Source organism: Euprymna scolopes, chromosome 5 (assembly GCF_053919585.1).
Source record: "Euprymna scolopes isolate OS-2025 chromosome 5, ASM5391958v1, whole genome shotgun sequence".
Taxonomy (NCBI): domain Eukaryota; kingdom Metazoa; phylum Mollusca; class Cephalopoda; order Sepiida; family Sepiolidae; genus Euprymna; species Euprymna scolopes.
The window spans coordinates 179,139,084-179,392,990 of record NC_136486.1 but is presented as its reverse complement, the minus strand read 5'-3'; the positions used below and the strand labels follow the sequence as shown (position 1 = coordinate 179,392,990).

Genomic DNA, 253,907 nt, shown 5'->3' with positions numbered 1-253,907 from the left:
TAAAAATGAAATGTAATAAGTCCCCAGACGTACCCCTCCACCATAATATGTATACCGATACTCCATGGCTGACTGGGATAATTTCCGTACATTCATATCTGAACTTCATGTTTAAAAGGATGTGTCTTCTATAGTATCAGACCTGACGGAATGGTTACTTGAAGGCATAGACCAATTCATATCATCTAAAAAATTCCAACAAAAACCCAACAGCCAGCCATGGTTCTCCCCAGAATGTGCTGCTGCAATTGCACGCAGAAATCACTTTTCCCATAGCTACCAACGTAATAGATGCACTCAGATTAAAACTGCTTTCAAGAACGCCAGCAACCCACTGCAAAAGAGTAATAAAAAATGCAAGAGAGCTATATGCTCAATCCGTTAAATCCAAAGTAGCTGATCAGCGGCTTGGTTCCCACCAGTTTTGGCAAATAACAAATACAATCCTGAACAGAAGTGTGCGTTCTATCCCAACCATTATCAATGGACGTCAGGTCATCTCGTCAGCATCAGACAAGGGCAAACTATTTGCCAAGAACTTTGCAGCTAATTCTACCCTACGCGATGAAGTCCATCAACTCCCCATATTTCCTCCAAGGACACAGAACACGCTAGGTAACATACAAATACCTGTGCATGAGGTCACCAAGCTAATCAAGAACCTTGATTCCAGTAAAGCAACTGGCCCTGACAGCATCCCAATTATAGTGTTAAAAAAGCTTCAACCTGAACTTGCTCCCATACTTAGGAAACTGTTTAAGCATTGCCTTAAGGAGAAGTGCTTTCCAATACCCTAGAAAATCTCATCAGTATGCCCTGTATTTAAGAATTCAGGTGATAAGTCATCTCCCTCTCAGTACAGACCAATAAGTCTCCTGTGTGTCATGAGGAAGTTGCTGGAATCCATATTAAATAGAGAAATAGTCAACCACCTCAGCAAAAATAACCTTCTTACTGACATGCATAATGGTTTCCGTTCTGCTAGATCTACAGCAGATGTGCTAACGATTATATCTCATAGGATTAGTGAATCTCTTGACAAAGGCTTCCTTTCTAGGGCAATTGCTCTCGACATATCAAAAGCCTTCGACAAGGTATGGCATAAAGGCCTACTCCACAAGATTTCCAGCTACGGTATAACTGGAAATGTATTCTCAATCATTAAATCATTTCTCTCTGATAGTCTCATAAGAGTAGTGGTCGATCGACAAAAATCAGAAGCCTGCAGTATTAATGCTGGAGTCCCTCAAGGGTCCATCCTGGGCCCAACTCTCTTCCTGATCTTCATCAATGATCTCCCTAAACACATACTTAAATCATTCGTTGACATCTATGCTGATGACACGACCATCTATGGCAACACATCAAAGGCTGTAAATGACAAAGTTCTCTCTGATTCTCTCTCCTCTGATCTCGAGTGTGTGGTTCAGTGGGGGAAGAGATGGTTGGTTACGTTTAATGCATCTAAAACCAAGCTCCTATCTTTACATCATCAACGCTCTGATCCCCATCTGGCATCAATTGGGATGGATGGCTCTCGCCTAGGAGAAGCCCCAGGTTTTGACAAGCATCTGGGTTTGACCTTTACTCCTGATCTGAAATGGAACGCGTACATCAAGTCTGTTGCCAAGGTCGCTGGAAAGATGGTGGGATCCGTCTACCGCTCCAGAAGATACCTCACTATTGATGCAATTCTCTATCTATATAGAAGCCAAGTATGCCCAAGGATGGAATACTGCTGCCATATCTGGGAAGGAGCTGCTAAAAACAGCCTATCCTGCCTTGACAGAGTACAAAATAGACTTCGTGGCTTAGTGGGGAATGCCCTTTTCTCTTCCCTGCAACCTTTCTCCCAAAGAAGAGACGTTGCATGCATGTCTTTGTTTTATCGTTATTTCCATGGCAGGTGCTCGTCTGAGCTCCAATCACTAGTCCACCCTCGCCAATCTTTTACGAAAAACACCCGTCTAGCTGAAACCACTGTCCAAAATTTTCCCCACTCTTTATCTGTGCCCAAATCAAAACGTAGATTCCATGAACAAAGCTTCTTTCTTAGAACTGCATGGCTGTGGAACTGTTCCGTCTTCCTGCTTCCCACCTGACTACAACCTGGATGTCTTCAAGTCCAACGTAAACAAATTCCTGATTAACCGCCCCCTTAAGTAGACATTTTTATTAAATCCCCACACTAACGTACTGTACATGAAATAACCTTTATCCCTGAGTGGCTTCCGGGCCTTGATAAGTGGTGATCAACTTGTAAGAAAAAAATAAATAAAAATAAAAAAATAATGATGCAATGAAATCGACAATTGTTTAAAACTTGTGTAACATTAAAAATCAAACACAACAAAAACATCCACAGATTGGGTTGTAAAGATCTTTAATATTTTAAATGGGTTTTTTGGTTTTCTGTTAATTAAATTTGAAAATATTTTTCCCAGCCAATTTACACAATATGCCAGCAGCATTGTTAGGTTTTCATTTATCTGTAATTTTTTTTGTTTTAAATTTTAGATTTGCCGTATTTTTAATGAATTGAAGAGGACGCAACTATCTTGAAAAAAAAGACTCGATTTCTAAAACGTATGAAAATAAGATTAAAAAACTTAACAATAGCGGCTGCTGTGGGTAATAAACTGCAGGAGTGATTCTCGATATATAGTTGCTAACGAGATGCTTTATGATTGGATGAAAAACAGTTAATCACATTTTACCTTTTTAGAATTTTCACTAAACCCCACGTGAGCGATTTTTCAGTTTCGTCCTCCTTTGCCTGCGGTGATTCTCAGAGAAAGCAAGTTCACCTTCTGCTCTTGCTGTCATCTAGACAGCGGGACACATGAGGATTAAAGCAGAAGCTGTAGCACTGAAGTTCTCCAAGTTTGTTTGCAAGACATTTTCTTTTCTCTCTTCTGCTTCTTCAAGATACAAGTTTTTTGTTTGTTTTGTTTTTTTATAACATTTTTGTGTTTTCTTTCTTGTTGCCGGCATCACAATATCATTGTTTCCACATATAATTAGGAAAATCTTCTCAATAGTTCCCCTGTATCATCGTAAGTTTTTTTGTTGTTTTTTTTAAGGGGGGAGGGTATAAGTATCTTTTTAATATTTATCTTTTTGTTTTTCTTTTACAAAGAGGTTACTACATATCAAAGTCCAGAGGCCACTCAAGGATAAGGGTTAATGTGCGTATTGTAGTCATTGGATGGTAGTGTAGTAATCTTTACGAGGACGGTTCACTAAGAACTTGTTTACATTAGACTTTAAGACAATCACATTGCAGCCAGCTGGAAAGCAGGCCAGTGGAACCGTTCCACGGGCGACCAGTTCTAGGAAAGAATCTTTGTTCATGGAATCCACGTTTAGGTTTAAGCACCGATAGAGAGAGGAGGAAATTGTTGATAGTTTTTATAGCTAAACGAGTGTTTTTTTTTTTGTGAAAGATTGGTGGGGAGCATAGTTTGGAGCTCAGTCGAACACTTGCCATGAAAAGAACAATACAGTGGAGACAGGCTGGCGACATCTCTTACCTTGCTACACGTCATATTGTCGTCAGCCAAACACTTAGTCATCACTTTACGTTAGATAAAAAAATAATTACAGCAGTCCCCTCGCCATTACCTCGATGGTGCCTCAGATGTAAGGCAATTACTTGAATACCACAGATTTAGGATGGAACCTTGTAAAGATAACTCGTTTTTATGTGTGTATGTAAGAATGTAGTTACTGAGAAAAGGTAGCTTTTACAAATAACCCAAGTTTTATTAGGCCATAAATATACAATATTTCTCAACGGTTTCTGAAAAGAAGCAATATTTTCAGCAAAAATCTCTTAAATAGCAAAAGTCATTAAAAAGATATTCTTTCTGTACAGAAGAAAATGTTTTCTACGATAACGAAAAAAACGCTTATAAAAATTTGTAGATGTGTGTACGCGTGTTTCTAAAAAGCAATTTTAGGTGGCATTTATAAGTTTGTTGATGTAGTAGATGAGAAGCTGATATTATCATCGAAATAGAAAAACTTGGCTTGAACTCGTATTATCGGAATTAGAATTTTTATATAGTCATTACTGAAGCAACGTGAATTGGGAGAAATAAGTGCTGTATTTTCATTGGTTTCATTTTGCGTCATCAAAAAGCTGCATTGAAGCACCCTTCCCCCTGCATAGGACCACAGTTTTTTAAGTGCATTGTTTATTTAGTATCAGTACAAACTTACCTATCCTCTTTTGTGTATGATAGGTACTGCCTTTTGAGGAAGCGAAAGTTAGATCGCCTGGAACTAGGTCTTTTTTGCTAAATATGCATACACCCAAACGATATTCATGTGTATTATTTACATGCTATGGTTATAAGATATAATGAAATTGCGTTTATTAGAGTAAATTAAACCTCCAATTTACATAACGATTTTTAAGATGGGTTTAATAAAGTGTAGAAGATATTTATTTCTAATTGAACTATTATTAATCTAATAATGAAATAAATAAATGTAATGTGACTTATTTCACTAATATTTATTATTAATATATTGTTAAATTATTATTAATATATTGTTAAATTATTATTAATATAATATTTGAAGGAAATGTTATTCATTATCATTTTTATTTTATTTTTTTTTTAAGAAAAATTATTGAACTTTCTCTCCACTTTCTGTTGCAACGTTTCTCAAGAAAAAATGACACTGGAGATGTAGCATAAATTGGCAATCGCTTGCTTATTGACGCAGCTGTTCTAATCAACTGCATCCATTTAAATAATATTAATAGATTAATATATTCAGCTCAAGTGTGCTACGCCTCTCGATGGGTTAGGCTATTTTTATTTAATGGCATATCAACCTTTGTGCATTATTTAATCCTTTGATCTGCTTATTTGCTTTGAGAATATATATATTGGCAATTTCTGTCTTTTTTTTTTTTTCTTCCAAATATGTTCCCAATCTTGATGCAAGTTGGCATGTGGTACCTATTGGTTAACTAAATATGAATCCATGAGATATGTGTACCCTGTGCATAGTATATAGTTGAGGTATTTTCACTTTATTTTTTTGTTGTGGTGTGTCCACCCTACGGATAATAATGAACTCTTCCATGTACTGGATGAATATGTCTCGGCATTAGCATATGGTTATGAGAAGTCTTACACCATAACAGACTGACGTATACCGACACTCTTCATTTATTGCATTCACTTTTCTCTTCAATATATTTTGTTTCCACTAATTACTGAGTTGTCTTCCTTCCAGATCCTTACAGACTCTTTCCCATTCTCTCTCCATAATTTTGTCTTTCTTGAACTAATTAACATGAAATATACTGAAATATATGATGAATTTTAGTTTAAAAATCTGAGATTCACAGAGTACTCTGCATAATAATTCCTGATAAAACTAAGAAAAATCCTTAAAAAATAACATCGTAATAAATGTGAACCTTTGTTACGATTTATCATTTAGCCCAGACAACATGAGATGCGATTAAAACAAACCAATCAATTAAATTTATTCTTCCAAAATTGATTTTGTGAAGTTTCTTTATTTGCATAATTGTTCCAGTGCTTTACAATCTTTACACCAGGCACCTGCATGAAAGGAAACAACAAATGTGATAGATTGTCAAAAAGAGAATTTAAATGTTAGATGTTTGAAAGGTTATTTTCAGAGAAAGGTATATGCAGGTGTAATCAAGTCGAACCAAAGTCGGATCAATTCAGTGAAACAACCGTCACCAAATAAAGCGTTTGGGATTTTCATAAATGATTATACAACAACTAAAAAGGATTTCGTTGTTGGTTGATGATTTGGGTTGGAGAAAAATCAACTTGTCAATTTTCCATGCATGCTTCTCTCCCCTAAAAACCAACCATCCATAGCTGTCACCAACAATAAAGATATCAGATACTTTCCTTGCCCTCAAATCCTCGAAGGAAAAAAAAACAAAAAAACGCCATCTGATCCCAGAAGTAGTATGTGCAGGAATTGAAGAAACAAGATACTGCAAGATACTGGGACTGGGTTCACAGGGAGCATATACAAAATGGGAGTCGAATGATAAAAGATCAGTTGGTCAGATTTTGATGAAATAAGTTTCCTGATAAAATCAGTATAAGATGTGTTACCTAGCCCATCCAATTTATACTTATGGGGGGGGGGAGGAAACCATAAACTGCTAACTATGCAGGAAATGTGCTTTGTTGCAACATATACTCAGTAGCTGCTCTAAAGCCTTGAGTGACGGTAGGTACCGTAGGTACGACAACCAAGTCCTGAAGGTTATAGGGTATGAAGTCAGTGAAGCAGTGAGTACTTCTAAATACCGGCCAAAAAAGTTCACGTTGTTCCCTTTTGTTAAGGAGGGAACAAAGAAGTATAATATTCCCGAAACCAACATGTTATTGGCTTCAGTTGACTGGCTTGTGGTAACAAACTTGAAGATACAAATGAAGTTTCCCAGACATATAGTGGAAACTTTACTCCAACCAGACTTGGTTATCTTCTCTAATTCCACCAAACACTGCTTGATTTGGGAACTCGCGGTCCTCTAAGAACACCTGGAATTGTAAACGAAAGAAAATTAGTAAAATATCAAGAACTTATTGAAAAATGCCAGCTTAATTCCTGGAGGGTCGTATATGACTTTGTGGAGGTAGGATGTCGGGGTTTTGCTGACCTATCATTATGCAGAACTTTTAGTAAAATAGGGATTGTGGGATCAGCGAAGGCGAAAGTCGTTAAAAAAAAAAATCAAATGAAGCGCTGAAAGCCTCAAAATGGATATGGCTAAAGCAATCTGAACACTGGAGGAATAATCAAGAGAAAACAATCCCTAGAAAACCAAATAAAATAAAAACTTTCCCAACAGTACTGAAAAATTGTTTTCTTTTTGTTTGTTTTTTTGTAATCTTATATGTGTGTGTGTGTGTGTGCGTGTTGTATTGCTGTTTTACAAATGATTTCTTATTTAACAGGAATTTACAATAACCTTGGATATTATTGATGATATTTATTATATTTTAATTACCATAAATAAAATCCATTCTCATCATTCGATATTTTTTATATATTAATACTGATAATGAATTAAAGCCTATCTTTTATGCAATAATATTATGTATTTTAACTTTAGTAATTTAAAACTCCAACACTTATGATAGTGTTGTTATAGTTTAATTTTAAGTTAAAATCCATCAGTAGTCCAATACGATAGTTTTAATATTTTAAATAAATTTCATCCTTTCCATACGTATACGTCATATATTTTAAAGTACTTTCATCAAAAATTCTCCAGTTGTTGGACGAGATTAAAGTTTTAACTAGTAATTCGATCCTTTCACACAAACCATTTGAGCGAAACTAGTTATGATTAGTAACCCAATTAGTCAAGGATAGACTAGAAGAGCTGCGCTTGTCATTTATTTGTTTAAGAAAAAACAAATACATGACAAGAGCAGGTGTTTTTATTTTTTCTTTAAATTAATTTGGTTAGATTAAACGACTCAATAAATGAATCTATGGCAGTTACCATAATTTAATTCTTGTTGGGTAGGTCACCATTTCGGCGGGTCCCCCTTTTGAGGAGACGTCGAAATTAATAAGACGGGAGTGTTGGAACGGTCTAGAACCAACCTGGGAATAATAATCACGAAACAAAGGCATTTCAAAACGAAACAGTTTTTATATACATTTCAGTGTACAAGTGGTATCGGGTCATAGAAAGTTTGGGATTTTCATTTGTCCCCTGACGCTGGAACAACTCTTTTGAGTTGGTGCTTTGATTAGACGGGTTCTTTCATAAAACAAGGACACGTTCGAAATGAATGTTTGTTTAAAGCACTATTGAACCATGATACTTGACTTTTGCATTTTAAACTTTAATTTAAGCCATTATAGTAAATAATAGGCAATCAACAATTTCCCCATTAACCAACAATCTTGAAGTTTTTTTGCACGGCAACCGAGAAGGCTAACCTGCTTGCCCGTGAATTTGCCTCCAACTCTACTTTGGACCCAGCAAACCATTCACCCACCCCAGATTTTCCTTTGTGAACAGAAATCACCCTTTCTCAAGTACATTTTTAATTTCTTCATCAGGTTGGAATATTTGTTCCCTAATTTTTATCATATATAACAGTAATCTTTTCATCATATATAACAGCACTACCTCTCGTCAGCATAGCTTGACTGTATCTAGGATTCGAACCTCAGACCATATGTATTATATTCGAGTGCATCAACCGTTTGGCCACAAAGATGACTTTATGTGTTATTTTTTATCGCTTCTAAACTTATGTCGATATTTTTGTTGATTGTTTTTTAAACGATAATACAGTTAACAGCATTTTCAACTTTGAAGATCATGGAAAATGTTTTTACTAAGAAAAAAAATATATATATATATTAGTCTTCACAGATTTTTTTTTGCTTTATCACATCTCTTTAGTAGAGCTAGACTAACACCCATACCAAGCCAGGAATCGAAGCTACAGCCATTTAGTTGATAGTCGCCAGTTCTACTCACGGAGCTATGGAATCTGCACTTGTAAATGATATCTACAATTTTTTTATATAAACATTGACTGCCAATTTTATTTATTTGCAAAGAATTTTTGTATTATGCTAAGTAAGATGCAGGCGATAGCATTTAACAACAGTGTTTTATCTAAGAAAGAGGGGCTTTTATGGTGATTCATATATATATATATATATATATACCCTACTTCGGGGTAATTGTGCCAACTAGCTAAAAGTGCTCTTTTGGCTACCATGCATATAAAGATCATTCTTTTTTAGTTTGCGCAATTACTCCAGAGTATAGTATGTTAGGTATGTGTATATGTTTGTATGTACAGAATTCATTCCTAAACTAATTAACTGATCATTATGATGTGACATGTTATTTTATCGCTTTTAAACTTATGTCGATTGTTTTTTTTTTGTTTTTTTGATTGATATTTTTAAAGGATAATATGGTTAAGTCTCCAGCCTTGGAGATCATGGAAAATTTGTCCTTAGAAAATCGCCCATATTTTTTTGGACATAAATAATAAATAAACGAATATTATCTATTTAGTTATTATTTTACTTATAAAACAGTAACCTACGAACACTTATTTTGAGGTACTACCTCTCGTCAGCATAGCTTGACTGTTTATAGGATTCAAACCTCAGACCATATGTATTATGGTCGAGTACGTTATCCATATATAGTAATATAAAAATATACTTATAGCATGTAAGCTACACAGAATGGTTTATATTTCTTTGCCATCGGAATTCATCAGAATAATTTCCAAAGAAAAAGTAAAGCCTTTACATTTTATTTTATAAAAACTTCTTACTCATCGCCATTACCTCGATGGTGTGAATAATAGGTATGTTTTCGACGACAGACAATTAATTTAGAGTGACGCCTTCTTGAAATAAATCCTCTTTTATGTTACAGACTTCTTCTCCCTTACAAAAGGCAGGTATTATGAATAACACAAGTTTTATTCGGTTGTAAATATACAACATTTCTAGAAGGTTTCTGCAAAGAAGATAAGCCATATTTTGGGATTGAAGTCTCTTAAACAGCAAAAGTCATTAAAAAGATATTCTTTCAATGGAGAGGATATATACGTGTTTTCTATGATAACAGAAAACACACGGACCCTGTATGTATGTGCATATACGCATGCGTGTTTCTAGCGAAAAGGAAACCAACATAAGGTGGCGTTTATAAGTTTGTTGACGTGGCAAACGCTGAGGTTGGGTTGATAAGAGATGAAAAAATTGCTTGCATCTTTCAAAATGATCTGTTAGAAGTATTAAAACCTAAATGGATGGAATGAGGGGATTCATATTTTTTTTCTTTTTTATTATCTACTATCATATACTTTGTGTGCATGAGTTCCTTCCTCATATGTTCCGAAACGGTTGATCCTATCTTTTGCAAATTTCACACAAAAGTAATTTATGTGTCTGACAATGTTCTTAGATATGTTTCGTACAGAAATTCATCCGATAAGTATCGAAAATCGAAAAGATTCGATCTTAACAATAATCTTTCTTTTTCATAGATAAAAAAAGAATTTTACAGGGGAATATTTTACGTTACACTGGCAAAGGAGATAAAATCTTAAATTATTTCTTCTTAAAAAAAAAAAAAAAAAGAAAATAATTATTGACATCTGGAAATATAGCTCCCCAGTGGTAGATCGTTAGACTTCAGATCAAATGATCCCCTGTTCAAGTCCGGGTTCACCTCACCATTTTATTATAATTTTTTCTTATTAATGAATTCAATTTACGATAAAAAAAAGAGGGACTATTTAAAATCGCTACAAATCATTTCTTCATTTGCATATTTACAAAACATTAACCAATAGTGACTTTTCCAGGGCATTCATCATCAAGCCCAAATATCAGTTGGCATGATATTGTAAAGAAACACAGCGGAATTTGATGAACATTATCATTATTATTTTTTTTATTTTTTTTGTTTTTTGCGAATTAGTCCACCAGGCAAATTATTCCTGGTAATACATAATAATCAATAGAGGGTGTATTCTATAATAATACATACGCAATCTGCATTAATTAAAATATATTAAAACATACTATATGACTGGGCAAAGCCGGGTTTTCGAGCTAGTTGTCAATATATTTGATAGATTCAACCAGCAGTTCCTGGCTGTTAGTCCTGGTAGCCCTGCTAGTTATCTAAACTAGCAGGGCTACCCTTTGTTTCTCAGATATATGGATAAAAAAAAATGTGTGTAATATCTATCGGTTATGATAAAACATTAATTCAAGGAGAAAAAAAATGAAAGACCAAAAAATTGTTCGAAATTAATTTGATAATTGAATTTTTAAAAATGATATTCTTTTATTTCAAAACCATTTGAAATATTTAATAGTCTTAACGTGCAATGGATACTTGATTCGGTGTACTATTGCTTGGTTTGCGAGTTGAAGACCATGGATGACTGAAAAGCACTGGAGTTTTGGAAGAGAGTGACCAGCATCAAGATGATTTGTAACAGATTTTAAAATTCATAAATCTTAGCTTTTAGCTAAGGCTGTTTGATGTGAGCTAGAGAATCGCAATGGAGATGTGAAAGCAGTAGCTAGCAGGAAGGATTATAGCAAATATTCTAAGTGTCCACATAATGAAATTTAATAATTCACACGGAGTACTGTGTGTCCTAAGGGAAGCTTAAGGTCAACTTTCTACTCCCTTTGTTAAAATCTCATTAAAATTAGTTTAAATATTTTTGAGTGATGTGTCATTTGGTTGACCTTTATTTTACATGCTTGCATGCATTGGATGAATTTAAAAAACTGACAAACTTAACTATCTCTGCCAAAATCTTTATTTATCCTGTTTCTTTCAAATTTATCCTTATCATCCCATGTTTTCCTTGGCCTTCACCCGCCAACTGGCTGTGCTACCTAAACTCTTGTACACATACTAATTTCAACACTCTCATCCATTCTTTCAATCTGACCAAACCAGCAAAGTCTCCTGTTCTACACATATCTCTCTATCCTTTCCAGATTCAATCTTCCTTTTAAGTGATTAAATCTAAGTTTTTGAAACTCACATTACACATACATTGCATCATTCTCGTATCATTTCTTTCTGTGACTTCTATACACTATAAAGAGTCACAAAAAAAACAATTACTCATTGCCAAGGCCTAAGAGGCCTTATGAAAGCCAAGAAACTCCTTAACCAGGCCAAAGACTCAGTCGAGTCCAGGATACTATGGTTCTTCTGCATATCGTGAAGACTGAGTTGCTACATCTTTCAAAAGGGACTCAAACTATTGCGTTGCTGTCCACTATGTTCAGGCATTGATTAGAGAAGGAGATTAGGTACCAGGGCTCAGCTCCATGTCACATCTCTAGAAAAATCCAGAAGTGGATGTCTGCAAACTTCTATGATTTCAACGATCTCAAAATTTATCCTCCAACCAGCCTGCTTGCAACCCCATGAATTGTGTGGAGCATAGTTAAGTCAGACACCAATTGTACTTCCTGTAATACAAAGGATGAGCTGATTCCCAGGATTAAATTGGTGTTCAGGCATCTTTTTAAGACACTTAAAGCTGTGTATTCCAGGGAGGTCATTGTGGAGGCTCAGGTTAACTTCTTTGTGTGACGAGCTGTATTTGGCAAAGGATCTTAAAGTGATGAATTTGAATTTTCAGAATGCATCAATTATTACCCAGAATGTTAAATTTGTCTTTCGAACACCCTGTATTGAATTGCAATATTGCAAATAATAACTAAACTGTTTTGTCAGTCAAAACAGAAAAAGGTTATAGCTCATTGACTTAGAATGAATGCATTATGCCAAATTAATGGCTGAATATGACGAAATTTGTGCTAATTTTTTTGCATGAAATACTAATAAACCTGTTAATTCCTAACGAATGGATAACATAATACTTAGTTAGCTGCACCTTATCATAACAAAGGTCCATACAAAATTTCAACCAAATCAGTCCAGTAGTAGAGAATGGACAGACAGATTAAGAGAAATATAATATAGATAGTCTGATCTCGTTTTCATTTGCAGCCTCATTATATTTTCTACACATCTCTGATTTTGAAAAGAAATTAACGTCTAATTCATTGTTATGCTTAAATATTAGGTTGGTGCAAAAATAATGGGTCTTTTTTGATGTTCAACTTCATGTCAAAAAATGACATTTTTGCACCAACCTAATACAGCTGTCATATTAATTTTTGAACACACTTTGTTTAAAAAAATAAAAAATAAAAATAAAATAAAAAAGCAGTTATTCCATTTGTCCTTGTTGTTAATCTCCCACGGACATGTTTCTTCTTCAGTTGGCAGAGCCATGTCTGACCTTCATTTTTACAGGAAATGCTAAGTAAAGAAAAGGCGAAAATGCTAAATTAAATTTAATGAGGAAACCATTAAAACATCAACTTTAAACGCATCCCTTTCATTTTTTACAAAATAGAATTTGGGTGCCTTCACTTGCAATAACTGTTCAGTGTTTTGTGGTCAGTGACATTTTTATTGATTAGAAACAAAAAACAATTATTTTCTAAAATTTTATATTTTTATCCAAAAATGTACAGATTCTTCTTCATAGGGATCTTCATCGATAAACACAGGAAGAATCAAGAAGAGCAATATACCAAAGCAAGAGGGAGATTAAACAAGCCTAATTTCCAGATATGACCAAAAGAATGAATTATTTTGGATTAAAAGATGACAAATATGGATATTGTTGGAGTGAAATGCATTCGAAATGACAATGAAGTGTTGACAACAAATAAACAGGATAAGAGCAATGTTTGGAAATGCTACTATGGAAAATTATTAAATATTGAGTTTTCATGGAACTGATGAAATTGTAAAATTTGCATAAGATGTCTTTGGTTTTGTTATAAGAATTGCAAAAGAAATCATACAGAACCTATAAAATGCCAACAAAGGTAAGGTTGGTTGTTTTTGTTTTACGGCATATCAACCCTTTTCAGGTTATTTAATGCCGACAAAGGTAAGGATGGAGGCCTTTCAGGTGTTGTAGAAATATGGAAGGCTGCAGGTAAAACAGGCATTGAGATGATCAAACTTGACAGATGAGAACATAAAAGAAGAGGTTGTCTTAAAAGAATGGGAATTAAGTAAAATTGTGAATTTTCATAAAGAAAAAGGAAGAATCAGATAAACGTGATTACAGATCAGGTTCTGAAAGTGATTGATAATAATTGAGCTGCAAATAAGAAGTCGGATAAAGATGAAATGCAATTTGTTTTTATGCTTCGTTAAACTGTCACTGCTGCTATATTTACCCGGAAACAAATACAAGAGAAGTACCCTGATCAAAAGAAGAACCAATATTTTGCTTTTCTGGATATGGAGAAAGTCTTTTATTGTGCCAAGAGCAATTGTCTGATGGCGTTTGTATAAACGAAGTGATTGTTCAAGCAATTTACAGAAATTATCAAAGTCGTGGTAGAATTATGATGCTGCTTTTTGGGGGGAAGCTGGGAGTCTTTTCTAAGCCCTTACTCAAATTATCATAACATTTTCTATTGGATTCAGGTTGGGGCTCTAGGCTAGCGATTTCATGGGGGCGATTCTTTCTTCAAATAAAGCTATAACCTTCTGATGCCTGTTTCCTGCATGGAAATAGGAGATTCATAAAGATTACGATGTAATCTTGATACCACATGATGCTGAAGAAGCTTTTTGAAAATCTCACCATTGATATGTATGCAGATAAGGCCAACTCCTGCAGATAAAATCATTCCAACACCATCACACGATCATTAGTAAACTTAACGGTTTTCTTGACAAATTGAGAAGACCGTCTTCACCTGTTCTACAGAGTTTGTAAGTTTTGCCATCAGACCCAAATATATTCAACTTGGACAAATCACCAAAATAAATTATGCACCAGTTCAAACATGTTCTCTCGCATACTCCAGGTGTTCCCTTTGGTTTCGATTTGAAATGAGCAGTTTCAAAGGTGGAATACGAAAATGCAATTCTGCGTTGTTTAATCTGTGAGTAACTGTTTTCTATGAGATCTTATCTGTCTCTTCGTTAAATTTACGGGTGATTCATGTCGCAGTTTCAAAACGTTTTTTTTTGTTTGCTTTTTTATTGTAGAAATTCTAACAATTCTTTAATCTTCTCGTTGAAGGTTTTCTTGTTTAATGTGTTATTGATTTTATACCTGCTAATCACACGATGAACGACCCTTTAAGACCTATGAACAATATTAGCATTTTTTTTTCTTCATATTTAGCAATAGTTTCTTTTTCTTCAAAACAGTGTTCTGCATGTAGAATTTGCCATATTGCTTTAAAATGATAAACTTTATCGTTGATTATCGGAGGTGGCCAGCCTTAATGGGTCGTAAAATACGTTTAAATATATTTTAATTCATGTAGATTTTGTATTATTATAGAGCCAATTCTCTATTGATTATTATATTGTATCGAATATATAGTAATGATTTCAAGTTTTAAAAAAAATGACTTCAGTGTCATCAGCTACAATCGAAACCAAAACATTTGGCATTCTAGCCATGTCTCCTACTGATGTAGCTATCGAGAGATAGGTAAGAAAGGTTTAATATGAAACAACTAAGAAATGAATTGACTGTAAGCATGTGCAGAAAGAAGTAAAATATATCGGCAAGTTGAAATGAACATTTTGTATTTCAACTTACCAACTGTATGCATTATATATCCATCCAACCAAATCTTTAATTCCTTATAAACCATCCTTGGTGTATGATTACTATTTTCTGTTAATTTCAGTGTTATGTGACTGGTATTTTAAGAGTTTATTGGTTAAATATTTACACACAGACACATCTACTGCTTTATTTATATAGAAAAGTTCCATCGTTTTTTTAATCTTTCAAATTAAAGGCTTTTTTCAAATTATTAACATCATTCTTAAACTTTTGTCCCGAAGTTTATTTTTTGTACCAATTTAATGTTTATTCTTAAGAAAACTAATGTGTAAGCTCTGGTAACTTTATATAATATTTTTGCATTACACATTAATCTTTATTTGGTAAAAAAATTCATTGCTAATCATGCATTACTTTTTAAGTAATAAACACACACACACACACACTTTTTTATATATATATATATATATATATATATAAACTACTTAATTTACTCACATAAAATTAATATACGAAAGTATAGATTTATGCGTAAACTTTAAGTATTTACTTCAAAAGTGCTCAATACGTAAGTAGAGCTAGTTAGTAATTTATAAAATATATATGGCGATTAAGCTACACTGAATATTCGGCGTTTCATCCACTCTAGGACTCCTCAGGCTATATATAAAATAGGAGAGGAGCATATAAAAACGATAAACAACTACAGAATTCGCGCATAAGCCTGAGGAGTCCTAGAGTGGATGAAACGCCGAATATTCAGTGTAGCTTAATCGCCATATATATTTTATATATTACTATATATATATATATATATATATATATAAAAAGTGAGAATGTGTGTGGGCGAGGACACTTCTCAAACTAAATAATCAACAAATTTTTTATCTGCAAACTTGAAATTTGGTATATAGGGTATTCAGACATGTAGAAAACTTTTAATCAGTTTTCATCGGAGGAAAAAGGACTGCTAAGGGGCCAAAATTGAAAAATTGGTACGTGGGGGTCATCAGATTTTTATCTGCTTGTCAACTGTTTCATGAGGTTTGAAAACACTTTTTAAAAATCGTGGCAAGTTAATCTAATATTATCGTACTTGACTCACTGTTTTTTGGTTTCGATCTTAGCTCGAGTTTTTTTTTGTTTTTTTTACCTACAAGAAGTGGACTGTTTAGAAAAACAATACTTGTACACATATGTCTCAGTTTATATCCATTTTTTTACTTAATGTTTTTTTCTTTTTAAGGAATTTAACTTTATATTTAATACTAGGCAATGACGGGTATATCTTCTAGTGTGTGTGTGTATGTATATATATATATATATATATATATATATAAAAGTGACATTGTCTGTCTGAGGAACGGTCTCTACCAAACTCCTGCCAATTTTTGGTCTACAGACTTGAGACTTCATATATATAAGGGATTTGGACATGCGGAACAAATTTGATTTAGTCTTTAACATATAAAAATAGCTGCTTTAGTGTCAAAATTGAAAAAAAATTGGCACTCGGCAGGCGTAAGTCAACTTCTGGCACGCATATGCAAATATACATTTATATACATGAAAAATGGTTTAATTTTAACATTTTATCATTTGACAATAGCTCAAATGGAAACGACAAATGGTTTTGATTCTAGCTAATGGCACTCAGGTCATTTTTCTTTTGAAAACACTATATATTGGGTACAACATAATAATCAATAGAGAATTCACTATAATAATAAATATGAAATTTTCATGAATTAAAATATAATATTTAAACATGTTACTATATATATATATATATATATATATATATAGTCTTGGAGGTTTTTTAACCTTTTAAAACTATGAAAAAAAAAAAAAAATTATCATTCGTTAGAAAACCACTTAATCAGTAAGTCATTCAATCACCTGCAATCACTGCATAAACTTGCTCTCTCGAATTCACTATAGTACCAATAATAATTTATTTTTTAAGGGATCATCAGTTGTTTACCATGAAACACTGTTTCACAATAATGTAATGCAATAGATCTACTGGTATGGAAATCCAGTGATTATCGATCTTACTGTTATATATTTATTGTTATTATTGTTCTTGTTTGTTGTTAGGACTTCTTATTAAAGTGAGTCTTATTAGTAGTGAGAGTCTTATTACAAGTGATGTTGTGTCTTAGAGAGAGATGTTGTAAGAGAGATGTTCGTGTTATGACGAGATTCATATATATAAAATGTTCATACTTAGAAGTGTAATAGAAGCTCTTAGAGTGAGGAGACAGTGTTGAAACAGGCTCCATTTCACACCTGACTCGGTTCAAACACCTGTAAAACAGAAACCACAATTAGTTCAGAGCTGTAATTTGCCACATAAACCGTAGAGATATAAATCATTGCACATGCTAGATCAGACAACTGGAAGTGGGTCAGGGGCATTACTTATTGCACTGCCCTCGTAACCTGAAAATAAAGAAAAGAAACTAAATAAAATGGTAGTATGAGATTCAAGATTTTGAAGTTAAAGGCATAGGTGTCCTCGTTCAAACCTCGATTTTCCTGCTAGTTTTAAAATTCGAGTGTAAAAATTTCATAAACTTAAAAGTGGTTTTCATTTCCTCAAAATGTTATTTGCTATGGACGATGTACATTGCTTTCTTTTCTAACAAAAAAAGAGGAAAAAATAACTGGTTCAAACAAATCTAATAAATAAGTTTTATTGAAAAATTTCATATTTGATAAACACACTAAAAGAAGTTAATTTCATTTAAAATTTTGAATGAAATATTTTCTTCCTTCATTGACGATGGATTTATCAATCCCACGGTGAGAAGATGTGACACAAGGATCGGAAAGTGGGATTAAAGAGCCATCACTCCCAAAGAGGAGTGTTCTGGCCTGTAAAAATACCTGGTCAGCCCCATTGACATTCCCCAGTAAGGTCGCCTCAGGCGATTAGCAATAAACTAACCCATTCTCAAAGAGAGAAGGCAAAGTATGGGAAGATGGAGCTCCTAGAACTGCATCACACCAACTCAAAACCACAATCAACATTGAAAATACTATTTCAGAAATGAGACTTGATATCGGTGCCGAAAGTACAACCTTTATTGAAGAGTTCAATAATTTTTGAAGTTGGGTTTAATTCAGGATCTGTGTAAACCAGGAATCAGTATTTTCTTAGAAAATTTCAAGCCAAAAAAACAGTTCTAAAAATTGACAAGTATTTACTTGGATGCTTCCTGCAGTCGTTTATCTGATCAAGTCTTCTGACCATACATCAATATCAAGAAAAGTCAGTAAACCAACCATCACAAAACAAGTATAGTGAACTGTTACAATGCACTCAATACATTTTGTGTATAGATCAGACACACAGACACAAAGCAAGCTGTGCGCAGTAGCACACATGCGTGCGGCACCATGGCATGACTAATTGATACGCATACATTTCCTGTGAGCTCTGACCTAGCCTTCTGTTTTCCTTCTCTTCTCACCTTACCTGGCATCAAGCGGTCCACACGTATAATTTGCATGCTCCATAAACATGCACTCCGAGAGCAGCAAACAGACTTATGAGGAAAGGCGATCTGATCCTTCATAAACTTTAATACCAACCAAAAACAATTATTCCTAAAATTCAACAATCTTACTGAATTTTTATGAACATCCCGTACACACATTCTTATACAATTAAACTTGCAGTTTATCTTCGCCTGTTCGTGTACACCAAATGTTTTCATGTTATTTTACTTTGTATGAATAAATGTTTCTTGTAACTCGGTATTTGGTTATAATTAAAATCGGAGTTATTGAACATGTTCTTATTTCTTTATAAATAGGTATACACCGATCCCAACATCTGTAAAATGTTTGTCCAGCTAAAATTTATTATTTGATGGCCATTTATATCTTTTATGTTGTCAAAATGTACACACATTTTTTAATGTTATCATCATGTGGTCCGTTTTCCAGCCATTAACTAAAGGGAAGTAACTGATTTTTTTTTACAGAGTTATTTCTCTTATATCAATTTGAGTTATATGTATGTGTATGTCCAGAGAGAGGAATGGGTTAAGAGGGATAGATATTGGAAATTATCAATGATACTGGATTTTTAAGTATTGAAGAGTTATCCCTCCTTATTTATCAGTGATATAAGCAGCTTACAGTTGTCTCCTTTTATCTGTTAAATGGATTTTAAGTAAAGCACCGAGTTACCTCCCTTTGATTTTTATATATAAAGGACATGTCTATGTGTCCTTTCTTTCTCTTTGGTGTATAGCTCTTTTCGTGTAATGTAAAAAAATAAATAGACACGTCTGTGTGTGTGTGTTGAAGAAAATGTTAAGTGTTAATTCATTTTTGTCCTCATCAATACCTTTCATGATATGAAGTTATTTAAGGAACAAAGGTACATTTTTCTTTATTTACTTTGTAATTAATTTAACTAATGTTATTAATTAACCTAACAAAGGTTATTAATTAAACCAACAATGGGGAGAGGGATAGAAGTTATGTTACATTTTTGTTTCAGGCAATGCTGTGTAGTCTTGCTAGTTTTCTTTTTTTTTTTTTTAAAGAAACATCGAACAAGCATAAAAAAAAAAAAAAAAAAAAAAAAAAAAAAAAAGCTGACAGAAGTAAACCAAAACCTTTCACAGTAGAAAACAGGAAGAAGGGGTCAACCAACAAGAACATGCTAAATATTTTCAGAAAGAATTATTCCAAGAATAGATAAGGAAGGTTCTGAAGGGAATCACTTTATTATGATTAGGAGAGAATAATAATGGCTGCTCAAGATCAAAGTTTGATGAGCAAAATATAAATAATAAAATGCTTTTAAGAAGATTGGTCTCAACATTGTCTGAAAACAGTCTCTACCAAACTCCTGTCAATTTTTGGTCTTGAAATTTGATATGTAGGGGATTTGGACATGCGGAATGAATTCGATTTAGTCTTTAACGAGTAAAAATAACTGCTATGAGCTCAAGTGCAGTTTCTACCATACACACAAGTCACTTGACCTTCAGTTGTAAGGTTTTGCTGGTGGATGACTACTACATAGTGCAACCCAAAGTGTGTAATTATCTTCCTTGGGCTATCTGCAAAAAAAGTAACATTCAGTGTAGCAGCAAGTTCTAGGAAGGATGGGGGTTAATAAATATCCAAGTTTCAATGTTTTTCTATAAATCAAGATTATGCTCATCAAAGACTTTCATCAGAAATAAGGTAAAACCTGTTGTTGAACACTGTTTTCTTGTTTCATATTTGAATTTTTCCATCTACTGTAATCATACTGAGTGTTATTTTCCGTTTTGGTCGATGTAACCTCCAACAAGTTTATCTTGTTGAAGTCTGGATTGTGGTAGAGTAGATAAAGTACTTTGTAAAATTCAGTTGTAATGTTACACTCTGATGGAGGTCAACACTCAAAATACAATTGCAAATTACTTAGAACTTCTATCCAGTCATAACTGATGGAATGAGAGCATACTACCCCTGTGGATTAAATAAAGGGTTCCGTTCAGATTCAGAGTTTTACAGAAAGATTCCAACCGAAATGTTGTGAAAATAACACTAAAGATAAAAAGCATTAGTCCAAATAATTCTCATCTCAAAAATTCAGAAATGTAATGTTTTTGGTTTGTTATGTCTGATAAATGTTAAAAATACCTAAAAGTTTTTTTGTTTTTTAAAGATGGATCTTCAGTTTCTGAAATACTTTGTAATGACATTTTCAATGACAAATGTGCCTTAAGAATAAGCACCAATTAATACCAGCTTAAAATAATATACTTGCATATACAGAGTGTCTCAAAAATGTACTCACACTTTCACTTTTATCAGCAATATCTGGACAATCATGCTCATTAATTTGAACATTTGCAAACACTATTCTTCAGTTACATTCATCTTCTGTATTTAAAGCTATTCCATTTCACTTACTTCATAAATAAAGGTTTTATCCATCATTCGAAGTGTGAGTAAATTTGAGACACTTTATGTTGGTTATGCATGCAATGATATATTTTTGTTTAGTTCCTCAAAACTGTTTTAATCCCATTAACTTCTGTATTTCTCAAAATACCTTGCATATACGTCAGGATACAGTTGCAAAATTTATTAAAAAAAAAAAAAAAAAAAAAAAAAAAAAAAAAAGGGGGGGTGTATTTTTCTTATGGATATAAAGTTATTTTGCCATTGTTGGAATGGAATGGGGATAATTATTCACACGAGATAAAAAAAGAAAATCCTGATTTTATTTTTTTTTAGAAATTAGCTTTATTGAATAAAATTTTGTAGTAGTACAGGAAAATATAAATAGAAATTAATTTTTGCAAGACAAAAAAAAAAAGGGGGAACTGAAATGAAGAAAAATAATTAAAAACCTTGTTTTTCTTTTTTGTTTATTAGGAGTTGGGGCATACGTGTTAGGATGGGGAGACATTTTATTAGCTGAGCAACAAAAAGACTTTTGCACAATCACGCTACTCAGATGATAATCAGGACTTTTTGTTTTTTATACAACAATATTTCTCAAACTCTGATATTCTTGAATTCCCAACAAACAAGCCAAACTGAGAATTCATAAGGGAAGTAAAGAGAAATAAGGAAAAGTTTCATTAAAAAAAATCTACAAAGATTGGGTAGGGGGCAATGAAAAAAAAATGCGAAGATAAAATAAATTTTTTGACAATGATGCAGAGGTGGTACCCCCACCCCCGACCGTATTTGACATGGAAATTTTAAGGAAAGCGTAATTTAATAATTAAGTTAAAAAAAAAAAAAAAAATGCAATAAAATTGCAAGACAGAGAAAAGCCAAGAACGTTCTCCTTCACATTCAAACACTTGTCAGAAATTCACGGATAAACATTTAAAAACATTTTTTTAATGAAAATGATCAAAACCAAATATTTTGGAATGAGAAGAAAAAAAGAATTTGACTTGTCTTTCATCTTCTTAGGTCCTGCAACGATACTCTCTGCCCCAGCATTAGGGTTATTTATATACCTTTCTGTTATACTTTTTAAAATGTTAAGCAAAAAATAAACTTTTACAAAAATGAAGTCTTACTTATTGGAAAGTAATTTCAGTGAAAACCAATATTTTTTTTTTTTTTTTTTTTGTTTTCGAAAAAGAATCAAAACATTGACTGGCAAACAACTTGCTGTCAAGCAAGACTTCACTTGAATGGCTTTAAGAATAAATATTCTTTGCAATTATTTAGCAAATTTCATTTCATTAAAATTAATATATATGTATGTATATATTGATTTTAATAATTATGTGGATACATATAAATAAATAAACATTTTAAGATTACGATAACACTGTGTATAACCATGGTGTTACAGTAATTTTAAAATAGGGCTCAATATACAGAGGTACAGAGCGAGATATTTTCATTTTATATCAGTTTTGGTTCTTATTAAGAATTCAACCCAATTAAAAAAAAATAAAACAGAAAAATCTTTCTGATCTACGTAACTACCACAGAAAGGAAATGTAACATTCCAAAAATTAACTAAATTGATAAAGTAATTTACGTTTATAAAAGAAAAGAATATCAAATGATTTAAAGCAATTTATGTGAAATCAGTACCATTACAAGACTATTCTCGCAAGTTTGAATTATTGTAGACTTATCTGCCTATTTTTTTTTTTTTTTTTAATCAAGATGGTGATGCAAAGCAGCTTTTTTTTATTTTTGCTTATTCATAAAATTTCATTTTTTTTAAAATAAAACTATTTGGTCAGTTCATGTGATTTTTGGAATATGATGTTCCATGATGGGTATGTATATCAAAGATTTTTCTGTATTTGTTTTTTTAATTAGGTTGAATTCTAAATAACACATTCTTTTAACCAATAAACTAACTAAAAATTATTTTATTCAAATTTATAATTCAGAAAGGAAGAGGTGGGAGAATGAAAAGCAAGAACGAAAAAGGAAATGATTTTTAATTTATTTTATTCTTTAAGCGTTTATTCTGATGACGAAAAGCAAAAATGCAATTTTTATTTCTGTAAATGCAGTACCGTCCTCTCCTATCGAAAGAGTGGAAAGAGGAAGAAAAAAATGTTTTTACAAAATACAAAAAAAATTAAATCAAATTCAATTTCAATACTTAGTTTTAGAAAATAATTTTAAAATTATTCCCAGCTAAAAGATATAAAAAAAAACTGCGATGAAGTTTGGACTTGATCAGCGTTTCTTTATGCGTGTGTGGAAATAAGTATAATAAAATAAAATAAAACTCATTTCTCTTTATGGAAGTGTGGAGGGGAGGAGGAGGAATCTGTAATTATTTACAAAAGTGGGGAAGAGACTTTGTATACTTGTGTTGGATTAAGGGTTGAAAATAAACGAAGAGATAAACATTTTTTCTTCCATAACTGGCAGTCCACAAAATCAAAGTTTTTTTTTTTTTTTATAAGCAAGTCTTTCCTTTATTTCATGTTTTTTTTTTTTGTTTTGTTTTTTAAATTTTCTTGTGTGCGAGCTTTTATACACAGCAAATGACTAGGTTGAACAAATAGCAATTTTGTAAAGAAAGTGAAGAGGAGAAATCAAAATTGATGAACAGTTTTAAGAGGAAGAGGAGAAATCAAAATTGATGAACAGTTTTAAGAGGAAGAGGGGAGATTTGGGGAGAAAAATGATGCAAGTAGGGCCAAGAGAGCATATTAAAAGCAAAAACATTAAAATTTGTCCATGGTCGAAGATTGTGGGAAGGGAGGGAGTCGGAAGTGATAACGTCAAGAATGTTTGTGTGAATGAAGAAAAGATTGTAGCAAGAGAAGGGGCTACAAGGACAGTTGCATCTTTAACTGGAAACAGAGGTAAATGATAGCAGGATGGTGGCAATAGGCAGGTTTTTTCTCTGTCTGGCTTGGACAATGAAAGTGGAGTTTTCATTATCTGAATGGTCAATATTGTGGGCCGCAGGATATTACTTGTGGTCAACAGTTGAGGTTTAGTTTCCTTCCCACCGTTCATACCTGAAACAGGAGAAATAACAAAATTATAATTAGGATACAATATTTGCAAATTAAATAGCACAAGATTTCAGCATGAATTATATAATACATGATGACTATTATATATATATATATATACATTGTTATTAATATAAGCAAATTTACATGATCACGACACTGGACATACAAATGTTTCGGACAAATGGTTGGTTACAACCAAAAGTCATCAAATAACTTCATAAATGATTGCTTTCCACAGAAGAAACTAGTCAAAAAAAAAAAATTTTTTCTGTGAAAAGCAACCATTTATTAAGTTACCTGACTAGGACTTCTGGTTTTAGTCGACCATTTGTCTGAAACATTAGCATGTCTATTGTCACGATCATGTAAATTTGTTTATATTAAACATATATCTTGTACCCCTTCGAGGTAAATACCCCTAACAAACCTGACGAGCAACAAAATCCCAGCCCTGCACAGTAGAGATCCCTAGATGTAAGAAAGCCTTCTACTCCCAATAGTTTCTTCCCCAGAACTGCTAGATTTTGGAACTTCTTTCCGGATTCCTGCTTTCCCAACTGTACTGACATGCAGAAGTTCAAGTGTAATGTGAACAGACATCCCTGCAACTTATGTCCCCGATAATAGGCCCCTACTTTAAAGTGGCAATGTGTCTTATTTGGGGTGAAAATTGAATAATAAAAAAAAAAATATTTAACTGTATTTTAGGACCCCCGCCCCACTAATATATGATATATATAAAAAAAAAAAAAAAAAGAAATATACACAAATCCCATATTGCATTGTATATCATTGGATATTTTGAAATTGCAAATACAAACTTTTAAAACAAGCCGCAGTCTTTGAGGTTATTCTTGATGATGACATCTGTGACGACATCGAACACAAATTGGACATTGTTGGTGTCTGTAGCACAAGTGAAATGCGTGTAAATCTCCTTAGAGTCTTTCCGTTTGTTCAGATTCTCAAATTGAACTTGAATATATGCAGCTGCCTCTTCGTACGTATTAGCACCTGTAATGGAGAAATATGTATACCAACAAAGCTGTATATACAATAACGATGCATTATGCGAGACAGAGCTAATGAACATTTATTAATACACTTTTTATGCTGTTTGGCAATAAAACAAATCGCACAATTCTATTTCAATAAAAAGTTCAATCATTTTAATTTTGTGCATTTCGACTTTTCCATTCCTTAATACATTGGTATAATTCAACATTTAATTATCTCATCTGAAAGTCCCTAATAGTGTTTATGAAATCCAATTTTTACATCCTAAAAGAAAAAAAAGAAAATAAAAAGAAAAAAAAGAAAAAATCAGTCAATATTTTCAACCATATTTGCACTAATTACATTTGTAAGACTGCCTGAAAACTTGTTTCAGTACTTAGTTATCTTTTACAGAGAAGATAATTATGTTTATTAATGTGAGCAATCAAGTTACTTGTTTTACTAGAAATATAAATGTACTAATTGTCTCTAACTAATTTTTGGTTGGGTAAAACATTTGTATCAATGTATTATTTTAAAACATATCACTTTTTTTTTTTTTTTTTTTAAATTTATTTTTTATTGAGATAAGCAGATTTTTATATGGTATAAACTAATTCTTTTTTTAAATTATTGTATATACATAATCAAGGTTTGGAAGTATAAGATCTGAAAAAAAAAAAAAAATGAATGCTAAAACCTACAATTGAAACCAAGCCTTTAGATCAAACTGACACCACTATATGAGTTATTTAACTACTAATTATTTAATTCTAAGCAGTATTTGCTGTGACTGCTATTTCAGTTATTGAAAAATGACTCCATTTTAACATCTACTTAGCCAGTTTAATTTCTTCAAAGAACCCAAACTGAAATAATAGAATTTCTTGTTAAGATTGGCAAAGACAAAAAATTAGCTTGTTAGACTAAATGATTTATTGAAGATTAACAAAATAAAATAACAGTGCAAGCATTTCTGGAAACAGACATTTTTTTAGTTAAACTAGCAGTTCAGCCCAGCTTTGCCCGGGCCCTATGTACTGTTCATAACTTTATGCATATATATATTAAAAAGTTTGACCCATGTCTAGGTAACCTACATCTAAAATTTCAAGTGTTTAGACCCAAAATTGGCAAAGGAGTTTGGTAGTTTGCAAAGGTCAACTCTTTCAACTTTGACTTCTTGGCAGACAAATTTTTACTCAAAAACTGATTTAGAAGCTTGCTGCATGTTTAAGTATCCTTTATGTAAAATTTCAAATGTTTAGACCCAAAATTTGCTGAATAGTTAGCTAGAGACCGCAAAAGTCAAATCTTTTGAACTTTGACCCCTTGGCAGCCAAATTTTGACCAAAAACAGATTAAAAAGCTTGCCCTACGTCTGAATACACTTTATGTAAAATTTCAAATGTTTAGATCAAAAATTGACTGAGAGGTCAATTTTTTTAAACTTTGACCCCAATTTTGACCCTATAACATTTGTTTTGGGGTCAAATCAAGTTAAAAAGTTTGATCCATGTCCAAGGAACCTACATCTAAAATTTCAAGTGTTTAGACCCAAAATTAACGGAGAAGTTTGGTAGAGTTTTCAAAGGTCAAATCATTGAACTTTGACTCCTAAACTCCCAAATTTCTGTCCAAAAACCGATTAAGAAGATTTTCCCAAATCTCAATACCCCTTATGTCAAATCTTGAGTCTGTAGACTGAAAATTGACAGAGTTATTTGGTAAGGAAATGTATATAGACACACAGACATTTTCACTTTTATAGATATATAGATAAAATCTTAATAAATTATCAGTTTATAGAGTTTTTTTCCAAACTCTCATTGGTACTCAAATAAAAGTCTTTTTTTTTCACCTTTTATTCATCCTAAACCAATCACAGTGCTACTGAAATGTAAGGGACTTATGAATTAGGGGCCCATACCTACAGTAGGGAATTATTACATTTCAACATCTTAGCAAAGTAAAGGAAAGAGAACAGGGAGGAAATTCCAAAAGCTAGTAGTTTGAGGAAAGAAGCTATTAGATTGAAGGGATAAGGTTTTTCTGATTGTCTGAGCAGTCAAGGATATTTACATTGAGGGGACACCAGTGCAGCAAGTTTGTTGGAACACATTTTAATCTATTTATAAAACAAGCACAAGGATACAACATTGTAGCGATGAGACAGGGGTTGGAGCTTGGTAGATAGTATGGGACATCAGATTAGAGACTTTTTTTGGGGGATCATGTTTAAGAGAGAGAGGCTAGTGATTGGTGCACTAGCTAATTTTCATGAGAAGATCTTCCTAGGATATATCAAGTACTACTACCCTAACTCCAATAGAATTGAACAGTGTATGGTATATGCATTCACAAATGACCATCAGAATATCTGCAGTAGAACAGGCTTGACTGGTTTTACTATTTAACATCTACGAATGTCTTCTTATTTAAACTTAGTTTTAGTCTACACCCATACCCACATTATTATCATTGGGTTAGTATTATTAGACAGGGTTAACGTTTAGGAGAGATGGAGGAAAAGTAAATGATATTTTAGGTCATTTATAATAATAAATGTTAATTTTCAAATACGTTTAACCATAATTCTTTTTTAAAAGAAAAGTGTCCAAAACTTACCTTCATACTCTGAGAAGCAAGTTGTGAGTGGTGATTTTTTAATTTTTTCTTCAAATAAATCCTTTTTGTTGAGGAAGAGGATGATAGAAGTATCAGAAAACCATTTATTGTTGCAGATGGAGTCAAACAATTTCATACTTTCCATCATTCGGTTCTGAAACAAAAACGATAGGAACATTTGTTTCAAACACTTTAAAAATATATAGGAGACAACTCATGACATGTTTGGTCAGAGTCACATTTTGTTTCACTCATTCCATTTAAAAATTAATAAACTGTGACTTATCTAGAAACAGATAATGAAAGTAATATTTATATTTAAAATAAAACAAAGTGATCAAAAACTTTTTCTGAAAAAAGGCAACTAGTATTTAAAGTTCTCAAAACATTTAATTTTTTTATGTATTCATTTAATTCACACTTTCAAGATGTTGTCTCACTGTAAAGCCGGTTACTTAGTTTTGACTGTGCTATAATGAAATGTATATATAAATATACACAATTTACGTGAATTTCAAAAACACAACAATCTATACCTTTTTAAATAAAGTACTTTACATTAACATTTATTCCTGAAAAAACTATTTCACACAAAAAAATCTGCACCAGTTTTTGGTTGATTGCATATAATTTGCCTTTTAAAAAAAAAAGTTTCTTTTCACAATAGAGTTAGTGTTTAGCTTTAATAAGTTGACTAATTGTAATCAACAGAAATGTAGTCCCTCTTGATTTTGTTTCCTCTCATCTTCAGGACTCATCAATTTTGAAAAGTTACAAAAGTACCCCCCCCCACTCTCTATTGACTAAACTAAGTGTATATATAAAAAAAAAAAACTATCTTCCTTATAATTCTGTCATCAATACATGTAACCAAAGAATGGAATCAGCAAATCCATCTTTGTCACATATTTTGGTTTATCTAACATAACATTCCTGTTTGTTCTAACATTCCAACGTTAACACTCCTGATACATTTCTAATATAAATATTTTATTTTTAAAATACCTTTTTCATGTTGATACATATTTTCAAACGTTACATTTTACAAACATTCATAATAGTCATTCACTCTTTCTTGGATTACCACGTTGTTGCGGTGAAGGAGCTAGAGCTCCTTAATGATCCCTAGAGCTATGTTGGCGGGAGCGAAAGCTCCTGGCAGAGCCACCCTTGCCAGAAAGATTGGTGAATAGAAACCAGAGAAAGAGTGATCCTTTGTCCTCCAGGTTGCGGGTTGAGCATAGGGCTAACAACCCTTTCTTGTAAAACAAGTATGTTACGAAAACAGCGACAAAGAGAACCCCTACTTCAGTATGTGGGAGGCCTTCCGAGTCAAGTGAAACTCGTATGACTGCTGGTGGCCAAAGGGAGAGGAAAACTATGCAGCATTCTTGAGGTTCACTGGTTCAGGATATGCAGAGGTGGAGGGGATTTGTTGCTGCTTAACAAACCATTGGGTGTAATGGTTGATGATGATAATCATTCAGGTTAGCATTTTACCAGAACCAACAATCACATGCATCTATAAAAAAAAAAAGAAAAGCAACTTACCATTTCTTGGTCTTCAGCTAACATTAAATCATATTCACTCATGGCCACAATGAAAATAATAGCAGTAACACCTTCGAAACAGTGGATCCATTTTTTTCTTTCTGATCGCTGACCACCAACATCAAACATTCTAAAAAATGGAATCAAAGTTTAGTAAAAATTTGTCAATATTAAAAAAATAAACAGAATCAGTTTTCCAAACATGTTTTAAAAATTGTCAGAGAAAAACTTAGAGAATTAGACATTCTTTTTATTTGAATGCCATGTTAGAGTTCCATGTACGTGTATAAAACATACCATTAACTTGCATGTATTAGCATTATTTTCTGCACTAAGTTACGACTGCACAATTTATTCAATGTTTTGTTAAGCCTAATGTATTATTCAATCTTAGAATTTGTCATAAGTGAAATTTCATGCATTTACAATTTTATATGAACCAGGTCAAATGTGTTAAACACTTCTATCTGTTTTTTGTAAAGGATTTGTTGGTCCTTAACACCCATTATATATGTGTATGTAGAGAGATGAAAAAAAATTAACACCCATTATATATGTGTATGTGGAGAGATGAAAAAAAAATTAACACCCGTTATATATGTGTATGTAGAGAGATGAAAAAAAAATTAACACCCGTTATATATGTGTATGTAGAGAGATGAAAAAAAATTAACACCCGTTATATATGTGTATGTAGAGAGATGAAAAAAAAATTAACACCCATTATATATGTGTATGTGGAGAGATGAAAAAAAAATTAACACCCATTATATATGTGTATGTGGAGAGATAACAAAAAGAAACTAAAATTATGTTCATCAATATTTTGTCTTTATTTCAAAGCTTCTTCGGGATGATCCATTTCAAAAAATAACTTATCAGTACAATATTTGAAAAAATATTTGTTGTATAGAAATATGATACTAGTATTTTATTTCTTGAAAACAATCATTCCGAAGAAATCATGATATAAATACGAAACGTTGATGAACATAATTTTAGTTTGTCCTTTTTCATCTTTTAATCACGCTGTAATATCATTTCCATAATTTTTGTCATATATATATATATATCATATTAAAAATATCCAAAACTATATATATATAAAAAAAAAAAAAAAAAATCATTGAATTTCAACATTGTTTTTATTCATAATGGTAATTTTGTGTACCTTAATTGTGCATATATATATATATATATATATATACACACACAAGATGCATCTGTGACCCATTGCATCACAACTACCACTATTCATTCTTTTATTTCATTTTTTTTTCTGCCAACACTAAGCTCGTTTCCTTCAATAATTAAAGAAACCTTCTCACCCACCAATAGCTATGACTAAAGATACATTACTTGAAAGTACTTCTTTAAAACTCTTCAGCCTAACGTTCAGAGGGAACACGAGTTGGAACAATTACATTGAGAGCATTGCCAAGGCTCCTGCAAAGAAGGTGGGCTCTCTACTATGCTAGAAAGCTACTTATGCCTGAAAGTATCCTGTATCTCTACAAGGCCACCATTCGCCCATGTATGGAGTATTGTTGTCACATCTGGGCTGGTGCATCTCCTACTTGTCTCTCACTCCTGGACACGGTTCAAAAGAGAGTTGCCAACCTGATAGGTCCTGAACTGTCATCTAAGCTTCAGCCTCTGTCCCATCAATGAAATGTTGCATCCCTCTGCCTGTTCTACAAGTATTTTAATGGTGAATGCTCAGACGAACTACAAGCACTTGTACTTCTTTGACGTAAATACCCCCCCCCCGGCAAACTCGACAAGCAACAAAATCCCACCCCTACATAGTAGAGATTCCTAGATGTAAGAAAGCCTTCTACTTCAATAGTTTCTTCCCTAGAACTGCTAGACATTGGAACTCCCTTCCGGGTTCCTGCTATCCCAACTGTACTGACATGCAGAAGTTCAAATGTAATGTGGACAGACATATTGCTGCTCAACTCCCTACATAGTATCCCTGCAACTTATGTCCCCGATAGTAGTCCTTTGCATCAAAGTGGCACTGTGCCTTGTTTGGGGTGAAAATGGAATAAAAAAAAATTATATATATAAAATTTTCGTCCATTGAAAATCAATCAACAAATTTTAAAAAGGATGGATAAGTTTTCATTAAATCATTTTAATTACTGTTAATACCGACAAGATTATTGAATGTACAAGGGAAAACAGAACAATAAAATTACAAATAAATATGAAATATCAATATATTATAAACTGCTTAAAAATAGTTACGCAAATTAGGCATACAAATAATAGGCGAGTTAGGATTTTTGCTCTTTTGATAAACAATTTAATTAGTATCAGTTTTATAGATATCAGTGCAAAAATCTTTGCTACAATCCTGTTGAAATGGTTTCAAAAACAGACACATGGACAACGCCAAATCCTGTTGATTTCACTCAAGCCGAGAATGTATTGACTAGATTTTCACTCTCCGAAGAAGTTAGTATAATTTCTTTTAGAACAAAGGTTAAGAGCTAGTGAACGTCAGCATAAGATGTTGAGATAATATAGAGAAACTTACTTGAAATGCAAATCTTTAAATGTGAAATGAGTTTCAACAATTCCTGTGGTCTTCACTCGAGTCCGCAACACGTCTTGTTCTGATGGGATGTAGTTTGGCATTGATATTCTATCCAAAGAATTCAGGTAGCTAAAATAAGAGTTATGGCGAAAATAAGTTTTTTGTAATAATGTAGAAAACAAACATCTTATCATTCAGTTTAACCATAACTTATCAGTATATCAAGCCAATGGAGGTTATTAATTACCAAAAAACACATGATTCATATGATTCATTGAATAAAAGTTAGTATTTTGTAGAGAGCTGAAAAGAAATCACAAATCCGTAGCTTAGTATTGAATTACCACAATTAGATCTGATAGGATTTGAATTCAGTCATCCTCTTTTATTTTCTTTTTTCTTTTTTTTTTTTTTTAAAAAAAGGTAGGTTTTTCTTATGAAATTTTATAAATGATTTTATAAAATCTCATAAGAAAAACCTCCCACATTATGTTCCCAATGAGTTATCACAACAAAGTAGTTGAATAAAAATATATAAAATGTATATGAACTTAATAGATTGAACCCAGTTATTTTAACAATCACAATGGAAATTCATATTTTCGTGATTTCTGAACAATTAAATCATTGGCAACATTTCCCCTCATCAAGCAATATGGTTACTTTTCCAGTAGGCTGAAATGAACATCACTCCTCCCTCCAACTATCATGACCAGTGTTATTTCAAAATTTTTCCTTCTCAACTAGTTGCCTTACTAAGCTTCAAAGTTTGGTCTATCCTACTCTTTAAACCACAGTTGGAAGGATTTATATTTTCTGTGAGGTTTTCAATGAAAATCATGCAATGGCCCTGGCAAAACTCAGTGCACTTAAATAAAATAATTTGATTTCATATACTTCTACTTGGGAGTTAAAAAAACTTAGTTGTAATCCAAAGAATCAAGCTTAAACTAGTGAATTTATTCCTATTATCAAAACTCGATTATGAAGGATTTACAATACTTACTATTGAGCTGAATCATTGAGTTGATATTCTCTCGACCTTGCAACACATGAAACGACACCCGAATCCGCCCAAAGTCTCTTGTAGAGGGCAGCCATATCTGGGGTCATGTCACTTTCATCTGTATTCATGGAAATGTCAAACAAAGTCTTTGCATCATTCTAAAATGAAGAAAAAATATTTAATTAAAAAAATATTTTAAAATAAATACCATTTTTAAATATGAAATAAATCCAGGTTTCAAAATTCTTATGTTAACATTTTGAAAATGTAATAAAATAAAATTACAAAATGATATATCCAACTAAAAGTAGAAGAAAAAAAACATTAAAAGTTTTAGAATCCAGAGAACCAACCTTTCCACAAGCAAAACCCAAAACCAACAATCCATTTCATCTAATGTAGAAAAAATGATTTCAAAGGCTCAGAGAAAGTGGCATTTGATTTCTTAATTTATGATAACTAAGTACTTAGATGAGAAACTGTTGGAAAGATATATATGCTTGCATGTGCACACAAAATTTTCCAAAGGAGTGGCTGGTTACTTTTAATGCATCTAAAACCAAGCTTCTCTCTTTACATCATCAACATTCTAATCCACATTTGGCATCAATTGAAATGAATGGCTTTCGTCTTCAGGAGGCCTCAAGTTTTGACAAGCTTCTGGGCTTGACCATTACTCCTGATCTTAAATGGAACACGTACATCAAATCTGTTGCCAAGGCCGCTGGAAAAATGGTGGGATCTTTCTATCGATCCGGTAAATATCTCACTGCTGATGCTATTCTCTATACAAGAGCCAGGTACGTCCAAGGATGGAATACTGTTGCCACATCTGGGCAGGAGCTGCTAGAAAGGACTTGTCCTGCCTTGATAGAGTTCAAAATAGACTTCGTAGCCTCGTAGGAGATGTCCTTTTCTCCTCCTTGCAACCTCTAACTCACAGAAGAGATGTTGCGAGTTTGTCTCTGATGTATCGTTATTTTCATGGAAAGTGTTCGACTGAGCTTCAATCTATGGTCCCCCCCTCGCCAAACTTTCACATGAAACACTCATCTAGCTGTAAACACTATCAATAATTCCCCCCACTCTTTACCAGACGCACAGACAGAAAATTTGACTTTATATAATAGATTACCAATTCATGTTTATATTTACACAATCAAATAATAGATTGTGTATGCGCGCACACACATGCATATATGTTTCAGTGTTTACTTCAGAAAAAGGGAGAAGAGAGAAAAATAGATGGAGAAAGAAATATTTTATTGCAAAAGGATGAGGTGAGAAGAGAGAAAAAAAAAAAAGATATTGCTTGTTGTCTGAAGGAAACATGGCTTTAATATGAACTGAATTGCTTTCTGCTTGTATCTCACCTCCCACAGCACATACCCACTCTCTGAATGAATAATCCCCAAATCCTAATATGATCAGACATCCAGACTGGAATCATGAGCAAGAGATGGACAGATTATATAGAATTCCAATAATCCTATTGAGTAGGAAATAAAGAATGCAGAAAAAGGGTGTGTAGAGATGGTGGTGGTGGTGAGGGGGGGGACATACAATTCCACTGACTTTAAAGGAACCCCCATCTACATTTATTGCCACAGAAGATTGCCTAACTTGGCAGCTCCTGATTAACCAGAGTTTTCCTTCTTCTAGATGAGTTGCCTTACCAAGCCTAGGAGTCTAGTTTACTTACTATTTAACATGTCGTGATGGAGAATGTATGGAGTCATCTTACCCAAAGGGTATCAGAAGAAATGATTATATATATATATATATATATATATATATATATATATATATATACACACACACACACACACACACACAGTAGAATCCTGGGATAGGATGGCCTTAGGATACGTTTTTTTTTTTTTTTTTTTCCAGGTTACGATGTAGAATACAATATTTTTCTGGCCCCTGGTTACAGTATTTGCCCCACCTTATGGTATTGTTTATAATGTTATGTGTATTATATACTGGACTGTATTTTGTTACTAATTTTTAATGCCGTATTCCAGGGTTCTACTGTATATATACACACCAAGTTATAGGTATTAAAGAGTGATAACTAATGAATTTAGCGAAGGTTATTAAGAGTGCTCAATAAAAGAAGAGCAAACTATACTTTTATTAATATAAACAAATTTACATGGTTGTGACACTGGACATGCTAATGTTTTGGACAAATGGTTGGTTAAAACCACAAGTCCTCGTCAGGCGACTTAAAAAAAAAGTTTGTCTTCTGTGGAAGGCAATTTTTTTTCTTAGTCGTCTGATGGGGACTTGGTTTTAACCAACCATTTGTCCAAAACATTAGCATATCCAGTGTCACGACCATGTAAATTTGTTTATATTAATAAAAGCATATATATATATATTATATATATATATATGAGAGAAAGAGACATGGAGGTATATAGAGAAGTACAAATGAAGACATTCTCTAACGCATCTTTCCATTCCCTGCAGTGATTAACTGATTAATACATGTTTTCTCTCATTGGATAAGAAGGTATGACTTTGTATTGAAAATATTCAATGAATAATAGAGAATCCTTGCATTAACAGTGAAAAAATGCATTTACTGGTCAAGGAGCTGGAGAAGGGACATGTTCAAAGAAAAAAGAAAACAGAGAGAGAATGACAGAACAAATTCTATGCTTGTTATGATCAACAGTGAGTATGCTTTCACATAACCATGCAGGCAGACTTGACTGACAACCTGATGAGTCAAGTCACCAGGGGAAGGGCGCATTGTCAATTCCTACTGCACAAAGCATTTCAATAGTTGTTTGTTCTAGATTTTCAATGAAAAATAATATCAAACCAAACCTGTTATTTATCTAATGAGTAACAAGATTGGGTTCACGATGAAGGGGAGGATTTATTTATATGAAGAAATACATAAAGAATATGTGTTAGAAAATACAATTATTTGAATAATTGAACATAGGATCATTTATTTTATCTATTCAATTGGAAGAGTTTGAAGCTTTGAACACTTAGAAGTAATAATGTACATTTTCATACTCAAAACATGTATATTTAGTATGACACTTTATACAAACATTTTTAGCTACAAATTTGCAAGCATGTTGAAGTTTTATCTGAGAGCCAGTCACATTTCTGTAGACCAAGTTATTGGTACAAAGACAAATGAAAAAAAACAAAAAAACATTTGTTTTCATGATGTTATAAACAGCAAACATCACATATTTTAAAATAAATTTTTAAAATACAACTATTAACGATACTTTCATTTTTGAATTTAATTTTATTCTCCATTTTTGTATAATATACTAAATGCCATCCTCCCATATTTTCTTTGGCCTTTCCCATGAATGTGTGACATCGGTTGTTCTGCACACATCTGCATATACTGTCCAAATTTAATTTTCCTCCAATGTGATCTAAGTGTCTTTAAGACTTTGAAACCTCACGCGACTAGCTTAACCACTATATATGATTCCCCCCCCCCGTCTCTAACTGTGCCTAAATCTAAATGCAAATTCCATGAAGAAAGCTTCTTTCCCAGAATTGCCCACCTGTGGAACCCTGTTCTACTAGCCTGCTTCTCGGTTGAATCCAATGTACACAAGTTCTTGTTGAGCCGTCCCCATAAATAATCAAATTCTACCCAATTTATACCATTAACGATTACTACACTACCACCCTACATTCATTAACCTTTTGCCATCGAGTGGCTTTCGAGCTTTGATAAGTGGTGACACGCAAGTAGGAAAAAAAAAAAAAAAAAATGGCTTATATTAAACATCCATTGTTATCATTCTATCATTTATTCAGAGAAATAGGCTACTCCAAGTTGGCAGCAAACAGTTTCAGATAAAAAAAAAAAAAAAAGTTGCATATACTTATTTTTTGCAAAAAATAAACATGTTACCGTTTCATCGTTTTGAAATTGTTTTTAGTATTATAAAAAAATATACTCCTTCATGAAATATTTACGTTTCTTTGTATAGTTTTTTTTAAATAAAATAATTTTTTTATCTGCCACTGAGTCACCTATTCTTCTGCATCTCCCATTTACCGCCATGTAACAGATACTCAACCCTTGTTGGCCAGCTTTCACTTCCATACATCATCAAACTTTGTACATGCCACTAATAGACTCTCCCTTGGTTGAAAACGATAACGCTCTGCTGGTGTATAATGGCAGAAGAACCTGCTGCTCCAATGGTTTCACCAAGCTAACGAAACTTCTGAACAACCTCAATAGATTTGTCATCCAAATATACTTCCGCTCCACATCAAAGTTCTTATCAGTTTTCATTGTCTTATAAACAGATTGAATGCAAGAAGTGTATTATCTATAAACACATTAGCAATTCCACTATAATTCTTGTGTACCCAGTGCTTAGAAGTATGCTGCACTGCCTCCAACAAATGAAATAGGGAACTTTCTTCTTTCTGGGTCTTTCTAATACTAGAAATACATTAATGCCTGATAGACTGTTGCTTTGCGCGACAGTAGTACTTCTCTGTTGATTAGTAGTGATACAAGTTCTTACTCCATCCATTCCTAGTTCTTGCAATCACATTAGCACCTTCTCCATCCTGTGCTCCACTGATCATCAGCTTAGTAACGTTCACTCTCAAACCTTTACTTCTCATAGCATTCCTTCTAACTTAAAAATTTTTGTAAATGAGAAACGTGTATATGTTCATTCTAATATATGTTGTTCATGGTTAGAGCATTCACCTTGGGTCGGTTGGGCCGGGTATTTCCAACAAGTTCACCAAGTCTCAAACACTGGCTGACCAGTCACTGCGATTTTAGGCTGCTTTTATAATAGGTAAAAGCCATTCATGGTTCCAGCAACTGAGTCTTAAAAGGTGAGGGCCCAGAATCAGTTCAGAATCCTTTTTCACTGTCCTGAGCCAGGTTTTGAGTTGGCCACCGCAACGTTTCTTCCAGCCCTGGTCAATGCATGGATATATCTTGCATAGACTATCAACAAATAAATGTTCTTTAAACTATTTACCTTTACAATCGAAGTATGAAATGAATAAAATGTTCCAACGTTGATATATTCAGCTAGGTTTTTAGTAACATCGAAAATCAGTAAAAAGCAATAAGATTTGAATATTCTTGTTAAATGCAAACAGATAATGTTCAGTCAATTCAATTAACCTTGCCTTTAACTTAAAAAAGGTAGTAAATTGCTTCTTTGTTTAAGTTATGAACAAGTATGAGTGACTTAAGGTAAAGCTTTGTCATTTTTATTTGGAAGTGGAAATTTGGGTTCAGAAGTTACTTTTAACAATTTTTTTTTTTTTTTTTTTTGGTTAATAAATTAGGCCAAACAGATACTAACAACAAAATAATCGGGGGGGGGGGGGGTAACATTTCAACCGAGATTTTGTCTCTTATTTTCACGCTTTGGTCAACTACACAAAAACAGTAGAAATCATGGCTTCTTAGGTTGACTGCATACAACAATCTGATAATAATAGAGTTCTTATAAAACTTGTTCTCGTTCAACTTTTAAGAGTTGTAATGAAAAGTAAATATAAACATAGCTGTGCCATTTAGAGAGAAAAAATGGTAGAACAGTGTGCGTGCGTGCGTGTTTTAGGTAGCTAACAAGATTGCAATAATTGCCTGTTTCTCAAGTACCAACATTTAAATAATGTTCCCTTTGTCTCTCCAACAAAAAAATGTCTCATAGTAATAAAAACTAAGTAGGTATAAATATTTGCCATAGTTTTGAAGATATCCTTAAAATAAAGTACAATTTCTTCAGATTTTAAAAAATGACAACAAATAGTTTTAAGGAGATAATTTACATTTTTGCTTACAAAACACAAAATTATTCAATTTACTGACAGATTTAGAACTATTAGAAACCAGAAAATAAAATTTATGTGTTTATATGAAATATCAACTAGCAGGTTTATCTAGGGTTGCATGAAAAAATGTAACAGGTTTCTTTAGCCACACCTCAGCCATGTTATTTTTAAACATCTCTTCTTCCAAATGCTACTCTTTCAATTTCATTTTTTGCAAACTTCTGCAACAGCAAAAATATAATGGAAATAAAGAGAATCCGCAGCAGATTGACTTTTATGGATTCGTTTATCAATAAAAACGAGTCATTTTTTTTCTGCCCCATTTGCCCCCCTCCACCTTGCAAGCAAATGGATATAGTATTTTTGCCATAACCAGCTCAAGAATCAAACGAAAAAAATGTAAAACATTTTCCATTACAATATTAAGCAGATTGTACAGTAAATGACATTAAAAAAAAATAAAAACTTTTAAATTGGTAAATCCAGAGCAGGATTCAAATCCACAACTGCCGCATTCCTCAGGTGTTTGTAAGCATGGTACACTAACTGATAGAGTTACCAAGACAAATATGAAATGGCGATTATTAAAACAACATAAACCAGAACTGATGTTCATCATCATATTTGGCACCACGTCTATTTTACATGCGCCATGCATTGGATGGCTTTAAAAAATTAACTTCCAAACTTATGCATCTCTGCTGAAATTTTTATTCCTCAAGTCGATTTTATTGCATCGTTTCTTCCTATAGTTTCATGTGAACTGAACCTAATGAATTTACTAATCCAAGAATTCTGATCCATTCTTTCAACATGGCCATACCATCAAAGTCTCCTATTCTGCACACATCCCTCTATACTGTCCAGTCATCAGAACTAAGCTAGTTTCACATTACACATCATAATGCCTGACAGACTCTTGCCTTGGATGACAGTAGTAATTCTCTGCCGATTAGTAATGGTACAAATTCCTTGAAATTACTCTATACACTCCTATTTCTTGCAATCACACTAGCACCTACTCCATCCTGTGCTCCAATAGTATCACCAAGGTAACAAAACTTCTTGACAATCTTAATAGCTTCACCATCCAGATATATAAACTTCTCATCCATCTCATAGAATTAAACTTCTTGCATATAAACTGGGGGGAACTTTCCAACACTACAACCCCTGATCATCATTTTGATTTTGGTAACATTCACTCTCAGACCTTTACTTTTCATAGCATTTTTCCAAATTCTTCACTGAAGTAGGTCTTCCATTGTTTCACAGGGAAGTACCAAGTGAATTAACATTATCTGTACAAAATTCCTTGAGCAATGTTTCCAAGATGCAAATGAAAAGCAACAAATATTAACGCTGTCAATAAATGTGCTGTTAATTCTTAAATGATTTTGAGCATTGCTGAACATGCAACTAACATATTTTTTATCCAATGTTTAAGATTTTAGATAGGGGATCAAGTTCTTTTATAAGATTAACATAAAATGATCACATTTATTGGCCATCACCAATCAGCAGTAACTTAATGTAGAAAAACATATTTGCAAATCTTTACAATCTAACACAGGCATTTCTAGTATTTTGTTTCTTCAAACATTTGTTAGAAATGATTGAGGTCACAAATTTATGCATGTACCTTGTATTAAAATGGCTATTAAAATCTAAGATACGGTGAAGATCTGGCTGTACTTTATATATATATATTATATATTAGTATTGCCTAGTCATAAAAAAAAAAAAAAAAATACTGATAACTGGGGTGGTGTTGACCAGTTATTAAAAAAACTGGATTTTAGTGGCATTAGCCAGCCAGAAGTGAAACCGAAAGCATAATTTTGTAAGCAAACAAACAAAAACTGACGTGCTGGGCGCGAACACACATAACTCAGGTTAGTAAGCAAACACTTTCAGGAGGACGCAGATGTTATAATGTTGCAAATTTATCTTTTTAAAACAGAAGAACATTATGATGATTAGTGCATGCACAGTTTGCAAACCACGTTGGAAGCCAGGATTTATTTGATCCCCACTTCAAACAAAATTATATTTCTACACAAAACAATTTTTTTTCCCCCAATTCTTCAATAATTTTTGTCCAAAAGATTGTTCTTTCTAACAACGTCTGTATGATGTGGATGAGAAAAGTTATTAGTGTAATACAAACACACAATGTTTGAGATTTATTTAATAGATGTTTTTTAGTTTGTCTTCAACTTCTGATGGACTCTTGAATCAAGTCAGTGATTTTGAAAACATTTAATTTGGTCAAGTGGAAAAACTTGGAAAGGCTAAGTGAGTAAATAGATGAACAGCTGTTACAGAAATGACAAGAATTATTTTTTATAACCAGCAAAAAGAGCATTTTAAATACATGATAATGTTATCGATTTGGGCACCTTTATTATAGGATTACAATAGGACAAAACAAATGGTCACTACTTTGATGTACGTGTGCTTCAGCAGCAAGAAATGATTGTTGGTTACTATAGTTTAAAATCCAAAAGAATTTCTAAATAAAACCATTTTTCAAGGCGAGGCAAATTTTTTTAGAAAAAGATGAATTGTAGTATCTTGCAAATCAGGACAAGTATGAAACTGGAATCAAGTTACAGAAAAGGAATGGTTAAGAAATTTGAAGGAATGGCAGAGCAAAGACGGATTTTAAAATTAGATGGGGTGGAAAATCGAATGTTAGAAATTATTAAAAGAATTTATAAATAAACCAGTTTTTCCTTTTCTTTTACAAATAAAACTATTCATGGTCAAAACGGATGTTTATCTCCTAACAACAGGCAGAGAGAGAATTCAGTGGAGATTATTAAAGACTAATTTTTTGCAGTTTCGTAGAAGGGAAACAGGATATAAAAATATATATTACAATGAACTATTCACTGTATGCATCTTTAAAGATTATTAGAAAAAATTTTAAAAATTTATTACAGAAAACTGCAGCTGTCTTTTTTAATTACATGTTAGAAATATGATTAAAGATATTTTTTGTTGTTTTTGTTTAATGGTTATTTGGGAGGCAGAATTCTCAGAAGAATTTTCTCCTTTTATCAATCTGCTGACATAAAAATATACAGTGGACACTTCATTATAAAAAGTGTCATCATGAACTTTACATATGCAGGCAAAAACACCCACAAGTTGAAATGTATATTTTTAGACGAATGCAATCTTTAATTTATGTATATTAAAGCAAATCACACAATTTACATGAACTGAAGAAATCTCAAATCAAAAGAAAAATAAGTAAAGAACGTTCTTTACTTATTTCCATATTCCTGTATAAACGTAAAATGTGACTGTTCATAAAATATCACAAAAGGGTCCTCCTTCTGCTTCCCAGTTTGATGAATAATATATTTTAATGGTGTCATCCATTCTGCATTGTTTTCCCCACCAAAACAATGTCATATGGTGTGCACAGAAACAAACAAGCAACATCTAAAGTTTTAGTCACATAAGATTCACATTTTTCTTGGCTATTGACAAATTTCTTCACATTTGGGAAATAAAAAAATGCTTTTTAGAAAACAAAAATGTAAATTAAAAGTGTTAGTACGTGAAAGGGATTGAATTTATCTTTTTCCTACAAAACCTTATATAGCAAAAACATCTGAAAGCTATAATAGAGATAGAAAAAAAGATCCATATTCAACAAATTGACACTAGACCGCTGAAAATTAGCTTGCAGAGTTGAAAAATGAATAAGAAAATACAAAAAAAAAAAAAAAAAAAAAAAAATGGCAGTCTTTTATCAAACTAGTATTGATACGATTTTATGCCTGTGTGTGTGTGTGAATAATTTATTGAAATATAGCAAAGTTGTAACTGTGATACAGATTAGCTGTTACAACCGATTGTAATTATGTATTACTGATAGTATGACAAATGTAGATTTGGGCCATCCAAAAGGCAGTTTGCGAATATTGCTATTTATTGTAGTACATTTGTTTTATTTCAGTTTAAGTTTAAAAAAAATTTTTTCTTTTACTTATATATATATATATATTTTTTCAAACTCATGAGTCAGCGTCTCCCTCTTGAAGAAATTCTTTACAGGAAGCTAAGCATTAATATTTTCTGCAAAACCCTAGAGGACATTAAATGTAAGAAATAAAAACGAAATCCATTTGTCAAGATGTCATATCAGATGTACTTCCCAGTAGCATTCTTGAACTTTCTCCCCGACTGAGACGAGAGGAGAGGTCAGGACTGAAGATTAAGACTTAAGAGATGTAATTAAATTTGGAAATGTAGGTCATTGCAAAAGAAAAACTTATTAACCTTAAATGGAAAATCACATTTTGTAAGTAGAAATGGAAAAAACAGAAACGCTATTATTTAACTGTCTAGTTACAAAACTATCGCAATAACTTTAAATGCAACTATAGTTCACCAAATGAGAGGAGGACGAGGAGGAGGCAAAGTGAGACATATGATAGTGATAGTTGTTGTCATATCAACTTTTTTGCAGATTATTTAATGCCGAATCTAGTCATTTTGGTAAAATGAAGGTTTCAAATACTCACTTATGATGTAAATCTATATGACAGACAGTAGGAATGAAGTTTTACCTAGGACAGATTCTATTTTATGGTGAAAAAAAAAATTGTACACAGGAAGAAAAAGAATTAAATGAGATTAACTGGTTTCATTTGGATCAACACACGTATTTAGAAAAAAAAGACTTCTGAAGATTTTTATTCATCCAAAATGACTATTCCGGAATGGGTAAAATGAATTCTCCAAGCTCTACTTCAATGTCCCTTTATGGATATAAACTCAAGATACAATACTAAACCTTATGTCTAGAATCCTTATTCCAATTTTTATCAAAATATATCACACCATTTTGATTATAGAAGATCTCTTAAACTTTAGGCTTAAACTATAGCAGTCTTCAGAAGAAATTGAAATTCATGCATTCGTGCTTAATTAGTGTCTTACGACTATGGATAAAATTCAATGCCAATCTGATGTATTTTAATTTTCAAATGAGAGGTTGTATCCATATTACACCACCTAAATCTTTTCCAAATACTCTAAAGAAACTGAATATTAGGGAATATTTATTAATAATTGACATCTAATACCTATTGTTAAAATTTTACAAAACCTTTATCTAAATATTTTTCATAAAATGCTTCCACCTTAACCTTTCAACCACTTTGCATAAAACAAAATGAAACTAAATATAGTCTACATTATAACCCTGTATGCCAAACTTGTGTTTCAAAAATATTTATGATCAGGTAATTTAGGAATGAATACTATGTATAAAAATATATAAACATATACACAAGCCTAACTTGATACAAATAGATGTTTGGTTTACATATGCTACAACTTTTTATCTTAAATGCTATACAATTATGCACAATGTAGAAAATATGCATAAATAGAATTGAGCATAAAAGTTAAATGAATCTAATCATCCAATAAAGAACCATGAAAAATGAATGAAATTTGGTTTTCAATGGAATATGCAAATTAGTCAACCTTTATAAAATCTCTCGCATATCTGTGATCAAGTATATTAAGTTTGTTTTAATTAGTTATAAATAAAAAAAACAACTTAATATCAATGTAAGTGCGACAAAAAACTCAATATACACACACACACACATACATATATATCTATCTATAAATATAAAAGCGAAAATGTATGTATGTATGTATGTGTGTTCGCTTTTTCTGCGTGTCTACAAAAGGCTTTTTTCAGAGAAGCGGTCGCTCGCTTCACAACTTTTTAAAACTTTTTATATCACATATAAATCGTAATATCTCAGTTAACAACGAAGCTCGCCTATCTATTTAATTTGCTTGATTTTGGGAAGATAAATATTCAATATTTGTCGCTCGCCGCATGTGGGTTAGTCTTTTTCCAATAACATCTTGGGGGAAAAAAAAGCGTTCAGTAGCAAATGAAATCCCGCAGTCAAACTTGACCTCATTAACTCATTAAAACGGGCACCTGCTAAATCCAAGTAATTAAATAAATTCAAACGTGTTTCCATTAACATGTCGTGGTGGGGCAATGGTTAACGTCGCACTTTTTTTTTCACACTTTAATTTACAACTTTGCCTCAACGGTTCGGGTTCGATCCTCATACTTACTTTTTTTTTTTTAACCCCCCCCACCCCTGGAGTTTCCACACACACCTCCAAACACCCGGGCAACGCCAGGTAGCCCTCGCTAGTATATATATATAAAAGGCAAAATGTGTGTGATCATTTTATGTATTTTTCAAAGACTTTTTTCGCCACCATTCTCGAGGGGCTTACTATGTCTTAAAACTTTTTATATATCGTCTAAATCATAATATCGAGGATTTGCGAACGCACGTCACGTCTAGATTTATTTACATCAACTTTTACAAAAACCGCGCTATTTCGCTGTGTTGCCTGTTTGTTCGACTTTTAAGCATAAATAAAGTGAAACTAATTGAAACGTTGCCTGTTCTCGGCTTTCACGTCGGAACGTCCAAAAGCAATCAGCTTTTGATCAATGTGGAGTTTCTCCTTATATCAGACAATTGCTATTCAATTTGGACAATCCCCTTTAAATGGGGAGCTGGTTTCCCCCCACCATCATCATCTTGGGGAAGCGAAAACTGCCCCGCATTGAAACAAAGTAAACAAACCCCAAAAAGCTGTCCCGCATTAAATAAAATGCTGCCATGTCATCGTAACGCTCCTGCGATGACCTCATTAAGCGGCTACCTGTTAATCGAACCTATTTGACTCACTTTATAACCCTTAACTTAACACACTAACTAATTTCTCTCACTCGTGGCCGAGATGGTTAAGTGGTTGGTTTTTGTTTCCACCTCCGCGTCAAGGCTTCGGGGTTCAATCCTATTATAACTTTTTTTTTAACACACACACCTCCAAACACCCGAGCATTGCTGGGTACCCCCTGCTAGTATATATATATATATATATATATATATATAAAAGAGCAAATAGTTAATAAAACTTGTTACAAAACACTTTGAAAAAAAGTTAAAAACATATTTAATCTGAAAAGGAAACACTTAAGTAGATAGTTCTTAATCCGCAGTTTTGAAGCATATATATATATATATATATATATATATATATATATATATATATTTATACACACACATACACACACAAAAAGAAAATGGGTAATATATCTGTAATGGAACAATTCAGATATTTTTTCCAATTCCAATACACTTCTGTTCTAAATTACTGATTCTTAAATATAGTTTCTTTTTAGGAAAAAGCGAGGTCAATTCACAAAAAAACAATCTAATATGATTATATATTTTCACAAACATAAAAATACACTTGTGGAAGTAACTTATTGATTGTAATTTTGCTGGTAGTTTAAAATCAATAAATATTTATCTCATTAATTATACAAGCCATGAAAAATTAAGTTCTAAATAAAAACAACTAATGGACATAAATTTTTCCAATAACTCAAAAAAATTAAAAAATTTTTTATTCTCGATTAATCATTCTATCATCTGAAATTCTCTAATTTAATCAGCACAAATTCATTGGAAACTGGCCTGAGTAGCAAACGTGCCATGTATTTCGACTGCAACCTTTTTTTTTTATATGTATCGTATATAAACTATTTCATTATTTCTCATAGTCATCGCCGTTTCTCGATCAAAAGCGTTTTTATATGGCAATTTATTTGAAAGCTTCGTAACATGAAAATTTTAAATTTAAAATAAACAAAACTAAAAAAAGCATATGCACTGAGCAAAGTTTATAGAAAAGCTGCAGTTTTGCAAGGCAGGCTGACCCACAATCAAAACCTTACCCCCCTCCCCCTGCAAGCCCCTACACACCATCTGCCATGGACATCATTTCTTACTACTCCTTTACCCCTCTCTGTGCATAGTAACAAAAGAAGCTGACCTTTTCGAAGCCTTTCAACCTCATTATACAATGTGGTCCCTCCCCCATCAGTGTCTCCCCAAATTGGATAGACTGAAGCCCCCCTCCCTGCTTCCTCTTCACAACCGAAAGTAGAATCATCATCATTAGCAAGTGACAGATGCTACTGCTGCTGCTACTTTGACAGAGAATCTAATTATTAATCACCATGACAACATGCACAACCAAACTCATGAGGTGTACAGATGATGAAGGGGAGGAAACATTACATTAGATTTGATTTCTTGATGAAGCAATCTCACTCTTACAAAGATTTCAGTTTTTATATATTTAATAAATAAAAATTAGTGAATTAAAAAAAAAAAAATCTGGATAATATTTATTCGATTTAATTTCAATGGAAAAATAAAAGACAGTTTAAAAAATTTTTTTTTATTATTAAAGAATGGGTTTTTTTTTTTTTTTTTTTTTTTTACAAAGGCATCACCACATTATCAAGGCCCAGAGGCCACTCAAGGATAAGGGTTAAAGAGTGTACAGTAGAAGTTGGTCAATATAGTAATCATTAGTAATGAAAATTTGGTAAATTTAATAACTTATATGGAACGGCTCATCAAGAACTTATTTACCTTAGACTTGAACACAACCATATTGTAGTCAGCCGGAAAGCAGGAAAACGGAAGACAATTCCACAGGCGTGCAGTTCTAATAAAAAAGCTTTGTTCATGGAATCTATGTTTAGGTTTAGGCACAGATAAAGAGTGGGGGAAATTATTGATAGTGTTTACAGCTAGACGAGTGTTTCTTGTGAAAGTTTGGCGAGGGGGGACCATAGATTGAAGCTCAGTTGAACACTTTCCATGAAAATAACGATACATCAGAGACAAACTCGCAACATCTCTTCTGTAAGATAGAGGTTGTAAGGAGGAGAAAAGGACATCTCCTACGAGGCTACGAAGTCTATTTTGAACTCTATCAAGGCAGGACAAGTCCTTTCTAGCAGCTCCTGCCCAGATGTGGCAACAGTATTCCATCCTTGGACGTACCTGGCTCTTATATAGATAGAGAATAGCATCAGCAGTGAGATATCTACTGGATCGATAGAAAGATCCCACCATTTTTCCAGCGGCCTTGGCAACAGATTTGATATACGTGTTCCATTTAAGATCAGGAGTAATGGTCAAGCCCAGAAGCTTGTCAAAACTTGAGGCCTCCTGAAGACGAGAGCCATTCATTTCAATTGATGACAAATGTGGATTAAAATGTTGATGATGTAAAGAGAGAAGCTTGGTTTTAGATGCATTAAAAGTAACCAGCCACTCCTTTCCCCATTGTACTACATGCTCAAGATCAGAGGAGAGAGAATTGGAGAGTACTTGCTCGTTTACTGTCTTAGATGTGGTACCATAAATGGTAGTGTCGTCAGCATAAATGTCTACAAATGATGTAAGGATATGATTTGGAAGATCATTAATGTAGATCAGGAAAAGAGTTGGGCCCAGGATGGATCCCTGAGGGACACCGGCATTAATACTGTGAGCTTCTGATTTTTGCCCCTCAACTACTACTCTTATGAACCTATCAGAAAGAAATGATTTAATAATTGAGAAGACTTTTCCAGCTATACCATAGCTAGCGATCTTATGAAGTAAACCTTTATGCCATACCCTATCAAAGGCTTTAGATATGTCAAGAGCAATTGCCCTAGAAAGATTGCCACCGTCGAGAGATTTGCTAATCCTATGCGATATAACTGTAAGGACATCTGCTGTAGATCTAGCAGAACGGAAACCATATTGAGTGTCACTAAGAAGGTTATTTTTGTTGAGATGGTTGATTACTTCTGTATTTAACACAGATTCTAGCAACTTACTCATGACGCACAGGAGACTTATTGGCCTGTACTGAGAGGGGGATGAGCGATCACCTGAATTCTTAAATACAGGGCATACTGATGAGATTTTCCAGGGAGATGGGAAACTATTCTCCTTAAGACAACGTTTAAACAGTTTTGTAAGTATGGGCGCTAGTTCAGGTTGAAGTTTTTTGAGTACTATAATTGGAATACCATCAGGGCCAGTTGCTTTACTGGAATCAAGGTTTTTGATTAGCTTGGCAACATCACGTACAGATATACGTATATCACATAGCGTGTTTCCTGATACAGGAGGAAATATTGGGGGTTGGCGGTCTTGGTCGCAAAGGGTAGAATTAGCTGCAAAGTTCTTGACAAAGAGTTTGGCTTTGTCTGATGCTGACGAGATTACCTCAGGTCCATTGATAATAGTTGGGATGGAGCACACGCTTCTGTTCAGGATTCTGTTTGCTATTTGCCAAAACTGGTGGGAACCAAGCCGCTGCTCAGCTACTTTGGACTTAACAGATTGAGCATACAACTCTCTTGCGTTCCTTATTACTTTCTTACAATGGTTGCTGGCAGTCCTGAAAACGGCTTTAGTTTCCATACATCTATTACGTTTGAAGCAGTGGAAAAAGTGATTTCTGTGCGCAATGGCAGCAGCACATTCTGGAGAGAACCATGGCTGGCTGTTAGGTTTTTGCTGAAACTTTTTAGAGGGTATGAAATGGTCAATACCTACAATTAACCATTCAGTTAGGTCTAATACTATAGAGGACACATCCTTTTTAAACATGGAATGCAGAGGTAGATCAGATATAAATGTACGGAAGCTATCCCAGTCAGCCTTAGTGTATCGATATACTGTACGATGAAGTGGTACGTCTGGGGACTTATTACATTTCATTTTTACCTTAATTGATACAACAGAGTGGTCGGAAGATCCAAGAGGCGACAGAACAGAAACTGAACATAGTTCAGGGCAAGTTGTGAGAAAAAGGTCTAGTAGGCTCGCATACTGGCCGTCATTATCGGGCACACGGGTAGGTTCCTGAACAATCTGAGTGAGGTCATAGGCAATAGAGAAATCATGACAGAACCTCCCCTCATCATCGGTCTTGTTTGAGTGGGTCAACCATTCGACGTTGTGAACATTGAAGTCTCCACATACGTGAATGTTAGCTGAAGGATAAGTAGAAAGGACTTGGTCAATTTTCTCAGATATGCTTTGAAAGATAGTAACTCCGCTGTTGTGGGGGCGATAGAGAGTAAATATAAATGCAGTAGTGTGAGCTAAAGCAACCCGGAAGCACATATAGGGTAAGTTAGGATCTTCCCTGGAGATGTCCCTCCCACATGGAAAGCTATCTTTAATATAGGCACATATTCCATGCCCATGGCGATCTTGGGGGTCAGATTTAGAAGTTAAGTTAGAGTATCCTGTAATTGCAAACTCATCTAGGGAAATAGCCTGTCCAATGCCAGTTTCACTTAAAAATAAAAGGTCTGGTTTAGTCTCCTGTAATTGGGTTTCAACCTCTGGAAGGTTAGAACGTAGACCCCTGATGTTGGAGAAGGAGACATGGTAGTAGGGGTCTACGTTGGAAGTTGGAGAACCGGGTTTAATCGTGTATTTTTTCTTGAAACTTGTCATGATGAAATTTTGGAATTTGTGGACTAGGTCGACAGATTTACTTAGAGCAGGACAGAGAGGGGAAACTAAGAGAGAAAAAGAAACGAAGAATTTTTTTTTTTTTTTGTACCACATAAGGTAAAGCCGTAACAATTACCCACTAGTATGGCATCGAGAGGCCCCACCAGAAGCTACTGCATGGTCCAGATTCCATTCACCAAATGGCAATACAGCAGCCCCAGTACTTTGCACCTGCTGATAGGACAGCCTCCTTAGTGGTTAATCCAAGGTTCGGGTCCCTGACTATCAGGCGGATAACGTCAGCCCAGACAAAACGTTTACCTCCAGCACCCTTACTAGTGACATGGCTACAAGGATAGACATAGAAACAGAAAATTTCCACCAACTCTGCCAACTGTTCGCGCAAAAATACTGCCAACCTAGAAAACAGCTTTTTCTTCTCCCTTTGTCAGAAAAATCACTCATTTAAAAAATGAGGACTGAGGGACAAATAAGAAGAAGCGAGAGTAACAGGAGCTGCCGATAACGCATCCACAATGCGTTTTCTACTCTCCATTAAAAAAAAAAAAATAAAAAAAAAAAATAAATAAATAAATAAATAAATAAACAAAAAATAACTATTAAGTATTGTACTTAATAAAAGTCCAACGGACCTGTTTAAGGGAAAGTATGGTGATAGATTCCCCTCCCACGAACTAAAAATGAGTACAATTTGGTAATCTATTTTTGCAATCAACTCGGTAGATAAATAAACATTTATGGACGAGAGAAAAAAAAAAAAAAAAAAAAAGAAGCTAGCATTTAATACAACAGAAATACATAAATTAAATACTGAAATAAAATGTAGTTATTAATATTTGAATCTTAAAATAAAAAGTGCGAATTAGTAGAGAAAAAAATCACTTATCACAACAACGCATTCCGTCTCCAAACTAGTGAAGAATTTAACTTTTAATAGCGTTCAGAAGATTTTTTTTTTTTTTTTTTAAATTAACCGTTAAGAGAAAGCGTGATTTTATTCTGAACTTTAACTAATCACGTTTTAAGCAACTTATGATATAAAACAAAATCGGATGGGGGTTGGATACTGAACAAGAAAAAAACTTGAAAAGCAGCAAATGGTTTGAAACTAAAGTTGCCAATATAAAAATTACAATATTCTACTGAACATTCCAATCCCTAATTCATTTCTTGGAGAAGGGCTGATAGGGTTAGAGTGGAAATGTTAGTCTTTGATAAGACGTTGGATCTTAATTTTTACTAATGATGCCAATATTGACACATCTAACATAACTAGATTTTGTTGCTGTTATCAAAATTAGTTAACCCGAAAATGCTATCGCACTATATTAAAAATAACTTGTCATAATCATGAGTGTGGTTCAGTAATTCTATAGAATAGAAAACAATTTTTTCTTTTATTAAAAACTAGCACAGGTGGGCAGCATTGCACAGTCATAAAATACAGTTTAAAAAAAAAAAGGGGGGGGGCTTAGGTTAAAAGAAGAAAAAAAGATATTGCATGGTGGATGTGTGTGAGAAAGTTTTTTCAGATGGTACAAGTTTCAGCCCGGTCAGATGCAGATTACAAAAATTTTCAGCGGGCATACAAACACACACACACAGATGGCTGAGATTTATATTATAGAAGGTTGATTGTTAATAATGAAATCTTTATGTTCCATTAGTCGTTATAAAAAGAAAGACTGAAAGCACAAAAAAATCTGAGCCTAAAATCAAGTTTAAAAAAAAAAATCTTGTGGTTTTAAAAAAACAATTTGGACCAACTTCGAACATTGGTTACAATTGCTGATTTAGATTTCTATCTTTGACTAAAAGCTGACAATATTTAGTTTTAATCCTATGACATTTGTCAAAAGAGATAATGCGCAAAGTAAAAATTGAAATGGAGAAAATGCATAAGCACATACACCCATACATATCTTCATTTTCAAGCTTCATGAGAAAAAAAGGTTAATTTTTGAAGATTTACAATAAAAAAATAGTCATGACTATTAAAAGGAATAGAGAGGGATAAGATTTCATTTTAATCAGTTTTTTTTTAATCTTTTCAGTTAATGAATTCAGTTGTACCTTTTCCATTTCACTCAAACTGTTTATTTTCTTTGTAAATTTATCAAATTGGGTCAAACATCTCACAATCTAACATTAGTTAGAAGGGGTGGGGTCAAAAGAATGCCTGGATTCTTTTAATTTTCTTCCTTCGTTGGTTAAATTAATTTTACTAGCAATAATATATTAAAATTAAAGAGGACAGCAGACTAATGAACTTGTAATAATTTCAACATTGTTTTTATACTTAACCTTGCAAAAAAAAATTAAATAAATCAACTAATAACATGATACCTAATGGTTTAGTTAGTATTCTACTTATTTTTGACCCAAACGAGCTGCATTGAGAATTGTATAGCTCTGGTAATAAAGAGTTTTTTTTTTTTTTTTTTTTTTTTTTGTTAGTGAAACTTTTGCATTGAAACTAACAAAAATGTGATTCAAAATGAACCATTTTCCCAAGAAATAATTCCTTTTGGAGGAAGTTAATTATAATATTAAAATATGGGGTTAAAGAGAATGACTACGTGCATATCTGTAGTTTTTTAAATAAACAAAAATTTATTTAAAGTTTCAAATTTTCGGCTTATAAAGACTTCATCAGGAATTTTCTTTTTAAACAATACAATATATTTTTTTCTTTGTTTTTTTTCTTACATGCCATGGTGTCGTTTGGCAGAGTTTGTTGGTCGAAGGTAGATATTGTGTATTGTCAGTCCAGTGGAAATCGTTGTCCATGCGCAAATGGGTAGTTTAGTAGTAATCCACTTTATAGAAGCACGGAGTAAACGGAATTCAAAATATGAGGTTAGAAAGAACGACCACGTGCGTATCTGTAGTTTTTTAAATAAATATCTATGTAAGAAAAAAAAAAAAAAGAAAAGAAAAAATATATTGTTTAAAAAGAAAATTCCTGATGAAGTCTTTATAAGCCAAAAATTTTAAACTTTAAATAAATTTTTGTTTATTTAAAAAACTACAGATACGCACGTGGTCGTTCTTTCTAACCTCATATTTTGAATTCCGTTTACTCCGTGCTTCTAAAAAGTGGATGACTACTAAATTATAATATTGTAACTATCAAACTGGCATTACCAGGATCCAGTGACATTAATTTATTCTTTAATTTTTATTTGAATATTTTTAAAAATTTAAAATGTAAATTATATGGTAAACAACTATTATATTCTTCCATTAGAAAAATATGAGTCCCCCTTCCCCTTCCTGATTTTTAATTTAAATGATCATTTAGAATTATATTTTGTATTAGTTGTCTGAACTGGACTAATTTTTGAAAGAAATTGTAGTGAAGTATGTTATATTGCCAATAACATGATAGAACATTGATAAATGAAAATTGGTGAGTCGGAAGCAAAGTTTGTTTTGTTAGCTTAAATGCTATTTAAGTTTGACTTAAAAAACCGGGAAGGTTAACTTTGTTTGAAAAAAACAAAAAAAAAACAACATTTTACTTACTTCACTTTCTGGACATCCAAATGTAATTTTAAGTTGTCCCATCGCTCTGATAATTGCAATCATTGATTGCATTATGTTGCTGTAAACAACCGGTCTGTACTGTAAACATTCTTCTTGTGAGTAGCCCTTTTCATGAATAATTCTGAATGAAAAAAAATGGTGAGTTATGGATTGTTTGCTTTTCAGGTTTTAAAACATGTTAGGTTGCATCAAAATGCTTCTTATTAGCATTAGATTAGAAGTTATTGGGAAGGATCTGATCTTCTAAATTGAAGCCCTTCTTCTAAGTGACAGGTCAACATTAATGAAACCCTAACTTATATTCCAAGTGGGAAAATGCAACAATTTTAATTCATGTAAATTGATTAAGTTTTTTTTTTTTTTTTTTAGAGAGAAAATAGATTTTACGCGATTAATGTGCAATCATTAGCAATTACAAAACTGATGTTGCAAGTTTAAATTATTCTGGAGTTATCTACCCTTGTTTTTTTCAAAATGGTGATGCAAAATGGTCCCTTATTGCTTACTCATAAACTTTGGTTCTAGTTACAAATAAAACTACTTGATGAATTTGTGATTTTTGGAATATGACATCTCCAATCCATGACATATGTATATTTTCTATTCCTACATGTCATTTATTTTTTTGAAAAACTAATTGTGGTGCGTTTTAGTTACTATTTTCAAAATACTTTTTCGCTAAGTATTTTTGTATTTCCCACTTACCAGTAAAAATCAGGTAAAGGATACAGGTGGTAAAAAAAAGGACCCCAAAGCTTAAAATATTGGTTCTAGATATATAATATGGCAATTCTTTTTGTAAGATACAATGCAAATTTTCCCACATTATGGATGTACTAAAATATCCATATCCTGTTTTTAACTTGTCGACACGAATAAAGGGAGACTAACCGAAATAAAAGAGTTATCGTTTGAAATTTAATTGCTGACATTTCCTTATGCTTATGCATATCCTTATTTTAATGTGAGAGAAAACAACCAACTGACAGTACGACTTTGAAGTACTTGAGATTACACAAAAACTCCATTTTTCGGGTGTGGGTATCAAATAACATTTTGTAGAGTTAAATAATTACAAAGCTTAGAAACAGATTCTGAACACTGAATAATAATAACTAGTGGGACCTGTGGAAATTCCACAGCGGACTCTTTCATATGTAATATATTTATGTTGGCATTCTGTGGATGTTCAGTGTAAATGGAAAAATTTTATTATTGTAGCTCTTTTGTTAAAACTGAAAAAGTATTTAAGCTAGCAGGGATTCCCAACGTAGCCCAGTCGTATAGCACGCTTCAATATATTTTAATTCTTCCAGATTTTGTATATATTATTATAGAGTTGATGTTCTATCGATTTTTGTACATTATAAATTTGCAATTTCAAAAATAAAAAAGTATATTCATATGACTTGAGTGCATCAGCTTGAACCAAAACCAAAACTTGTGAAAAAAAATTATATATATATATATATATATATATATATACATATATATATATATATATATATATATATATATATATAACTTGAGTTCCTTCAGCTATAACTGAAACCGAAATTAAAACTTATGAAGAATTCTTGTTAAAATTATTTATTACAAGAAATGGAAGCCCATAACAATTAACGACAATCACTCGGATGTAAGCGCGACACACAAAATAAATAACACGCACGCTATCCTATTAATATATAGATGAACATTGAATAATAAAAAAATATATATATGATGTAAAATGACTAAAACAAAAATAATCATCAAAGTTATCATTGTGTCATGATATCCACTACTTAAAAACACAAAGATATTCATATTTTTTGTTTAAAACATTTTTCTTGAAATATAACTTACAAATTTAAATTTAATTCTTTAAATTTTATTTATAAAATCAAAATAAAATTCAGAATATTGAAAAAAAAAAACAACAAAAAAAACAAACTTTGGAGCCGACATCGCTTTATCTATTTAAGTTAAGGTGATAGAATATCTTTAAAAGAAAAAAAGAAAAAAAAGGTAACTAAATAAATTTAAAAAAATAAATGCTAAATAAAATTAATTCTGGCTAATACTTGGTTTAGTAAATCCATGAAAAAATGTAATTTTTTGCAATTATTTTTTTTTTTATCATATTTATATCTGTCAATCATTAAGGTTGAAATAGTGCTGAAGCTGAAGACGGGACAGACATCTGAAATGGTGGATGCGCCAGTTTTGGCTGATAAATGATTTTACTATGGAAAGCAAGTTCTGAAACATTTCTGGGGGCACAACACAATTCTACAAGATAAACTGTCTTCTCAGTGTCTTCCTTTAATAGTTTCTTTCCTCAGACTGCTAGACTTTGGAATTCCTTCCCTATTTCTTTCTTCCCTGACTTTACTAACCGACAAGTTTTAAATGCAATGTGAACAGATATCTCGCTGCTCAACTCCCCACAATACTCTGTTAGATATGATCCTAAAAGTTTCAAGTGGTAATATGCCTTGATTGAACTGGAAAAGAAAGAACTAAGAAAAAGAAAAGATCATTTTTTTTTTTAGAAAGTTCAGTGAGTTTTGATTGGAGACACCAAAATCACCATTGTAATGAAATATGATGAGGTTAACTGGTTCTCCCAAAATTGTCATTATTTAGCAATCTTAAGATAAACGATAAACGTTGTCTTCATATATTCCATACTATCCAGGTTTTCTTTATTGAATGCACACTAAAAAGTATACATTCGGGTTTTATTGGTAGACAACAATCATCATCTTCTATATATTTTAAACATTGACTTTCGAATGAAGAAAATTTTCTTCTAAACTTTTGAAGCAAATAACGAAGTGTGAAAACTTTATAAAAAACAAAAAACAAAGTAAAAGCAGGCAAATCATTTGGAAGAATAAATCTGATGAGAGAAGACGACGCATAAGTGTTTGTTGAATGTCAAGGTCAAGGTGGCATCCAGTGTCAGGAGACAGGGTCTTTTCTATGACATTTAACTGACTACAAAGAAGTTTCGAAGGTAAGAGGTCAAATTTATCTATGCATTAAGGTCAAGTGAATGAAAGAGTTTGCCATTGGCCTAATGTGTGAATCTCAAGACAGGAAGTTGAAATAGGGGCGGTGGAAGGGGTTGTTAGTTTTAGGGTTTTGTTTCATCGCAAAGATTTAGTCATTGTAATAGTTTCTTACTAATCAACAATGACAGTAGGGTCCCTTGTTTGCCAGAAAGCAAACTCCTATATTTGGAATGTGTGCTCACATGAGTGGAAAACTAATTAAAGTTAATTCTTACATAATACCTCTCCTTCCAAACTTAGTCTTAGTATTCTGTTATATAAAGGGCAGTTGTCTGTGCATTTGTATGTTTGTATATAAATTTAAAACCTTAAAATACACAATAAACCCCTACAAAGTTGGTACTTTTTTTGAATCAGTGTAATCCTGGAAAAATAACTAAAATTTAGAAATTTTTTTTTAGGAAAATTGAATGTTATTGTGTATTAATACACGATTTTTAATGTTATTGTATTTTAATACAGCTAAGGAAATGAGTCATCTTTTTTACTTGAAAGATGCTAACTCTGAATTTAATTTATCATTTAACTATTTTATTTGCTTTTCTCTACAAAAAGGTGCAAGAAGCTTAGTTTTAATCGTACTCAGGAAGCATTCTTAATTTTCTTTTGCGCTTTTTAGTAACGCCATGAAAGCCTCAAAATTGTTTTATTTTTTTCACTTCTCACATAAAAAAAGAATTTCACTTTTAGAGGTGTCTGGGGTAAGAAACTTAACACTAGTTATCTTCTATTTAGAGTTTTATGGCCCCAGCAATGCTGAGTAACTCTGCTAGTTTAAAATAAAGATTAAAGAACAACAAAAGAACAAACAGATTCTTACGGTGTGGCCTTTCAATCTATGCAGTTAGCAATAAAAAAAAATTTCAAACTTAAATGCGAGAATAAAAAATTCTACAAGAATAAAAAATAACTGTTTCCAACTTAAACGTGACAGACCAATAAACATGCTATTTTAAACATAAGCTTGACAAAGCCCCGTGCACAGCCTGTCAGAGATGATTAACCGAATCTAAAATAGTTCAATCTGAAGCATGACATATCGATTTATCAACTGACAAATCCTCTCAGAATCGCAAGAATATATCTAAAAGCATTTAGACTTATGTCAAATCGTAAAATGGTTGTACATGTGCACAGAAATGAACACGAGAACGATTATACTAGAAATTAGGATAGTATGCAGAAGTGTAACCACTTCCACTCACAGACAAGAATAACAGATTAAATAAAGTCATAATAAATCCCAAAAGCGTTTTTACTTCTGCTAACAACTGGTAATGTTGCTGCTTAATTTCAAAGTAAATCTTAAAATAGTAAATATTTTTTCAGAGAAATAATATTAAATTAGGGGAAAAAAGTCCTTTGTGAATTCTTTTTTTCTGTTGACCACTTGTGAAGGATTTTTAATCTGCCGAATTTGAAAATTATCTGTAGAAAGATAAGTGTGTTTCAAGCATATAAATCTGTAAATTCTTGAACAGATTTTCTCTTTCAGAAATATTTTCGGTTTCATTTAGTTGCATTGTCATATCTGTAAGGTTTTGCCCATTAACTGGTTGTGTTGCCCACAAGTTTGAAACAACATTTTTTGTTGTTGCACTAAAATTTGAAAACATTTCCATTGCAAAACATGCACATCAAATGGATCTTAAGACTGGATCTGTTTGTAATTCTTCCCGTTCTCATCACCAATATTGACAAAGATGCAAACAGATTCTTTTTTGTTTTTACTCTAAACAACTTACTTACAATAACTTACTAGATAGAGACAAAAACAGAAGTGAAAAAAGAAAAGTTAGAATTTACAGACATCTAACAATTCTACTTAAAGGTAAAATATGAAGGAAAGCCGGGAACTCCAATTTTTTTTTATTATAAAGACAGATATTATACATTTAGTAAAGTATTGTAATGACAGAATTGTCACGTAGAGAAAAACGTTTTATTATTTAGAAAGATTTAATACACTTCTGACTTGACTTTGCCATAAGGCGACATTCACTCAGTATGGGTTCAGCTGTCATCTCCCATAGAACACACAGCGTCACAGATGAATGCAGACCATACACAATGATCTGCAGTGGCTAAGAGAGTTATGGATAGAATGCCGGAACCAGCGGGGAACACTGTAGACCTGTGGACGTGAGGCATATTTGATGTCAGCTTTGATGGCCTCCAGAGCATCTTTGCCAACCTTAGAGTGGTTCTGAACCTATTGAACAAACTCTTGGATACAACATGGCCAAACCAATGAAATCTACTCTTTAAGAGCTTGGTTAAGGAGGATGATTCTACATTGCGTACCGATTTGGGCAATATAGACAAAATAGTGCTAATGGACCGGCAGAATTTGGTGGATGCAGTATAGGTCAAACATTTTTACATATATTTAAGGATATTATCCACACAGCATTGCGTCTGTGTATATTTGTGTACAAACATGTGCAAGAATGTATAAGAATAAATGTATGACATATGGACTCTACCATCAAAGTACTAACATTTCATACTTTCTGGCAATTGTGTGAGAATGGATAACCTGTTTAAACGACTTTTTAAATAATCTAGTATAACAAATTAAGTTGTGTGTTCAGGATTACAAGTCAAATTACACAAGATACACTTACAAACTTTACATTGTCAACCAGAGTTTGTAATAAGAAAATAAATATATAAGAAGTTAATATAGTTTCCTTGAAGCATTGTCTAGTGTGTATAGAAAGGAAATTTAAATGTTTAGAACGCAATACAATGAAAAGGTGTAACATTTAAATGTGTTCTTACTTGCGCCAGCATGATCAGACTGAGGATCCATATTATAACATTTTGTGAAATATTCCATATATATATATATATATATATATATATATATATATATATATACTTACTAGCAGGCCGTCAGGCATTGTCTGATCGTAAAATACGCATAAATCTATTTTAATTCATGTGGATTTTATATTTAGTATAAAGCTATTCTCTATTTGTTATTTTTATTTTTTTTTTTTACATGGGGGTCACCACTTATCAAGGCCCGAAGGCCACTCAAGGATAAGGGTTATTGCATGTACAGTAATCAATGAGATAGTATTGTAGTAATCATTAGTATTGGAGGTTTGATAGAGTGTCTTACTTAAGGGGGCGGTTTGTCAGGAGTTTGTTTATGTTGGACTTGAAGACATCCAAGTTGTAGTCAGGTGAGAAACAGGCAAGCGGCAGAGAGTTCCACTGGCGTGCAGTTCTAAGAAAGAAGCTTTGCTCATGGAATCTAAGTTTGGATTTAGGCACAGATAAAGAGTGGGGAAAGTTATTGACAGTAGTTTCAGCCAGACGTGTGTTTCTCGTGAAAGATTGGCGAGGAGGGACGAGAGATTGGAGCTCAGATGAGCACTTGCTATGGAAGTAACGATAAAACAAGGACAGGCTCGCAACGTCTCTTCTGTGGGAGCAAGGTTGCAGGGAAGAGAAAAGGGCATCCCCCACTAAACCACAAAGTCTATTTTGTACTCTATCAAGGCAGGATAGGCTGTTTTTAGCAGCTCCTGTCCAGATGTGGCAGCAGTACACTATCCTTGGACGTACTTGGCTTTTTAGAGAATTGCATCAGTAGTGAGATATCTTCTGGAGTGGTAGAAGGATCCCACCATTTTCCCAGGTTCCTTGGCAACAGACCTGATGTACGCGTTCCATTTCAGATCAGGAGTAAAGGTCAAACCCAGAAGCTTATCAAAACATGGAGCCTCCCCAAGACGAGAGCCATTCATTTCAATTGATGCCAGATGGGAATCAGAGCGTTGATGATGTAAAGATAGAAGCTTGGTTTTGGATGCATTAAAAGTGACCAGCCACCTCTTCCCCTACTGTACCATGCGATCAAGATCAGAGAAGAGAGAATTAGAGAACTTTCTCATTTACGGCCTTTGATGTGTTGCCATAGATGGTCGTGTCATCAGCATAGATGTCAACGAATGATTTAAGTATGTGTTTTGGGAGATCATTGATGTAGATCAAGTTGGGCCCAGGATGGACCCCGGAGGGACTCCAGCATTAATACTGTGGGCTTCTGATTTCTGCCCATCAACCACTACTCTTATGAACCTATCAGAGAGAAATGATTTAATGATTGAGAAAACATTTCCAGTTATACCGTAGCTGGAAATTTTGTGAAGTAGGCCCTTATGCCATACCTTATCGAAGGCCTTTGATATGTCACTATAATTGGAATACCGTCAGGGCCAGTTGCTTTACTGGAATCAAGGTTCTTGATTAGCTTGGCGACCTCACGCACAGATATTTGTATGTTGCATAGTGTGTTGTCTGTTATTATCTAATATATAGTAATGATTTCAAAATTTATAAAAAATAATGACTTTGGTACCATTTGCTGGAATCAGAACCAGATCGTTTAGCACTCCAACCTTAGTTGTTATTTATCTCTCCAGCATTTTTACTGTCTGAGCCACCAACAGATGGATATGAAAGGTTAAAATTAAGCAACTTTGAGCTATGAATGTTTAATTTTGCGCATATGCAAAAGTAACAGCAGGAGTAAAGATTTATTCAATTTTTTCGAGTCTGTAAAGTAAAAATTAACAGAGTTATTGCATAGGATAATGTACACACACACACACACTTTCACACATATATATATATATATATATATATATATATATATACACACACACACACACTAAGATTTGGCAAGAGAAAATGTTTCTATTAAGAATAAGTATTTAAGAAATAGACCCAAAAAATCATCTGAAAGACAACTTTTTGTGAAAAAAAAAAAAATCAAACTATGCTCTTTATGAAAAATTAAGCCCTGTAAACCCCGCCTGTTAACCATTAGTAAGTAAACTATCAGTACTCACCTTAGGCGGGTTTAACTGTCTCAAGGGAATATCACATTCAGTCACTAGTTGCATGTACATTCTCATCACAGGAGATGATGACCTGCAGTTTTTGCAAGAACTTCTCCACATGCCTGGTCAGTACCAAATGGTCATCCATCTGATATTGACCAGACTCAACGTTTCTTAACTTTGGTGATCTAACGTGAACCAGTGTGTCAATATAGCCATTACATATCATTTTACAGCCAATCATAATAAAGGCCCTTTTCTAAGCCTAAAAACTCCAGGCTGGATGCCTGATCCTAGCACTAAGCAAAACACGTGTTGCCAGGTTATATTCCTAATACGGCTAATACCCATTTCTACATCTGAGTGAAGTGTTTGCTTACAACATGAGTATTCCCAAATTATCACTCACCTAACTACTAAACAGACTCAACGTTGCTTAACTTTGGTAACTCAACGAGAACTGGTGTGTCAAAGTCATATTTGTAAAAACTCAAGCATAAATAATCATACAATTCAAACATCGTATCATTTTTTTTTTTAGCATTGACAGTAATTAAATATCTATTGTAATCATTTTTTGCCATGTCAAAAAAGATCCGTTTTATGAGGATGATTTAATTCCTAGAACTTTACAGAAAGCAAATCATGACAGTTACAAAATTTCCACCATTTTTTTTTTTTTGTGTGCGCGCGCTTTTCTTTCTGGATTCTTTTTCATTAACACACAATTATCAGCAATTTGATGAAGAGAATAACAAATTAGCAAAACAAGCGAATCGAGTAGTCAAGCTCTGAAAATGGCACAAGTGACATTTAAATGGAAATAAAACTAGAAAAGAAGGAACAACCTCTACCCTACTACTAATTGTTCTTTCTCTCTCTCTCTCTCACACACACACACACACACACACACACACACACACACACACACACACAAAAAGACATCCAAACAAAAGAATACTTTACAATAGAAATGGTGAATAGCCCTGTGCTACTGAGACTCTGACACATAAGGGAAGTGTACAAGATGAGACCAGAAGCTCAAATTGTACAGCAGAGAGGGTAGTGGGTGACAAGGAACAGAAAACAGATGGGTGGAGTCATTTATAGAAGAAAAAAATGGGAAAAGGACTGAGCAGAAGGTTTCTTATCTCATGATGCGTGTCTGCAACTTCTATAAGGCGGTTGTTGTTGTTGTTGTTGTTAGAGCAATTATGCAGACACTTCATAGCATAATACAAAAAATAGGTGGGAATGGGAAGGACAAAACTGATCTAAGCTTTGTTAATATTTTTAAAATTCAAAAAGTTTTGGATTAGGAAGAAAATAGTTTGGAAATGTATTGAAGTGAGTTTGTCCTCAAATGATCACGAACCTTTAAAAAGAAATCTCCACAATTTTATAAAATAGTTGTTAAAATCCATACCAAATTTAAAAAGCGTAATTTTCATAGTGGTCTGTACGTACATGGAAGTATACCCCTCTCCCTGATCGATTGTAATTGAATGACGTAAATTTGAAATTTGGCCTGCCTTTTGTTTGAAGAGTTTAGATGCATTTGAAAATTGAAAGGAATCAAAAATGATTCATTTCAGAAAAATGAAAAGATCTGATGAAATGTTTGAAAGTTTTAATTTCTACATTAATATACATTGTGCTTTTTTGTTTGTTTGTTTGTTTGTTTTTTGTGTGCAAATCCAGAATTCAACCTAATGAAAATTAAAAGAAATATACAAAAATGCAGAAAAATCTTTATGGTGTATGTAGCCGTCACTGAACAAAATGTCATATTCCAAAATCATGTAAATTGATCAAGTAGTTTATATTTATATATATATATATATATATATATATATATAATTTTTTATGATAGCGATTAATAGTACATTGTAGCAATTAGAAGACTGTAAAATCTCGGCAGTTCGAATCGAGTTGTCTCCCTTTATTAAATATGGTGGGTCAAAATATGTCATGCTTCATCATAAAATTTGATTTTCTTAGCTTAAAAAAAAAAAAAAAAAAAAAAGTAATCAATTTATTTAATTTTTGCATGACATTTTCATTCCATATTGGGTATGTATATCAAAGTTTTTCTCCTTTGTTTTTTTTGTTTTTTTTAAAAATTAAGTTGAATTCTATGTAAAAACCGTTTCTTTTAAAGTTTATACAATATTATTGATTAAAAAAAAGCTGAAAAAGCCTCAGAAAGAAACTATACTTTCAATTTTTTTCAACAAATATTCCCTCTCTTTCACTATAATTCAAGAGATTTTTCCATGTACCTGCCCCTAACTAGTTTCGCTTTATGTAAATTGGTTAGTTTTATGACTTATCAACCATTTTCAGGCTATTTTATACCATATCCAATAATTTTGGTAAAGAGTTCTTTATATTTATGGCATATAATTTTATACATTTTTTAATTTATATATTGTGAAAATATCTTTTTCCCTACAAGTCCATTTAAGTTTGAAATAGTTATTTTATATTATGATGAAAAAAAAAAAAAATCCTATGTCTGGACTAGATGAATTAGTGAGACCATATTTTACAATGCATACGGTTTGTGGTCACTGGTAAATTTAAAAGAGAACTCTTGCAACACTTGGGAAAAGGAGGACATCAGAAATGATCAAAAAGCCTATCTATGCAACAGATACTCTTAGAGATTAGAGATACTTTGAAAGATGCTACCAAAACTCTCAATGGCGTTAAGTCAGACATTGATGATGATGACGGCTTTTGAAATTGATGCTCATCAAATTGTAGAAAAAATAAAAACTATAGTTTTTCAAGAGTATAAATACTTTCTGATAATACGCCTAAAGTTATGACATGTAATTTATACATTCAACACAAGAGAGAAGTCAAGATTATATTACAAAATAAAATATTGCATTCATGTTGCAGTTTAATATCCTATTTTTATTGCGTGTTGAATTAAATTATTGTCCTTGTCAATTTATTAAAAATGATGGACTGACTTTTCATTTGCAAGTTAAAATTTCAAAAATCTTCAATAAAAAAAGAATTACATTTCTGAATTTTTAAGATGAGAATTGACTTCATATTATTTTTGTAATATTTTACTATTATTCTTATTTTTGTAATATTTTACTATTATTCTTATTTTTGTAATATTTTACTATTATTCTTATTTTTGTAATATTTTACTATTATTCTTATTTTTGTAATATTTTACTATTATTCTTATTTTTGTAATATTTTACTATTATTCTTATTATTTTTGTAATATTTTACTATTATTCTTATTATTTTTGTAATATTTTACTATTATTCTTATTATTTTTGTAATATTTTACTATTATTCTTATTATTTTTGTAATATTTTACTATTATTCTTATTATTTTTGTAATATTTTACTATTATTCTTATTATTTTTGTAATATTTTACTATTATTCTTATTATTTTTGTAATATTTTACTATTATTCTTATTATTTTTGTAATATGTTACTATTATTCTTATTATTTTTTTGTAATATTTTACTATTATTCTTATTTTTGTAATATTTTACTATTATTCTTATTTTTGTAATATTTTACTATTATTCTTATTATTTTTGTAATATTTTACTATTATTCTTATTATTTTTGTAATATTTTACTATTATTCTTATTATTTTTGTAATATTTTACTATTATTCTTATTATTTTTGTAATATTTTACTATTATTCTTATTATTTTTGTAATATGTTACTATTATTCTTATTATTTTTTTGTAATATTTTACTATTATTCTTATTTTTGTAATATTTTACTATTATTCTTATTTTTGTAATATTTTACTATTATTCTTATTATTTTTGTAATATTTTACTATTATTCTTATTATTTTTGTAATATTTTACTATTATTCTTATTATTTTTGTAATATTTTACTATTATTCTTATTATTTTTGTAATATTTTACTATTATTCTTATTATTTTTGTAATATGTTACTATTATTCTTATTATTTTTGTAATATTTTACTATTATTCTTATTATTTTTGTAATATGTTACTATTATTCTTATTATTTTTGTAATATTTTACTATTATTCTTATTATTTTTGTAATATTTTACTATTATTCTTATTATTTTTGTAATATTTTACTATTATTCTTATTATTTTTGTAATATGTTACTATTATTCTTATTATTTTTGTAATATTTTACTATTATTCTTATTATTTTTGTAATATTTTACTATTATTCTTATTATTTTTGTAATATTTTACTATTATTCTTATTTTTGTAATATTTTACTATTATTCTTATTTTTGTAATATTTTACTATTATTCTTATTTTTGTAATATTTTACTATTATTCTTATTTTTGTAATATTTTACTATTATTCTTATTATTTTTGTAATATTTTACTATTATTCTTATTTTTGTAATATTTTACTATTATTCTTATTTTTGTAATATTTTACTATTATTCTTATTTTTGTAATATTTTACTATTATTCTTATTATTTTTGTAATATTTTACTATTATTCTTATTATTTTTGTAATATTTTACTATTATTCTTATTTTTGTAATATTTTACTATTATTCTTATTACTTTTGTAATATTTTACTATTATTTTTGTAATATTTTACTATTATTCTTATTATTTTTGTAATATGTTACTATTATTCTTATTATTTTTGTAATATTTTACTATTATTCTTATTATTTTTGTAATATTTTACTATTATTCTTATTATTTTTGTAATATTTTACTATTATTCTTATTTTTGTAATATTTTACTATTATTCTTATTTTTGTAATATTTTACTATTATTCTTATTTTTGTAATATTTTACTATTATTCTTATTTTTGTAATATTTTACTATTATTCTTATTTTTGTAATATTTTACTATTATTCTTATTTTTGTAATATTTTACTATTATTCTTATTATTTTTGTAATATTTTACTATTATTCTTATTATTTTTGTAATATTTTACTATTATTCTTATTTTTGTAATATTTTACTATTATTCTTATTTTTGTAATATTTTACTATTATTCTTATTTTTGTAATATTTTACTATTATTCTTATTATTTTTGTAATATTTTACTATTATTCTTATTTTTGTAATATTTTACTATTATTCTTATTTTTGTAATATTTTACTATTATTCTTATTTTTGTAATATTTTACTATTATTCTTATTTTTGTAATATTTTACTATTATTCTTATTTTTGTAATATTTTACTATTATTCTTATTTTTGTAATATTTTACTATTATTCTTATTTTTGTAATATTTTACTATTATTCTTATTATTTTTGTAATATTTTACTATTATTCTTATTATTTTTGTAATATTTTACTATTATTCTTATTTTTGTAATATTTTACTATTATTCTTATTACTTTTGTAATATTTTACTATTATTTTTGTAATATTTTACTATTATTTTTGTAATATTTTACTATTATTTTTGTAATATTTTACTATTATTTTTGTAATATTTTACTATTATTTTTGTAATATTTTACTATTATTTTTGTAATATTTTACTATTATTTTTGTAATATTTTACTATTATTTTTGTAATATTTTACTATTATTTTTGTAATATTTTACTATTATTTTTGTAATATTTTACTATTATTTTTGTAATATTTTACTATTATTCTTATTATTTTTGTAATATTTTACTATTATTTTTGTAATATTTTACTATTATTCTTATTTTTGTAATATTTTACTATTATTCTTATTATTTTTCTAATATTTTACTATTATTCTTATTATTTTTCTAATATTTTACTATTATTCTTATTATTTTTGTAATATTTTGGTTGATGTAATCTTCAATCTTCTTCAGGTGTACTTCGTCAAACTCTGAAATCTTTCCATCAAACTCTGGAATCTGCAGTTGTAAAGTTACATTTCTGGAGGTTGACATTCAAAATCCACTTGTAAATTACTTAGAACTTCTATCCAGTCATGGCTGACAATAAAAGCAAGCTACCCCATGGATTAAATAAAAGGTTTTGTTTGAAATTCAGTGCAGATACCAGAGTTCAATAGATGAAAACAGTTGTCCAAAAAATCCAAAAAGAATACTTTTTTTTTTCAAAATGAAAACTTTTGTCTGACTCATAAAATTAGAATTGGATTTGCCTTAGTTATTTAGAATTTTGCCACACAATCTTTTTCTTTTTTTTTTTTTGCCTCCTCTTTTCCTGGCTAGATTTTAACTAGTTTTCTCATCTTATTTGTTATCAAAACATTTCACCTTTTGGTCGGCTGTTTTCAGGTAAATTGTATCAATCTCAGAAACTTTGAAGCTAACCCTTTATCACACCATGTAGATTCTAAAGCACTTATGACATTCTTTTAGCTAACTTGTTCAATTGTCTTACTGCCTCTGTTCAGGATTGAACTCAGAATCTCAAATTGTAGAGATAGCCAACATCTTTTACTTGTTCATAAATTTGGAAGCAGTGTGTGGATAATTGGTGGTTAGATGAATTGACACATTTTTATAGGTGTTTGAATCATCGCTTCTTCAATTACAATATCCGAGTATTGTATATTTTTGTAAAACTAAAATTTGCACATGTTTGGAAGATTGTTGCCACCTCTGGGTTGATGTATCTCCCACTAATCTCTTACTTATAGACAGGGTCCCAAAAGTCTCAAATCTAATAAGTTCTGCACTGTCGACCAAGCTCCAGCTTCTGTCCCATCTCCACAATGTCGCATCCCTGTGCCTGTTTTACAAGTACTTTAATGGAATGTGCTCTAATGAACTTATAACACTTGTGCCCCCTTTACATACATACTCCCGACTAACCCAACAAACAACAAAATTCCACCCCTTTAATGTTGAGGTATCAAGATGCCAGAAAGCCTTCTACTCTAGTTTCTTCCTTTGGAATTCCTCCCATGACTGTACTAACCTTCAGAAGTTTAAATGTAATGTGATCAGACATCTTGCTGCTCAACTCCTCAGTCACCTGTTAGACATGATCTCAAATGGTAGCCTCTTAAGTTCCAAGTGACAATATGCCTTGTTTGGGGTTAAAAAGTGTAAAAAATATAAATAAAAATGACAACGGTTAGATAATATACACATTTAAACTAATGTCTTATCTCGGTCATAGGCTCCAGACACACATGAATATATTAGCCATTCAAGAAAGTATCTCGGAAACATTTCACCCATGAGAAAGAGGATATCAAAAGGCCTGAAAGAAATTGTATAACCAAATTCATAACCATAGAAAATCAATATCTTTATTGACTACAATAATACATGATTATCCATTCTGAAAAAGGAAACACAGAATTCTAACCAAACAAATTGTGAACAAATGCCAATCCTTGAGGACAAAAGGAAACCACAGAAATATTGATGCCAGTTGATCCGACCACAAATTATACTACACGTCCAAATTTAGTCTTAAAAAGATGTTGGATACCATACAATTTTACATTTATTCATACAAAAAAAAGAAAGCAATTATTTTGTAAGCAAGTGCCTCAATTACGATTCAACAATTTGTCCTAACAACATAGTTGGCAAATAGTCATATGCTCTACCATGAAATACCATGTTGCAGTTTTTTTAACATGAAAACCCACAATATTTTCCTTCCAAAAAACTATATTGTGACTGCCTGGAGACCAGATTAACTATATTTGACTTTGTATATCTTGCCAAACTTTTTCTAGCAATAGATCTCTTGATTCTGAAATACTTTTAAGGATCAAAAAGGTGAGGAACGTATGTGATCAGAGAGAGCTGTTACCATAAAGACAAAGTTTAGTGAATCAAAATCATATACTCTTGCATTCTTAGATGTGGACCACATACCACTGACAAGGCTCTGAAACAGTTTCATCAAATATACCCCAAGAGGGTTAAAATTATTAACTGGCAATCAATCACATGAGACAGCATTGTTCTACAGCAATAATCTACACACCATAAACTCAAAAACTGATGGATAGATTTCAGTCACACTTTTCATGCAGATAGCTTACGATATAGGGAATATCATAAGCTATGTAAATTTGGCCTAGATCATGAAAAACAACACTTGGTTAAAGGAACCAGGTTTCATGGAAGTAAGCCACCTATCAAATGGAAAATGAGATGGGATGGAAATTTAGGATTACAATTAAACTTTTTTTTTTACAATAACTGAACTGAAAACTACAAGGAGCCGTAGCATAGTGGATAAAGTACTTGGTCTTTTGGGAGTTGAAAATTCAATCCTCAGTGTGGACAACATTCAAAATAATACGACTGAATTACTTAAGACTTCTACTCAGTCATGGCTGACGGAATATTACCCCCATGGATTAAATAAAGTGTTATGTTTGAAATTCCGTGAAGATTCCCAGTGTTCGACAAGCTATGCCTTAAGAAGGCTGGAGGTTATATTAACCGAAAGGTGAAGATAACAATCAAAATAAGAACAATAGTCTGAAGTATCCAAATAATATGAAATTTAATAGTTATGTATTTATGGGTCTTAAAAATTATACAAGACAAATGCATTTTTGTTGGCAAAATCACATAAAACTCTATAAATTTTTCATCTGAGAAATCATTTCCTGATTCTTCTTTTAAATCCTCAAGATGATGCTAGGAACTTTTTACTTTTAAGTTTTATTATCAAAGTAGAAAGTTATAAACCTTGCTAGACAGTCACCTCACTTCTGCCTTCCAGATATATTTTTAGGAAACATTCTCCTGAACATTTTATAATCAGCAGAAAAACATGAACGAGGAACTTTATAATACTTATCGAAAATGAGGCTAGCTTGCTAATTGTATGCCGCTCCCCAACCTCGAAAGGTTATGTTGCACCTAGTAAAATTGATTTCAGTTTTAAATAGAAATTTCTAATGCAATGGGAAAAAAAAAAAAAAAAAAAAAAAAAAAAAGGATATAATTAAGAAATTTTCAACTAATGCAAATTTATTTAAATTATTAAAAACATTTTAATTAATGTGATTTTTTTTTTTTTTTTTTTTACTTGTCTTCACCTCTAACAAAGCATATTGCCATTTGGACATAAGGGGTGTCTATTTGGGACCAATCATAGGAAAGATTAACTAGATGTTGGTTTACATTACATTTAAACTTCTGTATATCAGTGCAAGCAAGGAAGCAGGTAGCAAGAAGGGAATTATAAAATTTAGCTTTTTTGAGGGAAGAAACTATTAGAGTAGAAAGCTTTCTGGCATTTAGAAACCTCAACAGTGAAGGGGTGTGATTTTGTTATTAAACAAATTTTATTGGGCATATATACGTTGAGGGGAGCACAAGTGCAACGAGTTCATCAGGACACATTCCATTAAAATACTTGTAAAACAGGCACAGATATGCAACATTGCGGTGATAGGGCAGGGGTTGAAGCTTAGTTGACAAAGTGGGACCTATCAGATTGAGAATATTTTTGGACCCTATCCAAGAGGGAGAAACTAGTGGTAGATGTACTAGTGATTTAGGTGTTTTTGTTTTGCATTCACGTTACATAAGTAGGATCATATATATAGAAGTTTCTGATCTTATAATTAATTTGATTTATTCATTAATTCATTTCATTTACCTCCCATTTAATCTAATATGTGTATAGGATTAGATAAAATGTACATTTTTTAAAACAAGTGATTATATTTATGTTATATGAATGCAAACAAAATACACCTATTTTGCAATCAAATTATGCAAGATGATAATGCAGTTGAGATCAATGTTTCAAATAATTAGAAAAAAAAAAACTAGTTCAAAGTGCCTTTCTACATGTCAAAATATATTGAAAGGGTTAAAAATTGATCCACAAAGAGTCATGAGAAATAAAATATTAATATACATGTACCTGTAATATGTACCATGTAATAACACTAATAATGCAAGTAATTATTTGTATAATTGTATCAGAATCCATAATAAAATTCATAATTAAATCATTTTTTTTTTAAGTTTCTTTTAATACAATTTATATTTTTCAATGGGAAACATTGAACAAACCAAAATTCGTAAATTAAACTGGAATATAGATTATTCCACTGTCTTTTTGTAGCTCAAAATAATGTGTTGATTTAAATACCAAATGAAGACACAGACGATAATTTATAAGAATGTATGTATATCACACTTGACATTTAAAAGTCAAAGGTGGGAATGAAAAAGATTGAGGGATAGGCCACTAAAAAAAAAAAAAAAAAAAAAAAAAAAAAAAAAACCTTGTTAAATTATGGGGAAGAGGGTTAAATTCTATTAATTAAACAAAATATTTTTTTCAAAACAGGTATTAAATTTATAAAATAAAGAGTGGTTGCTAGAATATTCATGTGAAAAATGGGATTGTAAATGTAATGTGTGTGTGTGTGTGTGTGGAGGGGAGCAGAATGAGTAAACAGTTACAGAATTAATGGTGACATACTAAATGAGGTTAATCTAAATTTTTTAGCAAGGAATTCTATGATGAAGTGTTGCTGCTTCTGTTTGCTGGCATTAAAACCATAAGATCCCCCCCTCACGTTTTTGCCACCAACATTCCCTTCCCTATTATCATACCAACTGGCACCCTCATGTGCAGAATTATAATACTTTCTCTCCCTCACATGCCTTACGGGTACATGTTTTTATAATATACAAACCTACAATATGAGTGTGTTTTAGTTTTACAAAACAGAATGTTAACATTTACAAGGTGCACTAACTTTCCAGACTTTTTTTGTACACACCTTTAAAACTGTCATGGAATCTTGAAAATTCAGTATATTATTGCTACACATCTTATGAGATAACTGACCAATGTTTATGATTTCAGGTTTCAATGAACAGTTACAACAGGAATTGGAATACACCCTACTAAAGCCTGATTGTCACAGCCGGTGAATTTAAAAAATATAATCCAAATGTGGGAATACTTAAGAACAATATGCAATAAAATTGTTTTAAACTTGGAAAAAAATGCCACAGAAACGTGTAGAATGCTTCAGATTGCTTTTTGACCATCTTGCATGAATCCAGCATCAGGTTTTGAGTGGCATAAGAGATTCAAGGAAGACAGGGAATCTGTGAGAGATAAAAGATGTGGGAGGAGTAAGGAAGTCAGAACACTAGAATTGATTAGCCAAATAAAGAATTTCATGGATAAGGACCATCGTGTGTCTTTAGAGACAATGAGTGCACAGTTTGATGTCAGTGTGGGAACTGTACACACAATTATTCACGAGGAAATGAAGATGCAAAAGATTTGTGCAAAGTTTGTTCCAAAGGTACTCAGAGAAGATCAGAAAGAAAGACAGGCTATTTGACCAAGATGGGCATGAAGACAGTTCCTCACCCTTCGTATAGTCCAGACCTTACTCCCTGTGACTTTTGGTTATTCCCCAAGCTCAAATAAAACCTTAGAGGCTGTCGTTATGAGACAATTGAGGAGATGAAAGAGGTTGTGACAGGGGTCATTGACATGCTCACACAAGAGTACTTCCATGGAATGGTACGTGCATTGCAGTTGGCGGAGACTACTTCAAAGGGGATTAAAGTTTCATGAGTGTACTATCAATAAAAGTGCCTGTATGAAAAAGTCTGGAAACTTATTGAAAACACCTTGTATTATTAATAGCTAGAATTTCTGGAAGGGTTAAGGGTTCATAACCTTGAGACAGGCAACGGATCATTTCAAAAAGGTTATTAAAAATATTGATACATTGATATTATCGAACACATCTGAGAAAACTGATTTTTTATTTTTTAATATATTTGTAAAAAATGTTTATTTCCATTTTTTTGTTTGCATTTGTGTCATGTGGTTACCTACTCAGCCTTTTGTTCCTCGCCCCCTCTCTATATAATGAAATATGACAATATTGAAAGAACTATTGGATCAATTCATCTGATAATATCAAGCTCTCTGATAGAAAGTAATGGTTTGTAAAGCATGTAACCGAGTTCTCTAGGTAACCAGTAGCATGAATATAAACAAAAAGACATAAGCAGTATAACCTCCTTTACTTTGGAGTTAAGTTTGGTAGTGTGGAGCTAAGTGGTACATACTCCCTTAAAATACATACCTCCGACTAACCCAGTCGGACAAAATCCCACTCTTTAACAGTTGAGGCCCCAGGACGCTGAAAAGCCTTCTATTCTATTTCCCTCAGACTGCTAGATATTGGAATTTCCGGTTTCCCTTACTGTACTAAGTTTAAATGTAATATGAACACGCATCTCACTATTTAACTGTACACAATCCCCTGTTAGACACAATCCCAAGTAGTAGCTGTTACATCCAAGCGGCAATATGCCTTGTTTGAGGTGAAAAAAATAAAATAAAAAATAATTAAAATAAAGATTACCGACTACCAATCAGAGTTGTAAATGATCTGATGATTCAATTTCAAATCTCAGTATGAAAGCACTAGTCATGTCTAGCCACACTAAAAAAAAAAACTGTAATATGGTGAAACAGACGTTTTTGGATAAGAAACACACATTGTGCGTGTGATTTCCTTTTGGTTCTCAACCTGATAACCTTTTTGTAAGGCCAGTAGTGCATTAAAGTTGACAATTGAATATTTCAGATTGCATGTGGACACAGCTGTTGGCAATGAAGAAGACCCCCACTTATCCACTGGTATTCACCAATAAAATAACCAGTTCACTTTCTCTCTATTATATATATATATAAAAACAACTATTTAAATGCCAATATGTGTAAATGTGTGTGCATGCACACTTGTTGAAATATTAAGTGATTCAAGTTTTTTTTTTTGTAGTAATTCAAGTATGTATGTGCAGGTTTCTGTACATGAATTCACAAAACTGATTCTTAACAATGGTTTCTCAGTAACAAGAATGAGCGCACGCACGCACACTGGTTTTCCTCATTACACTCCCACTACCGGTTATCCCCTGCTTTCACACAGAAACATTGCAAAACTCAACACTACACACAATACTCACACCAGCACAAAACCAACCATACACACTGTTTAGTTAAAATGAATTTAACAAGTGCTCATTATTTTCGACACTCTTGAAACTCTTGCGTCCCTTATTTTGACCTTTAGTCCTCACATTCCACAAGCAATGTTTCTGACAGAGAAAGAATTGCTGTTTTTTGGGGTTGGAATCTATCCACCTAACATATTGTTAACTGTTTTTACCTTAAAGTAGTATTTTTTGTTTCTTTAAGTAACATCAAATGGCTTCATGCCTTGTCTGAAGCAATTTCCTTAAAAAAAAAAAAAAAAAAAAAAAAAAAACTCGGTGAAACAATGCAGCACAATATTTTATTTTTACCAAATTTTCATAAATTATAATGTAGCTTCAGTTTTTAAATTTCAGTTTCTATTTTGCTACAAATAAATTAATGCTTGTCAAAATATATAAATTGTCCAGAAAATAATGATCACTTTTTTCCCCAATTTCAGTTGATTTAGGTTGTTGTTTTTGCATTGTTGTTTATGAATTGTTTAATACAAAATTTTACATATTGATACTCTTTGACTTCAATAATTTCTCCTAGAATACAGTTTTGCAGAACTAAGATTAAAATAGAAAGGCGTATAGTTTAGAACTGTTAATAACAGAATAAGGGGTGAAAAAAGTCGGAACCTCTCTACATGTGACAGCTGTACTCCATCTTTATGTAGAGAAATACATCAAGACTCGAGAACTTTCTGGAGCAGAAGAATGATCCAAACATTTTTCCAGTAGCTTAGCAACAGATTGAATGTAGGTCTTTTTCAATCCAGAGTGAAAGTTACTTCAAGGAACTTATAAAAGCAAAGTAATTCTTCAAGGAGAGAGAAAGCCATTCATTTTGATTAGGGTAAAACAAGGATCTAAGCATTGGTGATAGAAGTACCAATATTTTTTTTTTTTTTTTTTACATGGGAGTCACCACTTATCAAGGCCCAGGAGCCACTCTGGGATAAGGGTTATTGTGTGTACAGTAATCAATGGGATAGTATTATAGTAATAGTTAGTATTGGGGATTTGATAGAGTGTCATTACTTAAGGGGGCCGGTTCATCAGGAATTTGTGTTGGACTTGAAGACATCCAAGTTGAATTCGGGGGGGGGGGTAACAGGTAAGCGGCAGAGTTCCACAGCCGTGCAGTTCTAAGAAAGAAGCTTTGTTCATGGAATCTACGTTTTGATTTAGGCACGGATAAAGAGTGGGGAAAGTTATTGACAGTGGTTTCAACTAGTCGGGTGTTTTTCGTGAAAAATTAGCAAGGGGGACCAGAGAATGGAGCTCAGATGAGCACTTGCCATGGAAATAACGATAAAACAGAGACAGGCTCACAACGTCTCTTCTGTGGGAAAGAGGTTGCAGGGTAGAGAAAAGGGCATCCCCCACTAAGCCACAAAGTCTATTTTGTACTCTGTCAAGGCAGGATAGGCTGTTTTTAGCAGCTCCTGCCCAGATGTTGCAGCAGTACTCAATCCTTGGATGTACTTGGCTTTTATATAGATAGAGAATTGCATCAGTAGTGAGATATCTTCTGGAGTGGTAGAAGGATCCCACCATTTTCCCAGCGACCTTGGCCACAGACTTGATGTATATGTTCCATTTCAGATCAGGAGTAAAGGTCAAACCCAGAAGCTTATCAAAACATGGGGCCTCCACTAGACGAGAGCCATTCATTTCAATCGATGCCAAATGAGGATCAGAGTGTTTATGATGTAATGATAAGAGCTTGGTCTTAGACGCATTAAAAGGTAATCAGCCACCTCTTCCCCCATTGAACCACGCGCTCAAGATCTGAGGAGAGAGAATCAGAGAGAACATTGTCATTTACGGCCTTTGATGTGTTGCCATAGATAGTTGTGTCATCAGCATAGATGTCAAATGGTTTTAGTATGTGTTTAGGGAGATCATTGATGTAGATCAAGAAGAGAGTTGGGCCCAGGATGGACCCCTGAGGGACTCCAGCATTAATACTGTGGGCCTCTGATTTCTGCCCATCAACCACTACTCTTATGAGCCTATCAGAGAGAAATTATTTAATGATAGAGAAAACATTTTCAGTTATACCATAGCTGGAAATCTTGTGAAGTAGGCCTTTATGCCATACCTTATCGAAGGCTTTTGATATATCAAGAGCAATTGCCCTAGAAATTAAGCCTTTGTCGAGAGATTCGCTAATTCTATGTGATATAACTGTTAGAATGTCTGCTGTAGATCTAGCAGAACGGAAACCACATTGAGTGCCACTAAGGTTATTCCTGCTGAGATGGTTGACTACTTCTCTATTTAATATGGATTCCAGCAACTTACTCATGACACCCAGGAGACTTATTGGTCTGTATTGAGAGGGAGATGACTTATCACCTGAATTCTTAAATACAGGGCATACTGATGAGGTTTTCCAGGGTGTTGGAAAGCACTTCTCCTTAAGGCAACGCTTAAACAGTTTCCCAAGTATGGGGTCAAGTTCTGGTTGTAGCTTTTTTAACACTATAATTGGAATACCGTCAGGGCCAGTTTGCTTTACTGGAATCAAGGTTCTTGATTAGGTTGGCGACCTTATGCACAGATATTTGTATGTTATCTAGCGTGTTGTAGGAGGAAATACCGGGAGTTGATGGCCTTCATCGCATAGGGTAGAATTAGCTGCAAAGTTCTTGGCAAATAGTTTGGCCATGTCTGATGCTGACGAGATGACCTCTGGACCATTGATAATGGTTGGGATAGAATGCACGCTTCTGTTCAGGATCCTATTTGCTATTTGCCAGAACTGGTGGGAACCAAGATGCTGCTCAGGTACTTTCGATTTAACGCATTGAGCATATAGCTCTCTTGCATTTTTTATTATTCTTTTACAGTGGTTGCTGGCGGTCCTGAAAGTAGCTTTAGTCTCAATGCATCTATTACGTTGGTAGCTATCTAGTTTTACAAAAAAGCCCCCAGAACCTCTGTATCAAACTTCAGATTAGAAGATCCAGTTCTCAAGGTGCTGCCATGAATAGTTGTGTCATCTGTGCGTCAACAAATGACCTCAATGTGATTTCGAAGATTAATGAAAATCAGCAAGTGTTGGACTCAGGATAAGTTCTTGAGACACACTATGTCATGATTCTTCAGACTTCAACTTATCAAAGACCGAGAGAAATATAGCTCTAGAAACACAAAGTATCCATCAAGAGATTTGCTGATCTCATGCAATATTACGCTTAATACATCACTAGTTGACATTTTAAGTTGAAATTCAGATTGCTTGTAACTAAGTAGATTGTTTTCGCTGATGTGAGTGACAATTTATTGTCCAAATTATTTGGAGAGAATAAGTGAAAAGAATCTAAGAATTCTCCACCCAATCAATTGATGCACTTTTGTAATTTACCAAATTGTTAATAAATGGTATATTTTTAACAATTTATTTGAAAGTTTCATGATTAAACTTTAACCCAAGTCATGAAATATTAATATGCAAATATATTAACCACTACTTGTAAATTGCCCAAATTTCAAACACCGAAAATAGCAGATATTTAAAGACAATAAATGAAAATTGAAATTATATGGATTGTTTATACTGTTGCTTTTTACGAAAAGGATTTCTTGTAAATGGCTGGTCCAACAACAATGGATATTTGTGCATCTATGTTACGGCAGAAATAAAATTATTTAGAAAGCTATTCTTAACATGGGGAGAGCATTTTGTAACATTTCTGTACTTTCACCTAACAATTTAATAACCAAAAATTTCATAAAAATTGAAGTTAACTTGAAAATACTATTTAAAAAACGGGTTTCTGAGCATTTCTGACGGTGCTCAACATATTCCGGCGACGACATAAGGTGCCGGTTGAGCCAGAGTGAACATTTACAGGAAATCTGGTTCATAATATGCACAATTACTGACTTCCGGTTGCACAATGTACAATAGTATTAAAAGATTGTTTATTTAACAGTATATCTCACGGAAACATTTTGTAATTTCATTGAAAGTATTTTTCTTTTTATTCATCATATTGAAGAGTCTAGTGTATAAAAACAAAAGATATCTTTTGTAATATTAATTCTAGATTCCTTAAAATTTACCATAACCAAATATCAAACCTACCTGCTTCTCTATCATGAAAATAATTCTATTAGATGTTTTCAATAATAATAATACAACCCACCTCATAAAATACAAATACGAAACTTGTGCTTATATGCAATATCATTTTCTTTAAATTTGAAACAAATATTTTTATTCATTGCTTTTAATGTTATTCTAAAATATACTGTACCAAATTTTTCACAATGGAAACTCATAATAATTACTAGCAGGGAAGTCAGACGTTCCCTGGGATTGAACGAGGATCATTGAATTTTTCACCCTCCCATATATTATTGTCATTGAAATTGGTGAAATGCCCATTTTTTCAATCAAATCGATTGTCTGCTCTAGTTGGGGACCCACCATGGTGCACTGGGAGGAAGCTTCACATGCCTCGCTTCTCAGTGACATGGTTCACAAGACATAGTAGTTTACATTGTACTGTAGAGAACTTACTGTTGATTTTATTAAATTATTTTTATATAATGGCTTGAATTAAAGTTTTAAAAATGCAAAAGTCAAGTATTATAGTTCAATTGTGCTCTAAACAGAACTTGTCATATCAAAGAACTTACTATTAATTTTATATGCCAAACCTTTCTGCTTGTGTGGCAATAAAACTTCTCAAATGCACTTGTGGTGTTAGGCTGTATACAGCGTTAACTTTAGTAAAAATTGCCTATTCCTCCTTTCATCAGATTTTTTTGATAATCAATACTTAGATAAGTTTTGTATCGGAATGTCTTCACTAAGTAAGACCACTGCCAGGCACATAAAGTACATTTGTCTGAAATTAAAATTTCAGAAAATAAAACCGACAATGCTTAATGTAGTATTGGCCCTGAGGGAGTGACGCTGGTTTCCTCCAAATGAGAAAATTTACAGAAAATATGAAATTCAAAAGCAATCTCTAACTGCATGTATAACAGTCATCAGATGATGACATACAGTACTTAACATTCTCAGATGCTTACCCATCTGGTACTGGCCAGGCTTAACTTTGCTTAACTTCAGTGATCAAACAAGAACTGGTGTTTCAATGCGATTATGCCATACTTATTATTTAAGTGTTAATTAAAAAAAATGTATCCAATCTAACTTTTTTTTTTTAATTACATTTTCACCCCAAACAAGACACATTACCACTTTGTTGTAGTGCGCTACTATCAGAGACATAAGCATCAGGGGTACTGTGTAGGGAGTTGGGCAACAAGATGTCGGTTCACGTTACACTTGAATTTCTGCATGTCAGTAAAGTTGGGGAAGCAGAGACCCGGAAGGGAATTCCAAAGTCTAGCTGTTCTGGGGAAGAAACTACTGGAGTAGAAGGCTCTCTTACATCTAGGGATCTCTACCATGAAGGGGTGGGATTTAGCTGCTTTTCGGCTTTGTCGAGGGTATTTACGTCGAGGGGTCACAAGTGCTTGTAGTTCGTCAGAGCATTCAGCGTTACTTGTAGAACAGGCTGAGGGATGCAACGTTTCGTCGATGAGACAGAGGTTGAAGTTTAGATGACAGTTCAGGACCTATCAGATTGGCGACTCTTTTGAACCTTGTCTAGGAGTGAGAGACTAGTAGCAGATGCACCAGCCCAAATATGACAACAATACTCCATACATGGGCGAATGGTGGCCTTATAGAGATATAGGATACTTTCGGGCGTTAGTAGCTTTCTAGTACGGTAGAGAGAACCCACCTTCTTCGCCGCGGTCCTGGCAATACTCTCAATGTAATTGTTCCAATTCATGTTTCCTGAGAGCGTTAGGCCAAGAAGTTTAAAAGATGTACTTTCAGATAAAGAGTCATTGGCCATTGGTGGTAGGAAAGGTTTTTTGTAATTATTGAAGGAAACAAGTTTAGTCTTGGCAGTATTGAATGTGTCCATCCATTTTGTCCCTATTCCACTACAGATTGGAGGTAATCCTCTAGTGTTTCTGCCATTTCTTTAGTTATGTGTTCATTTGTTTTCCTTTCATGTCTGTTATAGAGTGTGGTGTCGTCAGCATATATACCCATCTCACAGACAATTTTGTCAGGGAGGTAATTTATGAATATTAGGAATAATAGAGGTCCAAGGATAGACCTCTGAGGCACTCCTGCATTTATATCATATTGTTTAGATGTATGACCATCAAGGATTTATGTTATGTATTCTTCCAGTGATACCGTATGACCTGATTTTCTTAAGACCCTCATGCCATACCCTGTAAAAAGCCTTAGATATATCTAGAGCTACTGCTCTACCCTCCCCTGCTTTGTCCAGTGAATGGTATATATGTTCTGAGATTACAGTTAGGATATCTGCTGTGAAACGGGCTTGCCTAAATCCATATTGTTGGTCAGTCAGAAGTTTAGCACCTGTAAGGTGATGGACTAGAGCTTAGTTTATTATGGTCTGAAATATTTTGGCGAAAAGTGGGAGGATGCTAATGGGGGGATAATTTACTGGGTCAGTTCTTTCGCCAGAATTCTTGAAAACTGGTACTACAGACAGTTTTCCAGCAGGCAGGAAAACAACTTCTTGTATTGTTTCTTATAAGTTCCTGACTTTAATATTATGTACAAAAAATAAAATATGTCAGTATTCACCAACTTGTCACATAAGTTATAAGGATAAAAAATATGCACGAAATGTGAAAAAAATAATCTTTATTATTGAGATTTGTTTTTTGAATGATACAAGAAATCGGCTAGTACAAATCTGATAATTGGTAATGCCATGAAACTAGAGTAAAATGTTAAACTACATATAAATTATCATTATACACATACACAGAAGATCACAGAACTCAACAATAAAAATTGTTTGAGATATCACCGGTTCAATAATTTGATTGATAAAACAAGGACAACTTATTTCAAATACAGTTTGAAAGAGGATAAAATTTGAAAGCAAAACCAATATTTAAATTTTATCAAAATTATTTCATTCAATTCTGGACTTCAAGTTGAATTTTTTATTTTAAGAATGACAGTGAGAACTTTTTACAAATGTACTTTTAATTTGGGAAACATTAAAAAAACAGTCTTGAATTAATTCAATAAAATATTTTTTATAAAACAAATTAATTTCCCCATTTTTAAAAGATTGCATTAAGTAAAAGATATGCAACACAAAATGGTATCTATTTTTTTTTTATTTTCAATTTTTCAGTTTAACAGAAAAAAAGATAAAATATCACATAGAAGCTGACTCGGCAAGAAATAGAACATATTTGCCGTCATGCCTTTTATGGGAAAGGCACTTCTTTAAATTGACTTAATTTGACTTAAAATTCAAAGAATGCAAATTTGATGTGGCCTAAAAATCTGGAAATAATTAACACTTCCTCTAATATCAGCATTTCAGAACAAATGGCATCTTAATTAAAAAAAACAATTTGTACTTTTAGAACCTGACGGAAATGTAACAAAAAATTATTTGTTCACATTCCTCCTGGGATATTTTGATAATGAGAAAACAATTCTTACAATAAAATATTTTGGTTTTAAATTTTATTTATTGTTGAATTTATAATACTATTGATGCCTCCCACCCCTGTGTAAGAAAGAAAAAAAAAAGAAAATCATAACAAAAAGAGGGAATAAGTTGATCAGCAAAACAAACGTTATTGAAAGCTAGCTTGGGAGAAAGGCAATAGAGAGGAAGTTGTTCATCAAGGCACACAAAGGAAAGCTGAAATAAGATTTCAAATCAAGGTGTGACAGCGGTTGGAACAAAGGATTGGACAATAGAGGTCAATATATTTAGAGTTGGTTTACGGATCGTTTTAAGAATGGCAATGAGTTTTGTGAGAGTTTACGGACAATTTTTTGTTTGCGACAAATGAGGGTTCTGTATTTTCTTTTGGAATTGTTTATTTTTATACTTGTAACCTCAGGTTTGCCTCCAATGTGAGAGATGATGAAAGAGAAGGCTATGGAAACAGTGTTGGAGTCAGCGATTTTTGTAGAGCGTGGAAGCGCATGATTGCACAAATTAAGTCAGTCTAAATTATTGTAAAAGAATCACAAGATACAAAATGTCTGGATGATTCTGGTTCAATTCATTTTTCCTTTTTTTTTTATTTGGGGAAATTTTCCCACCAAACAGGGCATGGTGCCACTTTGATGAAGGGCGCTACTATTTGGGACATAATTGCAGGGATACTATGTAGGGAGTTCAGCAGAAAAATGTCTTTACATTACAACTTCTGCATGTCAATACAATCAGTGAACATTAAAACAACTGAAATGTTTTTCTCCATAAACGATAAAATTTACGTTTGTTTTTTTTATAGAGCAGCCTTATATAATTTGTAAATGTGTAAAAAAAAAAAATAAAAATAAAAAATAATAAGGGATTTATTCAAGCCAATTAACTCAATAGTAACTTTGTTGCTGTTGGGCTTTGGTATGGTCCAGTTCAGTAATAGCTTGCCTGTTTCCCATCTAACTTCAACTTGGATGTCTTCAAGTCCAACATAAACAAATTCCTGATGAAAGCCCCCTTAAGTAACAACACTTTATCAAATCTCCAATACTAACGAATACTGCAACACTATCTCATTGACTGCTGTACACGCAATAACCCTTATCCCCGAGTGAGTTCTGGGCCTTCATAAGTGGTGACCTCCATGTTAAAAAAAAAAAAAAAAAAAAAAAAAGGATGATCACCCTCCTAGGCTTTACCCTATCTTAAAGAAGAGATTAGTTTATCATTAATTGTTCGAAGTGTCCATCCTAGGGAATGTTGAAAGGGCTGTTAAGAAATTTTTTGTAGACAAGTGCACTGATCATAGTACACTTAACATCTGTGAGGTAAATAAAATAAAGGATTATGCATTCTTAATTTCAAAACACATTTTTTAAATAAACTTTGCAATTTGTAGAGGTCAGTCAGTGTTATTCAAAATTGTAGAACTAATGTAAATGTTTTAGAGTTCGTTTCGGATAGAAAAAGAAATAAAAATATACTTACTTCATCTGTTTTACAATTGTGCTTTTCCCCGACTCTCCAGCTCCTGTAAAATAAAATAAGAGTATGGATAAAAGTACACATTTTAAGGTTTAGTTGTGATTAGCTATGCACACTTATTTGACCGCCATGAAGCCAAGATAAAAAGCCAAAAAGCGAATCTGTTCATGCTATAGAACCATATGATACAAAGATGACAAATAGCCTTACCTTTATTGGTAAGTTGTGATTAAATCTAACTTTTCTCGTTTGGTGCATGAAAGTGTTGCCATCTTAAAGGGAATTGGGGGAATCACCTACAGTTTTTGCCATACAATACACATGACCCCCAACAACTTTTCTGATTTGGAGCATGTAGTATAAATGGGTGGGAAAAGTGGATTGTTATTTTTGATGCCTATGAAACCAAGTTTTTCTTTTCATTAGTAATGTTCAGATCCTTATTCACCCCCCCCCCCCATCAAAGTGAAGCCTAGATAAGCTCCTACGACTAACTGATCCCAGATCTGAAATGGAAGTCTTATGTCAAATCTGTTGCTAAGATCTTTAGAAAAATGGTTGGATTATTCTTTTAATCTAGTATCTCACACCTAATGCAATCCTCCATGAGTATAAGAGCCAGATCCGTCCTAAAATGGGGCACTACCATCATATATGGACAAGTTCTGCTTGGTTCACTTTTCTTACGTGACACGGTACAAAACAAACTTTACAATCTAGTGGGGGTGATCTATTTTTCTGGAGCTCTTTTTGCACAGGAGAGATGTTGCTAGTCACTACTGCATCAATATGCTTATGGTAGGTGCTAAACTAAGCTCCAATCCATTGTCCCCCCCCCCCCAGTAAAACAGTCACAGAAAAAACTTGTCAAGCTACAGATAGAGCCCACCTTCTTCGCAGCAGCTTTAACAATGCTCTCGATGTATCTGTTCCAACTCGTGTGAACTTTAAGCCGAGGAGTTTGAACGAAGTACTTTCAGGTAATGTATCTTTAGCCATAGCTATTGGTGGTTGAGAAGGTTTCTCGTAATTATCAAAGGAAACGAGCTTAGTATTGGCAGCATTAAACGTTACCATATATTTTTAATTCCAGTCCATTAAAAACTGGAGGTTTTCCTCTAGGGTTTCCGCTATTGCCTTGAATATGTGTTCATTCGTTTTCCTCTCGTGCCTGTTATAGAGCGTGGTGTCATCAGCAAATATACCCATCTCAGAATGTATCTCATCAGGGAGCTCATTTATGAATATCAGGAATAATAAAGGTCCAAGGATCGACCCCTGAGGTACACCCGCATTTATATCATTGTTTAGATGTACAACCATCGAGGACAACCTGGACTCTTCATATTTAAGAAGGATTTAATTATGTTAAACTTTGGAAAAGATGAATTTATATTCTTTTTGTAAAGAGATTTCTAAAAACCCAGATAAAAAAAATTAAATAGTTTGGAATTAATTATGGTAATTACAATACTTAATCCAAATCAAATATTTTTCAACCAATAAAAACAAAACGTCAAGGCATTTTAGATGCTAATTAATTTTCTATTAAAAAGTTCCCCCCCCCCCATCACAAAACTAAAGCAAAAATAATCCAAATGTTATAAGTATTTACTCGCTCTTTGATACAACATGAAGGTGTGGGAAAAAAGAATGTTTTCGTTAAAACGCACAAATAAATAATACTTGATTTTGTCTTTAAACTTTAATTAAAGTTAGAAATTACTTTCTAATCTAAAGTTAAGTTTTCAAAATTATTTTAAAAATTGTTGGTTTACAATCAAAATCTCAAATCTATTTAAAAAATTAAATTGGTTGACATTTTCCCAACAATCATGAACTTTTTGGAAAAAAAAAAAAAAGGTCTGCTTTTAAGAGCAATAATCCTGTTTAAATTTTACTTGCACTGCTTCTCAGATGAGGTTTAAAGCTCCCACAATTCACTTAACATAAAATTGAATACGAGAACTAATTATAAATGGAAACTACATTTAAAGGCTATTTTATTTTAAAAAATAAGGGAGGGGGGCTTTTGCTTGATAATAAAAAGCAAAATAAATTGATTATCAAAATATGAATGCAGTTTCGTTTGGTTATTTTACGGCATATCAACCCTTTTCAGGCTATTTAATGTTGAATCCAATAATTTTGCAAAAGGTTTTCATGCTTCAAATTCTTTATATCTTGAAATATTTATTCATAGTATTTAGTTTGCTTTTTTTGTATGAGAAAATGGTTTTGCTTTTCATTCCTAGAACATGATTGAGTTTTGCAGAAAAAATACAAAAAAACAACATTAATGTTTGTTGCATTTTAGGGCAACAAGCCAGTATCTTGAGCACCAGGTAATGCAGTCTGTGGTTCTTTTATAAAATAGCCTTTTTACAAAGTTTTTTTTTTTAAGATTTAGGACCATAACAAAATCAGAGTTTTATTACACTTTGGTATTAATTTAAAAATTATTGACTAAAGTATACAATATTTGATAAATTAAAAAATAAAATAAAAAGTTAAAATGCAGAACAATTCTTTAACAAAACTATCGGATAATGACAGGCTGCTACAAGATGTAAAGTTAAAGAGAAATCATCAAAAAGATGTATACATACCTTTATAAGATTTTAATTTATTTTTACAAAAGTAACATTTTATTTATTTTTACTTGTTTTAAAACATGGCACACATGATCAAAATATCTTACACAATAAAAAAAAAAGTTTACTTCAAGGAAAATAGGAAATGACATTGTATGTTTCTATTTACAATTATCATTTTCTATTTTCCTTTTATGTATTTGATTTTTAATTTTGCAATATTTTCTGCTAAAAATGTAGACAATCAAAATGAAGGCCAATCCTCAAAATATATAAACAATTTGACCCCTCCCTCTACTTTAAAATTCACTAAAACTCAGGAAATACATCAATTTTAAATGGAATTTTCAGTATTTATTAATTAATGATCACAGAATATAATGTAACTTATTTTAAGATTAGTGAAAATATTATTTTGTCTAAACAAAAAAAAACTTTGCTAAAATTATATTTTCAAGTACTAAAAAATAAAAAAATAACGTACAAATTTATTTTTGTATAAAAATAAAGCATCACAGACATTTAACAATTAAATTTAGGAACATTATGAAAAAAGCTTCAAAAGCCAGTGTTAATAGAATCAATATAACTAAGAAAAATTAATTCCTCAAACTAACTATATATTATCTGAACTAAACATTGTTTATTCAATATTTTCAACAAAAATCTAATTGCAAAAAGCAGATTGTTATTAAGAGCTTCCATACTTTTGGAAATTTGGTCATGTTCATTCAGACACAAACGCAGAAATTTTTTGGTACCACTTTTGGGATAATTATGCAATTTAAAAAAATTTTTTTTTTTATTCAAAACAAAGCATATCGCCACTTGGATGTAAGGGACTACTATTTGGGGTTATGTCTAGGAAAGATTAACAAGATATTTGTTTATGTTACATTTAAACTTTTGCATATCAGTACAGTCAGGGAAGCAGGCAGCAGGAAGGGAATTCCAAAGTCTAGCAGTTCGAGGGAGGAAACTATTAGAATAGAAAGCTTTCTGGCATTTAGGGACAACAACAGTGAAGGGGTGAGATCTTATTGCTAAACGGGTTTGTCAGGGATATGTACGTCGAGGGGGTACAAGTGAAACGAATTCATCAGAACACATTCCATTAAAATATTTGTAAAACAGGCACAGTGATGCAACATTGCGGCGATGGGACAGGAGCTGGAGCTTAGTTGATAAAGTGGGACCGATTAGATTGACAACTCTTTTTTGGACTTTATTTAATAAGAGGGAGAGACTAGTGGTAGATGCACCAGTCACAATGTGGTAACAATACTCCATGCATGGGCGAATGGTGGCCTTGTAAAGGTACAAAATACTCTCAGGTGTGAGTAGTCTTTTTTTTATTTTTTTATTTATTTATTTTTTTTATTACATTTTCACCCCAAACAAGGCACATTGCCACTTTGGTGTAGGGGGCTACTATCAGGGTCAGCAACTACTGGGGTACTGTGTAGGGATTTGGGCAGCAAGATGTCAATTCACGTTGCTCTTGAACTTCTGCATGTCAGTACAGTTAGGGAAGCAGGATCCTGGAATGGAATTCCAGAGTCTAGCGGTTCTGGGGAAGAAACTACTGGAGTAGAAAGATCTTTTACATCTAGGGATCTCTACTGTGTGGGGGTGGGATTTAGCTGCCTGTCGAGTTTGTCGAGGGTGTCTGCGTCGTGGGGGCACAAGTGTCTGTAGTTCGTCAGAGCATTCACCATTAAAATACTTGTAGAACAAGCAGAGGGATGCAACGTTTCGTCGATGGGACAGAGGCTGAAGCTTAGATGCCAGTTCAGGACCTATCAGACTGGCGACTCTTTTTTTAACCTTGTCTAGAAGTGAGAGACTAGTAGTAGACGCACCAGCCCAGATGTGACAACAATACTCCATACATGGGCGAATGGTGGCCTTATAGAGATACAGGATACTTTCAGGTGTCAGTAGTTTTCTAGCACAGTAGAGAGAGCCTACCTTTTTTTGCAGCGGCACTGGCAATGTTTTCAATATAATTGTTCCAACTCATGTTTCCTGTGAACGTTAGGCCAAGCAGTTTGAAAGATGTACTCTCAGACAGGGAGTCACTGGCCATTGCTATTGGTGGCAGAGAAGGTTTCTTGTAGTTATTGAAGGAAACAAGTTTAGTCTTGGCAGCATGTAATGTGACCATCCATTTATGTCCCCATTCCACTACAGATTGGAGGTCATCCTCTAGTGTTTTTGCCATTTCTTTAGATATGTGTTCATTTGTTTTCCTGTCATGCCTGTTATAGAGTGTAGTGTCATCAGCATATATACCCATCTCAGAGGCAGTTTTGTCGGGGAGGTCATTAATAAATATCAGGAACAATAGAGGTCCAAGAATAGACCCCTGAGGCACTCCCGCATTTATATCACACTGTTTAGATGTTCGACCGTCGAGGACAACCTGGATTTTTCTCTTATCTAAGAAGGATTTAATTACGCTAAGTATTCTACCAGTGATACCGTATGATCTAATTTTCTCGAGGAGACCCTTGTGCCATATCCTGTGAAAAGCCTTAGATATATCTAGAGCTACCGCTCTGCCCTCCTCCACTTTGTCTTCTAGCACAATAGAGGGAACCCACCTTCTTTGCAATGTCCTCTATGTATTTGTTCCAGTTCATATTGCCTGCAAATGTTAGAATGTTACCATCCATTTGCGGCCCCATTCCACTATAGTCTGGAGGTCATTTTCTAACAATTCTGCCATTGTCTTAGATTTATGTACATCTGTTCTTCCCTCATGCATATTATAAAGCGTTGTATCATCAGCAAATATACCCATCTGACACAATATTATCATGGACGTCGTTTATGATTATCAGGAATAATAATGGTTCAAGGATCGACCCCTGAGGAACTTCTGCATTAATGTTATGCTGCTTGGATGTACGTCCGTCAATGACAACCTTTATGCTTCTATTGTCTAAGAAGGAGGTAATTATATTCAATATACGCCCAGTTATATCGTACAATTTAATTTTCATTAGCAGCCATTTATGCCAGACTTTGTCAAAGTCCTTGGATATATCAAGGGCTACAACCCTAGTTTCGCCCGCCTTATCCAGTACATGGTAAATGCGTTCACAGATGACTGTTACAATATCTGTAGTAGAACGATATTGCCTGAATCCATACTGTTTGTCAGAGAGAAGATTTGCTTTTGTGAGGTGGTGAACTAGTGCTTGATTAATTAAGGTCTCAAAGATTTTAGCGAAGAGTGGGAAGAGACTAATGGGGCGATAATTGAGAGTAATAGTAAAAAGGCCATTTATTTTATTAATTTACTATTTTAAAACTTTAAAATAATATTTTTCTTTGAAATAGTTCCAGAAAACTGATATTTATCTTTCTAAAAAATTTAAACACGATTCTTTCATATGACAATTTTTACTTAATTTTGGTGTTTTCTTAAACGTCGTGATAACATTTACCCTTCTAAATGTTATTTTACTTTTTCCTCTTAAAAAGCAACTAGGCTTTTTATTTTTCAAACAAATTTTAAACGGAAACTAATAGATGAATTAAAAGGTAAGCCATTTTAATAACCATTCTTCACATAAAATCTTAATACGTTTTAATGTATCAACTAGTAGCATAAATATATTTCAGAGATTTATTGTTTTCTATTATATATATATATATAAAAAGGTATCAAAATTTTGTATCTTTCATCTACAACTGTTGAGGATATTTAATTCTGTTAAAATCCAGATTACTTTTTCATATATTTCCATGGACATGACTTCGGGGGGGGGGGGGATTTTAGTACAGTTCCAACATACAAGTGAAACACGGAAAATTGTGGCTGTCTAAAAGGAATGCAGAGAGAGAGAGAGAGAGAGAGAGAGAGAGAGAGAGAGAGAGAGAGAGAGAAATAGGGAAAGAAAAGAAAGAGGGGGGACAGCAAGCAGAAAAGGACTGATTTGGGATTTTGTGCCTTTATTTAATTTAACTGGCTTCACTTCTTCATTCAAACAATCTAGCCAAGCTCAATGAGTGACCCAAAGAGTTAAGTGTTTCTAACACACACACACACACACACACACACACACACACACACACACACACACACACATGGAATCCAGAGAATTTAATTTTTTTTTTTTTTTCTAGTAATAACAATTCATTTTGTGAAAGTAGGCCAGCCAGTCATTTTCTCAGGCTGAGATGAAAACCAAGCATAAAACACCACTCCCTCCTGGTGTTGTGGTTGTTGTTAGCACTTGCTTCCATTATGTCCTGTCATCTACTAGGAAGAACAGACCAAGGACACAAAGGATGTCCCCCCACCACCACCTCCTCGGCTACCCCTTTCTGACATTTCCTACTCTTTTACCAGTCAACCAGGGTTAAATGTTCCCCTCCTTTTTCTCCACCAGAAATGGTACTGACCTTCTCAGTCATTTCCATTCCATTGGAGTTAAAACAGGAAGATTTGGCAAAGAATCCCCAATAAAAGAGGATGGTCACAAAATGGAGAGAAATGAAGAAAAGCATGGAGGAAAATGTGATGAATTAGTCTGAAGAATATTTGAAATTGCAGAATTCAGAATCAAGTATTGAAGATAGCAACTCCAGTCCTATTATTTTCTTTTTTAAAATGAAAAAATATTTAGATTTTGTTTATTTATATGCAAAAAATGTGAATTGGCAGAATCTTTGAAAACAAGGCAGTACATATTAATTATTACTTGTTGAAGAAAATTTTCTTTGTGCAGAGTCAAACCTTTTCTAAATTTTAATCATGAGTTTGAGCTGATGCTGCAGACACAGCCAAGCAATAAAACTGATCAAGTGTTTTTGCCATTGGAGAAGCCACTCCAATTGGTCCCACTTAAAAAAACATGTCCATATGTTATTGATTGCAAAGCAGAAAATGTTTTCTTTTGATTTTGCATTATTCATAGACAAAACATCCACTTGCTTTCAAAACTGCACTTTACAAAAGTAGATTTTCCACGAAACACAAAAACACATTGATTTATTTTTTTTTCAAAACTGTTCATTTCTCATGGTTTGACAAAAAGCCATTCAAAGGGGGTCATCACAGCATTCATTGATGATCAAAGGTAAATGACTTAAGGCCAAGGTTGAGTATAAGTGCAAGTATAACTGGAAATGTTTTCTCAATCATTAAATCATTTCTCTCAGATAGGCTTAGAAGAGTAGTGGTCGATGGACAAAAATCAGAGGCCTGCAGTATTAATGCTGGAGTCCCCCAAGGGTCAATCCTGGGCTCAACTCTCTTCCTGATCTACATCAATGATCTCCCTAAACACATACTTAAATCATTCGTTGATATCTATGCTGATGACACGACCATCTACGGCAACACATCAAAAGCTGTAAATGACAAAGTTCTCTCTGATTCTCTCCTCTGATCTCGAGTGTGTGTTTCAGTGGGGGAGGACGTGGCTGGTTACCTTTAATGTATCTAAAACCAAACTCCTATCTTTACATCATCAACGCTCTGATCCCCATCTGGCATCAATTGAAATGGATGGCTCTCATCTAGGAGAAGCCCCGTGTTTTGACAAGCTTCTGGGTTTGACCTTTACTCCTGATCTGAAATGGAACACGTACATCAAGTCTGTTGCCAAGGTCGCTGGAAAGATGGTGGGATCCTTCTACCGCTCCAGAAGATATCTCACTACTGATGCAATTCTCTATCTATATAAAAGCCAAGTACGTCCAAGGATGGAATACTGCTGCCATATCTGGGCAGGAGCTGCTAAAAACAGCCTATCCTGCCTTGACAAAGTACAAAATAGACTTCGTGGCTTAGTGGGGGATGCCCTTTTCTCTTCCCTGCAACCTCTCTCTCTCACAGAAGAGACATTGCAAGCCTATCCTTGTTTTATCGTTATTTCCATGGCAGGTGCTCGTCTGAACTCCAATCTCTGGTCCCTCCTCACAAATCTTTCACGAAAAACACACCTCTAGCTGAATCCGCTGTCAAAAATTTTCCACACTCTATATCTGTGCCTAAATCAAAACGTAGATTCCATGAACAAAGCTTCTGTCTTAGAACTGCACGCCTGTGGAACTCTGTTCCGTCTGCCTGCTTCCCACCTGACTACAACCTGGATGTGTTCAAGTCCAACGTAAACAAATTCCTAATGAACCGCCACCTCAAGTAAACACTTCAATAAATCTCCACACTAACGTACTGTACTTGCAATAACCCTTATCCCTGAGTGGCTTCTGGGCCTTGATAAGTGGTGACCACCGTGTAAAAAAAAAAAAAGTAGGAGAATTAGATAAATTGGTAAACGGAAATTATTCTTAACAACTCATTTAAATATTTTTATGTATTATTAAATACATTTTTGCAATACGGATTGAAAAAGATAAAATGACATTTTCCAGCACAGAGCTGAGTGTAGTATATGTTGTCGAATGCAGATTCTCCCTTCCCGAGCCATCTAACACCTTTCAACCCCTTATTTAGGTTAAGTGTTTTTGTTTCAATATAAACTTGGATACATAAATTATGCTCTTTCTGAACTGAGCAACGTTTTAGCCTTAGAGAATCAACTATCTACACCTTTTAAGCCTAGGATCAAAATGGGTGCATGTGTAGATTAATGTTTTAAATCAACACGTTTCAGGCGAAAACATTACATACATACGTGTTACTGTTGACATTAGTATAAATTCCAAAAATGTATAAAATTGATCCAGTAAAGATATGCTAGATGTATTTTTACCAAAAAAGTCATTCACAATTATGTTCTGATATTGTGTTTAAATAAGGTCTGTCCCTCATTTGAATCAAGGGAGATAAGCCATTTTACAATACAGAATTGGTGGCACATCTTTTGCATTTCAACATATAAAACTTGATAATTTTATTTTTACTTGCAATTATTTTTCTACAGAATTCTACATTCCTTGTAAATTTAGGAATTTATACAAAATTTATAATTCGACATGACACGTAAGTACCGAATGTTTTAACCTGAAATGCGTTGGTTTAAAACATTACTAATCTGCACAAGCTCCTAAAAATGTCTGTCCGCACCACCACTTTTTTCAAACTCTGTTTAAAATGCAGTTTTTATATTTTCCAAGGATAGAATTGGTGTCATCCATCTTACATGATATACTGAGAGTCATAGTTAAGAAATTTTTCTTTTTTAAATTCCTGCCAAAGTCAGATTATTTTTTCAGGCAACTCTATCTTTGATATGAGGGAGGGGGAAATCACTGCCAGCTGGAGGGGTGATGGTATATGCAATCTGTGAATCAGAATAGATGACTTAAGTCTGTAAAAAATAGCAACAGATAAAACATGTGCATTATATTGCAATTATATTTTGCATAAAATAAAACATTGTTTCAGTTTTGTATCATAAAAAAATACTTCATGAAATATTTAAAAAAAAAAATTTTTTTTACAGACAAATAAAATAATTCATCTGACACCATTTGCCGCAGACTTAGAGCCGCCTGTTCTTCTGATTCATCATGCAATGTTTTTGCAGGATTTGCATTTTTCTGTTTTTTCTTTTTAAAACAGACTCCAGAATTGGCACTAACTGCTTTTACACAGTGGACATCTCCCATCTTCTATCCTAGGATGACTTTTTTTTTTTGACACACAAGTGTTCTGATGGATGTTCAGGATAGAATTGTTTACCCCTAGTTCTCACTTTACCTTCTACTACAGAGCCCTACTTGGAATTAATAGGTTAAAATTTGTCAACTAGGTTCAAATCCCTGTCCCATCACCACAATGTTGAATCCCTGTGCTGGTTTTACAAGTATTTTAACTAAATGTCCTCTGATGAACTCATTGCACTTGTGCCCCCTCGACGTACAAATCCCTGACAAACACACTTAGCGACAAAATCACTGTTGATATTTCTAAATACCAGAAAACTTTCTACTCTTTCCTCGAACAGCGAGACTTTGGAATTCCCTTCCTGCTACCTGCTTCCCTGACTGTACTGATATGCAGAAGTTTAAACGTAACATAAACCAACATCTTGTTAATCTTCCTTAGGCATGGTCCCAATTAGTAGCCCCTTACATTCAAGTGGCGATATGTCTTGTTTGGAGTGAAGGCGAGTTATAAAAAAAAAAAAAAAAAAAAAAAATGAAACAGCCTTCCATTAGAACCAAATAATTGATCTCCCCCTTCTTTCCAACCTCATAAATACTGAAAGGCCAGTATAAGTCTTTCCTAGTTTTAATTTGCTTTTCAAGTAGCATAATGATTTTCTTTTTTTTTTAATTGTCGAATTCCTGAGACTGTTGATGATGCAATATATAATGTTGAAGTACTTCAGCACATTTGGAAGGTCAGAAAGGATAAGAGTTCAAAATCTTACAAGATTTAGTTTGATTTGTCAAAGAATAAAATGTTACATACACAGCTTTCCATACTTTTTGTTTTCAAAAATGACACTTCTGTACACAAATAGTTTCTTTCTTTGTGGAAAATCTCAAGTGACTAAAGTTTATGTTTACTAATTTGAGTAGAGCCGGAAATATTAACAGCGAAAGACACACAGACAATACAAAGGAAAAGGAAACAGTTTTTCTTTTAACTGAAATGACAACAACCAAAAATAGACATAGAAATCTGTCTTATGAGACCCTTAAAATTTGAAAACGAAAAAAAATGTCCTTCTGATTGGCTGGTTTTTACGTTACACTTCAGACATGTTAATTATTTCTTAAATAGGTTTATGTCTGCCAGCATGTTTTTTCAATTTTTCTGAACAGCAGAATCGAGTCAATCAATGTCATACTGTTTTCTTTCAATGGAGATAGTAGTGCCATAAAATAAAAATAGATTCAAAATCCAAGATTTCTCACCATTACTCGTACCTAAATGTTGTAAAGTTTTTCCCCCAAAGTTGTTAGACTTTGGAATTCCCTTCCTGTTTTCTGACTGTAATAAACTGGAAAAGTTTAAATATAATGTAAACATATTTTGCTGCTCAACTCCCCAGTCCTGTTAGGCATGATCACAAATAGCCTTTTCAGTTTAGGCGGTAGCATACTACCACCTAAACTGAAAAGGGCTATTTGCGATCCTGTCTAACGGGACTGGGGAGTTGAGCAGCAAACTTTGAAACTAATCTATCTCTGGTCAGATCTTTATCCCTCTTTCTCTAAAGCCCCTTCCTCATCACTTCCATGTTTTCTGTGGTCTTCCCTATGAAGTGAACCTGCTATCTCAACTGTTCTACATCTGCTAAGCCAAGATATGACCATTAAAGCTTCCTGTTCTACACACATCTTTTTATACTGTTCAGATTTAATCTTCCTCTAAGGTCACCAGATCTAAGCCTCTCTCTAGCATTCACATTACACATCCATTGTATCATTCTCTCCATGCAATACATGTCTTCAATCCTTACTGACCAGATTTCACAACCATACATCACAATGTGTACACATGTCTAAGAGTCTTTCCTGTCATGACACTCTGCTGCTTAGTAATGGTAAAAGTTCCCAGAACTTACTCCAGCCATTCCTAACCCTTGCAATAACACTAGCACCTGCTCCTCTCTACTCGAATGATGTCACAAAAGTAAAAGATATGAACAACTTTGATAAATTTGCCATCTAAATATATTTTCCCCACATCAGAGCTCTCATCCATCTCTATTGTCTTAAACTTCTTGCAAACAAACTCTTTATTTATAAAATTACCAGTAATTGCACTGCACTTCTTGTATGACCAATGCTTCCAGATACCAAAAAAATTTCACGAAACTTCCTTTTCACAAACTGAGCAGGGAAACATTCTTTTATGGAAGCTTTCCATTTATTTTTATTTACAAAAAACTAACATTACAAACCGTTTATTTTTTCTATTATTTCGCATGACCAATTCAAATTGCTTTAGCAAAATATTTTCCTATAAAACATTAAGTATATTAGTTTTATCCAACATTTTTTTTTCAAAATTGTGTGATTGACATCTTTTAAGATTCCCATGAAGTTAATATTAACCATTTTTAGTTAAAGATCTTTTGATATTGTCCTTTGAGAGTCTGATAACTCCACAATCTGTGGCAGCGAATAAGAAAACACAGTTGTCACGTTAGAGTAAAATGACACATGTTAGTAGACAAGATAGAGGTCCTCAAAGCAGTCTTATTTATATTGTATGAGACTTTACAACCAAAGAAATGATACAAGGTGTCTATGTCACCTGGTGCAGTGGAAACAGTGGTGCTTTAATACTATAGACGTTATCTCCTAATACAGGGTAACCCCCCCCTCAAAAAAAAAACAAAAAAACAAAAAACAAAAGCTAAATGGAGGCAATCTAGAACATATGCTGTAGAACGGAGAAAAAAAGGCCAAAGACCCTAGTGTTTTGATATAATAAACTAGTTATGACCAAAGTTTCATTTCATTCGGACAAAACACTAAGAAACGGGGCCTAATTAGAGTTGGGGTCCGTTTTTTTTTTTTGGTCACCCTGTAATTACTAACTTGGCCATCTGGTTGATGCAAATCTGGTCAAGTCAGGCCAGAACAAAAAGAGTTGACAAACAAGATTGCAACAAACTTATTGAAGCATTTCTGTTAATGTAGTTCCATCACTGCACATCAATTATGATTGGGTGACAACCAAGCACTACTATTCCTATGCAATTGCAAATTAGTGCCTAAATAGAGATGAACAATTAGTTAACAGTGCCACCCATGGTGACAAACCATTTTCTGCAAAGCAGGACTGAAATTTGTAGCTAAAAATTCTGAGTATTTTTTTTTTATGACTTTTTTTTCATCAGTTACCATCAGAATTTTCACAGACTAGCTTTTAAAGAAATGAATTTGCTCTGATCTCGATTTTTAAAGCCAAACTCAAAACTATCAAATCAATAGAAGATAATTCCAATAAGATCAAAAAAAGTTTTGCTTGATGAGCTCAGGAGTTATCAAAAACAAATTCATTGAACATCAGTTGGGCGAAGTTCATTCTCTCCTACAAAATCTAAAATTAGAAAACTGATCTTGTAAATTTAACCTAAAGATAAATATACAAAATTTAACTATTACTGGTGTCCGTTTCATGACAAATTAACCATTTTAATATCAAATACTTTGATGCATTAGAAAATCTTTTGAATATTGCATCACTTTTACTAATATCGTTCTCCTTCCTTTTCCAGGGCATTAAATACCAAGCTAAACTAGACTCAAATCTTTTTTTAACACTATCATCACCAATTTAATCATCTGGCTGTCCCAATTAAAGTTCTAATTGACATAATCCAATTTTCCTTTGTTTCTGTATAGAGAACGAGTTATTTCCCTTAAAAGAGACTAGCCTGGGTGCCCGGTGTTGCCCGGGTGTTTGGAGGTGGGTGTTAAGCAAAAAAAAAAAAAAAAAAAAGTGGTAGTAGGCAGGCAGGCTCGAACCTGTGACACGAAGGTGGAAAAAAAAGTGAAAGAAAATCTGACGTCTTACTGCTACTCCAGGACGCATTCAGAACGTAAAAATTAGGCAAACTCAATCCAACTGATTTGCTGACTTGCAAAAAATCGACCCCTCCTCGTAGAAAACTGCTCAGTTGAGAGTGAAGGTATTAATGTTTTTGGCCAATTTTTCGTTATTTGTCTTCTGAGATGACAAATTTCAAAATGATACTGATCTCGTGAAAATCCATTGCTTCTATTGAAAGTTTTAGGCAGACATACATACACACATATATTTCAACAGACAGGTGAGATTTATATAATAGACTAGCGGGGGTGCCCGACGTTGCCCAGGTGTTTGTAGATTAAAAAAAAAAAAATTTTGGTAGGGAGGTAGGCTCGAACCCGAAGCCTAGAGGCTAAGACAGAAAAAAAAAAAAAAAAAAAAAAGTGTGACACATTACCGAGATGCTAAGCGAGCAGAGAAGTGAAAATGGGTGAAATTAAACATTTAAAAAAGCAGGTGGTTAAACAAATGTCAACGTCTGGTTTCTAGGTCAAACATCACGCCATAGAGAAGTGAAATCACAGCGCAAATATTTTTGTAACATAAAAGTCGCTCAAATAAAAGATATAGACGACCTCGTTTCGTAAATCGGAGATATTATAATCTAGAAAGTATATAAAAAATTGTAAGAATTAGTGATCCCCACCTCCAGAAATTTTATATTATAGATAATATAAGTTTTTTTTTTTTTTTTTTTTTTTTCTTGTAGATTCTTTCATGGATAAACAGCCCCCCCCCCCATCTTCCAACCTCTCACTTCTCTATCTACCAATTTTTTCTTCCCTATAAACCATAGTGTCCTCTGTTAAATAAAAACTACTTACATCGATTGATGTCAGTTCTGTTTATTTTTATGGCCTTATTTCCCAGCACATTTCTTTCAGAAAAATTCCTTTGTTCATTGTTTCGATCTATTGACGTCATGGAATGTGTTCTCTTTTCCTTTATTCTTAAATTTTCATTTTAAACTTAATTATTTTTTTTTCATACACAACTTTAAGTTGAGATATCTTTCTTCAAATTTTAAATATGTCGCCACATCTCATTAATTACATTGGTAAATCAACTAGTCTAGAAGAAAAGCTAAAAGCGTAGGAGTTTTTGGATGCATTCTATTTCAGCCTCTAAGAAAAGCAACATTCTTGCCTGGAGAGACGGTTGTCAACTTAATTGTGAAAAGTTGACTAAAATAAAACTATTTTATCCATGGTTGAGAGGAAATTAGAGGTTCATGCTTTTCGCTAATATATACAAGCAGATATGAATCTAACTGAATTTGAACTTCATTTGGCAAATCAATTTAATCTTTACATGTGTGTGCAGTAGTAACTTATTTGACAGTATAATTTGATAACATAATATTGCATTAAGTCAATTGTCTATCTCGATTATTTTAAACTTTTGTGCTGTCCTGTTTATTACTTTAAAAGACCCCCTCCCCGAGTTCATTTTTTCACGAATGTCCCACCGATTATAAACCATCATCTTATTGGAAGTTTTCCAAGTAGCTCCTTTTCTTGTTTTATAATAAATACAATTAAAAAAATATCTAAAACCTGAGTAGATCTTGGCATGATTAAGAGAAAGCCTTGACGAGTCAAGAGTTTTATTACAATAAATCATTACTTTCATGTGGTGATCGCAAGAAATAAAGTTCAACCTTGTTATATGCAGGGGGGGGGGAGTAGGAGGGCAGAAATTAAGATGAAAGCTGGTGTAAACAAACATGTTTGTACAAGATATAAAATGGGTTGGATTTTAGTGTAAATTAATCATTCCAAACGCGCTCCACAGACAAAAAAAATATAACATAACATAAAATACAATTTTTTTTTATCACTCCTATATTAAAATCCAGATGGCTGTTATCTAAATCGATAATACAACAAAGCTTTTAAATACACTATATAATAGAGATGAATGATAGTCATTAGAATACCTAATTTGCATGTTTATTTTTAAACAGAATTTGATATTATTTATTTCTGATTTTATTGTCCAGTTTATGTGTAATAGTTTTGTCATTATTCACAATAAAATGATTCCATAATAAAAAGACCAAACAAAAATGGATAACTTAAGAAAAAGTATTCTTAACATTGCCACAAGAATTTTTATTGGCCGGCATAAATGAGAAAGAAAAGAGGAAAATGGTGACTGGCTAGCAACCTAACTACTGTTTATCTCTCTCTGACTATCTATATGTTCCTGCCTCTCTCTAGTACTCTTCCTTGGACTTTTGGCTAAGATCAGTGTTCTTAATTCATTATTGCATTATCTTTTAATGAGGACGAGTAGTGTAGTATCAGTTCTGTTGTCATAAGACCGTCTTCCAGGGTACTATTTTCCTATTAAAAAAAAAATTTAAAAAATTTGAGTGGGGGAGATAGTGTAGTATCTTTTCTAAGTTTTCTTTTTTTATGGGGGAAGATCCCTTTGGGTTCTACCTCTATTTTGAAGGAGGTTTTGTAGTATATGTTCTATTGAAATAATGCCATCCTGCAAGGCATTACCTCCTCCTTTGAGAGTCTGTATGTAGTTCATTAATTATGGCATTCTCCAAGCCTAGCAAAAATATGCGACTAGAGGGAACATGCACTCTCTCACACACACGTGTGTGTGTGTGTGTGTGTGTGCATTCTAGCTTGAGGAATCCTAAGAGGAAAAAATACAAAAGATTCTGTGTAACAATTTTATTTTCAGATTTTCTGTCACTTTATTATGTATTGTCCTATAAACAGGCCTGTTCCGGAAATCATAAGATAAATCGTGATCTAGTTGGAATTATAGCAGGGCCCTGTAGAATTTCTTAGAGCTCCATTAAAATAAAATCCATGTGTCCTGTAACTCACAAAAGCTATCAGTACCACAGGCTAATATATTATCCACACACACACACACACACACACATACACACAGTATTTCTGATTTACTAAATTGTATTAGACCTAAACTGCTTCACATATGCCAACAAACTTCCGGTTGTGTCTATTTCCTGTTTCCTGAACTCTCTGCTGTAATCAATAATGCTTTTTAAAATGGGGTTCTTTAGTGAAATGAAACGGTTGCTCTCATGTAAGCTGAGGGAATGACACATCTCACTATCACCCCCACATCAAAGTCAAACACAATTAAACCACAAATTCTTCTGCTACCATAACTTCAGATTGGCCCAAATATTACACAAAAAAAACAAAATGCATAAACGCAATCTAGTCAATATAAACGCAATCTAGTCAATATAAACGCAATCTAGTCAATATAAACGCAATCTAGTCAATATAAAAAGGCAGGGTTGATTTTAGAGAGTAGGACAGCTGGAAAATTTAAGCACTCCACCATTTAGATGGTGTTAGAAGAGGCAATAAAAATCAGTTTCTATCACTCATATATATACATAATAAAAATATATGTCAAAGTTTAGCTGTTAGAAAGTCAATGTTATCAGAAAATTCAAATTATTTTCAATACGGTTTTCTTTTATTTTTTCACCCCCAAACAAGGCATATTGCCACTTAGAACATAAGAGGCTACTATTTGGGATCATATCTAACTGCGGACTGTGGAGAGTTGAGCAGCAAGATGTCTGTTCACATTACATTCAAATTTTTGCAAGTTAGTATAGTTAGGAAAGAAGGAAACAGGAAAAAAATTCTAATGTCTAGCATCCAAAGTATAGAATAGAAGGCTTTCTGACATCTAAAGACCTAATTAGTGAGGGTGGAATTTTGCTGCTTGTTGGGTTAGCCGGGAGTATGTACACAAGTGCTACGAGCTCATCAGAGCACATTGCATTAAAGTAATTATAAAACAGGCACAGGAATACAACATTGCAGTGATGAGACAGAGGTTGGAGCTTAGCTGACAATGCTAATAAGAGCTATAAATATTTGTGAGATAGTATTTGTCAAGAAATTTCATGATGCACACAACTTTATTAATTTCATCTGCAGGGGAGAGGCAAGTAAAAACTTTACTCATTAACATTACAAACAATACTAAGCTGCTGGGGCTCGATTTCATATTACTACATACTGAATGGATTACCTCCCTTTTATTTCAATGGAATAGCCATTTATATAAAAACAAACATTATTCGTAATCATTTTGATCATGTATAATCTCCAGAGGCAACTTGATGCAAGGAGCTAAACAACAAAAACATACTTCTTAAAGTCAAAAACTATCTAATAATAAGTGTCAGACAGATTCCAAGTCTGAAAACAGAAAGTTTTCCCCTTTTGTCAGAAATATCGTTTATGGAATATGAGGACTAAAGGACAAAGGAAAATGAGAGTTACAAGGCTGCTGAAAGTAAACTCAATTTTTTTTTTTATTTTAATAAAAAGAAAATGGTTGACAGAAACCATTTCCAATAATTTCACACCAAACACTTATAAATTAGATTACAAAATAAGTCTCTTCATATCTATATAATAATGAAGTAAAGAGACTTATTTTGGCTTAATTAATGATAGTCTCACTTAGACATGATCAACTGTTTTGATGTATCACAGCTTTTTAGAGTAGTTAGATATGATGAGCGTTTCAAATGGAAATTCAAAACAATTGTTTGGTGTTAGCTGTTTGGAATGTTACCTTTATGTTTATTATGAAATGACAGAATTCATTGCTATTGTTTATATTTGCATGCCTTCTGTCTAGAGATTAGTTTGAGGCCAATTAATCAGAATCTGAACTTTTTGGGTATCAGAAAAATTTGTTCCTTTTTTCCGACGTAAAAAAAAAAGATACTTTTAATTTTTTTCTTTACTAATACTAAAATTAGTAATGTTTATTGATTTTAAACTAACAGTAAAACTTAAATTTATTGGTACCCCACAAGTGTGTTTTTGCATTTGTGGAAATATACGCATATATTACACAAGTCTTTAAAGCTAATCCAAAAAAAAAAAAACCCAACTCTATAGAGATTTTAAAAGCATGATATTTTTTATTAAATATTTTTCATTTAGCTGAGAAATAAAATTTTTTCTAATATTTTTTAAAATAAAAAATTTCTGTCTGTCCTCAAGCTTCGTCTGTGTTAAAAAATAAAGAAAATCCATTAAAAATAGAATTTAAGGAACAGATGTGGATATTTGATATGGTGCTTTTGGACTATATATGAAATACATATTTTCAACATGAGGACCCCCTCCCTCATAGTATTTTTTAACATAAAATTTTTAAAAAGGGAGGAGGGTGTTTCTACCAGCTATTTTGTGGGTGTGGGTAACTTTCTCAAAGCAACATAGCAACTGTGATGCTTTGGAAAGCAAGATGCTAGAAACATACAGACTGACTGACTAATCTTGGCACGGCACTGGTTTCAGAAATTGCTAATCAATAAAAAAAGAATTGGTCCTGCCTAAACACAAGTCAATGGTTGGCTTCTCAGTCGGAGAAGCCAAAATAATTATGATAATAAATAATCATGCTGTGATGTCATGCTAATTAAAAGACTGAATCACAAAAAAAACATTTGAAATTATACTGAAAATAATCTTATTATAAATACAAGAAATAAAAAAGCGTAATGATTAACAATCATTTCATTGTGTGCCTGTTTGAAAAACCAAAACTGTTTCCTCTAACATTGAAAATATCCCATTATGACATTAAAATAATAAAAAGACCTTTTTTTATAGTTGCAGGAAAATACGAGAAAAAAAAAAGTAAATTTTTCTTCTTAATTTAAATTTAAAAATTTTTTTTTTATTTTTAATCTGTTTGGAAATTGATTTTAAGCTAACTACAATTTACTTTGTGATATATCTTACTTTATTTGGAGAAGTTTTTTTTTGATTTCAAGAAAAAATATTAATATAATCTATTATATAAATCTCACCTGTCTGTTTAAAATTTTTGTATGTAAGTTTATATATCTTGCAAAAACTTTCAACAGAGGCGACGCATCCCGACAAGATCGGTATCAGTTTTGTTCAAGGAGAGGTCGATTTTTTGCGAGCCATTTTTGCAAGTTATCGTATCATTTGGATTGACTTTGCCTAATTTTAAAGTTCTGAACTTCTGGGCACGGAGCATTGGTAAGACATCAAATTTTCTTTCACTTTCTTTTCTATCTTCGCACCATGGGTCCAAGCCTGCCTGCCACACTTTTAAAGAAAAACATTTTTTTTTTTAAAACACCTCTCTCCAGATGCCAACTGTTGTTTTGATTCTCTGCCACATGGGGTTCCTTACTACACCATCTACACACACCCAGGCAATGCCGAGTATCCCCCCCTCTCCACCTGGTCTGCCTACTGTTGTTTCCCCCCCCCCTACTACCATGTTTTTTTTTAACACCTCTCTCCATCCGGACTTCCTACTGTTATTTTACCATCTACATCTTTCCACACCAAGGCAACGCTGGGTACCCCCACTAGTAAAATTAAGAGATAGGTTGTCTTAGAAATATATAGATACAGCAGTTAATGTTTTGCTTTTATACAAAACATATGCTAATTGCATTAAATTTATAATTTATTTAAATATTAAAATTTAGTTCTTGTCTAGAATCTCCAAATATTAAAAAAACAAAAGTAAAAATGTGTGATGTATGTACCTGTGATGAAAACATTCCGAAAATCACGTAAATTGATCAAGTAGTCTAATTTTTATAAAGAGAATCATAAGCAACTTGTCTGACGTTGCTTGGGTGTTTGGAGGTGTGTGTTGAGAGAAAAAAAAAAAAAAAGTGGTAGTAGGCAGGCAGGCTCGAACCCGTGACACAAAGGTGGAAAAGAAAGTGGAGTTGTGCGTAAGGGTGTTGGTTAAGCAAAAAATAAAAAAGTAGTAGGCAGACTCGAACACGTACCGCAAAGGAGGAATAAAAAGTAAAAAAGTGACGTGTTAGCTATTGCACCCATCGCCAAATCATAAGTAACATAGATTTAAATTAAGGCTAGAAAATCAAAAAGAGGCGTCACTTTTGAAAATATTGGCAAAAAAAAAAGCCATCCTTCACTGTAAGAAAAGTGTCCAGTTTAGGGTGAAGAAAATGTTTTTGGCCAATTTTTTGATATTTGTCATCTGAAGGGTCGTACTTCAAAACGGTACAGATCTCGTAAAAATCCGTCGCCTTTGTCGAAAGTTTTTGCGAAACATACATTTAAACAGACAGGTGAAATTTATATTATATAGCTGTACTCTGTAATTACATAGAACTTCATAAATTAAAGGATTTGTATGAATAAAAGGTGAAATATAATTGGGGGAAACAAAGCACTAAAAGCATTCACTAGAGCAAATGTTGGTCTCTTGAAAGGATTCGAACTATCCAGAAAAGGGTTGTTCTATTAGTCAAAACAGTTTTTAAACTGTCTTAGCTACAAAAGATTATTTAACAGGTTGATACTTGAAGATTCCATTCTGATAAAAGATGAAATAAGTATTCATAATTTATTACGTCTATATTTCACATATGAAAATTGTAAGATCAGTTGGAGACAGTGTTTATTTCCTTAGTCGTTAACTGAGCTTTGCTCCACCACTCTTGCAGCTCACAAGGTTTAAGAGCATGTTTTACTTATATTAGTAGAACAATATCTTTGTGGCTGTGGATTGGAATCCTGTCTGCAGACATTTTCGGTTAAATTATCAATGATTTATGGCTAAAAGTAGAGAAAAAAAAAAAAAACATAGGTCACTCTACTCAGAGGATTGTTGATAAAAAACTATTAAGATTGACATGGTATATCATTGTGGTATTGATAATTTTTTTTTTTAAATAAAAATACTGGATCCTTACTTTCAGACAAATCTAAGGATAATGATACAAGTTTCCTTTAAACTATACACAAGAAATAATTTTTTTAATTTAATAAATATTTGATTTTTCATGAACTCAGTGAAGTTAATGAAGGGTTCAATTTGATTGTGAAAATGTATAAATTAAAAAATAATACACACCACATTTGTTTCTAATGCACAAGTAATTTTATTTTAGGGAGTTTCAAAATCTAATTAATTGAATTAGGTTGAAAATTTGAGAAACTCAGTGTAGATGGCCCTTTCAAATAAAATACGACTTGTGTATATGTAAACCTGTAACTTTCTCAAATGAGCAACCACAGAGTTGATATTTGGTTACAAGTAGATCTTGATAAGATGCACGAAGTGATGTAGATAAGGACGCTGGTAATTCTAACGAAATCACTACCCAACTCTGGGGAATTCAAACTTCATACACCAAGTGAAGTGTCAATTGATCAGGATTTGTGACAAACTTAGTTTTGCCTGAATTTTGCAAACGTTCTTGGAAGAAGTTTCACTTCTGATAAGATAAACTTCTCACAAAATTTTGATTGATAACAGCTGCTTTATGTTAGTGGTAAAAGCGACTACCAACTTTTAAATCCATCCATATCCAAGTTTTAAAGAGATTAAAAATAAACTCTAAGCAATTACTGTGTTGGATTAATATATTTACTTAATGTTATAACATTATTCTAAAATCTAGAAATTAGGAGATATGGCACCATGTCTAGTAACATGGTTTTTCTTAATCTTTTTGTGAAATAATATCAGTTGGTTGGATAGGAGTGAAGCTGGGCAACACAAATTGATATGGGTTCATAGAACGATTATAGGTACTCTTGTTCTCTACTCCCTCTCCAGATATTACTGTATTTGGGGCCCCATCTATTTAGCATTAAGAGAATGGAGTTGATTTTATTCATTTTAATCAGAGTGAAACAGTGTTACTTAATGAATTTGATTTCAGCTTCTGGCAGTCTGCCAGACACACCACCATTAGATGAGCATCAACAGTCTATATAACCAGACAAGAAACCAAGGTACGAGTTCAGAATCAATAAGGAAAACGAACTAAACACTAAAACATCTTTAAAGGCGTTAGATAAGAACTAAAAGCACAACGTTAAAAACAATAAGAGTAGAAAAACAAGTGTTCAAGACAGCTGAAGTAACAAGATTGCAGATTATTATGGCCTCCCATGACCAACAATGTTCGACTTTCTTATGAATAAAATGTTTGTGAGGATGCTGTATATTCCACCTAGACAAACAGTAATCAGCTTTTTAGTGAAAAAAACTTTAGCACAACTTTTTCCTACGTGGCATTAAAGCGCAATTGTTTTATTTTTTACTAAATAAATTGAACTCTACTTGGCAATTTTAATGGGTGTCAACTATTTTACTGCATCAAGCACCTTCAAAATTTAAGAATTTCATTTGAAAATAAAACTAGCCATAAGTAAACATGAATTCTCTTAAAAATAAATACATGTTGATCCCTGAAGAATAAGAGCATTAGATAAGAGACAGCTCATGTGGTTCAGTTCGTGCAGCTGTTTCTTTGATTTAAATGAGGAGTTTTGTTTTTAAGCAAAAAATACCAGAGTAAAATACGAAATAAGTGAAATGGGATCTTTTATAAACAAGTTGGTCCTAGGATGCAAAAAAAAAAAAAAAAAAAAAAAAAAAGACAACACTTGTTAGTGCACAGAGGAGATGAAATGGGTAGCAGGAAATCAGAGTAGGGGATGGGAATAATTTTACTCTGTATTCATTTAAGGAAATTCAATATTAAACTTGTTTATTTAAAAGCTTGCAAAAATGAAGAAAAAAGAGGAGTGATGAAAGGCATTTTATTTTATCAATGTTGAAAGTTATAAAATGTTTTTTTGCATCAAGATTTTTTTAAAGGAGATTTATTGAAAAAAAAAAAAAAAAAAGTGATAGTAAGAAATCTCCAAAATATAATTTCATAATTAACTACTACTACGTCCCTTGACTATTAAGTAGTGTTGGGACGATTCCTAATTTTCATACGATTCCGATTCCAGGAAAATATTGATTAACGATTCCGATACCAAGTACGATTCCGATTCCGATTCCTAGGGAATTATTGTTTTGAAATATACCAGGTAATTTTATACTTATGGTTGGTAGTTCCCAAGTATGTTCCCTAACTTTGGAAGAGATATTTTATGTCTACACCGTCGTGTTTTGGTTTAAATAAAATTATTATATAGTAAACTAAACGGAAAAATTAGCAAAATTTATTTTAGAGAAAATTTATTTTACTTAATTGGAATACAGAAAAAAAAACTCAAAGAAAATAGAATTCAGAGCAAAAACAAATAAAATAGAATTTATATAACAGAACAAAAACAAGAAAATTAGAGAATAAATACACACGATTCATTATTTTGGTCCTCATAATTAACAGATTTAATGAATTAAAAAAAATATAGCGGAAGAGAAAGAAAATATATACTAATTAAATATAAAAAAGATAAATATTTAATTTAATAATTTATAAATGAACGTGCGTAATGAAAAAAAAAACAATATACCACGTGACATGGCGCCGTAGATACAAAATAACCTTTCCAAAGTTAACGACCATATATGAGAAATACCATTAATCGAAAGTTTTTGTTTTATACCAAAAGGTAGGTATAGCGAAAAGTTACAATTAAAGGAATTTCAAAAACGATTTTTTGTTTGGCTATTGATAGTTGTATTTGTGACGGCAGTTCTTCAGACCTCCATAATTCACAAGGAGTAGTTAACACCTATTATTTTTCTTACTTTTTCATTGCTTTTACACGTTGTTTCTAACGTGAAGAATAAGTTTAGCCAAACTAATTTTGAAATAGGGTATATCAAAGGAACACATATAAAAATGATACCACTATAAAAAAAACAAATGAAATACTAGATAAAATTGAGCAAACATAATTACCAAAATTACAGAAAAAGATTAAAAAAAAAAATGGTGAAGTTTGTTGAGTGAAATGAATTATTGAAAGAAAATTAATTGAACTAATAGAAATGTTAAATAAAAAAATGTCACATTTCAATATTTTTTTAATTAAATTCTCAGGGTTGTCGAAATTAAAAATTAAGTGATTTTTTTATTAGACTTCTTTCGAAGCTTGTTACCTTGAAAAATACATTTAAAACCCTGTTTTTTTTTAAAATAAATTGAAAAATAAATGCAATTAAAAAAAATGTAATTGATAATTGAAACTTTAAAAACATATTAAACATTGAAAAATTACTTATCTCACAAATTAACGTCTAATAAAGTAGATCCAGTCTTCATACAGGAATTCGGTTATAATAAATATATCTTTCCCAAACTTAAAAATTAATTTTTTTTTTGAGAGAGAGAGAAAGAGAGAGTGCTTTAAAATCGCCGGGGAATGCCGCCTAAAATTTTAAAGAAGTAAATTTTAGTTTAGTGCCTTTCAAAGACGGTTATCATAATTTATTATTATCATTTAATTTCCTTTTTTCCTCCCCCCCCACACCTTCCCACGTGGTTCAGTAGTTAACCAGTGCTCCTGTTGCTGTCAGTCAGCTATCTTTACCTAAGTTTTAATTTCTAGTTAAAAGAATTTTTCATGAATAGAATCAGCATTTTTAAAAATTACTTTTTTAGTTGTATATATTGTATTTACTCTTTGAAGTTAAGGAGGGTTAAAAAAAATTGGTGACACCTAGATGGTGACGTAGGCAAAAAAAAAAGACACTGCGATTTCCACCCTCACTAATAAAACTGCTCTGAGTGACTAGTTGGTAATTTTTTGTTACTTTTCTTTTTTATTTTGCTCCTCCAATTTATTTGGATGCTTCATAGTTAAATGTTTTAACATGTTGGTTGTGGTCATGTTAGATGGTTTTATTCCTCGCGATATTTTAATTTGACAGACTTTGAAAATGGCTTTCAACTCATCATCTTCATCAACTTCAAAAAGTTTCCATGCAAGACTTTTTTTGGACTTTGGGCCATATTAGAAAATTCAGTTTATCTGTAAACAAATAATTTACTATTAAATTTTGTTTTAAAGCTAGTCACTTATTTGGATAATTAATTGAAAATAATCCGCTAAAAAAGACAAAAAGAAAAAAATATAAAGGGATGGGGCGGTAAATTGTACCAACCGGTAGTTAACAAAAAAACTTATAGAATTTAATTTTTGAAACCAATGTATAAAAGTTTACATAATGAAATGCAAATATGCATTTTCTTTCGAATTTTTTTTTTTTTTTGGTTGACTGTGTTCAATTCATACATGGTTAATGCGGTTCAATATTGCTAAACTATAAGTCTTAAGTAAAATTCTATTTATAAAGACTTTTTAAAATGAAATTATTTAATTAATCGTAAATATTATTTAGACATAAAAATTAATTGATTACAAAACCTTTTTAAAATATATATATTAATTTCTTTTTCGTTCGGCAAAAAACTGCGCAAAACACTTTTAATTTTCAATTTAAAATTCTAGAAAAAAGATTATATTATTCTGCTTTTAATATAATCAAAATCAGGGTTTTATCTTTCTGGAGAAAAAATAATAATAATAATGGATTTTATTTCAATGAAATTAAAAAAAAACACTTGACTGAATTGAATTAATTACCCTTAAATTAACGAAGGGGTTATTTAATAACTTTAGGTTTGGAAGAGATAGGTATGGGGTCGATTTTTTTGAAACTTCAAAAGAAAACTTTGCGAAATAATACGTGATCAATTTCATTTTAGAGATATTTATTTCAAAAGCCTTCTTTTAAAAAAAGAAAAAAAAGTATATTGTTCTATTAAACCTTTTACTGTTTAAATAATTTGACTTTGCTCGTTTTATTTTAAGAAAATATAAGTTGAAAAAGCATTTTCATTCAGTATTAGAAGATTTGTCAGTAAAAAAAAAACAATCGCCAAAAAGATAAGCGTTTTTTTTTACTCGCAATGTAGAGCCCTGCATACTTCTTTTCAAGTTAACTCTTTTGTAGTTTTGATCACAATAGATCTGAATGAATGAATGAACCTTGTAAGGGAGGGGCACTAAGCATTGCTCTGTTAATAATGAATTTCTTTGGTTTCTTTTTATAACATGCTACATTTCTCTCTTGCGGTTAGAAATATCAGGAATTTTTTTCTTTTTTTCAACATCAGACTAAAAGAATCGTAATGAAGGAATCGGAAAATTAAGGTATTTTTTAACGATGCGATTCCGATTCCGATACATTCCAAAATACACGATTCTTACGATTAACGATTCCGATTCCGATTAATCGTCCCACCACTACTATTAAGTAATAGTATATAATAATTAAATATGAAAGTTATATAAAATCTGTTACAAAATAAATGTGTGTGTGTATGTATATTTATGTATGTGTGTGGGAGTATGTATATACAAACGTAGATACAGAACACTACACAAGGAAAATAACTCGCTTAGAACACTTATTAAACAAAACGGACATAATCATGCAGACACACTGCTGATATTAAACACGTGTAAGTGAATCATTATAAACAAAACACGCAACAATATCACCATGAGAAAAGGTTATAATTTCAAATAATAAGTCATCTCCCTCTCAGTACAGACCAATAAGTCTCCTGTGTGTTATGAGTAAGTTGCTGGAAGCAATATTAAATAGAGAAATAGTCAACCACCTCAGCAGGAATAACCTTCTTAGTGACACACAATATGGTTTCCACTCTGCAAGATCTACCGCAGATGTGCTGATGGTTATATCCCACAGGATTAGTGAATCTCTTGACAAAGGCTTCCTTTCTAGGGCAATTGCTCTTGACATATCAAAGGCCTTCGATAAGGTATGGCATAAGCGTCTACTTCACAAGATTTCCAGCTACGGTATAACTGGAAATGTTTTCTCAATCATTAAATCATTTCTCTCCGATAGGCTCATAAGAGTAGTGGTAGATGGACAAAAATCGGAGGCCTGCAATATAAATGCTGGAGTCCCTCAGGGGTCAATCCTAGGCCCAACTCTCTTCCTGATCTACATAAATGACTTCCCTTAACACATACTTAAATCATTCATTGACATCTATGCTGATGACACAACCATCTACGGCAACACATCAAAGGCTGTAAATGACAAAGTTCTCTCTGATTCTCTCTCCTCTGATCTCGAGCGCGTGGTTCAGTGGGGGAAGATGTGGCTGGTTACCTTTAATGCATCCAAAACCAAACTCCTATCCTTACATCATCAATGCTCTGATCCCCATCTGGCATCAATTGAAATGGATGACTCGTCTGGGTGAGGCCCCGTGTTTTGACAAGCTTCTGGGTTTGACCTTTACTCCTGATCTGAAATGGAACACGTACATCAAGTCTGTTGCCAAGGTCGCTGGAAAGATGGTGGGATCCTTCTACCGCTCCAGAAGATATCTCGCTACTGATGCAATTCTCTATCTATATAAAAGCCAAGTACGTCCAAGGATGGAATACTGTTGCCATATCTGGGCAGGAGCTGCTAAAAACAGCCTATCCTGCCTTGACAGAGTACAAAATAGACTGTGGCTTAGTGGGGGATGCCCTTTTCTCTACCCTGCAACCTCTCTCCCACAGAAGAGACGTTGCGAGCCTATCCTTGTTTTATCATTATTTCCATGGCAGGTGCTCATCTGAACTCCAATCTCTGGTCCCCCCTCGCCAATCTTTCACAAAAAACACCCGTCTAGCTGAATGCACTGTGAAAAATTTCCCCCACTCTATATGTGTGCCTAAATCAAAACGCGGATTCCATGAACAAAGCTTCTTTCTTAGAATTGCACACCTGTGGAACTGTTCCGTCTGCCTGTTTCCCACCAGACTACAACTTGGATGTCTTCAAGTTCAATGTTAACAAATTCCTAATGAACCGCTCCCTTAAGTAAACACTTCATCAAATCTCCACACTAACGTAATGTACTTGCAATAACCCTTATCTCTGAGTGGCTTCCGGGCCTTGATAAGTGGTGATCACTAAAAAAAAAAAAAAAAAAAAAAAAAAATACTTAACACGAATCACGATATATATTTTGGAAATTAATTCAACAAATATGTGAACCAGTCCAGCTGCGTAACTAATATCTAGCTGCAACTTCCGGCCACTGACATAAATATGAAAGCTTCATCAAAATAGTTGTACACATTTTTTTTCTCCCTTGACAAAGAGATTTATTTCGAAAATTTGGGAAATTCATATCTACCATCTTGTGTGACACATTATATTGGTAAATAAATAGATTATAAATGAAAATTACCGAAATTCCTTCAATATTGTCATTTTTCTTTCAATTTATTGACTTGTGTTCCCATACAAAACTGCATTGTCATAGCCTCCAAATAATTCATTTCGTACTACGCATAATATTTCAAACAAACTTCATAATTTCATAAAATCCATCAGAATTTACATAGAAATTTTGATAACAGTCCACTAACATGGGTTTCAGTATTAAATGCAGAGATACACCAAATTCTTCAATGATTCACAAGCAATGCTAGGTATTCCTGCTAGTCTATTAGCAGGCCGTCCGGCATTGCCCAGTCATAAAATATGCATAAACATATTTGGATTCATACAAAAACTGAGACGTGCATGCGAGTAGTTTTTCTAAACAGTTCACTTATAAGTAAAAAAAAAACTAAAAGACAGCAAGTACAACTAGTAGGCCAGCTTTACACAATCTTTAAAAAGTGTTTTCAAAACAACTTATTCTTAACATAAGGAATCTGTCATAAATGATTCACGCGTGTACACCTGATAAACAGATAAAAATCAAATGACGACCATGTACCAATTTTTCAATTTTGACCCTTTAGCAGACCGTTTTTCCAGATGAAAACTGATTAAAAAGTTTTCCATATGTCTTAATATTTTATACACCAAATTTCAAGTCCGTAGATAAAAAAATCTGTTGAGTATATAGATTGAGAAGTGTTCTCACACCCACCTCTCACTTTTATAGATAATAAATATAGTCTATTATAAATATGTGCACAAAGAAATGTTGCCACTTATTAGAACAAAGCAGAATCCTTCTAACAGCTTATTTCAATTCATTCTTAATCATTCTTGAATGTTTATAATACTATTTTTATGGGTTAGTTTGATTAGGATTAATATTAGCATTTACAATAATGTCACTAATTTTCACATGCATTCTTAGGTTTAATAAATCTTTGTTACTTTCATTTCAATTGTTTGTAAAACATACATAAGCAATGTTTTAATGAATATTTTTTGTTTTTAAGTTGATTGATTCTGAAGTATTTAAAAAAAAGTATTAAAATGGGGATTAATTTCCAAATCTGGCATCACAAATATTTGTTTATATGCAGATTGTAGTATTGTATTTGGTTTAATATTCATTTTACATGCTGGCATGTATTTGACAGCTTTTAGAAATTTACTTCTAAACTAACTTATCTCTGACTAGGTCATTATTCAAACTAAATAACCTGAAATGTAACATTTTTTTTGAAGTCATTTCTTTAGTAAAGACAAGATTTTTTTATAGACTAACTACTTTTCCTGATGCCAGCTCAGTGTGGTGATAGGGACCAGTGCTTCTATCGAGACACCACTTCTAGATGATTGTCTACCTATCCATTCTAGCCCCCCCCCTTAACTTGTTTAATGTGAATTAACCTGAAGTCCAAATAAAGAATATAAAATTATTTAAATTTAAAAAAAAATGAAAATATTTTTTAATTAGATTTTTTTTTCAAAGTGACGAAATATTCCAAAATTGTTTGAATTAAGAATCCATTAAATTTATAATTTATTTGAACATAATTAAATATTATTCTATACAATTTTTACACGCGTTTACACTTCTCTATAAAAAAGCTGTGATGAATTATCATTGAAGTTCATTTTTCATCAATGAAATCAATCTAAAATTGTTTTAGATTTATACAACAGGTCTCATTTTTTTTCTAGTACATTATTAAAAAGAAAAGAATTCAAATGTTACATTTTTAAATGATACATAACACATCACTCAATAAGCTGCATGCCTGACTAATAAAACTATTTTTAGACAAAATTAAACTATTCATTAAAATAGTTCCTTGGCTTCCAATGCTTTTAACAATTTAATGCCTATTTTTTGCAAACTGTTTTTGGTCTGAATACACCTCAGTTTCTGATATCGCTTATTCATTGGAACCTAATCTATTTCTTTAGAGCACTTTTTTGGGGTTTGCAAATAGCCAGTAGTCACGATTTTTGTAACTGAGTATGTTAAAGTTTAAGGAAGACAAAACCCATTAGTTCTTTATTGTGGATACTTTTAATTTGTCTTTGAAAATTCATTTTGTTCAGCGATGAGGAGAAAACGGATGAACACGTATCCAAGGAAATGTCAGACACTAGAGGAAAACTTCCAATCTGTAGTGGAATGAAGACAAAAATGGTCACATTCAATGCTGCCAAGACTGCTTGTTTACATCAATAATTACAAGAAACCTTCTCAACCACCAATAGCTATGGCTAAAGATACATTACCTGAAAGTATTCTTTCAAACTCCTCGACTTAAAGTTCACAGGGAACATGAGTTGGAACAGATACATTGAGAACATTGCCAGGGCCGCTGCAAGGAAGGTGGGCTCTCTCTACCGTGCTAGTAAGTGACTTACATCAGAAAGTATCCTGTACCTTCACAAGGCCACCATTCGCTAATGTATGGAGCATTATTGTCACATTTGGGCTGGTACATCTGCTACTAGTCTTTCGCTCCTGGACAGGGTTCCAAAGAGAGTTGCCACTATGATAGGTCCTGAACTGTCATTTAGGCTTCAACCTCTGCCCTATCGACGAAATGTTGCATTCCTCTGCCTATTCCACAAATATTTTAATGATAGGTATTCCAACGAATTACAAGCCTTTGTACCCCCTCGATGGAAATACCCGAGAAACCCGACAAGCAGCAAAATCCCACCCCATACACAGTAGATATCCCTAGATGTAAGAAAGCCTTCTACTTCAATAGTTTCTCCCCTAGAACTGCTAGACTTTGGAATTCCTTTCCGGATTTTTGCTTCCGACTGTACTGACATGCAGAAGTTAAAGTGTAATACGAACAGATATCTGCTGCTCGTCTCCCTTCATAATATCCCTGCAACTTTGTCCTGATAGTAGCCCCTTATATCAAAGTGGCACTGTACCTTGCTTGGGGTGAAAATAGGGGAAAATATAAATAAATGAAAAATAAGAAGAATGAAAGGGTGAACCATTAAGTTAGTATTTGAGCAGTTGTGAAAACAACTTTTGAGTTTGATGAAGTCAGATTTTCTTTTTTCATGTGTGATCTTTGATAGAATAGAAAGAGAAAAGTGGATACATATTTTTTTTCTTTCGAATAAGCTAATGTATATAGACGCCAGAGACGAATAATTAATTTCCAAGATGCTGGTATTTTGTACTTTAAAATATTTTACCAAATTAATAACCCCCCACCCATCTCCAAACTCAGCCCCCACTGACATTTGTTAGCAAATTTAACTCTTTGGACAAAAAATAAATAAAAACAAATTAAAAAAAAAACCGAATGTATTTAAGATAAGAAAAAAAAGAAAAAGAAAAAAGGTTTGAATGAAATACATTTTTTTGAGAGAGAGAAAACTGTCAGAATATTATTTAATATTTGACCTTTTTACCTTTAAATAGAGAAATGACAAAGTGTCTCTTTCTTCTTCCTAGTTTCTTTATTTTTCTTCGATTCAGCCAAGGAAGTTTGGTTGGCCAAAATCCCAGTGGGTGACTAAATGTTTAAGTCTGATAATTTGATTAACTTCTCTACAGTAGTTTACATATTTTGTGCCTAGTGTTAATTGGTGGCTATTACGTCATGTGAATCAACCTTGTTTGATGTCTCGGTATCTACTAATTGAAACCCAAAATGAAGAAATGAAAACTTTATATGGATTGCTTTGGAGGTAACCCCCTTCCCTCCTCATCATAAGCTAAGTTTTAAACGCCTGCAACCATACAAGGATTATAATCAACTATGATTAAAAAAAGAAAAAAAAAATTTTCATTTGAGAGTCACCACTTATCAATGCCGAAAGCCACTCGAGGATAAGGGTTAATGAATGTAAGGTGGTAGTGTAGTAATCGTTAATGGCATAAATTGGGTAGAATTTGATCATTTATGGGGCGGCTCAGCAAGAACTTGTTTACATTGGACTTAAAAGCTACCATGCTTCATTCAATTGGCTTATTTATAAGCATAAATATTTCGAAAGTACACTTTAATCAGCTTATTTAGATATGTGTATTTCATTTTGATTAAAATAGAAATAATTCTATAAGGTCTGCTTTCATGTTTGACATAAAATAAAAATAAAAAAGGAAAGAGCATTTTGTTTTATTTATGAGATGTAAATTAAAAAATAAAAATGTTTAACAGGGGCAAGAAGTTGACAGGTTCCTCAGAAAATTCCAGAAATACAAGAAAAATTAAATCAATCTTTGGCCCAACCTTAAAAATTAATTAAAAAAATATAAAAAATTTAAAAATAAGTGATATGGCCTTTTTGAAATGACCATAAGGACATTCATTCTACTTTGTGCGTGTGCGCGCATGCAGGTGATTTGTCTACAATCACAGAATTTGTTAAAAGAAATAAATCAAATTCTCATAGCAGATAAACCCCACAAAAATGCCCTAGTGTTTTTTTTTTTACCATTATTTCTGAATTCAAATAGAATAAAACTGGTGTTATTTTTTAACTTGATTACATAATTTAAAAAAAATATATTACTTTTATTGTTTGACGGATTTAGTTTGTGAAATGTCTTGGACTAAAATTCTAATGCTTGTCTTACAAACTTAAAAAAAGATTAAAAAATTAAAACTCACCCACAAAAATATATATTCACTTACCTGAAAAACATAAAAAGAAAAATCATTAAAATCAAATGCATACAAAAACAAAAAAAAATAAAAAAACAAAAAAATAAAAAAACAAAAAAAATAAAAAACAAAAAAATAAAAAAACAAAAAAAATAAAACACAAAAAAATAAAACACAAAAAAATAAAACACAAAAAAATAAAACACAAAAAAATAAAACACAAAATAAAAAAATAAACAAAAAAAAAATAAACAAAAAAAAAAATAAAAAAAAAGATAAAACACAAAAAACTAACAAAAAAAGGTTACAAAATGATGAAATATTTAATTGGGCGCAATTATATGTTCAACCAAATTATTCAGTTTCTATGAATTAATTGGTTGCTTAAGATAATTTAGCAGAAGTTGATTTCCAAAAAATAATCTTTTATTCAAGGTTAGTTAAACATTGAAATAAATACGTTTTTGATATTTTTTTAGTTTAGAAATGCATGTGGAATTGCCCTAAAATAGGCCATCAGAGGTGATTTAAATTGGTCATGCAGAATTCAAATCATATTGGATCAACTGATGTATATATCTATGAAAGATAGAATGTGTGTGAAGACAATTCTCAACCTATATACTCAACGAATTTTTGATCTAGACTTGAAATTTGGTATATAGAATATTCAGACATGTGGAAAACTTTAATTGGTTTTAATCCGGAAAAAAAGGGCTGCTAAGGGGTCAAAATTAAAGAATTGGTACATGGTGGTCATCGGATTTTTATCTGTCAACTGTTTCATGAATGTGCATTCGTGAATCATTCATATGATAGATTCCTTATGTTAATAGTTTTGAGAACACTTTTTAAAGATTGTGTCGAGCTGGCCTAATGGTTATCATACTTGACTCACTGTCTTTAGGTTTTGGTCTCAGCTCACATATTTTTTTATTGCTTACAAGTGAACTGTTAAGAAAAAAAAAAGCATAATACTTGCATGCACATGTCTCAGTTTATGTATGGACTAAAATAATATTTATGTGTTTTACAACTGAGCAATGCCAGACGACCTGCTGAGTATGCTATAAGAACAAAAACTAAACCATCTAATAATAAAGATAATACCCCCCCCCATACACACAAAATTTGTAGTGTCAGCATCAACTGAAATCACAAAATAGTCGAGGAAGATGGAAAGACTGAGGAGAGAAAGCACTAACTAAACCTCTACTGGATGAGTGCGCAGAGAACTGACTTTGGAGAGATTTATTGTTATCCAAGTTTCAGTGATGCAATTTATGCAAACAGCAAATAAAATAAGCTTTTTGTTTTGTTTTAATTAAATACACAATGTTAAAATCCTTTAAACAGATTATTAACAAATTAATCCAGGATTAAGATAAAATAGCAATTAAATGATAAAACCAAATCAGAAAATATAAAGAAGAAAAAAATGTCATATCAATCCAGAACAAAAATGAAAGATTGAAATCCTATTGTTATGCTAATATCCAACGAAAACCACTTGTATAGAGTAAAGGTGCATGAGGAACAAGCTATTTTACAACAAATTTAGAGTATGAGAAGTTTTGATTTTCTTTTGCATTCTTATTCGTCAAATCCACTGGAATTTTTTTGTTGTCCAGAAAAATAAAAAATCCAATACAAAACCATAAAAATCTTCTGGAGAATATAATCACATTTGAAGAAACATCTAAACAGACAAGAACACTGGAAGACATTTTCGACCAAATCTATGGAAGAAAACATCTTAAAGTTAGCTTAGATGAATTCTTGGACAATTCAATCAGCAAAAACAATTTTAGACAAAAAAAAATCTTTGATCAGAGAAGAAATGAGATAAATTGTTGCTAGTATGTGCAAATAAAGTTAGAAATATGGTAATAAATTGTACATAACCAAGAAAGAACTTATTTCAAAAAAGAAATATCACTGGGGATTTGATACCCATTTACAGTAGATGAATATACATCAATTCAAATAAATGAACAAATTGGTTACCGGCTATTATTGACATCAATCAATGGTTGCTTTAATAGCAGAACTAAGCAATTTGTGAGACAACATTTACATGAATTTGGATGAATGCATTGTTGATTGAACAGTTGAGTTCGGAAAGGAAATAAGAGCTGAACATGAACAATATATTGCATAAATCTTTCAGCAGTAGACATTGTATATAAAAAAAAAAATCGCCTCAACAAAGGACGCTGACGAAAAAGGTGAAGGGATGTTTATGAGAGAATATGGTAAATGAAGTTTAAATAAACCAACTTGGTGTTCTATTTTAAAATAGATTTTAGTCTAGAAGCATGCTAGTTTTCCTCAGCTAAAACTGGAAATTTAAGTCTTAAGATTTTAAATATTTCCAAACTTTTTCCAAAATAAAAAAAAAATTTTTTTTTAATTCTGCACACGCCGACTTGATTAAAAGATCAAGGACGAACTTATATTTTGATTGCAGAAACAGGTGGATTAGCATGTTCCATTTATGATTGTTTTTAAATGAAAAAGCTGCTTTTCATTGAAGACACAGCTGACAATGAATGCAAAACTCAATTTGATTCATGTAATCCTACATCTGGTAGAACATTTAAGATTATTTACATGATATATATTTACTTAAATTACCTTGTCGGATGTTAGCATATAAGCTGACAAAAATATTTAAATCTGCCTAGGAAGTGAAATACAGGCATTTTCAGTATATTAAAAAAAAAAAATGTAAAAAAAAAAAATGTAAAAAAAAAAAAAAATCTAATCAATTTCATCTATTAGATATTTTATCTGGCCTAATTATTCTTTCAGCAATATATATATATATATATATATATATATATATATATATATATATATATATATATAAGTAGTAGCGTTCATGTGTGTGTGTGTGTGTGTGTGTGTGTGTATACAACTGCCCTACAGCCCACACCACTGGACCGATCATGACCAAACATGGCATGATGAAAGTCCCTCACCTAGGGTTGTTACACGCCATTTTCTAAGATGAAGGTGAAGGTCATAGCCTTTGTATATATACTCTCCTACAGCACATCACTGGACTGATCATAGGAATGTTGAACACCATTTGTCAAGGTCAAGGTTGGGACTTTGCTAATAGATCCACCATTTGTTACAAATGAAAAATGACATCTACTTTCACTGGGTATATAGTTATTCAAATATGGCTTTACATTTAGAAAGTGCAATCTTATCTAACAGATATTAATTTAAAAAAGCAAAAACAATTAGGCCTGTACAATTAACATTCATGTCAAACTAGACAATTTTTACAGCAAAACAAAATTGTCTAAATTCAGTTTTGTCCATTTTCAATGGGAATTCAATTATACTACTGGTGATATGTTTTTTTTTTCCTTAAAAATATTTCAATTGTTTGCGAGATAATAAAAAGCATGCTAAACTCGATCTTGCTCTAAATAATTTAGATGACTGAAATAGGAAATAGCCATAACAAAGATTTATTCGCAATGTAAATAAATGAGAAATAATGAAATGTAGTATTGGAATGCATACTAAACTTTAAATCAACATCAACTCATTAAAACAAATAGAAAAAAAAAAAAGAGAAAAGTCCATCCAAGATACATGAATCTGTTGAAGGATGTGCAGTTTTCTAGTTCAACATAAAAATCTAAATTTAATCAAATTACACATTTTAACGCAAATATGAAATATTTTTGTTTCTGACTCGATGAATGTGTAACTTTATTGATTGTTAAAAATTTGAAATAATAAAATCTGACAAAAACAAAAACAAAAGCGTATTGAAATGAGATATAGATTTTTTTGTAAGTGAAAAAAAAAATCCTTTTGGGATAGAAATCGAAGGTGTATAAATAGACAAGTGGGCAGAGTCGATTTTCAATCAATGTTCACTTGATACCGATTTCTCTTTAGAGGAATTTCGATCATATTAAATGGAATTTTTAGAAAGACTTTTCAAAAAGAAATCATTCCTTTTGGGGTTCAATGAGAAAGTTTGTTTTTTTTCTTCTTCCTTTATCTCATTTCATCAGTCAACTGTACTCCTGATATCGTCCACACTGAGGGTTGAAACTTCATTTACTTAGTACTTGATTAGTTATGGCATTGTGGACAATTCTAATATGAATTTTGTGAGTCATAAACTTATTTTTGTTTTTGATGTATAACAACATTTTGATGTTCAGTCTCAAGAGACAATGGATAGCACCAGTAAGGGTAGTTGCACAATCCCAAACCACACCTCTCCTGAATTGGCACAGAGTCCAATAGCAAGGAGAAATGCTAGATCATTGGAAACCATGCCGAGATAAGTGGAGAGCACATACAGTACCTGGAATTTCCAAATGGTCACACATTTTAGTACTGACCAAGCTCAACATTGCTTAACTTCAGTCATCTAACGGGAACCAGTCTGTGAATTATGCCATATACTAATTATGACTATTGTGTTTATATATATATGGTAACATTCTCTAGGTTTGCTTAGGTCATTGTCATTCAGCTGCTACTTTCGAGTCATCTTATGCTTTGTTTTCGTGTCTATATTTTTTTTTTACTTCCTTTTTCCTGTTTCCCTATTCCCTCCATGTAGTCAGCCATACACGGTTTTTCAACATCTTTATGTATTACGGCTTTCTGGTGTTCTAGCCTTAGATTGAAACGGTGTAAGAATAACACTCAAGATAAGAACAACTTATTCAATGTTTCTTAGTTGTAGTTACTCATACTCTTTGGAATGAGAATAAGACATGGTCAGAATCTCCCACGCTGCCATAAGGACTCAGACAGACATATGTACAGACTTGGAATCTATATTCGACCCCCCTCCTTGACTAGAGAAACCAAACGAGAATCAGACGACCAGGCCTTTATGTGCTCCAGACTCAACATGCAACATAATATTAGCTACTTATATTTTCTCTATCGTTCTCCCTCAAACCAGGACTGTACCCTAATAAACAAAGTCTCTGACAGCATAGATACAGCACTCTCCCCTCGATACTAGCGCACAAGTACATGTATTTAGTGACTTTAATCTCCACCACAGTAATTGGCTTGGATTCACTACTTACAGACGTAGCTGATAGCACAACACATAGCTTCTCTATATCTCATTCCCTATCACAGACGGTTACATTTCCAACACGTTTCCCAGATCAGCAAGATCAACATACTTCACTTTTCAATCTATTTCTGACCACAGTTCCTGATGATTTTGTAACAAATGCCCACAGCCCACTTGGGAATGCTGATCATGATTTGATAATGGTAGAAATCGCCTTAAATTCTCATCTCAAAACTGACGACCCACTGCTCAAAACAACAAGGTATTATGAGAAGGTTGACTGGGAAGCCATCAGGGATCTCATCAGAGATGCCATATGGGGAAATATCTTTTCTCTTCCTGCTGAACAGTGCACAAATGAGACCACTGAATGGCTCAAGATGGCAATTGAAGCACATGTTCCCACACAGAAATTCTATAGCCAGCCCCACTCTCCCAATACTTTACTTCTGCTTGTGCAGCTGCCATTGCACAAAGACAAAGTTTAACCAACATAAGTCCAGTTCAAACAGACAGAAGTTTATAGAAGCTAGAAGTAATTGTAAGAGAGAAATAACGACAGCCAAGAGAAAATATACTGAAACCACCAGGAAACACATCGAAGCACAAAAATTAGAAACCCGTGATTGTTGGAAAATCTACAACAGAGTAGTAAATAATGGGCAGTCAACAATTTCTCCACTATCAAACAATCATGAGGTTGCTTACATGGTAACCGAGAAGGCTAACATGCTTGCCTGTCGGTTTGCCTTAAACGCCACATTGGACCTGGCACACCACTCCCTCCCTGACTTTCCTTTGGGGACAGATGCCACACTAGATGATCTGAAAATCACCCCTTCTCAGGTGCATAAAAAACCTAGATACCTCGAGAGCATGTAGACCTGATCTCGTCCTGGCTGTGCTATTAAAAAAAAAAAATAAAATAAAATAAATAAATAAAAAAAAAAATAGCTCTGCTGAGGTTGCTCCAGTTCTCTCCAAACTTTACAAATGCCTTAACAAATCTTGCTTTCCTGACTACTGGAAAACTGCTTCCGTATACCAGTTTTCAAGAATTTTGTCAAAAGAACTAACCCATTAAATTATTACCCCATTAGCCTCCTCCCACTTTTTGCCAAAATATTTGAGTCCATAATTAATCAAGCTCTAGTCCATCACCTTACAGCTGCTAAACTTCTGACCAACCATCAATATGGATTTAGCCAAGCCCATTCCATAGCAGATATCCTAACTAATCTCTGAACGTATATATAATTCATTGAATAAAGCAGGAGAGGGTAGAGCGGTAGCCCTTGATATATCTAAGGCTTTTGACAGGGTATGGCACGATGGTCTTCTAAGGAAAATCAGATCATATGGTATCACTGGAAGAATACATAATGTAATTAAATCCTTCTTAAGAAGAATCCAGGTTGTCCTCGACTGTCATACATTTAAACAATATGATATAATGCGGGAGTACCTCAGGGGTCTATCCTAGGACCTCTTATTATTCCTAATATTAATAAATGACCTCCTGATAAAATTGTCTCAGAAATGGACATATTTGCTGATGACACCACTCTCTATAACAGGCATAAGGGAAAAACAAATGAACACATACCTAAGGAAATGGCAGAAACACTAGAGGAAGACCTCAAATCTGTAGGGAGATGGGGACAAAAATGGATGGCCACATTCAATTGTGCCAAGATAAAGCTTGATAGGTCCTGCACATTCATCTAAGCTTCAGCCTCTCTCTCATCAACAAAATGTTGCATCCCTCTGCCTGTTCTAATGGTGAATGCTCTGATGAACTACAAGCACTTGTACCCCCTCGACGTGAATACCCCTGACAAACCCGACAAGCAGCAAAATCCTACCCCTACACAGTAGAGATCCCTAGGTGTAAGAAAGCCTTCAATTAGTTTCTTCCCCAGAACTGCTAGACTTTGGAATTCTCTTCCAGGATTCTGCTTTCCCAACTGTACTGACATGCAGAAGTTCAAGTGTAATGTAAACAGACATCTTGCTCATCTCCCTTCATAATATCCCTGCAACTGATGTCCCCGATAGTAGCCCCCTACTTCAAAGTGGCACTGTGCCTTGCTTGGGGTGAAAATTTAAAAAAAATATATATATATATATATATATATATATATATATATATATATATAAGCCTTTTCACAATTGACATACCCACTTTTATAAAACTATTAGATTTCATTAACATGATTTATCAATATAAACATCATAAGAGGTAGAAATATATGTCCATTCTTTATGCTGTTGTTTCTGGTATATACCAGAAATGACAGCAAAAAGGGCGGACATATATTTTCTACCTCTTGAAAACGGATGTTGTATCCGAAAATATTTGAGGAATTTACCATATACAGTCAGTTAAAATAAATGAATATTTATTTAAATTATTGATTTATAATTTAAATATCTATTTACAATGACTGAATAATTCCTGCATTGACAAGCCTACAAACATCTTTTATTCCATAAACAATGCTTCAAGCGAACTACGATAGTCTTCTTGAATTAAAATCTATTATTGAGCTTTTTTTTTCCAGAAAGATAAAAGCCTAGATTTTATCTTTTTGAAAAGCAGAATATAAAACTTTCTATTTTTAATAGAATTTTAAATTTTCCAAAAAAACAAAAAAAAAACAAAAAAAAAAAACAAAACGAAAAAACAAAAAAAAAACAAAACAAAAAAACAAAACGAAAAAACAAAACAATTCACCACCATTTTTGTCTTATCTCATATATTTAAGTATTTTTTAAAAGGTTTCTGAATGAATAAGATTTAGGATGATCTGCTATAAGAATATGCAAAAATATAACATAAGTAACTGCATTTCAAATAATTTCATATTTTATCTCATTCTATAAATTTCGCATGGCAAAATTAAAAAATCCAAAATTTAATTAGCTTTTACAGAACTAAATGAAGTTCATTTAGTTCTGTAAATTTTCATGTGTTTTTAATTAATGACAATTAAGTGAAGAATCCATTTTTTTATCATAATTTGTAAAAAGCTTTCATTAGAATCTGATGTAATATTGGGAAAAGGAGAGATAACAGTTTGTAATATGAACAACTGTAGGCCTTATGGTCTACCATAGCTGAGGAAATATTACATAATGATAAATTGCCAAAAGAAATTGTTTTAGCAAAATGTGCAATTATTTATCAATTTTTTCTTTTTTGGTATCGGTCCTTCAAAGCATTTCCTATTTAATGGTATATTAGCAATATTAGGTTCACTAAAAGAACACTTCATTTATTTTTCAAAGATTTAAAAATAGTGTTTTTTTATAAAATAATGAAAATATATAGATTTTTTCTTGATAATCTGGAAGATAATATTAACATATTCAACAAAATTCACACTTCAAAACACAAAAATGAAAAATTAGATGCGTTCAAAATTCAGATTTTCAACCTTAAAATCTGATATGTACACAAGAGTTTTTGTTTGTTTTATCTATAATCTTCATTCTCCCCACAATTCAATATATTTTGTTCAGTTTCAGCTGATTATTTTAAGCATAATAACAAATAAAGGGGGAGGTTGTAGGTTAAAAAAATATATATATATAAATATCGATTATGAAAAAAATAAAGTACACCGATATAAAGTGCATTCTTCACTTAATAATCTGTGAAAATTTTGTATTGATTGGATAATTACTTGATTTTTGATAGATTTTTAAAGAGAGACTCCGTCAAAATATACTTACTATATCCTTTCGTTTTGGCCATGCCTAGAGAACAAAAATCTATAGAAGAGCACAACACACAAGATGATCATTTTAAATTTAATATCACCGGTTTAGTAAAAATGGTCATTACCTACAGTGGTTGGCAAACTAGAATAGAAGAATCCAAGTTTGAATTAAGTTTAAACTAGGAGCAAGACAGCCACTGGAACTTAATGTCTATATACATAGAATTATATCTAAAAATATAAAACTCAATGAAAACTACCAGTTAAGAAAAGATAAAACAGTCACATACAAAATGAAAAAAAAAAAACAGAGCTGCATATGGCTTGCCAGTTGCTGTTTGCTGACTAACCTATTAGATATTACAGTGAACTTATTTTTAAGAACCATATTTTTTAAATAAAATAAAAGAGCAAGAGTTATCTTTCCTTCTGAACACCCGTTAATCACAGAATTTCTTCAATAGGGAGAAATAAAAAAAACTAAAAGAAAAAAAAACAAGAAATAAAAAACTAAAAGAAGAAAAACAAAAAAAAGAAAAAAGAAAAACAAAGAAAAAGAAAAAAGAAAAAAAAAGAAAAAGAAAAAAGAAAAAAAAAGACAAAGAAAAAGACAAAGAAAAAGACAAAGAAAAAGACAAAGAAAAAGACAAAGAAAAAAACAAAGAAAAAAACAAAGAAAAAAACAAAGAAAAAAACAAAAAAAAAACAAAAAAAAAACAAAAAAAAAACAAAAAAAAAAACAAAAAAAAAAAAAACAAAGAAAAAAAACAAAGAAAAAAAACAAAGAAAAAAAACAAAGAAAATTATGATCCCACTTATCAAGGCTCAGAATCCACTCGAGGATAAGAGTTAATGGGTATACATTAGTCAATGTGATTATAACAGTAAACATAAGTAGTGGATATTTTGTAAATTGGAGTACTTAGGGGGACAGTTCATCAAGAACTTGTTTACATTGGACTTGAAGACAATCAGATTGTAGTCAGCTGGAAAGCAGGCAATCGGAAGAGTTCCACAGGGATGCAGTTCTAAGAAAGGAGCTTTGTTCATGGAATCTGCATTTAGGTGTAGGCACAGATAAAGAGTGTGAGAAATTACTGATAGTGGTTTTGGTTAGACGCGTGTTTTTTTTGTGAAAGTTTGGCAAGGGGGATCATAGATTGAAGCTCAGCTGAGCATTTGCCATGAAAATAACGATAAAGCAGAGACAGGCTTGCAATGTCTTCTGTGGGAAAGAGGTTGCAGGGAAGAGAAAAGAGCATCCCCACTAAGCTACAAAGTCTATTTGGAACTCTCAAGACAGGTAAGCTGCTTCTAGCAGCTCCTGGTCAGATGTGGCAACAGTACTCCATTGTTAACCATACCTGGCTTTTATATAAGTAGAGAATTGCATCAGGAGTGATATATCTACTGGAGCAGTAGAAGGATCCCACCATTTATGTAAATAACTATAATTCTAATTAGTGAAAATTTAAATTAAAAAAAAAAAAAAAAGAAAAAGCCATTTTGGGTTATTTTAGCCCCTTGAGAGGGAAAAAACAGACATTTTTGAAATAAAGCTGTTTTCTGCTTACATTGAAATATACATAATACAAAACAAGGTGGAATCTTAAGGAAAATTTATATACAACTATGGTAACAAAACTATTTTTCCTTATCTCATTTAGAAAGCATATGATATTGCAAACAATAAAAATACAAGTCTAAACCTGTTAATCTAAATCCAATTTAAATCAGCTTAAAAGATTGACAGCATTTTTATTCAGATTTACTTTCGTTTGATACTATCAAATAAAAAAGGTACTTAAAATAAAGTATACGTTTATCATGAATTTTAATTCAATTAATCTGCTGAGTTTGTCCTTTTGATAATCCGAAATGACAGTATAACATTGTTTAATTGAGCAGGTTTTGTGTCAAGTCACTCAGGAGTTCGAAAACTACTCAACAGAATTACAAATCTTGTATGAAGAACACTTGAATGCCGAGTGGCATAAGAATAAAACCACCACTATGCAATGATTGTGGTGGTATCCAGCACAATTATTGCATAGAATAGTACTACCAATGGTAAGATAGGATTCATGTTAAATTTGGTGCAATTCTAAGGGTGGGTCAAAATTAAAATACTAATAAAGGAAAGATTGTCGGTATGTCACCAAGTTAATATCATAACAAAACTGATGCTTATTTTAACTCATTTTTTCAATCATTCTAGAATGTTATTTTTATTTTACAACATTTTAAATGTTAACAAAGAAACATGGATAGGCTCCAAAAATAGTGGGCAGAATTATACAAAATTTGGCATAAACCACCCTTTTGGGTGCGAGATGTAATAACTTCTAGCATACTAGTTATGATGCATAAAGAGCTAAAATCAGTCATGTGGCAGAGATTGAAAATTTATCAATCCCAGATTTTGAATAATTTTATATATATAAAAAAAAATTTGCATCTAAGTTAAATCATGTTTTTAAATATTTTTCTTTTTTTGTTATTTTTCTTATCAGTTTGTTCAAACTGGGGAAGGAGCATCTTACTGGATGTTAAACATTAACTCATTAACTCGGATATTCCAACCAAAAGATCTTTTCAAGATTCTGGCCACCCCTTTAAGTGCACTTGTCTGAACGTCTTTTACACTTGGTTCACCGGGTATATTTGCCAGGTAGTTTTTGAAATTCTTTTTTATGAGTCCAGTTGCTCCTATAATAACTGGAATGACAGAGATCTTAAGATTCTGGTTTCTTTTTTATGTCGTGTTAGGGTTAGGGTTTCTTCTCGTGTCGTACACAAGATTTTGGTATTTCCTTAGCTTTTCCTTTTCAGTTCTGTTAAACTCAGCATCATTTGGGACACTAACTTCTAACGTTGATTCTTTCTCCTTGTTCCATATCATTATGTCAGGTCTTATGGCTCAATTTTCTAGGTACGTAACTGTAGGAATTAGATAGTCATGTTGGATGGTGTGTGACTTATTTCCGACTGCTGTTTCTCGTATATATGTTCCTAGGATTTACTGCTGCATTCGATATTCAACTTTTTACAGATTGTCCAATGGAGATATTTACACACTCCATTACGTCACACTATAGTAGCCATTCCGCAGCAGAACCTTACAGTTGAATTTCTTTGTGGCAGAACTGCACTTGCTCTCATTGCTTAGACTACTCATTTTCTTAAAGCATTCATTATCAAGCCTTGATCTTGAGGCAGCCATTATAATTCTCTCCTGATCATAGTGAAGCGATCCTCCTTTCAGCCAGTATATGGAGCCTTTTTTCTGTTATAGTGGTGTTAGCATAAAGATCAAGTCGGAAATAAAAATGACATTCTAGAATGATAAAAAAATTTACATGAAATAAACATCAATTTTGTTTTAGCGATAAATTGGAGGAGACATACAAACGAGTTCTTTTCTTAGACGACTACTTTTTATAAAACTGCATTTTCAATTGTCAAATCTGAAAATTACACCCACCTCAAAATAATATCACAAAACTCTGAACATTAGTTAGATGTATTTGTTATTAACATATAAACAATTGAGGAGGATGTTAGCCAATACGGAAATGTATTTTGAACCTTTCATTAAATGTAATTTGCTATATTATCAATAGGAAGAGTGAGGTTCATACCTTTCTTAATGGCGAGACCCCAATTTGGAAGCTTTAGAAAATGTAGAATAATCCCTTAGTTACAATTATGCCTAGAAACTCAGTCATACCTGCAGAGTAAGATCTGTGGGTCAATCAGAGTCTATAGTTTCTAGACCATCCGCACAAGATATGTCTATTAAACCAATTGGTGTACAAATCAATCACACAAAACATTTACAGCATAAATATTAAAAATTTAATGCTTAAATTATTTTACTAAAATGATTTTATTCAACATTAACAAAAATGGGTTGATATGCCATAAAACAGGAACAACCATTAAATAAGCTATGCTAAAAATATGTGAACAACTTTTAAATGCAACAACTTTCTACAAAACTGAACTGCTGGGCATAATATAATCTCAAAGGGGTTGACAAATTAACAATAAATAAAGTCAGCAAAAGTATCTCTTCTCTCAACTAAGAGAGGCTCAACTGCACATCTAATGTATCCATGCTTCCAGATATCACAAAAATTTGAAACGCATGTAACTTTTCACAAATTCAACAAGAAAATTTTCCAACATTGCTATAACTGATCATCACTTTGGTCTTAGTAACATTCACTTTCTGACCTTTCTTTTCCATAACAAACTTCCAAGTTTAACAAATAGACCTTCCATTGTTTCACAGATAAATACTAAATCATAAATATAAAGTATTGTTTCTGCCTGGACAATACTTCTAAGATACAAATGAAAAGCATTTTAACATTAAAGCTGCTACTAAATAAACTTTTTATTTGATTTACAAATTATTTTGAGTTTAATACTTGAAAATTACTTCTAATTTTTACCTTCAGACAGAAAATTCACCATGAATCATTTTCATTAAAAAACCCTCCAAGTCTAAATAAATAGTAAAATATAGTTTTTTTTCCTAAAGATACCACGGTAATAGATACAAAAAAAAATGAAAAATGAATACTGTATTAACTAGAAAGGTCCTTTTACAATACTTTTTTTTTTTTTCTCTCCTCTAATCGCTGATGAAGCCAAAGTTCATGCAAATATTAATTTGATGAACAGGTATATTCTTATATGCCAACACTGGAGGCTGAAACAATTGTGACCAATGAAAGAAACTTTCGATAAGTAAATACTTGTGTATCTATCCCCATTAACATGGTAGCTTTAAAGAAAATATTTATAGCTCTAGCATTGAAATATCTAAATGAACACTTTGTTATTTACTCATATGTAATTACTGGCCCAAGTAATTAAATTACATAATAAACACATATACCTAAGTCATTGAAACGACCTGTGACCCAAAGGGTCACAAGTTTTTCAAGTTCTGTTTAATGGTGACATACTTTTGCTATTTCAGCAGTTATGTCATAAAAGATGTCTTAAACTGGTTTTAATAGATAATGCCATCCCTTTGTAACATCAGTCAAGACACATAGAAAAACAAAAAACAAAAACAACAAGATAACTTTTCATAACTAGCTGGACTTTCCAGTTCACCATTACTTCACAAGGTTTGCAACTTAAAATACTAGAAACCAAAACTTGAAATAAACATTTAATTTATAAGTTCTTTTCAAATACAAAACTAATAGTTTAATATTTATTCACATAAAAAACATTTAGGATTTTGACAATTTTTATAAATTTGTCTTAAGAATGTAATGAAATCAAACACCTGGACGAAGGTGTGCATATGAATGAGAGGGAGGGACTTTTTTTTTTTTTTTTTAAACTTAAAATTTAGTTGTTGAAAATCAAATCAATCTCTAAAAACTGAAAAGGAAGTTTTCAAGTCAGGATTTCACACCTAACCTCGCTGCTGCAAGTGGAATGCAGATAGTCTATATATAATACACAAAACTAACGTTATAATTCATACAATAAAATGGATTAAATTTGTACATTTATATGGAAAAAATGAAAAACAAAACTAAAATTCTTTAAATGATGGAAGCAAAATGAAACAACTTCGATAAAAATTGCACCACATATAATTGTTATTTATAAATATTGTTCCACAATAATTGATTATTTTGAAAAAGAAAAAAAAAAGGCCCACAATTTTGTTTTGCTTATTTACTGATTGGTGGTTGCTATAGTGAGGAGTCTAAATACAGACATGTTCAAACTAAGTGTGTGGCTCTGAGCCAAGAAAACATAAGTGCAAGCATGTTTGAGAAAGAGGCTAAATCAGTCAAAAATGTCAAAGGCGTTAATATTAAATTTTTTAAAGAATTTAAATAAAAATTTTAACTAATTTACAAACAATGTTAAATCGCAGGTAATTTTCATAGTCAAACTAGCAGAGTAACCCAACGCTGCCAGTGATTAAATGATGCTCAATGAATATTTCACACTCCCATATTTTTATGGTCATCAAAATCTGTGAAATCGCGATTTGTCAATCAAATGTTGGGGACCCATCGCAGTGCATGGGGAAGAAACTTTGCATACTTTCCCAAAGTGACAGTCTACTCTACATTGCACTGTAAAGAACCTATTGTTGATATTATAAAATTATTTTTATATATAATGTCTTGAATTAAAATTTAGAAGTCAAGTATCATGCTTCAATTGTGCTCTAAACAAAAACATTAATTTCAAACGCACCCCTATCATATCAAAGAATCTACAGTTGATTTTATATGCCTGGCCTTACTGCCTGTGCGATTATAATGGCTTGAATTTAAGTTTAAAAAGAAAAAAAATCCAGTATCACGCTTCAATTGTGCTTTAAACAGAAACATTCATTTCGAACGCGCCCCTGTCATATCAAAGAATCTAGTGTTGATTTTATATGTCGAGCCTTTCAGCTTATGTGGGAATAAAACTTCCCAAATGCACTTGTGACGTTAGGTTGTATAAGGTGTTAACTTTAGTCAAAATCGTCTGTTCCTTCTTTCAGATTTTTTGGATTATTGATACTTATCAAAGACATTCCAATACAAAACCTATCTAACACTGCCAGGCATATAAAGTACCTTCGTGTACAATTTCATAAAAATTGGGTCAACCATTTTAGATTCCATAAGGAACAAACTCAGAGACACACGCAAAGTTTCCTTTATATAATAGTAGAGAGAGTAGATGCAAGCTATTAGAACTGAACAGATACAGAAAGATTAACAACTGGAGTGACCAGGGTATGTTTAGAAGAAATGGTGGAAAGGTGCAGAAAAGGAGGCAAACCATTAGAAATATGCTGTGATATTTCTGAACTATCAGTCAGATAAAAGGTCTTGGAGACAGTGAAATCATGATACGTTGTATCCTGTATGATGAAAGTATGCAATGATTATGAGCAAGTTAACAATTAGACTTTTTTTAATACTTAAAAATTAAATGGGTTTCATTGCAATAATATATTTATATATAGAAATTCAGTTGTCATCCCTTTTATATATTAGATGGAATCGCCTAATTATCGAAGACAAGCTGCAAACAAGCAATCAGAGTCCAGAGTTCCATAATTATGTAGGTATATATAAAAACAAGAAAACATTACGTTTCATTTATATTGTAATACGTTTTCTCCAATTAAAAAAATGGGGGGGGGGGGTACATTATGTCATATAACACATTAAAACAGAATGGAGAATAACCATGCACAGTGGATGGCAAAACAAAAGTGTTTTCTACTAAAATAGAGATTAGCGATAACTGCTTAGCAGGTGACGTCACAAAAGGTATAAATCTACAGTTGAAGAAAATGTGCTCAGCAACTTTTTTTCTTCAATTGTTTGCAGCATGGACAGTTAAGAATTTCCACAATTCTTGTATTAAAAAGTATGCCATTGACAAATAACACATTCCAGACTACTTGCCATGTCAGAGGTATCCTGAACCTGGCATCCAACTCGATTTAAAGAAAAAGGCAGCTCTTATAATCCATATAAAGATCTGAAACGAGGAAACTTTCTGGATGTTGCAAAGAACCAAGATTCTACCCCATCAGTTTATGATGCTCCTCCACTGAAGGATTGAGGATGAGGTCAGTAAAAGCATTCTCAGTTGCAAATTCTAGTGTAGACTCCTGTCAAGGTGTGTGACAAAAGAAATAGTTTTTCTACAGGTTAACAACTTGCCAAGTCAGACATTCCCAAACCTTCATCACACCAACATTAAATAGAGACATGTCTGCAAATTCATGGCCTTTCCATTATTCAAAATGAGGAGAGAATGCACTGGATGAGTTTAGCAGTTTGCAAGCAGAGGAAGTAAAGTTAGTCAGTGAAGGAGAAAAGGAAATACATACATGGTACACTGCACAGTCCTACCCTTTAAGGAAAGATTCCTTTAAAGACAAGTTCGAATAGACACTTCAACCTTGGACAATATTTCTGACAAGGCTGAATTTTAGACCCTGTAATAGTTTCGTTGCATGCAAGAATCTATCTTCAAAACATGATGCAAAAAGAATAATATTGGTAAATGCAGAAACTCTAGCCCCCCACCAGGTAACACGATTCTACACAGGATTGAACTTGCTGCCACATCTCTTAGTCCACGAAGTAACAGCTCCAATGTAAGGACATGAAGTAGGAGTAACAGTAGACAATTGTGACAAACCAAACTGGGAGACAGTAAACACTGAATAGATGTCCATTGGAGGAAATTAGATTTAAAACTGGCAGTCTTTAAAACAGATGGTTGACTCTTTCAAAACCTTTGGACTGCTTCAAATTGATCAGCACGTCATTTTCTATCACTTATATGATCTTATGAATAAGGTGCAAAGTCTTCTTAAATTAAGCGCTAATTCATTGTAGTTTAAGACTAATTCAATAAGATCTGGGTCAAAATCTTTGGCAGAGTTATGGGCCTGTAATTATCTAACTTCTCCCCACTATGTATATGATTGCGGTTTTTGTCAAAGCAATGATTGAACACATCCATCAGAAGCAGTATAAACATGTGCAAATCCTCAAAAAGAAATTTGTTGGGAAAACCAAGTCTTAGCATTCTATAATGCTGCTATTGCAACTAATTGCTCGAGTCGTGTTGAGAGATGAAGAGATTGATCTGAACAGTTGGACAACATATTCCTGGATGCACTACTGAAATCATTCACACCTCTCAAGAATCAATACGAATGTACACACATCAGGATTCTTTACTTCCCAAATGAATATAACCAAGTTGCAAAACTTTTCTCTTACACATCCTCATCATCATCAGGACGGGCTCCTTGCCCGGACCAATGTGACTCTTCTTCTCCAGAGTTTCCTGTCTTCCATCACTTGCTTCAGATCTTCAGGTTCACAGTTGGCATCATGTGCTATTTGTTGGATGTACGAGGATCTAGGTCGTCCTTTGCTTGTGCGTCAGTGTCGTGGAGTCCATAGCAATACATCACTCACCAATTCATGCTTGCTCCTCAGACAATGACCAGCAAATCGTAGGCGTCTTTCTCTGATGGTAAGTTGCTGCTTCGTGGGATGATTTTGCCAAGATATATTTAATACTATTCGTAGCATATGGGTGTATGTGCTGTCTAGTTTTCTTTCCAATCTTTTGGTGAGTGTCCAGGTTGCAGCACCGTAAACAAGGACAGACTACCACTGCCCTGAAGAACTGCCTTTTTAGTATTTTAGTTAGTCCCGAAGTCCATACTGAATGCGGCCCATGCTCTTGAGATGCGAATTTCCATATCTTCTGTGGAAGCTATGTTGCTGCCCAGATACGTAAACTCAGCGACTTCTTTCAGTGTTGATCCAACCAGAGCCCTGATCTCTCCTTTCACATTGGAAGTCAAACTTTGTCTTATCCGAGTCAAACTCATGCTTCTTTGGATACTTTGTTTAGTCTAACCTGAACACCTTAACACTGTTCTCTTTAGGGAATCTTCAGACTAGTTTACCCATTAATTGTTTCTTAAACTTGACCCTATCTAGTGTGAGATGCTGGCTATACGTGACAGAGGAACGTCTAATCTTCACTTAACATCTTAGCCGTCCTCACTAGAACCATTTAAAGTTTCCAGCTTTTCTCGGAAGTCATGTATGCCCAGCAAAAAAGTATTCAACTTCCAATAGCTAATCTAAGTCTACTGCTTAATTGCATCTGAACCATAACCAAGTTAGCCATCAGGTCAAACTCAGAATGTTCTTGCACTTATTGAACTCCATAAACTTATCTTGGATCAAGGATGGCACTTCAATTCCCTATTAAAACTATGCACCTGTGACAAATACCTCCAACTAATGAAAATAAAAATAAAAACTGTTGAACTGAGTAGGGCACACAAACTGTAATAACCTAGAACTTTTTTTAATGGATATCACTAGAGACAAGGCACGAAGCCACTTGATGTTAGGAGCTAACAAGAACGAAAGCTGATTATTGCAAAGACAGGATATGCTTATTGACCTTAGTCTTGAAAAAACCAAAGCTGTAGGTAGAAGGAAAACAGTGAGCAGGGAGAGAGTTTCACAACCTTGCAGTTTCCTGGAAAGAAACTACTGGAATAGCAAGCTGCATTGCAATAAGGTATTATAAACAGCAAATTGATGAAGACCTCAGGACCAATGAGTGAAACAAGGTGTAACAAAGCAGGTAATAGATTAAACTATCCTGAGAAACATATGCTACAATAGCATTTGTAGAAAGACTGAGACTAGCAACATCACGTCAGTGAAAGAAAGGTTGCAGTGAAAAAGAAAATGTGGGACTAATCAAATTGCAGATACATTTCTACAATTTATAAAGAACCTTCAAATAGGACACAAATTCACCATCCCAAATATGACAACAGTACTTCATATATGGTCTGATAATAGATTTGTAGTCATAAATAGCTTCAGGTGTGAGAATGTATTTTGAGCAACAGAGAGAATTGATTTTAGTGGCAACATACGGTATCACAAACAGAGTGCATTTCATAAGCAAAGAGACTTCTTCTACCGCAGGATTTCCATATGCTGAGAAGACATCAAAATATCAAAACGAAACGAGTTTCCGTTATTGGAGCCGCATCTATTCCAAGGAACAAATGATTTGGACATGAACCACACAACTTGTGGATTTCATGCCCCTCACATTCAGATTAGAGAAAAAAAAAGAGCTTTGCTCCAAATTTGACTGTTGTAAAGAAAGACACCAAATATGCCATGCGCACAACTTCACCAACAGAAGGGTGAGTTTTGGTGCCTAAATAATGAATACTAATCAAGACTCTCTTAAGATATAGGCAAGAGTTTTAAGAAAAGGCCATTTCATTGCTGGTATAGGCCCTATACAGCTTCCAGCAGTTTCAAAAGATTTTGTGGCTAAGTGACAGTCTCACTAAAGTTGTATGGCAAAATGGTTGGAGAGTGTTGAAAGAATAAACATGAGTACTATACTTTTTTTAAAGTTACGGATAAACATTAATTGGACTTTTTCAATAAAATCCTAGGTAACAAACAAAAGATATGACACACGGTTCTTCTCATAGTCAAAATCAGTTTGCACTTGTTAGTGTACGGTATTGAGGGAAAAAGCTGAGATGGGAAGATCAGGAAATCACTAAAAGCAGAACAGCTGTGGGGAAAATGGTCACTGACATGAATCAAAAATGTGACAAAATTTAAGAAATTCTGGTTTGGGGATTTAAAAAGATTAAAGAATAATAAATTAATAAAGATATACCCAATAAATTCTGGTTTTCGTATTTTTTTTTTTTTTTTTTAAATATTAGGTATACCTTTATTAATTTATTATTTAAAAAAAAAAATGAATTATTAAAAGGTATACCTTATATTTTCACAAAACTGATAAGGCCAGCTCAGCGAATATAACACTTCTTAGAACTGGAAAAGTAAGTAGAGTGAGGAATAGTGGAAGAACAAGTTGGTAGTGGCAGCACTGGATTGCCTTGCCAGATTCTCATCAAAATTAGCTGCATTTTATAACAGAGAGACTCTTCTGCCTGCTTGGAGAATTCATGTCAGCTGAGAAGGTGATAGAAATTTGTGATAGAGTTTTCGAATTGTTGAATAAACTCTGCTCCATAGCAACTCACCTGAAGTTTCAACTTGAAAGATTTTTTTCATGACTGAACGGTATTTTTAGGGAAATCCATTCTTATTTCAATCATGTAAATTCTTTCAAGTTTTTACTTTCTCCTATAACGAAACATTTCCTAATTCACTTAAGCAGCAGGGACCCCCCCCCCCTTTTTTTTTGCTCTCCCAACTCACAATGAACGATGGGGTAAACAAAAGCAACGTCCAAAAATGAAAACAAAAAACCTGTTTGTTATGCTACCATCTCCGACTCCAGACAGGACCGACATTGGTATACTTATATTATTCTTGTATTGCGTGTCAGTGCTTTTCTACAGCAAACACAGGCCAATCATGAGTGCTAATTGCGATGTCTCTTTATGCCATTACCACATGACTAAAGTTGACAAAAAACCCAGGTTAACTTGGAGCACCCATCTAAAAATGGCGATGTGAAATTGATGCATCAATGTACAGTCAGGTTCTTTTTCCAATAAAGCACATTTCCTTTTTCTACTTATTAAAGCTTGAGTTGACTTGACATACTGCAGTCAAAGCTTGCTACCCCAACATCTGGATAGGAACAGTCTCTAAAAACAGGTTTTTATTTAAACTGACAGCATCTCATTTTAATATGATCCCAGAAAATTTATGTCAGTTTGTTCGATCGTTGAAGATAAAATTAACTGGGTATCACTATTTTTTCCTATTTTTCAACAGTTAAATCCTACAGGGCATGCAGACACTTGGGTATTTATTGAAGCTAGTAATTTTCTTTACATTTAAAAACCGACTAACGCAGATAAATCAACACCACCGGTCTTCAGTAGAGAAAAAACATTCTACTCAACATTAAAATGTCTCTGGGAGGGGGGGGGGCAAGACAACAAGACGACAGCCAAGTTCACGGACATCACATTAACTCTAGCACCTGTGGCAATGCTATGAAGGAAAAGTTTGTCCTAGTAGGAACACCGGGCAAAAAAAATCTGATTATTGTCAATGCACATCTGAAAGACTTTGGAAGAATTATTTTGAAAATAACTTTCATTGCATATACAGTGACCATCTCTGTAGTGGTCATCTTTATTATTATAAATTGTTTGTTCAACACTACAACGCAAACCTTACTAGAGATTAAATCATTCAAAAAAGAACATTGACCTTATTGATAAAGAAGGCCATCTAATTTTAGTCATTGTTCAGTGCATAATCACAGTATCTATGCGTAGTGAGGGTGTGTTTTTAAAAACACACTTTAGAGTTTTTGTTTGTTTTGTGAAAACAAATGTTACTATTTTTAACACAATCAGAAATTCTGTTCGTTTTGTGCCATATCAACCCTAATGTGGGTCAGTATCATGATGTCAAATAAACTCAACTAGTTACGTCTGTACAAAATTCTAAAAAACTTTTCTCCAATAAATTTTGATTTCATTCCATTGATATTGAAGATTTTTGTTTCAATAATGAAGATTCAAAGTGGACACATTCAATTGGCAATATTTGAGGAATATTATCTTATATAATGCGACCGATACTAAAAGTACAATTACATATTACTTCAGACTTTACCCAATTTTAGCTGATGTGGTGAGAAAGTTACCCCTGTGAATTAAATGATTCCATTCAAAACTTCATTTTAATTAATTTTATTTATCTTTTTTATGGAAAGAACCTGGCGATGGACCCCCCCCCTTTTTATTTTTTAACTAAAAACACAACACCAGTTCTACTATATGAATTTTCGTAATTTTTTATATATTACTATTTTCCACATGACAATTAAGTGAGTACTATTGCTTTTTGTTTAAAACGACATATTTATAAAAATCATCGTTAGTTCAAACATACCCAATCTTTAAAAGAAACCAATATTTTTTATAGGAAATCGACAGGGGTGGGGATAAAAATTTCAAATTATATACGAAACGTTTAAAAATGATTAATGTTGCGTACGCGTCGTACAAAAACAACGTGTAGATTTTAAATTAATTGTTGATTTGTGATTGGTTGAAAGTAGAATACAACAACAAAAAGGTAAATGAGGAGGGTAGTAGTTGTAGTCGAGACAACCTGCTGACTCGAGCTAGTCAGTGTCTCCACCCACTTCAATCCACAAGTACACAGGTGAGAGACACAAAGTGTACGCTGTCGCTTGTGTAGATGATGTAAGTAGACAGATAGGTTACAAAAAGTAAATAAAAAAAGGAGGGAATTTAAATCTAGCCAATCAATTAAGTTGTATTGTAAACGAACACTCAACGACATGTGTATTAACCGTTGCAGTTATTTTTCAAGTTTCAACTTTTTTTTTTATCATAAAAAAACGTTTTTATACGACATGCTTTCGAAAATTACGATTTTCCTAATTATCGTTGGCGTTTTGTACCCATTCATACACATAAATGATACTTCTTTTAAGCGATTACACGTGAACACACTGAAAAACTTGGCAAAATATTTTCAGAATTTAGAGTGGGAGATCAGTTTCATATACAAATAAATTTAATGTAAAATGATCTGGATTTCTGAACCATTCTAACTTTAAGGCTGTTAACTAATTATTTTTAACAACTAACCCTAAATATGATCAGCAAGGTAATTGCGCAAAAAAAAAAAAAAAAAAAAAAAAAACGCACATAATTTCCACATGACAATTAAAGTAAAAATTTCCGGGCGCTGAGGGAGGGGGGTTATTACAAGAAAACTCTAAAATGGTCTGAAAATTAATCATTTTACGCTAACTTTATATGCGAACTACGATATAACAAAAATACAGATTTTTTTATTTTTTTATTTTTGCGTCGTTAAATCTACGATATCGATGTTTCACATATAGAGTAACATCCGGCGCCATCTTACATACGTTGGTGTTTAAATCATCGATAAAATATTTAAACAAAACGGTTACAAAAAAAAAAAAAAAAAAAAAAAAAAAAGGAGATAATTAGAAAAGTAACGGTAAATTTATACAAACACCGTGACAGCGAATTAACCCTAACCCTAAACCCTAACCCTGTCACGGTGTTTGTATAATAATACCAAAGTAACTTTTTATGGCTGTTTTAATTTCCCTTTGAAATTCTACACAATCAACATCATGCTCTTAAACCTAAAAATAACTTATGTGCAGTTTTTTTTTTGGGGGGGGGGGTTACGCCGTCCCTTGAATCGACCCCACTTGTAATGAAAAACTCCGCTAATAAATTAGTCTGAGAATTCTCTTGTTTATGAAATTGTTAGGTGAAACTTTATAAGTCCCTAACCTGCCCACACTTGGAATATGCTTCTGTGGTCTGGTGCCTAAAGTTTAAAAAAAAAAAAAGGGGGGGGGGGAATCTGGAAAGGATCCAGTGTATAGCAACAGGACTTGTACACGGAATCTCCGTTTGCCCTACTCTGAACGCCTCAAGAATTCCGCAGACAACGTACCGATATATTACAGACCTACAAAATAAACAGTTTTGACATTGTCCGTTAAAACAGACCTTGCCTCAACTGTGGCAACTGCTTGTTCGTTCCAGCCTTCAACTCATCCATTAGGGGACATAATCTGAAGATGCAGATCCAGTATCATCCTGGCTCTCGAGGCCAGTTCTTCTCTAGCAGAGTGACTCCTATTTGGAATGGGATAAGTTCCCACCACACCACCAATACCCCTCTCAGTAAATGCCTTCAAGTCACGCCTGGCTGCAGAATGGAAGAACCATAAAAACCTATATCTATACGAATTTTCTTACTGAGCCAGTGACCCTACCCTCATTTTTTTTATGTGAATTCGGAATTCACTGAATTACTAGTGCTACTTAAAACCCTTCGACAGAAAAGGATCAAAATCTTAACATATGGTCTGATAATCCAAGTCGGGTAACCAATAACCTAGACTTATGATAAAATACATTATAGTTACAAAACACTTCTCCCCATGTTAAGAATGGGTTTCTAAGTAATAACATCACTATTTTCTCTACATAAGTACCATATCTTTTCACGCCAAACAAGGTACATATCCACCGAGACGTAAAGAGATACTGTAAATTAGAAACTACACCTAACAGAGACATGCCAGGGAGTTGAGCAGCGAGATGTCAGTGTTCACTATGTGTATCAGAATTTTTGTAGGAATGTTTGACACCCCAACACGAAACTGCGAATAAAATATAAAAAAAACTCGTAATTTCTCTTTTAAAAGTGGGTTGTTTATTTTCTTTATGGATTATACTTCCAAAATAAACTATTAAAGTTGTTTTAAAAGTAATAGAAATTTTTTTTTTTAAACAGTAATGAATTTTACGAACTCAATATTTTTCAATTTTTAAACTTTAAAAATCTATCAAAATTTTTCTATTGATTCTATTTTTACGATATTTTCAGGGTCAATGTGAAATTTTATGCTCTTTCCAATAAACCGAATATAATATTTTAGACAAACGTTTTTTTTTAATTCACGCCTCCCCATTTTCAAGTGTCTATTAAAAAAAAAATAATTTACTCACCAAAGTTTTATATATCACAAATTGAAGAGAAAAGGTCAATAAATAATATATTCAAATTTAAAACAAAAAAAGTAGTGTTTTTTTTAGAAATTTACCTGTAAAGTCCGAAGTTTAAAATCTTTTAAAAAAAAAAAACACGTTGTTTTTTGTTTAATGAAACATTGGCCCTTGCCCCTTTAATTGAAAAATAAAATTAGGGTTTGAATTACATTTTTCGAGGAGTTATAAGCTTGGAAAGACGGTGGAATTATTCACTATTTTTCACGAAATTTCTGACACACCTAAGTGTTCACATTACATTTAAATTTCAATATTAGTACAGTTGGGAGAAGCAGGGAAAAGAATTTTAAAACCTAGCAGCTCGAGTGAAGAAAATATTTAAGAGTAGAAAGTTTTCCGACATCTGGAAATGTTTACAGTGAAGGAAGCGCACTTTGTCGCTCAATTAGGGCAAAGTTCGACACAAGGTTGGTATTTGTGGGGAGGGGGGATATCCTCCCTCAAAACAGACATTCTGGGTGGGACAAGCATTTAAAAATTGCAGACCAATGACAGAACGGATACTACACTTGGATCACATCTCAAAAACCGGATAGCTCTTGGAAATTCTTTCATCATTACTAAAAATGCAAAAGACTTCTCCGGCGATCGACCATGACAATTATAGACATAACATTCTTAAGTTAAAGGAAATAGGAAATAATATCGACTTCAAATCGGGCTCTTCTTTTTTATTATTTTATTTTCTCGTGGAGCTTAAATTAAAAAATATACCACTAATATTTTAGTAACCACTAATGCAACTTTCTCACACAAAATGAAGTGTAAACAAATATTTTTGTATTTTTTCAGCTTCCATGTTTAATTTTGAAAAGAAATTCACATATTGAACACTAGTAAAAAAAAAAAAAAAAAAAAAAAAAAAAAAAGAGTGGCAGTTAGCAAAAATTCGTATTCACGCGTTTTATGAATATTCTGGAGAATATTTCATGGGAAACATGTCGGAAGAAATTGCTTGTTTTCTGATGCCAGACATCAGAAAACAAGGGATGGGGGTGAGCGCATCATCACGCATCAGTGATACCCCCATCCCTCCTGGAACCGCATTGTAAGTCATTGCTTTAAAAATTTTATGTGCTCTTCGAGCCGGGATCAAAATGTAGTATCAGTTCTGCAGTCTACACATAAGTTAATTGATTCTTGGTCAATGTAGAGGAAACCCTTCATACTGCCAGAGTTCCCCCTTTTTACCCTTGTTTTAGGGGAGCTGGTTTAACCCCACATTAAAAACGACCTTGTGTCACATTTGCTTTCGTGGGGAAGCAAATAAATACATAAAATAATCGTGTCAAATATTAAAAAGGAAAGAAATGCTTATATAAAAAATAAATATCACTAAGGTCTTTTTTATCGTTTAAATCTCACCATCTGTCAAACTTATAAATTTCTTCGTAAAAGATAAAACGGATCCAATCAATAAATTCCATTTAAAACGATATTCACTGAAGTAAAAAAAAAAAATAAAATAAAATAATAGAAAAGTAAACGTCCTTTTTAAAATCCCATTTATTTTTAATTCTTTGCTTCAAATCGTTCGAGCAATGATGAAAATTTTAGGGTTTTTTTTTTCTTTTAAATAAAATGAATTATACAAAACATACAAAATCATTATCATGAATCATTATCAGAATTAGTGAATTTAGCAAACGAAAGTCTAAGAGAGATAACAAAAAGTGTTCGTCCATACTGACTTAGCAAGCGTCATTTTAAAGGAATTTTTAGACAAGCCTAAAAAGGACATATGATCACTTAAGACAAACGTGGAAGATGTTTAAAAGGAAATCAAATTAAGAGTACGCGAGAAAGAAAAAAGGATGGGAAGGAAATCGCTAAATCTATAATATAAAGCTGAATGTCTGTGTGCGTGTGTGTGTGTGTGTGTGTGTGTCTGGTCACGAATAGGCTCCTATATGGTTGAGTCAACCATTGGTTGACTATTTTTTAAAAAACTGATTACATATAATGATAGATGTATCGAGACACAGGAATGGGTATGTTTGACCTGGCAGAACGGTGGTTCGTTAAAATTGTGGGGTCTGCGTTCGCGCCTGGTCCACAAAGTATGGAAATAAAAAATTAAAAAAAAAAAAAAAAAAAAAAAAAAAAAACGTTTACAAGTGTTTTTGATATAGATGCACATAATACTTTGATAAGTATGTTTTAACTTAAATAGGGATGGTATAATAAAATTGTGTGGTCTTCGTTCGCCCCTGGCCTCCATAGAATGGAAATAGGCAGAAACTTTAATTTAGACTTTTCATATCTATCTGCGTATACTTTGATAATTATGTTTCAGTTTGAAGAAATATGGTATAAAATTATGGGGTGTTCGTTCGCACCTGACCTCCATAGAATGGAAATATGTCACAAAGTTTAACAAGGTTTTTTTTTAATATAGATCCACAGAATATTGTGATAAGTGTTTCAGTGTGAACAGGTATGGTATAATAAATTATGTGGTTTATCTATCTTATTTTTACTTTCATCATATTTTGCTTTGGTTTTGATATCCCAAATTCAACCCTTCCTTTTCATAACTTATACTTTCATAAATCAGAGTCCATTTTCTGTAGGCTGTTTTTGAACCACGTCAACGACGGGTACTTTTGCTAGTTTAATACACACACACACACATATATATATATATATATATATATATATATATATATATATACATACACTAGTGGCCTAGCAATACCATAGAGCACACAACCAAGCAAAAAAAAAAAAATAAATAAATAAAAAACTAAGCAAAATTCATCCCAAAGCAGCAAAACTGAGGCTGGCCTGCCAGGACACTATATACAAATGTGGACAAATTTGGGCATATTTTATTGGTTTGAAAATATAGGTTCTTTTTTACCAATTGTCATAAAATTTTAACTATAGAATAGTACCATTTTCAAAAAGCCTGCAAAGTTTCATCTCACTGAACTAAACATATGAGCATTTCAATATTCAATTTGGTTACCAGTATATATATCACCTTTTTTTTTTTAGCAAGTTTATAAGTTCCAAATCTCAGTGACTACTGATCAGAAACAAATGAAGGCTCGTTGGAAAGGTAATGACCAGAATTGTGTAGTGGGCTATGTGACATTTGTCTTTAAGGTCGCACATTAAGATCATCTATTATCAGGAGCCTATTTTTGGCACTTTTTTTTTTTTTTTTTTTTAACAGCCATAAATGTTTCAATCATAGTCATTTGTTTTCCTAGTTTTGCACATGAAAGACAAAATATCTGATATTTCTCCAAAACCTCTGGCCTTGATGGAGGGAAGACTAAAAACTTGCTAAGGTTTAAAATGATCTAACAGCAAAAGGAGACTTGATTCCAAATATTTCTCATGTTATATCTACCCTCTTTAATTTTCAATCATAAAGTAAATTTCAGTGTATAAGGATTATTTGATACTGTAGGTATTCATAATCGTACCCATTTCTAAAAGAGGGGAGGTATAACACCTGAGAAGTGTTTGGAATTAAGTCTCCCATTACTGCTATTTTAGATCATTTGAAACCATAGTGGCAAGTTTTAGTCTCTCCATCAAGGTCAGAGGTTTTAGGGAATATATAAGGTAAATACTTATTGCTTGTCATATTATAATTTAGTTCTCGACAAACGTGTGACCCGTTAAGTCATTACCACTATTTGTTCTACTTTGATTTTATTTTAAATCTAGATAAGTTTTGTGCAGTTGAAAATATTTTAAGGCGTCTAATTCAAAACACAAGTAGTGTCGAGTTAGTAAGCTAGAACGACAAGATGACCGACATCCAGACGTTCAACTGGGAAGTCTTGATAATCGTTTAAATCATGAAGACAAAACAAAATATTGATAGAAATTTGAAAAATGTCACGGTGGTACTTATTTGTGGATTTCTATCAGTATTTTGATTATTTTTGGAGTTTTAAGTCATTAACGACATTCCGACGACGTCATGTTATCTTACCAACTCGACACTGTTTTTTTAGTCGAATAAAAGCATTAAAATACATTAAAACACAACTTATCACGGTAGGTAGAAGATTATTAACTTATCTTGCCTTTGGTAACATTCATTTGTCATATATTAAAAAAAATTTTTCCTTTTCTTTTCGTTTGTTGGCTTCTGTTGAATACCCACGCTCAGTAACGAGACTTATTATTTTTCAAACACTATGTAAACTAAATGGGGAAAAGAGTCATTTTTTAAATGCCGACAGAAATATTGAGTATTAGTAAGTGGTTGAATCATGACAGAATGAGGGGCGAGAAAAATACATTGCGAAGACAAACATCGGTAACTTGTTCAGTAAATTATCAATTACGTCAAATTAACAAGCATATTTTTTTTAAACACAATTCAATCCCAGAATTAAAGAATATTATTATGATGTATTTTATGTGATTAAAATATATAGAGAAAAAGTCGGCACTTCTGCATGGCAGTGACAGACGAGTTATCGACCCATGTTCTTCGAAAGAAGTGACATTAGCAACAGAGACGAGTTATCGACCCTTGTTCTTCGAAATAGAAATGACATCTAGCGGCCATTATGTGAACAACCTCAAATATAAAGTGTTTACGATAACACAAAATATGAAAATCGAAACATTGAATAAAAAAATTTATCAAAATATAATTTTAGTGTATCAATATAATTTCTTTTCAATTAGTGATTTAATATATCGAAATATAATTTTCGTTTGTCAATGTAGTAAAATAGAATTTTTAAAACATGAAACGTTTATAGAGGTTTAACTTAAACCTCTAAATAATTAGTTCATTATATTCGGCGATCATTATTTGATAAATACTGAAAATTTCATTAAAATTGGTTAATTTTTAAGTAAAGGAGGGGAGGGGGTGAAAATGGTTATACATTTTGAGCATCGGCATTCATTTGCCCGTACCTATTTCTCTTGTTCTTCTCGCGCGCACTTCCTAATTTGCATATGCGCCTTTTTCAACTACTGCTTATCTCTTCGCAAGCCAGACATCCTTCGTTGCTGCTATTTTCTCACGTGCTCATACAGTACACACTATGTTATGTTAGAATCCTTATTCAAATCTTGTTAAAATTCCATTCTAGAAAAATGTCTTCGATTTGAAGCCTAAACTCAAAGGGATTTTACAAAGAAATTTGCCTGTCGAAAAACTATGGATTAAACTTCATGCAAATCGGAAATTGAATTTTCAAACATGAGATTTTACTCATTATGTTCCCTAACAACACTACCATATCACAAAGAAACCACTTTATTTATAACTTAATATTTACCTACTGTTAAAATTGCACAAAAGTCGTAACATAACTGAATTTTTACAAAGGACTTTCACATTGAACATCAACTTAATGTCTTATAAAATGTGATGTAGAGTTTGACCTATAGTTCAAATTAAAAATAATTAAGGTATTTCACGCTCCAAGAATAGTTTTAAGCTCCCCCCCCACTACAATAAAGTAAATATAGCTCACATTACCCACCCTCGTGCATAGTAATTATGTTTCAAAATTCACAATGATCGGTTAGTTTTGGAGTTTACTTCACCCAAACAAATCTAACTTTAGATATGTACGAGTAAAATTTCAACCTCTCGGTTTCTTATTGAACGCATTTTTACTCCTAAAACACCGGTCACATCACGATGGAGAGGATTTTAGAAGGGTGTTGTTGTTGCTGACACATCTCAAAAACGACACCAATCTCACAAGAACCTAAAAAAGAAAAGGAGGGGGTGGAATTATTTCTACCCTCATCCGCCACAAAACAAAAAGTAGGAAGGCAGATATAAACCCTTGATTATTTGTTTTTTCTCTCCTCACCCAATTCACACACATAAAAGAAATGCTTTGATTCAAGAAAAGCCGTTTCCTTTTTGTGTGCGGATGTGGGGGGGGGGCGTTAGTCACCATTGGTACGAAGAAGCATTAAGCAACCATGACTAATAAACCAGACAAAGGCTATCGACCCTTACTACGGCCATAATCTAAGATCAATCGGCGATCAGAATTATAATTGAGATTACAAAGACGAAGGGGGGGGGGGGTTAAGAATATAATTATCCAACTAAAAAAGAATTTACATTAGACATGCAAAGGAAAGCTAAAGGGCTGACTGCATTAGTTTTTTTATCCAACCTATTAAGATAAAAAATGTATCCGCTCGCGGCGCTCGCCCGTCCTTCCAGGCATTATCTCCTTTCAGAGAGGCGGAGATTTATTGCCAGTCACCTTCACGAAAAAGTGACGATGACAAAGTATTTTGGTTGCCATTAATAGAACCCATTTTGGAGGATTTGATTTTTCCCTCATATTAAAATCCGAATCTGTCTAATTTTCCCTCATGGGGAGGCAAGTAAATGAATACCTAAAACTTTGGGCACTTCTGTATGACAGTTACATATTAGGAACAGAGACCAGTTATATCGACCCCTGTTCTTAGAAAGGAAACCGACATCTAGCGGCCATTATGTGGACCTCAAATATAAACAAGTGTTTACGATAACGCAAAAATATATAACGAAATAAATAATATGAAAATCGAAACATTGTATAAAAATGGGTGTAAAAATGTATCAAAATATGATTTTAATGTATAATATAATTTCCTTTTAATGAGCGATTCATAACTGAAAATAAAAATATAAAATGAAACATTTATAGATTATTTTCAAAATTGTTTTTTTGTTTTTTAAGATAACGTTGTATAAAAATGTAGCAAAATATAATTTAAAAAAAGAACATGAAACATTTTAAAAAAAGAGGTACTCATGCAGAGAGTGATCCGTGCTGAAATAGTAACGTTATTATTTAAAAAGCCATTCTTAACATGGGGAGGGTGTTTTGTACCTATTCTGTACTTTAACCTTACAACTGAATAAAAAACAAAACTTTAATTAAATTTAGAAATACAATTTAAAAAAATAGCGCGGATCACTCTCTGCATTAGCACCAAAAAGAGTTTAAGAATATTTTTTGTACAGAAAGATTATATAAAAATGTAGCAAAATATAATTTTAGTTTGCATGAACTTTTAGAAAAGGAAGAGGGGTTTGTATTACTGTACACATAGATTCGAAAAAGTTGTCAAAAAACAAATATATAACAAATGTTATCAAAGGCAAGATAAATTACTTTTCTACCAAACTGGATATAATTTTCGTGTTTTTATTCAATTTAACATGCTTATTCAGCTCGAAAAACATGCAGTGTTTACCAATGTATTGGAAAATTCAAGATGGCGGCCGACTATCACTTAAACACGGTAAGTTCGGGAAAAGGTGTTATAAATAATAAAATAGACAAAATACTATTAAAAAAAACACCGACTATATGTCAAGTTATGTCACGGTAACATATATTGAGCGAATTTCTAACAGTATTTTGTCTATTTTATTATTTATAACACCTTTTCCCGAACTTACCGTGTTTAAGAGATAGTCGGCCGCCATCTTGAATTTTCCAATACATCGGTAAACACTGCATGTTTTTCGAGCTGAATAAACATGTTAAATTGAATAAAAACACGAAAATTATATCCAGTTTGGTAGAAAAGTAATTTATTTTGCCTTTGATAACATTTATTTGTTATATATTTGTTTTTTGACAACTTTTTCGAATCTATGTGTACAGTAATACAAACCCAGGAAGAGTTATTGACCCCCCCCCCTCGACAAACGACATCTGTTGGCGGTTCTTGAAACTAAAATACAAACATTCGCCTCCGGTCACTGTCATGCAGAAGTGCCAAAATTTGTTTTTGTTATGTTTGAATAAATCTTACAATTGTTTTGTTACTTTCATAAAAAATTGAAATGTCGCTATTTACTTTCCTCTCCGCGAGGGCAAAGTTGGATTCAAGATCAGGTTTTAATGCGAGGAAAATCCTGTCGCCAAAAAGGGACACACTGCAAATTCTAATTTTGAATTACGAGATGCGAGTTTAATAGAATAATTTACTAACAATTCTTGGTGATTCTACAGAATTTGAACCGAACAAATTTTTGTCAAACTAAATCTAAAACTTAAATTAGGTTAAAATTATGTAGGTATTTATGGTAAGTTTTGTCGCCCGACATTTACGTGTGCATTCAACTTTTGCGCATGCGCAAAATCAAACATAGCGACCAGTGAAAACAATACAGACGGTCTGTATTGTTTTCACTGGTAGCTATGTTTGATTTTAAAATAGTCTTTTAAAGGTATTCGGGTCTGTATTACAGACCCGAATACCTTTAAAAGACTATTTTTTTAAATAAGACTTTAGTTGGTATTTTAGCGCACATTTATTGCCGAGATTGTTATAAAAAAATAAAAAAAATCGCAAAACCTTTGAAAATAACGGGTTAATAATACCAAAAAACAAAACTTTGAAACAAGAAAGTCTGATACTTACGGACTGTGCTAAAATAACATTTAGAAACCCAAAGAGGGGAAGGAATATGTCTTAACTATTCTGTACTTACCTAACAATTTAATAAAAAGATACCGTAAAATTTAATTTAACTTGAAAATCCTAAAGCTTCGTCCTTATTCCAAAAGTCTAAATTAAAAGCAAAAAAAATAAAATAAAAAAGCTTAAGATTTCAATAGTTTTATTAACGGATTGTCAAAATATAAATGGCCGCCATTGAGGAATATTTTTTGAATCAAAATTCAAATTTATGAACGTTAAAAAGCAAAATACTCGGTTGATTTTCAGCACAGGAAAGATTTTTTTTTTTTCATCCCAAACCAAACGAAATAACTATTCAAACGATTCCTATAATTGAACAAAAAGTTGAATCTAAATTTTGCAGGGATTGAAGCAAGAATAGCGCAATCCTGAACCGGCATTGTTTGGCTACATGATGACCGACTGGAAACAGTGTCAAAATAAGCAAAAAAGATAGATACTATAATCAGCTATTTCCCTCCCAATTAGAGTCTACCTTTTTAAGCGATTACATGTGAAATAAGTTAAGAAACAAGATTAACATTCAGGTAAATTCACTACATGAGATTCTTTTTCTGGCACTTATTGAACCGTGCTGAAATTATAACGTTATTTAGAAAGCCATTCTTAACATAAGAGGATGGTGTTTTGTAACGTGTAACTATTCTGTACTTTCACCTAACAATTTAAAAGATATCGTAAAACTTTAATTTAACTTGAAAATACTATTTGAAAATAGCGCGGTTCAACAAGTAAACACCCTTTTTCTTTAGTCGATTATTACATGTGATAATAAAAAACTTGGTGGACAGAGAAAAAAAAATGAGTTCAGAATTTAGAGTAGGGATCAGTTTCGCATATAAATTTAACAAAATGCTGTCCCATTTCAGAGAATTCTAGGGTAGTTAACCAATGTGTTATTTCCCAAGTCTTCCTTCTAGACTAAATGCATAACCAAGACTCCAATTTATTCTATAGCAGGAGGGAAAATGTATGGGTTCATACCTACGGCGATGTAGTAGCATCAGCAACACTTGAATCCAAACACCAGTTCGCCGAATGCACTTACTGATCCGCGCTATTTTTTAAATTGTATTTCCAAGTTTTTTTTATGTGTTTTTATTCAATTGTAAGGTTAAAGTACAGAATAGGGACAAAACACCCTGCCCGTGTTAAGAATGGCTTTTTAAATAACGTTATTATTTCAACACGGATCAATAAGTGCATGAGCACCGCCAGTTCTTTAGAAAATTATAGCAATAACGAAATTAAAGAAAAAAAATGTTAGACTTTTTTTTTTCCTCAAAGGAAGCAAGCATAACGTTTGGTTCATCTTTTTGGTGCTAGTGCAGCACTGCAGCAGAGAGTGATCCGCGCTATTTTTTAAATCGTATTTCCAGGTTTAATTAAAGTTTTGTTTTTTATTCAATTGTAAGGTTGAAGTATAGAATAGGTACAAAACACCTTCCATTCCTCATCTTAAGAATGGCTTTTTAAATAATAACGTTATTATTTCAGCACGGATCACTGCACTAGTACCATTTTTTTGGGGGGGGGGGTCGAAAATATTTGACTTTCAAATTTTATTTGAGCCATAATTTAACTTTTGCAAATTTAAAGGTTTCTTCAAAATGAAATTCGAATGATCACATCTACATAATACCAGCGCTTTCTTTGAACGCATGCTTCATCTTAACGTGTCAAATCGAAAATTAAATAGTATTTTGTGTCCTTTTCATACCAAAACGTGCTGGAGGGATGGGGGTTAAAGAATAGTTCTTTTATAGAATAGGGACTCCTAAATGGATTTTGGTTTAGGAGGAACAGGAACACATGTAAACTATACTCTACTTCTAGAGACAGACTTTCTTTAATTTTATTTAGAAATTATTTTTTATTTGGCAGTTTAAAGGCTTCAAATTTCATTTCAATGTCGTTTGTAGCTATTTCTTATTTCTATTTATAGACTTTGATTTTAAAGCCTTTAAATTGAAAATTTAGGTGGATACGAAGTAATTTCAGACTTTAATGATAAAAATTAACCCCCCCCTCTTCAGAGAAAGGAAGGAAGGAAGGTAAGAATTTTATATGTAAATCAGCCCCCATATTGGTTGATCTCTACAAAATAGCTAAATATCAATCATGAAATATATGAGCAAACAAATATTCAATAAATATGACTACTTACCTAATAAAAGCAATTTTACTTCTCTCGCTGATCTTTCGCCCTCAATACGAAGGGATTTGTCGATGGCTTTCGATCGATCCGCGGCGGCTTTTTCGTCGCTACTCACGGCACAACCCATGGTTGTAAATGACTTAGTTTTTTTAGGGGGTCAGGTTTGGGTTGTCCCCTTTTTTTTTTTTTCTTAAAAAATGTACAGTATCACGATGGTATGATGTCCACACGCACACACGACTCACGCACCTAAGTAGGGAAGATAAGAAAAATAAATTATATTCGAAAGAAATGAAGAAAAAAAAGACTCGGTCTCTCGGAAGTAGAGACGAGTGAAATATCTCAATTGGAAGTCGGTGCGAGTCGAAAGAGGGAGAGAGGGAAGTAGAGTATAATGGTATAGACGGAGGGGGAGAGAGAGTAAGCGAGTAAGAGTTGAATAAAGAGAATATCTCGAATAAAAATTATGGACTTCGCGACAAATAGAAACTAAATTTTTGTTAATTAACGATTTTATTTCGAAAATCAAGATATATATATATATATATATATATATATATATATATATATTTTTAAAAAGGAAACTAAAAAATCGAAAGAAATTTATTATTCAAGCATATGTATTAAAATTTTTAAGTTTTAAATATTAATAAAATTAATCAAACCAAAGTTTTTACTTTTTTTATTTCTTTCAAAAATTAAACATTAGAAAGATTGATTTTATTTCTTTAATTTTTGGCAAATAGTCGTACAAGTTCGTCAAGATTCGTAAACGTCTACGACTTTTGCCGAATGTTTTCATGAGAAATAAATACCAAAAAACAGAAACATAACATAGCACTATGAGGCTATTAGAAGTTTGTAAAAAATAGGGATCTTAAAAAGAAAAATTTTCAAGGAAAATGTAGTTGCAAGGTTCGAATATTTTTAAATATACGATCAAAGAATCAGACCACGTGCACGCTCTAGAAATTATTTACTTACTACAAAAAGATATATTTTAAAAACAAAATGGTTATGGTTATGGTATAATTTTCCAGATCCTTGGTTCTTTATAAAATATATTTAATAAATAAACGTTTGCGAGTTTTTTTAGTAATATTTTCCTTTTTGTTGTTGTTGTTTTTTTTTTTTTTTTTTTTTTTTTTTGTTATATCTTGTTTTTGTTTAAAAAAAAAACGACACGCTTGTAAGTAAAATCCAATTTCAGCGTGTCGTTTTGTCGGTTTTCAAGATGAAAAACCAGCTTTTTCTGAAAAGCTAATTTTTCCGACTCTCGCAGCAGCAGCAGCAGAAACGTTCCGTTGAAAATAATGAAGGGGAGCGACACAAAGCAATTAAAGAGAGGGGGGATTTTTTTTTTTTTTTTTTTTTTGTAAAAAGAAAGAAAAGAAGAGGGGGACTTCATTTTGTAAACAGAGAAGTAGAGGAGAGGTGAGAGGAGAATTAAAATCCTTGTTATATTTAACCACGGGGGGGGGGGGTACTGATGTATAAATGTGAGGGAGCGTTAGAGAGGGAGAAGAAGAAGCAGAAGCAAGTTCCCGGTCTCAGCACACGAGAGACTTCCGTTGAATATGGTCTATTCAACGTTGCCTAGGAATCCTTTTCTCCACTTTCGTTTCTGTTTGACTTCTCCTTTTCTTTATTTTTTAACTGTGTCGATTTACCAAATTATTTTAAATGCTAGCTTGAAAGTAAAATTTAATTAAATTGAACCAAGTTGTTCAAACTGATTTCCTTAAAATAATTTCCAAAAATTTTAATTTTTAAATTAACTGAGAATTGCTGAAATTTTAAACTTAGAAATTACTTCAAACTTTCCAAATTTCCAAGGATCACGAAGGAATTCATTTATTTATTTTTCGCACCTAAACCGAAATGTATTCTGGCGGATTCAATTTCGTAATTTTTTTTTTTTTTTTTTTCAAATAAGATTTTAAAAAGTAATCAAAATAATACTTTATGCTATTACTGTATTGATTTTAATAAATAATCGATTTGGAAATAAATAAATGTAAGTCAGAGGCGAGAAACAGACACGAGAAAAGGTGATTAGCAATTAGATATGATTTCAGTTTTCCTTATGAATCCTCCTTTTCCCCATTTAGGTTAGGTTTAAGTTAAAATATTAAGAAGCGCAAGCAAGTCACGTCGTGTGTGTATGTAATATATATATATATATATATATATATATATATATATATATATATATATATATATATATATATATATATATATATATATATATATACTAGCAGAAGTACCCGTCGTTGACTGGGTTTAAAAACAGCCTACAGAAAATGGACTCTGATGAAAGTAAGATAGGTTATGGAAAGGAAGGGTTGTAAAGAGATAGCTTCGAATTTGGGAGTATCAAAACCAAAGCAAAATATGATGAAAGTAAAAATAAAATAGATAAACCCCATAAATTATTATACCATACTTGTTCACACTGAAACACTTATCACAATATTCTGTGGATCTATTTTAAAAAATCTTGTTAAACTTTGTGACATATTTCTATTCTACGGAGGTCAGGCGCGAACGATCACCCCATAATTTTATTATACCCTATTTCTTCAAACTGAAACATAATTATCAAAATATACTTATGCAGATAGATATGAAAAGTCTTAGTAATTGTCTGTATTTTTGAGATGAGGTGTTTTCATTTATTGAGATTGTCGGACTGACTTCCTCATCTTGGTTGTTATAGTCACAACGTTTCGGCCGTTTTGCCTTCCGGCCTTCATCAGGTGTTTTGTATCGAACTGGGGAACCGTTTGTTAGGAGTCTCGAACCCAACCCTTTATTATTATTATCGGGGTACCGTGTTCGGACTCCAGCTAGCCTCTGGGACATAGAGTTCAATCCTGAAAGAAGGCAGTGAAAAGTAACATTCAAAACAGAGAATAAGCAACTATGTCTCAGAGCCTAGCTGGAGTCCGAACACGGTACCTCCATAATAATAATAAATGGTTGGGTTCGAGACTCCTAACAAATGGTTCCCCAGTTCGATACAAAACACCTGATGAAGGCCGGAGGGCAAAACGGCCGAAACGTTGTGACTATAACAACCAAGATGAGGAAGTTAGTCCGACAATCTCAATAAATGAAAAGTCTTCATTAAAGTTTGTGCCTATTTCCATTCTATGGAGGCCAGGCGCGAACGCAAACCCCACAATTTTATTATACCATTCCTATTTAAGTTAAAACATACTTATCAAAATATTATTATGTACATCTATATCAAAAACACTTGTAAACGTTCGTTTTTAATTTTTAAATTTTTTATTTCCATACTTTGTGGACCAGGCGCATACGAAGACCCCACAATTTTAATGAATCATCATTATGCCAGATCAAACATACCCATTCCTGTGTCTCGATACATCTTCTATCATTATATGTGACCAGTTTTCTATAATAGTCAACCATATATGAGCCTATTCGTGACCAGACACACACAGAGACGTTCAGCTATATATATATATATATATATATGATGACGTGATGATTGCAATGTCTTGTCAGACAAGTGCCACTCCCTCAGCATGAGCCCAAAAATGAATTTTTTTTTTAGTTCTACTGGTGAATTCACACACTCAAGCAGGCACGGCACTGCAGACGGTCATTGAGATCAATTATAACATGCTTTCAGCATTTCAAGCCTCCACACGTCACAAGGATTATTGTAAGTACAGTACGTTAGTGTGGATATTTAAAGTGTCTACTTAAGGGGGCGGTTCATCAGGAATTTGTTTACGTTGGACTTGAAGACATCCAAGTTGTAGTCAGGAGGGACGCAGGCAGACGGAACAGAGTTCCACAGGCATGCAGTTCTAAGAAAGAAGCTTTGTTCATGGAATCTATGTTTTGATTTAGGCATAGATAAAGAGTGGGAAAAGTTTTTGACAGTGGATTCAGCTAGACGGGTATTTTTTGTAAAAGATTGGCGAGGGAGGATGAGAGATTGGAGTTCAGACGCGCACCTGCCATGGAAATAACGATAAAACAACGATAGGCTTGCAACGTCTCTTCTGTGGGAGAGAGGTTGCAGGGAATAGAAAGAGCATCCCCCACTAAGCCACAAAGTCTATTTTGTACTCTGTTAAGGTAGGATAGGCTGTTTTAGCAACTCCTGCCCAGATATGGCAGTAGTATTCCATCCTTGGACGTACTTGGCTTTTAGAAAGCTCTCTTACATCTAAGGATCTCTACTGTGTAGGGATGGGATTAGCTGCTTGTCGGGTTTGTCGACGGTATTTACATCATGAGGGCACAAGTGCTTGCAGTTCGTCAGAGCATTCATCATTAAAATACTTGTAAAACAGGCAGAGGGATGCAACCTTTCGTCGGTGGAACAGAGGCTGAAGCTTAGATGACATGGAGATTCTTTTTTGGATCTTGTCTAGGAGCGAGAGACTAGTAGCAGATGCACTAGCCCAAATATGACAACAATACTCCATACATGGGCGATTGGTGGTCTTATAGAGGTACAGCATACTTTTGGGTGTGAGTAGCTTTCTAGCATGGTAGAGAGAACCTACCTTCCTCTCAGTGGTCCTGGCAATGCTCTCAATGTAATTGTTCCAACTCCTGTTTCTTGTGAACGTTAGGCCGAGGAGTTTAAAAGAAGTACTTTCAGTTAATGTATCTTTGCCCATTGCTATTGGTGGTAGAGACGGTTTCTTGTAATTATTGAAGGAAACAAGTTTAGTTTTGGCAGCATTGAATGTGACCATCCATTTTTGTCCCCATTCCACTTCAGATTGGAGGTCATCCTCTAGTGTTTCTGCCATTTCCCTAGATATGTATTGATTTGTTTTCCTGTCGTGCCTGTTATAGAGTGTAGTGTCATTAGCATAGATATCAGCATAGATACCCATTTCAGAGGATTTTTTTCCAGGGAGGTCATTTATAAATATTAGGAATAATAAAAATCCAAGGATAGACCCTTGAGGCACTCCCACATTTATATCATATTGTTTAGATGTACGACCGTCAAGGACAACCTGCATTTTTCTCTTATATAAGAAGGATTTAATTATGTTAAATATTCGTCCAGTGATACTGTATTATCTGATTTTCCTGAAAAAATCTTCATGCCATACCCTGTAAAAAGCGCTAGATATATCTAGAGCTACTGTTCTACCCTCCCCTGCTTTGTCCAGTGAATGGTATATACGTTCAGCGATTACAGTTAGGATATCTGCTGTGGAATGGGCTTGCCTAAATCCATATTATTGGTCTGTCAGAAGTTTAGCATCTGTAAGGTGATGGACTAGAGCTTGATTAATTATGGATTCAAATATTTTGGCGAAAAGTGGGAGGAGGCTAATGGGGCGATAATTTAATGGATTAGTTTTTTTGCCAGAATCTTAAAAACTGGTACCACAGAAGCAGTTTCCAGCAGTCTGGAAAACAAGATTTATTAAGGTATTTGCTGTAAAGTTTGGAGAGAACTGGAGCTACTTTGGCTGAGCATTTTTTTAATAGCACAGCTGGGATGAGATCAAGCCCACATGCTTTTGAAGTGTCAAGGTTTTTTATGATAGCATGCACCTGAGAAGGGGAGATTTTCAGATCGTCTAGCGTGGCATCTGCCCGCGAAGGAAATTCTACTGTGGGTAAGTTGATAGCATGCTTTTTTTTGTTGTTCTTTTTTTTGGGGGGGGGGGTGTATTTGTTTCTTTTTGCATGACGTGGTCTGTTGGTCCAAACTCCGTAGGTAAATTTCTTAATTATTTTTTTTCGTTAACTGGAAAGAAGTTTATATAAAATAATTTTATAAAAGAAACAGTACGTTCTCTAGAGTGCAATGTAGAGTAACAATGAACACCACAGTTTACCCCCCCCATATGTAACATGATGTAACTGTAATTTAATTTAATAGGATCATCCTAACTTTTTTACCATTTAAAAGAAGAAGCTTCAAATAAACTGCAAATATATTTTTTAATTTTTTACAGCATACAAAAATAATGAGAATGTGAGACAAAAATTGTGTTTACATTTTCGACACTTTAAACCAACGTTCCTGTGTAATGACGTTTTTGAAGCTATAAATATACCCATGTTTTAAAAATCTAGCAAAAATTGACTAAGGGTCATATTTTCCTGAAATTTTCGAAATTTATTCATTATTAAATAAACTTATATAATAACGGTAGGTTTCGTTAAATATATCAAACGAAATATTTTTATTTAAATGTTCTACCCTACTCTATACTTCATGTTATGAAAACTAAATAAAATAAATGTAGGTCGATAAAAATTTCACAATTCTAAGATCAAATGTAGTATCTGTTCAGTACCAGGAGGCCATCCTCTCTTGCATAATTTTTCTTTCCAGAATCATTTTTATTCACGAAGAAGAGCCGACGAGACTATGTTCACATTTTTCTTCTCATCTATTGTGTCCCTTTTTTGGAGAGCTGAATTTTCGACACAGTAAAAGTTGTGCTATTGAACATTAATTGGACATTTTTTACTATAAACAACGAAAGAAGTATATCCAAAATAAATGTTATGAAAGGCAAGATAAGTTATTCTTCTACCTAGCTGGATAAGTTTTTAGTATTTTAACTTATCTTAAAGCGTTTATTCAGTTCGAAAAACAAGTGTCGAGAATTAAATGAAAACAAGGAAAAAATGGCCGGCATGAGAAGGTCACATACTCGAAGCCCACATCAATAAATGTTAATGTGACATTTATTGGGTGGGATTCTATCAGTATTTTGTTTAATTCTCTATTTTTGAGCGATTATTGAGACTCCCTACATGTGACCCTCTCATGTTGGCCATTTTTTCTTATTTCATATAACACTCGGATATCTTCTCTAGACAAAAAAATTAATATATTCTTGCCATTTTCTCTGGAAGGTAGACGATAATCGTTAATGCCACAATTCACGGAATTTCTTCATGAGAGATTCTAACAACTTGATCCTACTTGGAGATTCTGGTTGGAGGTCATCGACTTCTTAGCAATGCACTTCACTTTTTCTGTGCTCGGGCAGTGGAGGAGAAATCCCTCATGATTGAGACAATTTTTATTTTTGTTCCTATCAAGAGTGCCCCTTTTTGGGGAGCTGGATTTTCCCACATTAAAAACCGACCTTGTGTCTAACTCTGCCCTTGTGAGGAGACAAGTAAATAGAGATAATTATGGGTTATAACTGGTTTGCAGGAAATGGTTTGAGGTTGAGATATCTAATCCCCTATCAGAAGAAGTAATATACGTGAGTGGTCTGTCATTAACAACTCTTTGGGCATCAGTAAGTACTGTCAAGATGTTGAAATATTCCAATTTCTCTCTTCTTAGAATTTTTTTCAAGCACTTATTAACTATTTGAATTATATGTTGCCACGCATCCCCATGTAATGCAAAGTAAAAAAGAATGATGGCGTGAGTTATAGAAGTAGATCTAAAATGTTATTTGAATTCATCTGAGACAACACTATCCCAGAGGTTTTTAGCATTGTCTGAGTAAAAATGAGTATAAATTTGTGAATCTGAAAAATGCCGCCAAAAATGAACGAGTAGGGATAGAAAGATAAAGTTGTCGCCCTAAAGAAAACAACACTACAGCTTTATTTTAAAACTTTTATTGAAAAAATCAATTCATCATGTAGTAGAGCTGACATCTATTCAATTTAGCCATCTTCAGCCTCAATCACCGCCTCAATACAGATCCGAAACTGGAAGCATGCCTTTTTCATAAGTGCCAGTGGGAGCTTGGACAAATACTCGGTGGATGGCAGTGATCAGGCTGGCTTTGGTGTTGTGGGAGGTCATGTTGGTGATGTTCTCGACATATGGCCAAACAAAGTAGTCCAGTAGGTTCAGGTCAGGGGAGGAGGAGGGGCAGTGAGAGAAGGATACAAAGTCGTAGCACTCCTTCTGAAGCCAAGCCTGAGTCTCTTTGGACTTGTGGGCAGGTGCCGAGTCCTGCTGCTGCACCCAGAGTTTGTCAGCGGCCACCTGATTGCAGCAGAGGATCACCACACTCTTCAGCACATCCAATTACACTTTGGTGTTGACTCTCAAGCTGACTTCGAAGATGTGAGGTGGCATGATGTTACCCTCACCAAAGACCATAGCCATGACCAGAAACTTCGTCATCATTATTATTTGTGACAATCCAGCGATACATTTTGAGGGTGCTGGCAATGGTCTTGTTGTCATAACTTGGATCAATAGAGAGCATGAGCTGTACAGTGGCGCATTTTTGATCTCGCTCGTTGAACTTTCAGACATGATAGAAGGCTCTTATAGCTCTTGGGATTTGTACACAACTGGCCGACTAGTAGATGGTCTGTTACAAAAAAAAAAGAAAAATAGTTTTCATCAAACGGAAATGGAATAATGTCGTCTTTTCTAGGGTGACAATTTTATCATTCTGAGGAGTAATTCCAAATGAACTGCTCGTAGACTCATACAGGTGAATAATAAGATATACATTTGGTCATCTTCTCCAATTGATTTCACATAAAAAGGTCCATTAAAATCTACACCACTTACTGAAAGGGGTGGATAAAATTAACTCTATAAACAGGCAATTGAGAGCCAGGCGTTGCCTCAAATGATAGTGAATTTTCCTTTTGCATATGAGGCAGTGCTGAATTATAGTTTTTACAGATTGTCTTCATTAGGGTAGCCAGGACATCATTAACTTCTACTTGGCTGAAGTTAAATTTGTGCCGAGGTGGTAACAATTCAGATGTGCTTCCTTAATTATTAGTCCAGTCAGGCGATAATGCTTTCCCGAAAAGAACAGAGTGTTTTACTTGATATGGATGAATGTTGGAGCTTTGAATATGAACAGAAGCGCAATATTATACCTTCGTTATCTATAAGCAATCAAAGTCCAGCAACTCTTAATGGAATGTTTTTCCCTGACACGTTTTAAAATATTGCAGTTCTTCCGGGAATTTTTCCCTTGCATTATTGTCAAAAGCTGCAGTTTAGTTGTACTAGCAGTATCAGTATGATAGGAATTTCTGTTTGTTACTGAACCATCAGACCCTTTAAAAACATTGGCCATCTTTTGTTGACAATAAAAATTTATTACTTTTATTGTATTGTGGGGTATATATATAATGCACATATATACATGTGAGTGCATGCACAGCTAATCTATGTAAATATATGTGTGTATGAAACCAATGTTTGTATCATCTAGTGTTTATAAGTGTTTGTTGTAGGTTTGTGTGTGCATGTTTACACATATTTAAACAGAGTTCACACAACATGGACAAGGTTACAGTCATTAGTTCGGGACAGGTTCAACAAAACATGACACATAAGCACAAAATGGCCGTTTGATAACGGACTACTAACCTTAGGTTGTGGCTCCCTTCATCTCTTAGACACTGCAATAAAACATTTCATTGTGAAGCAATAACAACAGGACTTCTTTTTGCTTTTTCTTGTTTATTCTCATGTTCACAGTTAGATGTTTCCCTTAGGCATTTACAATGCTTTCTCCCTTTAGTCCTTGCATCATCTCTTAGTTAGCTCAGTCAGATGCTTCCATGACTGACAAGGTCAACCTTCTCTCGTGGACAGCACCCACGTTTTCTCTGACTTTTTCTTGCATCTCTAGTCTATATATCAAAACCTACTCTTTCTTTGTTACCAGGTCAATTCCATTGTTTATTGTTTATAAAATTAAATTACTAAATCTATTTTATTACATAAATATCTCTGTAATATTTTATTCATAACATTCCTAAATCTACGTTAGATTTTAACATAAACATTTTAGTTAAGTATTCCTTTTTGTTTCAAAATATTCTCTCTGCATAACATTTTCTATCAACAGTTAACAAATCAATAATAACAATAATCGTTTAGACTTTTGGTATTGATAGCCACAACATAACACAAATACAACGCTGTGATCATAGCCAAAAGGCCCAACATAACACTTTTATAGGCAAGACACTTGTGTCGGATGAAGAATCATCAATAAACATACAAGAAATAATTCTTTTATTAGGGTTGTTGAATCATAGAGCAACTGTCTAATCACTGTTGGCCTGACATACTCAATCAGTGCTGCAGACCTGTAATTCACAAAACTGGTTGAAACTAGAAAATATCTCTAGTAAGAAAATCCACAGAATTTGAAGTAGTTGGAATATACTTGAATAGGAGGAAGATTCCAAGTTCATCTTTTGTTTCTTCCGACATCTTTTTAATGTTCTTAATACGATTCTCTATTTAAAAATCCCACTTAGCCGATTTCCTATTGAGGGCCTTAGACAAAACTACTTGAGCATCTGTGATGAGATATAGAGACTGGATAACAACTAGCTTCAAGCCTTTAAAATATTGGGAATAATTTAATGGCAAGGTATATAGGTATAAGTTCTAGTATGTGCATTTTTTGCCATTGAAAAAAATCAGAAAACATTCAGTGCCTTACGTAGCATGCAGCAAAAAGCATCACAAAAGCATAGGAATTCAGTAGGAACGTTTTCTTTCAAGGCCCTTCTAAGAAACTTTCCCTCACTCAACATATTCAACTCCTTGGCCAATGGCGACCAATTATCATTAAATTTTTCTGGAATTTTCTGATTCCAGGACAAACAGATTTTGCTAATCAAACTTTACCTTCAATAATAACTTTTTTTTTTTTTTTTTTTTACACAGTGATCACCACATATCAAGGCCCGGAAGCCACTCAGGGATAAGGGTTATTGCAAGTACATTACGTTAGTGTGGAGATTTGATGAAGTGTTTACTTAAGGGGGCGGTTCAACTGGAAGGTAAATGAAAGAGGATAATAAATCTTTGAAAACTGAACCAAAATACTGCACTTAGTGTTGACCTCATGATCTATCGCCATAAATGAGAAGCCTACAGAATCCTTTGGGGGTAAATAACGATATTCCTACACTTTCTCCGATGGAGGAAGTGGAAAGGAAGCACTCCCATCCTCTCTCATCTCCTCCTGCAAACATTGATTATTTGAGTTGTAAGATTATAAGTAAAACCCAGCTTTCTTCAGCCTGTCACACACTAAATGGTAAATTAATGAGAGTCACTTGAAATCACTGCTTGGCATTGACCCTATTATCAACATAGACAAAAGTTGTTGTGAAGTATGAATAAGGTTTCATCATAACTGTATTGTTGAGCATATTTTAGTATAAAGCTCAAAATAAAGGCAGGATTCCATTAAAATTAAGGATAATAAAATTATATTTGAAAGTGCAAAATAATTGCCCATTTTCAAGAAAAACAAAAACGATTTTTATCATTATCAGTCATAAAAATGCTTTCTTATGATTTCTTGAGAATACATAATCATTTTCCCTAAAGGTAATATTAAGTCTAACAATTCAGCCGGCATACTGACACTAAAATAAGTTACATTATTTAACCACTCGGCCGCTTTTTGAAATTACAATTAAAGATAAGACGTATTTTGGTAGTAAAATCTGACCCCTCTGTAATAACTGGGCAATGATGGACTCAGCAATAATTCTCAAAATCTTCCTGAGAAGCATCAAAAGATTCAATAATTCCAAAGTTGCATGTATATTCTGGTTAAGTGAGATGACGACATTAGGTTCTTGATGGGAGATGTTGACGTCCAGCTACCTACATATAGACGCTTTACAAAACATTGATTACCATTGTCAGCAATGAAAAGTGGGATACTTTTATAGACAAGTAATCCTGTAGGATGAAGAAACATCAATAAACATACAAGAAAATTTTTTCATGTTTTTATAGTTTTAAAGGGTGATAATCTTCCAAGACTTTATTTATATATATATATATATATATATATATATATATATATATATATATATATATATATATATATATATACATATATATATATATATAGTCATCCACATACAGTACTGTTTCGCTGTATCACAGCTAATCAGTGCGGCTAGACATGCAACTACCTCAAGCCAGGATCGAAACTCGTCCACCCAAATGATAGTCGGCACTTCTAACTATTATGCTATTCAGCTGCTGCTATGTGGGTAGTGAATCAACAATGTTCTGACATTGTCCAAACGCCTAAGCTCAATTTGTTTACACAAAGAGTATATATATAAATGGCAAAGAGTTTATATTCCGAATTTAAAGATGTTGTGTATCTTACCGTTTATTTTTTCAGTATGTTAAAATGTTCAGTTTTTGACAGCACCTGTTTCCTAGCGCAGCAAGAATTGAACATTTTAACATGCTGCAAGAAACATGTGTAACTAAGCAGATAAAACGGTAATAATATATATATATATATATATATATATATATATATATATATATATAATAAAGCTGGATGTCTGTGTGTCTGCACAAGAATAGGCTCCTATATAGTTGGCTATTATAGAAAACTGACCACATACAATGATATTGAAAAAAGGATAAAAAATGGGTATGTTTCATTTTGAACAGTGGTGGTTCATTAAAATTGTGGGGTCTCCGTAGGCACCTGGCCCCAAAGTATGGAAGTAAAAAAATAAAAAAACAACCTTTTACTAGGATTTTTGGTATAGATGCACATAATAATACTTTGATAATAATAGAAAAATGCATGGATTTGGCACAGCTAAAGAGTGAGGAAATAATCATGGATTAGAATAGAAAAATGCAAGCATGAAAAGTAATATGGTTAAGCTTAAACATGGAAAAGAAAAGGACAAGATATTCTAGTAAGAAATATAATAAATTTATAACTTAAAATATTGCAGCACTAAGAATTTTCTTTTTAAATTCAATTTAATATTATATAATCAATTCTTAATGCTGCAATATCTTAAGTTATGAATTTATTATATTTTTTACTAGAATATCCTGTCTTTTTCTTTTCCATGTTTAAGCCTAACCATATTAATTTTCATGCTCACATTTTTCTATTCTAATCCATGATTATTTCCTCACTCTTTAGCTGTGCCAAATCCAAAACGTAGATTCCATGAACAAAACTTCTTTCTTAGAAGTGCACGCCTGTAGAACTCTCTTCCGTTTGCTTGTTTTCCATCTGACTACAACCTGGATGTCTTCAAGTCCAACATAAACAAATTCCTGATGAACCGCCCCCTTAAGTAAGACACTTTATCAAATCTCCAATACTTACGATTACTATGATACTATCCCATTGATTACTGTACACGCATTAACCCTTATCCCTGAGTGGCTTCCGGGCCTTGATAAGTGATGACTACCTTGTAAAAAAAAAAAAAAAGGGCTTCCAGTAAATTCACTTGTTCTTTGTTTAAATTCAATCTTATTTTTTTGCCCCCATAAACATAACATACACATATGTAAAACAATGTACGGCATTCGTCTGCTTTCATTCTCTCTGTTTCACTTGTTACTTCTCTTTTTACGAGAGCGATGAATTAGTAGCAACACTTGTCGCTGAAGCTACGTGGTTGCTATGGAATCTAGTCATAAAAAACGTCGCTCACCTCCTTATGTTTTTTTTACGATTTTGAACACCATTAAATTCATCATAACTTTTGTTTTACTGAACGAAAATTGAAAAAGAAATTTTCACAATATAGCTGAGAAGGTGATCTATAAACTGTAATAATTGTTTGAAATTTGGTGAAAAAATGAGTGAGCGGTGAAGCTTTGAAGCTGTTCTAAATGACTAAAACTGTCACTTAACCATATATTCAAACACGGTAGTGTTTGAATGATAAATATGTTTCATCTTGAACAAGGATGGTATAATAAAATTGTGGGATCTGCGTCCGTACCTAGCTTTCATAGAACGGAAATATGCCACAAATATTAACAAAGACTTTTGATATCTATCGGCATAAGTATACTTTGATAATAATGTTTTAGCTTGAAAAAATACGATATAATAGAATTATGGGGGTCTGCGTTCGCGCCTGTCCTCCATAGAATGAAAGTATGTCACAAAGTTTAAGAAGATTTTTTAATATATAGATCCATATAAAGATATTGTGATAATCGTGTTTCAGTTTGGACAGGTGTGATATAATAAACTTATGGGGTCTATCTGGCTTTCTTAGAATGGTTTTTAATTTTTTTTTTTTTTTACTAAAATATAGTTTTAAAAAAAAGTTGTTGTTTGTGAGTAATGTTGAAACCAATTTAAGTGAACGAAATATTATTTGACCAATGTTTAAATAATTTCTGATAAAAATGGAAGGGTTAAACTATTTGATATTATTTTCCGTCACTGTTCTTGTCCCCTTTAAGTAACTGATTTTTTTAAATATTAAACTGACTTATAGGCGTTTAGGCGCTTTCATTTTTTATCATAAATTATTACAATATTGGTCAAATCCTATTTCAGTCACCTAAATTGGTTTTGAAACTACTTCCAAACAAATTATTTTACTTAAACTATATTTTAGGAAAAAAAAATAAAAACTATTTATATTTTAGATGGAGAATCATTTAATAGTATAAAATAAATGAAAGAATTAAACAATGAGGTAGAGTATGCCACAGTAAAACACAGAGCTGATTTTATGAAGTATAAATGAAGATTGTGAGAGGCAAGAATTACCTCAGTCGAAAAAAATTTGTTCTTCTCTGACGAGGAAAAAACAGATATTGAATTTTTAACTATTCATTCGACAATGAAATTAAAATTATTTTTTTCATGATAGCTTTGGTTTCGATGTCCCAAAATTTAAAATTATTTCTTTAAATACACAATCCCTTTTCATAACCTTTTATACTACCATACATCAGAGTTCTTTTTTGAAAGCTCTTTTTGAACCCAGTCAACAACGGGTACTTCTGCTAGTATATTTATGTATATATATATATATATATATATATATATATATATATATATATATATATATATATATATATAAAAGTAAATGTTAGTTTGCTTGAAACATTACTGGTAAAGGAATATATGGAAGTTTTAAAAGCCAAAAGCAATGTGGAAAGGACCAGAATCACAAGAGCAAAGAAACGAAAAACAAACAAATAAACGTGTATGTTCGAGTAGAGAAATGTCTAACTGTTTATTCATTTATCACTCCTCCCCCTCGTTACATAATTAATTTAAAGGCGCTTTCATCTTTTTATCATAAATTAAATAATAAAATAGACATTATATATATATATATATATATATATATATATATATATATATATAACTACTTAATTTACTCACATAAAATTAATATACAAAAGTATAGATTTATGCGTAAAGTATTTACTTCAAAAGTGCTCAATACGTAGGTAGAGCTAGTTAGTAAGTTATAAAATGTATATGGCGATTAAGCTACACTGAATATTCCGCGTTTCATCCATTCTAGGATTCTTCAGGCTTATGCGCGAATTCTGTGGTTGTTTGTCGTTTTTATATGCGCATCTTCTATTGAGATACTAGAAAGCTGACTGGCTAACTAAAATCTCAATAGAAGATGCGCATATAAAAACGACAAACAAGCACAGAATTCGCGCATAAGCCTGAAGAATCCTAGAGTGGATGAAACGCGGAATATTCAGTGTAACTTAATTGCCATATAAATTTTATAACTTACTATATATATATATATATATATATATATATATATATATATATATATATATATATATATATGTGTATATATATAGGGTGTCCACAAAGTCTAGCTACATTATGTAGCCAGACTTTGTGGAAGCATCCTGTAGATTATGTAGCCAGACTTTGTGGGCACCCTGTATATATATATATATATATATATATATATATATATATATATATATATATATATATCATTATTTTTTTTGGGGGGGGGGTACAAAACTTTATTGTAGCTATTAAAAAAGAAGACTGAGTTTTTGTATCCATGGTAAAAAGGATGGAGGGAAAACATTTAATGGAGGTTCCAGGACTGCCAGCAACCACTGTAAAAGAGTCATAAAAAATGCAAGAGAGCTATATGCCCAGTCTGTTAAATCCAAGGTAGCTGATCAGTGGCTTGCTTCCCACCAGTTTTGGCAAATAACAAATAGGATCCTGAACAGAAGTGTGCGTTCTATCCCAACCATTATCAATGGACCAGAGGTCATCTCGTCAGCATCAGACAAGGCCAAACTATTTGCAAAAAACTTTGCAGCTAATTCTACCCTATGCGACGAAGGCCATCAACTCCCCATATTTCCTCCTATAACACACAACACACTAGGTAACATACAAATATCCGTGCATTAGGTCGCCAAGCTAATCAAGAACCTTGATTCCAGTAAAGTAACTGGCCCTGACGGCATCCCAAATATAGTGTTAAAAAAGCTTCAACCAGAACTTGCTCCCATACTTAAGAAACTATTTAAGCGCTGCCTTATGGAGAAGTGCTTTCTGACTCCCTGGAAGACCTCATCAGTTTGCCCTGTATTTAAGAATTCAGGTGATAAGTCATCTCCCTCTCAGTACAGACCAATAAGTCTCCTGTGTTATGAGTAAGTTGCTGGAATCCATATTAAATAGAGAAATAGTCAACCACCTCAGCAGAAACAACCTTCTTAGTAACACACAATATGGTTTCCACTCTGCAAGATCTACCACAGATGTGGTGACGATTATATCTCACAGGATTAGTGAATCTCTTGACAAAGGCTTCCTTTCCAGGGCAATTGCTCTTGACATATCAAAGGCCTTTGACACTGAATGGCATAAGGGTCTACTTCACAAGATTTCCAGCTACGGTATAACTGGAAATGTTTTCTCTATCATTAAATCATTTCTCTCCGATAGGCTCATAAGTGTAGTGATCGATGGACAAAAATCAGAGGCCTGCAGTATTAATGCTGGAGTCCCTCAGGGGTCAATCCTGGGCCCAACTCTCTTCCTGATCTACATCAATGACCTCCCTAAACACATACTTAAATCATTCGTTGACATCTATGCTGATGACACGACCATCTACGGCAACACATCAAAGGATGTTAATGACAAAGTTCTCTCTGATTCTCTCTCCTCTGATCTCGAGCGCGTGGTTCAGTGGGGGAAGACGTGGCTGGTTACCTTTAATGCATCTAAGACCAAGCTCCTATCCTTACATCATCAACGCTCTGATCCCCATCTGGCATCAATTGGGATGGATGGCTATCGTCTGGGAGAGGCCCCGTGTTTTGACAAGCTTCTGGGTTTGACCTTTACTCCTGATCTGAAATAGAACACGTACATCAAGTCTGTTGCCAAGGTCGCTGGAAAGATGGTGGGATCCTTCTACCGCTCCAGAAGATATCTCACTACTGATGCAATTCTTTATCTATATAAAAGCCAAGTACGTCCAAGGATGAAATACTGCTGCCATATCTGGGCAGGAGCTGCTAAAAACAGCCTATCCTGCCTTGACAGAGTACAAAATAGACTTCGTGGCTTAGTGGGGGATGTCCTTTTCTCTCCCCTGCAACCTCTCTCCCACAGAAGAGACGTTGCGAGCCTATCCTTGTTTTATCGTTATTTCCATGGCAGGTGCTCGTCTGGTCCCCCCCTCGCCCATCTTTCACGAAAAACACCCGTCTAGCTGAATCCACTGTCAAAAATTTCCCCCACTCTTTATCTGTGCCTAAATCAAAACGTAGATTCCATGAACAAAGCCTCTTTCTTAGAACTGCACGCCCGTGGAACTCTGTTCCGTCTGCCTGCTTCCCACCTGACTACAACTTGGATGTCTTCAAGTCTAACGTTAACAAATTCCTAATGAACCGCCCCCTTAAGTAAATACTTCATCAAATCTCCACACTAACGTAATGTACTTGCAATAACCCTTATCCCTGAGTGTCTTCCGGGCCTTGATAAGTGGTGACCACTGTCTAAATTGGATGAAGAACTAAAAACGATCACCAATACATTGTCCAATAATGGGTACCCTCTTGATGTGATTAACTTCATCATAAAAAGGAAAATAAACAATTTCTCTCAAATAAAAACTAATATGGCGGCTAAATGTCCAATTTACATTCGTTTACCTTGGTTAGGGACAATAAATGAAAAATTCGCCAAACAGATTAGCTCAGCTGTTGAACATTGCTATTTTGTCTCCAATGTATGTGTGGTGTTTTTCAAAACTAAGGTCAATAGGCATCTCCTGTCTTTACAAAATCATCTTTCGTTCTTGTTAGCTCCTTATAATAAGTGACTTCATGCTTGGTTTCGAGTAATTTTCATTATATATATATATATATATATATATATATATATATATAGTGCCGGCAAAAAGACAGTCCGCACTTCTAATTTTTTCAAAAACTGCAAATTTAAGCTAAATTTAATGTAAATGTTTAAACAATCTATACCTCATTTGATTCGCCTTTCATTCCTCTATAATTTTACCTGTTCGTATTTGACTTTTGAAATATTTTAGTGTTCACGTCAATGTAAAAAATAACTTTGAATTGAGGAGGCAAAAAGAAAGTATGCAGCAACAAATTCGCTTAAAACCAGCTTAAATTATCACCACTAAACCAGTTTAAAATATATCCACCAACAGACAACAAAGTATCTCTAATCGTAATTGTTGTTGTTCCAGGTTATACAACGTAACATTTAGTCCATATGCCACGACTTTCTCTTAGTGATCATCCAGAGCTCATTAATCTCCATCTTTCTGGTTTATCCAATCGAGAAATTGGCTGCAGATTGAAATGTGATGAGAAAACGGTACGAAAGAGTGTGCAAAAGCACCAAAACACTGTTAGTGTTTGTGATGCCTCTAAATCTGGTCGTACTAGAGTTACTTCTAACAGGAAAGACAATGCTATCAAGATTCGCAGCCTAAGTCACATATTTGAAACGGCTCCCCAAATCCAACAATAGTGCAATCTTGTTAAAAAGTGCTCTCTTTCTACTGTCAAGAACAGATTAAAGGAATTTAATTTGCAAGAATATGTTGTAAGAAGCAAGCCAATGATTTCTATAAAGAACAGAAAGCGCCGTCTGGACTTTGTCAGATGCAATGAAGATCATGACTCTTCATATTGGTTAAAAGTACTTTTTAGCGACGAAAGCATGTTCAATAGGCTAGGCAGTGATGGTAGGCAGTACGTCCATCAGAGAAAAGACAAAGAATTTAATCCTAGGTGCTTAGTTTCAACGCTGCAAGGTGGTGGAGGTTCAGTTTTGGTGTGGGGCATTATTAATATCAATGGTCCAGCGCCTATAGTTCGCTTGCAAGGTCGAATTAATTCGACCAAGTTCATTAATATGTTGACTGAGCATTTTCTACCCTACTTTGGTCGGAATTTGGATGGTAATCCCATCTTCATGCAGGATAATGCTCTCATTCACACAGCTGGCAATGTCAAGAGGTTCCTGGAATGGTATTCCGTATTTGCATTGGCCTGCACAATCTCCAGACCGCAATCTTATCATTTAAATAACAATTTTCCATTGCGACTTTCTTTTTACCTCCTCAATTTGAAGTTATTTTTTTAAATTGACGTGAACACGAGAATATTTCAATTAAAAGTCAAATATGAACAGGTAAAATTATAGAAGAATAAAAGGTGAATCAAATGAGGTATAGGTTGTTTAAACAGTTACATTAAATTTAGCTTAAATTTACAGTTTTTGAAAAAATTACAAGTACGGACTTTCTTTTTGCCACCTGTGTATATATATTCAAGAACGTCTGATTGAACACGACGGGGTTATTCATTTTTGACATCTTTTCAATGAGCCAAGGGGTCTTTTTTATTTCAGCTGGCATATTATATATTATGGCGCCCAAAAGTTGTTGTTCAGCCATATTCGTTGCAAGCGCTTTCTGTCGGTTCAACCGATGATCGTCGGGAGCAATTGTTGTTGTTTTCTTTTACTTTTTCTTTTAGGCTTGGTGTATTTATAGTTAGTTTTTTTTTGTTTTTTTTTTGTTTTTGTGATAAAAGTGAGTGCAGGATGAGTAGGGGCGAATTATTTTTATTTTTAATTTCAATTTTCTTATTCTATATTTTATTTACTTATTTTCTTGTTAGTTATTGAATACCGTTAATATATTTGTACCTGTATTAAATGAGATCCGATTAATAAAGGGCTTTAGTTTTTTTTTTTTTATTAGTATAGCTTCTAGTAATTTTAGTCGTCGTGGGCAATTGTTAAGGTATCGAATTTTAGTGTTGTTAAGTAAGATATTTCTAATGTCTGACAATTTTAGGTTTTTATCATAGGATGTTAGGTGTTGTTTTATGGCGCTATTGTCAGCTAAATAATAGGTTAGTCATCAGGAGAGTGTTATTGTGGTGTGGCCTATGTATGCACTGTATGAATTTTTAGAGTGGGTTCATTATTTGAAGGGGCTGATAGAAAGCGTCTGAGACGAATATGGCCGAACAATAACTTTTGGGCGTCATAATATATAATATGCCAGCTGAAATAAAAAAGACCACACAGCAAATTGAAAAAATATCCAAAGATTTTGGAAAAAAGAATAACTCTGTTGTGTTCAGTCAGACATGCTTGAATAATGACTTGCTGCCAATATATATATATATATATATATATATATATATATATACTAGCGAGGAGGGGGGGGGCGGCTTTGCCCGGACATAAAATATGATATTTTAATTTGTTCGGATTTCTTATATATTATTATAGAATTGTGATTACAAATATATATATATATATATATATATATATATATATATATATATATATATATATATATAAAAATGTATTTAGGTACCATCAGCTAGAATCGAGACCGAAACTATAGTATTCAAATCTGGTGATGTTACCACTGTACAAACATGACACGCACATAAACAGATTAAAAATGAAAAATAAACTAAAATGGATGTACAAAATGTATAACGATTTTTTCAATTTTGACTATTAGAGTTTGAAAATATGGAGACAGACAGACTGACCGACAGACAGACTGACAGACCGACAGAGATATATATAGCCGTTTATATATTAGATTTGAAAGTTTTGCCAATGCAGATTTTATCATAAAAAGTATAGTTATATATTTGACGATTATTTTCGCAGAATAAAGGTCCTTGAGAGATAAAATTGAGGAAAGTATCTTTTTTTTCCTTCCAGTCTTCATATGTATTCTTAAATGAACATTCGGTTTAGCCCACAAAAATTAAAAAAAAAAAATAACAAAAACTTTTAGAAGGTGTTGAACAAATTCAGGAGAGGGGAGGTGGCATTTGATGTACTGATATATCACCTGGATAATCAATAGATCGATACAGAAGAATTATAATTCGATCATCATCAGAATGCGGTGAACATTTGCTGAGATGCTTCAAAGGAATCATAAATATTAATTTTCTAATTTAAAGGAGAAAATTCTCTATTTGTTATTAGCATTTTTTAAAACATTTTTTACTTTACGTCAAAAACAAGACACTTAACATATACTGAATAACAAAACAAAACAAGTACTGAAATTCACTACGGCAATGTGTTTTGTTTACAAAATTACATATAGGCAGATAACTTTACTTATTTCTAGCTTGAATATATATATATATATATATATATATATATATATATATATATATATATATATATATATATATATATATATATATATATATATATATATATATATATAGTGGAAATGGTAATTAATAAAAACTGGAGAAAGTGCTCAATACTGTTGTAGAGCAAATATGCGTTTTATTTTTTATTACCGTATCTTTCTGTTAAGTTACATTATTGTTTCAGCTACCCGGCCGTGTTTTTGGCCGTCTGTAGCTTCCTCAGACTTGTACAGAAATTTCTGTAAAAGTCTGAGGAAGCTACAGACGGCCAAAAAAAACGGCCGGATATCTGAAACAATAATGTAACTTAACAGAAAGATATGGTAATAAAAAATAAAACCTATATATATATATATATATATATATATATATATATATATATATATATATATATATAGTAATTTATAAAATATATATGGTGATTATTAAGCTACATTGAATATTCCACGTTTCATCCACTCCAGGATTCTTCAGGCTTATAAGCGCATGAGCCTGAGGAATCCTAGAGTGGATGAAACGTGGAATATTCAGTGTAGCTTAATCGCCATATATATTTTATAAATTACTAACTAGCTCTACCTACGTATTTAACACTTTTGAAGTAAATATTTAAAGTTTACGCATAAATTTATACTTCCGTATACTAATTTTATGTGAGTGAATGAAGTAGTTATATATATATACTAGCAGGGAGATCCGACGTTGCCCATGATTGAATGATGATCAACGAATATTTCATACTCCTATATTTTTATTGTCATCGAAATCCGTTAAATCGCCCTGGAGGAGGCTTCACATGTCTCCATGCAGTAACTTAGTCGAAAATATGTTATGTTACATTGCACTCAAGAGAACCTACTGTTTCTTTTATAAAATTATTTTATATAAAAATTTTCCAGTTAACGAAAAAAAAATTAAGAAATTTACATGCGGAGTTTTAACCTACAGACCACGTCATGCAAAAAAAAAAAAAACCCCAAAAAACAGAACCAAAAAAAAAACATAAATTTTCAAGTCTTATAAACTTCTTTGCAGTTAATGAAAAGAAAATTAAGAAATTTACGAATGGATTTTGAACTTGCAGACCACGTTATGCAAAAACAAAAAAAAATAAAAAAGCAAAAAAAATGAAGAAATTTGCATGAGATGTTTGGACCACGTCATGCAAAAAAAAAACAAAAACAAAAAAAAACATGTAAATTTTTAAGTCTTATAAAATTCTTTGCAGTTAATGAACAAAAAAATTAAGAAATTTATAAGCGGAGTTTGAACCTACAAACCATGTAATACAAAAAAAAAACCCAAAAAAACACGCTATCAACTTACCCACAGTAGAATTTTCACAGCCCGTTGTTCTATCATTGTTGCTTAGCAACAACATGGAAAAAATGGCTTTATCGATGATAGATAAATTAAAATAACGGTTCCGATTATCGATTATCAGTAATTATTGGGATATTCTGAGACAAAACTTAACTAAGATCACTCCCAGACTTATACACTAAAGTTCTGTAAATTTTCGGTGTCTATAAGGAACTTACACACACATATATATATATATATATATATATATATATATATATATCTACTAGCATGGGTGCCTGACGTTGCCCAGATGTTTGGAGGTGTGTGTTGGAAAAAAAAAAAAAGTGGTAGTAGGAAGGCTTTTTAATCAGTTTTTGGTCGAAAATTTGGCTGCCAAGAAGTCAAACTCCTCTACCAATTTTGGGTCTAAATACTTCAAATTTTAGATGTAGGTTACCTGGACATGAGTCAAACTTTTTAATATATATGTACATATGCACATAAAGTTATGAACAGTACATATGGCCCGCACAAATCCAGGCTGAACTGCTAGTATATATATAATAATTTACAATAAATATTAGAAATTATTTTTTATGCTTACAGACACTAGTGTTTCATGCTTATACACTCATCAGTGTAAGAAGTGATAATTAATAAAAAAAAAAAAAATAATAAAAGATTCGCACCCAGTTACAAAGCCACCCTTCAGATCACAGCAATTAACACAGGAATGGAAGGAAATAAAGTACCAATAAATGCTATCTCGGTAGGCATTCACAGTTAACAATCAGAGAGAGTATTCAACGACCGAAGTTAGAATGTTACAATGTTGTTGAATGTTTATGATGAAGATGATTGCTTATTTTTCTTAATTTCCTACTGAGGGCTCAATTTCTTAAAGGGGCTTTATGTCTATAATATTTTTAAATTAAGATAAAAAATTATCTATCTATCTATCTATCTATCTATCACATTAGAACAAATACATTGAGGAGATTACCCAGGCTCCTGTAAAGAAGGTGAGTTTCATTTACCGTGCTAGTAAATTACTCACGCCTGGCAATATTTTGTACCTCTACAATGCCACCATTGACTCATGCATGGACTATTGTTGCCATATTTTGACTGGTGCATCTACCACTATTCTCTCGCTTTTAGACAGGGTCCAAAAAAAAAAAAAAAAGAGTCTCCAATCGAATGTCCTGCATTATCAACTAACATCTAAGTCCTATCTTCTCTCCACAATGTTGAATCCTTGTGCTTGTTTTGCAAGTACTTTAATGAAATATGGTCTGATGGACTCGTTGTACTTGTACACCTTCAACATCAACACCCTCAACTAACCCAACAAACAGCAAAATCCCACCTTTCACTGTAGAGGTCCCTAGATGTCAGAAAGCTGTCTACTGCAAGAGTTTCTTCCCTCAAACTGCTAGACTTTGGAATTCCCTCCCATTCTCCTTTTTCACTGATTGTAGTAAAACGTTGAAAATTTAATGTAATGCAGACAGATATCTCGCTTCTCAACTCCCTACATATAATAGACCCTTCCATCCAAGTGGCAATATGCCTTGTTTAGAATGCATAGAAGTAATATATATGTGTGTGTGTGTGTGTGTGTGTGTGTGTATATATATATGAGGGTCGTTTCAAAAGTAAGCCTCTATTGTTTTTAAACTCAAAAAGTTGAAGACCTACAAAGATGGAAGTGATACGATTAAAACGAGCGACCTTTGTGCTCCAGAATTTATTTTTCTACATCGTCACCACCATTCTTAATGCATTTTTGCCTGGAATTCAATGATGCATTTCTGATTCTGATGCACGTCCATGACAGTGGTTGATTTCTTAGAGTCACACACCGTCAATATCTGTAGCAGAGAGCTGAAACTTTCAGGTAATTCATTCTAACAATGCAATTTGCAATCTCCGTTGATCTATTCGGTTGGAAAAAAAAAAAGAGACATTACTTTTAAAATGTCCCTCGTAAATTATAAAAATATGTGTTCTTGAAATATTCAGAAACAATTATCTGTCAATAAAGTGGTTTAAAAATAAATATGGAATGTTCTTCTGAATAACTAAGGTTTATATTATGTTAAATTAAGAGCTCTAGTTGTAGACTATTGAGCTACTACATAAATCTTTGTGTTAATTGTAAGGAATTTATATATATTTATATCATTTTTACTTTGATTTTTGTTTTTACTATTGTGTAATGTTTTTTTACTATATTTAATTAAAACTAAATTAAAATAGTAAATTTTAAAACGTTATATTTTTGAAAAATGCTGTGATATAGTGAAAAGAAAATTAGATCTGTATGATTGAAAAACGGCAATATAGTGAAGATATTCCTTTCTTTCTGAGAAATGTGACACAAGGGTCAAAAAGTGGGATTGAAAAGTCAGCACCACCTGATGGGAGGGCACTCTGACCTTGCAAAAGATGCCTGGACAGTTCTGTTGGCATTCTCTGGTAGAAATTCCTCAGGTGATTAGCAGTAAACTGACCCTTTCTTGAAGAGAGAAGGCAAAACCTGGGAGGGTGGACCTCATAGAACTGCACAGGATCTGTAACATACAGTAATTAACAGGGAAAAGCCCATTACAAGAATCGTCTCAACTCTGTTGCTTTTGGGGTCAAGTGAAACAAATCCCCAGCGAAACTGTTAGTTAAAATTGAAATATGATAGGGTGAGGGTACCACAGTAATTTACTTTGCCTTTTTGTGCTGATGTAATCGGTCGCTGACAAGTTTTCTTATAATACAGTTTAGTTAGTTATTTTTCTTCTGCCTCTCACATATAATATGTCAAGATATCAATTAATAGGGTTTCTGTATTTTTCCCAACAAAAAACTACACAGCTGCACATGAATGCGTGGAGGTATGTTGGAATTTGGTTTATTTTATAGCACCTCAAACTTACAAGTCAGTTTATGTTATATGATATTCTGGAAAGTTATACAATTTTATCTTTGATTTCTCCTATATGAGTTGGAAATGATTTTTTTTAATTTATTAATTTTAATGTAGACCAAAGGCAATTTCTATTGCTCATGATTTCCCACAATAGTGATATAGAACAAAAAAAAAAAAAAATGAAAGAAGCAAGAAGCAACCTCAGTAGAAGTTAGTGCCCCCTATACTGCAGGGTTAAACAGAGTTAGGAAGAAAAAGATAACGAAATACCAAGGTATTATGTATGACATGAAAAGAAATTGGAATCTTAGGAAGATTTCTATCGTTCCAGTAATTATAGGAACGACTAGGCTCATAAAAAAGAATAAAAAAAAAAACTACCTGGCAAATATACCCGGTGAACCAAGTACAAGAGAGATAAAACGATTCCACTTACAGAGACAGTTAGGATTTTAAAACGATCTCTCGGTTGGAATGTATGAGGGAGCAGGTGAATTCCTAGCTAAAAGAAAAATGATGAGAAAATAAAAAAATGAGGCAAGAGGGTGTAGAGATCTGGAATCATTTTTCTAGTCTTATTTTAGTTGTCCTCTTATTTTAATGCCAAGCTTTGTCTATCATTCTACTTGTCGGTCAATTGTTCTGTCACACCTTAGCTTGAAATAGCATTTCTTAGCTAAATAAGCAGATTGAATGATGTCATCAAATATTATGAGAAACTCTCCACATTGTTTGGATTCTTGGGACTTCTGTTCTCATCTTAAGTGTTATTCTTACAACGTTTCAGTTAATGTAACTTCCCACTTTCTTCAAGAGTATTTTATCAAACTCTGGCATCTTTCTGGCAAACTAGGAGATCTGCATAGAATTTGAAATGGAACTCCATGGGAGTAGCATGCTCTTGTTCCATCAGCCATGACTGAGTAGAAGTCCTAAGTCTTGGTAATTGTATTTTGAGTTTCGCCACACCATTAAGCTCTAGAAGAGTGTAACTGAATTTACCAAGTACTTTAACCACTTTATCACGGGGACTTGTGGACTCTGTTCGTTTGTTTGTCTCTCACATTAAATTTAAAAAAGATTTTGGGGTCAGTCATTTTAATGTTAGAAATAGTATTTTTTTATTTTTCAATCTTAAGTATGAAACAACATTTTTGTCTGTTGCACTTAAGTTGTTTTGCCACATGGAAAACTTATAGGAAATGAGAGAAAAGAGACAGTGAATGAATGAAATAACTGCAGCCTTATAAGACCAAACTGATCCCTATGTGCCTGCATTTCTCTATGACTCACTTTTGGTCCCTCATCTATGCGTTGTGTATTGACTAGTAACATCATTCTGACAAATAAAACTTTCTTTGTTAATTTGATTATGCTGAAATAAAAGTTTATAACCATTCTGTCAGTTTAGTTGGATAATCATATGCTCTATGTATATCTACTGCCTCTAAAATTGATATGATCATTTATAATTGTGTTGTCGATTATTTTGACTTGTTATATAGACATATGAAAGGAGAGAGAGAGTGAGATAAAGTGAGAAAGAGAAAGAGAGATCTATATAAAGTTTGGTATTTATTTTACACATATCCACCTCAAACAAGACATAGTGTCACTTGGACGTGTTACAGAGGAGAGGGAGAAGTTGCAGGTGGCAGGGATGGTTCTGGAAAGGATGGTCAGTTATCTGAGCTTGCAAGGATGACGTCAATAGAGACCAGACCTAGAAGGGTTGGTCAAAGCAGCAATCCTGGATCCAGGTGCACCGAGAACGATGTTAAAGAAGTTCAAAATGGAGGATGTAGAATTCCCAGGGATAGGTATCAGCAGGACTGACCAACATTTCAGACAATGCATGGAGGAATGTTCTGACATCATCTGTCCGAATAAAAAAGAGACAGCCAGAAAATGATAAGAGAAGCAGTGACTGAGGACAGAAAAGCAGACACATTATCTTTTTGCCAGTTTGCATACACAATCCACAACCCTGTTAGGCTGTCAGTGTTGTCACTGGAAAATAAACATTGTTTCTAATCATTCATTCTTATTATTTGTTATTTAAAAAGTACAAGAGACATTTTTTTGTGTTCACGTCTGATTGTGGAGGTACGCATAATTATACAGATTTCAAACAACCTCCGACTAGCGATCCAGCTAGTCTTATAAATAACACAACAGATGCAAGGGCCAAGTATTTGGAATTATATCTACAGGGTCACTATGTAGAGAGTTAAACAGCAAGCTGTTTGTTCATATTACACTTAAATTTCTGCATGTCAGCAGGAAACCGATGTTATGTAGTTGGGAATACAAGAAATTATCTGTTACTTATCTGCCTGTCGATCTGTCTATACATTTATGTGCATCTAACTTGATCTAGCTATCTATCTAACTTGATCTAGTTATCTATCTAACTTGATCTAACTATCTATATAACTTGATGTAGCTATCTATCTAACTTGATCTAGCTATCTATCTAACTTGATCTAGTTATCTATCTAACTGGCGAGGTAAACAAGAGACGAGATGTGAATATGTTTTGATAAACTTGTCAAAACTATAAAATGGACAAGTTGCACCGGAAGTTCTAACAGCAGCTGACTGGAAGGACATATTGTTGTCACATGTTCAGGTTGGCTGGACATAGAGCAGAGTTGGAATTTGGACGTCAAAGAGAGTGGACGGTTAAACAAGTCGTCCCCTCCCCCTTGGGAGGGAGATGACGTGTCTCGAAATTGGAGATTAATAGAATTAATGACTCAAGCAAAGATACTTTCCATTCTTCTGCGATCGACGCGTGGAAAGGGAATAAAAACTATATATAAAACCAACTATCGTCTTGGACTGAAATGCATTTGTTCAAACAGATTTCCAGCTTCCCTCCAAGAACAGATGAATTCCAGGTGGACCACAAGATCAATGACGCGGATAAAAAGTTGAAAAGATATGTTGAAATACATGTATGTGTTTATGTTATGTATGACATACACACACTCGCATAGGAACATTTAGACAATCACATAATGAACTCAAATAGATCACAAAGATAATGAGTCCAGATAGTGAAGAGCCACTAGATAGATAATAGTGACACGTACATGCACTCAAACCTATAACGTAACACTGATAGTCAAGCAGTTTGAGGGAAGAAACTATTGGAGTAGATGGCTTTCCGGCATCTAAGGGTCTCTACAGTGAAGGAGTAGGATTTTGCTGCGGAAGTACTCACATCAAGGGGACACAGGTGCACATATTTATATATTTGCATGTACAAGAGAGAGAATGAATAAAGTACTCATTGTTTGTTAATCTAAAATATTCACTTAGACTAAGTCTACCATCTTGTGCATCGTGCATGTCAATTAAATCTTAAATTGTCACCATTGAACATGATTAGATGCATAAAATCTAAATAAGTTTAATTTTGCAAACATTACATAAAAATTATCGAAAATGTTTTCAAATGTTCGAAAATCTAAATAATTTTATGTCAACATTGTAATAATTACCAGTGTATAAAACATCATAATCAATAATATATATAATCTTGGCAGTTTTTAACCTTTAAAACTATACAAAAAAAAAAAAAAAATTATTTTCTATCATTCGTTAGAAAACTATTTAGTCAGTAAGTCATTCGATCACCTGCAATCACTGCATCAACTTGCTCTCTCGAATTCACTATAGTACCAGTAATAATTTATTTTTTAAGGGATCATCAGTTGTTTACGATGAAATACTGTTTTGGGGATTTATATATATATATATATATATATATATATATATAGTCTGAAAAAGCTTTGAGTGAAAAAAAAATGTAAAAATAAAAACAAAGAATGCAGTTTAAATTCCTAGGAAAAAAACTAACTTTAACCTATCGCAAACTTAGCACCTACATAATCCGACTTCTAAAAAGTTTACAATTGCAATAGATAATTTAACTATATAAGAATGGAAAAAGAAAAAAAGAGAAAATCTTAACTAAAATTAATATATAGCACTCTGAAAATAATATACGAAAAAATCCTAGAGACCCCTTTCACCAATAAACTCATCAGGAGTAATCATTAGATATCAAAAAATGCAAAAAGACGAATTAAATTGTCACGCAAGAGTAAATACAGAGATATACCAAAAAAAAAAAAACACAAGGAAAGAAAAGACGAATGAGAATACGTGTGTAATCTATATATTAATACGATAGCGTGTGTGTTCTTTTGTGTGTCAAGCTTACATCCGGGTCGTTTAATTGTTATGTTCTTCTATTTCTTGTCATAAATAATTTTACCAACAATTCTTCATAAGCTTTGGTTTCGATTTCGATTATGGCTGAAGGAACTCAAGTTATATATATATATATATATATATATATATATATATATATATATATATATTTTTTTTTTTTTTTTTTCTCATAAGTTTTTATTTTGGTTTCCATTCAAGCTAATGCACCCAAGTCATATGGATATATTATTTTTATTTTTAAAATCGCAACTTTATAATATATAAGAATCGATAGAACTTTAACTCTCTAATAATATATACGAAATCTGCATAAATTAAAATATCATATTTAAGCATATTTTATGACTGAGCTTTATCGGGCGTCCATCCTAGTTTAGATAAATACTTTTGCAGTTTTAACAAAAAACTTACAATAATATCAGAGCGTCTCCATTTACACTGAAGATCTACAGAATGCCAACATCAATATATTACATATGAATGAGCCCCTTGTGGAATTTCCACAGGTCCCGCTAGCTTTTATTATTATTACAAACTGACTTTTACGGATATTTATATGGATTGGCACTCATTTGTGTCTACCTTTAGAAAAATAGGGTTTATTAAGACATTGGTATATAGAACCCTTAGAATTTGTTCTTTCAACAAACTCGAACACAAATTGAATACTGTTAAAGACATTTTCATTCATAATGGTTATGCGGAGAATTTGATTAATTATATTATGAATAAAGTGGAAAAATACGATTCTCAACATATATATCATTTAAAGATTTTGGAGTCAGTCTCAATTCTTTCATGCAAGCCGTTACTTTTCCGACAAAAAGAATTCGTTAAATCATTAGACTTTCTTGTAGATATATCTAAATGGTTCTCATACTCCTTCCATCTCAATTGTACGTATATTTTATATTATTGTATATATATTTCACACATATTTATATTCGCCTTTTCTTTCCTTGTTTTTTTTTTCCATATAAGTATTTATTCTTGCATGACAATTTAATTAATCTTTTTGCATCTTTTGATACCTACGATTAACTCATAATGAAAGGGGTCTGCAGGGTTTGTTCGTATCTTATTTTTAAAACACTGTATAGTTTTTGTACCGTTAAAAAGTTATATATATATATATATATATATATATATATATATATATATATATATATATATATATACCTTGCTAGACAACTACTAACACCCGAAAGTATCCTGTACCTCTATAAGGCCACCATTCGCCCATGTATGGAGTATTGCTGTCACATTTGGGCTGGTGCATCTGCTACTAGTCTCTCGCTCCTTGACAAGGTTCAAAAGAGAGTCGCAAACCTGATAGGCCCTGAACTGGCATCTAAGCTTCAGCCTCTGTCCCATCGACGAAATGTTGCATCCCTCTGCCTTTTCTACAAGTATTTTAGTGGTGAATGCTCTGACGAACTGCAATTACTTGTGCCCCCACGACGTGAGCACCCTCGACAAACCCGACAGGCTGCTAAATCCCACCCCCACACTGTAGAGATCCCTAGATGTAAAAGATCTTTTTACTCCAATAGTTTCTTTCCCAGAACCGCTAGACTCTGGAATTCCATTCCAGGTCCCTGCTTCCCCAACAGTACTGACGTGCAGAAATTAAAGTGTAACGTGAACCGACATCCTGCTGCCCAAATCCCTACATAGTACCCCAGTAGTTGTTGCCCCTGATAGTAGCCCCCTACACCAAAGTGGCAATTTGCCTTGTTTGGGGTGAAGATGTAATAATATATATATATATATATATATATATATATATATATATATATATATATATATATATATATATTCAAGCATGTCTGATTGAACATGACAGAGTTATTCTTTTCTTTTTTCTGATTTTTCGTGATATCTTTTCTATTCGCCAAGCAGCCTTTTTATTTCAGCTGGCATTTGTATATAATGGCGCCCAAAAGTTGTTGTTCAGCCATATTCTTCTCAAACGCTTTCTATCGGTGCATCCGATTATCATCAGGAGTGATTGCTGTAGTTATGGTTTTCTTTTTCTTTTGAGCAAAACTGGGCTGAACTGCTAATATATATATATATATATATATATATATATATATATTGCCAGCAAGTCATTATTCAAGCACGTCCGATTGAACACAACCGAGTTATTCTTTTTTCCAATTTTTCTGGATATCTTTTCCATTCGCCAAGCGGTCTTTTTTTTATTTCAGCTGGCATGTTGTATAAAATGGCGCTCAAAAGTTGTTGTTCAGCCATATTCTTCTCAAGCGCTTTCTATTGGTGCATCCCATCGTCGTCAGGAGTGCTTGAGAAGAATATGGCTGAACAACAACTTTTGGGCGCCATTAAATACAACATGCCAGCTGAAATAAAAAAGTCTGCTTGGCGAATTGAAAAGATATCCAGAAAAATCGGGAAAAAGAATAATGATTTGCTGCCAATATATATATATATATATATATATATATATATATATATATATATATATATAATTTCTTTTCTTTCTTTTTCTTTCTCTTCAAACAATGTTCTATTGTCAAGAGTGTTTTTATTTATAAAGTCTGAAGAAATGCTGGTTTTTGAAAATTTTCAAACGATATAATGTTTGAAATTGTCGACCGGGCATGGAAACAATTGTAACGTAAAATTAAATACACTTTTTGTTGCCATCAACAGCTTTTTTGAAGTCTTGATTTTGCATACACAGTATATTAATGCTCAATTATGAAATATGATAATTTTGTAACTTACTTTTTAAGTCATCTCTTTTTGGGTTAGTACTTATTGGTATATGAAAATTTACTGGATTACACGAACTCAGTATATTATATACAAGTCTATATATATATATATATATATATATATATATATATATATATATATATAAAATTGACAGTGTGTGAGTGTGGAATAGTCTCTGTCAAATGACTTTGTTAATTTTTGATCTACAGCTTTGAAACTTGATATATCGGCTATTCAGACCCATTTGGTTTTGAGCTGGTATAAAAGCTACTAAGGGGTAAAAATTGGAAAATTGAAATTTGGCTGAAGGTAAACTTATCATTTATATATGTGCAAATATACATTTATTCATTTAATTTGGTTAACTTGTATGCCAGAGAGCTAAATATTTTGGTTTCGATTTTAGCTGATAACACCAAAGTCATTTATTTTTAAACTTTTAAAATCGCTACTATATATATATATATTAGGTACAATATAATAATCAACAGAGAATTGGCTCTATAATAATAAATATGTATCAGCATAAATTAAAATATTATATTTTACAACCAGGCAATGGCGGGCGGCCTACTATTATATATATTTTAATACTTATATATATATATTAAAATAAGCTTAATAAATAATAATAATGTTATAAATATATATATATATATATATATATATATATATATATATATATATATATATATATATTACAATAGAAAAAGTAATATGATTAAGTTTGTCAGAAACATCGTTCATGGAGTGTGAGGACTAAAGGACAACATAAAAAAGTGAGAGTTACAAGGCTGCCAAAAGTAAACCCAAGACCTACTTCCTTCCTTCCTTCCTTAAACAGTTACTTATTACTAATCAACACCTTTAATCATTATGCCACGTGAACAATCTACCAATGTTGAGTAAATAAAGGGATCAGTTCGAAATTTCATACGGGTTCCTGAGTTCAATATAAAGGTTTCCAGGTTCGACAAAGGTTAATAATTCTATAATCCAAAAGATCGTGACAATAATTACCAACATGAGAACTGCAGTTCAAATAGTACCAATTTTTCATCACTCCTTATCTCTAAATATTCTGAAGCATAATTATTAGAAAACTTGGTTTGTCTTCTCTCTAAGGAGAATAGAATTAGTATTTACCTTCCTCTCACTGCAAGAAGATGTGACACAAAGTCAAAAGGTCGGGATTAAAAAAACAGCAGCCAAGAGGCAGAGCATTCTGGCCTACAAATTGCTTGAGAGGCCCTGTCAGCATTTTCTAGTAGGTGTGCCTTGGGCAATTTTTAAAAAATATATTTTTAACCTAAACAAGACACAGTGCCACTTTTGTGTAGGGGAATACTATCTGGGACCTAAATTGCAGGGATACTATGTAGGGAATTCAGCGGCAAGGTGTTTGTTTACATTACCCTTGAATTTCTGCATGTCAGTAAAGTCAGTGAAGAAGGAACTCGGAAGGGAATTCCAAAGTCTAACAGTTCTGGGGAAGAAACTATTAGATCAGAAGGATTTCTAGCATCTGGGAATCTCTATTATATAATGGTGGGATTTTGTTGTTTGTTAGGTTTGTCAGGGCGGGGGGAGGTATTTACATCGAGGGGGTAAAGGGTTTGTAATCGTCGGAGCATCTACCATTAAAATACTTGTAAAACAGGCAAAGGGATGCAAACATTTCATCGATGGGACAGAGATTAAAGCCTAGCTTACTTTTTGGGACCTATTAGGTCGGCGACTCTCTTTTGAACCCTACCCAGGAGTAAGAGACTAGTAGCAGATACACCACCTCCCATGTGACAACAATGCTCCATTCATGGGCGAATTGTGGCTTTGTAGAGGTACAGGATACTTTCAGGTGTAAGTAACTTTCTAGCATGATAGTGAGAGCCCACCTTCCTCGCAGCAGCCGCGGCAATGTCCCTGATGTATCTTTCAGGTAATGTATCATTAGTCATAGCTATTGGTGATTGAGAAGGTTTCTTGTAATCATTAAAGGAAACGCGCTTAGTCTTGGCAGCATTGAATGTTACCATTCATTTTTGTCCCCATTCCACTACAGCCTGAAAATCTTCCTCTAGGGTTTCTTCCATAGCCTTGGATATGTGTTCATTTATTTTCCTCTCATGCCTATTATAGAGCATGGTGTCATCAACAAATATACCCATCTCAGAGACAATTCTATCAGGGAAGTCATTAATGAGTATCAGGAATAATAAAAGTCCAAGGATCGACCCTGAGGTACACTCATATTGTTTTAACATACGATTATAGGACATCCTGGATTTTTCTCTTATTCAAGAAGGATTTAATCATTTTAAGTATTCGTCTAGTAATACCATAGGATCTGGTTTTCATGAGAAGACCATTGTGCCATACCCTGTTAAAAGCTTTAGATATATCTAGGGCCACTGCCCTCCCCCTCCCCTGCATTATCCAGTGCATGGTATATATGTTCAGAAATTACAGTTAGGATATCTGCAGTAGAACGGGCTTGCTTAAATCCATATTGTTGGTTGGACAGAAGACAACTGCAAGGTGATGGACTAGAGCTTGATTAATTATAGACTCAAATATTTTGGCAAAAAGAGGGAAGCCAATAATTTAATGGGTCAGGTCTTTCACCAGAATTCTCGTAAACAGAAGCAATTTTCCAGCAGTCAGGAAAGCAAGATTCATTAAGGCATTTGTTGAAAAGTTTAGAGAGAACTGGAGCAACCTCAGCAGAGCATTTTTTAATAGTATAGTTGGGATGAGATCAGGTCCACATGCTTTTGAGGTGTTATGATATCATATACTTGAGGAGTGATTTTCAGATCATCTAGTGTAGTTTCTGTCCACAAAGGCAAATCATGGCGGGAGTGGTTTGCTGGGTCCAAAGTAGAGTTTGAGGTAAACCGACAGGCAAGTATGTTAGCCTTCTCGATTGTCATGCAAACCTGATGATTATTGGATAGTGGGGGAATTGTGCCCATTATTTACTACACTATTGTAGATTTTCCAGAAATTACAAGTTTCTAATTTCTGCGCTTCAATGCGTTTTCTGGCAGTTTCGGTGTATTGTCTCTTAGCTGTCACTATTTCTTTCTTACTGGATTTATGTCGGATAAATCTGTGGTATGCATGCTGTCTTCGAGCAATGGCAGCTGCACAAGTAGAAGTAAACCATTTGAGAGAGTGGGGTTTGCTAGAGAACTTTCGTGTGGGAACATGTGCTTCAATTGCTGCTTTGATCCATTCAGTGGACTCATTTGAGCTCTGTTCCACAAGAAGAGAAAAGATATTTCCCCATGGCGGATTTCTGATGCGATCCCTGATGGCATTCCAGTCGGCCTTATTGTATTACTGTGTCATTTTGAGCAATGGCTCTTCAACTTTGGGTCGAGGGTTTAGAGTGATGTCTATCATTATCACAGCATGATCAGCATTTCCGAGAGGACAACTAGCAATAAACCTCTTCTCAAAGCATGAGAATATAATATCTGGGAGAGTGGACCTCCTAGAACTGCACAGAACTACACTTCATCCAACAGAAAAACGAGCACCTTAATAATTTCTGGTATCCTCTTCCTTCACAGTGCGTTAAGGTCCATACTATGTGATCAGGATAAACTTCAAATGTGGTTCCAATAATTTCTGTGCATATATATTCGCAAATCAATATTGTGTTGAACATCAGTGAAATATACTTTTATTTACTGCCTAACTTTTACTGGACGTGACATAAGATCCACTCAATGTGGAGGACATCTAGATCCCCAAAAGGGGAACATTATGTTACTTGTATTAGCTTCATGATTATTATCAAGATAGAAATATCCTTAAATCCTAAAAAAGGGTTTTCCAAAAGATATACATTAAACTAGCAGGGGTGTCCAGCGTTGCTCGGATGTTTGTAGGTGTGTTAAAAAAATAAAAAAATAGTGGTATTAGGCAGGCAGGCTCGAACCCGTGATGCGAAAGCAGAGAATAAAGAGAAAGAAAAGCTGACATCTTACTATATCTATGCTAAGATGTGATAGGAAATGAAAAGCTTCAAATTTAGTGATGTCAATCGAAAAGTTGACTTGCACAAATAAGTTAAGAATCACGCAGATGCAGAAATGAACGTTGGCTGAAGGCCAGTTAAGCTGTCCGCTTTCTGCCGTTTTATTTATTTGTTTCCCCACGATGTTGGGGCAAATCAGTTCTCCAGTAAAAGGGGGAGCTCTGGCAGTGTCCAAATGAAAAGCAATTGTCTGATATGAAGGGTTTTCCCCACATTGATCAAAGCTAATTGCCTTTCTGGACGTCCTGGTGGGAAGACTGATGAATCGACTTTACATCGATTAGTTTTGCTTTATTTATTCAAAAAAGACAAGCAAACATGCAAAAGGATGGAATAGAGGGAATTTTTTAAAAGTCAATCAAAATAAACGTAGAGACGACATCCGTTTTCGAATCCAACATATTATAATCTAGGAAGTATAAGGAAACTTCTATATAAATGTAACCTCGTCAAGAACCACCACGAAAAAAGCTTTTGTGGATATACAAAAATGCGTGCAGCTGTTTTGCCATATAGAACAAATACTGATTTTTTAAAGTAATGGGTGGTTTCTTATCTTCAAGTGGTCTCTGGGCCTTGATAAGTGGTGACTCCTTTGTAAAAAGAAAGTGATTTTATAAAAGACAGGTTGGTCCCCCCTTGCCAAACTTTCACAAAACACTCGACTACCTACAACTAATATCAACAATTTTCCCCCACTATCTATCTATGCCTAAATCTAAATGTAGATTCTATGAACAAAGCTTCTTTTCTAAAACTGCCCACCTGTGGAACACTATTCCAGTGTCCTCCTTCCCAACTGATTACAATATAGTAGTTTTCAAGTCCAAAGTAAACAAGGTCTTGTTGAGCTGTCCCCTTAAATAATCCAAATTCTACATCATACATTCGTTAACCCTTATCCTCGAGTAGCCGTTGGACCTTGATAAGTGTTGACTCCCTTGTAAAAAAAAAGTTATTATATATTTGAAAATGGAATAGATAATGTCATAAAACATAGTTGTAATTGGCAAAAGCAACGTGACGTCATAAAGGATGAATGGTAGTTAAAAAAGCAGCAGTAGTTGCAACTGTTAGCTATTGCTGCTGGCTCTGCCTGTTATTGTTGTATTTTTGTTTACTTAGCATCATTCGTGATGATTTTCTTGGCATTTGTTTCCCCGGATTTTTTTCTGTTAAGAATTTTCTCTAGAAGGATATCGGGTACCTATGGGAGGGACCACATGAAGGTTGCCAACGTCCCTAAGTGAAAGTGTTTTTGCCAGTCCATGTTGTTAACCACTGAGCCACCATCAACTCCCGGCTGCTGCTATCAAAATTTCAGTTAAGTTGTAGTGGTATAGTTTACCTTTCCATGCACAAAATGAAAATGGTTTAATTCTTTGGGAAAACACTCGCCCAAATTAATAAAAATGAATAAAAACGTTTAGAGCCAATCAGATGCATTTCTTTGAATTTGCTAAATTTGCAATTTTGATCCACCACAAGTGTATAATAAGCCAGATTTTTCTTTAATAAAAATTTTGAACTAAAATTCATGACGAGTTAACATCTAGTTTATGCCAGCTCCTTTTGACCGTCTGTTGGGCTTCGGAATGCTATTTTTCAACTCACACACAGTCATACACATACACACTCTGACATTAATGCTATGCGCACAATAACTTAACTCTGTCACACTATTGTCTGCTGATTCACACTGATTGAAAACAAACATATAAACACATTCTTTTTAATACTCCTAACATTTCTCATTGATTTTTCTACGATGAAAACTATAGTAGCGGGATGTGCAAAAGTTGCGTGTTGCTTTTGTAGTCAGGGTCGCCAGTTATAGGAACTCCACTGTGTGGCGAGTGCCAAGGTCGCATGATGAATTTATAGAAAATGAACAACAGTTATGATCGTATTAGAAATATTAAGTTTAGTAAGTTCCGATGTAAGGGTTTGCGAAGTAACGAAGGATTAGTGAAATGACGGTTTTCATGCAGAATTCACATGGAGTTTAAGATTACTGATTTTTATGAACAGAGTGTCACACGTTGCTTGAAATGAATGTGATTATTTTCTCAGAGAAAAACAGTCATTAAATTATGTAAGCGAAATGTGTGTGTGTGTGTGTGTGTGTGTGTGTGTGTGTGTGTGTGTGTGTGTGTTCATCACATAAGAAAACAGTAGTTTGAAAAAACTTGTTAAAAGGAGAATTAATTCCCGTTCGATGGGGTAATTTGCCATGATGGAATGTTTATATGTGTGCGGGTGGCCAAATCATGACGTTATGTGCTTACACGTCCTGATATACATGCACATTGAAAACAGTGATTGCTACGAAAATGTCTCTGCCACAGATTTGTTCCGGCCGTATGTAGCGATCGCTACAAAACAAATGAACAGTAACTCTTATTAATAACTTTCAATCAAATGCAATTTGTGTATTTGAGTGGAGAAGTTTTGATTACAATTTTTCTGACCTCTAGATATTTTACCTTTTAATTATCAAATCAGGCTTCTTCATTATCTCAGCTAATAACCCCTCCCTTGTTCTGCAAGTACATTTAAAACATTACAGACATTTTATGTTTTCCGGTCTCTATAAACTTTCACTTTTATATAATAGATTTACTTTGTGAAACAATGCTTTTGAACTTGTTATTTTGTTTGTGTTTATCATATAACATTTCCATCAATCCCTCCCACTTGCGTATACCTTAAACTGTTTTCCTTAACACCAGCTCCCCTAAAAGCTTTACGTCCAAAAGTAGAACCTCAAAAAGTTATTAAAAAGTTTTTAAAATTAAATATTTATAACACATACTGATTTAACAGGTTATGAGTGTTATTTTTTGTTTTGTTTTTTTTTGTTTTTCTTTATTTTTGGAATACTTTGAGATGAGACTTCATAAGTTGTGCATTCATTCTTTTTGCAAACCATTAACCTCATCTTCAGCCAACTCATCCTCTGGCCTTCTTCAGGTGATTAACTGCAACGTGATAGTAATGCGTGGTCTTGCAATTTATTCCCAGTAATTACTGCCTTCTATAGTTGTTGTCTCACTACGTTTTTGGCCAATTAATCCTTTGGCCTGTTTGGATAGAACCACTATCTTCAGACAATTCTCACCTGGAACCGTAGATACTCAATGCCTCTGTCAACTGCGCTACTGAAGAAGGCAAGAGGATGAGTTGGCCGAAACATGCTGAAACAACAACTATGAAGATGAGGATAATAGTCCACAAAAAGAATGAATGCACAGGATATGGGTGGTTTACTAATCTTATAAAAAGACAGGTTTTGAGCTTTGGAAAGTCTCAACACCAGAGGCGATAATCACACAACATTCGGGAAGTCTCCTTAGTTCTAGTTTTTGTCCCTATACACAACATAAATGATCTTGGTGATTTCGCAATAGATCGATCATTGGTATCTTAAGTTGAAGTATTACTGGGAGCTGTAATAAAGATATAAAAGCGGACCCTCATTGGTTAATATCGCTTCTGTACAGATATTACAGCAGCGTGACCATTCAGAACTTTCTATTCCTCTAAACATTTATTCAAGGGAATATAACTAAATCATTTTAAAACTCTTCTCTGTCCTTTAACAAACTTGGTCAATTCGAGGTCCATCAAACAAACGTTTCTTATTCTAGGCTTAGTGCAGACACACACTTGCTATAGTAAAGTGCAAATGCAGAAATCCATTCAAATAAAGTGGATTACAGAAACATGCGAATACTCTCACCCTACCGAAAGAAGGCGGCCAGCACGTGTGAGCAATGTCTTTGTTAGGAAACCTTTATTCAATTCACAAACATTAATAGTAAAGAACATTGATCCCAAGTTCTGCCGCCATCTCGAAGTGTGAGTCAGTCATATTGTAATTGTCCTGAGTCATAATAAATCGTTTGGCCTGAGTCAACAAGCAACAAATAAAAAATAACAGCGCGACGAAAATTGGAAACGACAGAGACAGAAGCAACAGTGAACATCAGATACCGCAATCCTGTTGCTGATGTAAGCATATGAGAATTCTATTGATAATTCAAGCTTGACAGACAAATCAAATTTCTAGTGATGATTAAAGGATGACAGACTAATGACAATTCTATTGATGGATTAAACATGACAGACTAATAAACAATTCTATTAATGATTTAAGCATGACAGACGAATACAAAATCTATTGATAATTTTAACATAAAAGATAAAAATTCTATAAAAGATTTAAACATGACAAACTAATAAAAATTCAGTTGATGATTTAAACATGATAAACTAATAAAAATTCTATTGATGATTTAAACATGACAAATCATAAAAAATTCAATTGATGTTTTATACATAACAACTAATACAAATTAAATGGATGATTTAAACATGACAAACTAATAAAAATTCTATTTATTATTTAAACAGGACAAACTAATCAAATTCTATTGATGATTTAAACAGGAAAAATTAATAAAAATTCTATTGATGATTTAAACATGACAAACTAATAAAAATTCTATTGATTATTTAAACATGAAAAACTAATAAAAATTCTATTGATTATTTAAACATGACAAATCAATAAAAATTCTATTGATGATTTACACATGACAAACTAATAAAAATTCTATTGATGATTTAAACATGACAAACTAATAAAAATTCTATTGATGATTTAAACATGACAATTGATAAAGATTCCATTGGAAATTTAAATGTGACAAACTAATAAAAATTCTATTGATGATTTAAACATGACAAACTAATAAAAATTCTATTGATGATTTAAACATGACAAATTGATAAAAACTATAATGATTATTAAAACATGACTTACTAATTAAAATTCTATTGATGATTTAAACATGACAAACTGATAAACATACTATTGGTGATTTAAACATAACAAACTAATAGAAATTCTATTGATTATTTAAACATGACACACTAATACAAATTCTATTGATGATTTATACATGAAAAATTTATAAATATTCTTTTGATGATGTAAACATGAAAAATTAAAAAAAATTTTATTCATGATTTATACATGACAAATTAATAAAAACTCTATTGATTATTAAAACATGGGAAACTAATAAACATTCGATTGATGATTTAAACATGACAAACTAATAAAAATGGAATTGATGATTTAAACATGACAAATTAATAAAATTCTATTGATGATTAAACATGACAATCTAATAAAAATTCTATTGATGATTTAAACATGACACACCAACAAAATTTCTATTGAATTTTTAAACATGACAAACTAATAAAAATTCTATTGATGATTTAAACATGACAAACTAATAAAAATTCTATTGATGATTTATACATGACAAATTAATACAAATTCTATTGATGATTTAAACATGACAAATTAATACAAATTCTATTGATGATTTGAGCATGACAAATAAATAAAAATTCTATTGATGATTTAAACATGACAAACTAATAAAAATTCTATTGATGATTTAAACATGACAAAATAATAAAAATTCTATTGATAATTTAAACATGACAAACTAATAAAAATTCTATTGATGATTTGAGCATGACAAATAAATAAAAATTCTATTGATGATTTAAACATGACAAACTAATAAAAATTCTATTGATGATTTAAACATGACAAAATAATAAAAATTCTATTGATGATTTAAACATGACAAACTAATAAAAATTCTATTGATGATTTAAACATGACAAACTAATAAAAATTCTATTGATGATTTAAACATGACAAAATAATAAAATTTCTATTGATGATTTAAACATGAGCAATGAATAAAAATTCTATTGATGATTTAAACATGACAAACTAATAAAAATTCTATTGATGACTTAAACATGAATAAAAATTCTATTGATGATTTGAGCATGACAAATAAATAAAAATTCTATTGATTGTTTAAAATATGAAAGATTAATAAAAATTCTATTGATGATTTATACATGATAAACTAATAAAAATTCTATTGATGATTTAAACATGACAAACTAATAAAATTGTATTGATTATTTTAACATGACAAATTAATACAAATTGATAACAATTCTATTGATGATTTAAACATGACAAACTAATAAAATTTCTATTGATGATTTATACATGACAAATTAATAAAATTTCTATTGATGATTTAAACATGACAAAATAATAAAAATTCTATTGATGACTTAAACATGACAAACTAATACAATTTCTATTGATGATTTAAACATGACAAACTAAAAAAAATTCTATTGATGATTTATACATGACAAATTAATAAAAATTCTATTGATGATTTATACATGACAAACTTATAAAAATTCTATTGATGATTTAAACATGACAAACTAATAAAATTTCTATTGATGATTTAAACATGACAAAATAATAAAATTTCTATTGATGATTTAAACATGACAAACTAATAAAATTTCTATTGATGATTTAAACATGACAAATTAATAAAAATTCTAATGATTATTTAAACATGACAAACTAATAAAAATTCTATTGATGACTTAAACATGACAAATTGATAAAAATTCTATTGATGATTTATAAAAATTCTATTGATAAGTTGAACATGACAAACTAATAAGAATTCTATTGATGATTTATACATTGCAAACTAATACAATTCTATTGATGATTTAAACATGACAAACTAATAAAAATTCTATTGATGATTTAAACATGTCAAATTAATAAAAATTCTATTAATGATTTATACATTGCAAATTAATAAAATTATATTGATCATTAAAACATGATAAACTAATAAAAATTCTATTGATGATTTAAACATGACAAATTAATAAGAATTCTATTGATTATTTAAACATGACTAACTAATAAAAATTATATTGATGATTAAAACATGATAAACTAATAAAATTTCTATTGATTATTTACACATGACAAATTAATAACAATTCTATTAATGATTTATACATTGCAAACTAATAAAATCCTATTGATGATTTAACCATGACAAACTAATAAAATTCTATTGATTATTTTAACATGACAAATTATTAAGAATTCTATTGATTATTTAAACATGACTAACTAATAAAAATTATATTGATGATATAAACATTACAAACTAATAAAATTTCTATTGATGATTTAAACATAACAAATTAATAAAATTCTATTGATGATTTAAACATGACAAATTAATAAAAATTCTATTGATGATTTAAACATGACAAACTAATAAAAATTCTATTGATGTTTTAAACATGGCAAACAAATACAACTTCTATTGATGATTTAAACTTGACAAATTAATAAAATTCTATTGATTATTTATACATGAAAAAGATATAAAAATTCTTGTGATGATTTAAACATGACAATCTAATAAAAATTCTATTGATGATTTATACATGATAAATTAATAAAAATTCTATTGATGATTTAAACATGACAAAGTAATAAAATTCTATTGATGATTTGAACATGACAAATTAATACAAAGTCTATTGATCATTTACACATGACAAATTAATGAAAGTTCTATTGACTATTTAAAAATGACCTACTATAAAAATTGTATTGATGATTTATACATGGCAAAGTAATAAAATTCTATTGATTATTTAAACATGAGAAACTAATAAAAATGCTATTGATAATTTTAACATAACAAACTAATAAAAATTGCATTGATGATTTAAACATGACAAACTAATACAAATTCTATTGATGGTTTAAACATGACAAACTAATAAAACTTCTATTGATGATTTTAACATGACAAATTAATAAAAATTATATTAATGATTTAAACATGAAAAATTAATAAAAATTCTATTGATTATTTCAACATGAAAAACTAATAACAATTCTATTGATTATTTAAACATGACAAATTGATAAACATTCTAATGATTATTTAAACATGACAAATAAAAAACAATTCTATTGATGATTAAAACATAACTAACTAATACAAATTCTATTGATGATTTAAACATGGCACACAAATAAAACTTCTATTGATGATTTAAACATGACAAACTAATAACAATTCTATTGGTTTTTTTATACATGACAAACTAATAAAAATTCTATTGATGATTTAAACATGACAAACTAATAAAAATGCTATTGAAGATTTATACATGACAAACTACTAAAAATACTATTGATGATTTAAACATGACAAACTAATAAAAATTCTATTGATGATTTAAACATGAGAAACTAATAAAAATTCTATTGATGATTTAAACATGACAAACTAATAAAAATTCTATTGATTATTTAAACATGACAAACTAATAAAAATTCTATTGATGATTTAAACATGACAAACTAATAACAAGTCTATTGATGATTTAAACATGACTAACTAATAACAATTCTATTGATGATTTAAACATGACAAACTAATAAAAATTCAATTGATGATTTAAACATGACAAACTAATAAAAATTCTATTGATGATTTAAACATGACAAATTAATAAAATTCTATTGATGATTTAAACATGACAAACTAATAACATTCTATTGATTATTTAAACATGACAAATTAATAAAAATTCTATTGATGATTTAAACATGACAAACTAATAAAATTCTATTGATGATTTAAACATGACAAATTAATAAAATTCTATTGATTATTTAAACATGACAAATTTATAAAAATTCTATTGATTATTTAAACATGACAAATTTATAAAACTTCTATTGATGATTTAAACATGACAAACTAATAAAAATTCTATTGATGATTTAAACATGACAAATTAATAAAAATTCTATTGATGATTTAAACATGACAAACTAATAAAAATTCTATTTATGATTTAAACATAACAAATTAATAAATTTCTATTGATGATTTAAACATGACAAAGTAATAAAATTCTATTGATGATTTGAACATGACAAATTAATACAAAGTCTATTGATCATTAACACATGACAAATTAATGAAAGTTCTATTGATTATTTAAAAATGACCAACTATAAAAATTGTATTGATGATTTATACATGGCAAACTCATAAAATTCTATTGATTATTTAAACATGAGAAACTAATAAAAATTCTATTGATAATTTTAACATAACAAACTAATAAAAATTGCATTGATGATTTAAACATGACAAACTAATACAAATTCTATTGATGGTTTACACATGACAAAATAATAAAACTTCTATTGATGATTTTTACATGACAAATTAATAAAAATTATGTTAATGATGTAAACATGAAAAATTATAAAAATTCTATTGATTATTTCAACATGAAAAAATAATAACAATTCTATTGATTATTTAAACATGACAAATTGATAAACATACTAATGATTATTTAAACATGACAAATAAATAACAATTCTATTGATGATTTAAACATGACTAATTAATAATAATACTATTGATGATTTAAACATGGCAAACTAATAAAACTTCTATTGATGATTTAAACATGACAAACTAATAACAATTCTATTGATTATTTATACATGACAAACTAATAAAAATTCTATTGATGATTCAAACATGAAAAACTAATAAAAATTCTATTGATGATTTAAACATGACAAACTAATAAAAATTCTATTGATGATTTAAACATGAAAAACTAATAAACATTCTATTGATGATTTAAACATGACTAACTAATAAAAATTCTATTGATGATTTAAACATGACAAACTAATAAAAATTCTATTGATTATTTAAACATGACAAACTAATAAAAATTCTATTGATGATTTAAACATGACAAACTAATAACAATTCTATTGATGATTTAAACATGACTAACTAATAAAAATTCTCTTGATGATTTAAACATGACAAACTAATAAAAATTCTATTGATGATTTAAACATGACAAACTAATAAAAATTCTATTCATGGTTTAAACATGGAAAACTAATAAAAATTCTATTGATGATTTAAACATGACAAACTTATAAAATTCTATTTATGATTTTAACATGACAAATTAATAAAAATTCTATTGATGATTTAAACATGAGCAATGAATAAAATTCTATTGATTATTTAAACATGACAAATTAATAAAAATTCTATTGATGAATTAAACATGACAAACTAATAAAAATTCAATGGATGATTTAAACATGACAATCTAATAAAAATTCTATTGATGATTTAAACATGACAAATTAATAAAATTCTATTGATGATTTAAACATGACAAACTAATAACATTCTATTGATTATTTAAACATGACAAATTAATAAAAATTCTATTGATGATTTAAACATGACAAACTAATACAATTCTATTGATGATTTAAACATGACAAACTAATAAAATTCTATTGATTATTTAAACATGACAAATTTATAAAAATTCTATTGATTATTTAAACATGACAAATTTATAAAACTTCTATTGATGATTTAAACATGACAAACTAATAAAAATTCTATTGATGATTTAAACATGACAAATTAAAAAAAATTCTATTGATGATTTAAACATGACAAACTAATAAAAATTCTATTGATGATTTAAACATAACAAATTAATAAATTTCTATTGATGATTTAAACATGACAAAGTAATAAAATTCTATTGATGATTTGAACATGACAAATTAATACAAAGTCTATTGATCATTTACACATGACAAATTAATGAAAGTTCTATTGATTATTTAAAAATGACCAACTATAAAAATTGTATTGATGATTTATACATGGCAAACTAATAAAATTCTTGTGATTATTGAAACATGAGAAACTAATAAAAATTCTATTGATAATTTTAACATAACAAACTAATAAAAATTGCATTGATGATTTAAACATGACAAACTAATACAAATTCTATTGATGGTTTACACATGACAAACTAATAAAACTTCTATTGATGATTTTAACATGACAAATTAATAAAAATTATGTTAATGATGTAAACATGAAAAATTAATAAAAGTTCTATTGATTATTTCAACATGAAAAAATAATAACAATTCTATTGATTATTTAAACATGACAAATTGATAAACATTCTAATGATTATTTAAACATGACAAATAAATAACAATTCTATTGATGATTTAAACATGACTAATTAATAATAATACTATTGATGATTTAAACATGGCAAACTAATAAAACTTCTATTGATGATTTAAACATGACAAACTAATAACAATTCTATTGATTATTTATACATGACAAACTAATAAAAATTCTATTGATGATTCAAACATGAAAAACTAATAAAAATTCTATTGATGATTTAAACATGACAAACTAATATAAATTCTATTGATGATTTAAACATGACAAACTAATAAACATTCTATTGATGATTTAAACATGACTAACTAATAAAAATTCTATTGATGATTTAAACATGACAAACTAATAAAAATTCTATTGATTATTTAAACATGACAAACTAATAAAAATTCTATTGATGATTTAAACATGACAAACTAATAACAATTCTATTGATGATTTAAACATGACTAACTAATAAAACTTCTATTGATGATTTAAACATGACAAACTAATAACAATTCTATTGATGATTTAAACATGACAAACTAATAAAAATTCTATTCATGGTTTAAACATGGAAAACTAATAAAAATTCTATTGATGATTTAAACATGACAAACTTATAAAATTCTATTTATTATTTAAACATGACAAATTAATAAAAATTCTATTGATGATTTAAACATGAGCAATGAATAAAATTCTATTGATTATTTAAACATGACAAATTAATAAAAATTCTATTGATGATTTAAACATGACAAACTAATAAAAATTCAATTGATGATTTAAACATGACAAACTAATAAAAATTCTTTTGATGATTTAAACATGACAAACTAATAAAATTCTATTGATGATTTAAACATGACAAACTAATAAAATTCTATTGATTATTTAAACATGACAAACTAATCAAATTCTATTGATGATTTAAACATGACAAACTAATAAAAATTCTATTGATGATTTAAACATGACAAACTAATAACAATTCTATTGATGATTTAAACATGACTAACTAATAAAAATGCTATTGATGATTTAAACATGACAAACTAATAAAAATTCAATTGATGATTTAAACATGACAAACTAATAAAAATTCTATTGATGATTTAAACATGACAAATTAATAAAATTCTATTGATGATTTAAACATGACAAACTAATAACATTCTTTTGATTATTTAAACATGACAAATTAATAAAAATTCTATTGATGATTTTAACATGACAAACTAATAACATTCTATTGATGATTTAAACATGACAAACTAATAAAAATTCTATTGATGATTTAAACATGACAAACTAATAAAAATTCTATTGATGATTTAAACATGACAAATTAATAAAAATTCTATTGATGATTTAAACATGACAAACTAATAAAAATTCAATTGATGATTTAAACATGACAAATTAATAAAAATTCTATTGATGATTTAAACATGACAAACTAATACAAATTCTATTGATGATTTAAACATGACAAATTTATAAAAATTCTATTGATGATTTAAACATGACAAACTAATAAAAATTCTATTGATGAGTTAAACATGACAAATTAATAAAAATTCTATTGATGATTTAAACATGACTAACTTATAAAAATGCTATTGATGATTTAAACATGACAAACTAATACAAATTCTATTGATTATTTAAACATGACAAACTAATAAAAATTCTATTGATGATTTATACATGACAAACTAAAACCAATTCTATTGATGATTTAAACATGACTAACTAATAAAAATTCTATTGATGATTTAAACATGTCAACCTAATAAAAATTCTATTGATGATTTAAACATGACAAACTAATAAAAATTCTATTGATGATTTAAACATGGAAAACTAATACAAATTCTATTGATGATTTAAACATGAACAACTAATAAAATTCTATTTATGATTTAAACATGACAAATTAATAAAAATTCTATTGATGATTTAAACATGAGCAATGAATAAAATTCTATTGATTATTTAAACATGACAAATTAATAAAAATTCTATTGATGATTTAAACATGACAAACTAATAAAAATTCAATTGATGATTTAAACATGACAAACTAATAAAAATTCTATTGATGATTTAAACATGACAAACTAATAAAAATTCTATTGATGATTTAAACATGACAAACTAATAAAATTCTATTGATGATTTAAACATGACAAACTAATCAAATTCTATTGATGATTTAAACATGACAAACTAATAAAACTTCTATTGATGATTTAAACAGGACAAACTAATAACAATTCTATTGATTATTTATACATGACAAACTAATAAAAATTCTATTGATGATTTAAACATGACAAACTAATAAAAATTCTATTGATGATTTAAACATGACAAACTAATAAAAATTCTATTGATGATTTAAACATGACAAACTAATAAAAATTCTATTGATGATTTAATCATGACAAATTAATAAAATTCTATTGATGATTTAAACATGAAAAACTAATAAAATTCTATTGATTATTAAAACATGACAAACTAATCAAATTCTATTGATGATTTAAACATGACAAACTAATAAAACTTCTATTGATGATTTAAACGTGACAAACTAATAACAATTCTATTGATTATTTATACATGACAAACTAATAAAAATTCTATTGATGATTTAAACATGAAAAACTAATAAAAATTCTATTGATGATTTAAACATGACAAACTAATAAAAATTCTATTGATGATTTAAACATGACAAACTAATAAAAATTCTATTGATGATTTAAACATGACTAACTAATAAAAATTCTATTGATGATTTAAACATGACAAACTAATAAAAATTCTATTGATTATTTAAATATGACAAACTAATAAAACTTCTATTGATGATTTAAACATGACAAACTAATAAAAATTCTATTGATGATTTAAACATGACAAACTAATAAAATTCTATTTATGATTTAAACATGACAAATTAATAAAAATTCTATTGATGATTTAAACATGACAAACTAATAAAATTCTATTGATGATTTAAACATGACAAACTAATCAAATTCTATTGATGATTTAAACATAACAAACTAATAAAAATTCTATTGATGATTTAAACATGGAAAACTAATAAAAATTCTATTGATGATTTAAACATGACAAACTTATAAAATTCTATTTATGATTTAAACATGACAAATTAATAAAAATTCTATTGATGATTTAAACATGAGCAATGAATAAAATTCTATTGATTATTTAAACATGACAAATTAATAAAAATTCTATTGATGAATTAAACATGACAAACTAATAAAAATTCAATGGATGATTTAAACATGACAATCTAATAAAAATTCTATTGATGATTTAAACATGACAAATTAATAAAATTCTATTGATGATTTAAACATGACAAACTAATAACATTCTATTGATTATTTAAACATGACAAATTAATAAAAATTCTATTGATGATTTAAACATGACAAACTAATACAATTCTATTGATGATTTAAACATGACAAACTAATAAAATTCTATTGATTATTTAAACATGACAAATTTATAAAAATTCTATTGATTATTTAAACATGACAAATTTATAAAACTTCTATTGATGATTTAAACATGACAAACTAATAAAAATTCTATTGATGATTTAAACATGACAAATTAATAAAAATTCTATTGATGATTTAAACATGACAAACTAATAAAAATTCTATTGATGATTTAAACATAACAAATTAATAAATTTCTATTGATGATTTAAACATGACAAAGTAATAAAATTCTATTGATGATTTGAACATGACAAATTAATACAAAGTCTATTGATCATTTACACATGACAAATTAATGAAAGTTCTATTGATTATTTAAAAATGACCAACTATAAAAATTGTATTGATGATTTATACATGGCAAACTAATAAAATTCTAGTGATTATTTAAACATGAGAAACTAATAAAAATTCTATTGATAATTTTAACATAACAAACTAATAAAAATTGCATTGATGATTTAAACATGACAAACTAATACAAATTCTATTGATGGTTTACACATGACAAACTAATAAAACTTCTATTGATGATTTTAACATGAGAAATTAATAAAAATTATGTTAATGATGTAAACATGAAAAATTAATAAAAGTTCTATTGATTATTTCAACATGAAAAAATAATAACACTTCTATTGATTATTTAAACATGACAAATTGATAAACATTCTAATGATTATTTAAACATGACAAATAAATAACAATTCTATTGATGATTTAAACATGACTAATTAATAATAATACTATTGATGATTTAAACATGGCAAACTAATAAAACTTCTATTGATGATTTAAACATGACAAACTAATAACAATTCTATTGATTATTTATACATGACAAACTAATAAAAATTCTATTGATGATTCAAACATGAAAAACTAATAAAAATTCTATTGATGATTTAAACATGACAAACTAATAAAAATTCTATTGATGATTTAAACATGACAAACTAATAAACATTCTATTGATGATTTAAACATGACTAACTAATAAAAATTCTATTGATGATTTAAACATGACAAACTAATAAAAATTCTATTGATTATTTAAACATGACAAACTAATAAAAATTCTATTGATGATTTAAACATGACAAACTAATAACAATTCTATTGATGATTTAAACATGACAAACTAATAAAAATTCTATTGATGATTTAAACATGACAAACTAATAAAAATTCTATTGATGATTTAAACATGACAAACTAATAAAAATTCTATTCATGGTTTAAACATGGAAAACTAATAAAAATTCTATTGATGATTTAAACATGACAAACTTATAAAATTCTATTTATTATTTAAACATGACAAATTAATAAAACTTCTATTGATGATTTAAACATGAGCAATGAATAAAATTCTATTGATTATTTAAACATGACAAATTAATAAAAATTCTATTGATGATTTAAACATGACAAACTAATAAAAATTCAATTGATGATTTAAACATGACAAACTAATAAAAATTCTATTGATGATTTAAACATGACAAACTAATAAAATTCTATTGATGATTTAAACATGACAAACTAATAAAATTCTATTGATTATTTAAACATGACAAACTAATCAAATTCTATTGATGATTTAAACATGACAAACTAATAAAAATTCTATTGATGATTTAAACATGACAAACTAATAACAATTCTATTGATGATTTAAACATGACTAACTAATAAAAATGCTATTGATGATTTAAACATGACCAACTAATAAAAATTCAATTGATGATTTAAACATGACAAACTAATAAAAATTCTATTGATGATTTAAACATGACAAATTAATAAAATTCTATTGATGATTTAAACATGACAAACTAATAACATTCTTTTGATTATTTAAACATGACAAATTAATAAAAATTCTATTGATGATTTTAACATGACAAACTAATAAAAATTCTATTGATGATTTAAACATGACAAATTAATAAAAATTCTATTGATGATTTAAACATGACAAACTAATAAAAATTCAATTGATGATTTAAACATGACAAATTAATAAACATTCTATTGATGATTTAAACATGACAAACTAATACAAATTCTATTGATGATTTAAACATGACAAATTTATAAAAATTCTATTGATGATTTAAACATGACAAACTAATAAAAATTCTATTGATGAGTTAAACATGACAAATTAATAAAAATTCTATTGATGATTTAAACATGACTAACTTATAAAAATGCTATTGATGATTTAAACATGACAAACTAATACAAATTCTATTGATTATTTAAACATGACAAACTAATAAAAATTCTATTGATGATTTATACATGACAAACTAAAACCAATTCTATTGATGATTTAAACATGACTAACTAATAAAAATTCTATTGATGATTTAAACATGTCAAACTAATAAAAATTCTATTGATGATTTAAACATGACAAACTAATAAAAATTCTATTGATGATTTAAACATGGAAAACTAATACAAATTCTATTGATGATTTAAACATGACAAATTAATAAAAATTCTATTGATGATTTAAACATGAGCAATGAATAAAATTCTATTGATTATTTAAACATGACAAATTAATAAAAATTCTATTGATGATTTAAACATGACAAACTAATAAAAATTCAATTGATGATTTAAACATGACAAACTAATAAAAATTCTATTGATGATTTAAACATGACAAACTAATAAAAATTCTATTGATGATTTAAACATGACAAACTAATAAAATTCTATTGATGATTTAAACATGACAAACTAATCAAATTCTATTGATGATTTAAACATGACAAACTAATAAAACTTCTATTGATGATTTAAACAGGACAAACTAATAACAATTCTATTGATTATTTATACATGACAAACTAATAAAAATTCTATTGATGATTTAAACATGACAAACTAATAAAAATTCTATTGATGATTTAAACATGACAAACTAATAAAAATTCTATTGATGATTTAATCATGACAAATTAATAAAATTCTATTGATGATTTAAACATGAAAAACTAATAAAATTCTATTGATTATTTAAACATGACAAACTAATCAAATTCTATTGATGATTTAAACATGACAAACTAATAAAACTTCTATTGATGATTTAAACATGACAAACTAATAACAATTCTATTGATTATTTATACATGACAAACTAATAAAAATTCTATTGATGATTTAAACATGAAAAACTAATAAAAATTCTATTGATGATTTAAACATGACAAACTAATAAAAATTCTATTGATGATTTAAACATGACAAACTAATAAAAATTCTATTGATGATTTAAACATGACTAACTAATAAAAAGTCTATTGATGATTTAAACATGACAAACTAATAAAAATTCTATTGATTATTTAAATATGACAGATTAATAAAACTTCTATTGATGATTTAAACATGACAAACTAATAAAAATTCTATTGATGATTTAAACATGGAAAACTAATAAAAATTCTATTGATGATTTAAACATGACAAACTAATAAAATTCTATTTATGATTTAAACATGACAAATTAATAAAAATTCTATTGATGATTTAAACATGACAAACTAATAAAATTCTATTGATGATTTAAACATGACAAACTAATCAAATTCTATTGATGATTTAAACATAACAAACTAATAACAATTCTATTGATGATTTAAACATGACAAACTAATAACAATTCTATTGATGATTTAAACATGACAAACTAATAAAAATTCTATTGATGATTTAAACATGACAAACTAATAAAAATTCTATTGATTATTTAAACATGACAAACTAATAAAAATTCTAATGATGATTTAAACATGACAAACTAATAAAAATTCTATTGATGATTTAAACATAACAAATTAATAAATTTCTATTGATGATTTAAACATGACAAACTAATAAAATTCTATTGATTATTAAAACATGACAAATTAATAAAAATTCTATTGATGATTTAAACATGACAAACTAATAAAAATTCTATTGATGACTTAAACATGAACAATTAATAAAAATTCCATTGATGATTTAAACATGACAAATTAATAACAATTCTATTGATGATTTAAACATGACAAATTAATAAAACTTCTATTGCTGATTTAAACATGATAAATTAATACAAATTCTATCGATGATTTAAACATGACAAACTAATAAAAATTCTATTGATGATTTAAACATGACAAATTAATAAAAATTCTATCGATGATTTAAACATGACAAACTAATAAAATTCTATTGATGATTTAAACATGACAAATTAATACAAATTCTATCGATGATTTAAACATGACAAATTAATACAAATTCTATCGATGATTTAAACATGACAAACTAATAAAAATTCTATCGATGATTTAAACATGACAAATTAATACAAATTCTATCGATGATTTAAACATGACTAACTAATAAAAATTCTATTGATGATTTAAACATGACAAATTAATAAAAATTCTATTGATGATTTAAACATGACAAACTAATAAAAATTCTATCGATGATTTAAACATGACAAACTAATACAAATTCTATTTATGATTTAAACATGACAAATTAATAAAACTTCTATTGCTGATTTAAACATGACAAATTAATACAAATTCTATCGATGATTTAAACATGACAAACTAATAAAATTCTATCGATGATTTAAACATGACAAATTAATACAAATTCTATCGATGATTTAAACATGACAAATTAATACAAATTCTATCGATGATTTAAACATGACAAACTAATAAAAATTCTATCGATTATTTAAACATGACAAATTAATACAAATTCTATCGATGATTTAAACATGACTAACTAATAAAAATTCTATTGATGATTTAAACATGACAAATTAATACAAATTCTATCGATGATTTAAACATGACAAACTAATAAAAATTCTATCGATGATTTAAACATGACAAACTAATACAAATTCTATTTATGATTTAAACATGACAAATTAATAAAAATTCTATCGATGATTTAAACATGACAAACTAATAAAATTCTATTGATTATTAAAACATGACAAATTAATAAAAATTCTATCGATGATTTAAACATGACAAACTAATAAAAATTCTATTGATGATTTAAACATGACAAATTAATAAAAATTCTATCGATGATTTAAACATGACAAACTAATACAAATTCTATTTATGATTTAAACATGACAAATTAATAAAAATTCTATCGATGATTTAAACATGACAAACTAATAAAATTCTATTGATTATTTAAACATGACAAATTAATACAAATTCTATCGATGATTTAAACATGACAAACTAATACAAATTCTATTTATGATTTAAACATGACAAATTAATAAAAATTCTATCGATGATTTAAACATGACAAACTAATCAAAATTCTATTGATGATTTTAACATGACAAATTAATACAAATTCTATCGATGATTTAAACATGACAAACTAATAAAAATTCTATCGATGATTTAAACATGACAAATTGATACAAATTCTATCGATGATTTAAACATGACTAACTAATAAAAATTCTATTGATGATTTAAACATGACAAATTAATACAAATTCTATCGATGATTTAAACATGACAAACTAATAAAAATTCTATCGATGATTTAAACATGACAAACTAATACAAATTCTATTTATGATTTAAACATGACAAACTAATAAAATCCTATTGAGTATTTAACCATGACAAACTAATAAAAATTCTATTGATGATTTAAACATGACAAACTAATACAAATTCTATTTATGATTCATACATGACAAACTAATAAAATCCTATTGAGTATTTAACCATGACAAACTAATAAAATTCTATTGATGATTTAAACATGACAAATTAATACAAATTCTATTAATGATTTATACATTGCAAACTAATAAAATCCTATTGATGATTTAACTATGACAAACTAATAAAATTCTATTGATGATTTAAACATGACAAATTATTAAGAATTCTATTGATTATTTAAACATGACTAACTTGTAAAAATTATATTGATGATATAAACATTACAAACTAATAAAATTTCTACTGATGATTTAAACATAACAAATTAATAAAATTCTATTGATGATTTTAACATGACAAACTAATAAAATTTCTATTGATGTTTTAAACATGGCAAACTAATAAGACTTCTATTGATGATTTAAACTTGACAAATTAATAAAATTCTATTGATTATTTATACATGAAAAAGATATAACAATTCTTGTGATGATTTAAACATGACAATCTAATAAAAGTTCTATTGATGATTTATACATGATAAATTAATAAAAATTCTATTGATGATTTAAACATGACAAATTAATAAAAATTCTATTGATGATTTGAACATGACCAATTAATAAAAAGTCTGTTGATCATTTACACATGACGAATTAAAGTTCTATTGATTATTCAAAAATGACCAACTATAAAAATTGTATTGATGATTTATACATGGCAAACTAATAAAATTCTATTGATTATTTAAATATGAGAAACTAATAAAAAATTCTATTGATGATTTTAACATAACAAACTAATAAAAATTGCATTGATGATTTAAACATGACAAACTAATAAAAATTCTATTGATGATTTAAACATGACTAACTAATAAAAAGTCTATTGATGATTTAAACATGACAAACTAATAAAAATTCTATTGATTATTTAAATATGACAAATTAATAAAACTTCTATTGATGATTTAAACATGACAAACTAATAAAAATTCTATTGATGATTTAAACATGGAAAACTAATAAAAATTCTATTGATGATTTAAACATGACAAACTAATAAAATTCTATTTATGATTTAAACATGACAAATTAATAAACATTCTATTGATGATTTAAACATGACAAACTAATAAAATTCTATTGATGATTTAAACATGACAAACTAATCAAATTCTATTGATGATTTAAACATAACAAACTAATAACAATTCTATTGATGATTTAAACATGACAAACTAAAAAAAATTCTATTGATGATTTAAACATGACAAACTAATAAAAATTCTATTGATGATTTAAACATGACAAACTAATAAAAATTCTATTGATTATTTAAACATGACAAACTAATAAAAATTCTAATGATGATTTAAACATGACAAACTAATAAAAATTCTATTGATGATTTAAACATAACAAATTAATAAATTTCTATTGATGATTTAAACATGACAAACTAATAAAATTCTATTGATTATTAAAACATGACAAATTAATAAAAATTCTATTGATGATTTAAACATGACAAACTAATAAAAATTCTATTGATGACTTAAACATGAAAAATTAATAAAAATTCCATTGATGATTTAAACATGACAAATTAATAACAATTCTATTGATGATTTAAACATGACAAATTAATAAAACTTCTATTGCTGATTTAAACATGACAAATTAATACAAATTCTATCGATGATTTAAACATGACAAACTAATAAAAATTCTATTGATGATTTAAACATGACAAATTAATAAAAATTCTATCGATGATTTAAACATGACAAACTAATAAAATTCTATTGATGATTTAAACATGACAAATTAATACAAATTCTATCGATGATTTAAACATGACAAATTAATACAAATTCTATCGATGATTTAAACATGACAAACTAATAAAAATTCTATCGATGATTTAAACATGACAAATTAATACAAATTCTATCGATGATTTAAACATGACTAACTAATAAAAATTCTATTGATGATTTAAACATGACAAATTAATAAAAATTCTATTGATGATTTAAACATGACAAACTAATAAAAATTCTATCGATGATTTAAACATGACAAACTAATACAAATTCTATTTATGATTTAAACATGACAAATTAATAAAACTTCTATTGCTGATTTAAACATGACAAATTAATACAAATTCTATCGATGATTTAAACATGACAAACTAATAAAATTCTATCGATGATTTAAACATGACAAATTAATACAAATTCTATCGATGATTAAAACATGACAAATTAATACAAATTCTATCGATGATTTAAACATGACAAACTAATAAAAATTCTATCGATGATTTAAACATGACAAATTAATACAAATTCTATCGATGATTTAAACATGACTAACTAATAAAAATTCTATTGATGATTTAAACATGACAAATTAATACAAATTCTATCGATGATTTAAACATGACAAACTAATAAAAATTCTATCGATGATTTAAACATGACAAACTAATACAAATTCTATTTATGATTTAAACATGACAAATTAATAAAAATTCTATCGATGATTTAAACATGACAAACTAATAAAATTCTATTGATTATTAAAACATGACAAATTAATAAAAATTCTATCGATGATTTAAACATGACAAACTAATAAAAATTCTATTGATGATTTAAACATGACAAATTAATAAAAATTCTATCGATGATTTAAACATGACAAACTAATACAAATTCTATTTATGATTTAAACATGACAAATTAATAAAAATTCTATCGATGATTTAAACATGACAAACTAATAAAATTCTATTGATTATTTAAACATGACAAATTAATACAAATTCTATCGATGATTTAAACATGACAAACTAATACAAATTCTATTTATGATTTAAACATGACAAATTAATAAAAATTCTATCGATGATTTAAACATGACAAACTAATCAAAATTCTATTGATGATTTTAACATGACAAATTAATACAAATTCTATCGATGATTTAAACATGACAAACTAATAAAAATTCTATCGATGATTTAAACATGACAAATTAATACAAATTCTATCGATGATTTAAACATGACTAACTAATAAAAATTCTATTGATGATTTAAACATGACAAATTAATACAAATTCTATCGATGATTTAAACATGACAAACTAATAAAAATTCTATCGATGATTTAAACATGACAAACTAATACAAATTCTATTTATGATTTAAACATGACAAACTAATAAAATCCTATTGAGTATTTAACCATGACAAACTAATAAAAATTCTATTGATGATTTAAACATGACAAACTAATACAAATTCTATTTATGATTCATACATGACAAACTAATAAAATCCTATTGAGTATTTAACCATGACAAACTAATAAAATTCTATTGATGATTTAAACATGACAAATTAATACAAATTCTATTAATGATTTATACATTGCAAACTAATAAAATCCTATTGATGATTTAACTATGACAAACTAATAAAATTCTATTGATGATTTAAACATGACAAATTATTAAGAATTCTATTGATTATTTAAACATGACTAACTTGTAAAAATTATATTGATGATATAAACATTACAAACTAATAAAATTTCTATTGATGATTTAAACATAACAAATTAATAAAATTCTATTGATGATTTTAACATGACAAACTAATAAAATTTCTATTGATGTTTTAAACATGGCAAACTAATAAGACTTCTATTGATGATTTAAACTTGACAAATTAATAAAATTCTATTGATTATTTATACATGAAAAAGATATAACAATTCTTGTGATGATTTAAACATGACAATCTAATAAAAGTTCTATTGATGATTTATACATGATAAATTAATAAAAATTCTATTGATGATTTAAACATGACAAATTAATAAAAATTCTATTGATGATTTGAACATGACCAATTAATAAAAAGTCTGTTGATCATTTACACATGACGAATTAAAGTTCTATTGATTATTTAAAAATGACCAACTATAAAAATTGTATTGATGATTTATACATGGCAAACTAATAAAATTCTATTGATTATTTAAATATGAGAAACTAATAAAAAATTCTATTGATGATTTTAACATAACAAACTAATAAAAATTGCATTGATGATTTAAACATGACAAACTAATACAAATTCTATTGATGGTTTAAACATGACAAACTAATAAAACTTCTATTGATGATTTTAACATGACAAATTAATAAAAATTACATTAATGATTTAAACATGAAAAATTTATAAACATTCTATTGATTATTTCAACATGAAAAACTAATAACAATTCTATTGGTTATTTAAACATGACAAATTGATAAACATTCTAATGATTATTTAAACATGACAAATAAATAACAATTCTATTGATGATTTAAACATGACTAACTAATAAAAATTCTATTGATGATTTAAACATGGCAAACTAATAAAACTTCTATTTATGATTTAAACATGACAAACTAAAAACAATTCTATTGATTATTTATACATGACAAACTAATAAAAATTCTATTGATGATTTAAACATGACAAACTAATAAAAATTCTATTGATTATTTAAACATGACAAACTAATAAAAATTCTATTGATTATTTAAACATGACAAACTAATAAAAATTCTATTGATTATTTAAACATGACAAACTAATAAAAATTCTATTGATGATTTAAACATGACAAACTAATAAAACTTCTATTGATTATTTAAACATGATAAACTAATAAAAATTCTAATGATGATTTAAACATTACAAACTAATAAAAATTCTATTGATTATTTAAACATGACAAACTAATAAAAATTCTATTGATGATTTAAACATGACAAACTAATAAAAATGGAATTGATGATTTAAACATGACAAACTAATAAAAATTCTAATGATTATTTAAACATGACAAACTAATAAAAATTCTAATGATGATTTAAACATGACAAACTAATAAAAATTCTATTGATGATTTAAACATGACAAACTAATAAAAATTCTAATGATGATTTAAACATGACAAACTAATAAAAATTCTATTGATGATTTAAACATGACAAACTAATAAAAATTCTAATGATGATTTAAACATGACAAACTAATAAAAATTCTATTGATTATTTAAACATGACAAACTAATAAAAATTCTATTGATTATTTAAACATGACAAACTAATAAAAATTCTAATGATGATTTAAACATGACAAACTAATAAAAATTCTATTGATGATTTAAACATAACAAATTAATAAATTTCTATTGGTGATTTAAACAAGACAAACTAATAAAGTTCTATTGATTATTAAAACATGACTAATTAATAAAAATTCTATTGATGATTTAAACATGACAAACTAATAAAAATTCTATTGATGACTTAAACATGAAAAATTAATAAAAATTCCATTGATGATTTACACATGACAAATTAATAACAATTCTATTGATGATTTAAACATGACAAATTAATAAAACTTCTATTGCTGATTTAAGCATGACAAACTAATACAAATTCTATTGATGATTTAAACATGACAAATTAATAACAATTCTATTGATGATTTAAACATGACAAACTAATAAAAATTCTATTGATGATTTATACATGACAAATTAATAAAAATTCTATTGATGATTTAAACATGACAAACTAATAAAAATTCTATTGATGATTTAAACATGACAAACTAATAAAAATTCTATTGATGACTTAAACATGACAAATTGATACAAATTCTATTGATTATTTACACATGACAAACTAATAAAAATTCTATTGATGATTTATACATGACAAATTAATACAAATTCCATTGATGATTTAAACATGACAAATTAATAACAATTCTATTGATGATTTAAACATGACAAACTAATAAAAATTCTATTGAAGATTTAAACACGACAAACTAATAAAAATTCTATTGATGACTTAAACATGACAAATTGATACAAATTCTATTGATTATTTACACATGACAAACTAATAAAAATTCTATTGATGATTTAAACATGACAAACTAATAAAAATTCTATTGATGATTTAAACATGACAAATTGATACAAATTCTATTGATTATTTACACATGACAAACTAATAAAAATTCTATTGATGATTTAAACATGACAAACTAATAAAAATTCTATTGATGACTTAAACATGACAAATTGATACAAATTCTATTGATTATTTACACATGACTAACTAATAAAAATTCTATTGATGATTTAAACATGACAAACTAATAAAAATTCTATTGATGATTTAAACATGACAAATTAATAACAATTCTATTGATGACTTAAACATGACAAATTGATACAAATTCTATTGATTATTTACACATGACTAACTAATAAAAATTCTATTGATGATTTAAACATGACAAACTAATAAAAATTCTATTGATGACTTAAACATGACAAATTGATACAAATTCTATTGATTATTTACACATGACAAACTAATAAAAATTCTATTGATGATTTATACATGACAAATTAATACAAATTCTATTGATGATTTAAACATGACAAATTAATAACAATTCTATTGATGATTTAAACATGACAAATTAATAAAAATTCTATTAATGATTTATACATGACAAACTAATAAAATCCTATTGATGATTTAACCATGACAAACTAATAAAATTCTATTGATGATTTAAACATGACAAATTAATAAAAATTCTATTAATGATTTATACATTGCAAACTAATAAAATCCTATTGATGATTTAACTATGACAAACTAATAAAATTCTATTGATGATTTAAACATGACAAATTATTAAGAATTCTATTGATTATTTAAACATGACTAACTAGTAAAAATTATATTGATGATATAAACATTACAAACTAATAAAATTTCTATTGATGATTTAAACATAACAAATTAATAAAATTCTATTGATGATTTAAACATGACAAACTAATACAAATTCTATTGATGTTTTAAACATGGCAAACTAATAAGACTTCTATTGATGATTTAAACTTGACAAATTAATAAAATTCTAGTGATTATTTATACATGAAAAAGATATAACAATTCTTGTTATGATTTAAACATGACAATCTAATAAAAGTTCTATTGATGATTTATACATGATAAATTAATAAAAATTCTATTGATGATTTAAACATGACAAATTAATAAAAATTCTATTGATGATTTGAACATGACCAATTAATGAAAAGTCTATTGATCATTTACACATGACGAATTGAAGTTCTATTGATTATTTAAAAATGACCAACTATAAAAATTGTATTGATAATTTATACATGGCAAACTAATAAAATTCTATTGATTATTTAAATATGAGAAACTAATAAAAAATTCTATTGATGATTTAAACATGACAAACTAATAAAAATTGCATTGATGATTTAAACATGACAAACTAATACAAATTCTATTGATGGTTTAAACATGACAAACTAATAAAACTTCTATTGATGATTTTAACATGACAAATTAATAAAAATTACATTAATGATTTAAACATGAAAAATTAATAAACATTCTATTGATTATTTCAACATGAAAAACTAATAACAATTCTATTGATTATTTAAACATGACAAATTGATAAACATTCTAATGATTATTTAAACATGACAAATAAATAAAAATTCTATTGATGATTTAAACATGACTAACTAATAAAAATTCTATTGATGATTTAAACATGGCAAACTAATAACAATTCTATTGATGATTTAAACATGACAAACTAATAACAATTCTATTGATTATTTATACATGACAAACTAATAAAAATTCTATTGATGATTTAAACATGACAAACTAATAAAAATTCTATTGATGATTTAAACATGACAAACTAATAAAAATTCTATTGATGATTCAAACATGACAAACTAATAAAAATTCTATTGATGATTTAAACATGACTAACTAATAAAAATTCTATTGATGATTTAAACATGACAAACTAATAAAAATTCTATTGATTATTTAAACATGACAAACTAATAAAAATTCTATTGATGATTTAAACATGACAAACTAATAACAATTCTATTGATGATTTAAATATGACAAAATAATAAAAATTCTATTGATGATTTAAACATGACAAACTAATAAAAATTCTATTGATGACTTAACCATGACAAACTGATAAAAATTCTATTGATGATTTAAAAAAAATTCTATTGATAAGTTTAACATGACAAACTAATAAGAATTATATTGATGATTTATACATTGCAAACTAATAAAATTATATTGATCATTAAAACATGAAACACTAATAACAATTCTATTGATGATTTAAACATGACAAATTAATAAGAATTCTATTGATTATTTAAACATGACTAACTAATAAAAATTCTATTGATGATTTAAACATGACAAATTAATAAAAATTCTATTAATGATTTATACATTGCAAACTAATAAAATCCTATTGATTATTTAACCATGACAAACTAATAAAATTCTATTGATGATTTAAACATGACAAATTATTAAGAATTCTATTGATTATTTAAACATGACTAACTAGTAAAAATTATATTGATGATATAAACATTACAAACTAAGAAAATTTCTATTAATGATTTAAACATAACAAATTAATAAAATTCTATTGATGATTTAAACATGACAAACTAATAAAAATTCTATTGATGTTTTAAACATGGCAAACTAATAAGACTTCTATTGATGATTAAAACTTGACAAATTAATAAAATTCTATTGATTATTTATACATGAAAAAGATATAACAATTCTTGTGATGATTTAAACATGACAATCTAATAAAAGTTCTATTGATGATTTATACATGATAAATTAATCAAAATTCTATTGATGATTTAAACATGAAAAAGTAATAAAATTCTATTGATGATTTGAACATGACCAATTAATAAAAAGTCTATTGATCATTTACACATGACAAATTAAAGTTCTATTGATTATTTAAAAATGACCAACTATAAAAATTGTATTGATGATTTATACATGGCAAACTAATAAAATTCTATTGATTATTTAAATATGAGAAACTAATAAAAAATTCTATTGATGATTTTAACATAACAAACTAATAAAAATTGCATTGATGATTTAAACATGACAAACTAATACAAATTCTATTGATGGTTTAAACATGACAAACTAATAAAACTTCTATTGATGATTTTAACATGACAAATAAATAAAAATTACATTAATTATTTAAACATGAAAAATTAATAAACATTCTATTGATTATTTCAACATGAAAAACTAATAAAAATTCTATTGATTATTTAAACATGACAAATTGATAAACATTCTAATGATTATTTAAACATGACAAATAAATAACAATTCTATTGATGATTTAAACATGACAAACTAATAAAAATTCTATTGATGATTTAAACATGACAAACTAATAAACTTCTATTGATGATTTAAACATGACAAACTAATAAAATTCTATTGATGATTTAAACTTGAGACAAATTAATAAAAATTCTATTGATGATTTAAACATGACAAACTAATAAAAATTCTATTGATGATTTAAACATGACAAATTAATAAAAATTCTATTGATGATTTGAACATGACAAATTAATAAAAAGTCTATTGATCATTTACACATGACAAATTAATGAAAGTTCTATTGATTATTTAAAAATGACCAACTATAAAAATTGTATTGATGATTTATACATGGCAAACTAATAAAATTCTATTGATTATTTAAACATGAGAAACTAATAAAAATTCTATTGATGATTTTGGACATAACAAACTAATAAAAATTGCATTGATGATTTAAACATGACAAACTAATACAAATTCTATTGATGGTTTAAACATGACAAACTAATAAAACTTCTATTGATGATTTTAACATGACAAATTAATAAAAATTATATTAATGATTTAAACATGAAAAATTAATAAACATTCTATTGATTATTTCAACATGAAAAACTAATAACAATTCTATTGATTATTTAAACATGACAAATTGTTAAACATTCTAATGATTATTTAAACATGACAAATAAATAACAATTCTATTGAAGATTTAAACATGACTAACTAATAAAAATTCTATTGATGATTTAAACATGGCAAACTAATAAAACTTCTATTGATGATTTAAACATGACAAACTAATAACAATTCTATTGATTATTTATACATGACAAACTAATAAAAATTCTATTGATGATTTAAACATGACAAATTAATAAAAATTCTATTGATGATTTAAACATGAGCAATGAATAAACTTCTATTGATTATTTAAACATGACAAATTAATAAAACTTCTATTGATGATTTAAACATGACAAACTAATAAAAATTCAATTGATGATTTAAACATGACAAACTAATAAAAATTCTATTGATGATTTAAACATGACAAATTAATGAAATTCTATTGATGATTTAAACATGACAAACTAATAAAATTCTATTGATTATGTAAACATGACAAATTAATAAAGATTCTATTGATGATTTAAACATGACAAACTAATAAAAATTCAATTAATGATTTAAACATGACAAACTAATAAAAATTCTATTGATGATTTAAACATTACAAATTAATAAAAATTCTATTAATTATTTATACATTGCAAACTAATAAAATCCTATTTATGATTTAACCATGACAAACTAATAAAATTCTATTGATGATTTAAACATGACAAATTATTAAGAATTCTATTGATTATTTAAACATGACTAACTAGTAAAAATTATATTGATGATATAAACATTACAAACTAATAAAATTTCTATTGATGATTTAAACATAACAAATTAATAAAATTCTATTGATGATTTAAACATGACAAACTAATAAAAATTCTATTGATGTTTTAAACATGGCAAACTAATAAGACTTCTATTGATGATTTAAACTTGACAAATTAATAAAATTCTATTGATTATTTATACATGAAAAAGATATAACAATTCTTGTGATGATTTAAACATGACAATCTAATAAAAGTTCTATTGATGATTTATACATGATAAATTAATAAAAATTCTATTGATGATTTAAACATGACAAAGTAATAAAATTCTATTGATGATTTGAACATGACCAATTAATAAAAAGTCTATTGATCATTTACACATGACAAATTAAAGTTCTATTGATTATTTAAAAATGACCAACTATAAAAATTGTATTGATGATTTATACATGGCAAACTAATAAAATTCTATTGATTATTTAAATATGAGAAACTAATAAAAAATTCTATTGATGATTTTAACATAACAAACTAATAAAAATTGCATTGATGATTTAAACATGACAAACTAATACAAATTCTATTGATGGTTTAAACATGACAAACTAATAAAAATTCTATTGATGATTTTAACATGACAAATTAATAAAAATTACATTAATTATTTAAACATGAAAAATTTATAAACATTCTATTGATTATTTCAACATGAAAAACTAATAAAAATTCTATTGATTATTTAAACATGACAAATTGATAAACATTCTAATGATTATTTTAACATGACAAATAAATAACAATTCTATTGATGATTTAAACATGACTAACTAATAAAAATTCTATTGATGATTTAAACATGGCAAACTAATAAAACTTCTATTGATGATTTAAACATGACAAACTAATAACAATTCTATTGATGATTTAAACATGACTAACTAATAAAAATTCTATTGATGATTTAAACATGACAAACTAATAAAAATTCTATTGATGATTTAAACATGACAAACTAATAAAAATTCTATTGATGATTTAAACATGGAAAACTAATAAAGATTCTATTGATGATTTAAACATGACAAACTAATAAAAATTCTATTTATGATTTAAACATGACAAATTAATAAAAATTCTATTGATGATTTAAGCATGAGCAATGAATAAAATTCTATTGATTATGTAAACATGACAAATTAATAAAAATTCTATTGATGATTTAAACATGACAAATTAATAAAAATTCTATTGATGATTTGAACATGACAAATTAATAAAAAGTCTATTGATCATTTACACATGACAAATTAATGAAAGTTCTATTGATTATTTAAAAATGACCAACTATAAAAATTGTATTGATGATTTATACATGGCAAACTAATAAAATTCTATTGATTATTTAAACATGAGAAACTAATAAAAATTCTATTGATAATTTTGGACATAACAAACTAATAAAAATTGCATTGATGATTTAAACACGACAAACTAATACAAATTCTATTGATGGTTTAAACATGACAAACTAATAAAACTTCTATTGATGATTTTAACATGACAAATTAATAAAAATTATATTAATGATTTAAACATGAAAAATTAATAAACATTCTATTGATTATTTCAACATGAAAAACTAATAACAATTCTATTGATTATTTAAACATGACAAATTGATAAACATTCTAATGATTATTTTAACATGACAAATAAATAACAATTCTATTGATGATTTAAACATGACTAACTAATAAAAATTCTATTGATGATTTAAACATGGCAAACTAATAAAACTTCTATTGATGATTTAAACATGACAAACTAATAACAATTCTATTGATGATTTAAACATGACTAACTAATAAAAATTCTATTGATGATTTAAACATGACAAACTAATACAAATTCTATTGATGATTTAAACATGACAAACTAATAAAAATTCTATTGATGATTTAAACATGGAAAACTAATAAAGATTCTATTGATGATTTAAACATGACAAACTAATAAAAATTCTATTTATGATTTAAACATGACAAATTAATAAAAATTCTATTGATGATTTAAGCATGAGCAATGAATAAAATTCTATTGATTATGTAAACATGACAAATTAATAAAAATTCTATTGATGATTTAAACATGACAAATTAATAAAAATTCTATTGATGATTTGAACATGACAAATTAATAAAAAGTCTATTGATCATTTACACATGACAAATTAATGAAAGTTCTATTGATTATTTAAAAATGACCAACTATAAAAATTGTATTGATGATTTATACATGGCAAACTAATAAAATTCTATTGATTATTTAAACATGAGAAACAAATAAAAATTCTATTGATAATTTTGGACATAACAAACTAATAAAAATTGCATTGATGATTTAAACATGACAAACTAATACAAATTCTATTGATGGTTTAAACATGACAAACTAATAAAACTTCTATTGATGATTTTAACATGACAAATTAATAAAAATTCTATTGATGATTTAAACATGAAAAATTAATAAACATTCTATTGATTATTTATACATGACTAACTAATAAAAATTCTATTGATGATTTAAACATGACAAATTAATAAAACTTCTATTGATGATTTAAACATGACAAACTAATAAAAATTTAATTGATGATTTAAACATGACAAACTAATAAAAATTCTATTGATGATTTAAACATGACAAATTAATGAAATTCTATTGATGATTTAAACATGACAAACTAATAAAATTCTATTGATTATGTAAACATGACAAATTAATAAAGATTCTATTGATGATTTAAACATGACAAACTAATAAAAATTCAATTGATGATTTAAACATGACAAACTAATAAAAATTCTATTGATGATTTAAACATGACAAACTAATAAAAATTAAATTGATGATTTAAACATGACAAACTAATAAAAATTCTATTGATGATTTAAACATTACAAATTAATAAAAATTCTATTAATTATTTATACATTGCAAACTAATAAAATCCTATTTATGATTTAACCATGACAAACTAATAAAATTCTATTGATGATTTAAACATGACAAATTATTAAGAATTCTATTGATTATTTAAACATGACTAACTAGTAAAAATTATATTGATGATATAAACATTACAAACTAATAAAATTTCTATTGATGATTTAAACATAACAAATTAATAAAATTCTATTGATGATTTAAACATGACAAATTAATAAAAATTCTATTGATGTTTTAAACATGGCAAACTAATAAGACTTCTATTGATGATTTAAACTTGACAAATTAATAAAATTCTATTGATTATTTATACATGAAAAAGATATAACAATTCTTGTGATGATTTAAACATGACAATCTAATAAAAGTTCTATTGATGATTTATACATGATAAATTAATAAAAATTCTATTGATGATTTAAACATGACAAAGTAATAAAATTCTATTGATGATTTGAACATGACCAATTAATAAAAAGTCTATTGATCATTTACACATGACAAATTAAAGTTCTATTGATTATTTAAAAATGACCAACTATAAAAATTGTATTGATGATTTATACATGGCAAACTAATAAAATTCTATTGATTATTTAAATATGAGAAACTAATAAAAAATTCTATTGATGATTTTAACATAACAAACTAATAAAAATTGCATTGATGATTTAAACATGACAAACTAATACAAATTCTATTGATGGTTTAAACATGACAAACTAATAAAACTTCTATTGATGATTTTAACATGACAAATTAATAAAAATTACATTAATTATTTAAACATGAAAAATTTATAAACATTCTGCTGATTATTTCAACATGAAAAACTAATAAAAATTCTATTGATTATTTCAACATGAAAAACTAATAAACATTCTAATGATTATTTAATCATGACAAATAAATAACAATTCTATTGATGATTTAAACATGACTAACTAATAAAAATTCTATTGATGATTTAAACATGGCAAGCTAATAAAACTTCTATTGATGATTTAAACATGACAAACTAATAACAATTCTATTGATTATTTATACATGACAAACTAATAAAAATTCTATTGATGATTTAAACATGACAAACTAATAAAAATTCTATTGATTATTTAAACATGACAAACTAATAAAAATTCTATTGATGATTCAAACATGACAAACTAATAAAAATTCTATTGATGATTTAAACATGACTAACTAATAAAAATTCTATTTATGATTTAAACATGACAAACTAATAAAAATTCAATTGATGATTTAAACATGACAAACTAATAAAAATTCTATTGATGATTTAAACATGACAAATTAATGAAATTCTATTGATGATTTAAACATGACAAACTAATAAAATTCTATTGATTATTTAAACATGACAAATTAATAAAAATTCTATTGATGATTTAAACATGACAAACTAATAAAAATTCTATTGATGATTTAAACATGACAAATAATTAAAAATTCTATTGATGATTTAAACATGACAAACTAATAAAAATTCTATTGATGATTTAAACACACCAAATTAATAAATTTCTATTGATGATTTAAACATGACAAAGTAATAAAATTCTATTGATGATTTGAACATGGCAAATGAATAAACAGTCTATTGATCATTTACACATGACAAATTAATGAAAGTTCTATTGATTATTTAAAAATGACCAACTTTAAAAATTGTATTGATGGTTTATACATGGCAAACTAATAAAATTCTATTGATTATTTAAACATGAGAAACTAATAAAAATTCTATTGATAATTTTGAAATAACAAACTAATAAAAATTCTATTGATGATTTAAACATTACAAACTAATACAAATTCTATTGATGGTTTAAACATGACAAACTAATAAAACTTCTATTGATGATTTTAACATGACAAATTAATAAAAATTATATTAATTATTTAAACATGAAAAATTAAAAAAAATTCTATTGATTATTTCAACATGAAAAACTAATAACAACTCTATTGATTATTTAAACATGACAAATTGATAAACATTCTAATGATTATTTAAACATGACAAATAAATAACAATTCTATTGATGATTTAAACATGACTAACTAATAAAAATTCTATTGATGATTTAAACATGGCAAACTAATAAAACTTCTATTGATGATTTAAACATGACAAACTAATAACAATTCTATTGATTATTTATACATGACAAACTAATAAAAATTCTATTGATGATTTAAACATGACAAATTAATAAAAATTCTATTGATGATTTAAACATGACAAACTACTAAAATTCTATTGATGATTTAAACATGACAAACTACTAAAATTCTATTGATGATTTAAACATGACTACCTAATAAAAATTCTATTGATGATTTAAACATGACAAACTAATAAAAATTCTATTGATGATTTAAACATGACAAATTAATAAAAATTCTATTGATGATTTAAACATGACAAACTACTAAACTTCTATTGATGATTTAAACATGACAAACTAATAACAATTCTATTGATTATTTATACATGACAAACTAATAAAAATTCTATTGATGATTTAAACATGACAAAATAATAAAAATTCTATTGATGATTTAAACATGACAAACTACTAAAATTCTATTGATGATTTAAACATGACTACCTAATAAAAATTCTATTGATGATTTAAACATGACAAATAAATAACAATTCTATTGATGATTTAAACATGACAAATAAATAACAATTCTATTGATGATTTAAACATGACTAACTAATAAAAATTCTATGGATGATTTAAACATGGCAAACTAATAAAACTTCTATTGATTATTTAAACATGACAAACTAATAACAATTCTATTGATTATTTATACATGACAAACTAATAAAAATTCTATTGATGATTTAAACATGACAAACTAATAAAAATTCTATTGATGATTTAAACATGACAAACTACTAAAATTCTATTGATGATTTAAACATGACAAACTAATAAAAATTCTATTGATGATTTAAACATGACTAACTAATAAAAATTCTATTGATGATTAAAACATGACAAACTAATAAAAATTCTATTGATGATTTAAACATGACAAACTAATAAAAATTCTATTGATGATTTAAACATGACAAACTAATAACAATTCTATTGATGACTTAAACATGACTAACTAATAAAAATTCTATTGATGATTTCAACATGACAAACTAATTAAAATTCTATTGATGATTTAAACATGACAAACTAATAAAAATTCTATTGATGATTTAAACATGGAAAACTAATAAAGATTCTATTGATGATTTAAACATGACAAACTAATAAAAATTCTATTTATGATTTAAACATGACAAATTAATAAAAATTCTATTGATGATTTAAACATGAGCAATGAATAAAATTCTATTGATTATGTAAACATGACAAATTAATAAAAATTCTATTGATGATTTAAACATGACAAACTAATAAAAATTCAATTGATGATTTAAACATGACAAACTAATAAAAATTCTATTGATGATTTAAACATGACAAACTAATAAACTTCTATTGATTATTAAAACATGACAAACTAATAAAATTCTATTTATTATTTAAACATGACAAATTAATAAAAATTCTATTGATGATTTAAACATGACAAACTAATAAAAATTCTATTGATGATTTAAACATGACAAATTAATAAAAATTCTATTGATGATTTGAACATGACAAATTAATAAAAAGTCTATTGATCATTTACACATGACAAATTAATGAAAGTTCTATTGATTATTTAAAAATGACCAACTATAAAAATTGTATTGATGATTTATACATGGCAAACTAATAAAATTCTATTGATTATTTAAACATGAGAAACTAATAAAAATTCTATTGATAATTTTGGACATAACAAACTAATAAAAATTGCATTGATGATTTAAACATGACAAACTAATACACATTCTATTGATGGTTTAAACATGACAAACTAATAAAACTTCTATTGATGATTTTAACATGACAAATTAATAAAAATTATATTAATTATTTAAACATGAAAAATTAATAAACATTCTATTGATTATTTCAACATGAAAAACTAATAACAATTCTATTGATTATTTAAACATGACAAATTGATAAACATTCTAATGATTATTTAAACATGACAAATAAATAACAATTCTATTGATGATTTAAACATGACTAACTAATAAAAATTCTATTGATGATTTAAACACGGCAAACTAATAAAACTTCTATTGATGATTTAAACATGACAAACTAATAACAATTCTATTGATTATTTATACATGACAAACAAATAAAAATTCTATTGATGATTTAAACATGACAAACTAATAAAAAGTCTATTGATGATTTAAACATGACAAATAAATAACAATTCTATTGATGATTTAAACATGACTAACTAATAAAAATTCTATTGATGATTTAAACATGACAAACTAATAAAAATTCTATTGATTATTTAAACATGACAAACTAATAAAAATTCTATTGATGATTTAAACATGAAAAATTAAAAAAAATTCTATTGATGATTTAAACATGAGCAATGAATAAAATTCTATTGATTATTTAAACATGACAAATTAATGAAAATTCTATTGATGATTTAAACATGACAAACTAATAAAAATTCAATTGATGATGTAAACATGACAAACTAATAAAAATTCTATTGATGATTTAAACATAACAAATTAATAAATTTCTATTGATGATTTAAACATGACAAACTAATAAAATTCTATTGATGATTTAAACATGACAAATTAATAAGAATTCTTTTGATGATTTAAACATGAGCAATAAATAAAATTCTATTGATTATTTATACATGACAAATAATTAAAAATTCTATTGATGATTAAAACATGACAAACTAATAAAAATTCAATTGATGGTTTAAACATGACAAACTAATAAAAATTCTATTGATGATTTAAACATGACAAATTAATAAAATTCTATTGATGATTTAAACATGACAAACTATTAAAATTCTATTGATTATTTAAACATGACAAATTAATAAAAATTCTATTGATTATTTAAACATGACAAACTAATAAAAATTCTATTGATGATTAAAACATGACAAATTAATAAAAATTCTATTGATGATTTAAACATGACAAACTAATAAAAATTCTATTGATTATTTAAACATAACAAATTAATAAATTTCTATTGATGATTTAAACATGACAAACTAATAAAAGTCTATTGATTATTAAAACATGACAAATTAATAAAAATTCTATTGATGATTTAAACATGACAAACTAATAAAAATTCTATTGATGACTTAAACATGAAAAATTAATAAAAATTCTATTGATTATTTAAACATGACAAATTAATAACAATTCTATTGATTATTTAAACATGACAAATTAATAAAACTTCTATTGCTGATTTAAACATGACAAATTAATAAAAATTCTATTGATGATTTAAACATGAGAAATGAATAAAATTCTATGGATAATTTAAACATGACAAATTAATACAAATTCTATCGATGATTTAAACATGACAAAATAATAAAAATTCTATTGATGATTTAAACATGACAAATTGATAAAAATTCTATTGATGATTTATAAAAATTCTATTGATAAGTTTAACATGACAAACTAATAAGAATTCTATTGATGATTTATACATTGCAAACTAATACAATTCTATTGATTATTTAAACATGACAAACTAATAAAAATTCTATTGATGATTTAAACATGTCAAATAAATAAAAAATTCTAATAATGATTTATACATGGAAAACTAATAAAATTATATTGATGATTAAAACATGATAAACTAATAAAAATTCTATTGATGATTTAAACATGACAAATTAATAAGAATTCTATTGATGATTTAAACATGACCAACTAATAAAAATTCTATTGATGATATAAACATGACAAACTAATAAAAATTCTATTGATTATGTAAACATGACAAACTAATAAAAATTCTAATGATGATTTAAACATGACAAACTAATAAAAATTCTATTGATTATTAAAACATGACAAACTAATAAAAATTCTAATGATGATTTAAACATGACAAACTAATAAAACTTCTATTGATTATTTAAACATGACAAACTAATAAAAATTCTAATGATGATTTAAACATTACAAACTAATAAAAATTCTATTGATTATTTAAACATGACAAACTAATAAAAATTCTATTGATGATTTAAACATTACAAACTAATAAAAATTCTATTGATTATTTAAACATGACAAACTAATAAAAATTCTAATGATGATTTAAACATGACAAACTAATAAAACTTCTATTGATTATTTAAACATGACAAACTAATAAAAATTCTAATGATGATTTAAACATTACAAACTAATAAAAATTCTATTGATTATTTAAACATGACAAACTAATAAAAATTCTAATGATGATTTAAACATGACAAACTAATAAAACTTCTATTGATTATTTAAACATGACAAACTAATAAAAATTCTAATGATGATTTAAACATTACAAACTAATAAAAATTCTATTGATTATTTAAACATGACAAACTAATAAAAATTCTAATGATGATTTAAACATGACAAACTAATAAAAATTCTATTGATTATTTAAACATGACAAACTAATAAAAATTCTAATGATGATTTAAACATGACAAACTAATAAAAATTCTATTGATTATTTAAACATGACAAACTAATAAAAATTCTAATGATGATTTAAACATGACAAACTAATAAAAATTCTATTGATTATTTAAACATGACAAACTAATAAAAATTCTAATGATGATTTAAACATGACAAACTAATAAAAATTCTATTGATTATTTAAACATGACAAACTAATAAAAATTCTAATGATGATTTAAACATGACAAACTAATAAAACTTCTATTGATTATTTAAACATGACAAACTAATAAAAATTCTAATAATGATTTAAACATTACAAACTAATAAAAATTCTATTGATGATTTAAACATGACAAACTAATAAAACTTCTATTGATGATTTAAACATGACTAACTAATAAAAATTCTAATGATGATTTAAACATGACAAACTAATAAAAATTCTATTGATGATTTAAACATAACAAATTAATAAATTTCTATTGATGATTTAAACATGACAAACTAATAAAATTCTATTGATTATTAAAACATGACAAACTAATAAAACTTCTATTGATGATTTAAACATGACTAACTAATAAAAATTCTAATGATGATTTAAACATGACAAACTAATAAAAATTCTATTGATGATTTAAACGTAACAAATTAATAAATTTCAATTGATGATTTAAACATGACAAACTAATAAAATTCTATTGATGATTTAAACATGACAAATTAATAAAAATTCTATTAATGATTTATACATTGCAAACTAATAAAATCCTTTTGATGATTTAACCATGACAAACTAATACAATTCTATTGATGATTTAAACATGACAAATTATTAAGAATTCTATTGATTATTTAAACATGACTAACTAATAAAAATTATGTTGATGATATAAACATTACAAACTAATAAAATTTCTATTGATGATTGAAATATAACAAATTAATAAAATTCTATTGATGATTTAAACATGACAAATTAATAAAAATTCTATTGATGATTTAAACATGACAAATTAATAAAAATTCTATTGATGATTTAAACATGACAAACTAATAAAAAGTCTATTGATGATTTAAACATAACAAATTAATAAATTTCTATTGATGATTTAAACATTACAAAGTAATAAAATTCTATTGATGATTTGAACATGACAAATTAATAAAAAGTCTATTGATCATTTACACATGACAAATTAATGAAAGTTCTATTGATTATTGAAAAATGACCAACTATAAAAATTGTATTGATGATTTATACATGGCAAACTAATAAAATTCTATTGATGATTTAAACATGAGAAACTAATAAAAATTCTATTGATAATTTTAACATAACAAACTAATAAAAATTGCATTGATGATTTAAACATGACAAACTAATACAAATTCTATTGATGGTTTAAACATGACAAACTAATAAAACTTCTATTGATGATTTTAACATGACAAATTAATAAAAATTATATTAATGATTTAAACATGAAAAATTAATAAAAATTCTATTGATTATTTCAACATGAAAAACTAATAACAATTCTATTGATTATTTAAACATGACAAATTGTTAAACATTCTAATGATTATTTAAACATGACAAATAAATAACAATTCTATTGATGATTTAAACATGACTAACTAATAAAAATTCTATTGATGATTTAAACATGGCAAACTAATAAAACTTCTATTGATGATTTAAACATGACAAACTAATAAAAATTCTATTGATGATTTAAACATGACAAACTAATAAAAATTCTATTGATGATTTAAACATGACAAACTAATACAAATTCTATTGATGATTTAAACATGACTAACTAATAAAAATTCTATTGATGATTTAAACATGACAAACTAATAATAATTCTATTGATGATTTAAACATGACAAACTAATAAAAATTCTATTGATGATGTAAACATGACAAATTAAAAAAAATTCTATTGATGATTTAAACATGGAAAACTAATAAAGATTCTATTGATGATTTAAACATGACAAACTAATAAAAATTCTATTTATGATTTAAACATGACAAACTAATAAAAATTCAATTGATGATTTAAACATGACAAACTAATAAAAATTCTATTGATGATTTAAACATGACAAATTAATGAAATTCTATTGATGATTTAAACATGACAAACTAATAAAATTCTATTGATTATTTAAACATGACAAATTAATAAAAATTCTATTGATGATTTAAACATGACAAACTAATAAAAATTCTATTGATGATTTAAACATGACAAATAATTAAAAATTCTATTGATGATTTAAACATGACAAACTAATAAAAATTCTATTGATGATTTAAACACACCAAATTAATAAATTTCTATTGATGATTTAAACATGACAAAGTAATAAAATTCTATTGATGATTTGAACATGGCAAATTAATAAACAGTCTATTGATCATTTACACATGACAAATTAATGAAAGTTCTATTGATTATTAAAAAATGACCAACTTTAAAAATTGTATTGATGGTTTATACATGGCAAACTAATAAAATTCTATTGATTATTTAAACATGAGAAACTAATAAAAATTCTATTGATAATTTTGAAATAACAAACTAATAAAAATTCTATTGATGATTTAAACATTACAAACTAATACAAATTCTATTGATGGTTTAAACATGACAAACTAATAAAACTTCTATTGATGATTTTAACATGACAAATTAATAAAAATTATATTAATTATTTAAACATGAAAAATTAAAAAAAATTCTATTGATTATTTCAACATGAAAAACTAATAACAACTCTATTGATTATTTAAACATGACAAATTGATAAACATTCTAATGATTATTTAAACATGACAAATAAATAACAATTCTATTGATGATTTAAACATGACTAACTAATAAAAATTCTATTGATGATTTAAACATGGCAAACTAATAAAACTTCTATTGATGATTTAAACATGACAAACTAATAACAATTCTATTGATTATTTATACATGACAAACTAATAAAAATTCTATTGATGATTTAAACATGACAAATTAATAAAAATTCTATTGATGATTTAAACATGACAAACTACTAAAATTCTATTGATGATTTAAACATGACAAACTACTAAAATTCTATTGATGATTTAAACATGACTACCTAATAAAAATTCTATTGATGATTTAAACATGACAAACTAATAAAAATTCTATTGATGATTTAAACATGACAAATTAATAAAAATTCTATTGATGATTTAAACATGACAAACTACTAAACTTCTATTGATGATTTAAACATGACAAACTAATAACAATTCTATTGATTATTTATACATGACAAACTAATAAAAATTCTATTGATGATTTAAACATGACAAAATAATAAAAATTCTATTGATGATTTAAACATGACAAACTACTAAAATTCTATTGATGATTTAAACATGACTACCTAATAAAAATTCTATTGATGATTTAAACATGACAAATAAATAACAATTCTATTGATGATTTAAACATGACAAATAAATAACAATTCTATTGATGATTTAAACATGACTAACTTATAAAAATTCTATGGATGATTTAAACATGGCAAACTAATAAAACTTCTATTGATGATTTAAACATGACAAACTAATAACAATTCTATTGATTATTTATACATGACAAACTAATAAAAATTCTATTGATGATTTAAACATGGAAAACTAATAAAGATTCTATTGATGATTTAAACATGACAAACTAATAAAAATTCTATTTATGATTTAAACATGACAAATTAATAAAAATTCTATTGATGATTTAAACATGAGCAATGAATAAAATTCTATTGATTATGTAAACTTGACAAATTAATAAAAATTCTATTGATGATTTAAACATGACAAACTAATAAAAATTCAATTGATGATTTAAACATGACAAACTAATAAGAATTCTATTGATGATTTAAACATGACAAATTAATAAACTTCTATTGATGATTTAAACATGACAAACTAATAAAATTCTATTGATTATTTAAACATGACAAATTAATAAAAATTCTATTGATTATTTAAACATGACAAACTAATAAAAATTCTATTGATGATTTAAACATGACAAATTAATAAAAATTCTATTGATGATTTGAACATGACAAATTAATAAAAAGTCTATTGATCATTTACACATGACAAATTAATGAAAGTTCTATTGATTATTTAAAAATGACCAACTATAAAAATTGTATTGATGATTTATACATGGCAAACTAATAAAATTCTATTGATTATTTAAACATGAGAAACTAATAAAAATTCTATTGATAATTTTGGACATAACAAACTAATAAAAATTGCATTGATGATTTAAACATGACAAACTAATACAAATTCTATTGATGGTTTAAACATGACAAACTAATAAAACTTCTATTGATTATTTTAACATGACAAATTAATAAAAATTATATTAATGATTTAAACATGAAAAATTAATAAACATTCTATTGATTATTTCAACATGAAAAACTAATAACAATTCTATTGATTATTTAAACATGACAAATTGATAAACATTCTAATGATTATTTAAACATGACAAATAAATAACAATTCTATTGATGATTTAAACATGACTAACTAATAAAACTTCTATTGATGATTTAAACATGACAAACTAATAAAAAGTCTATTGATTATTTATACATGACAAACTAATAAAAATTCTATTGATGATGTAAACATGACAAATTAAAAAAAATTCTATTGATGATTTAAACATGGAAAACTAATAAAGATTCTATTGATGATTTAAACATGACAAACTAATAAAAATTCTATTTATGATTTAAACATGACAAACTAATAAAAATTCAATTGATGATTTAAACATGACAAACTAATAAAAATTCTATTGATGATTTAAACATGACAAATTAATGAAATTCTATTGATGATTTAAACATGACAAACTAATAAAATTCTATTGATTATTTAAACATGACAAATTAATAAAAATTCTATTGATGATTTAAACATGACAAACTAATAAAAATTCTATTGATGATTTAAACATGACAAATAATTAAAAATTCTATTGATGATTTAAACATGACAAACTAATAAAAATTCTATTGATGATTTAAACACACCAAATTAATAAATTTCTATTGATGATTTAAACATGACAAAGTAATAAAATTCTATTGATGATTTGAACATGGCAAATTAATAAACAGTCTATTGATCATTTACACATGACAAATTAATGAAAGTTCTATTGATTATTTAAAAATGACCAACTTTAAAAATTGTATTGATGGTTTATACATGGCAAACTAATAAAATTCTATTGATTATTTAAACATGAGAAACTAATAAAAATTCTATTGATAATTTTGAAATAACAAACTAATAAAAATTCTATTGATGATTTAAACATTACAAACTAATACAAATTCTATTGATGGTTTAAACATGACAAACTAATAAAACTTCTATTGATGATTTTAACATGACAAATTAATAAAAATTATATTAATTATTTAAACATGAAAAATTAAAAAAAATTCTATTGATTATTTCAACATGAAAACTAATAACAACTCTATTGATTATTTAAACATGACAAATTGATAAACATTCTAATGATTATTTAAACATGACAAATAAATAACAATTCTATTGATGATTTAAACATGACTAACTAATAAAAATTCTATTGATGATTTAAACATGGCAAACTAATAAAACTTCTATTGATGATTTAAACATGACAAACTAATAACAATTCTATTGATTATTTATACATGACAAACTAATAAAAATTCTATTGATGATTTAAACATGACAAATTAATAAAAATTCTATTGATGATTTAAACATGACAAACTACTAAAATTCTATTGATGATTTAAACATGACAAACTACTAAAATTCTATTGATGATTTAAACATGACTACCTAATAAAAATTCTATTGATGATTTAAACATGACAAACTAATAAAAATTCTATTGATGATTTAAACATGACAAATTAATAAAAATTCTATTGATGATTTAAACATGACAAACTACTAAACTTCTATTGATGATTTAAACATGACAAACTAATAACAATTCTATTGATTATTTATACATGACAAACTAATAAAAATTCTATTGATGATTTAAACATGACAAAATAATAAAAATTCTATTGATGATTTAAACATGACAAACTACTAAAATTCTATTGATGATTTAAACATGACTACCTAATAAAAATTCTATTGATGATTTAAACATGACAAATAAATAACAATTCTATTGATGATTTAAACATGACAAATAAATAACAATTCTATTGATGATTTAAACATGACTAACTAATAAAAATTCTATGGATGATTTAAACATGGCAAACTAATAAAACTTCTATTGATTATTTAAACATGACAAACTAATAACAATTCTATTGATTATTTATACATGACAAACTAATAAAAATTCTATTGATGATTTAAACATGACAAACTAATAAAAATTCTATTGATGATTTAAACATGACAAACTACTAAAATTCTATTGATGATTTAAACATGACAAACTAATAAAAATTCTATTGATGATTTAAACATGACTAACTAATAAAAATTCTATTGATGATTTAAACATGACAAACTAATAAAAATTCTATTGATGATTTAAACATGACAAACTAATAAAAATTCTATTGATGATTTAAACATGACAAACTAATAACAATTCTATTGATGACTTAAACATGACTAACTAATAAAAATTCTATTGATGATTTCAACATGACAAACTAATTAAAATTCTATTGATGATTTAAACATGACAAACTAATAAAAATTCTATTGATGATTTAAACATGGAAAACTAATAAAGATTCTATTGATGATTTAAACATGACAAACTAATAAAAATTCTATTTATGATTTAAACATGACAAATTAATAAAAATTCTATTGATGATTTAAACATGAGCAATGAATAAAATTCTATTGATTATGTAAACATGACAAATTAATAAAAATTCTATTGATGATTTAAACATGACAAACTAATAAAAATTCAATTGATGATTTAAACATGACAAACTAATAAAAATTCTATTGATGATTTAAACATGACAAACTAATAAACTTCTATTGATTATTAAAACATGACAAACTAATAAAATTCTATTTATTATTTAAACATGACAAATTAATAAAAATTCTATTGATGATTTAAACATGACAAACTAATAAAAATTCTATTGATGATTTAAACATGACAAATTAATAAAAATTCTATTGATGATTTGAACATGACAAATTAATAAAAAGTCTATTGATCATTTACACATGACAAATTAATGAAAGTTCTATTGATTATTTAAAAATGACCAACTATAAAAATTGTATTGATGATTTATACATGGCAAACTAATAAAATTCTATTGATTATTTAAACATGAGAAACTAATAAAAATTCTATTGATAATTTTGGACATAACAAACTAATAAAAATTGCATTGATGATTTAAACATGACAAACTAATACACATTCTATTGATGGTTTAAACATGACAAACTAATAAAACTTCTATTGATGATTTTAACATGACAAATTAATAAAAATTATATTAATTATTTAAACATGAAAAATTAATAAACATTCTATTGATTATTTCAACATGAAAAACTAATAACAATTCTATTGATTATTTAAACATGACAAATGGATAAACATTCTAATGATTATTTAAACATGACAAATAAATAACAATTCTATTGATGATTTAAACATGACTAACTAATAAAAATTCTATTGATGATTTAAACACGGCAAACTAATAAAACTTCTATTGATGATTTAAACATGACAAACTAATAACAATTCTATTGATTATTTATACATGACAAACAAATAAAAATTCTATTGATGATTTAAACATGACAAACTAATAAAAAGTCTATTGATGATTTAAACATGACAAATAAATAACAATTCTATTGATGATTTAAACATGACTAACTAATAAAAATTCTATTGATGATTTAAACATGACAAACTAATAAAAATTCTATTGATTATTTAAACATGACAAACTAATAAAAATTCTATTGATGATTTAAACATGAAAAATTAAAAAAAATTCTATTGATGATTTAAACATGAGCAATGAATAAAATTCTATTGATTATTTAAACATGACAAATTAATAAAAATTCTATTGATGATTTAAACATGACAAACTAATAAAAATTCAATTGATGATGTAAACATGACAAACTAATAAAAATTCTATTGATGATTTAAACATAACAAATTAATAAATTTCTATTGATGATTTAAACATGACAAACTAATAAAAATTCTATTGATGATTTAAACATGACAAATTAATAAGAATTCTTTTGATGATTTAAACATGAGCAATAAATAAAATTCTATTGATTATTTATACATGACAAATAATTAAAAATTCTATTGATGATTAAAACATGACAAACTAATAAAAATTCAATTGATGGTTTAAACATGACAAACTAATAAAAATTCTATTGATGATTTAAACATGACAAATTAATAAAATTCTATTGATGATTTAAACATGACAAACTAATAAAATTCTATTGATTATTTAAACATGACAAATTAATAAAAATTCTATTGATTATTTAAACATGACAAACTAATAAAAATTCTATTGATGATTAAAACATGACAAATTAATAAAAATTCTATTGATGATTTAAACATGACAAACTAATAAAAATTCTATTGATTATTTAAACATAACAAATTAATAAATTTCTATTGATGATTTAAACATGACAAACTAATAAAAGTCTATTGATTATTAAAACATGACAAATTAATAAAAATTCTATTGATGATTTAAACATGACAAACTAATAAAAATTCTATTGATGACTTAAACATGAAAAATTAATAAAAATTCTATTGATTATTTAAACATGACAAATTAATAACAATTCTATTGATTATTTAAACATGACAAATTAATAAAACTTCTATTGCTGATTTAAACATGACAAATTAATAAAAATTCTATTGATGATTTAAACATGAGAAATGAATAAAATTCTATGGATAATTTAAACATGACAAATTAATACAAATTCTATCGATGATTTAAACATGACAAAATAATAAAAATTCTATTGATGATTTAAACATGACAAATTGATAAAAATTCTATTGATGATTTATAAAAATTCTATTGATAAGTTTAACATGACAAACTAATAAGAATTCTATTGATGATTTATACATTGCAAACTAATACAATTCTATTGATTATTTAAACATGACAAACTAATAAAAATTCTATTGATGATTTAAACATGTCAAATAAATAAAAAATTCTAATAATGATTTATACATGGAAAACTAATAAAATTATATTGATGATTAAAACATGATAAACTAATAAAAATTCTATTGATGATTTAAACATGACAAATTAATAAGAATTCTATTGATGATTTAAACATGACCAACTAATAAAAATTCTATTGATGATATAAACATGACAAACTAATAAAAATTCTATTGATTATGTAAACATGACAAACTAATAAAAATTCTAATGATGATTTAAACATGACAAACTAATAAAAATTCTATTGATTATTAAAACATGACAAACTAATAAAAATTCTAATGATGATTTAAACATGACAAACTAATAAAACTTCTATTGATTATTTAAACATGACAAACTAATAAAAATTCTAATGATGATTTAAACATTACAAACTAATAAAAATTCTATTGATTATTTAAACATGACAAACTAATAAAAATTCTATTGATGATTTAAACATTACAAACGAATAAAAATTCTATTGATTATTTAAACATGACAAACTAATAAAAATTCTAATGATGATTTAAACATGACAAACTAATAAAACTTCTATTGATTATTTAAACATGACAAACTAATAAAAATTCTAATGATGATTTAAACATTACAAACTAATAAAAATTCTATTGATTATTTAAACATGACAAACTAATAAAAATTCTAATGATGATTTAAACATGACAAACTAATAAAACTTCTATTGATTATTTAAACATGACAAACTAATAAAAATTCTAATGATGATTTAAACATTACAAACTAATAAAAATTCTATTGATTATTTAAACATGACAAACTAATAAAAATTCTAATGATGATTTAAACATGACAAACTAATAAAAATTCTATTGATTATTTAAACATGACAAACTAATAAAAATTCTAATGATGATTTAAACATGACAAACTAATAAAAATTCTATTGATTATTTAAACATGACAAACTAATAAAAATTCTAATGATGATTTAAACATGACAAACTAATAAAAATTCTATTGATTATTTAAACATGACAAACTAATAAAAATTCTAATGATGATTTAAACATGACAAACTAATAAAAATTCTATTGATTATTTAAACATGACAAACTAATAAAAATTCTAATGATGATTTAAACATGACAAACTAATAAAACTTCTATTGATTATTTAAACATGACAAACTAATAAAAATTCTAATGATGATTTAAACATTACAAACTAATAAAAATTCTATTGATTATTTAAACATGACAAACTAAACAAAATTCTATTGATGATTTAAACATGACAAACTAATAAAACTTCTATTGATGATTTAAACATGACTAACTAATAAAAATTCTAATGATGATTTAAACATGACAAACTAATAAAAATTCTATTGATGATTTAAACATAACAAATTAATAAATTTCTATTGATGATTTAAACATGACAAACTAATAAAATTCTATTGATTATTAAAACATGACAAACTAATAAAACTTCTATTGATGATTTAAACATGACTAACTAATAAAAATTCTAATGATGATTTAAACATGACAAACTAATAAAAATTCTATTGATGATTTAAACATAACAAATTAATAAATTTCAATTGATGATTTAAACATGACAAACTAATAAAATTCTATTGATGATTTAAACATGACAAATTAATAAAAATTCTATTAATGATTTATACATTGCAAACTAATAAAATCCTTTTGATGATTTAACCATGACAAACTAATACAATTCTATTGATGATTTAAACATGACAAATTATTAAGAATTCTATTGATTATTTAAACATGACTAACTAATAAAAATTATGTTGATGATATAAACATTACAAACTAATAAAATTTCTATTGATGATTGAAATATAACAAATTAATAAAATTCTATTGATGATTTAAACATGACAAATTAATAAAAATTCTATTGATGATTTAAACATGACAAATTAATAAAAATTCTATTGATGATTTAAACATGACAAACTAATAAAAAGTCTATTGATTATTTAAACATAACAAATTAATAAATTTCTATTGATGATTTAAACATTACAAAGTAATAAAATTCTATTGATGATTTGAACATGACAAATTAATAAAAAGTCTATTGATCATTTACACATGACAAATTAATGAAAGTTCTATTGATTATTGAAAAATGACCAACTATAAAAATTGTATTGATGATTTATACATGGCAAACTAATAAAATTCTATTGATTATTTAAACATGAGAAACTAATAAAAATTCTATTGATAATTTTAACATAACAAACTAATAAAAATTGCATTGATGATTTAAACATGACAAACTAATACAAATTCTATTGATGGTTTAAACATGACAAACTAATAAAACTTCTATTGATGATTTTAACATGACAAATTAATAAAAATTATATTAATGATTTAAACATGAAAAATTAATAAAAATTCTATTGATTATTTCAACATGAAAAACTAATAACAATTCTATTGATTATTTAAACATGACAAATTGTTAAACATTCTAATGATTATTTAAACATGACAAATAAATAACAATTCTATTGATGATTTAAACATGACTAACTAATAAAAATTCTATTGATGATTTAAACATGGCAAACTAATAAAACTTCTATTGATGATTTAAACATGACAAACTAATAAAAATTCTATTGATGATTTAAACATGACAAACTAATAAAAATTCTATTGATGATTTAAACATGACAAACTAATACAAATTCTATTGATGATTTAAACATGACTAACTAATAAAAATTCTATTGATGATTTAAACATGACAAACTAATAATAATTCTATTGATGATTTAAACATGACAAACTAATAAAAATTCTATTGATGATTTAAACATGGAAAACTAATAAAAATTCTATTGATGATTTAAACATGACAAACTAATAAAATTCTATTTATGATTTAAACATGACAAATTAATAAAAATTCTATTGATGATTTAAACATGAGCAATGAATAAAATTCTATTGATTTTTTAAACATGACAAATTAATAAAAATTCTATTGATGATTTAAACATGACAAACTAATAAAATTCTATTGATTATTTAAACATGACAAATTAATAAAAATTCTATTGACGATTTAAACATGACAAACTAATAAAAATTACATTGATAATTTAAACATGACAAATTAATAAAAATTCTATTGATGATTTAAACATGACAAACTAATAAAAATTCTATTGATGATTTAAACATGACAAATTAATAAAACTTCTATTGCTGATTTAAACATGACAAATTAATAAAAATTCTATTGATGATTTAAACATGAGAAATTAATAAAATTCTATGGATAATTTAAACATGACAAATTAATACAAATTCTATCGATGATTTAAACATGACAAACTAATAAAAATTCTATTGATGATTTAAACATGACAAATTAATAAAAATTCTATTGATGATTTAAACATGACAAATTAATAAAAATTCTTTTGATGATTTAAACATGACAAACTAATAAAAATTCTATTGATGATTTAAACATGACAAACTAATAAAAATTCTATTGATGATTTAAACATGACAAACTAATTAAATTCTATTGATGATTTAAACATGACAAACTAATAAAAATTCTATTGATGATTTAAACATGACAAATTAATAAAAATTCTATTGATGATTTAAACATGACAAATTAATAAAAATTATATTGATGATTTAAACATGAACAATTAATAAAACTTCTATTGCTGATTTAAACATGACAAATTAATAAAAATTCTATTGATGATTTAAACATGAGCAATGAATAAAATTCTATGGATGATTTGAACATGACAAACTTATAAAAATTCTATTGATGATTTAAACATGACAAATTAATAAAAATTCTATTGATGATTTGAACATGACAAATTAATAAAATTCTATTGATGATTTAAACATGACAAACTAATAAAAATTCAATTGATGATTTAAACATGACAAATTAATAAAAATTCTATTGATGATTTGAACATGACAAACTAATAAACATTCTATTGATGATTTGAACATGACAAATTAATAAAATTCTATTGATGATTTAAACATGACAAATTAATAAAAATTCTATTGATGATTTAAACATGACCAATTAATAAACATTCTATTGATGATTTGAACATGACAAATTAGTAAAATTCTATTGATGATTTAAACACGACAAATTAATAAACATTTTATTGATGATTTGAACATGACAAAATAATAAAATTCTATTTATGATTTAAACATGACAAACCAATAAAAACTCTATTGATTATTATAACATGACAAATTAATAAAAATTCTATTTATTATTTAAACATGAAAGATTAATAAAAAGTCTATTGATAAGTTAAACATGACAAACTGATAAGAATTTTATTGATGATTTAAACATGGCAAACTAATAGAAATTCTATTGATCATTTAAACATGAAAAATTAATAAAAATTCTATTGATGATTTAAACATGACAAACTAATAGAAATTCTATAAATGATTTAAACAAGGCAAACTAATAAAACTTCTATTGATGATTTAAACATGACAAACTAATAAAATTCTATTGATTATTTATACATGACAAACTAATAAAAATTCTATTGATGATTTAAACATGACAAACTACTAAAAATTCTATTGATGATTTAAACATGACAAACTAATAAAAATTCTATTGATTATTTTAACATGACAAACTAATAAAAATTCTATTGATGATTTAAACATGACAAACTAATAACAATTCTAATGATGATTTAAACATGACAAACTAATAAAAATTCTATTGATGATTTTAACATGACAAACTAATAAAAATTCTATTGATGATTTAAACATGACAAACTAATAAAAATTCTATTGATGATTTAAACATGACAAACTAATAAAAATTCTATTGATGATTTAAACATGACAAACTAATAAAATTCTATTTATGATTTAAACATGACAAATTAATAAAAATTCTATTGATGATTTAAACATGAGCAATGAATAAAATTCTATTGATTATTTAAACATGACAAATTAATAAAAATTCTATTGATGATTTAAACATGACAAACTAATAAAAATTCAATTGATGATTTAAACATGACAAACTAATAAAATTATATTGATGATTTAAACATGACAAATTAATAAAATTCTATTGATGATTTAAACATGACAAACTAATAAAATTCTATTGATGATTTAAACATGACAAATTAATACAAATTCTATTGATGATTTAAACATGACAAACTAATAAAAATTATATTGATGATTTAAACATGACAAATTAATAAAAAGTCTATTGATCATTTAAACATGACAAACTAATAAAAATTCTATTGATGATTTAAACATGACAAATTAATAAAACTTCTATTGCTGATTTAAACATGACAAATTAATAAAAATTCTATTGATGATTTAAACATGAGAAATGAATAAAATTCTATGGATAATTTAAACATGAAAAATTAATACAAATTCTATCGATGATTTAAACATGACAAACTAATAAAAATTCTGATGATGATTTAAACATGACAAACTAATAAAAATTCTATTGATGATGTAAACATGACAAAATAATAAAAATTCTATTGATGATTTAAACATGACAAACTAATAAAATTCTATTGATGATTTAAACATGACAAACTAATAAAAATTCTATTGATGATTTAAACATGACAAACTAATAAAAATTCTATTGATGATTTAAACATGACAAATTAATAAAAATTATATTGATGATTTAAACATGACAAATTAATAAAACTTCTATTGATGATTTTAACATGACAAACTAATAAAATTCTATTGATTATTTAAACATGACAAACTAATAAAAATTCTATTGATGATTTAAACATGACAAACTAATAAAAATTCTATTGATGATTTAAACATGACAAACTAATAAAAATTCTATTGATGATTTAAACATGACAAATTAATAAAACTTCTATTGCTGATTTAAACATGACAAATTAATAAAAATTCTATTGATGAGTTAAACATGAGAAATGAATAAAATTCTATGGATGATTTAAACATGACAAATTAATAAAACTTCTATTGATGACTTAAACATTACAAACTAATAAAAATTCTATTGATGATTTAAACATGACAAATTAATAAAAATTCTATTGATGATTTAAACATGACAAATTAATAAAAATTCTATGGATGATTTAAACATGACAAACTAATAAAAATTCTATTGATGATTTAAACATGACAAACTAATAAAATTCTATTGATGATTTAAACATGACAAACTAATAAAAATTCTATTGATGATTTAAACATGACAAACTAATAAAAATTCTATTGATGATTTAAACATGACAAATTAATAACAATTCTATTGATGATTAAAACATGACAAATTAATAAATCTTCTATTGCTGATTTAAACATGACAAATTAATAAAAATTCTATGGATGATTTAAACATGAGCAATGAATAAAATTCTATGGATGATTTAAACATGACAAATTAATACAAATTCTATCGATGATTTAAACATGACAAACTAATAAAAATTCTATTGATGACTAAAACATGACAAATTAATAAAACTTCTATTGATTACTTAAACATGACAAACTAATAAAAATTCTATTGATTATTTATACATGACAAATTAATAAAAATTCTATTGATGATGTATACATGACAAATTAATAAAATTCTATTGCTGATTTAAACATGACAAATTAATACAAATTCTATCGATGATTTAAACATGACAAACTAATAAAAATTCTATTGATGACTAAAACATGACAAATTAATAAAACTTCTATTGATGACTTAAACATGACAAATTAATAAAACTTCTATTGATGACTAAAACATGACAAACTAATAAAAATTCTATTGATGATTTATACATGACAAATTAATAAAAATTCTATTGATGATTTATACATGACAAATTAATAAAATTCTATTGATGACTTAAACATGACAAATTAATAAAAATTCTATTGATGATTTAAACATGACAAATTAATAAAAATTCTATTGATGATTTAAACATGAGAAATGAATAAAATTCTATTGATGATGTAAACCTGACAAACTATTAAAAATTCTATTGATGATTTATACATGACAAACTTATAAAAATTCTATTGATGATTTAAACATGACAAACTAATAAAAATTCTATTGATGATTTATACATGACAAATTAATAAAAATTCTATTGATGATTTAAACATGACAAATTAATAAAAATTCTATTGATGATTTATACATGACAAACTAATAAAAATTCTATTGATGATTTAAACATGACAAACTAATAAAAATTCTATTGATGATTTAAACATGACAAATTAATAAAAATTCTATTGATGATTTATACATGACAAACTAATAAAAATTCTATTGATGATTTATACATGACAAATTAATAAAAATTCTATTGATGATTTAAACATGACAAACTAATAAAAATTCTATTGATGATTTAAACATGACAAACTAATAAAAATTCTATTGATGATTTAAACATGACAAATTAATAAAAATTCTATTGATGATTTAAACATGACAAATTAATAAAAATTCTATTGATGATTTATACATGACAAACTAATAAAAATTCTATTGATGATTTATACATGACAAATTAATAAAAATTCTATTGATGATTTAAACATGACAAACTAATAAAAATTCTATTGATGATTTAAACATGACAAACTTATAAAAATTCTATTGATGATTTATACATGACAAATTAATAAAAATTCTATTGATGATTTATACATGACAAACTAATAAAATTCTATTGATGATTTATACATGACAAACTATTAAAAATTCTATTGATGATTTAAACATGACAAATTAATAAAAATTCTATTGATGATTTATACAAGACAAACTAATAAAATTCTATTGATGATTTAATCATGACAAATTAATAAAAATTCTATTGATGATTTAAACATGACAAATTAATAAAAATTCTATTGATGATTTAAACATGACAAATTAATAAAAATTCTATTGATGATTTAAACATGACAAATTAATAAAAATTCTATTGATGATTTAAACATGACAAATTAATAAAAATTCTATTGATGATTTATACATGACAAACTATTAAAAATTCTATTGATGATTTAAACATGACAAACTAATCAAAATTCTATTGATGATTTATACATGACAAACTTATAAAAATTCTATTGATGATTTAAACATGACAAATTAATAAAAATTCTATTGATGATTTAAACATGACAAATTAATAAAAATTCTATTGATGATTTAAACATGACAAACTTATAAAAATTCTATTGATGATTTAAACATGACAAATTAATAAAAATTCTATTGATGATTTAAACATGACAAATTAATAAAAATTCTATTGATGATTTAAACATGACAAACTAATAAAAATTCTATTGATGATTTAAACATGACAAATTAATAAAAATTCTATTGATGATTTAAACATGACAAATTAATAAAAATTCTATTGATGATTTAAACATGACAAACTAATAAAAATTCTATTGATGATTTATACATGACAAACTTATAAAAATCTATTGATGATTTAAACATGACAAACTAATAAAAATTCTATTGATGATTTATACATGACAAACTATTAAAAATTCTATTGATTATTATAACATGACAAATTAATAAAAAGTCTATTGATTATTTAAACATGAAAGATTAATAAAAAGTCTATTGATAAGTTAAACATGACAAACTAATTAGAATTCTATTGATGATTTAAACATGACAAACTAATAGAAATTCTATTGATCATTTAAACATGACAAATTAATACAAATTCTATTGATGATTTAAACATGACAAATTAATACAAATTCTATTGATTATTTAAACATGACAAATTAATAAAAATTCTATTGATAAGTTAAACATGACAAACTAATAAAATTCTATTGATGATTTAAACATGACAAACTAATAAAAACTCTATTGATGATTTAATCATGACATATTCAAAGTGGCACTGTGCCTTGTTTGGGGTAAAAATTCGCAAAAAAAATAAAATTAATTAAATAAATATTATGTGGTGTTCGTTCGCGCCTGACCTCCATAGAATGGAAATATGTCACAAAGTTTAACAAGGTTTTTTAATATAGATCCACAGAATATTGTGATAAGTGTTTCAGTGTGAACAGGTATAGTATAATAAATTATGGGGTTTATTTTTTTATTTTTACTTTCACCATATTTTGCTTTGGTTTTGATACCCCCAACTTCGAAGCTATCTCCTTACAACCCTTCATTTTTATAACCTATCATACTTTCATAAATCAGAGTCCATTTTTTGTAGGCTGTTGTTTAACCCTGTCAACGACGGGTACTTTTGCTAGCATATATATACATATATATATATATATATATATATATATATATATATATATATTTATTTATTTATTTATATATGTATATATATATATATAGAGAGAGAGAGAGAGAGAGAGAGCGAGAAAGAGAGAGGGGGAAGAAGGTGATTTTATATATAAATAATAATTCATATATATATATATATATATATATATATATATATATATATATATATATATACATATATATATTAATAAGAAGATCATAGAATGTCTGCGAAATGTGTACAACATTTTATAATGGCTTGTAATACTTCCTACAGCCATTCATTGTTTTCCGTTAATGCACATCGGTTGTCACCATGGTTAAGAAGACGAAGCAACTATCTCTTGACGTCAACAGTTAATAAGGCTGCATTATAAAAGTTTCAACTACAGTGACATCTCAAATATGTGTAATATCTAATTTAGTAGAATAATCTTTGTATTGAAATGAAAGAAATCATGAACTACTCACAGCCTATCGAGTTTCGAGAAGAATCATAAGGATAATAAGAGAATGCATTATAAGAACACAGGAGGAAATTCAAGAAGGATTAATGACTGTTTGAAGTTTTGTATTAAAATAGACATGCACAGACTTATTTCTCGCTGACCAATGAAAAGATTTCTATATAAAAAAAAGAGCAATGGACCAAAATTCGTTTGAAATTATTTAGATAAACTAAAAGAATTTTTCCAGTGCTATAATTTAATCATATGGAATTTTTTTAATATCTGAACAGAATTCAGCTTGTCACATGTGGAAAGAATTATTGCTGGGATAGTTAACATTGTATTCTAGACTTTGTCAGAAATTACTATTAGAGTTATTTGTTATTAGTCTGAAACAATGTCTACGTCTCCTTTCTTTGAGAATGGAAGTACGTTACACTGTTTTGTCCTTTAATCACTGCAATGCTGATGATATACAATGTTACAGTATTCAAGCAGTATGTTATTAAATTTTCATGTTTACCAGATTCCAGGATTTCAATCCAGTCTCTTTATTAGTTTTTGATCTTTATAGAATTGTTTGCAGCTCAGTTTTAATGTTGAGTTATCTATGGATGACTTTGTCAATCTGTAGAGCTTCGACCATCAGTAATTTTGTCGAAAGATTACTGAAGTGATTTTCCTACAGTGTCAGCCTTCCTTTCTCACTTGAAGCTTTAAGTTTTGATTTTGCAGAACATTTTCTCCTGCTTACTTTCTTTACCATCTTCCATTCTCCACTACCGAGTGTCTATTTTCCAATGTAGAGTGGATCAGATCGATCTTCGGTGGGATAGATGCTTCTTGCTTTTTTCATAAGTGCTTGTAAAATCTTTTTTAGCTTTTAAAAATTTAAATCATTAATTGTAATTGGATTTCTCTTCTTCAGTTTGGAAGCCTGATTTAAGGTTTTTCTCTTTTTGTTTCTCAAGGTATTCTTCATTTCCTTTTCGGTTTTAATGGGATGTTTTTATTTTGTCCTCTTGTTCATCCCAAACAAGGCGTATTGCCACTTGAATGTAAGAGACTGCTATTTGGGACCATTTTTACAGAGGGATATGTAAAAATATGAGTGAGATGTCAGTGTATATCACATTTAAACTTTTGCATGTCAGTACAATCAGAGCAGCAGAGAGCAGGAAATAAATTCCAAAGTCTAGCAGTTTGAGGGAAGAAACTATTAGAGTAGATGGCTTTCTAGAATCTAGGAACCTCTAGAGTGGAGGGGTAGGATTTTCTTGCTAAACGGGTATAGGTATGTACGTCGAGAAGGTACAAGGGCAATGAGTTCATCTAAGCACATTCCATAAAAAAACTGTAAAACAGACACATGGATGCACATTGCAGCAATGGGACAGAGGTTGGAGCTTGGTCGATAGTGCGGATCTATTAGATTGCAGACTCTTTTTTTTTTAGACGCTGTCTAATAGTGAGAAATCAGTGTACCATCCGAAATGTGGCAACAATACTCCATGCATATTGTTTGTGAGTGTTAACTAATTACTAACTTTTGTCATTTACAGAAGTTGACATTTCTTGAAGTATGCTGAATCTGTATCATTCATTTATGTTTTTTGCTTTTTCTTGGCTGAGGCAGATCTTAGCAAATACTATTCTGTAGTCTGAAGAGACAGTGTAAAATGTATAATATACTGCACAATTGATGTCATTGTTCAACTATTATTTATTGATTAATATATTATCAAATTGTGAATATTTTTGCTGGCATCAAGGTTCTTGATGAGTGTAGCAATATCACAAACAAGTGTGTGGAGATCATGCGGATTATTTTCAGTCTTGGGAGGAAATTTGAAATGTAGAAAACCCTGATTGTATAGGGTTGAGCTTGCTGCAAAGTTCTTGGCAAAGATTTTTGCTTTTTCAGATGCTGATGAAATCACCTCTGGCCTGTAGATGCTGGTTGGGATAAAGGACACATATCTATTTAGGACCTTGTTTGTTATTCACCAAAGCTTATCGGAACTAAGCCTTTATTCTTCTACTTTGGATTTGATGGACTGAGCATACAACACTCTAGCGTTTTCTATGATCCCTTTGCAACGATTATTAGCAGTTTTATAGGCGAATTTAGTTTTAAAAGATCTATTATGTTTAAAGCAATTGAAGTAGTGGTTTTTTCTGTGCAATGGCGGCAGCACATTTAGGAGTGTACCATGGCTGGCTGTTCGGATTCAGTTGAAATTTTTGGAGGGTATGCTGATGATTAACTTAAGTTTGAGTCTATATCAAATGCAAGTTTTTAAAACATAGTATGTAGGAGTAATTCCAATATGAACATTTGGAAATCATCCCAGTCAGCTATCGAGTATTTGATTAAACTAGCCATTCAGCAGTGTGAACATTAAAATCTCTCCAGACGTGAATGTTGACTGAGGGATGAGCAGATAGGCTATGATCAATTTGCTTAGCGATACTCTCAAAGCTACTCCATCATTGTGAGGATGATCAAGAGCAAATATAAATGCTGCGCTGTGAATAAGCGCGACTGTAAAGTACATGTAGGGATGTGCTTTTTTCGAGATGTCCCTGCTACGGAGGATGGTATTCTTGATGTAAGCTCATAGTCAGGTATAAACTTTGAATAGCCTTTGATGGAGAAATCATCTAAGGAAGCAGTTGAATTAATGTCAATTTCAGACAAGAACAACAGGTCAGGTTTCGTCTCCCACATCGAATTTCGACCTTTGAAAGATTGAAACGTAAACCCCTGATGTTAGAGAAGGAGACCTTGTAGTGGGTGCCTATGTTGGAAGTTGTGGTTTTGCGTTTTCTCTGGATTTGTTTGTTAGAAATTTTCATAGTTAGGTTGTGGTGTTTGTGGAAAAGGCCAGCAGAGTTATTAACAGCAGGGCAGAGGGGAAGCAAGAGAGAAAGAGAGAGAATATGAATGAAAGAATTAGTGAAGAAGGAAGACTTTTGTAAACCATTGAAAAGGAAATGCTGTAGCAAATCCACTAATACGGCATTGAGAGGTCTCGCATGAAATTACTGCATGGTCCAGACTCCATTCACCAAATGACAATGCAACAGCCCCGGTATTTTGCATCCGCTGACAGGACAGCCTTTTTAGGAGTTACTCTGACTATCAGGCAGATAATGTCAGCCCAGGAAAACGTTTACCCCGAGAACAGTGTGGAAAGAGAATAAAGTAATTTCTAGCTACTGCATGCACAAAACTGCGGACCAAGTATACAGCATTTTCATTAACATTATGGCATCGTCTACATTGGCCATGTTTGTTGAGCTGCAACAAGAAATTGCTGTTACTTCAGCATTCTCAATGAAGGCAGCCACTATTTAAAAATACATGTTCAAATTAACCTATTTTGGGCCAGATTTCTTTTATTGATTCCTCTTTCTCTCAAGTCCATTCTTATCAGTTCCTTCCATGTTTTCATTGGATTTCCCTTGCCATTTTAAATTCAAATCCAATCTAATTTATTGTGATCATTTACGCACTAATATTGTTGAAAAAGGCATGACTCTAAATTTATATCCAGATATTGGAAGAATAGTAACTTGTATTCAATGTAATCAACCTGCTACAATTGTTATTGTGTTTTAAACCTGATCAAACTATTCTGTCACAAAAGATACTTGATATGTGCAAAATTTATAGTAAATAAAAAGTATGCACAATTTCCAGATGTGCTTCTTCTGATCACATATTGCTTAAATCTAGTAGCAGGGGAAAATTTTAGGCAAATAGAAACAATACTGGGGTTGATAAAGAGACAAAAGAAAATTGAACTCTTAAACACTTTACAAGCCACTGAGCCGTTTGGGTTAGCCATTATAAGCTAACAAACAGACAATTACACCAGTTTATTCCGTTTGCAAACAAAACTTTGGCAATGTTTTCTGAAACATTTCCAAATACACCCTCTATCAATATATCTTTTTTTGTATTCGTGAAAGATTTCTAGATGCGTCCTTGTATCTTTCTGGGAGGTTTTGTTCATTGGATGTAGGTCGGTTGGTTTGTCATGCTGCAGTAGTAAATGCTAAGAGTGCAGATTATATGAAAATATTTTCTTTTAAGAGTTTGAAATGACATTTTTATTGATCTCTATGCTTAAATTTGAAATGATATTTTTGTTGGTTTGCCATGCTTAAGTTTGAAATCATATTTTAGTTGGTTTGTCATGCATAAGTTTGAAATAACATCTTCGTTAGTTTGT

At 29.9% G+C, this 253,907-nt stretch overlaps 1 protein-coding gene and 1 long non-coding RNA gene across 3 annotated transcripts; one reads left to right on the top strand and one right to left on the bottom strand.

Moving 5' to 3' along the window:
• The first annotated feature begins 21,309 nt into the window (after positions 1-21,309).
• On the top strand, positions 21,310-23,884 carry LOC145277055 (uncharacterized). Its single transcript, XR_013868094.1, has 2 exons — positions 21,310-23,729; positions 23,768-23,884. It is a non-coding gene; the product is annotated as an uncharacterized LOC145277055 (long non-coding RNA).
• LOC145277053 (guanine nucleotide-binding protein G(i) subunit alpha-like) lies at positions 23,128-154,573 on the bottom strand. Of its 2 annotated transcripts, XM_080128710.1 has the most exons (10): positions 153,927-154,573; positions 152,952-153,191; positions 83,630-83,672; positions 53,679-53,820; positions 32,902-33,059; positions 31,896-32,024; positions 29,351-29,480; positions 27,800-27,953; positions 24,997-25,189; positions 23,128-24,175 (listed from the first exon to the last, which is right to left on the bottom strand). In XM_080128710.1, exons 2-9 carry the CDS (start codon positions 153,067-153,069, stop codon positions 24,999-25,001), a joined length of 1,065 nt encoding a protein of 354 aa, XP_079984836.1. In that variant the 5' UTR covers positions 153,070-153,191; positions 153,927-154,573; the 3' UTR covers positions 23,128-24,175; positions 24,997-24,998. The 2 variants fall into 2 exon arrangements, with proteins under 2 accessions (XP_079984836.1, XP_079984837.1); XM_080128711.1 differs by lacking the exons at positions 152,952-153,191; positions 153,927-154,573 and adding an exon at positions 117,361-117,379.
• Positions 154,574-253,907: the final 99,334 nt, after the last annotated feature.

What these genes read in the sequence shown, in the direction of transcription:
- LOC145277053 (XM_080128710.1), bottom strand. Translation starts at nt 153,069, where the DNA reads ATGGGTTGTGCCGTGAGTAGCGACGAAAAAGCCGCCGCGGATCGATCG. An exon ending in CTCAATGATTCAGCTCAATA is followed by an intron (nt 32,025 to 32,901) that starts GTAAGTATTGTA and finishes CTCTTATTTTAG; the next exon opens with CTACCTGAATTCTTTGGATA. An exon ending in TAGCTGAAGACCAAGAAATG is followed by an intron (nt 27,954 to 29,350) that starts GTAAGTTGCTTT and finishes TTTTTGTTTCAG; the next exon opens with AACCGAATGATGGAAAGTAT.